Genomic DNA, 269,619 nt, shown 5'->3' with positions numbered 1-269,619 from the left:
TGTCCTGGAAAAGGAGGACGCCTGGCAGCCCCTCTGCCAGCCTCTGGCCTGTGCTGGGCTGGATGTGGAGTTAGTTCTCCTGCTGGGTCTGAGGGGCTCATGGCCTGGCCTAGCACCCCATCATCATCATCATCAGCCATCCTCGTGTTTATTTCTCTCCTGTCTTTTTCTCAGTTGGAGGCTCAAAGTAGCTTACAACAAATAAGAAGAGCACACTGGTTAAAAACACACAAGGTACAAAAGTTAACACGAGATTAACAATCCCAACACTGGAACAAGATTAAAACAGTCATCCTTAAACACACACACACAGAGGTCCAAAACACACTGCAGCAGAAATAGTCCAGTCTGAGGGCACTTTAACTGCCCTGGCTCAGTGCCAGGGAGTTCTGGGAGCTGTAGTTTTGTCAGTGAGCTCTGGGGCCACAATAAACTACTCGGGATTCCTTAGCACTTGAGCCAGGGCAGTCAAAGTGGCCTCAGACTGGACTATTTCTGCAGTGTGTTTTGGACCTAAGCTGTCTTTGTTTCTTAGGATCTCTGGCACAAAGCAAGCCCTGGTTTTGGGACTGCTCCAGGGCCCCCACTGCCTGAATTGGGCCTTCTCTACCGCTCTCCAAACGTATTAGGACTACAGCCTCCGCCATCCCTGTTGGCTTATTAAAATATTTCTACCCCACCCCCTGTTGTCTATTAACAGCCAGTATAGCCAGTGATGGTGAGGCAACAGGGAAGTTGCAGCCTCCATAGCCTCCGAAGGGCCAAAGGTTGCCAGCCTCTGAGGCAAACGTTGGAGTGAGGAAATTACTTGAAAGGACCCCTTGCACTCTTGGTGTTAAGAAGAAATTACAACTTTGTGTGGCTGCTAATGTGGATATGGGGAATGGGGGCTAGGGGCATCAGTAAGGGAGTGCTGGGGGTGTGGACCATGCCAGGTGACACCATGAAGGAGGATGAAGACCCAGAGGGGTGGTCACTCCTAACCAGGACACACACACAGTCGGCTGCCCTCCGCCAATTAGGGTACCTCCACTGTCCTCCGGCTGCAGCCACTGGCGGGAATGGCGTTCTGACAGGCTATGAGTGTCTGCATAAGGCCCATCTCACCTACACTGGATATTGCTAATTGTTGCGCTGGTGTGTGTGTATGTGGTTTATTGTGGCACCAGAGCTCTCTGACAGAGAAGGCTACATGTCTCACTAACCTACAGTTCCCAGAATTCCCTATCACTGAGCTAGGGCAGTTAAAGTGATCTCAGACTGGATTATTTCTGCAGTGTGTTTTGGACCCCAGAAAAACTAAAGTGTTATTACAGGAACTCCATTCTGAAGATAGGAACGTTATCCAAGGTGCTAATCTGACTAGCTGCATTCTAGAGAAGACCTGAGGGGTGTCTGGGATTGCAGCCATACTGCAGGACTAATGTAGTTTGAAATGCCTTTAGCTGCCATGGCTCTATCCTATGGAATCCTGGGATTTGTAGTGGCACTAGAGCTCTCTAAGAGAGGAGGCTAAATAGCTCACAAAAACTACAGCTCCCAAAATTCCAGTGTACTGAGCCATGGCAGTTAAACTGCATCCAACTGCAGTGTAGATGCAGCCTGGGAAGAAGAAGGGGTATCAGTTTACATCACTGAGGGAGAAGGATAGGTCGAGAAAGAGGGTAGGCGCTTTGGGTCACTCAAAGGCAGTGGCGTCACTAGAGTTGACATCACCCGGTGCAGTAACTCAAGGTGTCACATAGCCCCATTCGAATTCCTCCCATACCACACCATTACCTTAGTAATGTTTTTATACTAATGTTAGTCATAAATCGTAATTCCCACATATCACTGAATGTAACGGCAATAGTTGTGACATAAACAACTAGCAAAATTAAAATTATACCTTTAAATTACAATGCCATTTACATAGCCTAAGTGTATCTGCATGTACATTGTTTTATGTGGTTAAAATGAAAATTTGATAAGTGATTATGTTTTTAAAGAATATATATATATATATAATCAAATTTTAATTTTTTAAAAAAACCTGAAGCCTCTCCTTTCTCCTCCCACTGAACTCACCCCTCTCACCCCATCTCTTCTTCTGAGCTCCAGCATTTTAAAGGGATGCAGGTGAACACCACAGCCTGTTTCTGCCCAAAGACAGATGTTTGGGGAACAGAGATGTCACTTCTGCTTAGGGCATCCCCTGGTGCGGCCCCCATATTCTACACACCCTGGTGACATCCCTGCTCTAACTCCCTACTACTGACTGCTGTGAGGCATTCTTGACTTTTCAGTGCTAAGTGTTGTGGGACTTCCAAAACTTGATGGATGTGCAGTTGGGATATGAGGTTGGTGGTTAGTGCTGTTAAGCCATAGGGGAGGGCAGTGACAGAAAGCTCTAAAGCTCCCTCCCCCCAGGAACATTTTTGTCTTGACAGTAAGACATGCAAGAAGTATGTGTGTCTTTTGTGTGGTGCCAGTAGCAGCAGCATGGGGCCCCTAGCTGCATGTGCTCCAGTTGCAGCACTGACAATCCAGTCTGGGCTGCACATTTTCCAGTACTGGTGTATTTCATGCACTAATTCAATTTCCAGGCACAGTCCTCTCTGTAAATTACAGAGAAGCTTTGACCCAGTGGCATCACTGCGGTTGGTGTCACCTGATGCGGGGGAGGGAGGAGGACTGCATTGCCCTCTCTCCTTTCCTCTCCAGCCACCCACCCTGCTGCCCAAACAGCTGCTGAGCAGGGCAGTGTTGCGGCCTCTGGAGAGCCCATTTAAGATCCGCTGAGGCTGCTGGGGCAGTGGGAAAAGGAAGCAATGCTCTTTCTCATTCACTAAGTAGCCATGCCAGTCTCTCTGGGAGCACTGCCCAACCGGATATACACCCACCTCTGGGGTGTCACCCAGTGTGGTCTGTACCCCCTGCATCCCCTAGTGATTCCTCTGCTTTGATCTGCAAATATTACCATCATGGCTCACCACTTTCAAGATTGGCTACAGTCCAACAACACCTAGAGAGCCATAGGTTTTCCAGCCCCATTATGAAGGCTCTGCCATGTTATTATACCACACCTCATGTGTTGCTACAATTTGGTATTAATTTATTGAGTTGCTCCCCCCCCCAATGTTTTATGGGGAAATTATTAAACTGACTTTACTGCTAGTTATAAACCACCTCTCGATTTCCAACATGTATTTATCTCACTTCCAAAGTTCTGTGATGTCTCCAAAATTTGTCCACTTGAGTATGTGAGCATGCCTTATTTGGTTCTCTAATAATAATAATAATAATAATAATAATAATAATAATAATAACAACAACAACAACAATAATGTTTATTTATATACCGCTTTTCCAAATTAGATCAAAGCGGTGTACAACAGGAAGTACAATACAAAGTAAAAAAACAAACAAACAAACAAACATAACAGGCCTCTCTCCCCCTCAAGATGGAGGTTGGAAGAGGGCTCTTAGTCTTTCAGGCCCTGGCCTCTCTCTCCCCAAGATGGTGGTAAACCTAATGGTAGTGGGTTAAAACTAAAGGGTAGCAGAATTTAACCCTTACCATCAATATGAGAGAAACTGTTGAAGTTGTGACTAAGGTCCAAAACACACTGCAGAAATAATCCAGTTTGAGGCCACTTTAACTGCCTTGGCTCAGTGCTAGGGCATCCTGGGAATTGTAGTTTATTGTGGCCCCAGAGCTCTCTGACAGAGAAGGCTAAATGTCTCACAAAACTACAGCTGCTGGAATTCCCCAGTATTGAGCCAAGGCAGTTAAAGCTCAAACTGGATTATTTCTGCACCGTTTGGGACCTAACAAACCACACAGCAGCTTCCTAGAAAGGTTATTTATCTTGTTAGCCTCAGCCAGGCTCTAGGCCTGTGAGTCCATCTATACCTCCCTTTCCTCTGTATGTAGAAAGATCTTGTTGTACCTTTGAGACTAACTGAAAGAAAGAAGTTGACAGTATGAACTTTCATAGACTGAAGTCTATGAAAGCTCATGCTGCCAACTTCTTTCTTTCACTTCCTTTCACAGTTCTACTGATTCTACAGACTAACACGGCTATATCTTTTTTCTGTCTCTCTGGCCTCAGAACGGAGAGCCTAGCTCTAAAGGTGTGGGTGATTAAATGCCACTTATCAGAAAAAACTACTCCATATGCCACAAGCATATTTCTAATTATATCCTAATTTCTACCTTCATATGGATTTTAAGTACAACTTGGTTTTGGACCCAATCTTAGCTGAAATGTGGGTTATGAATAAGTTCATATTAATGTGGTGCAATCCTATTTTACTTAGAAGTAACTTTCAGCCACAGTCAGTTCCCTTTTTTCAAAAAGGAGAAGTGGGAGGATGTGGGCAAGTACTGAAAAGTCAACTTGACGTTGATAACAGGAAAGGTTCTAGAATAGATAATTAAAAGTCAGCCTGTGAGGGATGCTGTGATTACTAAGAGCCAGCATGCGTGTCACAAAAATAATTCATGCCATACTAATCTAATGTCTCTCTCTTTGTTAGAGTTACAAACTTGGTAAATTATGGCAGTGCAGTTAATGTGGTGTATCTTGATACAGATGTCCCAACTGCAAAGGAGGATAAGGCACCATGAAATGTAGTACATTCAAGAAAAATGTCAGGCATTACAAAACAAAAGCTACAGACACCCATATAAACTCATGCTTCTTAGTCATGCTCAAAATGGAGGACATTTTGGAATTCCTCCTGGACAGAAGGTTAAAATGTAGTACTTGTCTGAAAGATGTCTGGTCACCCTAATCTTGACATCAGTAAGATTTTCAACAAGTTCCTCTATAATATTCTATTAAACAGGTTGTTAAAATATGCAGTACACAGTGTTGTTGTTGGTTGGATTTGTAATCATCTGAGGACCCAAACTGAAAGAGTGCTAACAATGGTTTATCTTTGTCTTGGAGAAAGGAGACAAGTGCGGTGCCCCAGGGCTCTGGCCTGTGTGCTTTGTTTAACGCCTTTATAAATAAATTGGATGAAGGAGTGGAGGACATGCTCTTCAAATCTGCAGACAACAAGATAGCTAATATCTCATAAAAATGGATTCAAGACGACGACAGATTGAAAACTGGGCTCTAAGTAACACAATTAATTTCAACAAAGACAAATAGAAGTATCTGTGTTTTGGCAAGAAAAATCAAATTGACAAATATTGATTTGTTACCTGGCTTGTTACCAGGTAATACCTGGCTTGACAGAAGTACTGTGTGTGAAAAGGGTCTAGGGTCTCATTAGAGCACAAGGTAAAGATGAGTTAGCAGTGTGATGTGGCTGGGGGAAAAACCACTAATGTAGTTTTAGCATCAGCAGAAAAAAGTGTCCAAATCAATGGAAATAATAGTACTATTTTGTTTTGATTCAATCATTTCTCTCCTGGAATACTATATTTGGTTCTGGACATTACATTTTATGAAGGACAAGCTGGAAAGTGTTCAGGGGAGGTCAACCAAGATGATAAAGGTTCAGAAGTGTATCAAGACTACACAGCTGCAGCAGTTTGATACCACTTTTACTGTCAGGGCTCTGTCCTATGAAAACCTGTGGTCTGCAGTTTGGTGGAGTACCAGTATTTAGAACTCTGTTGTAAAAAAGGAGGAGTACACCAGATCTTTCTTGTGGAGAATTCTAAAGTATTTGCCCAAACTGCACATTATGGATTTTCACAGAATAAAGCCAAGACAGATATTATGCAAGTTTACATATAGTTCTCCAAGACTATTTGTTATTTATGTATTAATTGTTTGTTTTGTATTATTGTTATAAAACACACACACACACACACACACACACACACACACACTAGCCAAGACAGTTAAAATGGTATCAAAGTGCTGTGTACTGTAGATAATCCAGGCACCCAAGCCTTATGTGCAGTGGTTGAAAGCATGGGGATGTATTTATAGCATGGAGAACAAAAAACTGAGAAATTATATGACAGCTGTCTTAAAATATCTAAAGGTTTGTTGCATAGATGACGGAGTGTGCTTGTTTTCATCTAGTACAGACAATAAGATTCAAACTGATGGATTCAAATTATAAGAAAGATTTTGACTGAATAAGTGGAAGATCTCCCGCATGATGAGCTGTTTAACAGTGGAACAGACAATCCTAAAAGATAGTGAACTCTCCTTCATTAGAGGTTTTCAAACAGGAGTTGGGTGGGCATATTTTAGAGATACTTTAGCTGTGGAATCCTTCACTGGCATGTGGTTGGACTACCTTAAATTGCTTTGGGATCTCTCAGCTTTATACTTCTAGGAGGAATTGCTTTATTTCTGCTTGTACTCTTTGTTGCAGTGTAATCTGCATCCTTCAGCTTGTCCAACAAGTTAGGTCTTGGCTGAATTCACAATTCAATTCATAACTTTAACATTGTGCAATAATCGTATTGAATTCAGATTTACTGAATTCAGTGGGCCTAGAGGAGATCAAGATGATACTTTGCTTTCCTAACTGGACTGTGGACTAAGCTAGGCATGTGTTAAACTATCAAGAACACAGCTTGCAGAATGTAAGGTGCAAGGGATGTGGGTGGCATTGCTCAATGGATTGTTTTATTTTCAGTTCCTTTCCTAATAATTCTCAACATTTGCTATTTCCACAGTAAAATCAGAAAAACAATTGCCTGTTTCCACAGGAACGACACACTGGGTTGATGTTGCAATTACACTGTCCAAATCAGCCCCCAAATCTCTTTCCTATTGGGATCCAGCTCAGAACTTTTCAGCATGCTATATAGTGTGCAGAGGAAGCATGCTATATAGAATCATAGAATAGAATCATAGAATCGTAGAGTTGGAAGAGACCGCAAGGGCCATCTAGTCCAACCCCCTGCCATGCAGGAAATCACAATCAAAGCATCCCCGACAGATGGCCATCCAGCCTCTGTTTGAAGACCTCTAAGGAAGGAGACTCCACTACACTTCGAGGGAGTTTGTTCCACTGTTGAACATCCCTTACTGTCAGGAAGTTCCTCCTAATGTTGAGGTGGAATCTTTTCCTGCAGCTTGCATCCATTGCTCCGGGTCCTAGTCTCTGGAGCAGCAGAAAACAAGCTTGCTGCCTCCTCAATATGACATCCCTTCATATATTTAAACAGGGCTATCATATCACCTCTTAACCTATATATGTGTGCAGAGGAAGAAGCAGAGGTGTAGTAGAGAAGTGAGGAACAGGTAATTAAACTTCTTTATATTTCCAAAGTTGTAGAACAAGAACCAGAATATTATAATGAATAGGGTCAGTGAATTAATTAGCAGCCTAAGGCCTAACATCTCCTGTCCTTTGGCTAAGGTAAAGACATTGAATCCATAATATTTATTTATGTTTTAATTCAACAATGGACTATTCATTCAGCATTGGACTTGGTCATGATGCTCACAATGCCTTGGGGAAATCCCAATGTTGTAACCTAGCCTACTTGACTGTATTATTGTGAGTGTAGAGCTACAGTATATGGCATCACACCACTTGGCCCTCAGGCTCTTTGGAGAAAGGATGGGATACACTTAAGTAATGCCTCTATATACTGTACTGCACCCCAGGGGTTAAAAACATCATAATTTTGTTCAGAGACAGTGTGACTATTGTTGCCACATAGACCTACCCTGCCAGAGGCACACCCAGCTTTGCCATTAACTAAGATCAGACTGCAACTAGAGATAGGGACCTAGGGTTGCCATTGCTGCTGAAAAACCAGCAGAGTCCTAGACTGAAGGCTCTGAAAAATGTCCTGTTGCCAGTTCAAACAACAGATCCCTGATTCCTGAAGGCAGGAGTGAAAAGCTGCCCTTCCCTCCAGCTGACCCCATAGAAGTGAATTCCAGGAAATAAAATTTGCAAATAAGTCCATTTGCAACACAATGAGAAACTTCCCTTTTTTCCCCCTCTCTCTTGTGAAGCTATCTGCCCCCTCCTTTAGTAGAGGATATTGAATTTCTCAAGCAGGGACATAGCCAAGAGGGGGGGTTCTTGGGGTCCGGACCCCCCCTTCCATTAGAAAAATGAATGGTGTGTGCTGCTGTGCTGCTGCACCCAAGGCCCATTATAATGGTGGCCCTTAGTCTGGACCTCCCCCCTTCCTAAAATCCTAGCTACGTCCCTGTCTCAAGAACTCTCCATCTTATTGCATTTGAAAAATTGTTACATGCTGCTTAAAACACATCAAATGCAGTCCCCTTTTTATTTTAACTTTTACTTTTGTTGGTAAAAAGAGTTTAAGTCCCAGTCTCTTGTTTCCTCTTGTTTAGGATTCTTCTGTTGTGACCAAAATGCAGTATCCTCAAATCTTGAAGACATATCCAGGAGTAGCAGTGTTGACCATAAGGCAAAGTAAAATAATATCCAAAATTCACAAAAAAGTAATACCTTTCTCTTGTTTTATTTTTAACACGTTTGCCAACTGAGCTTCAAAAGCTTGCACCAACTTTTTTGTGCATTTGCGTTGGGCAAAAAAGGTATCATTATTTTGTGGATTTTGGATGTTATTGTACTTTGCTGTATGGTCAACATGGCTATCTCTTGATAGGCTTTCTAGAGTAGGAGTCTCTCATACTCCCATAGCTGTTTGGGAGTTTCTCTCCCCCATAAGAATGAAAAAAACAACCTCAAAACCAACTTTTGCTGAGTTCCCTTCCAAGCAGCTAGAATCCAGAGACATAGGTGTAATTTTCATTACAGAAATAATGCAGTTTGACACTGCTTTAACTGCCATGGCTCAATGCTATGGAATTCTTGGATTTGTAGTTTTGTGAGATATTTAGCGTTCTCTGTCAGAGAGTTGTGGTGCCACAACAAAATACAAATTATTCAGTATTCAATAGGATGGAGCATGACAGATAAAGCAGTGTCAAATTGCATTATTTCTGCAATGCAGATACTGTACAACCAGAGCTCTGACAGGAGTTCCATGACTATGGGCCTGAACAGACAGGCCAAAATAAAGCTGCTTTGGGTCACTTTGGATGTATGCTGTTTAAATGAAACACACATCTCAAGAGGCCAGAAGCCGGGCCAAAGCTGCACTCCAGTCCTTAGGACTGGAGCATGGCTTTGGCGTGGATTCTGGCCTCTTAGGATGCATGCATCATTTAAACAACATACCTCCAAAGTGACCCGAAGCAGCTTTATTTTGGCCTGTCTGTTCAGGCCCTATGTAATCCACTGAGGAAGAAGATTTACTGAAGTAAAGCCCTACCCTCAAGGTTGTCAGCATGCTGTGGCAACCTTCTTTTTTGTGGAGTTCTTTTAATTATATTGTTTTATTATTATTCACATTCACTTATAGAGCGCTGTAAAGTTTGCACAGTGCTTTCATAGAATCATAGAATCATAGAATCATAGAGTTGGAAGAGACCACTAGGGCCATCCAGTCCAACCCCCTGCCATGCAGGAAATCCAATTCAAAGCATCCCTGACAGATGGCCATCCAGCCTCTGTTTAAAGACCTCCAAGGAAGGAGACTCTATCACCCTCCGAGGGAGTGCATTCCACTGTCGAACAGCCCTTACTGTCAGGAAGTTCCTCCTAATGTTCAGGTGGAATCTCTTTTCCTGTAGCTTGCATCCATTGTTCCGGGTCCTGTTCTCTGGAGCAGCAGAGAACAAGCTTGCTCCCTCCTCAATATGACATCCTTTCAAATATTTAAACAGGGCTATCATATCACCTCTTAACCTTCTTTTCTCCAGGCTAAACATCCCCAGCTCCCTAAGTCGTTCCTCATAGGGCATGGTTTCCAGACCCTTCACCATTTTAGTCACCCTCCTTTGGACACGCTCCAGTTTCTCAATGTCCTTTCTGAATTGTGGTGCCCAGAACTGGACACAATATTCTAGGTGGGGCCTGACCAAAGCAGAATACAGTGGCACTATTACTTCTCTTGATCTAGACACTATACTTCTATTGATGCAGCCTAAAATAGCATTGGCCTTTTTAGCTGCCGCATCACACTGTTCACTCATGTTCAACTTGTGGTCTACTTGGACTCCTAGATCCCTTTCACACGTAGTTTCATTCAGCCAGGTGTCCCCCATCCTATATCTGTGCATTTTATTTTTCCGCCCTAAGTGCAATACCTTACATTTCTCTGTGTTGAATTTCATTTTGTTAGCTTTGGCCCAGCTTTCTAGTCTATTCAGGTCATTTTGAATCTTGATCCTGTCCTCTGGGGTATTAGCTATTCCTCCTAATTTGGTGTCATCTGCAAATTTGATAAGTATGCTCCCAATTCTGTCATCCAGGTCATTGATAAAGATGTTGAATAGCACTGGGCCCAGGACAGAGCCCTGTGGGACCCCACTGGTCACTTCTCTCCAGGATGAAAAGGAGCCATTGTTGAGCACCCTTTGGGTTCGGCCGGTCAACCAATTACAGATCCATTTAACAGTTCCTTTGTCTAGCCCACATTTTACAAGCTTGTTTGCAAGAATGTCATGGGAAACCTTGTCAAAGGCCTTACTGAAATCAAGATATACTATATCCACAGCATTCCCTTCATCTACCAAGCTGGTAATTTTATCAAAGAAAGAGATTAGGTTTGTCTGGCATGACTTTACATAGTAAGGGGCAAATAAAATAAGAAAAAAGAATAAAAACCTGCCAAGCAGTATTTCAATCTTTGATGGCTGTTCTAAATATATTGGTTGCTGTATTGAACACTGAATTATTTTAACTGTATTTGATACCAGTTTAATATTGTACGTTCCTTTGTGTTGGCTCTTTTCTTTGAGGAACGGGGTACAAATAAAAAGTAATCAGTAAAATAAAAATGCCTGAAATCACTCTAAAACATTGTTTGTTTGCTTGTTTGTTGTGTGCCTTCAAGTTGTTTCTAAGTTATGGCGACCCTAAGGCAACTCTATCATGAGGTTTTCTTGGCAAGTTTCTTCATCCCCAGAGGTTGAAATAGTGTGATTTATCCAACGTCACATGGCAGAGCAGGGTTTCGAACCTGGTTCTCCACAGTCATAGTCCAATGCTCAAACCACTACACCATGCTGGCTCCCTCATAGTTTTATCTTCCCATAAATTAATTGCCACAGAGGTAATAAAACAGACAACTCAGGCACAATCCTTTGACATGTCTCATGCCAAATAATTAACATAGGTTTATGGCAGCCTGAATACACTTTTTGAATGTTGACTGTCTGAGTTTTGAAACAAAAAAACAAAACACTGGTCGTTCTACAGACATATGCCCCCCACATCTGGCAACAACTATTGCATCCACAGAAGAGCTGTCTGTCATTGAGAGCAATGATTAACCATAGGCAACCTGCTTAAATGCTTTTTTAATAGGTCAACTGGTGCAACTTTGTGATATACCTGATCACCAGTGTGAGAAATCTCAGAGAAAACTACTTTGTGTGGGTTTAATTTTTATTCAGTGAAGGCCAAATTTCTCTCCACTTGTATGGCTTTCAACAAATGTGGTGTGCATTGTGTGTGCTCATGAGAGGAGACATTGACCTGCAGAGCTCACTAAAGGCAAGTAACTTGTGGATCTGGAAAATCTTCAGAGATGTTTATGAAAAGCTCTATAGAAATGTCAATACAATACAGGAAATGTTTTTGAAGCAGTAGCTAAATGTTCTGCTTTCGCATCACATTTTCCCCCTCTCCTTCTTGGGAAACGCTGGGCGATGAACCACAATGTTTTCACTAATGGCCTCTAAGCATTTTGCAAAACTCTTCATCTTTTGCCCAAGGGATGATGCAGCAACGAAAAACGACAAATGTTCACGTTTCACTCGTGTCCTTCCCAGGATATATTTACTGCTGTGTCTCGCCATGCCTAGAATAGGGACTGGGGCATTATTTTGTGGCAGATTGATTGCTTGGCAATGGTTAAGGCAAATGTATTCCAGTGCGTCTTTGGATTTTTTTGGTGTGTTCTTACAAAATACCTGGACTCAGTTTTGTCCTAGGAATCAAGAGAGGGATATGGGGTCTATGTGGTGACTATCAATGGCCCAGTTGTAATGTGCAAAAGGGCTTGCCATGTGGATCCTTATGTCTGTACAGAAGGTTTACACACCAGTGAAATGAGAACCTGCCTTATTCCAGGTAACACTAATTGTCCATCTAACCCAGAAGTGGGCAACCTGTGGCTTTCTAAATATTGTTGAACCCTGCAAGTCCTATAACACATGGCCAGACTTTACTGAACATTGTATAGGGTTGCCAGGTTGGATATGGGGCTCCTGTAACTTTATAGCTGAACAGATTATGTGGCAAAATGAGGCACCATAAAACTCTTGTCAAGCAGGACAAATCCTCTCTCACCTTCCAAATGCCAACTTTCAACCAGAACTGCCCCCTCCTAACATGGCTATTGCCTCACCAGAAGAGAGAGGCAAAGGGACACTTTTTAGATGGATTGCACCAACTAAAACCTAATGAGTAATACAACAAATACCATAATTGGACTTTCCCCCCAACAGTAATGGTGGCAAACTACTGATGGGACTTTGTGACCAGTTACATAACAAATGTCTTTTTAAAAGTAGCTTTTCAAACTCTGATAACCAGAAAGGAGATATTCATAATCAGATGACAAAAGCTGTTTCCAAAAAAAGAAGAAAAAAAGCCTGTGCTGTTGAGTTTTTGTTGTTCAAAGAGTAACAGAAGGTATGAAATACATCTGAATTAGAGTTAATGAAAGCATTAATGAGAAAATCAGCTTGATTTAGAAAAAGAATGGTCTGTTACATACCAGAAACTCTTTAAAGATGCTTGTTGGACTTCAGTAAAAGCTGTGCTCCATATTTTAAAATCTGACAATTTTATTGTCCTGTCTTTCAAAACCAAATCTTTCATTCTGAGCAATCATTATAACATGGGCAAATGAAAGAAAGTCTGTGTTACAAAGGATGATTAGGTGACATCTTGTATGTTTCTCACATATTGGAAGTAAAGTTCTGAGTAGCATTATTATTATACTTTATTTATATAGCGTTGTAGATTTACACAGTGCTGTACATATAAACAATAAAATTGATAAAAATGAAACCTGCCAATGGCATATATTCTACAAAATACATATAAAACAATAGATAATGATACAAGATAGAATTAGATAAAAAGCAGACAACAAATTAAAAAGATCAAATAACAAATCAAATATCAGATCTCAGATACAATCAGATAAACAATGCCTGGGAATGCTTTCCTGAACAATATAGTCTTCAACTCAGTTTTGAAACTGGTTAAAGAAGTGATGACCCATATTCGTGGGTGAAGGAGGTTCCAGGAGTGAGGGGCCGCAAGTGAGAAGTGATGAATCCAGGACGGGGCAGAGAAAATCCTGGGCTGAGACAGCAGACCTTGACTACCAGAATGGAGGGTACAAGTGGGAATGTGAGGAGAAAGAAGTTCAGATAAATAAGGGGGGGGGGCAGCCCATGCAGGGCTTTAAAAGTCAATAGCAGAAGCTTATACTGAATATGGAAGGGGAATGGGAGCCAGTGAAGGGATGATAATAGAGGAGAAACATGGTCAAAGCGGCGAGTGGATGTAATAATGCGTGCAGCTGAATGCTGGACAGAAATTAAAGGACGGAGGTGAGAGAGAGGAAGCCCTGCCAGAAGGAGGTTACAATACTCTAGTCGGGAGACCACCGGAGCGTGGACCAGGGTCTTGGCAGTGGAGGTTAAGAGAAATGGAGGGATTTTAGCAATATTGTAGAGAAAGAATCTACAGGCCTTGGCTGTGGCCTGGATCTGGGGGATACACAATAGAGAAGAATAAAAAATGAAACCAAGACTACGGGCCTTCTGGACTGGTTGAATAGAAATGTCATAAACAGAAAAGGAGTATTGAAGAGTAGACTTTGATGGAAAAATGAGAAGCTCTGTTTGGGACATATTGAGCTTCAAGCGTCGATGCCGCATCCACTGAGAGACAGCTGTAAGACAAGATGAAACTTGCTGTTCAAGACCCAGAGAAAGGTCAAGAGTGAAAAGATGCAGCTGAGTGTCATCGGCGTACAAATGATAGAAAAAGCCAAAAGAACTAATGAATTTTCCTAGGGACAATGTGTAAAGAGAGAACAGTAGGGAACCCAAAACAGAGCCCTGAGGAACTCCAACAGATAAGGGAACAGAAGATGAAGCTTGACCACCTGTGACCAATGCAAAAGATCTGTCTGACAAATAAGAGCTAAACCAGTCAAGAACAGAGTCCGAGAAACCAAGCCCAGCAGGGCTATTGGTTCTAATCTTCTCTTAAAACTGAAGAGAATTGTTTTATTTTGCAGAGTACTGTGGAGTTTGGAGCAGCATAAAATATGAGTGAATCAGAGGCTTTGAGGATCCACCAAATATTTTTGAGGGTGAATTTTAAAGATGAGCTCAAAAGGATATCTTTTGTCATGCAAAGAGGTACATGTAACATAATTTTTAAAACATTTATTTCACTGAAGATTAATGTAATAGATGGATGCTCAGCAAAAAAAAAAAAAGTCTATGGTAGTACCTGCACTTCATTGGAAAAAAGACAAGCAAATCATCACCTAGATATCAAAAATAACATCACTTTGTAAGGAACAAATACCAGAATTTCCAGTATAGAAATATTGTTCCATATAGTCCTAAAGAGTGACTGTGCAAAGGAATATTCTGGAATATTTTCAACTGACACTTTTAAAAACTGGTTCAAAAGTTAAGTTTTTAAAAAGTAATAAAGTTGAAGATTGGTAAGCAGGCTGTATAACCAGATAAAGGTTAGCTTTTAAGAAACATTTTAAATTAGTTAATTTATTTGTTCTCAGGTTGCTGTTGCTGTGTGCCTTCACATAATTTCCTAATTTATGGAGACCCTAAGGTGAATCTATCTTGGGGTTTTCTTGGAAAAATTGTTCAGAGTGCGTTTGCCATTGCCTTCCTCTCAGGCTGAGAGACTGTGACTTGGCCAAGGTCACCCAGTGGGGATTTGAACTCTATTCTCCAGTGCCCTAGTCCAATGCTCAAACCACTACATGTTGGCTTTCTTGGTAATAATAATAATAATAATAATAATAATAATAATAATTTATATCCCGCCTTTCCCTTTCAAGGATCTAGGTGGGTAACAACAGTCCAATATAATAATTTAAAAACAGTAGTAACATAATCCCAATCCCCTAGCCCTCCCTCCTTCTGCTAAAATACAAATAAACATCATGCTATATAATAACATTAACAATATCACACATTACACCCAGTTGCATAGAGAATGCAGTTAAAATTAGGAGCATAGGAAAAGAGTTTACAGGAATGGTCATAGGGACAGACAGTGGGTAGGTGAGCAGTTCATGGTTCTCATTTTGGAGGTTAGTCTGGGAAGGCTCACCGGAAGAGATCTGTCTTTATCACCTTTTAAAAGGCCTCTAATGGTGTAATTTGGAGGATCTCCTCCGGCAGGTCGTTTCATATTTTTGGAGACTTTTAAATATACAAGTAGAAGAGGCAAAAAAGAAGCAAATGTGCACACATGCATAATACTATGCTCAGGAAGGTATCATCAACCCAATTTCACATCATCCTAAACATCAGCTCTGCTGATTTAATAACTTTCTAGTCAATTGTCCATTAACTGTTACCTGTCCAAAACCAAAATATCTCCTTTATAACCTCTCTTGACACATCTGCTTTTCACTCCGGTTGAGAAGGTGAGACCAACACTTTCTTCATCCTCCAGGTAGGTGAGTCTATTTTAGACCCATGATGGGGAAAGTATTGCTTTCCAAATGTCGGAGAACTGCAACTCTTGTTAGCACCAGCTAGCATATCAGGTGGGGAAGAATAATGGGATAAGCAACCCAACTTCTGAAACATCACATATTACCTAACTATGGACTTTATCACATGGGGAAAATCCAGAGGGGGGATCAGGGGTTTAAACAGTGATTATCCCATAAAAATTATGCGATCTTGATTAAGATTTTCACATACATCGTGATTAAAGAGTCATTATCCTGGGAATAAACAGGGAATAAACAGCAACAAATCATTCATGGGATTTCAGCAGGGAACAGAGTAGGAGAATGAACTTTCCTGTTACCAATCCACTTCTGCTGTTCTCATATCTATTAGGATGAGAAATGGGTCATACCTCCATATTTTGACTTCTTTTGTTTACTTCTGCACTAAAGAAAAGCTCCATCTTCCACCCAGCTCACTTGGGGGTGGTCTGCCTCAACCCAGGGGATCCATTCTCCAGCTATGGGGAGGTGAGATAGTCTGGTCAGAAATCATTGTTTACAGTCTCACATTTGCTGTGAGTGAATGCTGAAATCTGTCAGATAAAGGGTTGTCATGCTTTCCTCTGCTTTAGACCACTTGCTGCATTGATTTATTTGTATCCTGTATAATTCTAGGGATATATCTTCTAGTAGCTGTGCCCACAGGGCAATGCATGCCAGTCCAGGGGACCTGTCAGTCAGCCATGGGATTTGGGAATGAAAGCTTTGAGATAGTCTAGGCAGAATTCATTGGTTAGAGCCCACTTCTACCACATGCTGCAGGGGAAGGTTGGAGCCCATCTGCTAAAGAATTGTGGTGCTCTCCTCTGCTGTAGCTCACTGGCTGCATTGATGTAACAACAAAAAGCTTATCTTATAGCAATGATGTATTTGTTTTTTTAACCTGTCTTGAAGAGGCCTACAGGGGTACTCAGTTCAAGCTGAAAATGACACCTGAGGACATGGGGGGTTCTTCTGGACCTGCTGATATTCTCCTTGCATGCTAGTGGTCCTGTTTTGGCTAGAGCCCCATCAGCAGTCACTAGCTGATTCTGAAATTAGACTGCCATCCCAGATTAGTTTTTCTTTCATTTGTGAAATTCTGCAAAATGTGCAGGCAAGTTGCAACTTAGGTTTGCGTAACAAAAAACATTATGTTGATTCACCTCACTAGTATAACTCACCATTGTAGGTGGTAGAGGTGGGTGAAAAAAGACTGTGAGTACACCAGTCAGGACAGAAGTAAGACAATGAAGAAATAGCCTGCCCAGAGCTAGTAAGGTTTTCCTTTGGAAATGGTGGAAGATAATTCCACAAGTATCTGTCCCTCTCCCCTTCCAGTAAGAGTATAACAAGAAAAAACAATGTAAATAATAATTTGTTGCCCTTTAAGTCCTGAGTTAGGAAATCAAGCACAGAAATCAGTGTCTGGACCAGATTATGGACCTCTTCCATTCTTTAATTTTTTTTCACTTGCTCTTAAACCCCTCCCTCTCCATTTTAGAGAAGGAAGGCAGACTCCAGTCTCTTGGATCCAGTTTCTTCTGTGATAGCTTATTTCACCTGCCTCTCTCCTTTTCCCTGTGTACAGCTTTTTTATTTCCATTAAGACCTTGTCATCCAAGAATCTTTCTCCCTCTCTTTCTCTCTGAGCATGCATTTATACTTAATCATCTTTTCTTGAGTCTGGATGAGCTCAGATTCTCTAGGTATTATTTTCACTGGTGGAACAAAAGTGCCCCCCCAAAATGCCTAGATATCAGAAAGCTAGAACATTTGGCTCAACTAAAAATGACTCCATAATATTTTCTTTATTAGTTAGCGTTAAAGGCAAGGTTGAGGAAAAGAATGAAATACACTATAGAGTGATTATTGAATTGGGCTGAGTGTATCCAAACTAAGGATATAATAAGTGACAAGCAACATAAAACCACCTTTAGGTCTTGTCTGCTCCTTAACCACAAGCAGCTTAAATATTTGCCAATCACTGGAAATTTGAAACAATCTTAGGAATTATGTTTGAGTCAATATCTTATACAGTATATCTGGCACTTGCTAACAAACAATTGTGTGCTGTGCTGGAAGATGTTCCTAGGTGCATCTGTTCAACAGACAGTTGACTCAGCCAGCTTTGGTACAGCTTTGATTGCACCTGTTGGAAGGAGAAATGATGTGAGTTTTTCTATCTTAAGCTGATGGCAGATGCCATGAAAGCCAACAGTGCAAAGGATCCAGCAGTAGAAATGGTATCTATGCACCCTTGAGTGTTGGATGTGGGGAAGCCTCAAGAAAATGTCACCTCCTGCTGCCTCTTAAATGTACAAGAGACCCATTGATGATCCCTTACCTAATGAGAGGATACATTTAGGTCAGGGGTGGGAATCTTAAGCCCTTCTAGATGTTGGACACTAGCTCCCAGCATTCCTCACAAGTAGCTATTCTGATTAGGGCTTCTGGGACTTGAAGTCCAAATCTGAATAGCCTCATGGTTGACACCCCTGATTTAGATCATGTATGTATGTGATGGGTTTGTATTTTCATATAATTATGTTGAATTTTTAAAAATGTAAAATCCATGTTTCTCTGAGTAAGAGTGACCATATTTCAGTCAAGTTGAACTGGACAGAATTCAGTACATGAGCCAAGTCATGAAAATGTATTGTGGGGCAGATGACAACTGTTACAATTTAGTTCCAGTAAAACAGAAAGTAGTTATGATTCCAGTATGATCTGTGCTGCTAAGCAGAGTCAGGCCTAATTAGTATTTGGATGGGGGACCACCAAGGACTGTCAAACCACCTCTGAGTATTCCTTAACTAAGAATATCCTATGAAATTCATCTGGCCACCATAGGTTGACACATAAGTGACTTGAAAGCACACATGAGCTCCATGTAAATTTGCTGTTTATGAAATCTATCCATTCTGAAAGCAGTTTCTTAAGACTCTCAAGCATCTGCTTCCTAGATTAGGATTTTATAGGCGCCGCATCACTGCCTACTACAGGGTGAGTAGGTGGCTGGATTGGAGGGGGCGTGATAAGAAACAAGAGTGAAATGGCAGAGTGGCAAATGTCAAGGAGAAAAGATTTCTTAAAGCAAGAGATATACTGCTGGGAGCTGTGCTAATTATTTTGCAGAAATGATTGTAAAGATGTGTAGTAAGAATTTCCTCTGCACACAAAAAGTGGGAAAGGGTTAAAGATTTCTTTGAGCTGTGTCTTGTGACTGTGCATGGGGTAAATGCTAGGAGGCATTAGGGCAAGAGCCAAGAAGATTTCCACACCCTATTAGTTAAGTAGTTTAAGTCACAGGTACACTGGTAATGTGCTGTAGCCATGTTAATGCTCTGCTGCAGGTATCAAAGATAATGGAAAGGAACTGAGGAAAAAGGGGGGACACAAAAGCAGTTGTGAGACATATGGAGAATAAAGAATGGGGTTAGTTTGGAGCAGGGTTTAAGAAACAAACAATGGCTAAAAGTGTAGCTTAGCATGATATGTGGATGTGCCCAAAGCATTTTATACCGTTAAGAACCTACTTGGGGTTTCAGATTATTTAGAGATGTTTTACAGATTTTCTGTTATGTAGGAAGTTAACAAAATTCTTTGGGTGGTTTTCCTCTCCTCCCCCTTTGTCAGAAGTGATTGAATTTTCCCTTGAGTTTTTCGCAGGTCCCAAGTGAACCAGTTTGTGCTATTTTCTGAAACAACTAATTTCCTCCCCTCCCAATGTAAGAGGCCTACATTTTATAATGACCTCTATTTTTCAGTAGATCTGAAACACTAACATGTGTCCTTTCCTTACCACCTGCACTCTGTATCAACACCTTCCAAAATGCAGAGCCAATGGCCATGCCAGCTGAGAGATCCGGGGGCAGGAGGCTGTAGTCCAAAACCCCCAAATGTTTCCAAGCTTGACAAAAACACATAAATCACCAGTCATTGGCAATTTCATACAGAGTGGTATTGGCATTCTGTATAATTTAGGCATAATCTAAACTGCAATTTGACATACACTTAACTGCAGTTAAACCCCACTGAATTCAATGAGGTTTCCTTCTGAAGTGACATGAACAGGACTGCATTATAAGAGGATCCTAAGCAAAACCTTCTCTGCTTTCTCTTTGAAGTGAGCCAAGGCTGAGCTGAATGTGTAATGGAGGATGCAAAAATGGATGTTCAATGCAGAGCAGACTGCCAAGTGGCAGAGGACACAACTAGGGTTGTATATCGCTGACTACCTTGTTTTCACATGCAAGGATGAATAATTACTGTATTTTTCCCCCTCTGCAGGAGAAAATAAGCATATCTCCACAGTATGCTGCCCATATTCCAACAGCCTGAAGTGATGTGGAGAGATTATTCTGCAGAGAAAAACGGGGTTTTTTTGCACACCAAACTTGTTTTCTGCATAGGAAACAGTATTTTCTGCACAAGAGCGATATAAAAACCCACATGTTTTTCTCCACATAATAATTTCTCTACAACATTTGGAGACATCAAATTCCAGGATAAAATTGTGCAGAACTCTTGCTTGTCTATGGCTGCATCCACACTGTAGAAGTAATCCACTTGATATCACTTTAACTCCCATGGATAAATGTTATGAAATTTTGGGAACTGTAGTTTGTTGTAGCACCAGAGCTCTCCAACAGAGAAGCCAAAATCTCTCACCAAACTACAATCCCCAGAATTGGCAGTTTAAGCAGTGCCAAACTGGATTATCTCTGCAGTGTGGATGCAGCCTATTTTTCTTCCTGATGGAAAGAATTATTCTTCTGGCTGTCCTGGAAATAGTCTTTCCACAGAACAGCATTCTTATCACCTCCCATGAGTGTGACATGCTAATACCTCGTATTATTGCAGTGTAATAAAGTGTGACCCTGGATATTTATGCCAAATGCTTTATCAGAAACAACAACAATAAAACACTCCATCAACAAAACAAGGCAACATCTGGAACTGAGCTTGTGTTCTGCTGAATGCTTTGGAAATTAGGGCTTTCAGATGTGTTTTGTGAGGCTATTGCCTGCAAGAAGAGATTTCCCCTAAATCCATGGACATCTGCTCTCCTTACGGGACAGTGCTCCTTTTCCATTTCATAGGTCTGAAAGAGTAAGAAGGAAGTGATTTGGCACAGAAAAGGGCTGAACTAAAAGTGGAAGTTCTGTTCTATAAATTGTTTGAAGAGCTAAACAAAGGAGTTCATAACACTCAAGGGTTTTGTCATTCAAGGAGGTGGTGGGGGGATTCAGAGCTGTGCATGGGTATATCCAGTTAATATACCTCTGCTAAGTCTTCCTGATGCCTTTGTTTAAAGAACACCTTCCTCCGATTTGTGTTTTTATGTATAATATACTGAATTATATTAATATAATATACAGTACATTATTAGCGTAACATGATATATCATGTATCAAGCTTTAGTTACTGAATGAAATTCTAAGGATGAAATTCTCAGTAATTCAAAGCTAGCTTCTAGCTTCTAGCAAACATCTACCAGTCTAGCACTATTTGAGATATACCATTTGTGGCCTGAATCTTAGTGTTAACTAAAGTTGAGACATTCAAACAGTAGAGTTTACTTGTGCATTCACTATTCAGCAACTTATTCAGCTGGTCCACTGTAGACAGACAAACCAGCAGGATTCAGGCCTACATTAAAATAGACAGTTGGCATCCTGTTCTGCAGTTTACAATGTTGTAATCTAGATTTACCACTTCATAACTGAGATTTCAGTACAAAGTAGTATCAGTTTGAAGGGTGGCTACATTAAGGTAAACCCAATGAGTCCCTGTCCAAACAGCACTATATCTAAACAGCACTACAGACAAATATGATCCCTAATATAAAGATGGTGTTGGGGTTTGTGCATTAAAGAACTCTGCCATTTTATTCCTTCCTTCCGTTTGCAGGATAACTCAGCCTGTTGATGCAACCAGGATTTCAGGATGTAAGAACTTGGGAAAGAACAGGGAAATTAGAGACAAGCTCTTGGACCCAGAAAATACATAGTATAAAAATATACTTTTAATTAATGGTATATAGTAAGAAGAAATAGTAAATGCTACATTTTGCATTTTCATCAGTATTTGCATTAATTTCCCCACTGCATTGCATTCACCTTGAACTGCCTACTTCTTTCCATAAAACATTGGCTGGTATTCCATTAGTGTATTAAGGTGATGGTAAGTCAGACTTACGCCATCAGACCTGAGTTTTATTGATCATTGCAGAGGCTGAAATTCTGTTCCAACCATGAAATTAGCAATCCCCCCTTCATCACAACCCTGGCCTCACAGCCATTTCCAGGTTGTCAGAGAGCTGGGGCACGTGTGGGGACACATCTAGCTATTTTCTTGTAGCTGGACATGCTGCAAGAACATCATCTGCAGAAAGCTTACAAGGACCCCTGGAGGTTGTCTGTAGATGCTTTACAAGGTGAACTTCAGAAGATGTAACTACGGAGATATAATAGCTACGTGATACACGTACATCTGTCAATGCAGGAATTGGGCCAGTATATTGTCAGTTTTACAGTAATGGTGCTTAAGTAATAGTTTCTCAAAATAGTGTCAAGTGAAATTGAGAAGCAAGGGAGTCCTCTTTTTTTTTGAGACAGTGAATCTGCACATTTGTGAGTATCTTAAATTACAAATTTAGCATGAGATGGGTACTCAGTCACCTCACACATCAAACATTAGCAGAGGCATGCCTAGATAGGCAGAAGAAAATGCTAAATTTGCTGTGTCCAGAACAAGCCTAAACAGCAAGCAGCAGGCCATCAGGAGGGTCTCGGACTAAAGTCCAGGGACCCCTGGGATTCTGAAGAAGCTTATGTGGGTTCCTCAATGGGAAGATAGTTTTGCTGAAAGACAATTTGCCTGTCACCGCCAAGCCTTTCCAGAAAGAAGCAAATGTAGGCAGAAGTTTTGGTGTGTTCATAACTATACTCTCAATTCACAATAAGAGGGTCAAGAGTCCTACTTTCCATAGCACAGTATGAAGAGAGATCTTGTAGTACATTTGAGACTAACTGAAAGAAAGAAGTTGGCAGCATGAGCTTTCCTAGACTTAAGTCTACTTCCTCAGATGCATTTGGTGGGCACCAAATGCATCTGAGGAAGTTGACTTAATGACAGCTCATGCTGCCAGTGTCTTTCTTTCAGTTAGTTTTAAAGGTGCTACAAGATCTCTCTACATACTGATTCTACATATTAACGTGGCTATATCTTTGAATTTTTCCATAGGACAGTTTTCTGTTTGCAGGTACATTTAAAGAGCTGATGGGATAGCATCTGGATAGTAGCAGGTACCTAGGAAGCCTGATCACAGGCTCCCTCAGTCTGATGTAATTTAATTGTTGTTTGTAAATTTGTAAATATCTATACACATAATATAGCAGATGCTGTCCTATGCAAATCTGCTGCTTCTGCTTCTCCTTTTTGCTCTTTTGCATTTCCTCTTTTTTGCTGGTAATCAGACGTGCTATAGTATTTCAAAATAAAGCAACTGCAAGGGCTAGTAGGCTTAGCCAGGGCCACAATGTGAAACAAGTGGACAGGTTTCAAACTTACTAGATCTGCCTTTTTACTAGGACCCCAAGGTCCACCACCCAGAGCCTAGTACAATCTGTCGGGGATGCTTTGATTTAGATTTCCTGCATGGCAGGGGGTTGGACTGAATGGCCCTTGTTTTCTCTTCCAACTCTATGATTCTATGATTCTAACCAGCCACTCATAATTTAGAGAACAAGGTGCCAATGAGCACATCATGAGCCACACATTTGTTTTCAGTGCCAGAAGTCAACTGAACTCATTCTCCTGTCATTCCAAAGGCCACCCCTGATTATCTAAAAAATTCTGATTTCTGAAGGTTATTAAAAATGGAGAAGATAATTCTGTTGTTGCCACTCTTGAACAACTGAGAATTTGGAAGCCTTGTTGCTCGACTTCAAATTACACAGAAAACTACCAGTTTTGCCCACTTCTGTCTTGGAAAAGGTTTAATGCAATGTTGAATCCATGGTAGAAGTACTGAAGGTTCCTAGCAAATACCTGATCTTTTCTTTTCAGTGTTCTCAGCCTTCATGACAAGTGTTCACTAAAAGTTTAGACTTAAATAACAAGAATGAAGGCTACAATTTTATACACACTTATCCAATGATGACTGATGGTTCCCATGTCAGTAGTGCAATGAATCTATTTCAGTGTTCTCAACCCTCATGACAGGTGCTCACTAAAAGTTTACAGACTTAAATACCAAAAATGAAGGCTGCAATTCTTTAGTTTGGATTCTGACAATACTGAGTTAGGTCACTGGTCTAACTAACCCAGTTCTGACAGTTCTGACTGACAACAATGGTCTTTCCTAACCCTACTTGGCAATGCTTTCTGCATACAAAATTCCACCATTGTACTTCAGTCTACTGATTATATCTTTAGATATTGTCTAGGCAAACTGACTGGCAGAAAACACTAGGGTTTCACATTAGATTCCTTTCTAACCCTACCTCCATTCTGACTACTCTCTTCAGGTAAAGTACAACTTAGATGGCCTTCCATCTAAAATACTACATTAGGCTTGACCTTGGTTAGCTTTCAAATTCCCACCAGGATTAGGGTGTGCTCAGGATGTTGGGATGAAGGATATTGTCAAACCAAGTGGAGGTAGTTTCTGCCTTGGGTGTGGGTGTTTTGTTTTTTAAACACTTGATAGCGATGACTTCTGTATGTGTGACATTTTAGTAATTCCTCATGTGAATGCCATTGTCTGAACTTCAAGACACTTCCCAATGCTGTTGCTCCAAGACACGTATGCACTATTTAAAAAGTTGTAGGAATGATATACACCTGGCCCTTGGTATCTGTTGGGGTTTGATTCCAGGACCCCTGCGGATACAAAAATCCATGGATGCTCAAGTCCCATTTAATACAAAGGCCTAATAAAATGGTGTCCCTTACATAAAATGGCAAAATCAAGGTTTGTTTTTTTGGAATTTATATTTTTTGGAATATTTTCAATCCATGGATGCTTGAATCTGTGGATAAAAAATCTGCGTATATGGAGGGCAGACTGTAACTTCTTTTGCAGATAAAGGTAATGGTAGTTCCTTGACATGAATGTCTAGTCGTAACCAACTGTAGGAGGGGTGCTCAACTCCATTACTAAGCAAAAGAGCCAGCATTGTCTAAGGACTACTCCAGCGGTCATGTGGCCAGCATAACTGCACCGAATGCTGTTACCTTCCCACTGAAGTGGTACCTGTTTATCTACTTGCATTAGCATGCTTTTGAACTGTTAAGTTGGCAGAAGCTGGGACTAGTGTTGGGAGCTCACCTCATCATGCAGCATTTAGGCCTTGAATTTCCAACCTTCTGATCTTCTGATTGTCAGAATTGGCATCTTAACCACTAGCCATTGCAGCCCTTTGTTTTCCAGATACACATTACCTTAAAACTAGCATGTTGTAGTGTTGAATTAGGACTATGAGAGATAAGGGTTTGAATCCACTCTCACCTTGGAACCTCACCGTGTGACATTATGATTGACAGGGGAATAGTGGATGCTGTCTGGTACATGAGGATTGGCAGACTTTCACGTATATCTGCTAAACTAGGAAATACATAGGGACTGTGAATGTGAAACAGTCATGAACATGTACGCCAAGGTTCTGCATTCGTAATTGACTTAGTGAATTTTGGCCAACAACCTTAGCTGCAACCTTCAACAGATATACCCCTGAGTATATCTGTATTAAAAATCAGTTGAAGCCAATGAGATCACTATAGGACACACATATCACTTAACAATGCTTTGCAGAACAATTGCTCTGCTACAGTTTCAAACATTTCCCCCCATTTTGAGAAGGTATCAGTATTAAGGCTAAGACAGCTCAAAGAACTACAAGCTGATTTTCAGTTTACCTGGACCAAACCAATCTGAAAGACTGGACTGGTGAATCTTTAGAGCTTGTGTTTCTGTGTGCACATGCATGTATATGAATGCTGGTGTTTCCATTACTCAGGGGAAGCATTATTTACATATGTGCAGCTCAGAGATGCAAATATCTGAAACTGCTTCGATCTGTGATTGCAGGTACTTACATCAATGACAGTTGTCACCTGATAGCAATGATGAAGGAAATCTGCACAAAACCCTATTTTCCATTTACATTGGTGGAATCCTGTATCACAGTTATGAATGCATAACCTGTAGTTACACATTTGTGACTGTTATGTATTTATGATCACTATATAACCCGCACTCTGGACTGTGAACGTTCCCCAGTCTGCACTTCCCAGGAAGCAGCTACTATGATTGACAGGATCCATTCCCCTGTTGCTCAGGAAGTAGCTGGCTGCTCATCTCACTCCCTCTCAGGCAACTGATCTCTAGTGCAAGGGGGAATTGCAACAGGGTCCTGATTCTGCCTATCATGCCACAGACTGCCTACATGAGAGAGTGGAAATGGCAGCCCTCTGCTTCCTGAGCAACAGGGGACTGGACTCCCATTGATCACAGTGGCTGCTACCTAGTAAATAAGCATTTGGAGGCTTGGGCATGGTGCTACATAATACGTGCCAGACAAGACTCCAGCCAGCATTGCTACACCATTTTGAATTCAGAGATGTGTTAGTCTGGAATATCAGGCCCCATTCACACCATGAAAATAATCTGGGATGAATCTGGGTTGAATCCTTGTTCACACACGTCCCGAATGCATTCAATGTACTTTTGGCAAGGGCTGGTAAAAACCCACTTAACCTGGCATATTTGATACCAGGGTCTTTTCTGAGTTTTCCTGAAAGACCCACATCATCGGCAGTGCAAATAACCTTCCCAATTGATTCGGATCACTCTGTATCATTGCTTCTGCTTTAAAGGAAAGTAGCTGGCTCCATTTTAAACTGAAATGATGGCATGTATGAATAACACAGAGGCTACAATGACTCAAAGAGATTTGCAAAACAAAATGGGAACAACAAACTCAATATGCATTAGCGCAGCAACCCACATTTCCTCAGAACAAAAAATAGGTGGGAATCATCTGCAAAGGGATTTTGTAGCACCTTTGAGATGATTTGTGTGAAAGAAGATGTAGCGTAATTTTTCTTGGACATATGTGCATCTCTGAGCTGCACATATGTAAATGTGCTAAGAGGCACTTTGAGTTTCCCCTCTTTTGACAAAGTAGTATTATTTTAAAGATAAAGATTAATACAAACAGAAATAAGAGAGCTTTGTGTCCTCCTCACCTTCCATTAATAACTACAGACAACGCCTCTACACTTGTATAGATAAAAAATGTAATCAAAATCAGACAAAACATTGAGTGTACTTGCACAAGGTACAAAACCAGTGTAGAAAAGGCATGGACAATGACAATTACAAACATGTAAATGCATAAAGACCTCTTATGGAGGAAAAAATATATAATCTGGAAAAATATGCCCAATAAGAACAATAAAATAAGCCAAACCAACACAATCAGTTCAATAAACAGAAGCCTGGCCTGCAAGCAGAAATCCTTTGATATGGAGACACTTTCAAGAATGAGAGCATTTTGACACAACCAAAAATTCCAAAGAGGAGTTTGTAAACTGATCAAAATCCATATATTAACACTTTCACAGAGGTTCTTGTGAGGTTCGCCTGTGGCAGTGTCCTTCAAAACTGGAGCACAGGAAGAAAAGCTGGTAGGATATGGCAGGGAAAGTGCCACAAAACAAATTCAGGTTGGTTCTCTCCATATTCCTTCCCCAGTCACGGAAATAAACAACCACTACTATCTGCTGATGCAACTAGAAAGAAAAAGACTGACTGGAATAAAGACAGTGTCTGAGGCAGAGGGCAAATGGGTGCATTTGTTCAGAAATACACCCTAATTCCAGAATCAAAATAAATAATGCAAATTAGCTATATCTGCATAAATTAATTTTTGAATATTTAATCTGTCTGCAAAATTTGGTATTTCTTGTTGGAATAGGACATGAGGCCTGATTTGCGCTGATGTACTATGCCAGTATAATGGCATCAGTGTCAGTGTTTACAGAAGGAGTGGAAATATTGAAGAAGGCGCTGGAGATAATGGCTGTTCTGAGCTGGTAGATTTTGTCTGCCTTCCCTCTCCTCTGTTTCCTGACACTGGAAAAGTACAATTGCTAGAGCAATGCACCTAGAGACTGCCAGGCAATACTTTGAAAACAACAAGTATGTAGGGCTTTCAGGCAAAGCGAAGAACTGGGGCTTAAATAGCTGTAAGAACTTCATTAGATTATCTCTGAAAGTCTCCTTCTCTATTGTTATAAGGGGAATATGTGCATTTCTAGACTGTATACTGGGTGGGGGGGGGGGCAGGAATCTGTTTTCCAGATGACTCTAGTGCTGATATATTCATTGCTGAAAGAAACAGTTTCATGCTTTGCGTTGGCACCATAGAGGATAATAATATTTTGATTTCTGTTATAAGTGATTGGCAATAAAGACAATGGAAATGGATGGTTAATCTGTATGGCTAATGCTATTTAGGCAAACTGTCATTTATGGCTCTCACTGTTAGAGTCTAACACATTTCTGCATAAAGTATGAGGGATAACTGACAGGTTGCATGAAAAGCATGCCGCCAATGCAGACCACAGTTTTAATTTTAAAAAATGTTTTAGAAAAATATATATTACAGTGGGCACATACATACCATAGATTCTGAGTTTGGTATTCTCCTTCTTCAGATTGGCCTCTTAGTAGTTATGAACTTTTCTACCTCTCAGAAGAGACTGAAGAAAATTAATTCACTGCTGGAACCAGTTACTATTGGATTCCATGGACATACACAAATAAAATGGCTTCTTTTTGTATCGGTACAGCCAGTGATACCAGAACAGATGTAGCAACACAGTGAAGGTTGTAAAAGACTGGGGTTACCTTGATTTCTAACATACATGAAACCATACAAGAAATGAGTATATAGTATTTAGTTGTGCAAGAGCCATTTGGGTGTTGGAGTAGGACTCTGAAGATCAGCATTCAAATCCCCGCTTGGCCATGAAAATCCATTGGGTGATCTTAAGCAAGCCACACTTTCTCAGTCTCAGAGGAAATAAACCGCCTCTGGACAAATCTTGCTAATAACACCACCCCTATAGGGTTACCATAAGTTGGAAAGAATTTGAAAGCACACAACAACATATATTTGTGCATGATCTTCCACTATAAATTGAACTCCATTGCTTTTGTTGCCCAAATTAATTCACTGTCTTCTTTTTATGCCCCTTCTCTACCAGATGAGTTGAAACGAGAGCAGAAACAAACAAATTGGTGTATCAGGAACAAACCCAGCTAAGACACATCTATTTTTATCTGACCTGAAATAAAGCTTATTATGGCAAACTATTTGAATGAAGGCTGAATACTGAGTAGTGGCTGAAGCTCTTAACAAGACAACCCATCTGGAGATAGAACAGTTCAGTTTCACCCAGAGAACTGTACCCAATAGCTAATGGAAAAGGAACAACAAAATAGCATCTGGTCAATGATTTGTGCCAGATGCAAGAATTCTGTCCCATGTCGAAAAGCTTTTCACCCATCTTTGAATCCAAGGCGTTCCCCAGCTGTTCCACAGGGGATCCCTATGCCAGATTCTTCTAGGACAAAGGAATGGGGACTTCCAGTGAGAGAAAGGTGCATCGCTTGCCATGGTGTCTCCACAACCTGTTCCTCTTTCAGTATTGGTCTGAAAAAAATGAAGCATGAAGAAGGGAGGGACTGGGACCTTCAGCAGGTGGAGTACAGCTGCCTTCCTCCGACTGTTCTGACAGTTCCCCATATTCACTGTTGTAAAAAATCTGGCCTCGGAGCTGGGACTGATGTGATGGCCGACACCTGCCTCTCAGGTCAGACGGGCCTACTATTGAATCGGCATTTCGAACTGATCCTTTACTGCTGTTGGGAAATGGGGAGAGAGAGAGAAATTGAGAGAGAGAGAGAGCTGAAGATTCAGTCCTGACCAGAAAATCATTTAACTATTCTCCCAGAGAAAGGTTCCTAATGACAGAAAGGTCAACCCATTTAGAAGGTCTAGGGGTAATCTTGGTCTATAGGGCTTCCAATTCCTAGTCAGGTATCCATCCAGGAACTGGCCAGATGTGAATGATGTTGGGAACACAAGAGAGGAATGGGATTCTACTTGTGTAATACCCACCCCACTGCCTAATATTCTCTGGTGCTTGAGAAATGACAGAGGTGGTCTCAAGTCCAGCACTGAGATTCTTGGGGAGGAGTCAATGTTCCTGTCAAAGCTACTTGATCAGGCCACTAGCTTATGGTAGAGATAGCCCATGGACTGCATGGAGTCCTCAAAGCTCTTTCCAGTCCTTGGAGACTATAAAACCCACCAGTATTCTCTGTTGCAAAATAACAGGAGACTTACAGCTGTGGGATGGAGGAACAATTCTCATGCAAGATAAAGTGAAGGGCATTTCCTGTATCTTCTTTTAGCAAAAATACGTGTTTAAGAATTGGATGCAATGTAAATTTACTAGGAGGAGCTGGCGTGGTCCTCCATGGGTCTAGGATGGTAGAAAAGAACTCTGGACTTTTCAAAAGCACCCACGTATAACTTAAAGGAAACAACAAGTTTGATCTTATCTCCTATGGTTTAATAATCTGCATAAAACTGCTGAGAGGAAATAATGCCAGTTATCTGAAAGACCATCACCCATATCAGCCTGCCAAAGATTACCTGCCAAAACCTCACTCATGCACCCAGCATGAGATTTACCAGGCTGCTGAGTACAAAGGAGAAGGCTTTCGTTTTTGGCTTTAGCAGTGCAGCTGTGGTGCCAGAGGCTCCTTCAGAAAAGCCTTTAAAGATTTTGTTTTCTCTGGATTTTTCTTAAAACAGATTTTCTGAGCCACTCAGGTTGAAATGGTTTTAGCTGTACTTATTAAAACATTTATTGGATTCTTGTATTTTATTGAGCTGAATGTTTTATTGCTGGTTCTGGTTAAAGGGCATCTTATTTGGAAGTTAGAATTTGTTAAATTGAAATATGCATTTAATTATTTAATTGGCATATCCCATCTTTGGCAAATGTTTATATCTTCCAGGGCATCTGTACTATTTATGCTCTTCATTCCTATGCTGGCTGAGTAGGTTTGGGGAAATTTCTGAAGGATACCTTTAGTAAATATGTAATGCTACTGTGTAATCTTTGTATTTTTCCTCTTCTACATCACTTTGAGACTCCTTTTGTTTGTATGAAGGAATACATTTAATGTTATTGTTGTTTGTTGCTCTGTGCCTTCAAGTCGTTTAATACACTAATTAAATTAAATTTGAATCCCTCCCAGCTAATCCAGTTGAGAGTTGCAAATGTGAGACATGTAATATGTGGAGAGGGGAAGGCATTTTATGTGGCCACAAGCTGCAACAAGTTGTGTTTATCTTTAGTTTAATAGTATGTGTTTATGTGCAGCAGAAGAAATCATTTACCCGTACAGTCTCATAGGTTCTGTTCCAATTTACAGAGCCATACCTCCCCCAAATGCCTTCTGAGATATGGGATAAATAGCTCATCCACAAAAATATGGAAGTTTACCTTCAGACCTATCCAGATAATAAACCACCCTGAATTCCTGCATTTTATTAATCCCCTAAGTCTGCATCAATAGTGCAATATCCTGTCCTTGTATTATTTCTGGAGCAGGGGGAATGAGAGTTTTACCACTGGGACAACGAGTAGGTTTATCCCGTTTGCCCACTTTTAAAAACCATAGAATCATAGAGTTGGAAGAGACCACAAGGGCCATCCAGTCCAACCCCTCTGCCATGCAGGAACTCTCAATCAAAGCATCCCCGACAAATGGCCATTAAGGCTCTGTTTAAAGACCCCTAAGGAAGGAGACTCCACTACACTCCAAGGGAGTGTATTCCACTGTCGAACAGCCCTTACTGTCAGGAAGTTCCTCCTAATGTTGAAGTGGAATATCTTTCCCTGGAGCTTGCATCCATTGTTCTGGGTCCTGTTGTCTGGAGCAGCAAAAAAAAAACAAGCTTGCTCCCTCCTCAACATCATATCCCTTCAAATATTTAAACAGGGCTATCATATCACCTCTTAACCTTCTTTTCTCCAGGCTAAACATACCCAGCTCCCTAAGGCGTTCCTCATAGGACATGGTTTCCAGACCCTTCACCATTTTAGTCACCCTCCTTTGGACATGCTCCAATTTCTCAATGGACACAATATTCCAGGTGGGGCCTGACCAAAGCAGAATATAGTGGCACTATTACTTCCCTTTCTAGACACTATACTTCTATTGATGCAGCCTAAAATTGCATTGGCCTTTTTAGCTGCCACATTGCACTGTGGACTCATGTTCAACTTGTGGTCTACTTGGACTCCTAGATCCCTTTCACATGTAGTCTCATTCAGTCAGGTGTCCCCCATCCTATATCTGTGCATTTCATTTTTCTATGCAGTACCTTACATTTCTCCATGTTGAATTTCATTTTGTTAGCTTTGACTGAGCTTTCTAGTCTATCCAGATCATTTTGAATGTTGATCCTGTCCTCTGGAGTATTAGCTAATCCTCCTAATTTGGTGTCATCTGCAAATTTGATAACTATGCCTCCAATACTGTTATCTAAGTCATTAATAAAGATATTGAATAGCACTGGGCCCAGGACATGACATTCCACACTGTTGGGAAGGAAAAGCACACATCCCCCAAATTCATTTAAAAAAAATATTTTTAATGAACAAAAACAGGGCCATCCCTATAAGCAAGATAATTTGCCATTTCATAATTTAGTTTTACAGGGATAGAGGAGGGAAGGAAGTAGCTGCAACAACAATAATAGCAGCATGAATCAGCCAAATAAAGCACATTTAAATCTCACTTGTTGCAATGGAAAAGATAGTTCAGCAAAGACCTCGTGCCTGCAAGGGTTAGGATTTGGCACATCCCTCTTCTGCTGGCAGAAATCCTCTTTTTGCCAGCTCATCTCAGGAATCTGCCAACAGAGTAATCTGCTGGCAGAAGAGCTTTACCAGTTAATGGCTGCCAGCAGAAGAGCTAAAAAGGTGGCAGAGGTCAAGTTACATCTAATCAAGGGCTGTGTTGACACTAGTTCAAATGTCATGGCTCCATTGGAATTTGTAGTTTGTTTCCACACAACAGTTTCCTGACAGAGAAGGCTAAATATCTCATGAAACAACAAATCCCAGAATTCCACAGCATTGAGCCATGGCAGTTAAAGTGGTGTCAAACTGCATTCATTCTTCAATGTAAATGCAGCCAAGTTTCTTCTAGCCCAGGGACATAGCCAACACGCTGGCACAAAGTTAGGCCAGGATGAAGCTAATTCCAAGTAATTTTTGCCATCCATAGGATGGATACAGTTTCGATTCAGCACAGCTGCAGCTTGCCTAGTGTCACCTGAGCCAGTCCTTGGTTATCTTCATTGGTTAGGCTGGGCTCTACCTCTGCCTGCTAAAATTGATGCAAAGTAGCTTAACTTCATCCAGTGTGATCAGAAAAAACATATTTAAAAATCCAGATAAAATATATTTTGTTGGGAGTTGTGAAGGAATCACTGGGTGGTGGACTTGGCTTGAAGGCAACCAATTATGGCTCAAGGAGGCTGTGAAGTAGGACTGAGGGGGGAGGTATATAACAAAAGGAGAGGCTTGTCTCTGAGGAGTCATTCAGATGTCTTTTTTTTTTAGTGGAATGATGCAAATAGCCTCACTAATGCATTCCAGGTTTGTTATGCACACTATGGACCCTTATCTCTGTGCGCCTCTGTGAGTTCAGTTGCTCACATGTGCCAGCACTTGAATAATCATGGAGTTGATGTGAATGTATTCAAAACACATTCAAGGGATGCAGAATTTAATCATGGGTCTATTTATGTTGTTTACTCACACTGCTGACAATGTGAATCTTTTAAAAAAACCTCAGGAAAAAAAGCCAGTATCAATTATCCCAGGTTAAGTGGAGGTTTTGGCAGCCTGCCCTAAGACTTAACTGGCGTCCTGTTAAGTTCAGAATGCATGGGGACAACAGAGATTCAACACGGATTCATCCTGGATTTTTTTCACTGTCTATGGTGGGATACAGACAGCCCAAAAAGGGCAGCCTGCCAGCGCCTGTTTTTCTGCCGGAGGGAAACCTCAGCCACCAAACGGCGAGGATTCCTGCCGGCGGAAAAAGAACCTGCAAAAAGTGGATTTTTTCTAAGCTGCGGTGGCAGCATAACGAGTGCACCACAGTGCACCATTGGTGCACTCGTTACACAAGTGCCGCGCGGCGCCATGCAGATGCCACGTGGCGCTTGCGTAACAATGGCAGTGTCCGTGTGTACAGGTCACTGTAATTTTGATGCCCTCATCATGTGTGAGGGTTGTGGGGCATCTGGAAGTGCTGCCCCGAGGCACCCCTCGCATGTGACGAGGGTGTCCTTTCCGGCCCATCTAGATTGGGCCTGAGTTAATCCTGAGAGAAGGGGATAGGGAGAAGATGATCTTCAAAGAATGTTTGGATTTGAGACAGAGTTTGAAGTTGGCAGTGACAAAATTGATAGAGGAGTTTATCACACGAAAGAGATTGGGAGTTTATCCGTGGATATCCCGGAAAAATTGTGTAATTACGTGAAACGATTTCACACAACATCGCACAAAACCCGCCATTAAAGTGGTCACAAAGAAGCATTAACATGCATCTTTTTACTTTTGGGATTTCAGCGACTATGCATTTCCAATATCACTTTATTTTGTGCAACTGCGTGTGATAATCATTTGTGCGATTACTCACCATTTTTGTTTTATTTGCAGGATGCTTTAAATGTGTTTTAATCTCTCTTTCATGCCAAAATTAGCCCCAGTATGATAAACTCCTAAGACATAGTTTTGGATTTGAGAAAGAAAAGAGAACTGCCTATGATACTGGGTAGCCTACAGAATAGAATATTAGAGATTATTATGTTCTTCTACTGTGTTTAATAAATCTATTCTTATTGTTGTTTTAAAGCTGTCTTGGGCTGTCTTTCAAGCCTGGAATTAGGCCATGCAAACCGAACTAAAGAACACATGCAACAATACAACCACAAGTCCACATTTATAGTGAGATCCAAAATTCCAATCCAGCAAGCAAGGAATTGGGGGAACAAGGGCAGGGTGAGGGCTGGCATTTTGAGGCCAGTCTGGGTAAAAGGATCTATCACAGGAGCTGAAAAAAATTTGTCACTGATCATTACTGTCTGTTCACTGTCTTTTACATGCACATTACAAATGTACAACTAGACAGCACTGCAACAGTCCCATTAAGTGGACATAGAAATGGCTATTTCCCAAGGATGATATTTTGCAGTTTGAGCATAGGGAACTTGCAGCATTCCTCAAAGTATTTGTCTGCTTCAGAGAAATCTACATTTGTTGCTTGAGATCCCCTTATTTCCTATTGTATTTTATCACTATGTAAAAACCTTACCCCTTTTCTTCTCTTGCACCTGGTTCAGATAGCTCCACTCAAAAGCTATTAAGTCTGATCAAATCTTTTTGTTACAAATGGCTTCAGGAATTCTGCTGCCAGTAGCAGGTTACAGGAGGATGGTTGGGCTTGCATTTCTATCTTCCCAGCACATTTACAGAAAGCTGCAGTGAGATTTCTTGCAATATATTGTATGCTATTGAAGACTGTGAGACACTGATAAGAGAGCTATGTAATGAAGTACCTGGATGCACCTTCTTTTCTGTGTCTATTTTCTATTCTCTCAAATTCCTCAGATGCCAAAACCATTCCGCTGTCTGTCTGATTATCCTGAAAAGGAAACAGAAATGAGGAGTGTTAAAAGCACTGTGGGATGCGGGAGAAATTCATTTGGATCTCATTTTAACACTAACTGGCCTAATTTGTACTCCCTGAGCCAGTACAAAAATTGGGAATGCAATTCAGTTCTTTCACGTTTTCAAGTTATGTGATGCATTTGTCTCAACAAAACATATGTACAAAAAAGTGTATAAAGAGGCATATAATAAAGGAAATTGCATGCATGTCTAAACTGAGCAGAATGCATAGATGCAAAAATATGTAGCAGTATGCTTACACATTTGTGTAAATTTAATTTTTTTTTGCATCTACAGAAATGGGATGGCATATATATGAAGTTGGGAAAACATGTTAACACTACAGAAAATGAAATAGAAGATTATTTTACCATTTAGAAGCACCAGCTTTGTTGAGGATATATGTTCTCACCATGAATGACCCCTGCTATGAATAAAAATCACACACACACACACACACACACAGCAGGGGAGGGGAGCTCAAAGATGGTGGGAATTGTGTTGAGAATAGGATAAGTTAAATCCCCTTCTTTCTCTCCAAATGTGCCTTTCAGCTCTGCAGCCATATTAGTGAACAGATCTGAGTAAAAGGATATTTCTGCTGTAAATCAGTGGGTGGGTGGGTGAGATGAGGCTTTGAGCCTTCCCTGAGCATAGCAATTCTTATTCTAAAGTCTTTTTGAGCAACTGCCTGCATCTTCTGAGGGCAACCTGCCTTCCCACACTGAAAAACAATCCCTTCTCCATCCTGCCACTCTTATAAGCAGGCTCACACTATTGTCTTGAACTGATGTTATTGCCACTCTTGGTAGATATCTTAGCTAAGCTGCACTAAATACATCTTGATGAAGAGGGTTTTGGGGAAGAAGTTCAAGTCTCACAAGCAGATGGGTTGTATCCCTACATTTCCACCCAGACATTAAGAGCCAGGAACAAGTAGTTTATTCCACTTTCCACAAGGTATCTGGGAACTCATAACTCAGACAAGGACATCAGGGTCAAGTGTATGTGTCCACATCTATCTGGAGAAGTAAGACTAATCATCAGCAAACTGCTGCCCATGCTAACCATGCCTAAAGTAAAGGAATCAATCTCACGGCCCCTTTTCCTGTTGGTTCAGGTGTCCTCTGTTAAAAATTGTTGCAAGAGTATAACACTTTCCTTGTACTGAAACTACAATATGTATTTTCTGGGCTGAAATGCTGTCTTCTCTTCAGTCCAACAGGTACCAGTTGAATCTCCCTTATCCAAAATGGTTTGGACCAGAAATGTTTTGGAGTTCTGATTTTTTTTTTATTTGTGAACATTTACATATACATAGTGAGATATCTTGGAGATGGGATTAAAGTCTACACATGAAAATCATTTATGTTTTGTATACACATTTTACACATAGCCTAAAGGTAATTTTATACATAATATTTTAAACAATTTTGTGTGGTAAACAAAGTTTGTGTACACAGGACCATAGAAAAGCAACGGTGTCACTGCCTCAGCCACCCATGTGCACAATTTGGGATTTTGGAGTATTTCAGATTTTGGAATTGCAGATAAGGAATACTCCAACTGGTATAACCATCTTTGATGTGCCTGCTTGAATATAATCATTCAGGATAGTGTGTATTTATATATTAAAAACACTTCCCTCTCTCCGTCCATCACACATCCATTTTCATATGTGGATTGCATATAGCAATATGTGTATTAAAATATGGTTGAAAATATAATTTGGATTTTTTTATTAGCTGGGTAATATTTTTAGTCTATGTGTGCTCATTTCTCCTTAGTGACAGATTGCAGTGACAGACAAATGTATTCTGAACTGATGCTGTCTTGAGTCTCATATTAGGAGAAAGGTGTTATAAATCAATCAAACAGACAAATAAATGTCACCCCCCCCTTTTCTCGTTAACCCGAAATCTTGATCTACTCACCGGATGTACTTTATACATAGTTTGTGTCATAGGAAATTCTTCAAATGTCTTTATTCTAGATGGACACCTTATCTGATTCCCACCAGTCAAACAGCCAGGGAAAGACACACAGTTATAGTATCTGCAAGAGCAAATAAAAGTAACCATAGAATCATTGAATACTAAACCATGGAAGTCATAGAATCATTGAATACTAAAGTCAGGATTGTCTTGAAAGTTGTGAAAGCTAGAGAGTGAAGAAAGATGATAGGAAGAAAATCAGCTCATTTTAAATGTGGATGTATGGATACCATGTACTGCTAAAAAGACAAATCAATGGGTCCTAGAGCTAATCAAGCCTGAACTCTCCCTAGAAGCCGTGATGTTGATGGCGTCTTCCATGTCGCGGCTTTACATATCTCTGTCAGGGGAGTGCAGGTGGCCCAGACTGCTGAGGTGGCGGTGCTCCTGGTAAAGTGTGCGACCACTCCCTCTGGTGGAGGTAAGGCCAAAGTCCTGTAGCAGGTCTCAATGCACTCTCTGATCCGGCCAGGGTTGAAGGAGAAACCTTCCTCCCCTTTCTAGCCTGGCTGTTGGAGACAAATAGGGCATCCAAGGCTCTGAATGGTCTTGTCTTTGATGTAAATCTTGATCGCCCTTCAGACATTGAGAGTGTGCCAGATTCTCTCCAGATCTCTAGTTGGGTGTGGACAGAACTATTGTACTATTTTAGAGATGTTTTTATTTTGTAACGTTGATGTTTTAGATTGTATGCCATATGGCAGGTTTTATTATTATTTTATTCTATCTTGATTTCTATAGTGTTAATCTGTTCAATGCTTGTGTGATCTGATTTTTAGTATGCAAACTTTACGGCGCTCTATAAATAAATGTAAATAATAATAAAATAAATGTAAGAGCAACAACAACCACAACAACATTTAATTCTGCCGACCTTGTTTTGCATTTGTTCTATTATTTAATATTACTATGAGCCTACCTGAGTCTGATTTGTGGCCGAAAGAAAGAACAGAAATCCAATAAAAAGCAGGTGATTTTGAACAAGAAAATGGATGCCACTCTTCAAATCCTTACTGCATCCCCACAAAGCTGTATTTTAAAATCCAGGATCAGATTGTATATTTGAGCAGAAACCATTGACAGATGTTCCTCATAGTTGCTACAGGAACCTTTGATGATAGGGGAGAGATGTATGGTCCATCTGAAAGTCAACCTTTGAATGTTGGCTGGTTGGCTGCATGTTAGGCTCTTCCTCATGTCTTGCCTTTGAGGAATCAGGAGAGACTTACCTTGCTGCTATATTGTGACAGTGTATCCTGGTGTCAAATTCCTCTTCATCAGAGTTCTGCTGGATTGAGGAAGCCACCTGGGAGAAGCCATCATCTTCAGAGCTCTGAGAGTCATTCAGTGGGATATAATCCTTTCCCTCCTGTTAACAATGTAAATGCATTTTTATAAACAAGGGAGGGCCTTATAGGTAAGAAGCAGGAATAGTGGGGATGCATATACAGTGGGCCCTTCTTATACACATATTTTTTATACACGAATTCAAGCATCCACGGTTTGAAAATAAAAAAAAGTATAAATTTCAAATATAACACCTTGATTTTCCATTTTTATAAGGGACACCATTTTGCCATGTCATTATATTTAATGGGACTTGAGCGTACACGGATTTTGTTATACATGGGGGGATCTTGGAACCAAACCCCAGCGTGTAACAAGGGTCCACTGTAGTCACTTTTCTAGTTTAAGGGGGGGGGGGGGGGAATGCTGCCAAACATATTTTTATAGATCTAATGGCTATATGTTGGAAAATTTACCAAGGAAAATATATTATGAAAATAAAAGTAAAGCTAAAAATTGGAGTGGACCTAGAAAAGGGTGACCAAAATGGAGAAGGGTCTGGAAACCATGCCTTATGAGTGGAGACTTAGGGAGGTGGGTATGTTTTGCCTGGAGAATAGATAGTTAAGAGGTGATATGATAGCCCTGTTTAAATATTTGAAGGGATGTCATATTGAGGATGGAGCAAACATGTTTTCTGCAGCTCCAGAGAGTAGGACCCGGAGCAAATAATTCAAACTACAGGAAAAGAGATTCCACCTAAACATTAGGAAGAACCTCCTGACAGTAAGAATTATTCAACAGTGGAACACACTTCTTTGAAGAGTGATGGAGTCTCCTTCGTTGGAGGTTTTTAAACAGAGGGTGAATGACTATTTATCAGTGATGCTTTGATTGTGAGTTCCTGCATGGCAGGGGGTTAGACTGGATGGCTTTTGTGGTCTTTTCCAACTCTATGAGTCTATGATTCTATTGACAGAGGATTATGGTTTTCAATCATTCTCATAGTTACAGTTGTTTGAAAGATTTAAGATGTATAATTTTTAAATGGTTTTTAACCAAACAAACTGGAGCCTGAATTATAATTATGTACAAATGATGAACATAGAGCCACCTTCTGGTTTTAGACTTCAATCCCCATCACAGATCTAGTAAAACAATAGCAGAGGAAACAGAAAAGCCTCTCTCAATAGGGGAAAGCCATTTCATAGATCTTAATAATATATAAGAATGTTTTCATTTGGTGATGCAAAAGAACCTGACGGCACTTGATATTTCTCAAGTACTATGGAACATCTGTGCAAATCTACAGCACTATATAAATAAAACATAATAATAATAATAATAATAATAATAATAATAATCTACAAAAAGTACTGCTTCTACTGTAGCTTCTAAATAATATATCTATATGGAAACTATTTTCTTAAAAATAAAAAAACTTGAAAGTAGTTATATGTTTCACAAAAACAACAATAAGAAATTGTATAAAACCCTTGTCAAATTTACAGTTTTCATTATGTAGGACTTGGCTAGAATCAAGTATAGATGCTACACTTGACTCAGTTGAAGGATACCCGAAACACTAACAGAAAGAAATATCAAGAGTCCAGGATAAACAGTTGCCAGATAATGAAGCTGATTCTGTCTTGTCTATGTAACAGCACAGAAATCCTGAGATTTCATGAGAAGTTCCTTTCATTTGCTCCTAAAGTCATGGATAGAAAGGCCTCCATTTGGGCTGAGTGAGCTGCATTATTGTAAAAGTGGGCACTAACAACTTTTTAAAAATAAGTAAAATTCTGCCATAATATTGGAGAAACTAACAAACAAAAAGTTACAGGCTTCAAGATAGCCATAAATGATGTTATGCAAGGTGGTTTCTGGTATCTCAGTTCTGGTCTGCTGGAATTCTATCCCCACATCCCCATGGATTATCAAGACCTGACACAACTGGGGATTTCATTCTGTGTGTCATGGTGATGTAGTCATGTCATTTTCCCTTGGGCTGAATTTACTCAAGGTCTGATTGATTTTCTTTTCTTTTCTTTTTTTTTGGCTGGGAAGGATGTCTCCTAAATCATACTGACAGTAGCCTCAGAGGTTTTCTTGCTATGAGTTTTAGCAACATTGCCTGAATCACTTTAAGCTGTTTGACCAGCATATACTTATCCACAATTCATCTATTTTCTCCTTTAGGCACACAGACATCTATACTTTTGTGGACCAGCCTTCTGCAACAAGTAGCCAAGGGATGGTGGGAGTTGCAGTCTAATCCATTTAGAGACTGTCAGGTTGGTAGTATAGACTGGGGTGAGCAGTGTGGTCTGTGGCTCACATGTGGTCCAAGGGCTGTTTTTGTAGCACCCTGGATTCCTCAAGGATCAAAACAAATTTGCTCCAAAATGACCTCTAAGGAGTGTAGAGATCATTTCCACTAGGCCTGGAGGCTCACTCACCCCCTTCAGGTATCAGGGAAAAAAACACTTTTTGTGTGTGCCCCCAAAGGCTTTCTAGGGGTATAGGCGGCTTTTCCACCACATTTTGTATCCCTCAGCCAATGTAGCTTTTTTTTTTTAAGGAAGTGAACAGAGATGGCTTCCATTCACTTCCTATTGTTAAAAGAAGCTTCTCTTGGGTCTCAAATGGCCCAGGAAAGTGGAAAAACATGTCAAAATTACTCCCTTGGGCCTTGGAGGATATTTGGAGGCAATTTCCTTTTTCTTTTTTTTTGCAGAAGTGTGTGTAGAGGGGAATGGTCCTCCAAGGTGTCCTGGGGGGATAATGTGGCTCCCTAGCCTTCCATAGTTGCTCACCCATGTGTAGGCTATTTGTGGTAGTCTGGATTTGTTAATAAGGCAGAAGCACTGAAACCTCTTTCTAGTGTAAGCCACTTGATTTCTTCCAATCTGCTATGTAGTATGCAATGACAGAATGAAGAACTTGCTTTTGCTTTTCTTATTTGAAAGCTGATATTTGCCTCTTTGTGAGGAAGCTTTGTTTGCTTTACACCAGCTATCACCAGAATAATGATATTCAGTTGGCAAACAAACTGCATTTGAAATAGGGTCTCTTGGTTGCAAATATTCTTGAAATGTACTATATATTATAAAGGGATGCCATCTATACAAGCTGATACAAATAAATGTCTTAATTAGGTCAGTGGAATTATATCTGTATAGCAGAAACTCTCATATGATTCCAGATCGAAATGTCTACTAAGCAACTTGGGAGTTTATCACATTCAGCTTAGAATGGCCCCTGAGCGTTCTTAAAGGGACCATTCTGGGGATGGGAGGTGGCGGGGAATGCTGTATATCGCACAGCGAGAACACTGCCACTGCCGCCGAGCGTTCCCCTTCCGTTCTGGGAGCGTTCCCCAGGGCCGATTTTCGGGAACGCTTTCTCCAAGGTGATGGCTACAGCAGCTGATTTCCATGCAACAATAATGAATGGGAACTCACATGATGGACATTTTCCTGAAGAAGGTCCCCCAGGATCTCCACCAAGTCAGAAAATGTTGGCCTCTCCTTGGGATCACCATACCAACAGCTCAGCATTATACGGTAACTGCAAAGAACAAATACAAACTTTTGAATAAGCAAATCAATTTCTTCATTCCATGTCAATTAAAAATAGCTGCTGAAACAAAACTGGGAAACCTCCCCTACAGCTAAATCCAGTTTTTATGAAAGATGCTAAAACCGAGCACAGCAATGCTACTCTAGAAGCAAAGTAATGTATTGGGACTGAACAACTTTATTTCTTGCAGATATACATTTCATTGGCTTTTATTATTGGTATTTTAAAAAAATTATTGGCTATATTTTAATATGTTTTGACTCACATTTCTGCAGTGGCATATTCTGGAGCTCTCATCCTGGTGCCATCTTTCAGCCTTTGGCAAAATTCCTCATTGATTTGGACTCCAGGATATGGGGAGGCACCTGAAAAAGATAATCTATAGTGTTTCAGACAATGGTGTATATATGAATAAAGCAAAGATGCATTCATGCATCCACATGAATGTTCCCATATACACTATTATGTAGGACAGTGTGAAAAAGATGTTGATAAAAATGTTTATTTTCTATCTTTTAAATTTATTTTAGATATGCTTCAATTTGCTTTATCTATTTGTTTTTCAATAGAGCTGTTTGTTTAATTGTTGCTTAATGTATGTAAAAATAAGATTTTAGCTGAATCATAGAATCATAGAATTGTAGAGTTGGAAGAGACTACAAGGGCCATCCAGTCCATTTCCCTGCCATACCCCTCAGCAGGGCGTCCCCCACTATGACCACATGCCTCCTCCGAGGCTTAGTAGTGACTGTTCCCTCTGGTGGAACTCTCAGGCTCCCCTGTTCTGTCCCTGAAGTCTGTCCATGCTTCTCTTCCTTGTCCTCTTTGATAAGGGAAAGAGCTTCAAATCGATTCTCTAGCTGCAAGCTCCCAGAACAATCCCTTGTTGGCCTAGTTCTCTGTGTGACATTCCTCCAACTGTCTACCTCCTGTGTATCTGGTGGCCTCCTCCACCCCAGCAACTTCCTCTGTGTGGTCCCTGTCCAAGACCATTGGTTCCGTTCTGTCCAGGAAATCCTCTTGCTCCCTAACATGCTGAAATATAGCTACTCTGGACTCCAGTTGCTGGACTTTCTCCTCCAAGAGTGCTAACAACTTGCACTTGGTGCATGTGAAGTTATCCACATCTGTAGGCAAGAAGCCAAACATCCCACAAGTGTTGCAGGTAACTGCAGCAGTTCCATCAGTGTCCATACTGAGAAGTCTTAAGTAATTACTTAAACAGGACTGTGGGCTTCCTCCTCAAAAAATCCTCCGGTAAACACCAACGTTAAGGACCCTGATGACCTGGCCTTTTCACCAGTCTCTGGCAGTGAGTTCAATCAACTCAGCCTCTGCTGTAGTTCTCCTTGCATGAAAAAAAGTTCACGTGCCACCCAGCTACTTCTCTCCTTCTCCTCTCTGTAGCAGAAACTGCTCTGGAAAGGCCCTGGGAGAAGCTATATAGATCTAGTCTGCTAGCTTCACCCCCTGGTGACTCACAGATGTGATTTACATAATCTCCACCCCCTCAGCAACAAGCACACTCTCCACTCAAAATGGCCACCCAGCTACTTCTCTCCTTCTCTCTGTGGCAGGAATTTTGTTTTAAATTGTTGTTAGCTTCTTTGGGTCACATGGCAAGAGAAAGGCAGGATATAAATCAAGGCTGGCATCCTGTTAGGAAGTTATGATACTGTAAACTAGACTTATGACCCTGGAACTGTTTTATATTCACATTTACAACTGTGGCCCCATTGAGACAACTGTAAATACCTCTAAAAGCTACCTTGAAAGCTAGCCAGCCATACCAAGTGAAATTCTAGTGGGAATGGGATGCTGTGTCCAACCACTACCTGCCACAGTGCTATGGCTCAATGAGGATTTGTGAAAGGACCCTTACAGGGGTCTCTGCTTCTGCTGAGCACATACCATGGCACATACCCCTTCAGCACCCCAGTCGCAGTGACACAGAACTCCTTTGCTCAGTATGGCTTTCTGGCTTTTAAGGTAGGTTTTAGGGGGTTAGTTCTGAAGATGGTGCACAGCTAGAACATTATAGACATGTGTCCAATACAGGATCTCAGCTCACATAAATAAACAAATACAAAAATGTTTTTATTATACAGCCATTATTTTGCATAGACAAGAACTTAATTAAAGTAAGCAAGAGTCAGAACCAGAGCCTGGAAGTAACTATCAACAAAGAATTACTTGCAATTAATTCAAGGACTCTTTTTGCAATAAAGAAGGCATGACTTATGTTATGATTGAGATTTAACGAGGGGTAGCTTCAACTCTTGTATTGTACTGATATAAAAAACTGCCTCACAACAATGTGTGCCTTTTTCAATGGTGGAGGAATGGCTGACCAGCTGGCTAGGGCTGCTGCCTTGTGCTGTTGACTGTGCTGGTGGTGACAGTGATGACTGTTTGTATCTGCCTTTCTCCAAACTGAAACTTAAGGCATCTTACAAAAGTTAAAGCAAATACAGATAAAAACACACACAAAGACATAAGTAAAAACATGCATAAAAAATTAAAAATGTGGTTAAAATGCAAGTCTGCTATCCATCAATCTGAAACTTTTTAAACAAATTCATTAAAAAAGATAAATATCAATAAAACATCACAGTATTAAAGTAATTAGTTCCTAAGTGAAAAAAAGTTTTTTTAATAGCTTTATTGAAAAAACATGAATTACAATCGTAAAAATAAAATGAAATAAACATGTCAGAGAAAGGAAACAAAATACATATTTACAAACCTTTTGTACTTTCATGCTACCAGCAAACCTAATGTTTTTACAACATTCCGCTTTTCATTTCCTGCTTGCCCTACTTACACTAACTTACACTAGCTACACTGTCTTACACATACTTGACATTTTATTTACCTAGTCCTAATTGAAAAAAAAAAGTTTTCACTTGCAAGGACACCAAGGAAGCAGTCATCCTAGCCTCCCTAGGGAAGGGCTTTCAAAGCCAAGGAGCAGTCACAGAGAGGTCTCACCAGATGTTCCTGTGAAGGTGGTGGGACCAAGAGAAAGGCCTCCCCCAAAGATCTTAGAACTTGGGCAAGGTATGGTTCTTCAGATACCATGGGCCCAAGCCATGTAGGGCTTTATACGGCGTAACCATTACTTTAAATTGTTCCCCAAAACAGACTGATAGACACTATATGTTATGTACCAGAGGCAAGTGCCTTGTAACATTCAGATGGCTGCTTTCATTATATATGAGAAATAAGCAAGTCCATAAGCTGTTGTTTTTAGTGGGACTGTAACAATAGTAACTACTACAAGTACAGTGGAGGTGGATGGAGGGTGTCCTTGAAATTCTAAGTATAACCAATCTCTTTTGAAAAGTAACTTTAAAGCTCTGGTCTGAACCATAAAGAATGGAGTCCCAGCAAGTGTTCAGTAATGAATGAAGATACATTTTACCCATGAAGCTTGTGGAATGCACTGTTAAGAAAGACTAACTTTCTAGTAAACAAATGTTATAGTACTAAAATTTACTTGATTATTTACAAATGAAAAGGGACTGGTACATACAGGTGGACAGACATATATAGGAATGGGGCAGGGGGCTGGGAAGTATGAATTGTAACCAGAATTGCAAAACATGATATAGTGATGGGATGACAAGTTCAGATTCAACAATGGCATAAATAGTATTTAAAGGGGCTCGACAGACTGCCCCAAAAGGGCAGGCTGGAGGCGCCCGTTTTTGCCCCTGAGGGACACCGCAGCAGCCAAACCACGCAGCCTCCCTCTGCACCAAAACGAACCCGCTAAAAGTGGGTTCTTTTTGGCGTGTGCGGCAGACTCCATGAGTGCACCATTGGCGCACAGTCATGTGTCAATGACACAAGTGCGGTGCCGTGATGTGCGGATGTTGCACCATGCTTGCATCATCATGGTGGCCCCCGTGTGGATGGGAGGCCACCATGATGGTGCTGCCGCCACGTGGTACAACTTAGGACCATGCGGTTGCTCCGCAATCCTGAGCCCTAAAATCGGCCCCAGACTGCTACTTTTTGGCAATCTGTACCGGGCCAAAGGGACAAAGTTGGAAGACACATTTTATGTACAAGCCAAGGTAAGCAGGTAAACATATGAACAGTGAAGGAAATTCTTGGTCTAAGGTATTGATATGTGCACAGGACCAGTTAATTGTTACAATAAAGCAGGGATGAGAACCCTTATTAGTAGCTGGGATGTCAATTGGTGATTTAGTATGTGCTGTGGTGGCTCTCTGTTGTGTCAGTGCAAACTAAACTTGGGTCTATAAATACAGACGGCCTCTAGCAGAGACAGGGGTTGGCAGCACTGGCAAAATAAAGCAGTTTCACCCTGTTTTGAGCCTCAGATGTTTAGATGAAGCACGAGGCCGAAACAGGGTGAAACTTGGACCAAGTCATGCTTCAGGGCTAAAAACCATAGCAAAAAGAAGCCCATATACTCTGTTCCAATGTGGAAAGCACGCATAATTGCACTGATATTTAAGCATGATCACATGAGTGCAAGAATGAGGGAAAGCCCAGGCAGCGTACAGATGTGGTCTGGAGCATGTGAGATGCAGCCGCTGGCACCATTGCTTGCCATATGTTTTTTTCTTTTGAACATACAGGTGCACAAGTGGCCAGCTGTGTTATTGACTCATTGCACCATTGAGCTGTCATGCACTCCTTGATGTGAAAGTATGACAAACACAGCAGGTCACCAATAATGAAATGGATGTAATTAAAACATACACAAACCAGAGAGTCCAACAGGGGGGCATGGGGTGAAGGGGGGCATGTATGCGGACCTCCATAACTGTGCTTTGCCAATGTGTCACTGGGCTCACTGATGCACTATATGGGTGGTGTATCGCTCATGCGACTGTGTAGCCAGTCACATGGGGCATCCAATGGGATGGCAGCTGGGAGGGAAGAGGGAGGTTATTGGTGGTCACAAGTGGTGTGGTTGTGTGAGGGTGCACATGCAAGGAGGGGGAGGGGGGAAACCCAAGCGGCTTGATGCTGCTTGGTGCAGACTGCCTGTGGTGTTCAGCCTGCCTTGGGAATGGGCCATGTGGACAGCTGGGGTTCACCCCAGTTTGGGAAAAAAAAGGATTGACCAGGTTTTTCCTGTTCATCTGCTTAGGCCCTTAGAGTACCAAATATAAAGGTGATAGAGAAAGAACTAAATTTAGTGGATCCTTGCAGCTACGTAAGCTCATAAAAATATCAGTGCTCCACTGGAAAGCCCAACTATTCAGCACTCACCTAAAGAGAAGATCTCCCACAAGAGGACTCCAAATGACCAGACATCACTCTGAGTGGTGTAGACTTTATCAAAGATGCTTTCTGGAGCCATCCACTTTAGGGGAAGACGGGCCTACAGGAAAGAAACAGGTATGCATGGATGTTACAAACCAGGGAAAAGATCATGGTGACTAAAAAAAAAAGAAGCCAAAGGAAAATCCCCAGTCATCTTATAATGGCTGACAGAGAAAGGCAACCAATTAGACAGAAAGGAATATCCACTTCACAACAACACAGGGAGCTGCCATCTAGGTATTATCAATCTACAGAGATTAGTGAAAGTACTTCCAGAACAGATAGAAAGCTAAACATTGGCAAAAATATAGCTCAAAATGCTTGGGCTCTCAAACAGGTCAGAAAACATGATTCTGGCCATGTGAGCTCCTGGACAAAGCCATTTTGAAGGACAAAAGTAAATTTACAGCCCACTTTCAATCTTGTTACTGTTCAGGCATTTATCTTTATCAAAGGGAAATTGTGAGACAGCTCAAACTGTAATTTCAGCAGGGATTGCACATAAGTGCTGTTAAACATCAGACATGAACCTTTTTTATGACAAAGAAAGCATGATGATTATTGCAGATGATAGGTTGAAGTTGGTAGCCATATGGTATAGTTGGAACACTAAAGGTTACTGTTTATACCATGGTGGGGAACTGGTTTCCCTCCAGATGTAGACAGAGTCACAATTCCAAAAGGTCAATAGGACCAATGGACTCAGGTGATGGGAGACATCATTGTTTAACAACAATTGGAGAACCACAACTTTTCCACCCCTGGCTTATATTGTCTACTTTTTATACAAAACACCAATTTGTATTTGAGCTGGAGAACTGTATTAGAGAAACCCCTTTAAATAATTTATTTCTCTATTTCATTCCTATGTTGTGTTGAACAAATTATAAAACTTTCTGCCGCATTATACTGTAATTACTACTATTTGCAAGAAAAAAACATGATAATAGACTGCTGGCTAACCAATTGCAATTCACTATATGCATAGTCTGGAACTCACACTGCCCTTCCTGACATAGTCAGGATCCTTGTAGATATCTCGGGCCAGACCAAAGTCACAGATCTTCACCACATTGTTTTCGGATAGTAAGATGTTGCGAGCTGCCAAATCTCTGTGGATGCACTAAAGGGAAATGAGACCGGGTTGGGGGTAGGGAGATAAAAAGCATTCCTAAAAATTGATTCCAGTCTGTTAAGGACAAAAGAGCTTAAAAAAAAAAAGGAAATAAAGGAAAGAAAAAGAAAAAGAAAACAAGGAGGAAAAATATGCAAAAGTCACTTCCACTCCTTTTCTCTAAAAAGAGTAATTAAAGCAGGACACTAACACTATAAAGACCACCAGTATTTATTTCCTCTAGAGCAGGGGTGGGAATTATATAACCCTTCAGAAGTTGTTGGATAGTAACTCCTATTAGCCCTAGCCAGCATAGCCAATGGTGGGGAAATCTGGGTATTGCAATACAACAACACCCAGAGGGCAGCATGATTCCCACCCCTGCTCTAGAGTGTTAAGTCAGCTTTCCAGTTCTTCTTTTGCTTAATGATGTCTCTTGTGAAAGCAGCTTGCCCAACTTATTGCATACAAGTCCTCCAATCTAAGAAGACAAGAAAGTTTCTCTCACATCTATCTGAAAGGCTGCATTGTGTACACAAGCAAGAAAGTGTAAGAAAAAGCCCTACTTACTTATATAGTTCAGACTAATATAAGAAAGACTTGAAAACAGAGCTTTCTACTGTTTTCTACTAGTGGCTGAATTTAAAAGGAAGAGGTGGGGCATGCAATGTTCTAGCTGGCTAACCATGCCCTTTTTCAGGATATTCAGTTCCATTATCCAACTCTACTCTTCAACTATTAGCATTCCTTGGCCATTGAGCATGGCTCAATCTTTGATCTGAGACAGACAGGCGGGAAGGGGCGTGTCCACACTGATTCTAGGGTTCGGAAGCGCGTAGCAACTGCACACTCCTGAACCCTAGTCCGTACAGATGCCGCCATCATGGTGGACTCCCATCCATATGGGGGCCGCCATGATGACGCAAGAGCGGTGGTGTGTCCGCACATCGGGGGCATCACGCTTGCGTCATTGATGCGATACAGTGCGCAATGGTACCCCTGCTCGCCAAAAAGAACCCGCGGGTTCTTTTTGGTGTGGAGGGAGCCTGCACGATTTGGTTGCTGCAGGCTCTCTCCGGAGGGAAAACAGACAATAGATTTCTTTAATTTTAGGATTCCCCCCCCCCCCCCCATGATATTTTTTCCATATAATATTTTGGTACTTCTACAAACCTTGAGTTCCTCCATTTCTGCAGATATTTTTTCTTTTGCACAGATGATGTTCTCTTGATTATATGAGCATTAATGCTAGGCGAATGGGGCCTAAGTCAGTTGTTAATCGCAACTACAGTTGGCTTACCGAATCAATGAAAGTCTAGGTTTTCTGTTAGTATACAGGATGCTCTTTCTGAAATTGGAGACCATCATAGCTAAGAGCTATTGGTAGACTTATCATCTATTATTAAACCCATGTATATGATTTTCACCACACTTTGTGGTAACAACTTGCACACCTTAATTATGCACTTAGTTAAGAGACAATTTTTTTGCCCATTCCAGATTTATTGCCAGTTCATTTCATTTGGTGAACTTAAATTCCATCTTCTCCATATTTACTTTTTCCACATCTTGCCTAATTTTGTGCACCTGTATCCTGTCTCCTCCATTGTAATTTTCAAAAAAGGGATGTCAAGACGTATCAATGAAGTAGTCACCTTTCTGGAAGCAAGAAACTCCATACCGCGGGCCACCTGGAAGCTGTAGCAGATCAGATCTTCCATTGTCAGAGGGCTCTGCCACAAATCATCCACTATAAAAACATGCAAGAAGATGTTCTTAAGGTTTGTGACAGAAAAGAAGTAATCTTCACAACAAAAAAGGCTATACTCATACTGCTTTTGTGAGAATGTTCCATGAAGACTTATTGATTATGTAGGATTGGATAAAGTGTGTTAACTAGACATAATATGGGGCACAGTTAAATATGCTTAACTTCAGGTGCATTCAATGCTCTTTTGGGATTGGTTGGACTATAATTGTCTATTTATCACCTGTGTTTCTGTAAGTACCATCTGAATCCATGAAAGTGACCAGGTCTCTGCACTAGATGTTGCTTCTGTATGAACGGAAACAGTGGTGCTTGACATGGGACAAGAGTTATCAAATTAATGTAAGAGAGAGCAAACAGATGTGAGATATATAGCAGGGAATTAAGAGTGAGACTGGGACTTGCCTATGGGGGACTTATGTATCTGTTTCCTGGTTAAACAAGAAAAACCCTTATATTTCAGTTAGATGAATACAAGGTTCTGCAGGCTATATTTCAGAGAGAGGAACTGACAAAACCACTTGTCTAAGAAATTTCTTGTCTATGAAAACCCTATGAAATTCATGGGGTCACCGTAAGTTGACAAGTGACATGAATGCACTTACAGTGCAACCCCTCTATCCATGGGACTGGTACTTGTGATTGCACTTACCCACGTATGAAAAATTATGTTCTCTCTAGGCAATTTCCAGGTCCTCCAGTACAATTCTGTGATATTCTTCAAGTGGAGGTTGATTACAGAGTTACATTGGAGGACCTAGAAATGCATAGAGAGGTGTTCTCTCTAGGAATCTCTAGGTCCTCCTGCATGACTCTATGGACAACCTCTTCCAGAAGTTATTAATTGCAATAGGATTCTCTGTTATCTGTGGTTTCATTTTTCCAATGGTAAGTCCAGGAACATGTCTCCCATAGATATGAGAGGTCGTATTGTACACACACACACCAGATTGAAAGGGGAACTGCTAGCCTGCTTAGAATAACAGAACCATAGAGTTGGAAGAGATGACAAGGGCCATCCAGTCCAACCCCTACCATCAAAGCATCCCTGACAGATGGCCATCCAGCCTCTGTTTAAAGACCTCCCAAGGAAGGAGACTATGCATAGTCAGAAAATCATATTGTGTATCTCTTTGCCAAGGTGCTATCTGATTAAGACACAGCAGGATACCAGCCTTCATAGATTTATAATAGATGTGGAGAACTGGTGGATTACAACACCCATCATCCCAGTGGCCATGTTGGCCAGGGCTGATGGAAATTGGTGTCAATAGCATCTGGAGGGCCACAGGATTCTCACTCCTTGTTTATATTCTTGTGAATTGCCTTTAGCTAGAATGGTAGCAATTTGGGAAGAATAAGTATTTTTGCAATGAACAAGAGTGGTATACCAGGAGTCTTATGACTTTATTTAAAAGGAATTCCTAATCTCAAACAAAATGTTTAGCATTCTGATTGAAAAAAGGGAAGATGTGAAAGCTGTAACTGTATTTTAATCAGTGAGCACTAACACACATATATTTTATACCCTTCTACTTCAGTTTATTATATAGCATATAGAAATTAGAGGAGTTATTTTTCTGCTTTGTGCTGTTTTTGAATTGTTGCCTTTGTATGAAACTGGATTTTGGAAAAATTACTTTTTAGGAGTATAGCACCCCAAAATTCTCCTATTCTGGGATGTACATTCCAAAAAAGTACCCTTTCCAAGCTCTTCAGTTCCTATGACTATTACTCACTGAAAATTACTATCAAGCCTTCTATATAGTGCAGGGGAGAGCAACATACAGGGAGCCAGTTTTACTGGTCACATCCACAATGTAAATCCCTATTTACAAAATTGGCATTCACTTCATTTACCACAAAGCAAGCATTTACTGAACACGCACACATGCATGCACACACACGCACACGCACAACCTTGGAGCATATAGTATTTTTTTTATCATCTGAGGTGGTCTGCTGAAGACAGCAATGACACTTCCAAGGGAAAGTTCTGTATCCTCCTTGAGTTTGCTTTGTACTCCCTAACCTGGTTGTCATGACTACTCATGGGGTAGAGTGCACCTTTTAATAAAAACAGTGCATGTTTTTGTGTCTGGTCTACTTGCCCTTCACTTTTTGCACTAGTTAATACTGCTGACAACCGTTGTTGTTGTTGTTGTTGTTGTTGTTGTTGTTGTTGTGTACTTTCAAGTCATTTCAATTTATGGTGACCCCTATCATGGGGCTGTATGCTTTAATTATATTGTGTTAACGCTGGCCTCTGAGTTCTAACAACATACATCTCCTGGAAACATCTTTGGTTTTCTGGATAAAGCTTTCTGCTTTACCACTGAATTTCTGAACTAAAGTAATCATGTACATGAAAGGTACAGAAGCACATTTTAAAAGTATTTCATACACAATATTTTTCTGTCCATATTTCCAGTATGCCACTTTCTTCCTGGAAACTGAATTGTGCAAGACTAAGAGGAAGAACTGGATAGCTACTTTACCTTCTTGCACCAGGGGTGGTGGTGGTACTGCTGCTTGACTCTTGTTCATTAGAAGTCTGCTAAGGATTGCACTGTCGCTGGTGCCAGATCGACTCCGCCTATCTGCTCTTACAGCTTCTACAATGGAACGAACTTGGATGCGCAATCTGGGAGACTTTTCCTAGGAATCAGGCCAAACCACAAAGATTACCATGAGACGTGCTTGAAGCATAGTGAACACATTTTCCCAGTGCAAGTTAGGTAACCCAGAAGTAACAGTCTACACCCAGCAGAAGGAAATTCAGTGATGAACTGGAGAAAGAAGTAACAGATCTACACGTCTGTACCACATCTGTCACTGAGCTGTAAAACAGGTGGTGTATATAAGAATAATGTTCAACAATGTCCACTTGTTTTAGACAACCAGATACTCTTGAGAAGCCCACAAGAAAGATGTGAAGGATTCTTCAATCAACACTGACAACAGAATTAAAAGAGGGTTAAGAAGCAAGTGATTTTTTCATCAATATTATCAAAGCTGATGCTGATTAAAGATATGCTGTATATATTATCGCATCTAGAACATACAGTTAAAATGTTACTTGAAATATTGTCAGTCACATACCCTGTAAGGACTAAATCCTTCCCGTTTGGTCCGCAGATAATTGGAAAGGTTTCCATATTTACAAAATTCAACAATAACCATTAGGGGACCTGCAGAAGCAAGAAAACATGTTCTCATTAATATACTAATAAATATACTACATACATTATTAACAAAATGTATGAAGCTTTGGGTTGGCTTGACTTCCAAACTGCGTAATCTTCATACACACTATCAAAACTGCACAGGGACAATATGTAACACAGGCATGAGAACTTAATGAGATAATAACTCTTCTTGCATTTTTTTAGATCTCTCATTTGCCATCCAAACTGATCAGCAATATTTACCATTAGGTTTGGTGCAGGCACCTAGCAGGTTCACCACATTAAGATGATTTCCAATATGGATGAGGATCTTTAATTCTGACATGAGCGCCTTGTGCTCACTTGCAGTCGCTCCCTCTGAAAACAAAGGTATAGTCATCACTTGATTACTCCTTCTAGTTTCACTTACACATACCTATATTGGTCCCATAAGTCATTCAAACTATTTTTTTTCATGTTAAAGCAGTGGTTCCCAATCTTTGACCTTGTAGATTTTTGAACTAATTCCCAGAATTCTTGACTGTTGGCCATGCTTGCTGAGGCTTCTAGGAGTTGAAGTCAAACGTATTTAGAGAAGCAAAGAGTAAGAACCACTGTAGGATAAAAATATTTCCCTTTTTAAAGATTCCAACTTTACATTGCATTGTAAGAGTTTAACATAATCCACAATGAACAAAGAATTCTCTTCATTTGGCATCCTGACTTTCAAGACAGAGGAAAGGGTGGCCTTTGTACCCACACAGTACTGACAATCCTCTCTAGACAATGAGTGTATTTTTGTTTACATGGATATTGTGCCAGCACAACAGAGCTTTTTGTCCTTTAGATATTTGCCACTTGCAAAATACTCTTCCATACATTTAATTAGAAGCAAGCCCCAGTGGATTCAATGGGATATGCTCTTAAGTAAACACACAGAGAATTAAAATGCAAAAATACCACACAACTGGGCTGGGGAACTTACAGGCCATGGATAGCATTCAGCCTTTGGCATAATTTTCTGCTGTGTGGTGGTAGACAGATAGAAATGGGAGATGGTGGGGGGTGGGCATGAGACCTGCAAACTCCAGTTTTAAAAAATTCTGATCCCACCCATTTACAGCTCCACTCACTATTGGCTCCAGTCTCTATCATTGGGTCAAGAAGCCCTTCAGAGGAAAAAGATTCCTCACCCATGGTATACAGAACATGCTCTTTGGACCTGTGGCACATCAGCTATATTATGTTGGGTTTAATTTTTTTCAGATTTGCAGAACAAATAGAAATGGAACTAAAAATGAATTATTACATTCCTGTTACAAGTATAGGATAAAAACTGAAACGGACCACTAATCCATCTATCTCAGTATTGTATAAAAGGATACTCTAAAGCTCTAAATTTTATTGTTCACACTGAAAGTCCTGACAAATGAATAAACACATACATAGTTGTTATTTCTAATCTCAGGAGCATATCAGCCTAATTTAAAGTGATATCAAACAGCTTCAGTGTAAAGCAGAACTCTTTGTTTCCACGGCAAATTTAATGCAACTCTGCCCAGCTCTATCTTTCTGATCAGTCATGCTGCCAAAGCTAAAAGCACCGGTTTGTATGTTATTGTAAGCACCAATGCCATTCAGGGAAAACACAGTTTCTACAAGGGTAGTCACACTCTCATTGGATAGAAAATGTGGCTATTCCCTCTTCTGAAATCCATATAGCAATGGTGATCAGAATATTAGTATTACTTGAGGACAGTTCAACAAATCCCTATCCCTGCAGAGCTCATGCATGTGAGGGACTGGATGGAAGTCCATTCATCCCACCCACTAGTTCTAGTTGTCTTGCCTTCAAGCTGATGTGATGTCCAACATGAGAGAGCATGATGTACGACATATCTGGGAAATCCTTGGAGGGTCTGTTCCAATGTAAGGATGCCTACAAGCCCTTAAGGCAGAAAAGGAACACTGGATGGACTCTACACATATACTCTGCTGAATTATCTTTTGATTACTTGGACTTTTGATTTATTAGCAGGATAGAATTTCAAGTCATTTGGATTTTTTATAATCCTGATTGAAGCAAATTAGATCAGCACTTCCAGCTGGATTCCAAACCCAAAGGTTTTGATAAAGGCATACTGAATAGAAGGGTATTCACAAGAAGGATATTGAAAAGCTGGAGTGTGTCCAGAAGAGGGTGACCAAAATGGTGAAAAGTGTGGAAACCATGTCCTATGAGAAGTGGATTAGGGATGTTTGTATGTTTAGCCTGGGTATGTTTAGCCTGGAGAATAGAAGGTTAAGGGATCTCTGGGTCCTCCTCTTGCTTTTTCCTGAGCTGGATGGGACCGTCTTTCCTATCTAATGAGCGCACTGGTTAAATGCTTCTACTGCAGCCACTCACTCACAAGGTTGTGAGTTCAATACCAACCAGGAGCTCAGGGACAACTCAGCCTGGCATCCTTCCAAGGTCACTAAATACCCAGCTTGTTGGAGGCAGTTAGCTTACACACATTGTAAACCGCTTAGGAAGTGCTTAAGTGCACTGATAAGTAATATAGAAATGTACTTGCTATTGCTATTGCTAATGAATTGCCATCACCACTCATTGATTTGAATCCTACCCCTTTAGCAGCACAATGGGGCATTGCTGGGATTCCACTGGAACTCACCTTTTTCAGTCCTGGGAAAAGGCTAGGCTGAGCCAAGTCAAGTGAAAAAAGAATGTGAGAAAGTTAGAGTACTTTTAAAGAAAAAGTTTTATTCTAAATAAGGAATGTCTGTAGCATTCATTGTCTTTGCCCATTCATTGGATCTTTGATGACAGCTCTCAGCCCCAAAGAATGACTGACAGCTCCAGCATATCTCAATGGATTCCTTGCTTATACTCTATTTGGCATGACATATTTCCTTATTAAATATCTAGCTGCTTTTCTCTTTCTTAAATTCTCTGGTTAGTTTTTTCACAACACATCAGTTGTTTGTTTTATTACTTTTATACCACACAAAAACCTTCTTGTTCCACCTTGTCTGGTCAGTCTTTAATACACCATGCGCAGGTGTCTCAGTGACAAAAAAAATTCCATTGTTTTCTACTACACCTGGTGCCATCTATTTGCACCATGGTGGCTGCCACACTTCAGCATTAATGTAGTTTGACACCACTTCAACTGTTATGGCTCATTGCTATCGAATCCTGGGATTTGGAACTTGTTGTGACACCAGAGCTCTCTGACAGAGACATCTAAATATACTACAGAACTACAGATCCCAGAATTCCATAGCATTGGGCCATGGCAGTTAAAGAGGTGTCAAACCGCATTAATTTTGCTGGGTAGATGCAGCCTATACTACCTTGTAGCAGCCAATTAGATGAATCCAAATACAGACTCTGCTAGATTTTGTAATTAGTTCAGAAAAAAAGGTTAATATGTAAAGAAAGATTCTGGCAAAATATTAATTGGAAGTACTCTGCCCTGCCTGTGAAAGAATCCTCAGTTTTGATTTCCGAAACAATGTGTTTCGGGACATATTCAGATAATATCTGAGATAACAATTAGCTTTTACTCCTAGGCAGCAGGCCAGGGTTTTGTAATGAAGTCACAGCTTAGACTTCTTGATCTGCTTTGCTTTCATTGACTCCAGCTCCCAGCACAAGCCCCATAAAAGAAAAGTAGAAGACTAGTACATGAATACAGATTACCATTTGCCTAATTATAATTTACCACAGAATTAGGTAAAGAGCTGATAAACCCATTCAGTTACCAATATCATCCTTCTCATACTTTTTTGGGAACAGATTAATTACAAAATTATTTTCACCAAACAACTGGCTTACCATCTAGGGTGCATTCATGCTATGCAGTTATAGTGTTTTGGTGCTACTGGTGTGCTCCAGCGAGCGGGCCCTTAAAACCGGGGTCCCTCAAGGAGCCATTCTGTCTCCCATGCTATTTAACATTTACATGAAACCGCTGGGAGAGATCATCCGGAGACATGGGGCGCGGGGTTATCAGTACGCTGATGACACCCAAATTATTTTCTCTATGTCTCCGACTGATGCAGTGACCAAGGATGGCGTCTCTCCTCTCGTGGCCTGCCTAGAGTCAGTAATGGGCTGGATGAGGAAAAACTGACTCAAACTGAATCCAGAGAAAACGGAGGTACTTGCGATAGGTTCCCCTGGTCCAGGAATGGCGGTAGTTCCACCTGTCCTGAACGGGGTCACGCTCCCTGTGAAGGACTCTGTGCGCAGTCTGGGGGTGCTTCTTGACTCGTCGCTTCACCTGACTGCTCAGGTGAATGCGACGGTCAAGAGCACCTGTTATCAGCTTCGGCTGATTCGCCAGCTGCGCCCATACCTGGCCCAGGGGGACCTAGAAACTGTTGTACATGCTCTGGTAACTTCGAGACTGGATTTCTGCAATGTACTCTACATGGGGCAACCCTTATACCAAACTCGGAAGCTGCAAATGGTACAGAATATGGCAGCCCGGCTGGTCACTGGCGTATCCAGGACCAGCCACATAACACCTGTGCTAAAAGATCTTCATTGGCTGCCCATCCGCTTCCGAGCTCAATATAAGGCGTTGGTTATTACCTATAAAGCCCTAAATGGCTTGGGCCCTGGATACCTAAAGGACCGCCTCTCCCCGTACATTCCGCCTCGCACCCTCAGAACATCTGGGCAGCAATTGCTGAAGGTGCCTGGGGCCAGGTTAGCTTCCACTTCGAGAAGGGCCTTTTCCACAGCTGCCCCAGCCCTTTGGAACACGCTGCCCACGGAGCTCCGCTCATCTACTACCCTGGCCCAATTTAGGAAGGACCTCAAAACCTTCCTATTCAAGCAGGCGTTCCCCAATTAAATATCCCGTGGGCCTCCCTCCTCTTCCGTGGCCATGAGGTTGGGCTAAGGGGCTGTTATTGTTGTTTTTAGATTGTTGTTGCTGTTGTGTATATGTTTTTAACCTTTGTATTCTGTTTGCACTTGTTGCATCATTGTAAGCCGCCCTGATCGTTTGGAAGGGCGGGATATAAATAAAGATTTTATTTATTATTTATTTATTTACTTTAACTGTCATGGTTCTCTCTGGTGGAAACCTGGCACTGCCAGTTTAGGGAAGGGATTTTACAATTGTCAGCCAGAGTTTTCTAGTGGCTCCATAGGATGAAACCATGGCAGTTGATGTGGAATAATAGCACTACCACCATAAGTTACTTGCTGGTAAATGGCAATTTATACTCACTTACTGTGAAGAACCAAACAATGTTTCTCAAGGGTAGCTTTTAACTAAGCCTTCTGTTCTTTCAGATTCTGAAACAGACTGATTGCCTAGATATCACTGGACTTGATCCTTTCCCATTTGGATCTGACTCAGTTCTGTGTTATTTAATGAAACATTATCTTCAAGAAGCTTGCCAAAAACTGCCCACGCTGATATACCATAGTATTTATATTAATTAATCAACTACAAACTGATTAGTCAGCTATAAAATGGCTGCATTCTCCCATTTCCTTACCAACAGGAATGGAATGAAACACTCTCTAGTTATTGGTACTGACAGACTGAACAAAGGTCAAGAAAGCAAACATTAGGAAAAGTAGATAGTTAAGCACTATATACTGCACTGAAGGTAGATCAGCTTTTTGGCTCATCCTTATAAGCACAACTGAGCATTTAGGAGATGAAGGATTTATTTAAATCACAGGAACATGGTTTTTTTCAGTGACCACTCTAAACCATATAGACGTTTCCAAGACAGGCAACAGGCCATATGTTTTTGACTTATGGTGACCCTAAGATAACACTGTCATTTTTTTTCTTAGCAAGATTTGCTCAGTGATGATTTGCCTTTGCCTTCTTCTGAAGCTGAGAGAATGTGACCTGCCCAAGTTCACCCAATGGGTTTCCATAGCTAAGCAGGGATTTGAACCCTGATGTCCAGAGTTGTAGTCCAATGTTCAAACCACTACACCATGCTCAATACACCCAACCACTCTCATAGTCCATACACCAACTCACTCTCATAGGCAAGTAATATTCTGGTGTTTACATTAATTTTGTCATTTATCTTGCCTACCTTTGAGCATTTTAACTGCCACCGTCTCACAGCTATTAGTCTTATTGATTCCAAATGCAGATGCTTCCATCACTTTCCCAAAAGCTCCATGGCCCAGAACTTTACCTGAAAAAGAAAGTGAGACTGGAGAAGGAAGGAAACTGCAAATTGGAAGACTAAGTTTATGTAACTATTCAAAAAGTACACAAAACAGTAACTTGAATGGGACCAGAACAAAACAGGAAACTGGGACCAAAAAGAAGAAAAGGTGTGAAAAAGGAAAAGGAAGGAATGGCTGTTTCACCACCTCCAAGTGGCTGTGCTTTCAGAGAAAGGGCCATGAAGGGAGCACAAGAGGAAGTGTAACAGACCCAATGGTAACAAAGCAGAGGAAGGAAATAGCTAAACAAACTGAGGTGCCATTTGTTACCCTCAAATAGAATATGTGGGAAAGGCGAGGGCATCTCCTTGGCCTACAGTGGGGGAAGATGGTCTACTGTCTACTTTTCTTATTGGCAGCCCAATAGAGGCTGTGCACATGGACAATGACAGTCTGGCAGTAACTGTGCTTATTCCTCTCTCATGAACAAATAATGTACCCAAATATACCTAGTTGAAGTCTCTCTCGTGGAAATTCCCATTTGCTAGAGTCATAGGGCAGGTATTCACATTGCTCTTCCAAAGGAACTTCACCTGGGTCCATGATGATGGAAAGGTAGCCAGTCTTGATATCAGCATGAGCAGGCTGCAGGGAGATGAAGCCGGGAATGGGGGATTAAATAACAGAAACCTAGAAGCTAGTAGACACCTGTCAGTGTGCAATGGGCATTTGTCACTTTGCATGTCCCCCATGCCTTGAATTTTTGCTTGGCAGAGCAAAGGGGTAAATGCATAGTTGACACTTTGGCATCAATACCAGTATGCCCCATCCCCATAAAAATGGGCCTGTCTTTAAAACTACAAACACCAAGGATTTATTGAATTTTCTCCACTTCTCTCCACATTAATCCTTGCCCATGGACATTTACATACCAAGAGTTTTTTCCTTTAGTTGTGCAATATCCCAGTCTGTCTCTTGAAACAAAGGAAATTAAGAATGTGTGCTTTGTTGTTGTGGGCAAATGACAAAAGGAATCTGTTCAGCTAGAAATGAGCAGCCCTATTGGTTTTACTTCCACTGCAATGCCAGCTGTATTCAGTGGTGGTTGCCAAGACCAGCTTTTAGTTCTGATGAAAACCAGTTACTTCTTTGACTCAAGGGGGAAAAAAACAACAACTCATTGATTGGGAACATAGAGGTGGTCATCCTGTGGGAATCATTGCTTCTTGACAGTTCATTTTTATTCCCCAAATCAATCTCTGCTAGAAGGCAAGCAGAGAATGAGACCTGGCAATTGGAAAACTAATTTTAAAAAGTAATTGGTTATAGTTCCAGTTCTAAACCTCCAAAGTAGTTAGCTACGGTCAAATAACAAATTAAAAAAACCTCTTTCACATTTCTTAGAAGTAAATCAATCAATCCCTTTTAATTTATTCAACTGACACCTGAATGCTGTAAGCCCAGGCCTGTGATACAGAACATACACTTCTTCCATCTGTCCCATCATCACTTCAACAGCCACAAAACACCAGGAGGCTGCTACATGAAGTGCAGCACAAACCAGAACATGAATCATGCCAGATTTCTCCTCTACAATTTAGTGAGAACACCCCCCCCCCGGTAACAATAACAATAACTTAAAAATTATGGCTGCACAGGAAGAGGAGGGGCATTATTTCTCATTAAATTGCACTCATAATGTAACTTATTTGTGCCTTTGTTATTCTTATGTGCCATAAAGTTGGCTTTCACTTATAGTGACCCTATGAATGAGAGATCTTCAAGCCACCCTGTTACTGACAGCCTCACTCAGTTCTGGCAAATGTGGGGCCATGACTTCCTTGTTTTAGCCAATTCACTTGCAATGTGGCTTTCCTTTCTTCCTATGAGATATATCTGAAGTATGATATGTCTGAAGTATGACAACCTCAGAGCAGTCATCTCATTTGTCTTTTTGGTGGTATATGGTATCACAAAACCAGCCTAGCATATTTCAAATTTCTGATTTCCTGACTACAGTCTTCATTTTGATTGATAATTATTATTATTATTAAACTTTATTTCTAAAGCGCTGTAATTATACACAGCGCTGTACAAAGTCGGTAAAATTAAAGAGTATATAAAAGCCTGCCCAAGGCGTACACTCTAAGATAGTAACAATTAAAAGAGGAATAGATAAAATTACCATATAGAAAAGAAAAACAAATTAAAAACATCAAATATAAAACAAATCACATCACATCAAATATTATTATATGATATTATATGATAACTGAGCCAAGATGTAAAATCTCCTTAATTCTGATATCTTCATCATCCACTTTAAAGTTATGTAAAGGTATGTATCTTTTCCTCATGTTTTTTTAAAAAATATTCAGCTATAACTTTGTTTTTCAACTTTTCCTCTTAACATATCTCAGTAGTTGTTTCAGGTCTTTGCTACTTACTGCTAGAAATATGGTGTCATATGCATATCTTAAATTACTGATATTTTATCCTCTAATTTTTATTCCTCCTTCCTTTGAGTTTAAACCCACTTTCTATGATACATTCTGTGTACAAAATAAGCAAGTAGGGTGATAAAATGCACCCTTGTTTGATACCCTGGACACCTGAAACCATTCTATTTCTCCATCTTCTGTCTTGACAGTGGCCTCTTGTCTAGAATATAGATGACACACCACCAAGGCAATGAAGTGTTATGGCAATGCCAGTTCTTGCTACACAATCAAAGGCTTTGCTATACTTTATAAAACATAGGCTGAATTTCTTCTGAAATTCTTTGGGGAATTTCATTACCCATTGTATATTTGCAATATGCTCCATTGTGCCTCTTCTTTTTCTGAATCCAGCTTGGACATCTGGTAATTCTCAGTCCCTATGTGATAAACATATCTTGAACATGACTTTGCTTGGATGGGAGATTGATGCACTAGTCTACTTATTATTACTTCCCCATTCTTGAGGACTGGAACGTATATTGGGAGTTTCCAGTCTGCAGGACATGGTTTTGTTTTTGGCAGATTTTTCTTAGAACGTGTATGGATTCCATTACTATAGCTTAAAAAAGCTTTATTGGTATGCCATCGGTTCTTGGTGATTTATTTCTTCCAAGTTCTTTGAAGCAGCTGTCACTTTCTTGTGATTTATGCCTCAGTGATTCCAAAAAGGAATTAAATACAAACAACTAGTTTTTCATGTAACTAGTTAAATGCAAAAGATAACAGCGTATATGTAACAGGTAGTTATGTACATATAAAAAGCTTCTCCCAAGCTCCAGGGTGACTTACTCTCTTAATGTTGCAGAAGATGAGGATCAAGAGAATCCAGAAGAAAATGGCAATGACACCTGTCCCAATCAAGATCACAATTTCGACATTGGTTCTGTCATCTGAACCTACATGTTAGGAAGAACCATGGCAGAATTAGCAACAGAAGAAAGCTTGATATAGGCAAATAGCAAAACCATATTCAGAAAGAAGAGAAGCGCCCCTGTTGGAAATATTCTTGACTTACTTCTGATTGAGCCAAGATTAGGGATGTATTATTTTTGTGACTTGAATGTGAGAGAATTAAGCAAAGCAAAGAACCTCTTAGTTATTTGGACAGTGTTTCTTTCTTTGCCTTAGGCTTTCTTTCCAAACACATTTCCCTCTATAGGCTTAGGCGGGGGATGAAGTTAGTAATAGTACCTTCTACAGAGACACTGGCGGATGAATTCACACAACCCTTGGCATTGCAGACACTACACAGGTAAAGCCCAGCGTCCTCTTCTCTCACCCTCTGGATACTCAGCCTCTGATTGGAATCTGCCAGGTCAATCCCTGAAAATAGGCAGAAGGGCAAGGGCTTTCAGGTGAGACTAGTGGTGCCTAGCAATGGCTTGGCTTCTCATACCTTGGTCTGATATTAAAAGTATCTGTAGACAGCAGGAGCCTAGGCTTAAATTAGACCATGATGATCAAAATTATATCAGTTCTTTTGACCATCAGTTACCACACTGCTGTCATGGGTTCTTGGGCACATACATGGAGATATGCTTCATCTCCCACTTGTGAAGCAGTAGCACCCAAATACAGCACAGAAAAGCACAACTCATATGGAAAACATTATGCCCATACAGAGGTGACTGAAGCAGACAGGTGATAAATCACGAAACATGGCTTCTAATTTGTCATATGGTAATTTTCACAGATCTCCCTAATACACAGTTTTCTTTTGTAATTCTTAAAAGCATTTTCTGTATCCTTGTTATTGTTAGTATAGGCCAGAAACCTTGCAAGTGTTTTTCAATAGCTCCATAGCTAGAAATCTAAAAAAGTTTAAAGCAGTCATCAGTGCATCTAGTAATTTATTTAACTCTTATTTTTTCAGCCTGTTCAATTGATATCCAAATTATTTTGTTTCCTTTTTTTCTGTAGTAATCTGGTTTGCTACAATTAGTAGCAATAAAAATTTCACTTAGTAGAATAAAACTGTGAACCAAAGGAACTGTTTACTTAGGTGTATGAGAACTGTGCATGAAACCCAGAGCTAGAGCTGGAAAGAATATCTGAAAATATTCCCAAAATAATTGAGAATGTGTTTCTAGAAATCTTGTTGAGGAGAATCCTGGGCTGATAAGAATCTTTGGAATTTGGGACTTATTATTCACCAAAATGGCACATGGGTGAGTGTATGTATGTGTATATATGTGTTTGGAAAAAACAACCTTTTCTGTGAGAGAAATGAGTTCCCGCCCCTGCAGAAAATGCTTTTTCCTGCCCAGAAAATCCTGTTTTCTATGCAAACCCATATGTGCATTTTGCATAGAATAAGTCCTGAACTGTTAATAATTTTCAAAAACTGCACAGTTTTGGAAAAGTTTCTTCAACAGGAAGAAAACTGTTAAAATTACTCAATGCTTCCTTCAAGAATACGTTAGTGAAGAATTACATTCCTAGCCAGAGATTTCCCCAAACTTTCAAATGTCACACCTGATAACGTGCACTGTTTAATATCAAATGTGTCTTACTTCTTAGCGATAGGAACAGGAAAGCAACCAAGCACATATTATCTGTGGTTCCATTACATGAATAAAGTGGCTTCTTTGGGTTGCTGTCAATTTTTCATATACAGATTGTTATTTTTGTGGGATGGGGGAGGAAGCCTCATGCAAACTGTAGAATGACAATCTAAATTGCCTTCCTGTCATTGGGAAGCATTTCAATAAAATTAATGTACATTTTTGTAATCACTTGGCCTCTTTGCACTAATTATAGACATATCTTATTTACTTCTTGTAAATCTGAATACCTGAGCATATATATACAAAACATAATTTCCATTAATTTATTACCCTCCCCCACCCACATTTAGCTCCTCTCCAAAAGAGCCAGTGTGGTACAGTAGTTGGAGCGTTTGATTATGACTCTGGAGACCAGGGTTCAAATCTCCATTCATCCATGGAAATCCACTGAGTAACCTTGGACAAGTCACACTCCCTCAGCCCTGGAGGAAAGCAAAGGCAAATCCATTCTGAACAAATATTGCTAAGCAGACCCCATGATAAGGTTGCTTGACAGTTGCCATCAGTCAGAAATGACTTGAAAGCACACATCCACATTTCATCATTATAACAGAATAACCTGACAGATAGTAACTTATCCAAACACTTCCAAGCACTACATAGCTGGGTGGAGATATGGTGTCAGAACGTTATGGTATAAAGACAACACTTTTCTTGTATTTGTTACAATGATAGACTAATTTTTATATATGGCAAGTGGAACAGTATTGAACACAGTGACTTGAAAAAACCAACAACATGAATCTGAACTTTCAAATTTCCATATTCCAAACAAAAGCTTTCCAGGTGTTCTGTACAAGTAGGAAAATCCATTACCCAGGTTTTCCTATTCACAGATTCCTTCAGTCTACCCTACCTGAGACCTCTTCTACCAGCTTCTCATCCTTATACCAGTTGATGTTTGGGATATGAGTGCCATCCACTTTGCAGCGCATCTCTATAGAATCACTCACGTTCACCAAGATGTTTGACAGGTTCTGCTTCAACCTGGGAATCTCCAGTGCTAAAAGAGTAGTTAAGATAACAAAAGTCAAGCACAAGAAAATAATTTGGAGAGTAACCAAGAAACACTCTGGAAGGTGACTTTGATCACTGTCCTTTTTATACAGTAAGCAAAATATGTAAAAACTGTGCAGCCACCATGGGACCAGGCCATAACATCAAGTATTGCTCTTCTTCCAGTATGTGGCCAAATGTTGTCTCACTGAGGTGTCTTTAAGGTGTTTGAGATTTCAGTTAATGTTCTGCTGGTTGAAGGAGATATAATATTCTCCACTAACAGTCTTACTGCACAACAAAAGACAGCCAAGAGGCAGCAAGAGAAAAGTGGCTTTCTCCTTCCCTCTCTGGATGCCGTCGAAGCACTTCTGTTCTCTTTTTGAGGGAGATGATCATAAAAGCATATCTGTTGCCATGTGGGGAAAATCCATTTGGCAAAAGGGATACTTTTACAACCATCGCCTTCTGCAAGGATAATGACAACTTGCAGAGAGGCATGGAGAAAACTATTTCTCTTTCACTGTGTCTTGGCTTTTTTTTTTGTCATGTGATAAGGCTCACAGTGAAACTAGGAATGTGCTTCAGTGAATTAAATCTATCCACAGTTCATTTGGTTGCACTGACCCAAACTATTCACACATCAGAAGAGAGGAAGAAGGGGGCGAGAACTCCCAGTACTCACACAACCAATACGATCTTTAGGTAGAGTTAACCAGAATTCTGCCCCTCCCTTATAACCTAACTTTCAACTGTTTTCTTGGGATAAAGCAGAAGACGTGTTAGAGATAATGATATAGCTAAGCAGGTAGGAATGCTACCTTATCATTGGCCCTTAAAAGTCTACAAATAATATTTGTCCAGAAACTCATGTATTGCAAACAAGAATATAATGTTATGGCATGTGACATTTCACTTTTATGAAATATTAATATTATTTTTAACAAACATCCTACTGCTGCCAGCTGACTCTGACAGCATGTTCATGATAACTATAAACTTCATTACTTCTAACTCTTTATATTTAAAAATCACAAGTTAGCCTCAGAAAGGCACAAGACCCACTTAAAAATAATAAACATAGAATATACCGTATATACTTGACTATAAGTTGAGGGCAAGTTTTGGGGCCAAAATTATGGATTTTGACATGACCCATGGATAGGTTGAGTGTAAACCTTGGAGGCTCCTTCAGTGTGTGTATGCAAGGGGCAAGAAGGAAGCAGCAATCAATACGAGGCTTCAGTGCTTCAGCCTTCACTCCCAAGACAGCGAAGCACATGGGTGGGAGAGGGACCGTTAAACAAGTAGCAATCAGTCAGTCACCAAGGACTCCATCTGCTTGGCTCAGGACAGAAAGAAACTGCATGGGGAATATCACATTACCATACTGATCTGTAAATAAGTCGATCTAGGATTTTGGGGTCAATTTTTGAGAAAACTTTTTTAGACTTAGAGATGACTATATATGGCATTTGGAAAACACTGTATTTACTATTAGAGCCATTGTATCCACACCCCCCCCCCCCCCCCCCCCCCGTTTCTCAGTGTTTCTTCAGCTCTGAGGGCTAGCACCAACTCTTATTAATTCTTTAAATTAAAGTTGTCTCAAGTTTCCATAGAAAAACTATGGGCTTTTTCTGACTGACCTACAGAAGTGTGAGTTCTTATAATATAGTTGCCTGAATTTTTCAGTTTTGCTAGTTGTTCACTTCTTATTGTTTCGGGAAGCTGTTTGTAAACATTTCTTTGATCTACAACTCTTCCAAAAGTTTTTTTCCCCTTAAAAATCATGTCATCATATACTGAAGTGATCCCTGGACATTTTTTTAGAGTCACACAGTTATAGTGGGAAAGTGCCATTTAACTGATGCTTTATAGCATTGTAACATTAATTTTTAAAATATAAGGAAGAATAGCAGAGTAAGGAACATATTGTTCTGGTTTGTCTTGGAATTAAAGCAAAACCCTCTTGAAGGTGGGAATAAAATAAAATATTGCAGTTGGTGCCAGGTATTGCCAAAAATAATATAGGAAAGGAGATTATTTTATTTGGACATTCAAAAACATACACCAACAAATACTGCAACTTCCCAATTCATTTGACTTATCTGGAAGAGCCCTATGAACAAGAAGCAAGATGTTGTGCCCAAACATGATCTTCCAATCACTAGGATAACTCTGAGTGGTCCAAATATGATTTTCCAGACACTCCAGTCTAGGATAAATCTGAAAGTTATAATTCTTCATATCCAGTGTTTCCATTGTTTTGATCTGCCCAAACATTTCTATCACAATACAGCCTTCATAACCACAAAGTCTTGTTTATGAACCTTAGCATTTTCATTCCAGCCCCTTACCATGCACAGAGATGTATCTTTTGTGGCAGTGTTTTTCATTGTTCTCTCTGTTTTGCACCTCACACACATAATCTCCTTCATCTTCTAAAGAGATACTTGGAATGGTAAGTGTCAATGCAGCATAATTGGAGCTGGGTTTGAAATGCAATTCGCCTTGCATCTTTGTTGCATAATGATGGACGTTCTTGCAGTCCAGAACCATTGGGTTGCCCTCTTCATCATGCAATGTTGAGAGGTTGAGCCGATACCACTGAAGGTTCTCATAGGTATAATTATCAGCATTGCAGCTTAGCCTCAGGTCTTGCCCCTCAATGAGTTCCTCTGAAGGCTGCGACTCAATTTCAAATCCATCTGGTATGGCTATCAGAGAAGCAAGATAAGGAAACAGGTGTGTGATTTGAGACTCTAATGCCTAAATATCTAGCATACAGGAGCTACAATCTCTTTTTCCATACCAATCCAGACTAACATAGCTGTGTCTTTGAAATCTATGCATATGTATTGTTATTCTGCCCATGTGCTTAGGAACTTGGGATACCATTGATCATATAAGTATTTAGTTATTTATATACACAAAAGCCGAAGCTTCTCAAACTCCAGGCCACAAGGCTAGTTCAGTATCTTTTTAAAAAGCAATGAAAGAAGCCACCCACAAATAAGAGAATCCAAGGCCTACTAAGATGAAATGGCTGCTACTATTATACAACTACAGTTTCATATTTATATGATGGAAATTTGATGTGTTGCTTGAGAGAAGAGCAATTAGAAGCAGTGCACAAAAGGTTAAACTCAAATTAAGAGTGATTCCATTCTCTTATTGTGAAATTGAGTGAGTTTCAAACTGACAAACATAGGTTCTCTTCTGCACATATCATACATATTCATCAGAAAGATAACGATTCTGGTACAGGCAGCCAATTTCATTAGTTTACACTTTCAGTCTTATGGAGACAAAATGCACAGCTTTTGAGGAGCAGGACACTAGAGGGTGGTATCGTATCAGGAATGCCTGGGAATCTTACTTCCCAGTCCAGCTAAAATAGTATGTATTTCTCCACTTACAGAAAACATGAGGGGGGACTCAGCTTGTGTTTTCTGTTTTCTAACTTGGTAACATCTCTTTCTTTGCTACTATAATGTACTATAATGTACAACAGATATCAAAATTGCATTGTAATTCTGCTCCGGAGTGTGGGAAATTATATATTATGAATATGGCTAAAAATTTAGTTCAGGACTATGCACTGCTATTAAGTCACTAATGTCTTCTTGTGGCCTGCATCTCATCTCCTAAGGTGATTATAAATACATGTAGTGATACAGATTGTTGTTTGATTGTGAGTACAGTACATCATGATCAGATGAATATGCTCAGTTCAATTATTTCTGAACTTTGTTTTTCAAATCTCTGAATCCTCCAAATGTCTGTGAATGACATACACAGTTTGAACAAATGGCACATGTATGTGTGCATGTGCCTTCAAGTCACCTGTCAACTTATGGCAACCTCATAAATTTTTATAGGGTCTTATTAGGCAAGGAAAACTCAGAGGTGGTTTTGTCACTTCCTTCCTCTGAAATATAACCTACAGCACCTGGTATTTTTTGGCAGTCATGCAAATACTAACCAGGTTTGACCCTGCTTAGCTTCCAAGAACAGACTAGATCTGGTACCTTTAGGGTATTTAGGCCTTTAACAAATGGCAGACAAAGAGGCAAAAGAGTGAGCCTCTTTGCTTGCTGATACTCACTCGTTACGTAGAAATAGATGAGCCGTTCATCACGACCAACTTTGTTGGAGGCTACACACTTGTACATGACAGAAACATTGGCTTCTTGGATTATCAAATTGCTGACCGTCTGACAAAGAAAGAGAATGGCAGCATGAATGGCATTTTGAATGGAAAGATTCAGGACTTTTACCACTCCTACCTCCTATCTGGGAGGGAAGATGATGTTCTAGCTGCATTCCTCTTTGACATCAAATTGTATAATGTATTTAACAGTATACTCACACTACTCATTCTCAAATCAGTCTAGATTATCACATCCATTCATTTTGCTTTGGCCAGTTATTTGCTAATCTTTGAGTATTGTCCTGTGATCACCATTCACCAATTCCTCCTGAAGAAAATGTTGGCAATAGGCACTTCCTCAATAGAAGGGGGTAAAACCGGAGGACATTACTACAGGGAGCTAGGATATAAGCAGCTTGCAAAGACACTGACTTTTACAGATCACGTGTTAGAGAATATAAACCCATTTATTTATTATTATGATAACTTCAGAAAAAAGTCCATTTCTTGGCATCAGCCATTAAGCCAAGCTGAAAAAGAACAACAAAGAACTTGCATCTTTCTTTCCTGTCATCGTTTTGTCAGCATCTCCTGACTATGGCAGTGGAACAAGAAGTGATTTTGGAGAGTTGAATGAAAACAGGAAGTGACTTCAGGAAATTGGGCACCATTTGTTTGTTCTTTCGCCTACATCACTGTTATGTGTGCATGTTTGGTAAGTGACTTTGTCACCTAGAACAGGAATCTAGTAATAGAAAAGTATGCATGACTCTGACACTAATACGTACAAGGGAGAATGGAAAGAAACAGTTTTTTTGCCAGTTAATCTTTGAAAAGATTGCATATCCGAAGCCAAAAACAAAGACAAACAAGGAAAAAAAAACTTCCAGAGAAACTGTAGAATAAGATGCAACGGAATGTCTCACATTTTAAAGGGTCACCATAATTCACATATTTTACTGCCAACATCATGAAATTAGATGTAATGACAGTAGGTAGGTTGCTTAAAACCAGGTTTGCAATTGAATCCATAGGAAGGTGGGGAGGATAGATTTAAAGCACCATGGGCAGGACAGAAGGAAACACAATCCTCATTTCCTGTGCTTTGCATCCTTTAAATGCTATGCCTCAACTATTCCCCCTATTAAAAAAATGGTCTCATCGCAACATCACTTTTGGGTGTTGGGGAGCACAAAGTTATTCTCTACAAAAGAATAAATGGCTGAAACACTTTCTCACTGGGGCTGAATTCTTTATTTTATTTCCCCAAATTTCATTTGTCAAGGCCAGAGTTGTATCTGCAATTATGCCACCAAGTTTAATGTTCAGCAGTTTCACCTAATTAAGGTGTGGTACAGACCGCCAAAAAACGGCAGCCTGCCGGTGCCTGTTTTTCCACCAGAGGGAAGCCATAGCCGCCAAACCACACGGCTTCCCTCTGACAGAAAAAAGGACCTGCGAAAAGTGGGTTCTTTTTACGCTGCAAGGGTGGCGTAACAAGTATGCCACTGGCGCACTCATTATGTAAATGCTGCGCAGCGCCATGCGGCCACTTACATAACAATAGTGGTGCCACTGTTATTATGCCACTGCCACATGCTAGGGTTGCGGGGCCTGTGGGCGCTCTGCCCCGAGGCAACCCTCGTACGTGACAAGGGCATCACTGAGGACTCATCTGTACCGTGCCTAAGCTGAATGAAGGACCAAGGAAAGCCTAACAATTAGAATATCGGTTCTTATAGAAAGACCCTTGAAATAGTTCCTAATATTAACTTCACAAGTATGCTAGATTTAGGGTTGTCAAACTGAATCAAGGATGGGGCTTCTGTAACTTTTATCCTTAACAGATCGTGGAGTGGGATGAAGTACAGGTTGAGTCTCCCTTTTTTGAAATGCTTGGGTCCAGAAGTGTTTTGTATTTTGGAACTTTTTGGAGGCGGATTTTGGAATACCTGCATTTGCATATACATACATAATGAGATATCTTGGAGATGGCACCCAAGTCTAAACACAGAAGTTATTAATGGGCCAGAACAGAAAGGCAAGAAGATGTGGCTTGAAGCTGCCCCCATCGAAGATGGATTGGGGCCACGGCAAACACATGCCGTGGCCTCAATCTGGCTTGAATTCATCTCAAATAGGAGTAGAAAAGACCTGTGTAAATGCCACGCTCTGATGATGCCCGGAAGTGGGCTTTTATCAGCCATCTGTTTCAGCCCAGTGTTTCATACACACACTATATGCATAGCCTGAAGGCAAGTATATACAATATTTTAAATAATGTTGTGCCTGAAACAAAGTTTGTATACACGGAACCATCAGAAAACAACAGTGTCAATATCTCAGCAATCCATGAAAAAGTTATAGTTTTTGGAGTATTTTGGATTTCAGAATTCTGCATAAGGGATGCTTAACCTGTACAGTAAAACTCTGTCACGTGGGATGAAGAAACTTGTACGCCCTCACTTTAAGAACCTCAGCCACAGTCATCCCCTCTGAACACAGCTCTTGCCTTGCTGGTCTCCACCATAGGGGTGTGCCTAGCTAATTTCTTGTTGTCTCCTCTGCTCCTCAATCCCTGCTTCCAATGGCAATGAAGTAGCCATACTGGAAGAGAACAGCATTGGTTGAAACTTGGGGTTTGGAAAGTGAGAGGGGACAGCTATCTTTGTCACTTTTGATGGAGCTTTATGGTACCCCTTCTTGCTCCAAGATCCATTGATGAAGATGATAAAACTACTCATGTTAACACTCTGACTCAGTATAAGGCAGCGTTCTATGTTTGTATGATCATGGAGCCTGACAGAAATCCACTTCCACTCATGGAATGTTTTTGCCTTATGAACTGCCATGGGATAGCTATTCTTAAGTGATGTTTATTTTTTTCTTTTCTTTTACACTTTGGAATACAACATACATTCAGCAGTGAACTCAGTGAAAACAATGCAAATTCTGATCAGTATTATTGTTAACTTTATTTTTATCCTGTCTTTCCCACAAAATTAGGATAAGCATCACTTCCAAGTAAATTAGGTTATTGTCTCCCTTTACACACCAAAGTAATTATTCTCTAAAATTTATCAGTACAGTTTGCAAAGAACTGTTGCATTTTTATATCTTCTATAACACAACAGTCATTTCAGTAGCACTTAACAGATTTAAATAAAGCTAGCTTCACAGTTATAGATGATTATACTGCACAAGACGAATGCTCAGTTTATTAATAGATTGTTGTAAAATGTCTGCAGATACACTTGGCTGTGTTCCTAACTATACAAATTCCATCATTACCTTCTGTCATATCTCTGTGTTTATTTGAAAAGTCAAAGCCAACTTTGGATAATCTGTTAGAGCACTTGATATGATCCTGAAGAGATTAATGAAGTATCAAATCAAAAGAACAAGATATAAAAAGCAGTGGTTCTGCCAACAGGACTCTAAAACTGCATAAACCTCATGAAATGGGGGAAAAGCCCTAAGGAAATGTAGGGTATAGAATTCAGAAATTCTATAGCTATTGGCTTTAGACTAGCATTGGTATATTGAAACAATCTTCCTATACATCCTTTCAGTTTTTGAGATATTATGGAATGTTATTATATTATGGATATAATGGAATATCTCACAGCTAGAAATTAAAAACAAACAAACCAAAATACAACTTGTTGGCATACTTGGTCCAATGACTGAAAGACCAAGAAGAGAGAAGGCAGTTCTATTACAATGTTAGACAATTGTGTGCGTGTGTTAAGGAGGTACATGAGAGAATATTGTGAAATGGATACAAAAGGTATTTTTTATCCTGTCCTCTTTCATGGATCTACAAATAAATTGAAGTTAAGCAGTTTAAAGCAAATTAAAATCTAAAACAATAAAAATAATTTAAACAAACTAAAAGCATTATGAACAACTCAACAGCTTAAAAAGGGTAAACCATGTGCATGTATATTTAAAACCATGTGCATGTATATTTAGGAATAAATCAAAGTCGCTAATAAAAAAGCCATATTTTTATTTGTCACTGGAATGAAGCTGGTGCAGGTACAACTCAAGCCTCCAAAAGGAAGGGCATTCCGTAACTAGGGGCCTCAGCAGATAAGGCCCTTCTTCATCTTGTGCAGCGTAACAGGGAGGGTGGCCTCTCCAGAAGACCTGTCAGATGTAGTATACAGAGAGGTGCTCCTTCAAATATTAAGGTCCCAAACTGTTTGGGGCTTTAAGTGTCATTTCAAGTAGGGATGTCAGTACTTTACTCCCTCATACTCACAAACAAAGATGAATAATTGCAGTAGTTGTCTTCTCCTTGAGGGACAAAACAAATCTGCAGAATTCTCCTTCTAATCTAACATCCTGAAGTGTTGTGGAGGAATTATTCTGCAGAGAAAAAAATGTGTGTGTGAACACATGTATGCATGCATATGTATGTGGGTTTGTGTTAAAAAAAATGTTTTCTGTGCAGGAAATTGGTTTCCTGTACAGCAATCAATGTCTTCTGCCCAGGAAACCCAATATTCTGCCCAGGAAACCCAATATTTTGATGCAATATTTGCATCAAAAGCCTGGCATATTTTTCTTTGCAGAATAATTCCTCAACAACACTTAAGGATATTTAAATAGCAGAAGACTGTCCAAAATTCTCACTGGTCCATTCTTCTTGATAGCATTTCCTAACCACCATGAAACCTGTTTTCTGACCTGGGAATGAATAATTATCAATATGCTTCCCATCCCTAATCACAAATGCAAAAGTCAGACTGTAATCATATTAGTAGCTAGTACATTACAAACAAGTTTCTACTTCTCCACTGTTTTATTAGTACCTCCATATAAGTCCAACCAGTGTGGTGTAGTGGTTAGAGCACTGGACTACGACTCTGGAGACCAGATTTTGAATCCTGGCTCAGCAAGGAAAACCCACTAGGTGACCTTGGGCAAGTCACAGCCTCTTAGCCTCAGAGGAAGGCAATAACAAATCCTCTCTGAAGAAATTTGGCAAGAAACCCCCATGATAGGTTTGCTTTAGGGTTGCCATAAGTCGGAAACAACTTGAAGACACACAACAATAACAACCTCCACCTTCATAAAAACTGTGACTGTAATACTAGCAGAATGTTCATTCTGATTTCACAGATATCACTGCTTGTTCTGCTATCTGCTGTGAGTGCTTACCATGGATTCACTGAAACACTTCATGTCCAGATTCCTAAGTGATTATAAACTGATATTTTCTAAAGCAAACCTTAACAAAACTGAAATTCTTGCCTACATTTCTGTTCCAAAAGCTACTTCAGTCTCTTCTGTCATGTGTATCTCTATTGGAATAATTTTCAAAAAGACAGACTTATCAAATATTATATTGGAATGGGCACTTAAGGAGACCTGGATCCAGGTACTTGGTTCATCAAACTAACAACAACAAAACGAAAACCAGGAAGCAAGAAAAAAAACCCTTTACCATCTTTAATCAATTTAGATTGATAGAGGTGCAATAGACAGCAGTGGAATTCTTTCTCAGGGAATTGAGGAATTTGAAGTTTCAGGGGTAACTCAGTTTGGCAGAGATAAGCAGAAGCTGTGTATGAGTCAGTAAAGAACTTTTCAAGACAGTCAGGAAAGATAATATCACTGTCTCTTGGGTTGCATCTGCACTGCAGAAATAATGCAGTCTGACATGACTTTAACTGCCATGGCTCAATGCTATGATAGCCTGGGATGTGTAGTTTGTTGTGGCTCCAGAGCTCTCTGACACAGAAGGCTAAGTATCTCACAAAACTACAAACCTTAGATTTCCATGACAATTAAAGTGGTATCAAATTGCATTATTAGCTGAAGATACAGCTTAAGTGTCTAATACCTGATTCCTGAATGACATTTTATCAACAACACTTATGTTGTCATTGGTTTCTAGGTAATAAAATGCCATTACAAATGGTTAAAATTCTAAACAAACTTGAATATTAAAATATGGGAGATGGTTGTTGCTTCATTGTTATGGACCATCCAGTATTCCTGTCTTCTGTGCTGTTCTTTCATATTTTTAGATCTCATTTGTAGCAAATTTTGAAGCAGGAAAATGCAATTGCAGTATTAGTATACTGAGTACGTGCAGACAAAATGCTCTTAAGGGTTTCCTGATCCTCTGTGCATTTAAAGTTTAAAATTAGTTTCTGTTTGCAGGCTTGGTTGATTCCATTGCTTTCTATTGATCACAGCTGTGGAGTTGCTTATAGATGAGTATTTTGTTAATTGCCTTTCAACAGCCTCTTCAAATTATTCAATGAAAGTTTCTAGTTAAAAGTTGTGGGGATGTGGGAAAGGATCAGCTACTGATTCACATAAGTCCCTGTCATGATGAGACTCACCCACTCAACTACTTTCTCCGATGGCAGCCCAGTGGGTCTTTTTGATCTCACCAATTCCTCATTACGAGACTCGAACTCGGGACTCTCTTAAGTGTGTCCTGCATCATAACTCTCTGTAGATGCCAGCACTCTGGGTTTCACTCCCCCCTCCCCCAGCTTGGCACCAACTATTCTTTGACAGCCACACACGCAGACCTAAAAGATTTTTCTCAATGTTGGTAGCAATTTCAACGTGTTTCTGAAATCACTTCAGACCGCTGCTTGTTGAAACAAAGCAATAGATTTATTTACAAGTCAGGCTGAATACATTATCTCTTTTAGTGGATGGTGTTCACAGTAGATATGGTGTATAAATACTTTATTAGTTACACAGTTTAACAGTTTCTTTAGCTTGTTTTTGTAATTTTTTCTTTATAGCTTTGTATATGTTCCCTTCCAGACTAAGTTACAGAACCTTTCTTAAACTTTTGTACTGTACAGTGCGCCCATGTCATATGCGGGCGCGCTTTACATATGCTGAAAGCCATGCGGGGAGGAAGGGGTGGTGCGTCCCTTAGGAATGAATGGGGTGTGTGCCTGTGGTGTGTGCATGCTGCCACGCCACCGCATGCACAAGCCCCATTCATTTAAATGGGCTCGAGCATAGGCATTTTTTGTTTTACATGGGGGCGTCTGGAATGGATCCCACGCGTAAACAAAGGGTGCATGTATAACTCTTCTGGATACCTGCAACCACTAGTCACCAAACACTATGCCTTGTTCACACAGCAGCCTAATCTAGCCTCAATGGCTCTTCACCCCTCAGGGCACAATAAAACATCAAACCTTTTCAAATCTGCTCCGGGGAGCAGCCCTCACCTTTTCCTGGCTTCACTTCCATTGGCTAGTGCCAAGGCTTGTTGTCTCCACAGTCCCATTGAACACTAAATATTCCAGTGAAATTTTTATCATAGGGGAAGTAATGCAACATTATGTTAAAGTGCTGCATGGAACCTTTATTTCAACTCTGGCTGCATCTACACTGTAGAATTAATACAGTTTTAACACCATCACACAGAATCCTGGGGTATGTAATTTGTTGTGGCTCAGAGCTCTCTGACAGACCAGGCTAAATATCTCACATAATGACCAATCCCAGAATTTCATAGCATTGAGCCATGGCAATTAAAGCGGTGTCAACCTGCATTAATTCTTCAGTATAGATCAACTCAAGTTTCATTGTGGAAAAACAACATCCCAGCATGGAAAATAAATACCCCTACTCTTGTGTGGAAGCAATCCTGGCTAGAAGACTTTATCATAAAGGGAAAGTATAGTGATTTGCTTAGAAATTATTTTTCAGGTACTTAATCAAACAATTAACTCTTCCCATTGAGTTCTAACTTCCTTGGAAATGATATAGTTCAGTGATTCTTGATCTTTACTGACTATTCAGTCTTAATGTGAGTCAACCTGAGTCCCATTTTGGGGAGAAAAGTGAATGTATTGAATGTAAATTCAATAATGAATGAAATATAAAAACTGTCCCATTCAAAAATATAAAATGCCATTAGAAAAGCCAACTTGCAAGACTTCTAGGCCATCACAGGCCATGGATGAGCTTATCTGTACACTGCTAATTTCATATCCAGGTTTTGTACAAATCCCCTTTGAAATTGATTTCACTACAGATTTTTAATAAGCAACTTTACACCACAGTTTAAACAGTTACCTAACTGACCATTTTGTGAAGCCAATTTAGGTTGACCTCATGTTCAAAATGAGGCAGAAATGGTTTGCCTGGAGAAGCTCTATCTCCTGAGCTTTAGGTCAACATGGAAAGGAAATAGGGAAATGGCCTCACCTTGTTCTTTCCTTCCACAAACTCTGTCCAGGTGTCAATGCTTTCAATGGGGTTCACAGCATCCAGCTGTGACACATCCTTCCAGTCCTTACACTCGGGCATCCGGTCCCGTTGGTGGCGTCGTATAGCCCTCCGTCTGCTGCTGTTTATCCAGAAATCATGAAAGAGCCAGGGGCAGAGAGATACAGGATATTTTGTGAGCAGGGACAGATGGGTGCGGGAGTGATATGCAATACTGGGTATGATACAATCAATATGAAATGAAGGAAGCAACGCAGAGTATGTGACAGAGATTTATAAAATCATCCATAGCCTGGAGAAAATGGATAGAGAATATGTTTTCTTCCTCTTCAATAAGGCTAGGGGGCCTTTCCGCACTATACAGTTACAGCATGATGATTCCATTCTGTTTCCCATGGCAAAATCCTATGGAAATCAGCTAAGGGAGGGTTACTTTGAGCTCTCAGCCACAGAGCTCTAGTGCTTCACCAAACTACAAATTCCATGGGATGCAGCCATGGCAGTTAAGGTGGAATCATAGTGCTATTATTATGTACTACGAAAGAGCTGTATCTGTTGGTAGTTGGAGATATAAAACAGACCAAAGAAAGTGCCTCTTCACACAAAATCTAATTTATTGACATGCATGGAGGACAGGCCTGTCAGTATCTATCAGTTCTGAATACTGAACTGATAATTATCTAGAATTTATTCAGGTGGCACTATATATTACTTTCTAGGAAGCAAAAGTGAGAAAGGTTTACTGCCTCCATATCCTATTTTGGGCTGCCCTGAGGCACGTAGTTGGCTATATGGGAACCAGGATTACCCATTGATCTGCAGCTTCAGGGTTACTCTGACGTTCTTAAAAGTGACTATGTACCATTATGAGTGCTTAGAGTTCAAACAGTTTGTATAGAGGAATGAGGAACACAGGTATGCATGAGGGAGAATTTCATGGATGAGAGTAAAACCTTTTAAAGCAGTATTGTGAAAGTTCTGTAAGAATAAATAAGTTAAAATTTGCCTCCACTTGAGCTGATGAGTAAGTAGACAGAAAGCTACTGCAACAACGTACTGTAGCAAGAGTGAGCATCTGTTTATAAAACAGGAAATCATGATGAAGGCTTTTGCAAACTTTGGAGCTAGGATAAGCAGAAACACTGTGTCCTTGGGAGACAATACTCATAATTCACTAGCTCCTCTTCTTCCTGACAGGGCCACAAAGCACTCTGATGGCACTGGAAGTGCCCTTGCTTCCGCAGCCAGTCAAACAGAACATTCATGGCATCAATATTTCTATAGAAATCCCACTTCCTCCTGCTCCCCATCACATTGCTCTCTACTTTGGAGGCCCTCCTTCTGTATTTCTGTCTCAATAATAGAATTTCTTTCCTAAGGGACCTTAGTAACAAAGATAGCAGGATCTCTGCTGCTGTTTCAAATATTTAACATAAAGTATTTGTTAAATATTTGAAACAGCAGCAGAGATCCTGCTATCTTTGTTACAAAAGAGCAGTTTCACATCTGCTTTCAATAGCAAAATGTGCTTTGTCAAAGCCACTGCCACATGGAAGAGCAGAGGTGGGCAACTGTCATGGGACATACATTTAAACAAAATTCTCCCATCAAAACAATTTTAAAGGCCCTGGGAGCCTCAAAAGTGGCTTTTTGGGGGTATGCAGCCCACTGGACACATTTTCTATGCTCCTGCAATAAACGTACCCCCCCCAAAACCTGGAACACACTGAACATTATTATAACCAATGTCATTTCCTCCCCGACATTTCCCTAAACTGGCAAAAACCGTTGGGGAAAAGGAAAATATCGGGGAGTAGATGTTTCACCAATAATACCACCACAGCTGACTGTTTTAAAGAGAGTAGAGAGACTGGGTTAAGTGCTGTTCTTGGAAGTTAAGCAGGCTCAGCCTTGGTTAGTACATGGATGGGAGAATGGCAATGAATAACAGTTGCTGTAGGCTATATTTCAGAAGAAGGAGCTAGCAAAAGCACCTCTCAGTATTCCTTGCCTAAGAAAACCATATGAAATGTATGGGCTCACTATAAGTCAACAAGTGAACCTGAAGGCAAAAACACAAGCACATGTGGGGTTTTTTTAGTGGAAAACCCCATTCAGATGTGGGTTTTTTTAGTGGAACAATGTGAATAACCTCACTCCAGGTTTGTTATTCGCACTCTGGAACCGCATGTATGCGTATTTCTGAGAGTTTGGTTGTGAATGTATTTGAAAACACATTCAAGGCATGCAGAATGCAATCCTGAATTATCCTGGGTCTATTTCCATCAGTTATTCACACTGCTGTTGATGAAATCTTTGGGGGGGAAAACCTTGGGGAAAAACCCAGTACTGATTATCCTGGGTTAAGTGGGATTTTTTTGGCAGCCCCCCAAGAACTTAATCAGGTGTTTTTGGGATGCATGCGAACAACAGAGATTCAACCCAGATTCATCCTGGATTATTTTTACATTCTGATTCAGGGCTTGTACAAACACACACACACACACACACACACACACACAGAGAGAGAGAGAGAGAGAGAGAGCTTGGACCATTACAAGCCTACATAGCTGTTTATGTGCTACACTAACTGGGAAAAGGCAAATAGGCACTGTATTTCTTAACTAAGACAAAGCACATGCCAGGAAAAACTGTTAGGAAGTCCATGCATTTCTTAGCAACTGTCTGGGATTCTTTGGAGATGTGTGATTCTCACTTTGAGAACTTTGACACTAAGAGATGAGTGTTAGATATCAAAGGATAGCAACATTCTAGCTCTTTAAATAAACATTGCACTCTGTAGGGATGGAGGAGTCTGTTAATTTTACTTTCTTTCACATTCAGTTTTTAAAAAGATCTCCAAGTTATTTCCATCACATTTGTAAAGAAATCTGAGAATTTTGGAAAGGTCTTATCAAAATAAATCAAAGCAAGTTTCTCATCTACCCGTGTGGGCTAAATGTAACAGGTACCACTATTTCCAGAATGGAGAGGATCATGTGGTGTGTGTTTGCTATGGAATTATTAGTTGGTTAGAAAAGCCAGTGTGGGCTGGGGAGTATACCATCCTTTAGCATCAAAAGTAGAGCTGACTAACCAGATTTGTAAGAGTTAAGCATTCAAAGCCCTTTATTTAGATGGGAAGATTTGTCAGCTTTGGTTTCTCATACATCTATTAAAAAAAAGATATACTGTTTCCCACAATGGATGATTAGGTGACTTTTGGAAACCCCATAGGAGGACAATTGGGCTGACCACCTGAGCTGTTCTTTAGTTGCCCTCCAAACAAGTTGGCTCCATTTTCTATGTGATGTCCCTTCAGATATTTAAAAGTAGCTATCATGTCACCTCTGAGTCTTCTCTTCTCCAAGCTAAATATACTCAGCCTCCTAAGTCATTCCCCATAAGAATTGATTTCCAGACCTTTGATCGTCTTGGCTGTTATTCTCCGGACACGTTCCAGCTTATCAATATTCTTCTTGAACTGTGGTGCCCAGAACTGGACACAGTATTTCATATGAGGTCTGACTAAAGCAGAATAGAGTCAGACTACTACTTCCCTTGATCTGGATGTTATACACCTGTCTATGCAATCCAGAATTGCATTGTCTTATTTTGCTGTTGCATCACATTGTTGACTCATGTTCAGCTTGTGACCTACTAGGATTCCTAGATCTTTTTCGGATGTACTCCTTTAATCTAGGTGTTATCCATCCTATGTTTGTGCATTTAATTTTTCCTGCCTAGATGTAGTATCTTACATCTATCTTTGTTGAAATTCATTTTGTTAGTTTTGGCCTCATTCTTTAATCCGTCAAGGTCATTTTGAATTCTAATCCTGTTCTTTGAAGTATTAGCTACTTCGCCTAATTTGGTGTTATCTGCAGATTTGACAAGCATGCCTTCTATTCCATCATTAACTCATTTATAAGAATGTTAAACAGTACTGGGCACAGGACTGGACCCTGATACACCATACTAGTCACTTCTCTTCAGGATGAAGAGCAACTGTACTCTTGGTGTTGGGTATGCCAGCAGATTATAAATCCATTTAACTATAACACTGTCTATACCACAGTTCACCAGCTTGCCTGCAAGTATATCCTGGGGGATCTTGGCAAATGCTTTAATGAAATCAAAATATACAGCACTACATTCACACCCCCTCCCCCAGGCTACCAAGCATGTAACTCTATCAAAGAAAGAGATATGGTTTATGGTTATGGTTTGTTTTTGAGGAACCCATGGTGGCTCTTAGTAATCACAACATTCCTTTCCAAATGCATATATATGTTTAATGATCTGTTCTAGACCTTTCCTGGTATCAGCATCAAGGTAACTGGTTGCTAATTGCTTGGGTCCTCTCCTCCCCCTACTTTTAAACACTCAGAATTTTCTTCTAATTGCATACATGTTTTGCAGATGAACAAAACAGTTAGGAGATGCCTGCCATGGATCTACTATTGTAGATTCTGCTTGTATTTTTCCTGTATATAAGCAGCAGAAATATGCATTCTTTCTTGCATGATTCTTGCATGCTTAGAGGAATATTTCTTTTTAGGGTTAACTAAACTCTATAGCATCCTAAAATGGGGTGTGCACACCATTAATAAGATTGTACCATGGCTTCAGTGTATGCTGAAAGCTGCGGAAGGGAAGACGTGTATGGCGCGGGCTCACTGTATTTTTTTCCTGCTTCATTGAACCTATCAAATGGCTGAGCTGAGTCCATTTTAGCAACTGCCTTTTCAGATGATTGTTGCCCTTATTCACCTTAGTCATAGGCCCGATACAGATGGTGCGGAAGCGCCATCCTAAGGCCAAAAGTAGGACTGGGGAGTGTGCAGCAACCGCATGTTCCCCAGCCCTAGTTCATATGGAAGGAGTCATTTTGAAGGCACGCCGTCCATACACAGTGCACAGTCCACAGGGACTGGCACATGTGTGATGTCACTGCGCCGCTGGAAGGTGCTTGTGGCACCCTATCTGCAGTGCAGAAAGGAGCTCCAAAACGGATTGCCGCGGGAACGAAGCCAGGGAGAAAAGGGCCAGGCGGCTCCTTTCTCCATTGGCTGTGCTTGTTGGGGTGTCCGGGGGCATGCAGCCCCAACGATAGCCCTTTTCCAGGTCACAGGAAAGCAGTGTTTTGTCGCTTCTTCGTGGCCTGGAAAAGCACTGGATTGGGGCCGCAGGGGCTGCCGGTATGGCTGCCCTGGCCCCAATCCTCGGTGGAAAGGGTTGGGTGCAGGCTGTCCCAAAGAGGCGGTCTGTACTGCACCATAGTTATTTTTCAGTTCTGATTTAAACTGAAACTACATACTAACCAATTTCCTAATGCAAGGATCAATCTAGACATGACTCAGGAGATGCATAATCATATGCCTGTTCCTAGGAACTAGCCCCAGGATTAGTTCAGGATGGTAGTACTGTGGGAATAGAAGTTACCTGTTCCACTGTGCTATAATTTCCATATTTATCTATAATCCCACCAAAGCTGCTAATTGTTTCCCTGGAGCAAACACAGGTTCTCATATGGTATTTCCTTGTACAGAGAAAATAGCAGACAAGATCCCTCTGTGGCTGCTTTTCAATTTATTTATTTATTTAAAAATAGTATATCCAGTTCATGATCTGCCTACTCTGGAATTCAGCCAATTGCTTCAACCAGTCCTCCAGGAATATAATGCAAGCAGAGAGAGAAAATGTTCCAGCATGATCCTTTGAAGCAGACCTAATTAACTATAATGGCATGTACTCAGAACCAGAAAACCGTAACCAAACAAAATTGTGCAGTTTCATGCTCTCAACTCTGTGCTTTGTCTTGGTCCTTGAAAAGTCTAATATGCAGAGGCAGCTCACAGAACATTCATTCGTTTGCCAGACAAGAATGGAAGCTGTTTCTTATGCCACTCCAGCATCTCTGTAAGGGAGGAGCATTGTATGGGCCAAATTGAATTGTTGCTTCCTCAGTTTGAAAAATTTACTTTACTTTTTTGGACTAATTTGCTAGCTAGCCCCACAGCCAGCAGCTGCTGTTGTAGTCTAAAAATTTAGCTTATCCAAGCTTCCTTCCTGTTTCAAATTGATGTTGTCCTCTACTGTTGCAAGATGATGGAGGTAGGAATAATTTAAAATTACGCTGTTTTGGTAAAGAGTACATGACAAGGCTACATTTCAAAGGTAATGTAGGTAATGAGTGGGGATGTTGGGAACTCTTTTTTCAGTGTAATAATATTTTCTAGTTACTTTAAAGTTACTTTTAGAGTTGTTTTTAAAGTTAATTTAAAGGCAGTTTAGAGAAAATGTGAGTGGACTTTTTCAATCTGATTTTTAAAAAATATATTTTAAAGAAGACTATTGAAACAACGACTGGAATGAGTAATGCACCCAAGCTAGGAGCATTGTGAACATGCAATGGGTGAGAACAACTTTAACAAACTTATTGTAGTGGTGAGGGTCTAATGCTCTGGACATCCCCTAATACATTTATCAATTCAGATATTATTTGATAGCATGAGCATACATGGCTACGATGACCCATGTAGCACTGGACATGGGGGTGTGAACTGCAGGTAGCCACAGCTATGTGAAATGGCATGTGGAGGAAGCTTACAAGAAAGAGCACAGCTGCACCTCTCCCCACACGCTCTGCATTTCTGTCAGGAAAGTGATAACCAAAGGATGATTTGTGCCAGTTCAAACAAGGCCAAAAACCCCTTTCATCTTCGATGTTTTCCTCAACACTTCCCCACCTGTCTTCTTAGTTTTGGGAACCCAGATCTTATCTAAGTGTTTAAAGGAGTCCTGGTAGCACAGTGGTTAAATGCCTGTATTGCAGCCATTCACTCACAAACCACATGGTTGTGAGTTCAGTCCCAGCTAAGGGCTCAGGGTTGACTCAACCTGACATCCTTCTGAGGTCACTAAAATGAGTATCCAGCTTGTTGGGGGCAATTAGCTTACGCTTTGTAAACCACTATAAGTCCATGAAGCATCATCAACCACAATAAAACCTTATTAACCCAAACATTCAAACAAACTCTTCGGTTTGGAAACTTTTTAGTTCTATCAGAGATAATCACTTTTGGTTTCTCACTGAACTCTCATGGATTAAGAGTATAAAAATTGGTCCCCATTTGTTACAGTTGTGGCAGCCTGTTTTCCTGTGCATGCATAGCTGCCATTCTCAGGCTTTTCTCTGATTCCCATCCTCTCCTGAAATTTGCAGTGGAAACTGAGGGTTGGTTTGAGTCTTCATACTTCCTGACTTTCCATGGACCTTTCTCTTCAAGACAGGTATCTAGTGCCTCAGCCAACCCTCAGTTTCCACTGTCCCCTTCCAATTTTCTGTATTCTGTTAGCTCTGTATGTGGTGATTTGAATGGGTTGTCTTAGTGTGGATGATACTTTCTATTTTTCTTAATAAAATATGTATAGTTCCTCATGTCTGGGGTCTCCATAGTAAGCACTGGTATAGCTAGTGCTCAATACTGCCTATTACCCCCTCTTGCATAACTAAATTGAGTGCTACTCCAAATTAATTCAGATAGATTGCAACTGCTAGTGGAAGTTCTACTGGTCCCACATTTAGGTTAATGGGGTTGTTATAAGTTACACAGATTACTGGAAATGAATAACTTTTCAAACTCTGCCCTTGTTATGTATACTGGCCTAAAGAGTCACACTGAGATTTCCCACTACAGAATTCAGAACTTAGCAAAGATTGGAAGAAGAGGAAGAGGAAAGCCACTCACAGACTCCGTGGGGGGAACATCCGGCAGGGTGTCCATGGCCTCCACTGCCACTGGATCTTCTCTGGTGCTGGGATACCATAGACTGTGCAGGTGAGAACATGCCGGCTTTCACGGGAATAAATATTAGGTGAAGATGCTTCTTTTTCATGGATTTGTGGAGGAACTGGAACCAGAGGAATTGCAAGTACCAACACTGGTAATCACTCCTTTGGGATGATCACTTTTGCTCCTTCCTTTGCCAACCTTTTCCTTGCCTGTACTATTGCCCCACCATCTTCCTTTTCTGCTCTGGTGCTATGGCTACTAGAAATAGTAATCTTGTTCTTCTGTTTTAGATAACCATTCAAGGAATTTCAGCTTTCATAGGGATGCCCAATATCAAAGAGGGCAAGTTACTCTTTTTCTGGTGCTATTGGAAGCCATTGTTTTGATAAGTACAATAACATTTAATCTGCTTGAGGACAACTGTTAACTTGCTAGGGATGAATAGAGATATGCTATGCTACATGGGGTTATTTGCCATGTCTCATTTCTTAAATCGGTCACTGATTTCGAAGAGTAAAATCATGTGAATTTAAGCAATGTGTTACAATGTTGTAGATAATATGTAGAAGATGGAGCACAAGCCATGCAGAGCTGGCACTTCCACATCTCTTACAAAAGTTACTTATATCTGAAGAGACAATCACTAGTTCAAGGGCACCAAGTTGCTTGGCTCAGCAAATATTTACATGCAAGCCTGAACAGTCCAGAGCAGCCCCTCCCCATTCTTGTTCTACTTGAGCTTGCCACAACTAAATTCTTTTTTTGGGTATTCTTAATATGAAGTAACAAAAGAGTCCCAGATGAAAGAGAGAAATACAAGTTGAAGACTAAACCACAGAAGGCGTTATTCATGTTGTTTGGCTTTGTTTGATTGTAGAGGGTGGTGGCTCTAATCCCTTGAGTGTGCCATGGGCCTGATCTAAATATGGCTTCCTCACAATCCTCTCTTGGCATCTATTGGTTCTTTGTCTAATTTGGATCCGAGCAGAGCTTGGTTTTTTTTTACTACAACTCCCAGAATCCCACAGTTTAGCCACCTGCCAGAATCCCAGTATGGCAGGTGGCTATACTATGGCGCTTTACAGACTGCCCAAAAGGGTGGTCTGAAAAGCACCCTCATTTGCTGAGCGGAGGAGCCTCAGTGGCCAAACCATGCGACTCTTCCGAGCAGCAAAAAGACGCCGCAAAAAGCAGCTTCTTTTTGCGGTGCGGTAATGACGGCGCAAGGCGCCAATGGCGCACTTGCAGTGTCATTACCATGCGTGACGTTCGGACGCTAAGTGTCCGCTATGTCAATATGGCGGCACCCATGTAGAATGGGCGCCCCCATTTTGTATGCGCTCAGTGTGTACTAGGGTTAGGGACGTCCGGAAATGACGCCCCTTCCTAACCCTAGTACGTGCCGAGCACGTACTAGGGTGCCTGTGCGGAACGGGCCTATGTTCCTGGGGGCTGTGTTTATTTATGAAATAAATCCATCTCAGAAAAAATGTCTGCCAGGTACAGAATGTGGCAGATTTCTCCTCCCATAAGCCAATCTTGCTCCCTTCTTACCATTGACAACCAGCTGAAGAGTAATGCTTTTTTCCAATCCAGCTAGACTATTCCTCAAAACCAGTGTATAAGAACCAGAGTTCTGCTCTGCCACATCTTTGAGTTGTAGGGAGTATTGAGATTGTTTGTTGGAAATTAACTTTCCATCCTTGAACCTGAAAAGAAACCAAGAGAGAATGTATATGAATTGGGAGATTCCTTCTAAAAGCCAGACACAGGACTTCGTACTTTAAAATAAGGTATTTCTTCAGAAGAAGCTTGACACACTTATTTCCAATTAGGACATGTTTACTGGAAAAGGAAAATATTAACAATCACCTTGGGCAAAAGGTATTAATTATTTAAGAGCCTGAAAGATTACATTAAAAAAGTAATTTGTTACTTTTATAGTTCCACTGTCCAGTAATTTAATTAGCAACCATTATTTTGTTGTATGCCTTCAAGTCGTTTCCAACTTATGCAGCCCTAAGGCAAATCTATCATGGGGTTTCCCTAGAAAGTTTCTTCAGAGGAGGTGTGCCATTGCCTTCCCCTGAGGCTGAGTGTAACTTGCCCAAGATCACCCAGTGGGTTTACTGGCTGAGCAGTCTCCAGTGCCACAGTCCAATGCTCAAACCACTACACCATGCTGGATCATCAACCATTATAGTTGAGGGTTTGTTTTAAGCAACTCTTTACTTCCCTCCTTTCTCAAAAATAACTAAAATAGTTCTTCATGTCTTTGCTTAAAAACAAACATATAAAAGCTGCAAGGCACTGGCCTGTGGTACAAAGCCATCCACCTCATTGTCCCCTCAACACCCAAAACAAAGCACAATGCAGCAGCATGAGGTCCTTTCCAACTCCGGTGCTGTTGACTTTGGGAGGTCAGTGGCTTTGGGTGCTTTGAGTGGCTTAGGCACTCTAGTAATCCGTAGAGAAGGAGAAAAGGTGGAAATTTCAGTTTGATTTATTTATTTTTATTTTAAATTTCCATTCAATTGTTTATTTTTTATTTCCATTCAATTGGCAAAGTAGTTGAGAAATATGTATATGTTTTTCTACACACACACATATATAGAACTGGGGCTTGTCAGCGAAGCTGAGGAGTTAAAATATTGCTCACTGCCTCTTCCCATGCTGCCTCCTTTTCCAGCTGAGTAGTCCTGTTCCACAATTGCACTCAGATACACACACTCACACATGCCTGGAAATGTAAGTGAGAAAGAGTCTTATAGTTTTAAAAAGCATTTATTTCATTATCCCTGTTAAGTGCTGGCAGATTAATCGCCGCTTTAGCTATGGATTTCATCTGCCAGCTATTAATGAGGAAGCTTTTCCCCTACCCCAGGAAAATAAGGCCTTTTAGACTAAGACATTTTTCATTTCATTTATATTTCTGTGTGTGGGATCTCTCTCTCTCTCTCTCTCTCTCTCTCTGTGCATCTCTGTGTGTGTACCTGTGTGCCAAACTAGGAAAAGAGGTGGGGATAATGTCTTGGAGGAGGTAGTCCCAGATGATGCCTGTTGTAAGCTTTTAGTGCAAACAGAGGCTGCAATGACAGAAAGTTTCTGAAGGAGTGATAGGAAGAGACAATCCCAACTGCACAGAATATTTTGAAAACAATGCTATTTTAGCAGGGGAAGAGCCTGGTGTGATAAAAGCCTGGTGTGACCATTCATTGTGGATATGCTGGTCCAAAGCTTTTGACTACTAAATATAACATTTTGGTTTATGGATAGACTCCTCTCTGTGTGTATATGCGCCTTCAAGTCGCCTCTGGATTTATGGCGACCCTATGAATTTCATATGGTTTTCTTTGGTAATGAATACTCGGAGGTGGTTTTGCCACTTCCTTCCTTTGAATTATAGCCTACAGCACCTGGTATTGGTTCATAGAATCATAGAGTTGGAAGAGACCACAAGGGCAATCCAGTCCAACTCCATTCTGCCATGCAGCAACTCCCAATCAAAGCATCCCCGACAGATGGCCATCCAGCCTCTGCTTAAAGACCTCCAAGGAGGAAGACTCCACTACACTCCGAGGGAGTGTGTTCCACTGTCGAAGAGGAACACACTGTGAGGAAGTTCCTTCTAATCTTGAGGTGGAATCTCTTTTCCTGGAGCTTGCATCCATTGTTCCGGGTACTAGTGTCTGGAGCAGCAGAAAACAAGCTTGCTCCATCCTCAATATGACATCCCTTCAAATATTTAAACAGGGCTATCATATTATTATTATTATTATTATTATTATTATTATTAAACTTTATTTCTAAAGCGCTGTAATTATACACAGTGCTGTACAAAGTTGGTAAAATTAAAGAGTATATAAAAGCCTGCCCTAGGCGTACATTCTAAGATAATAACAATGAAAAGAGGAATAGATAAAATTACCATATAGAAAAGAAAAAACAAATTAAAAACATCAAATATAAAACAAATCACATCACATCAAATATTATCAGACAGCCAGATGACAATCACAAATTCCCTGAGAACGCTTCCCTAAACAATATGGTTTTCAGCTCAGCCTTAAAGCTGGTTAGGGAAGTGATGAGCCGTGCATGCAGAGGAAGAAGGTTCCAGGAATGAGGGGCAGCAAGAGAGAAGGGACGGATCCGGGATGGGGCAGAGGAGATCCTGGGTTGAGAGAGGAGACTTTGGCTACCAGAGCGGAGAGTGCGAGTAGGGATGTAGGGAGAGAGAAGATCGGTTAAATAAAGAGGGGCCAGCCCATGCAGGGCTTTAAAAGTGAGTAGCAAAAGTTTGTACCTGATGCGGAAAGGAAAAGGGAGCCAGTGAAGGGAGGACAACAGAGGGGAGACATGATCATAACGGCGAGCGAGTGAAATAATGCGTGCAGCTGAATGCTGAACAGAAATTAATGGGTGGAGATGAGAGAGGGGAAGCCTTGCCAGGAGGAGGTTACAGTAGTCTAGTCGTGAGACCACTAGGGCATGGACCAGTGTCTTTGCGGTAGAAGCTGAGAGATATGGATGGATTTTGGCGATATTATAGAGAAAAAATCTACAGACTTTGGCTGTAGTCTGGATCTGAGGGATAAATGACAAAGAGGAGTCAAATATGAAACCAAGACTGCAGGCTTCCTGGACCGGCTGGATAGAGACGTTATTGACAGAAATAGAAAAGGAGCAGTGAAGGGTGGGCTTAGGAGGGAAAACAAGAAGCTCGGTCTTGGACATATTGAGCTTCAGATGCCGATGGTGCATCCAGTGGGAGACAGCTGTTAAACAGGATGACACTTGCTGCTCTAGCTCTGGCGAGAGATTAGGGGTGGAAAGGTACAGTTGGGTATCATCGGCGTACAGATGGTAGGAGAAACCAAAAGAACTGATAAGTTTGCCAAGGGAGAGTGTGTATAAAGAGAACAGAAGGGGACCCAAAACAGAGCCCTGAGGAACTCCAACAGATAAGGGGACAGAAGACGAGGTCTGACCACCCGAGACCACCGAAAAAGATCGATCTGACAAGTAAGATGTGAACCAATCGAGAACAAGGCCTGAGAAACCAAGGTCAGAGAGTACATCTATTAGGAGACAGTGGTCCACGGTGTCGAAGGCCGCAGACAGATCGAGTAGGACAAGGATAGAATAGAGGCCATTCGCCTTGGCCCGCAAAAGATTATTGGAGATCTTAGTAAGGGCCGTCTCTGTGGAGTGCCGTGGGCGAAAACCAGACTGGAAGGGATCCAGAATGGAGTTGGTTTCAAGAAACTCAAGACAGCGTGAATAGACAACTTGTTCCATCATCTTAGAGAGAAAAGGAAGAAGAGAGATTGGGCGATAGCTAGCCAAGGAAGAGGGGTTGAGAGAGGGTTTTTTCAGGATAGGGGAAACTAAGGCATGTTTGAAGACTGAGGGGAAGGAACCCGAAGAGAGAGAGAGATTAAAGATATAGAGGAGGGAGGGTAACAAAGAGGGGGCTATAGAGATTAGAAGACGAGAAGGAAGTGGGTCAAGAGAGCAGGTGGTGGGTTTTGATGAGTTCAGCAGCGAAGAGAGTTCTTCCAAAGAAACAGGAGGAAACACAGAGAGTTTGTTAGTAGGAGGGGCGGGGAGATTAATGGTGGGAGCCAAATCATGAGGAGTTAACTCAGAACGAATGGTAGTGATCTTTGTAATGAAGTAATTGGCGAAGTCGGAGGGAGAAAATAATGGAGAGACGGAGGGAGGAGAGGGTTTTAACAGTGTGTTGAAACAGGAGAACAAGCACTGCGGGCGCCTCTCATTGGCGCAGATCAATGATTTGAAGTAGTCTTGTTTTGCCATCGACAGGGCGCGTGAAAAGGATAAAAGAATGAACTTAAAATGGATAAAGTCGGCCCACTCCCTGGACTTTCTCCAGCGACGTTCGGCTGCTCGGGAGCAGGACCAGAGAAATCTAACAATGGGAGTGATCCAGGGCTGAGGCCTAGTCATAGAGGAAGAGGAGGACAGGCGCGTAGATACTGGGGCAAAGCTGTCAAGAGTTGAAGAGAGAGTAGAATTCAGTAAAGACATAGCTGAGTCAGCAGAGTCCCCAAGATTGAGAGAAGCGAAGGATGAGTCCAAAGACTGAGTGAGATGGTTAAGGTTAACAGAATGAAGATCGCGGAACTGTGGAGGACGGTATGATGGGGAGGTGGAATGTAGGTAAGAGTAAAAGAAAGTAGGTGATGGTCAGATAGTGGAAAATCAGAAGCCGAGTAGTCGGACACGACACACTTGGAGGGGAGAACTAAGTCAAGACAGTGACCAAGGGAATGGGTTGGAGAGTTGGAATGTGGCTGAAGACCGAAGGAAGCTAAAAGAGAGCTGAAGTGAGAGGTTGAGGAATTCTTGGGATCGTCAAGGTGGATGTTAAAGTCACCTAAGATCAGGGAGGGGACAGTATCTGAAAGAAAAAAAATCTCCTCTTAACCTTCTCTTCCCCCAGCTAAACATCCCCAGCTCCCTAAGTCGTTCCTCATAGGACAGAGTTTCCAGGCCCTTCATCATTTTAGTCGCCCTCCTTTGGACATGCTCCAGTTTCTCAACATCCTTTTTGAATTATGGTACCCAGAGCTGGTTGATACCTACCTACCTAAATTTTAATATATTTGAAAGCAACCATCTAGGTCATTTGACTAAGCAGGAAAAAAACCACAATGCCTTGTGTACACAGTATAAGAGCAGCAAGGGGGAATCCATTTCCCCAGGTCTGCTTTCCATGGCAATGTATCTGCATCTGCTTTATAAGAATGTAAAATTTACAGGAGTTTGCTTATTATTTTCTCTGGCTACAGCACTTTCTGTAGCTTCTCCATAATTAGGAGTCTGCTCAAAGTGTAACAGGTGCTAAGCAGGCATGGGGAATGTGATGAGACATTGTGTGTGTGTTTGTGTGTTTGGCTATGGAACTAATGATGAGAAAGATCCTCCCACCACCACATCCAATGTCTGCCAAGAATCTGGACAGTGGGGGAAAATATGTATGTCTCTGGGGAAAACAGTAGCTTGTATCTCCACATCACAAGATGTAGGGTAATGAGACAAACGCAAGTACAGTCAAGTACAGTCACACCCACACACACACTTCACAGGATTTTAAACAATTCCCCCTGAAAGCCATCTTTTAATATCACAAGAAAGTGGTGTCTTTCGTCTCAAAACAAGATTTCCTTCTTGTGGTATTTCTGCTTTCCTATTCCCCCTTTCCCCAAAGCCTATCCCGAGACTATAGCTTATCTCCTCTTTTATATCTTGAAGAGATTGGTTGTTTTTACATTGGTTTTCCCCCCTATTCTGTGCTAAGAGGAATGTATTACCACTGGAACTCTGGCTGAGGGTAGGCAACCACTTTCACTGGAAGTTTCACGATTTCATCTCCTGCTGTTGCTTCTATTACTGGTCCCTTCCTCCACTCAACGTTGATGAAGGGCTTCTCTGTAAAACCAGCCAGATAAGAGAGTTGAAATGAGGGAAATGCAGAACGAAATATATTAAAAGAAGTTACAGCAGAGGTATCATTAATCCATACATAGAGGAGAAGTATGCATCTGACAGAAAATAGATAATATGCATACACAGAGCACCTCTGAGAACAGTCTGTGATGGTCATAACAATTCACACTTCTTACACACTGCCCATGCCAATTTACCTTATCCTGTCAATCATTGAATGGAGATTTTAATTAGACACTTATTACTTCCTTTGACATATATTCTCAGTTCAAGCAAAAGTTTGTTTTGTATGAATGACTATTGTTGTTGTTATCCACCCTCAAGTCGATCTCGACCCATGACAATTCTGTAGATGAGACATCTCCGAGACTCTCTATGCTCCACCACTCTTCTCAGATCCTGCAAATTCATACCCATGATCTCCCTAATAGAGTCCATCAATCCAGCATGTGGCCTTCCTTTCTTTCTGCTTCCCTCCCACCTTTCCTAGCATTACTGTTTTTTTTCCAGTGAGTTGTGCTTCCTCATGATGTGGCCAAAGTATGACAACCTCAGTCTAGTCATCTCGGCTTCCAGAGAGTGACTGTGATTTATAATATAGAGCTCTTGGAAAATGACACATGCATAAGGAGGGCAAATGAATTGTTTCACAGCTATTTATCTGTTGCAGCTTGATCTTCCCTACATGAATCTGCCTGATGTGTAAGCTCCTCAGGGTGGGTCTTTTCAGTGGTTGCTTCCAAAATGTGAAATTTAGCCCCACAGGAGGTTAGACACTTTTCTCTCCTTCTGTTTACAGGCAAAGGCCTTTTCATTTAAAAAGACCTTTCACTATTAACTGGTTGTCACAGAAGGGTCGTTTAAATGGTTTGAGTAAGCTGTACTTTTAATTTTCACAGTTATGTTCTAAATGCCTCTAACTTTTTAAATGGAATTAGTTTATTTAATTGCCCTTTAAACTTTTTATTATAATTATTCTTTTAAAACTCTACTTTCTTTTAGTTTATGTCATGAACTGCCTTTTGTCCTCTGCTGGGAGAAATAATAATGATAATAATAATAATAATAATAATAATTATTATTATTTATGTTTCCCTGCCACTCACGGTGGATCGAAGCGGGGTTACAGACTAATAACAGCACACAGTGCTTACATAAAAAATTCAATTAAAAGCAGCTAAAAACAATAAAACATCAGACAATAGCATCAACAAGCAAGACAGGGATCATACACAGACGGGGGCATATCATTCATATCATATCAGGGGGGTATTCATATCAGGTGGGGTATGCTCGGCTAAAAAGCTTGGTTTTAACCGCTTTTCTAAATGTCTCTAGTGAGGTCGCCGAGCGGATCTCCTCAGGGAGACTGTTCCAGAGTTTTGGAGCCGTTGTTGAAAATGATCTTTGTGAAGTAGCAACATACTTAGAGATTGCTATCTCCAATAGGTTCTTACCCGATGTTCTGAGAGTGTGGGGCGGATTATATAGGGAGATGCGGTCCCATAAGTAACTCGGACCCAAGCCATGTAGGTCTTTATAGGTAATAACCAACACCTTGTACTGTGCCCGGAAGCAAATAGGGAGCCAGTGAAGATCTTTTAAGATAGGTGTAATATGGTCGAACCTTGATGAACCGGTGACCAATCTGGCTGCCATATTTTGCACTAACTGAAGCTTCTGAGCTTGGTACAAGGGTAGCCCCATGTAAAGCGCATTACAGAAATCTAGACGAGAGGTTACCAGAGTGTGTACCACCATTTCAAGGTCCCTCTGGGTAGCAGTTGGGATATAAATGAAATAAACCAATAAATACCACCATTCATTTTCACACACCTTTGCATTTGACTCTTGATCTTGTATGCCAAGCTCCTAGACAGCATGGTGTGTCACATAATAAGAAAAACACAATAATGATGTATTGATATGGCAGGTGACAAAGGACAGAGGCGTAATCTCCATGCAATATTATCTGCTGCCTCCTTTGTCTGGTGTTTCTTTCATGAACCAAGAAAGAATCTTGCATAGAAGAAATCTTTCATGAAACAGGAAAGAAAAAGCTGAAAAAAGAAGTACCCCCCTCACAAGTTTTTCTGAGTGTGAATTAACGGTTTTTACCATGTACGATGACATCTATGCTCTCCTCCAAATCCTGCTCCCCATTGCTAGCCTTGCACATATATTTTCCCAGGTCTTGTAGGCTCATATTTTGGATAATCAAGATGCTGGAGAGTTCTGTATGCGTCTGCTGGGAGCGCCTCTCAGGCAGTTCAATGACTTCCCGGTTCATCTGTCAGAAGAATAGGACAGAAGAAAACAAATAACCTAATAATATATTATAGCATATTAGGATATTATAGTATGATACTATATCAGTTCAATTTTAAACTGGCAACTGTAGGCCACCCCTTAGGAGTGGTCTGCACAGCCTCTCAAACTGTATTTCTAAATGCTCAGTTGATGTTTTCAGTTACTGCAATGCTAAGAACTTGGGCATTGATGGTAAATTTCACCTGAGAGACAAAACTGTTGCTTGGGGGATAATGAAGCAAGATTTTGGCTACTTTTTTCTTACATGGCTGTGTGTAGACTGAGAGGTACCTGAGAATGAAGCCTGCTTCATATCCCTTCATAAATTGCACAGTAGCAGGTCTCCCAGAGCCAGCATAGTGTGGTGGTTTGAGCATTGGACTACAGCCCCTATGGCCAGGATTCAAATCCCCACTCAGTCACGGAAACCTATTGAGTGACCAGGGCAAGTCACATTCTCTCAGCCTCAGAGGAAGGCAATGGCAATCTCCCTCTGAACAAATCTTGTGAAGAAAACTGTGATAAGTTTATCTTAGAGTGGTCAAAAGGTGGAAATAACTTGAAGGCACACAACAACAACAACAACAACAACAACAGGTCTCCTAGTGAAATCAGTGGAAGTAAACTAATGTCCAATTTTGGAATACCCAGAAAACCATTGGAGCTTGGCCTGTGTAACATAGGTTGCTTTTGCAACTGTGTGTTTAAGAGTCATCATCATAATTTAAAAATTGCTTTATTTGTTCACCATAGAAGGCTTTTAGGAATAATTAGAAAATAATGTAATTCAACTCAACTAAATATCAAGTACTTTTCATTCTAAACAATACTTCACCTCCAGGGCATTTGTGTGTTGATGACTGTTTCAACAAATCCAAATTAATCTTTGATTAAACACTGAATGAGGGCTAGATTATTATTTCCCAATGAATACGTGTCTTTGGAATATGTCCCTCTAGGCTACTTTTCCATTGCTGTCCATAACATTGTTTAAATAAATTTAACATTGAGATAAGTGATAAAGCTTCTATAATATATCTTTCTGTCTTGTTTCAATATGGTTTTCTGTTGTGCTTTAAAACAACATGTGTGTTTGAGTGTCTATACATAGTCCAGATAGATGCATTTAACTGTGCTAGTAATTTTGGCTCCCTCATTACACAAAGTCTCATTTAATATTTTGAGGCTTGGGAAATAAATATTCCTCATTCCCACTGCCACTCCAAAACTGTAGCCAAATACAATTGGAATAAGGAGAAAATAATGTTTCCATGTCTTTTGTTGGCTTATCTTTGTGTCCTAAGAATATTAATGTACAGTTGGCCCTCAGTATCTGAGTACTTGCCACCTGTGGATCCAACCATGTGTGTGCAGCCAAGCCACCATTAAGTTCCATTGTCCCCAATGGCAGCATGACTGCATGTACACACTACCATTGGGGTCAATGTGGGCTTGAGCATCCGTGGAGTTTGGTATCTGCAGTGGCGGGGGCGGGTCCAGGATGGATCCTCCATGGATATCGAGGGCATACTGTATGTTAATGGTAGCTTGCCTCTGTCTAGCAAAGCTGCAAACCAGCCCAAGACACTACATTGCAAATGGGACTCCCCATCATTTTAAGTCATGATGTGTTATAAATATAGCCAGTCATAAAATCTGAGTCAGAAGATTCCACACTTCTCTCTGGCAGTCAAAACAAAATGATGATTAAATAGCAATTTGTTGTTCCTTGATACTTCCCAAGATCAGTTATCTCACTTTACCTAAATGGTAAGGCTGCTCCTGCTAAGCTACCACTTCAAAGTCTTTTTCCAAAGATGGATAAAGTGTTTCAAGGAGTAGAACTGTCCTGCTTAGTAAGGTTAAAGAGAAATTCTTGGACAAATTGATTTTTTTCATAGGGGGATTTAGAATTCTTTGCCAGAGACTCTGGTGCCTAAAATCCCCAAGATTCCACAAGTTTCAGCCATGGCAGTTGAAGCGGAATCATAGTGCTAAAATTGTGTACTGTGGAAGAGACCTTAAAGTAAGATCCCAGTCTGTATCAAATAACAATATAGTGATAGAAATTCCAACATTTCTAAATAAATCTTTCTGTGATGCTCCAACATAGCTCTCTATTGGGATTTAAAACAACACATGTTGTTTTGTTTTACATGCTCCAGGCAGATGTATTTAACTGTGCATACAATTATTTTGCCCATACAAACCATTACCATTAACCATTAATTATCCTTTTGGCTGTAAGATGAGATCTCATACCATTATGATCAAATATGTTCAGAACTGGAAGAAATTAGCATGTGCTAGGGAGGGCATGGTTTTCATTTTCTCTGTGCTCTGGGGAATAAATTAAGCGGAAGAAGAAAGTTATAGGTAATATGGCAGGGAGTTGCATGCATGAATCTGGGGCTTCTTCCTCTGCTCCATTGAACAGCAATAAATTTTAAAAAGCAGTCTGTAGAACCTCTCTGAACCTCAACACCCTAATGGCACCAGATCCTCTCTGATCTTGGAAACTAAGCAGGATCAGCCCTGGTTAGCACTTGGATGGGGGACCACCAAGAAATACCAGGTGCTGTAGGCTATATTTCAGAGGAAGGAACTGGCAGAACTACCTCTGAGTATTCCTTGCCTAAGAAAACCCTATGAAATCTATGGGGTTGCTATAAGGCAACAGGTACACACACTCTCTCTCCCTCTCTCTCCCCACAGGAGCTAGATGTGAACAAAAGCAGTGCAATTCAAACCTGTTTTGCAGGGTAATTCCACTGGAAATCCACTCCTGAATTAAATTCAGCCCATACTGTGCAGTTGAGAACTAGTTTTTCTCCCACTAGTAGCTCCATGGCCTTTCTTGGGAACAACTGAATGTCATAAAGTTCATTTCCTAGAGAAAAATAAATAAACAACTACTTAAAGCAAAACAAATCCAGCACATGAAACTTTTGTTTCAATTGTGAAAAACTGTTTAAAACTGTCCTGAAAAGACCACTTTCCGATTGTTGTGTGTTGTCATACCATTGTATGGCATGGATGGATGCTTCTTGAATGGATGGTCCTTGGACACTGGGAATGTATTTCCTACTCCAATACCCTAAACTTTCTATAGCAGTGAGGAGCCCTCCAGATATTTTTTATTTGCTCAGTCATCACAATATACCACATCATTAGATATGATGGCTAGGGCTGCTGATAACTACAGTTTAAGCAGCATCTGGAGGGTTATGCATTTCTCCCTCTCACTTACACAACACACTGGGCCATTAGCAGATAGCGGGCATACTCTTATGCCAGAGAGGATTTTGAACAAGGATATGCCTGGTAAGATGCAATTCAGGAACAATTAAGATTGCTGGCATTCTCACATGGATAAATGAAGTGAGAATATTTATTTTCTCATTTCACTTATGTTGTGATTTCATTTCAGTTTATCTTAATTGACTGTGAGATTGTTTTTGTTGGGACCAGCAACTTAGTCCAGAAATTCCACACACATAACATTTGGATTTTTAATATTTAAAATGCAGCATTTGTGCAATTGCACAAAAGCTTCCTTTGGGAAGGGACAGTAAGTTCCATAGGAAAAGCCTATACTTGGATGTGTGGAAGGTATAGGTGAAGGGGAGCTTGAAAAACATGGCCTTGCTGAAGGCAGTCAAAAGGAAGCTTTGTTTTCTCACATGTGGCTTTCAAACAGGGTTACGTCAATGAGGAGTTGCAGCAGCTCCTCAGATAGATGCAAACTGGCAATTTATTTTGGTGATATCTGTAGTCCAGGTTCCACCTCCTTGGCACAGCTGGAGAAATTTAAAGGGACAGTCCCTTGTTCCTGGAGGCTTGTGCCAGGAACTGTACATTCTTTCACCACTCATTCCTGTCTAAGTGCATATGCCAAGTGGAGATGAGATAGACTGAGCAGGGATTAGTGACCTGTTTTGGAGGGCTCAGTTTTAAGAGAGGGGATTTTCAGTAATTTTCTAAGTCAGTGATTCCCAAACTAGGTGGTACTATCCCCTGGAGGTGCTTTAGGACCATGGTGGCGATGAGGGTTGCATGAAACATCTCTTTTCAGGGTCTCTTAAAACCACTGCTCAGTGGGGCAATGTCTCCTGCTCTTCACCTATCAGCACAAGCCCTTAATTGCGCCTTTCACTAGGGGCAGTAATGGCCAGGAAACTCTCACAAAGCTTAGGCACAGAGCATCATTTCTGTGGCTCAGAGTGGCACTATCTTGGGACACTTAGGCCCTGTGCAGACCAGCCTTAAAGGCTGGCTTGGGGGTGCAGTCGGCGCATGGCATCACGACGCCCCTCTGGCACTTCATCCACATGACACAGCACTGAAGGAGCTTTTTGCAGCTGTTTTTTGTGCCCTGCAAAGACCAGATCGAGGCCGTGGAGTGCGGTCCCAATCTGGCTGTAAAAGGGGTGGCTGTCTACATAGCCCCAGAGTGACTACAGCAAGGTAGCACATACTAAATGCTGTGGGATCAGGGAAAAACAGTAGCAAAAAGGAGCTTTCAAAGTTGGGACCCTGCTTCAGCTTTGTGAGGTTGCTGGTACTTAGCAATAGCAATGGCAAGTACACTTGGCTGGTAGGCTGGAGTTGCACTGCTGTGCCTGCTTTCTTTTATCAGAAAGGCTGAGAGAAGAGGCAGCAGAAAAATAATGTTTGAGTATGGGGTAAAACAGTTGAAGCTGTGTGGGGAAGGCATTCTCTGGAGAAGGAGGGAAAGGAGTATTCAGGGCTGAATTTTGAAAAGAGTCCTTTGCCTTGAAGCAGCTCCTTCAACCATGTTGAAGCAAGACAGAAAGATATATTATAGAAGCTTTATCCTGTAGTTAAAATCTCTCCCTTTCCTTACCCAAGCCAGTATCCAGTCCACATCATGTGGTCTCTGTAAACCCCCTACATATACAGTGGCTGCACCCCTCCTCATCCCAACAAAGAAGGATTGAACAGGACTTCTCACCAGGGAGAAGTTTCTCCCTTTGCACCTGGTCATCTTGGGAGCAGCAGCCAAGAAGCTTTTTGCTCATGCCAGTCTTTTGGTCACTGTTCAGAGAGTTGCTCAGTTGCTACTGCCAAGGTGACCAGGTTCAAAGGGAGCACCAATTGAGATTGGTTGTTTTGAATTTGCAGTAGAACAACAGACCTAATATTAAGAAATAGGGATTGAGTGTGCTAGGGTTATTACTCAAGAAGAAAGGGAATGGTGTCCAAAAAAGTTTGGGGATCACTGGTCTAAGTGGCATTCTAGTCTGTGCTTGGTGGCTCCATTATCTTCTTCCTCTTCAGAATTCATGTCTAGGACACTACTTCAAGGCCATCAATTGGCCAAGATAGAGGAACCTCTAGCTTTCAGGCCCAAAATAGACCGCAGATTAGAATTTGACATGAGGAAAGTAAACTGGAAGTTCTTCCTCTCCCCCTTGGAAAAAGTAACCTGTATTAAGTTTCATGTGGAAATGCTCTTTTGTTTCTGATGTGACAGGAAAGGTGAAGGAGAAGCATTTGTAATTTAAAATAAGATTTTTTGACAAAGTATTTTTATGCACACATAACAAATACTTTACAGACATTTTAAGCATCCTGTATGAATATGTGATTGTTATACTGCATTATCACTTTAAGAGATGTAATTTCAAAATGAACAACTCACCTGCAATATGGACAAGGAAGAAACTGGATCTGAACAGCTTCTTATCAATGAGAGTTTCACACTGAACAAACAAGGAGTCCTTGATCAGAATGGTAGGAACTAACATTCCCTTTTTGTTGTCCCAGACAATGCTCTTCCCATCTGGGTAGATGACAGAGGTTGTCTAGAAATGGAAACATTTTTGAAAGCTTTATTTTACAAAGAGAAATGCACAAAGGTATCACTACTTTTGCATCCTTTTGTTTCCTTCATGTAACCAATTCCAGTGTTTCAAATATCTGCTGAAAAATGAAACATATAAGGAATACCTTACATGAATACTATGCTACCAAAGGTGACTTTCTTTTTTTCTTTGTTTGCAGCCATTTCCAGACAATTACACAATTACACTCAATACTTCTGAATAATAGTTTTTTCATGTGTATTTTACATTAGGAGGAACAAGAAAGGCAGGAGAGAGGACAGATGGCATCAGAGATTTAGCTATTGGTGGAGAAGAATAAGAGCACTGCACCCCTGATATCTAATATTTCACTTGCTTGAATGCTAAGATCTTCAGTGAAAGACTTTCTCTTATTCTTTCACTATCACAAGCTTGCTTGGTGAGGAATGGGAGAGACCCTTCTTGGTGGATTTCCAGAGTATCTGGCACTCCCTCCCACAGGAGACTAATCTGGCCCCCTTCCCACTTTCCTTTTGCCAGTTGGCAAAGACATATTTATTTAAGTAAGCTTTTATTGGTTAAATAAGGAAGGTTTCATTTAGATGTATGCTTTATCTTTTTTAATCTTTTATATTATTTTGAAGTGATGTTATAGTGTTTTAATACGGGGAATTTCAATTGCTTTTAAAACTTTATTGTAAACATTTTTAATTTGTTGTCTCTTGATTTTGCCCTGGTCCCACCCTGAGAGAAAGGCAGCATATAAATGAAGTAAGTAAACAAACAAACAAACAAACAAACATTGCAGTAACTTAAAACTTCAGTTGAGCATGTAGAAAGACAGTTTAGCATCCAAAGAAAAATGGCAGCCAAAAGTACCAAATTAACACAAACACAGCAAATCTAAGAGTTCACAATTTTCAGTGTCTCACTCAGTTCTTGTTTAGGGGACCAATGCCCACATTTAGACCCCCTGTAACTACACCCTCATTGGACATAGTTCAATGGTCTGCCCAGGCAAGATATACAAATTCCATGAGACCATGGCAAGAAGGAAGCATGGGCTAATATCTCGGGGAATTTTTGTGGCTACATTTTGATATTTTTCTCAAACATAAAGGATGTAAACATGGGTTAGTCTTCCAAGGTTAATATTTGCCTTCCCATTTTATGGGAAGACACAGCAGCATACTGGTCTTTTCCATACTTTACAGAAGTAACTTCTGTAGTTTTCAGAGTAAAAAAAAAACTCATTAAGAAACATATGAGAGAGTGACTGCTTCACACAACATTTAGGTGTAAAATCTAAATACACTTTTGTGACAAAGATAGGATTGCCTCAAGATTTGAAATGTCTCTCACACCCTGCAGAAAAGGAGTGCAGCTTCCAAAAATGCCATGCCATGCTATGCTACTTAGGTTGTGGTCTGTGCATCTGAGGGCCTTTTCACACTACACAGAGATTTTCATATTATACTAGATTTCACTTTAACTGCCATGGCAACATCCTATGGAATCCTGGGATGTGCAGTTTTGGGAAGGGCCTTTAGAATTCTTTGCCAGAGGATTCCTCTGGTTCCCCTGACCAAATTACAAAACCCATCATTCCATAGGATGCAGCCATGATAGCTGAAATGGAATCATTTTGAGGGCCCTGAAGGATTTGAGAATACTGACTATGCATGAAGTATTTTCTTCACTTCACTGGAATTTCCATCCTTCTCCAACACCTTTGTATAACAGGAGTGTATACTTCTGCAGAAAGCTCATTAAAATTATGCAGAATAACCCACAGGGAATGTGAAGACAGTAGTGCAAGAGAACAGAGACCAAAACGAAGCAGGGGAAGAGGCTGTAGATAGTACTGGAAAACATCACTAAAGATTTGCAAGGATAATCGCTTTAGCAGGTACCCGTTTGCTGTTAGTTCCCACTCCCAATTCCTCCATGTTTTTTTTCTGTTCCTTTTCAAGCTGGAAAAACTGAAACAAGGCAGAGGTCTGAGCCATTCCACGGGGATGTTTCTTACCAAAAGCAAAGTGATGTTCAGGTCTGGAATAGATACCAGGCATGGAACATAGATAATCTCCTTTTTGTAGATAAGAAGAGTCTCTGGCTTATTGATAAATGGCTGTTCAAAATCTGGAAAGGATAAAAATGGAGCAAAAAAAAAAAAAGATGACAAAACAGCAGCAGAATTAGGTATTATTATTATTATTATTATTATTATTATTATTATTTCTAAAAAGGCTAAAATCTATGTGAAATGATACTGAACTTGACACATATATACATGTAAGGAAAAGATGGGAAACAAATAGACAAATTTATAGTACAATCCTGTATAAGACAACTCAAAAGTAAATACAACTCAATGAGAATTATTTCCAGGTAAGTGGCTACATAGCATTACAGCCAGAATTACTTTTTGGGCTCCCATTTCTAGCCTATTCCTCTTGCATTTTGCAGCCACTCAGAAAGCAAAGAAAAGCAAATCTTTATCCAGACACACAGTGGGGATCTTTAAGAAACTACCTGTGTTTAAACTAACTCAGGCAGCAGAATTTTATATACCCATAATCTTGCCCCCTTTAGGTCAAAACAAAATATTTAGTACATTTTGGTTGTATGCTTAATTCTAACTTTTATTCTAGTTCATTTTAGCATTGTTTCTAATTCAGCTCAAATAAACAGTAAATATGTTACAATCAGAGGTTACAAGTAATTAATTATAAATAGAGTAGTTAACTGCAGTGAGTTATCATTTGATAATGAAAGTTTAACAAAGTAACATCTCAAATGCAATGCAACAAGTGGGAACAATGTTATTTGATTGGTGTATTGAATAACAATCCTGAAACATTTTCTAGTTACTTTTAAAAGTTACCCCCTTTGTAGAGATATTTTGAGATAATTTTAAAAAGTTTTATGCCTTTCTATTATCAAACTCAGGATATTTTTTTTCTTAAAAACAAATAAATAATAGGTAATGAAGGGTCAACAAAGAATGCAATGTGTAATGCAGCAAATAACTTTTTAAAATATTGTAATAAGATTAATGAATTACTTCTTAAATACATTAACAAACAAAGGGAACAAATCATCTTTAAATGTCTATTTCTTAACTTAATGTGCACCACAATGTCATACCCACCAACCATTCCAAGCAGGACAATGTCATAGCCTCCAACCATTCCAGTCAACACAGTTCTTAATAATTTCATCATCCCACTTTTCCAGCTGCTTTTAAAATGTCCCAGTTTGCATTTCCTCCTCCTATTTCCCCCTTTTGTCTCCAGCTTACTCCAGTTGCTGCAAACTGATTTCAAAGTGTACAAGTTGTTTGCACTCATTTAACTTAGGGAAAGAAGACATGAATGGGTGGAATCTTGCCCTTCCCTGTATGATCAAGCAAATTGCTCCCAAAGGACTGAAAAAGAGCAAACATGATCCCTTTCTTCAAAAATGCCCCCCATAATAAATAAATAAATAAATAAATAAATAAATAAATAAACAAACAAACTAACTCCAGGGAGCTACAGACCCTCAGCCTGACCTCAAAACCCAGAAAAATATTAGAATGGATTATAAAGCAGTCTGGTTGTAAGTATCTGAATGAAAATGTGGTGATAAGTAGAAGTCAGTATGGGTATGTCAAGAACAAATAAGTGATTGTTTAAAACAGGGTCACAAGTTTAATAGATGGCGGGAATGCTGTAGATCTCATTTATTTGGATTTCAGCAAAGCTTTTGATAAAATCCCCCATGATATTTTGACTAGCAACTGATTAATAGATGGAATAGGTGGAAACACTGGTAGATGGATCCACAGTTGGTTGGAAAACCCTCTTCAAAGAGGCTGGAGTTGAGTGCTGCAGGGTTTTGTCTTGGGGGTCATAATTCTTCTGCATTTTTATTGGTGACTTAGATGATGGGGCAAAGGGACTCCTTATCAAGTTTGTGGATGAACAAAGCTGGGAGGAATAGCTAGCACATTGGAAGACAGGAACAGCATGCAAAAGGACCTTGATAAACTAGAAAATTGGGCTGAAACTAATAGAAAGAAATAAACACAGACAAATGCAAAATTCTACATTTAGGTCACAAAAACCAAATGAACGGGTATAGGATGAGGGGGGAGCATTTGGCTTGGCAGTAATACATTTGACAAGGACCTTGGGATTATTCTTGATCATAATCCCAGTCTGAGAAAGAGAAGACTGAGGAGTGATGTGATTGCACTTATTAAATATCTAAAGGGTTGTTGCAGAGAAGAGAGTGCAAGTTTGTCCTCTGCTGCCCAAGAGGGTACTACCAGGCCTAATAGTTTTAAGTTACAGAGACGATGGTGTGCAAGCCCACAGAGAGGGCTTTGCACGCCTCCTGTGATACGCGTGCCACAGGTTCACCACCACTGGCCTATGGGGCCCCTTTCCACTCGATGGTTGTATGATGCCTATATGCTGCAGCCTCTCTTAGCTTGTGTATTCTTCTTCATTAATAACTTTTGCCATCTGGACCACACTCTGCTGTTTCTTGGCCACACATGTTCTGGTTTTCATCTATGAAATGTTGGAGGGTATGTAGTGTTGTTGGCGGGCACAGAATAGGTTTATACCACCTTGAGTTCCTTGGAGGAAAGACAGAAAGCAAATGTGATAAACAAGAGCCCCAATCTGGACAGTGTTGCTCATTTCTTTAACATATTACATTATGCTTTATTTCTGTTTGTACAGGATCATAACTAAGCAAATTTAGATCCTAAACTGTGGAGTAATGACATGATTTGGGAAATTAGCCAGCCAGCTAGCTTGCCTGCTTTTCCTTTATGCTTTGTCAATCCATTCCTTCAGCAATCCACCTTAGATTGTTTCTGATTATCAACTTTCTGGCTTTCAAGAGCAAATACATTTTCCAGCAGCATTCATCATATCTTACCACACTTTCCTCCTTCAGCATATTTAGAATTAATAGCTAATCTAGCAGTACAGAATTTTAGAACTTGGAAAAAGTAAGAAAATGTGACATGATCTTGTAATGGCAGAACTTTAGATTCTTGTTTTTAAATGGGTGTGTTGGCTCATACAATTCTCACAGATAAGGCTGATCTGTGAAAGGGATGGGCAAAGTATGGCCTTCCTGACACTGGATTTAAACTTCCACCATCCTTCACCGTTGCTTTTGCAGGCTAGGAGTTGTACAGTCCAAAAAGATCCATAGAACTACTGGGGGCTACACAAATGGAGAATTCTGATTCAGAAGGCAGGAACAGAACTAATGGATGGAAGTTGGAGGCAAACAAATCTCAGCTAAATTTTGGAATAAATTTCCTAGCAACAGCACCTCAGGAGGTAATGGGCTCTTCTTCACTGGATATATCTTCGCAGGGGCTGGAGAGCCATCTGTCACAAGTGCTTAGCAGTAGTTAACTTCCAGCTATCACAATTTTATAGTTTTTTTTAAAGGGCATATTTGTTTTTCAGAATTTCTGCTGTTGAAACTGATACAAAAATAGTTGGTGTGGAAAAGCTCTTGGTATAGCAATAAGAAATAAACATTGTCTTCCCCAGAGTGCAGCATAAATTCCACAAGATAAATGCAAAGGCAAAGAAACAAAGGCACATTACAATTTTTACATGTTCAGTGCACATTTTCCACAATGACCCACCATAGGTTATCTTTTGCCATCTCTTATCCTACATCCATCATGAAGAACTGTGTAACTATGTATGTAAACTGGAAACGAATGCTAAACAAAAAATTATCCTTATGTGGAGGTTTTAATACAAATGGGATTTCAGAGGGACAAATCAGTTCTGAGGCAACGTATACGGGATATAGAACTACAAATGCACTGGTGCCAAGTTAGAACACTACCAGTGCTGGCTAATAAGGCAGCTTTTGTTTGTCCTAAATATACCATTGTTTTAACAGTTCCTAAGCTCAGACACACCTTCACTGAAGCACGTTTTAATGTACTTCCACCAGCAATATTGGAAGGCAATTTTCTTTTTAAAAAATCCATATAATAAACATACCTGTCATGTACAAATGTAGATATAAAGACTCTAGCCCATGTCTTATTATACTGCCCATTTTATCAAGACACCTGCTCTGATTTAATCATCCCAATCCTACAATATTTTCCAGGCAGATCAAAAACTTTTTACCTATCACTACTGCCTGATGATTCAGATTCACAAATAACAGAGAAGGTCTCAAGATTCTGTGCCTCTGCTATTATTACCTGTAGACAAGTTTTAGGTGATAAAATTTAAGATTTTTAGACTAGGATTTTTCAGATCTTTGGATTTAGAATGCCTAATTTTTTTTTACTGAAGTGATTTTAGTAATTCTCATGCTATTCTCTATGAATTAATTGTAAACTTTCTCAGCCATGAATCTGATATGTATGTGTATGTACATATGTATGTACAGTGGACCCTTGTTATATGCTGGGGTTTGGTTCCAAGATCCCCGTGTATAACAAAATCTGTGGATGCTCACGTCCCATAATGACATAGCAAAATGGTGTCCCTTATAAAAATGGAAAATCAAGGTTTGATATTTGAAATTTATACTTTTTGGAACATTTTCAAACCATGGATGCTTGAATCCATTTATAAAAAATCCGTGTATAAGAAGGGTCGACTGTACACACACACACATATATGTATGTATGTTTACGAGTTTTATGCTTTATGAATTTTATGAATTTTATCTGTAATTAATTACACTTTACATTTTGGTCTATGACTGTACATAGATGATGATGGTGGTGGTGGTGGTGGATATGTACGTAAGTGTAAGTAAGTGCTCTAAAAAAGGACATGGGTTGAATGCTGTGATCTCTATTGATGAACTGACCACACTTCAATTCAAGAGACTGGTTTTGGCAAATAAAGCCCTAAATGCCTTGGGGGTCAGTCTATTTAATAGACCATCTCTGACCAGATGAGTCTGCCTGGGATTTGAGATCCCAACAGAAGTCCTGTTACATGTCCCTCCACTCCAAGAAGTCAGGCTGAAGAGTACATGAGATATGGCTTTCTCTGCAGTAGCACTCAGACTCTTACCAAAGGAAGCCAGTGTACAGAGTACATCCATTCTGTGCTTCCAGTGGGCAGCCAAGCCACACTGTTTTGTATGGCCTTGGTTCTTAAAACCAGAGTTAGCCTTTGGTCCTGTTTTAATTGTGTGTATACTTTTTATTTTTTAAAAAATTGTTTGGGGGCTCATCCATATGGATGATTCTTAACCATTTATATCACACTATTTAGTGTTGCTTCTTAATCCTTCATTTAAAAAATAATAATTTTATTCACACACATTGCTATGATAACAAAAAATTAAGCTGAGTCCCATTCAAATAAATGAATAAACTTTTACAATAGGTGAGAAAAACAGGAGGTCTAATAGCATTTCCCGCTCAGCCATGTAAACCCACTAGGTGACCTTGGACAAGGCACACTCTCTCAGCCTCAGAGGATGGCAATGGCAAAACCTCCTCTGAACCAAGAAAACCCTGTGCCAAAAATCAGAAGTTACTTGAAGACACAACAACAGCATTAATGTACCATCAAGCTTAAAATGAGGAAATGGGTAGAAACAGACTTGACCAGAACTTTGTATAATCTTCAGGATGAAGAGCAGATGACTCATGACATAATGCCAAATTGAAATGAAATGGTCTTTTTGGTCATTATTTGCAGAGGAATATAATTGCCATGGCAGCTCTCTAGAAAAGCCATACACTAAGCTTTATTTAACCAATTTTTGAAAGACAAGTTGCTGACAATCCTCCTGTTTCTAGCTATTTCTAATCCTAAAGTAGAAAGCAAGAGAAAGAGTAAATCTGTACTAGAAAGATTCCCATTGGTTCCTCTGGCTTTTTGATTCAGCATTTTTGACAAAAAATTAGTTACTTTTTCTCATTTTGTGTATGTTTATGTATGTTTCAGGGCAGGAAAATACAAGCATAGGAATCGGATGCTTCATCAATGGCTGCATTTACATGGCAGAAATGATGTAGTTTGACATTGCTTTAACTGCCAAAGTTCAGTGCTATGTGGTGCTGGCCATGTGCCATAATAAATTCATTCATTCGAAGTACTATGGATTTCTGGAAGTTTTGTGAGATATTTAGTCTTCTCTGTCAAAGAGCTCTGGTGCCACAACAAACTAGAAATCCCAGAATTCCACAGCATTCAGTCATGGCAGTTAAAGCAGTATCAAATTGCATTATTTCTGCAATGCAGATGCAGCCAATAAGGTTCTAACAACAAAATCACTGCATGATTAAAACACTTTGTTCCTTTCAGTGCTAGGGTTCTGTCCGAGGAGTTTTAGTTTGTAGCATAAGTACCTCAACAAACTATAAATGCCAGGATTCCATAGGATGGAGCCATGGCACTTAAAATGGGATGAAACTGGTATAACTGTGTAGTGTGGATATCATTTTAACCTTTCAGCTGTGATCAAAATACTCTGGAATGCTGCTGAAAGGAAGACAGAGCGCTAGAAATGATGCTTGATTAGCAAAACATCATTTGGATTTTCAGCAACAACCACTGCCCCCTCCTGGCTTATCTATTCTCTCTGGAAGAGCGCCTGTTCTGTTTTCTTTTATGAAAAAATGTTTTTATCTGTTTATTATTGCCTTGAGGATCCTAGCAGGCTGAGAAGTTAAAACAACTTAAATAAATATATAAATAAACCAAAGCTTCTGAATCTTGATAAAACATGTCTGGTACAAGAAAAGGATGAATGGATGAACAGAACAATGCCCCCCTGCCCCCACCATGAGAATGTTCTCTGACTTTTATGCAAGGGAAAGGCCTACACTTAAAATTATGATTGGTTATTACCTCTTTATAACTTCAGTTTATACTTTAATTCTTTTTAAATTAGCACTGAAGCCAGCTAACAAGGGGGGAAAGCACATTATTCAAACACAACAACTCAAATGAGCAGATAAACATCAATCCAAGTATTAAAACCACAAGTAGCAAAAGATACACTATGGCCAATTAAAACAATTAAAAACACCACACACACACACACACACACACACGAGAGAGAGAGAGAGAGAGAGAATCCTGTTAGCTTGGGAAGTTTGTCTGGAGAAAAAAAGTCAGTGCTCTATATAATCTCTGATCAAATAAATGCCATATCATGCACACAAGACATAAAATAGTTATACTATTAATTTGTTATGTGCCAACAGGTTGGGGACCCTAAGGCAAACCTGTCATGGGGTTTTCTTGCAAGATTTGTTCAGAGGAAGGTTTCCATGTCGCGTGGTAAGTATTGCCAAAACCTCTTTTTTCTGGCCCTAATTATGGTTTAAAAGCCATGGGTGATAACGTCCTTTTTCAGCTCTGCATGGATCAGTGGCTGCTTTCCAGAGCAGCAAAGGCATTGCTGGGCCAGAGAATGGCAAATTTTCTGCCCCCATTCCCCACCATCTGAGGCAATCTTCTCACTGCAGCAGGTGGCTCAAGCAACCCTGCTCCTAATGGTACCAAATACTGGTAAATGCATAAAAATACCCTTCCATGACTCTTCTAACAGTCCCAGCCATAAAAAGACTTGATGAATTTATAGTATAGAATCATAGAGTTGGAAGAGACCACAAGGGCCATCCAGTCCAACCCCCTGCCATGCAGGAACTCTCAATCAAACCATCCTCCACAGATGGCCATCCAGTTTCTGTTTAAAGAGCTATAAGGAACGAGACTCCACCACTCTCTGAGGGAGTTTCTTCCACTGTTGGACAGCCCTTACTGTCAGGAAGTTCTTCCTAATGTTGAGGTGGAATCTCTTTTCCTGGAGCTTGCATCCACTGCTCTGGGTCCTGTTCTCTGGAGCAGCAGAAAACAAGCTTGCTCCCTCCTGAATATGACATCCCTTCAAATATTTAAACAGGGCTATCATATCACCTCTTAACTTTCTCTTATAAAATATATGCTATTTTTTTTAAAAGTCTTCTTTTTTTACTGCACTGCTGCCATTTTCTATAAAAATAACAGAAAACAGGTCCTATGTTTACTTGAGTGTGTTAAAGTTTGTTAAACTTTCAACCTATTGAATGTTTGTTTCCTCAATCCTCCCTTGTTTTGCTTTGTCAAGATTTACCATGATAAACAGTAATTAGATACCCTATATATGTAGATATCATATATACGGGACAACTGCCTTCTTCGTGATAACTCATCCCACGCATCACTGTAAATCTGAACTGTAACACAAATACATAACATTATTTCAAAGGGCCCTGAATCTTGGAATTTACTATCTGTATATAAAATTAAGCACTTTTTCCATGAAGTAAGATATAATCTTCTTTCATGGTAGGCTACAAGATGGGTGATACTCTTTCAGAATTTAGCCTAATCTGTAAAATACAGAGGATTTCATATTCTCTGAGTGAGTAACCATAATTATCTACCACCTGAGTGGTAGCCTATTAAAAGAACTTATTTTGCTGTAGGTTCAACAACTTCCATCTACTGAACGTTATCGTGCTATGTTACCATACCCTGCCACAGTAGTTATTAGAAGACTCCTGGAACTGCCCTGAACCCCATTTTGGGAGAAAGGCAGGATATAAATCAAATAAATAAATACAGGTTTGGTTCTAGGACTCTCCTGCGGGTACCAAAATGGGTGGATGCTCAATTCCCATTAAATACAGTGGCATAGTAAAATGGCTTCCAGTATATAAAATGTCAAATATCAAGGTTTGCTTTTTGGAATTTATAAATATATTTTCAGTATTTTCAAACTGTGGATGCTTGAATCCGTGGATAAAAAATTCATGGATATGGAGGGCCTACTGTACATTCAAATGTTTTATGTCAGTCCCAAGTGTTCCAATTTTGATGTTAACCAGGCATGTCTCCCTGGCTGGGTATGATTATGGAAGACTGGGGTAGTTATTGTGGGTTGAGCTCCAGTGTACAATTTGGTTACTTTATTCTAAACTTTTGCCGCCACATGTTTGTTCTGAATAAAACTAAATCAGTCTATTCTTCTGTAATAGAATCCATCACAGGAACATAGTATGGTAGTCTGTCTTGTTGCAGCTTCAACTCAAGCAGGACTTTAGTTTCCACTTAAGATATAAAAATTTATGAAAATTAAGTACATATCTATCTATTCATTCATTTAATCCATGTAGTCACCCAGTCTAACATATGTTATATTTACAGTCAAGTAATTTATGCTTGCTTAATAAGTCCGTTGACACAATGATGTCCCTGTGTAATACAGATAAATGAGGTGCAGGGAAATGGAGTAATTTGTGGAGGATATCCCAGGAAGTCTAAGATTTCAAAATAATTTTAGCTGTTTATTACATTTATATCTTGTTCTTCCTCTAAGAAGCTCAGGTCAGTTTACATACTTTCCTCCTTTCCACCTCACATTTATGTACAATAATCCCGTGAAGCAGGCCAGATTGAGTGACAATGACTGGGCTAAAGCCACACTGTGAGTTTCTTGTCTTAGCGGAGATTTGGTTTTGTGTTTCCCTTCATAATCCAGCACATTAACCACTATATCACTGCACTGGTTCTCATGATTTTCCTCCAAAATATCACATTGTGTTGGCAAGGAAGAATAGCTATTCAGACTAAGAAAACAAACCCATCTCACCATCCTGGTTTATAGCACAGGGTCATGATTGAAACATACTTTCATGGGTGTTGCTGTACATCAGCTCTTTGGTTGCTAAACACTCCTGACTAGAGGTTTTGGATTTTATTCCATCTCTTTGTTTTTATATAAATATTCCTCCAGGATGTATTTTGAAGAGCAGCCACAGATGTTCATAGCAAAGACCAAGGATAGATTAGATTAAGAGAGAACTAACATTCGTGAGGGGAAATTCCTGCCAAACTTCTAATGCCTCTGGCTATTGTTATTTTGAGTTTGTTATCGGAGAATGATTTATTTTAAAATACCAGCAACAGTTGCTCAGCTGGCAAACCACAGAGGCTCACTATTAATTGCCTATCTTATATTTAGACTGGATTCTAAATATCCAAAGTCCACAATCTACACTAATACCCACAGACCTCAAAGCAATCGTATCCTCCCTTTAAACAGCAACACTCTGTCTTTTAAGTGTTTGCTTGTCTCCAGTCAGATGGACTTTTAACATAGGCTGATGGGGAAATCTGCAGGGGATGGGGTAGAAAGAGGGATTTTATAAGGGAGAAGGAGATGGCTCATGTATGTGTAAGTTCAAGGAACATGAAATATGGAATGTGACTAAGGAGCAGAAGGTTCAAGTGTGGTTTTGAGCGCTCTAGGGGTGGGGCTGTAAGATACATTGAATTAGCAGATATCTGGGTGATTTGCAATAGACTGGCAAGGAGTTTTGGCTCCTAATTGTTTCACACTGTTCAAATAAAAACAAAGTTAATGTGAAGTCAAAGGCTTTCATGGCTGGCATCATAGTTTTTTGTGGGTTTTTTGGGCTATGTGGCTATGTTCTAGAAGAGAATGCTTGCCTGGAAAGGACTTGGATACACACACACACACACACACACACACACACACACACACACAGTGTGAGCCTGGGAATGCACGAGTAATATGCATGTGTATTGTTCTGTTGCTGATGGCAGGCCTCAGCAACAGAACAATACACATGTATATCACTCCTGCATTCCCAGGCTCACACAGTGTGTGTGTGTGTGTGTGTGTGTGTGTGTGTGTGTGTGTGCGTGTACACACACACACACACACTCTCTCTCTCTCTCTCTCACAATTTTTTCCAGGCAAGCATTCTCTGAAGATGCCAGCCACAGATGCTGGGGAAATGTCAGGAAGAAACTCTTCTAGAACATGGCCACACAGCTTGAAAAACCCACAAAAAGCTATAAAAATAAAGTTAATTTTTGTATTGAAACAGAAGTGAGCTCAGTTCTGTTTTGTTATTTGCATGGTAGGCAATGGTAGCCCTCCATGTTTTTGCCTTACAGCTCCCATCAGCTCTAATCAGCATATCCGGTGGTGAAGTATTATGGGAGCTACAGTCCCACAAATCAAGAGGGCCAACATTGCCCTTACTTGTGGCACTCAGTTCAAGTCCCTGGGTTCAGCATTTATTTAGTTACATGTTTATATTTTTTAACTTTACCTTTGCAGTTAAAAAAAAAGGAGTGCTCATAGTAGTTAACAATTTCAGTTCTAAATACACGTCTTCTGTTCCAGACTCTAGTTGGTGAATCTCAGAGTACTAATCACACAAAGTGGATTTTGCAAACAAATTTTATTTATTTTCTATGTACAGTGCGCCTGTGCCATATGCGGGTGCACTATACGCAGCTTCCAGCTTATGCAGAAGCCACACTGCAATGAAAATAATAGTGCATGCACCCAATGGGGCATATGTGGATTTCCCCTTATGTGGGGAGATCCAGAACGGATCCTCGCGTAAGGGGAGGGCCTGCTGTATATCTTTAATACCTTTTAGGTATAATTCCTAGGTTATGCAACTGGTATGGGAGATCCAGGTTATGTCTTTTACACCATGCTCTAGCTGGTATATCTCAGAGACTCTGGCAAACATCATGACATGTTTGAAGGGAAATTCTCATATTATTGGAGCAGTATGGAGATGGTTTCTTCATGCCTCAGATTCTGTGAACTTCAGCTCTCCTCAGCCTAGCCAGCATAACCAAAGGTAAAGGATGCTAGTAGCTGCAGTTCTGCAACATCTGAAGGGTTACATGCCCTCCATCCCTACCCCCATGTACTAGCAACACAATCCTTCTCCTGGGGCTTGCAACACTGGCATGAAAAGTAAGCACACTGGTTGGGCAGAATGGTATCTGAAAGAATGAGTTGAGGGTGGCTCCCAACTCACACGGGTTACAGATGTATTTGGTCTTGACATGAGGTCTGCCTCATGGAAAAAAGAAAAGATCATTTTGGGGTTTGTTGCTGTGCAATAAAAAAGGAAGCATGTATGCTCCCATCTGTGTACGTATTGTATGTGCCTTCAAGCTGCCTGTCAATTTTTTGTGACCTCCATGAATTTCATAGGGTTTTCTTAGGTAAGGAATACTCAAGAGGTGGTTTTGCCAGTTTCTTCCTCTGAAATATAGCCTACAGCATTAGATCACTAATATGGTTATAAATGAGTTGCCACAGTAGACACATGTTTTTCAATTAGTCAACAAGCATGAGACAATTATGTGAAAATACATTTTACGTGCTTTAAAATGGTCAAATTCACACTTTGGAAATAATTCTTAAAGCCACTTATACCACTTTGTCACTCTTGACCCCATAGAATCATGGGAACTGGGACAAAAGGAAGATCTGTGTTGCAGATCAACAATTGAATGTGTTTTTAGAGAGCATACTTAGAATCCTTCAGCAACTGTATTTTTTAAAAGTCCAGATAATTAATATGGCATATCTTCACAGTCAGAAAAACCTCAGCAAGAATGACTACATGAACAAGACAGATATTATACATTTTTACTCAAATTGATATTGAATTCCATATATGAATAACCACTTCTTGATTTAACACTCTTTCCTAACTCCTGTGTAAGAATTCTAATTGGTTAACAGTCAGCTCATTGGACAAGTAAAAGCTGAATGTGTTGCATGTCAAAACTTCAGTAACTGGCATAAATCTTGGAAATTTAGAAGATCAAGTTTTATCACAGATTCTAATGCAAGAGCTATGGCAAAATAGTATGCAGTTGTAAAAAATAAAAATAAAATAAAAACTCTGCTTCCACACTTTTTATCATTACCCTAGCAGAACATTGCATTTATTCACCCTTCTCTAATTCAGTTTTATTCAAAACATCCCCCACATTCCACACTTCCTTCCCAAACAATTGACTTTCTTTCTTTCCTTCCTTTTTTTAGGCAAGCAAGAACAGTAACTAGCCAGGGTCACTGCTGTAGTTCTAGGGTGCTATGGAACTGAAAACTCTTGCATTCTAGTCCAAGAGCAACATTCACCCCAGGCACCAATGTAATTGAATCCCCCAGACAGAAGAGATCTTCAGCAATCCCACACAAGAGGATGGATATTGATTTGTTCTCAGCTGGAGGAGAAGGTTTGACACCCTTACCCTTCTTTCCCAACTTTCCTGGATTTAATCAGCTTTACACAGATGAGAAAGGGAACCAGCAGATACACATGCAGAAAAACATTTGGAAAGTATGAAGCATGAATTGTGTTCTGATCAGATGCTTTGCAAGGGTATGGGAGGGAAGGGCAGTTCCATGTTTTTTTCCTGACAGATTCCTTGCTCAGTTCAGTTGGCAGTCTGTGCCTCTTTGCAGCCATTCACATCCATGGCTACTTACGTCAAATGCATAAGGAACTTCAGAGCAGCTCACAGATACAAAATTATGCTCTTCTCTGGCATTATATGACCAGTGCCTGGATATGATAATGGTCTTGATAAGATCCAGTAAGATGAAGATGAATCTTCCTGACAGGACCAAGGAATATGATTTGGGGCCTGGTGAAATAGTGTTCAATCTGCTTTGGGGGGTAGTGGTGGGTCACACACCCTATGGAACAACAGGTTTTCAGAGTACTCCTTGATCCACTAGAGATCCAGGTGACTCTGGACTACAGGAAACTTCTAATTGCTTCTGCTAGTCCTCCAGCTGGGGCAATTTCTGAACACTGGTGGGTTGGTCACAGTAAGGCATGTCCTAGTCACCTCACAGTTGGATTGTTCTAATGGGTTGTCTATGTTGTACATGCCTTTAAAGAGGATGCCAACACTCCAGTTAGAGGAAAATTTAGTTGCCAGAATTTGAATTGGTAATGCCATGTTGGTTCACATCAGTCCGGTTTTGAAATTCACTACCAGATCCAATTCAAGCTGCTGATACTGACCGTTAAAGCTCTACATGGCTAGGACCAAAATGCCTGAAAGTGTGACTTTCACCATATCATTATCCCTCTGTCTTAAGATGTTTTATTGAAGCCTAACTTTACATGTCTTCTTTATAGCTGGATCACCTCAGTTCCATGGAGGGAGCTTTGGGATGGCAACTCAGCTATGGGATGTTCTCTTTTAAAAAAATGCCCAGTACCTATCTGGTGCATGGGTTGCCAGATTATGATGTATCCTTTTTTACAACTCATTTTAATTAGTACAACCTCTCCATCTGGCCTTCGTAACAAACTGGGGGGGGGATACAGACGGGCTCCCTAGAGTGGCTTCTTTTTAGAAGCGCCATCATGGCGCCACTTGGGTGTGCAGATGCCTGTGCATCATCGTTGCATGCCTCCGTGTGGGCGGGGTGACAGCAAGATAGTGCACGGGCACTGCTAGTACGGCTGGGCGTGTATGGATGCCCAGCCTTCCAGAGCACTAACAGCCCCGGGCCGGTGCTTTATGCCAGTGTGTACTGGGCCTGTGTTTTAAATTTTTACTATCATCTTTTATTATGGCTGTTGGATAATAGTTTTATCATACTGGCCATATAGAAATGTTTAAATAAATAAAATAAATACAATAAATATAACACAAGTATACAATAAATTAGGCACACCCGAGTATAGAGTGTGTAGATTCTGAATTTCCATACTAAGTTATAACCCATACAACATGTCTTACCTTCAAAGAACTGCTCTGCAGATGACACAGTTCCTCAGCTTAGACTTGGGGTGACTGCCACATTTTAAACTACACAAAAATTATCTGTCTGTTATTTGAGATCAACACAAACCAATATATTTATTTACAGTACTTCTGATCTACCAAGATAACCCTTTTAAGAGGGTGGTTCAGGATGCCAGCAGCAGCACTGCAATCTGGCCAGTGCAATGACAGAGCAGACTGTCAAAACTGCATATGGGAATCTACATCTTGCTGCACTGACATTTCCCCTTTTCTGAATCTCTTTTTCTTCATAATGATTTAAATTCCAAATACATTTTCCTATATCAACCGGTTTTATAATAAAGAGTTTCAATAATGTTTTAAAGAGATGTAATGCAGTTTGGCCAGTACTGTTTTCAGCCATGCACATCTCGGCCCTCTTACCTCTCACAAATACATAGGTGCTGACTGCAGTGGTGCCCTCAATTTTGGCATTGATGTACTTGTAGTAACAGCGGTAGTAGCCTGTATCATTAGCCTGAGTCCCCATCAGTGTCAACACCTTGCAGTAAGGCTTGGTTTCTGTGCCCTCACAATCTTCTTCCTGGACTGTTCGGATACCATCAAGACTCACCAACACCACTGAATCACTTTCCTTCCCAAACTGGACAGTGTCCTCTCGGCCTCCAGGCCACGACCACTCCAAGGGATGCTGTCCTCTTTAGTAAAACAAAAAGAATACCAGAAAGACAATAAGAAGAATTTTAACTGACTTCCAGTACTGTGTCTTATGTTCTAAAATCCCCTTCCTTCCATTTTCTAATGCCAATAACACAGAGGTGTCAGCTAGATTCCTCTAACAAAGCTGGGAGCTAGAATTAGCTAGGCAGAAGGGCTGAGCAGAGTAGGGGACAGGCAGACTTACAATTCTGCCTTGAAAATTACACCAGCTTGGCATCTCAAAATGAGCATTGTGAGGAGAAGCATTGGGTAGAAGAAGCTAAGGAGCAAAGAGTCATTAAAGCAGAAGCTGGTCTGGATAATAATAATAATAATAATAATAATAATAATAATAATAATAATAATAATAATATAGGTTTTATTTATATCCTGCCTCTCCAGAAGGATCTAGGTGGGTTATAAAAAATTGTAAATGCAATGCAATACAATAAATACATGAACTTAAGGGAGATATAATAGCCTGAGAACAACTCAAATGCCACACTGGAAACTGCAGGCAGAAAGAAGATACAATATGAGGGTCCTAAAAGGGTGAAATGAGACTACAGAAGGCATGCTTGTACTACCAACTTATACAAATATACAAACTGATTTGTTCTTAGGGAATTTTGTGTTTGCTTTCCTCTGAGGATCAGAGGGTGTGACTTACCCAAGGTCACCCATTGGGTTTCCATGGCTAAATAGGTATTAGAATCTAGCCTCCAGAGTTGTTGTCCAATACTCTAACCACTGGATAATTAATTTCCAGCTCACCCAGACTTAATTGTCAAGAACATTTCTGATCTCCAGGGTTTGTTAGATTACTACGCATGTATAGTCTGATGTGGTGGGATTTCTATCTTGCCTTTCTTGCAAAATGGGATTCATGAGGCATGATGTGCAGTGAAGAAGTCACAACACCAAAGGGAATCTTTGTGCATCCATATTACATTTTGCAGTCATCTCATTATTTCCCACCTTTCCACAAATCTGTTGATAATAATCCCAATATAATTATGCAGTCCCATAAAGATTTCTTGTCCTATGGTGGTGCAGTTAAATAATCAATGTAGACAGACACTTGTGTACAACAGTAATTAGCAAAGAGGCATGAAGTACAGCCTGAAAAACAAAACAAACTGCATACATGAGTTCTCAAGTCAATTTAAGGGATCCTTCAAGTCAAATTGGAAGATATGTGGGGTGGAACAAAGGGCAGGATTATAACAAAATAGAATAGAGGACATATGCCATCATTAGTTCAGTTTTTGGGCTGGAACTAGTGAAAAATGCACTGTTCAGTTCCTCTTCCTACTTTGTTTCATTCTGTGATAGACAAGGAAAGAAATGGGAAAGTCTGTGTTCCTTTGAGTAAATGGATCCAGCACCGTATGTTCAAAGAAGAAAAAAAGTTTTGGAGATTTGCACAGAGAGCTGGAATGGTGAAGGCATGCTTTAACATTGCTTACAAGTAGCACCTAGGACATTATTCCTAGATCTCCAACATGGTCAGACAAATCTATCTACAGTTCTCCAATGAAATCTGCACAGAGAAGTTGCTTCAAATGTACTTGAAATAATTTTGTTCTACTACAGAAATCTTCCACTGACCCATATTAGCATTCTCTTCACCACTATCTTCCCTTGGATGCTGCATAGATCAGAATTTGAGCCCCTCTAGCTCTCACTAATATGAGCCATATCTATTCAGGGTGGTCCACAGTGCAGAGAAGGGACTGTGAAACCCAGCTGGGCAAGATTAAAAAGATGTGTGAACAAGTAGGAATTTGCTTCACATTAAGAAGCTGTTGTGGGGAAAAGGAGTGGGTGACAGTGCTCTGGGACAAGAAAAATAATGATTGAATCAACTTCCTTTTTTGATGAAGACATTTCCTTAAGGCATTACTGAAAAGACATTTATGCATGGCTGATGCTGTCAGTAATTTTTATCAGAAGACTCCAAGACTCCAGTTTGAAGGCACAAATTCAGTACTGCTTGCCCTTATTTCAGAAAGGGCTGTTCATAGACTGAGGGACCTCAACCTTGGTGGAGGCAGGAATTACTGGGAATAATCTTGCATAAGGATATGGACCCCATTTGTTGTCACGTGTCTTCAAGTTGATTCTGACTAATGACAACCACATTCTAGGCATTTCTTGGCAACATTTAATCGGAGTGAGTTTGCCCTTGCCTTCCTCTGAGGCTCAGAGATTGGGACTTGTCCAAGGTCACCCAATGGGTTTCCTTTGCTGAGTAGGGATTTGAACCCTGGTCTTCTAGCATTCTAGTGTAGCATTCAGACCATTACACCATGTTTAATAATTGCAAAGTCACAACAAAATTAATCCTGCTTTCTTGTTGCCTTCATCCTTGCATGTAGCATGGTAATATCCCTTGAAGAATTAAGGATGAGCTGGATCAAAACAGCAGTGAGGGATGAACTGCTCTTTGGGAAGATTCCTTTGTATAACTTAGAGAACATCTCAGCCTCTTTGCTTTGGCAAAGGCAGCTTTCAACAAAACAAGCCAGACTGGAAATAAGACACTTTCCTGCTCCCTGTGAGTCTCTGTCATATAAATAAATGCTCAATGTGATTTGGACAAAAGATATAATGGCGTGATACACATGGGGCTAAGGCACCGTGCTGACACTGTACTAGGGTTAAGGGACCATGCAGCAACTGCATGGTCCCTAACCCTAGTACGGCGCGGTGCCATAACAATGGTGGCGCCCTGTATACATGGGTGCCGCCATTGTTACGTAAGTACCGTGTGGCATCTGCACGTTGCTGCGCAGCACTTGTTATGCTGCCCTTGTGGCTTTAAAAGAACCCGCTTTTTGCAGGTTCCTTTTCCTCTGCAGGGAAACCATGTGGTTTGGTGGCTGCGGCTTCCCTGCGGAGGAAAAAACACCGCCACTACAGACATTCAACAAGGTATGTACCGGCCCAAAGTTAACATGACTGCTTTTTCATTTTAGAAAGGGATATCAAATAAAGAGCTGCGATAGCCTATAAGATTACAACTCTTTGGACCAGGGTTAAAATCCCTGTTCAGTCATGGAACCAAACTGGATGACCTTAGGCAAGGCACACTCTCTCAGCCTCAGAGGAAGGCAAGAGCAAAAACCCCTCTGAACAAATCTTGCCAAGAAAACCTTAGGGTTGCCATAAGTCAGAAACAACTTGAAGACAACAACACAACAAAAATATATGTAGAGAAAGGTCTGGAACAACAGTTCTTAGTGGAAGGTGCCAGTATGGAGAAAAGGCTGCCATAGGACTGTATTGCAATGTCTAAACATCCATGCTAATACATCAGTGGACACTGACTTTTGCACCTTGTTTGTAGACTTGCACTTTGGTAGTCTACCACTTGTAGAGCTATAAACTTTTTTTCTCTTCCAGGTGAACTGTTAGAAAACAACATTAAGGTGGTAGTTCTTTTGCCACATTGCAGTCTGTCCTGGGAAGCCCTTTTCATTCCAAATTTGATTTGCTGCGGGACATTGGGAAAGCTGCAGTCCAAGAAACACAAGTCCAAAGCTTCCTTTGGCATGTGGAACTAGTTTTAATGTGCTTCAAATTTCAGCTATAGTTGTTCTAGGTCCCTGTACTTGCTTTTATTATACTTTTCTTGACTATGTGAACATGGATGAAAATACTAACAATTCTGCACATAAACAGCATTAGATGCTATTTCTTTGGGAGCTACAGACAGTGGAAGAAAATAATAACCTTCACAATGACATACTCATAAGGTAGACTTATGCATGGATTTCTCACTAGCAGGATGTCATATATAATGTCCAATTTTCCTAAGGAAGTCTCTCAATTTGCTATAACAGGGACACAAATATTTATTCTGTGTTGTCAACCTGAGTAGCAATCAAAGCATACATGTTCCCTTCTTCTCTTCTGCCCACAGATTTACTTCTTCCCACTATTTTGCCACAACACTTTGGATTTATAAAACCTTCTGAAACCCTGGCACTAGTTTCTTCTTTGCAATGCTCAAAGAAGGCAATTTGCGGCGGAGAAGCGTTGGATAGCAGCAAGGTGCTTTGCCTTGCAACTGTCCGCCTTCTTCTCAGCTGAGGTACCAGCCAGAATCATTCTTTCATCACAGTTCTATTCTAGTAAAAAGAAAGAAAAGAAAAGGAAAGGAAAGGAAAAGGTGGTGGTAGTAAGAAGGAATCTAGCAGCACTTTTGAGACTGGTTCATTCAATATGAGCTCTGTGAATATTGATCCACTCCTTCAATTCATTAATTAATATTCATAACTGAAGTGGATTAATATCCACGAAAGCTCATGCTGAAATAAACCAGTTAGTGCTACTAAATTCTTTCTTCCCAGAACCCCATTTTCCTTTATATGCTGTGACAGACTAACAGCATATCTTGGACAATCCTGTTTTAGATATTCATCATCAACTCACTTAAGTTCAGCATTCACAGTTGACAAGAAGCCAAGTAGAGTTGCTTTCCACAGAATCTCTACAGCTGGCTTTTGAGAATAATTTGATATGACAGTTGGGAAGAGCAAAGTGCATTCTTGTTTGCCTCGTACCTGCAAGTAATATTCAAGGTATCCTTAGCGTTGATCATGTATTCCTCTTCAGTGATGCTAAGAGTTGGTGGGGTCATAGAATAACCTCTCACTAGATTAGGGGGAGAAAGAAACAACTTCATGAACAACAACAGTGGTATCTGTCATGCAATCAATCAGTAACATTGCTTATTGCAACAGTTTTGTCAAGTATGACTCATAACCTGGCATTTCAAAATTACAGGGTGATTTTATTAAACCAGGTAAAAACCTTATTAGTAAAATATTCAGATTCACATCATATCAAAGGGTTATAATCAATAAAGACTCACAATGCAAAAGTAAGAGAAATTTGTCACTGATTACTCTAAAGGGTAAAATACACGCTGCATTAAATACATGGTGAAAGGTGCTGTTTTACTCCCAAGGAAGAACATGGTTCCCTATTCCAGATCAGTCTGTTGTGCTGAGACTAAAACCTCCCACAGTCCACTTTTAAACATATTTTTTCTTTTCCCAAAGAGTGACATTCCCTTTTAAATCTTTGTACTGGGGCATATGTTGAAGGAAGAGGGTATGAATATGGGCCAGAGTTCTAAAACTCCTTTGCCCATGGGAGGTGGAGGTCAGTTTAAAAAGAAATAACGTAACTTTCAACTGCAACTGTATGTGTTTTTTTTAAATATATTTGAACAGAGGTGACAGTATTGTACCTAACATTCAAAAACAAGTCTCTTATAAGGCAATAAATGCTATGTTCACAATATGCACAAACCCACACATTTTGCAAGGAAGAAGGAGTATAGCGTTGGATGACAGGTGCTCAGACTATTAAATGGGAAGTCTTGAAATACAGAGGGAGCATTGATGGAAGAAGCTTCACCACTGCTCAGAAACTGCCAGGGTCTCACTCAGAGATCTCCCCAATCTCCATCCTTTGCGTATTGTACTCTTCCCCTGGCTACCAGAAGATAAGCTACTCAAGCCACTTCTTTTTACACCCTGTCTTTTCTTGAACATATGCCAGCACACAGAAGTCACATGTACTTGTGCCACCAGGCTACTTGGGTGTCTACAGGGAGGGAAGGAAAGGGGGAATTTCTCCACCTAGAAGGCCAAATTTATTTATTTATTGTAATGTGCACACACGCACACACACCTGTTTAGTCATCAAGAGCTCCACTCCTACTCAGAATGTGGATGCTAGAGTGAGACTGCATTGTGCCAAAGGAGAGTGTCCCTGGGTCAGCAGGTTGTTCAGATGAAGGCAGTTTGTTTTGATCTAACAATCCTGCTTCTGCACCTTGGATGTCCTAGAAATACCATGATAATATGATTCTGATGAGATATATTATTTGCATAATAAAATTTTAGTCTGGGTATAAAATCCATCGTTTTTATGTTCATATTATACGACAGGCATGTGGTTGAGAGGCTGTAGATTGTGCCAGCTTTGCAAAGTAGGGCAGTGTTGATATACCCATTTTGTTGTGGGGAGAAGAGTGTTCCGTGACAATCCTAAAGTGTTATTAAGAAATATCCTGATGTGTTACTATTTTTAAGGGTAGATTGATCATAGCAGCAATTTAATTTATTATGGCACAGAAGGCCGTTACTTGGCATTAAGGATATCAGAGAAAAATGAGGATATCAGCAGAAGGTAGAAACCAAAAAACACAACAAAAACAAAAACACACATTTTGGTAGAAAGACATATTTTGAACATTAGATCCACCCAAGAGTCTGGGCTTTTTGCAGAAGGGGGCTCCTTAAACTCTGCAGAAAAAGGCTTTGTGGTTTTTCAAGGAGTTATCTGTGAAAATTCACAGCAATCTCATACACTTACATGTTTACTAGCCCCAGATCTCCTAATGACCATACCTAATGGCTTCATATAGATGTTAAACAGCACTGAGGGAAAGCCTATACCAGGTGGTGACCCAAAAGGTGCTGAATCTATTTGGGGTATATGGTTTAGCACCTTGGATAGTTCCTTCAAAATTTGGTCAAAACTCTACAGGAAATCCATTTCTGTACTGATATGGAAGGTAGAAGATGCCACTGTAGAACAATAACCCCTTTACCACACCATGGATCTCTGCCCCAGGTCGTCCCTCCCTCCCTCCCTCCCTGCTAGTTTTAATCATCCAAGAAGAGTAAGACTCACACAAGAGTAAGTACTTGTTTGTTTTATTGCAGGCATCACAGCGACTGAATCTTATCTCATAAAATCAGGCTTGTTGTGGTGCTAAGAACTTCTAGGTCATGACAGAAAATCATGGTTTTATTCTCAAACTGCTTGGTGAAGGTCATAGTGGGCTACTGAGTTCAGAGCACCTCTCTCCAAGTTAAAGATCAGCTGCCCTATACGGCCCAGAATGTTTCAGTGGATGGATATGAGGAGTCAATGATGGCAGTAAAGTACACTTTCTTTATTACTGACACCATCATAAAGTAGATATAAGTATGTGCTCTAACTTGTGTCCAATCAGCTCTGCATTGAGCTTTTTCTGGCCATTATCCAATCTAGTTCATTGCCTAGATCACTGAATAACCAGAAACAACATGGGTTCTTCAGCACCAGAGAAGGCCCTGAACCCATGCTGATGAATCATCATATCCTTCTCCTTCACAGCAAGACAGGGGCCTTGGCAGGATTACTTGTACTATGCAGAAGGAAGTCACTGAGAACATAGAGGAATTTATGGGATTCCATTAGTCTCCTGCATCTACCATGCTGAATGGGTTTCCCAACAACCTGAGCATCACTCAGGCTTGTGAAGCAAGGTCAAGGTAAGTTTTAGCTTATCCTAGTGTATAAATTATATTCTTTACCATCTTGCATTCAAAATTATATTTATCATAGGATTTCTAATTTGTTACGGCATTTGTTAGAAAACGTTTAGCCTTTAGCTCCCTTTAAAATATAGACAAAATATGGTGCCTATTAAGATTAATATGGAAAATGAGGATAACAAAGAGAACTACTTCTCATATTTACCCTTAATCCTCTGTGACATCCCCTCACAAAGTCACAGACTCTCTTTTACAAATGAGAAAATGTCTCTAAACATTTGGACTGTAGAAAGTTCCACCTTTCTGTGCCACGTAAAATTTTTAATGTTTATATACATGGGGGTTGATGAGTGAAACACTATTTGTTTTTCAGTAACACTATGACCAGAGGAAGTTGAAATAGCTACACTCCTTAGCCAGCAAATGTCTACATTTCATAATAACAATGGGAGGCTGAGGAGAAGACAACGGGAAAGAGAAACTGAAAACTTTGTCAAGATGAGTTACAGTCTGGAAAAGAAGGTAAGAAATGCCAGACAAGCAGACAAGAGTGCATTTGGGAAGCAGATTCCCTACAGGCTTCTGAGAATATCCAGGGTAGTAACAGCCTGATCAGAAGAATGACCTGCCTGAAACTTAGTTCTGTATAGACATCCTTGCTCCTTTTAATTGTTTTACACTTCCTTCCTGCCAAGGAGTAATTCAGACTGCATTCATTTGACTAGGTACTGTCTATCTATAGAAACTGGACTGGAATCAGCAGTCTCTCGCTTCTGTCTCTGACAGACACACTGATCTCTAAATCATGCTTTTCCTGTAGTAGTGGCTAGAGTAATACTAGTCATCATTACACAACAGCAATATGAAATGACCAGATGAAGGTGGACCCTCCCTGGATTGTTGTTACATTAAACTCCCCCTGCCCCTTGCTACTGGAATTTAGAGTCATGATTTTCAAAATGTAAAGTACAGTTCCCTAGAGATCAAAGAAGCAAATCACACCACTCTACTACTATGGACAAAGTGTCTTGGAGCCAAATTACCTGATCAGCAGACTGAAGCATGCTCAGTTTGCAAAAATTCAGGAGACAAAATTATTGTTAACATGGATCCACAAGGATAGAGTATAACTGGTAATGTGATAAGAGACCCTTTGATTTTTGTCTTGGTCTCTTAGCACATTACCAGTTATACTCTATCCCTCTTGGAACAAAGGAAGTTACTTTGTGGGTATGTCATCAGGTGTGCACTATTGACCAAAAAAATATTTTTAAAAAGCAAGAAAATAAATAAATAAATAAATAAATAAATAAAATTAAAATAAACAAAATTGTAAATAAAAATAGAAACAAGAGAAGATAACCTGCATCCCATCTGGACCTTTGGTCAGACATTCTGGACTAGATTTACACAAAGACAACATTGGACTTTAAAATGACCTATCATTGAGCAGAATCCAAGAAGGAGACCTGCAACATAATTCAAAATTGTGAGATGAATTGTTTTAATTTGCTTTATTGTTGTGTACATAGTTGTTTACTACTACTACTACTACTAATAATAATAAAATAAATATTTTAAAAAAGAGCAAAACAGAGCCTCGTCCAGCTTACTTGGTTTAGACACTGCAGGGCAGAGCAGTTTGGATCACATGCTGTGTAAAAAACTAGATTAGCAGCTGAATTCTTCTTCAACACTGGTGATGACAGAAGATGTTCCATGGCACCTAAAGGCAACAGGCTGCTTGAAGTTGGGATGCACCAGACAGCAGTGTACCATATGGAATGTACCACTTTGCCTATTGGCAGGTCTGGCCCCAAGTCCTTATCATGCCCAGGTCCACTTCATGTTTGTGATGCTACTGAAAATATCTCCCAACAAAATGTGACAAAGATAACAGAAATTGTAGCCAAACAATTACATATCCACAACAAATGAGACCTAATCTGTTGTCCTAATATTGCAGATAGGAGGGGAAAGAATCTCCCTAAAGGGAGAAAGAGAGGGGCTGCTTAGAGATCTCAACACTTCCTCCCCACCACACTGTCACAGCAAGAAGCATGCCTAGTTTTTCTCAAGCCATGGCCTAGAGGAGCCCAATTTTCAGTAAGACTCTGCTATTACTTGCTGCAGAAGGAAAGGAAAGAAGGATACACTCTGGCTTCTGCCAATGGTCAGTGCAAGGTTGTTGGTTTTTGTTTCTTCTATTTTTATAAACTGTTGTAAGACATCTTGTGAGGGTTACAGATTGAAAGACAGAATAAACATAAGGGGTGGCATTGGTTCCCATTGGCTTTCACAGGGGAGGAGCAGTTCAACCTCTGGAGTGGCTACATTTTGCTTCATCTGGGCAAATTATGTTTTAAGGGTCCTCCTTCCTCTTATGGTGAATGTTCACTGTACAAAACTATGAACAATTTAAGGTAGATTCATTCATGGTGTGACTTTAAGCAAGCAAAGCAAGAAGAGATCCTTAATTTGCACTGAGTCAGATGACAACAAAGAATTAATTGGAATAAGATAAGAGCACAAACAAAAAAGTAGATTTGAGTATGAATACGCACACCCGTGTACACCAGCAGATGAGAATGTAGGAAGTGGAAATAATAAATGTGAAAGCAATGAAGTCTGAAAGTCACTGACTATATATCTATGTCTATGCCTATCTATCAAACTCCATTTTAAAAAGGAATCACGGCTAGATATTTTTGTTCCCTTCCAGATTTTGAATCCATTCTAGCTTTTCTACCCCAGCAGCTAAATGTACTACTCTGTTGAACAGATGAAGGCAAAAGGACCCCAAATACCCAATACTCAAAAGTCTCCAGGGTTGCCCATCTGAGAGCTCTGAGGCCTGAGTCAATGCAGATCATGTTAACTCACCAAAACTAGATATGGTTTCTGGGGACAAGGGTTCTTACTTCCAGCCTTAGTGTACTTGACAAGAATACAGAAGTACAAGAGCAAACTGAAAACCTGTTCCTGATTGGGAGTGCCGACTGAAATAACACAAAAGAAATGAGTGGGGGAAAGGGAAGAGGTGCAGATGGAAAGGGTTAAGCATCATTTTCTCCCTGAAGCGATCACTTAACAAGTGCTATACAAAAAAAGGGAGAGAAAACATTTGGATGTTGTACAAAAAATGTGTTCTGTGGTTATGAAAATAAATGAAAGCATTTTTTGTTAAATCCCTTGAAAATATAATCATTTTAAAACAAAAATATTCCTTATCCATTCTGAATACAAATCTGTATTTCCAGTTTACTGCCGGACATGTCTGCCTCTACTACAAACTCTGGTGCCCAGATGGCTGGGATCTTTTGAGAGAGCAACAGTTTGTCCCTCAGTTATGTGCTTAGCAAAGAGTCTTGTGCATAAGCTTAAAAGGGACTAAAGTAAGGATTCCATGAACCCTCTTTGGGATCGTTCACTCAAAGTCACAAGAGCTCATTATGGACATATATGGTTCCCCTACCTCTAAAACATAAGGCCCATGGTAGCAATTTTAAATGTATTTAGCCAGTGGTAGCGATTTCTAGTACACAGAATTGGACTGCACTCCCATGCGTGGTCAAGAAGGCAATCTGTTCTAACAGATGACTCCCCTAAGTTAGGAGCTGAGGCTTAAGAGCTCCCTGTGGAACAAAGGTCAGTTTACCTGCTTTCTTTTATTTACATCTGAACACATCCCTTTCTTATTGCACTGGACTATATAAACTGCATGTCTGACTGAAAAAGGGGCTACTCCATGTTTCTCCCAGTGTTCTGGAATGCCTTCCTTGGAAGTGCTCATAAAGAGAAAAATAAGCAAGCAAGTAACTAATAAAAAGAAGGCAGTTGTTTGAGCCAATGTAGTGGTTTGAGTGTTGCACTAGAAGTCTGGGAGACCAGGGTTCAAATCCCCACTCAGCCACAAAAGCCTACTGGGTGACTGTGGGCAAGTCACACTCTCTCAACCCTAAGAGGAAGGCAATGGCAAACCCCCTCTAAACAAATCTTGCAAAAAACAAAAAAAAAACAAAACAAAACAAACAAAAAACACATGATAGATTTGCCATAGGTTCACTATGGGTTGGGGAGGTTCTTGAAGCCATATAACAACAATTGTAGGAAGGACAATGTTACTGTTACTCACATTACTCTTGCAAAATATCTCCTTGCCGTATAAATACTGACAATTTTTTTTTATTTTCAAAAGTAGCAAATATATTTTTGAACATATGAATATAAGTCATTGTTTCCTTTTCCTTTCCATCTGGATATGCAATGGGATTAATTGCTGCTGCAGTGTCAATTTTTTCAGGGATCCCAAGCCTCCTGTTACTGCCTTCCAGTTCATGTAGTAGAGTGTCCTTGGGCTGCTGTTCTATGCTAACCCCAATCAGCTAATGCTTCCCTTAAGTAAAGTCAGAGCATGCAAACAATATTAGGCGACTGAAATGGGTGCCCATCCATTTTGTTGATTAGAGATACAATCAGAAGGCTGGGTACAAAGATTCTCAACAAATATATAACCGGGTGGAGGATACAAGGAAGGATGCAAAAAGAAAAAAAGAAAAAGAAAAGAAAGAAACATCTCTCTTCACTTTATGACCTGTTAGGCAACAACACCATGACAAGAATGGGGGAAGGAAGAAAATGCATAGCCTGTGCAGGTTTAGGCTCTGGGATTCCTGCAGATGTATCCTGTCTGAGGCTCCTCGCAAGTACAACAGGAAAAGGAACAAACTCTCCACTGGAATACCACACGAGTGGTGTGAGGGGTGGGAAAGAGTGACACAAACATCTGTAGCACTGACTGGTGAGTTTGGAACCACGTTTCCCATCAATTTGCATTTAATTCTTTCTTTGTAGCAGCAGAAGGGACTTTTCCCAAATAGCCAGTTTACATTCCACTTATCCTGTAATGAGTTCAAGGCATTATGCATGACTCTCCTTCCCTCCAATTTATCTTTACAACAACCCTGAAAGGTAGATCAGACTGAGAAATGAAACTGGCTCAAAGTCACCTAATAATTTTCATGGCTCAGTGGGGACTTGAATCTGGATCTCCCAAATCCTAATCTAAAACTCAGACTTCTACACCACGCAGGCTCCTAGCATCTTTGAACTTTATAATCGCTTATAATGAATGTTATTCTAACTCCATACCTAGGAAGTGCTCAGTTCAGTTATACTTTTTTCCTGGCTCAACAAACTAAACAATGACTTGACCACCAACCCTATGATTCAAACACCTTCTCTTCTGTCTTCCCTGCCTGTCTTGTACATGTCTGCTTTCACATACATCTTCTTGGTTTAAGTTACAGTTTCCCCATGTTGGAAACATTGCGACTTGGGAAAGCATGCAAATGATTAAAACCAGTACATGTTAAAAATATACAAAACATCAGTACTACATGTGTGCCTGTATATGAGCATGTTTGCACACAGTCACACACACTTGTACATGTGTGTGTGTTAGTTAAAAAAACTAACTCATGATATGGTCAAAGTGCAACAATCTCAATTTGATTATTTTGGCTTCCAGGGAGATTTCAGGCTTGATCTGTTCAAGGGCCCATTTGTTTCTCTTTGTGGCTGCCCACAGTTTCCTCAGCATTCTTCCCCAGCACCACATCTCAAATTAGTTGATTTTCTTCTTATCGGCTTTCTCCATACATGGTGATGGGGAATCCAATGGATCGGATGATTCTAACTTTAGTGCTCAGTTGTATATCTTAAGGGGCAGGCAACCTTTTTGAGCCGGGGGCCGGGTTGCTGTCCCTCAGACAACTGGGGGGTCCGAAGCCAAAAAATAAATAATTAAATAATTTTTTAAAAAGGACCTCCCTCCGGAGAGAGAGGTCTGGTGGAGGAAAGGCCCCCAGGGAGCCCAGGACAGCGGCCTGCCAGGCCCTGGGTTCCCTCAGGGGCCCTTCCTCCGCCAGACCTCCCTCCGGAGAGAGAGGTCTGGCGGAGGAAAGGCCGCCAGGGAGGCCAGGGGGGGCGGCCCGCCAGGCCCTGGGCTCCCTCAGGGGCCCTTCCTCCGCCAGACTTTCCTCCGGAGAGAGAGGTCCAGCAGAGGAAAGGCCCCCAGGGAGTCCAGGACGGCGGCCTGCCAATCGGCGGCAATTGGCGGCAGGACCGGGCTGGGACCGGTGCCAAGGCCTCGGCGGGCCAGATGCAGCCCACGGGCCGTAGATTACCAACCCCTGTCTTTACTCTTTAGGTTCTTGTCTAGTTCTTTCATGGCTGCCCTTTCCATTCTTCACCTTCTTATTTCTTGGCTGCAGTCTCCATTCTGATCAATGTTTGATCCAAAGTACAGAAACTTTTAAACTATTTTGTTACTATTTTGGTTAATGATTTAACCAGACACAGAAAGTGGAAACATAATGACATGGATCATCCTAACTTTAGCATTCAATGATATATCTTTACACTTCAGGATCTTGCCTACACTAGTTCCTTCATAGCCACCCTTCCAAATCCTAATCTTCTTCTGATTTCTTGGCTGCATTTTCCATTCTGATTAATGACTGAGAGAAGGTATGGGCAGTCTTTTTAATGTCTTAATTGTTTAGTTCATAACAACAGGACCTGACCAGGTTAGACACCCATTAGGTTGGAATTCTGAGTAGTGCCTCCAATGTACAACCTGCCCCTCTTGACAATGGATTTTGGCAATAAGAACTGCTAGGAAATGGCACTGATGGACAAACAAGTGTTCTCTAGTAAAACTCCAAGGTGTGAGGGAGATCTTCCTTCTAAATATAATTTCTTCCATTCCAAGATTTATGTCCTATGACATTCCCCCCCCCCCCCCCGTCCCCATCCTGTTTTTTTCTCCACAGGATCCTGTACCAAGTGGGCTTGCAAGCATGCATGTTAACATCTAGCAGGCATGTGTGACAATAAAATGTTCTAGCTAGCCACTGTGTCTCATATGTGCATATATTAGCCTAATATGTGCACAGTTAACATGGAGAAAGGATTAGTGTAATTAAAAAGGCATGCTGCGGATTCAGAAATATTTGTTTTTTCAAGATGGTTTCCAAGAGAACTGGCAGCAGGACATTAAAATAAATAGAACTGGATTGATGGGATGTTGAAAAAGGAAGCAGGATTCCATAGCCCCTCACACCTTGTCTATTTCGGGAAAACTGTATTTCCTATTAGTTTTCCTACCCTTGATCTTTCATTTTATGGTTCTTAAAGGGGCAAGCTGCAGATGAGAGACTTTATCCAAAGTTAAATTATCATCTGTCATTGCTTAAATTTACTTGTCACCAAACTTCTTTTATTAATTCGGACTGCTGATTCAGCATTTCTTATACAGAGACTATATCATGATTGACATACGTGAAGAGTAATTCCCACTTTGTTCATTTTTCTTTGTTCCAGATATGCATATCTCATTGCCTGGGAAGGAAGTCTAACCACCCTAAATCAGCATTTGTGATTGATTGCAAGCACACATAAGAAAAATTCCTTGGTATTCTGACAGATTGATAAAACAGCTCTTAGTTGTCTATGAGATGTCATGACACACTCTCACTCCATAAGATTCTTCCACCCTTCTTTTAATAATCTCTAGGCCTGAGGCAGACCACTTTACAATGCCTTGGGATCAAGTTTTTGACCCCAGAACCCAACGCCCAGGCCTCGGATTGCAAAAGTGTCAGGAACTTTTGAGAGAATTTCCACACCCTCCAACTGTCCCAATTTGACAGGAATAGTCCTGATTGGTCCTCTGTCATCCCACTTTTTCAGCTATGTTTAAAATGTCACTCATCCAATCCACACTGCAGAAATAATCCAGTTTGACACCTCTTTAACTGCCCTGGCTCAGTGCTAGGGAATCCTGGGAACTGTAGTTTAACAGAGAAGACTAAATGTCACACAAAACTACAGTTTCTAGAATTCCATAGCATTGAGCCATGGCAGTTGAAGCAGTGTGAAACTGGATTATTTCTGCAGTGTAGATTGGATCCCAGTTTCTCTCTCCTCTTCCCAGTTTTTCTCTCTGTTCTCAGCTTGCTTCATTTGGTGCAAACTGAATACAAAGTGGAAAAGTGGGTTTGTACTCAATTAACTCAGGAGGGAGGTGAGGACAGGAAGCAATAGAATCTTTATCTTTGCCAGTAGATCAAGGAAAAAGCAAACTGTTGCAACCTCTCTTAACTTGTGTGTTCTTCCTTATTAATAAATTTTAACATTTTGATCACACTCTGATGTTGCATGACCACAGGTGTACCAGTTTTCATCTCTGACATGTTGGAGGGTATTTATACAGCCAACAGCTCATTGTAACCCAGGACTGGCTAATATTTGCCACAGATTACATTATATTGTCCACGTTGGCAATATAATGTATGCTTGACTAAAGAATTCAATGCAAAGACTACGCAGTGTTTTGTGATCTGTGATTGTTTGTATTCTACTGACTGATTTTGCACAAATCCTTGCAGCACAGTAGAGCATTAACTACTTATTGGAATACACTTCTCTGAATGGATAACTTAAACATATGTTTCTTAGCACTTTTGAAAGAGAGTCTTAAAGGTGCCACAAGCTTCCTTTGACTAAAGTATTTATTTCAGAATGAGGTTTCATGGATTACAACCCACTTTTGCAGAATCACTGATGGATACTAATGCATTTGAGGAAATGGACTGTAATCCATGAAAGTCCATGCTAGTACTGTATAAATCTATTATTCTTAAAGGTGACACAAGATCCCTTCCCCACTTTATATGCTTTATATGCAGGGTTCTGGCAACTTACCATAATTCACTACAGAGAATCTGAGTGAATGGCCAGAACATAAATTTCTCCACATCTTTCCTGGCCACAGCTACATGCACACACATTTCCTCTATTATGTTAAGTCTTTGGGGTTTTCCTTTACTGATGGTCAATTTAGACTGGTCTGTGTACACCTCCTTTGCCAATTGGATTAAAAAAACACACCTCTTCTCCAGGCTGCTTTGGTAGCTTTATATACTTTCTGGGGTCTGTTCCTTTGTTACATCACTGGCTGCTTACAAGAGTGATTATACAGACTAGCATACTTTGTGGATTCTGCAGCTTCCAAGACATATCAAGTCTTTGTTTTGCTAAATAGGATAATCACAGAAGCAAGATGGAAGGTGTAGGAATTCTACCCTGTAATATGTAAGACTTTTCTGGCATATTTTTAAAAGCCTCCCTTCCTCTCATCAGGAAGTCCTCTGCATACTCATCACTATTAGTTCATCCTTTGCATTTCCCCCTCTCCTCCCTGCTCTGAGGAACTGTCAGATTTGCTGATCAACAAAGGTTCCTCCCAGCAGAGTACTTTGTTCATATTCTGTCCTCCTTGCTGATTTCCTTTCCAGTCTGGTAACAACTGAAACCATTGGCTGCTGCTCTTGTCACAGGCTTAGATGAACAAACACTTTCTTAATTATTCCTCAAGTCCACATGAGGCCCTTGACTGAAATAGCCCCAAGCTGGCAGCTAGATTTGGCACAGTCTATTGAAGGGTACATGGAGTCAGTGGCTTGGAGTGCCTTTTATGAGCTTTGATTGATGCACCAGCTGTAATGCAAGAAAAAACAGATCTTGCCTTAGTTCCATATGTCCTACTTACACCCAGACTAGACTACTGTACTGCACTCTGTGTGGGGGGTTGTCTTTAAAAGTATTCAGAAACTTCAGGTGATACAAAATGGAGCTGCTTAGATCACTGTTGGAGTGATCAGAGCATTTAGCACTGCACCAGTTACACCGAGTGGCTCTTTGTACATAGGCCATAAACACACTTTGAAGCCATTAATGCTTTGGAAACTTATTATCTGAACAACTGTACATTCATATGAAACTTTGTTGTTGTTGTGTGCTTTCAACTAGGTTTTTTTTTTTAGTTATGGTGACCCTAAGGTGACCTCATCTCACAGGATTTTCTGGGGCTGAGAGTATGTGACTCATTCAAAGTCAGGCCTTAAGATTGCTGTTGGAAGCACTGCTCATGGGTTCACTCTCAAGATCTATTAGAACAGCATGCACTAGAGCCAAGGTGTGCTGGTGGAATCTCCTCTGTAAGAAAATGTGTGGTCATTACTTTACTGGCTTTTAAATAAAGGTTGTAGATCTTATTTCATGCTGCTTTCAGTTACAGTGGACCCTTGTTATACGCTGGGGTTTGGTTCCAAGATCCCCTGTTTATAACAAAATCAGTGTATGCTCAAGTCCCATTCAATATAATGACATAGCAAAAAGGTGTCCCTTATAAAAAATGGAAAATCAAGGTTTGATATTTGAAATTTATACTTTTTTTTGAACATTTTCAAACTGTGTATGCTTGAATCTGTGTATAAAAAATCCATCTATAAGAAGGGCCGACTGTAATATGACTACCTGTCCTTGATGTTCCTCTTTCCCTTTTTGCATTTTTATAAGCTTATCATGGATTCTGTAACATTTTTTCATGTTACATGTTTTGAAGTGGGCCACCTGAGAAAGTCTTGCTCTGAAAAGTGTTATATACATCCTAAAATAGAGAGCATAGTTTCATCCAGTTAATACATTAGTAAACATATTTATTACCAATACCCTCAACAACTACTTAACAGAGTTAAGGATGTGACACATTTAACAAATGAAAAAAAAAAACACACCCCAGCAACAACAATTAAATATCAGCCACCTCCTTCCTTGCCTCATGAAACTCTTGACTCCATCACACACTGCTTGACTCCACAAAACTTTCCCCATTTTCTCTTTTCTACCATCTATTTTTCTGGTTTATTAACCTCTCAGCACTCCTTTTTGATTTTCTCCACAGCTCCTTTTTTCTGTCAGCATCTTTTTCACACATATCAATATTAATATCCAGCTACATCATGGTTTAGCATTAAATGCACAGCCCTGTTCCATCTTCTTTTTCTCGTTCTGTTCTCCACCACAGGCATGAGGAGATTGAAATCAATTTTCTTTTGTCCTTTACACATTGTTTTCTTGTTATGCATACCCTCCAACTGCCCCACTTTAGCAAGGACAACCTTGGTTTATCCTCTGCCCTCCAATCATCAGATTTCTAAATATCCCATTTTTTCTGTTCACCTCCAACTTTCTCTCTTGTCTTCAACCTCAGTTTATTTCAATTGTTGCAAACTGAGTTCAAATTACAGAAGTAGTTTCTGTTCAATTAACTCAGCAGGAGGGAGAGGTGAAATCAGGGGGCAGAGTTTTGCCCTTTCCACACCCAAACATAAATTCCAGAGTTTATCTTTTTAAATTAAGGCATTTAATTTAATTGTTTAAATTAAAAATATTTTAAATTAAAAATATTAGCATTGTGTTATTTCTTTGTGTTCTTGTTGCCTGGCCACACTTTTTGACTACACTCTTATGCAGTTCAACTACATCTATCCCGTTTTTCATTTGTGAAATGTTGGGTCTCATGGCTAAATACTAGTTGGAAATTAAGATTAGTTTTCATTATGGTTTATCTGAACGAAGTTGATTTATTTGGACAAACTATGGTTAAAACTGAATTGTTATCAGTTGGTATACAGTGACAAACTGTGTTTAGCTGAAAATGGAAACAAAAGTAGATGGTTTGATCACAGCCAAGCTAGAGGACAACAGAACAGGGGGAACTGCATGAGCCCAAGGTTCATTCATAAACCATAAAAACAGTAGTTTTTTGTGGGTTTTTTGGGCTATGTGGCCATGTTCTAGAAGAGTTTATTCCTGATGTTTCACCAGCAAATGCTTTGCTCAGCCAAAGACCAGAGAGACCCTCTCACAGCCGCAGGAGTTTACCGCATACCATGCAGCTGCAGACAAGTCTACATAGGGACCACCAAATGCAGTGTGCAAACAAGAATCAAGGGACATGAGAGACACTGCAGACTGGGCCATCCAGAAAAACCAGCAGTAGCAGAACACATTACAAACCATCCTGGGCATAAAATAGTGTTTGAAAACACTGAAATTCTGGACCATGCCAACAACTACCATGTCAGGATGCACAGGGAAGCCATTGAAATACACAAACATCTGGACAATTTCAACAGGAAAGAGGAAACTCTTAAAGTAAACAAGGTTTGGCTACCAGTCCTGAAAAATAGCAAGATGAAGACTCAGCAAATGCAAATGAGAACTCTCCCAGCAGACAATGAGCACTACCAAGCAGACACTAATCCTCTTTTGCAGACCCTCCCACCCTGAGGCCTGCCATCAGCAACAGAACAATACACATGCAAATCACTCCTGCCTTCCCAGGTCACACAGGACACACACACAGACCTCCTTTCCAGGCAAGCATTCTCTGAAGATGCTAGCCACAGATGCTGGTGAAACATCAGGAAGAAACTCTTCTAGAACATGGCCACATAGCCTGAAAAACCCACAAAAAAACTATGGATGATGGCCATGAAAGCCTTCGACTTCACATATAAACAGTGTTGTTTTAACATATATCTCTTATTTGTGGTTGCTGTATGCCTTCAAGTTGTATTCAACTTATGGTGACCTTATCATGAGATTTTCTTGACAAGATTTATTCAGAGGGGCTTTGCCTTCCTCTGAGGCTGAGAGAATGTGACTCACTCAAGGTCACCCAGTGGGTTTATATGGTCAAACTGGGGTTTGAACCCTGGTTTCCAGAGCCATAATCAAATGCTCAAATCACTATGCCATGCTAACTCTTCCTTTTCTAATAGAACATTTTTCTTGCCAATTTTCTCAAGTTAGCTGCCAGCCACCAGTCAAAAGACATGATACCACTGTTTTACATTATAGCTGAGCACCTCTATGTCACTCTGCATTTACTGTTCAGATGTAGACACCTTCTGTCTTCCACTTCTCACCATGCCACCTGTGAGCTATTTCTCTAGCAGCTGTATGCATTCATTTGCTCTTGTAAGACTTAATCCCTAATGAAGATGCACTTGATGGGGCAAGCAGAGGATGGTTTAGAAGAGTCTAAGAGCCACTATATTAGAATTGGGCATTAAAAACGGTGTTTGTTCTAACCTCCAGACTCAGCCAAGGACAGAGGTGAGGGAAAATTAAAAGCCAGTTTTAATCATAGGAATGGAATCCATTTCTTTTAAAAAAATCATAACAAGGGAAATAGCATTTCCCTTCTCAATACTCCCTCTCCTTCTTGTTTATCCTCAGGCTGATCTCTGAGAATTTCCAGATATTAATGAATACGTTGGCAGCCAATTCAATGTCTAGACGGCCTTTGGGGTTAGTTCCTTGTGTCAACAAGAGCAGAGGTTATTGCTGACTAGTGATGTCAGCACCAGAAGTGTCAGAACAAGGCCAGAGATTTTGCCTTTCTGATTCTGACCTTGGGTGTTCTCCCATTTTTTTTAAATTGCAGATGAGGTGGCTGAAACTATACCTCCAGCTTGTCTTGAACCAAATCAGGGGCAGTTCATATAGGCAAATATCACCAAAGGATGTATTTTGATCTTTTAACATTCATGACTGTTTTCAAAAACTTTCACAAATAAAACATACCTTCCCACTCCACACACTCAAAGGGTGAAATTAGTGTGGCTGGATATGACCCATAAGGTCTTATATGACTTGGGTCTAGACTGTCTAAAGGATCATAGAGCCCTGGTGATGCAGTGGTTAAATGCCTGTACTGCAGCCAGTCACTCACAAACCACAAGCCTTGCATCCTTCTGAGGTCACTAAAATGAGTACCCAGCTTGTTGGGGACAATTGGCTTACACATTGTAAACTGCTTAGGGAGTGCTTAAGTGCACTCACTGATAAGCAGTATAGAAATGATTGTTTTTAACAAAAAGCGGGATAGAAATAAAAGTTTTATTTATTTATTTATTTATTTATTTAGAAATGTACTTGCTATTCCTATTGCTATATCATAGTCTCTTATATGTGCCTGCTTTCATATTGACTTTCATATTGAAGACCACCTCTCTGCCCCATCACCCTCATATGTACATCTTGGGGCGTGTTCCCACTATGATTTAAAGTGAATTATTGATTGGGGTATTTGATCATCGTTCCCATTTGAAACTGGTTTCGATCCTATTTTGATCGATTTTTGTCACGATAAAATGAGGCAAATACAAAAAGTCTGGTTTTTCCGGACACTAGTTTCCTAGCAGTTCTTTTGGAAACGAGTGGGAATGATGGATCTGAATTGCATCATTCTGGAGGGGAGAGACTAATGGTAGAGGGGTGTTTACCATCCCTCCTCAGTTTTTCGTAAATCCACCATTCCCCCCTCAGCGCTGCCTTTGTGCTTGTGGTGTGACCTATGGAAGCATGATTTTTTTTAAAAAAATTGATAGATTTGATTCATAGATTTTGCAACTATTTGCAATCAGTGAGGCAAGTAGTTGCAAAACCAATGAATCGAATCTTCTATCAATTAAAAAAAATAAAATTGATAGAAGATTAAATTAATTTATTTTGAAACTAATTGCCATCAGTGAGGCAAGTAGTTGCAAAATCAGTTAATCAAATCTTCTATCAATGTGTACACACACACACACACACATACACACTTCCCAAGCCAGGCTGCCCAGGCTGCCGCTTATATCACTGATGACACACAGATGATTGACATGCATTTTGAAGTGGCACAAACTAGTGGGGACGACAACTGTGCCAAAAGAGAAGTGATTACAAGGAGATAATGAAGAGATCCACTTTCATAGTGGGAATGACGGACCTGTTGAAATCGATTTACCAACACAGAGTGAAGGCGAATCCCAAACCGGTTTAAATGTAAGTGGGAATGAGCCCTTTAACTGTCATAATCTGAAGGGGTGGGAATGCAAGAGAGGATCTTCTTGGTGGCTGTTCCCAGGATCTGGAACCTTCTTCCTAAAGGTAAAGGTAGTCCCTTTATGTTTTTGTATGTTTCTACTGATGTGAACTTTTTATCTGTGTCTATTTAACATTTTGTAAGCTGTATTGAGACTCAGGGCTGAGGATTTCTGCCTTCAAGTTAAGACATCTAACAGAACTTTGTGCAGCCAGGCCCTGCGATGCTGATGGATAGTGTTCCTCCCAGCAGCAGTCAGGAGAAAAAAGCAGTGAAAGTAAAAATCCAAGGAGAGAGCAAAGAAAGCACAACTGATGAGCTTGAATCAAGTTGCCCCTGATGATATGCTTCACTGACAGTTCAGTATTGAAGGTGGACTTTTACTACAGCTGACACACATGCTGTGAGCCTTCTCTTTACATAGATCCTAGAGCTTGAAGTTAAAATAACATTGCTACTCATTACCTTTTTGTATTTTTAAATAAATGGATAAATGCTTTACTTTTATACAATTTCATCCAAACACATAAACATTAGATTTCTTTCTTCCCATTAGTGAATAACATTTACTCATTATTGCAGAAGCATTACTTGGGTGCAAGTGGCTATTAGAGCTATTTTTTAATAGTGTTGTCTTACAGAAAAATTCTAAGAGTAATATTATGGACACTAGCACATGAATAACATATGTTATTCATGATTAACAGGCAACACATTATTTGATGACCAATGAGTAACATGTTGATTTTTCAAATGGTAGTTACAAGCTCTGTTAAGTATTCAGAGAATGATCCTTCTCTACAACTCTTTATGATGTTAGGGTTGATATTTTGATAGTGTCTCTATGTGTCAAAAACAAACACCAATAGATTGTTGTATCTGGGATTGAATGTCCTTTCAAAAAACTTGTTTGCTCCCAGTGAAGACTTCCCTAAGGTGGTATAAAACATTTTAATGTGACTAGAAAGTCACTTTGGCAGTGTATTTTTAATTTGGTTTAAAATAAGCTGTTTTGAGCCTTAGCAACAAGAATGGGAATATTTCTGAAGCATACTAAATTCACATGTAAATAAGTAAATGCTTATCATGACCAGACACACAGAATTCATACCATGTGCTATTTTCATAGGATCAGTGCCAACAGCCTTCCCCTCCTTTTCACAAGAGGGAACAGGAAAATCTCCCATGGTTAATTTTAAGTCCTCCATCACTGTCTTGCTCCTGTCCCATACAAGATTAATTGCATGGTTTCTTCTACTATTCCCCTGTCTCAAAAATGTACAGCTAATTACCATGATTTCTTGACAAATCTTTTGCTATAATTTATAAGGTGCTGATTATGACATGGATATGAATTTATCCAGAATTTATCACATAGCGGAATCTCTGATCCATTATTTACTCCAAGTGAGGATAAATAAAATAAATGAAAGATTAGTCGATGCCCTCCAACCTGGTCCATATGATGTTAATTAAATGGATAGGCTCCCAGGCCTACCCTAAGATAATTCATAACACTGGGTCATGTCTGCCAATTCCCAAGTAAGTTCTATTATGGTATATGACTGTTTTATGAAAAATTGCTGACATTAAGTTAAAGATTTAAGTAAACTAAAATGTTGTAAACTTACTCATTAATTGATTATATCCATTTCTCAACAGAAGTGATGATTTGAAAACATGCAATGAAAATGAGCGTTTCTCTCAGTTAATCACAAATTTTATTTATTTATTTATTACTTTTATTTATATCAAGGATTTATAGCTTGCCTTCCTCCCACAATGGAATTCAGGTATATACCATCTGTGTTTTTTTTTTTTTTTTGGGGGGGGGAGTGCATTTACATAAATAAAACATTAATGTCAAGTGCAGAAAGCCTAAGAATGGAACATTAGGACACCGGTATATTAGAAATGAAGTTACTCTCTCTCACCACCCAAGATGCCTTAACTACTGGTATTAATTAGAATCAATTTAGCTCTCTTCCACTGCAGATACCAAACACTTTTTGAAAAGGGACATTTAGAAATTGCCTTGAAGATTCATGAAGCAGCTCAGATATGGATCATATTGTTTCTGAGATGCCCCAGTCCTGGGTCAACAGTTAATTCAATGCTCCTGTGATTCAATGGTCCTCTCCTCTATGTCTTATTTCAGGCCACGCAGATTCCAAGGGCAATGTCCAGACAGTCCAAAGTCTAAGCTGGTAGGGTCCAAGCAGGCGATTTAGGTCAAGGCAATCCAATCATTTGCTCTCATCCCCCCCCACCCAAAGTCCTGTGCATGAGGAAGTTCTTATCACATGAAGGCTGTTACACCAAATAAGTCCTTCCTCTAAGCACTCTTGCTCATGCTTTCAACCATCAGTATCTCTCAAGAGGTGTGTGTGTATGTATGGGTCCATGTGCATGAGAATGTGATTCACTTCATCCTTCTCAGTTCTATAGAAAGGGAAAGAATGGTCTCCTCCACAGAACCATCTAGCCAAGGAAGCTCTTGGTCTATCTGGAAACAGGATATCTCCAACTAGAGCATGGGGATCATATTCTATGAATCAGTCACTTCATCAAGGGGAAAGTTTCTATACTGATACCTCTCTGATATGTTAGTTTCTGCATGAAGGGAATTTAGCATCCACCTGCAGTGTTACAACCCTAGACATAGGCTCACCAGTTTGTAATAACAAGGCCACACGAACACGGCATCTATGAAGGGATGGTCTTGAACACTACTTGGGGTGGAATTAAACTAGCAGGGAGACAAATGATGTTGTTGTTATTTGTCTATTTATTTCCTATCCTTTCCCCAATCTTGGGGACTTACAAAAAGAGTGCAAAAAAAGTAGTCAAAGATAAAAGCTCACATCACTACAAACATATAAAAATAAAATATAATTAAACTATTAATATGCTACTGTTTTCTTTTGTCTCAAGAAACTGCAGGCTGTGTCATCAAAAAGATCTGTGAGGAAAAGAGATGGGATGGCTCAGCAACAGATAGCTTGTTAAGATAAATTACACAGTCTTGCAAAATTGAGGGCCATTAAAACTTCTTAAAAATGTATCTGGTTTTACAGGAATTTGGCATTCTAAATTCAAAAATGACATCCCATTTGTTCTATCATGTACAGTTTTTCACAACTTGCTTTTACATTTCTATGTTGCAATATGTGACTGAATGAAATTATCCTGTAAAGAGCAACAAAGGATTTAAACTCACGTAATAGACTTTCAAGCCACTTTAATTAACTGATATAAAATGCAAGAATCCTTTCAAAACCATTAAAAGAAATCATACTGGAACATCAGCATCTGCACTTAAAGCTGAGTAACAACTCAATTGATAAAAATATTGAATTTGTGAAAGAATTCTTCGTGTTACATTTTTATTGTGGTTTTTTAAATTCAGTACCAAAAATACATTAAAAGTAGCTACAATATTGAAAAAGTTTTTTTTAAAAAAATTGCAGGCCTGTGTTATGATTAGTACATTATCATCAACAATGCATATAGTACTTTAAAGACTAACAAAGAAATGAGGAGACCTCTTGCCCCAAGATACTTAATATTCATGTATTCCATGAAAAAAAAAGGTAGAATGGGGGAGACAAGAATACAAAAGATGGAAATTCACAAATGTAGTTACATGGGTTCAGGCTTTATTTTGTTGCCTTGGAGCAAAGAATTACTAGGGTTTTCCCAGGTAGCCTTACAGAAAATCATCCCACTTTGATTCTGTGAGGGTCCAACCAAGTTTAATTCCATGAGAGTTGATTATGAAGACACAGCATCTCAAAGCAAAGGTCTCCAATCTCTGTTGTAAAGGAGCCTTCTTCAGAGGAGAAAAAAACAACAGGCTAAAGAAAGCTAATTTGGGAGGTGGGAAATTCTGGGCAGCTAAAGTGACTGAAGGAAAAGGTATTAGTTGAGGTATATTTTACAAGTTCTGCAAGAAGAGAGTGTGTGAAAGCTTGGGGTCCACACATATAACTGAGATCATTGTCAGCTCCATTCAGTGGAGATTGGTGGCTGCAAGATCAGTGGGGTGTTGAATCCACTTTGGGATTCTGATTGACTTTGACAGGGGCCATCCAAGATGATGAACTATTTTGGAGGCAGGGTTTGGCACCTTCAACAGCTCCTTTAAAGTTCAAACTAAAACCCACAGTGAATTCCTTGCCCCACTCATACTGGAGCGACCACCTTCCACTGGCTCCATTGATCTTCAGAACTACAAATCACACTGCCTGCTGTCATCCAAATGGGTGAAGAAGAGATGGAGAAAGTGGGATTATACAATGGCTGCAATCCTATATCCATTTCTCTGGAATTAATCCTCATTAAACTGATTGTGATTAATTTTTGAAAATACATGTACAGTATTTTTCTTCACATCATGCTGTCCAAAATAAGATCTAGAACTAAAGGAACCAGTTACTTGGACACTGGAGTGCATCTCATGTTTCACAAAACCTAAAAAATTGCCCAATTATTCTTGGGCAGGCCTACACTGAACTTGAAGATGGTAAAATTACTTCTGCCCTTTCTGTTGGCCCGATATGGATTCTTCACTCACTCCTTATGGCCAGTATAGAGTTTTTTGGGGTAGAGTGGGGTGGGGTGGAGGTATAGCTAGTAGAACAATATGGTGAGATTTAGCATCCACCCTGAGTTTTTTTTGAGGGGGATGCATTTTTATGCTATACAAGAAACTGTCACAGAACAGTTAAATATAAATGGGTGACGCCAAGAGGCTAAGCTATTCTGTTTTACAGAGTTTTGAAATATATTTTGAAATATGATAGATTCATACAGGAGATCTGGCAACCTTAAATTGTTCCTTGTATCAACATTATTATAGTTGGAGAGACAGAACTGAATCAGTTTGCATTTTTAGGTTCCTTAAAACAACAACAATAACAAGAAATCCCTCTTGAGACTATCTAGCAGCATAAACAGGATGAAAAACCTGTGCAAATGCCAAGTATGTGGGAAGTTACAGTGAGGGACCCTTGGAACATTTTTAAAGAGAGCAGCTCCAATCTTGTCAATATTTTAAATGCAACAGCAGCTCCTGAAGTAATTAATTTATTTGTACAACGCTCAGGTAAAGAAGACATTTGTTTTGGTCTATCTGCTATGAGAATTGAGTAGGATTATAACAAGAATTAAGATGGGCTCGTAGCCACAGAATGACATAGTGAGGTCTATTACCATTAATGCTCTTTAATAGGGAACTCTTGTACCACAACAAAAACTGAGCCTCAGTAAGTCATTAAGTAACTACAGGGAGGTTTCCATATAGGAAATCTAATATTTATAAAAATGGAAAAAAATTTAAACACATGAACACTAAATGAAGCCAATGTCCCTGTTGTCAAAAAAACCTTACTGAGGACTGAGCAGGCTTAATGATCACTGAGACCTCAGGAATGGTGAATGGCAATTGGAGCAGAAGGGATAATTCAGCAGAGGAAAGTAGTTTGGCTGGTTTGAATCTTTAAAAGCTTGGCAGCATAGAGAAAGCCATGGCTGGCTGGCTGGTACAATAGGCACACTATTGTTCAATAGTGACCTCCAAAGTAATACTAAAATGCCCCAACCAGTATAAACAGTGGTTAGGGGTGGGAGTGGGTTCTTGATCCCACATTTGGAGGAGTGAGATTATATGTCAACATTTTGTCACAATTCCCACTTCTTCAACAATTTTTTCCAAGACTTTTGAAAGACTGTTCAACATTCCTTGCTCACTAGAGTATTCTTGCGGTCTTTCCTGCTCACTCATTTGCCACAGAGTGGAGTCCTGAGCCCTGCAGCACTGGAACAGGAAATGAAAATTATGGAACTTATTCCCTGTAGCAGAGGTCTTGAAGGTAAAGGAATTCCATTTTAGAGGGGAAATTGTAGTCTTCCATGCATATGTTCTCAATATGAGACAGTCCAACTGCTGTCAATTACACTATTCAAAAGGTTTTAACTGTTATTTTCATTGTTTTAATCATCATTATTTCCCACTGGAAATATCATGAGCCATTGTGGTATGATGCTTAGAGTGTTGGACTAAGATTCTAGATTTTGGTCAGGCCTCACCTGGAATACTGTGTCCAGTTCTGGGCACCACAATTCAAAAAGGATGTTGAGAAGCTGGAGCATGTCCAGATGAGGGTGTCCAAAATGGTGAAAGGCCTGGCATGCCCTATGAGGAGAGGCTTAGGGAGCTGGGTATGTTTAGCCTGGAGAAGAGACTGTTAAGAGGTGATACGATAGCCCTGTTTTAGTATTTGAAGGGATGCCATATTGAGGAGGGAGCAAAATTGTTTTCTGCTGCTCCAGAGACTAGAATACAGAACAATGGATGCAAGCTACAGGAAAAGAGATTCCACTTCAACATTAGGAGGAACTTCCTCACAGTAAGGGCTCTTCGACAGTGGAACACACTCCCTCGGAGTGTAGTGGAGTCTCCTTCCTTGGAGGTCTTGAGGTTGGATGGCCATCTGTTGGGGATGCTTTGATTGAGAGTTGCTGCATGGCAGAATGGAGTTGGAATGGATTGCCCTTGTGATCTCTTCCAACTCATATTCTATTGTTCTATGATTCCAGGAGATGAGGTTTTGGCCAGGGTTCAAATCTCCACTTGGCCATGGAAACCCACAGGATGACCCTGGGCAAGTCACACTATCTCAGCCTTAGGACAGCAATGGCAAACTTCCTCTGAATAAATCTTGCCAAAAAAGCCATTTGAGAGGTTCTCCATAAATCAAAGTCAACTTGAAGACAGATAACAACAATTTTACATTTACTATATAGATTACCAGATTTTGCCAGGTAGAGTATTATAACATACATATTCTTTAAAAATTAACTAAATAGAAATTAATGAAGAATAAAAATGAAATTAATGAAGAATTAAAAATGAAAATAAAGGGAAATCACTACATTACACTTACATGTCTCTACATTCCCCTCAATATTTCACAAAAAGCTGTAATATGAGAAAAAAGACAAAACCCATTCCATAGACTGTGCCTCTTTTTACAAAATCAATTAACATTATTAATTTAGGGGCTGTGCATTCCAGACATTAAGGCCAGCTTCCCCAACTCTGCACCCATGGCAGCATGATGCCATGCACTGGTCCACATGGCATGCGGTGTCACGGCACTCCTCTGCCACTGCATTTGCACAACGCAGCACCGAAGGAGCACTGTAAAGCCATGGCACTGTGGCTATTGCACCCTTTGGTGTGTGCACCCGTGGCGCACGCACTGTGCTGAATGTGGAAGCACTCCTGCATTGCAGCCAATGGGATTTGAGCATACGCGATTTTCTCCGGGCCCACTGTATTAAGTGTGTGTCTAGCACCAGAATGAAATTGGTGGCTCTGAATTTTCTTGTAAAATGCAAAGGAGATTCTGCAAACCCTTTGCTAATTTCTGTCAAAGTTTGAAATTAAACATCTATTTAAAAAACCTTATCCAGTTATAATTAATCCCTTTCCCTTGAAGTTGTATAGTTATTAAGAAATAACTTTGTTGTTGCTAACTGCCCTCAAGCCAATCCCAACTCATGGCAACCCTATGGATGAGAGACATCTCCAAGACCCCTGTCCTCCAATGCTCTGCTTAGATCCTGTAGGTTCAGGCCTATGACCTCCCTGGATTGGGTCTATTCATCTGGCAGTCTTACTCTCATATCATCTACCTTTCCTAGCATTATTGCCTTTGCTAATGAGTCATGCCTTCTCATGATGTGACCAAAATATGACAATTTGGTCATTTCAACTTCCAAGGAGATTTCAGGGTTTGTCTTCTCAAGGAACCATTTGTTTTCAGCATTCTTTTCCAGCACTACATCTCAAATTAGTTGATTTTCTTCTAATCTGCTTTCTTCACTGTCCAGCTCTCACATCAGTACATGTTCTTCTGGCAGGGCTTCCTCTTTCTCACCTCCGTCCTTTAATTTCTGTCCAGCATTCAGCTGCACGCATTATCACATCCGCCCACCACTGTGACCATATCTCTCCTGTGTTGGCATCCCTTCACTGGCTCCCCCTCCCTTTCCGCATTCAGTATAAGCTCCTGCTGTCGACATTTAAAGCCCTCCATGGGCTGGCCCCTCCTTACTTATCAGACCTTCTTTCTCCTCACCTTCCCACCAGGGCCCTCCGTTCTGGTAGTCAAGGTCTGCTGTCCCAGCCCAGGATTTCCTCTGCCCCATCTCGGATTCGCCCCTTTTCACTTGCTGCCCCTCACTCCTGGAACCTTCTTCCCCCGCTAACAAGAGCCATCACTTCTTTAACCAGCTTCAAAATGGAGTTGAAGACCATCCTGTTCAGAGAAGCGTTCCCAGGCATTGCATAATTGTCATTTGCTATTTGATGTTCTTTTGTTGCCTGTTTTATTGAATCATTTCCTGTATTGCTATGTATTTTATATGTATTATCCTATTAGAGAGGCCCCTTCCCCACCACCACTACCTTTGTGTCCTGTCTTTTTAGATTGTAAGCCTGAGGGCAGGGAACCGTCCAATTAAAAAGATTGTATGTACAGCGCTGTGTAAATTTACAGCTCTTTATAAATAAAGCTTAATAATAATAATAATAATAATAATAATAATAATAATAATGTTGATAGGGAATACAATAGCTTGGATGATTCTAACTGTAGTGCTCAATTATATATCTTTATACTTTAGAATCCTGTCTATTTCTTTCATGGCTGTCCTTCCCATTCCGCATCTTCTTATTTCTTGACTGCAATCTCTGTTCTGATTAATGCTTGATCCAAGGTACAGAAAATCTTTAACTATTTTGATTTTCTCATTATCTAGGTTGGTCATTATTTTTGTTTACTTTAGGTTCAGCTGCAAGCCTATCTTTGCACTTTCTTCATTTACCTTTTTCAGTAATTGTTCCAAGTCTATCATGTTTTCTTAGATTGTTGCTGTTCCTTCTTCCTATCTTCACTCTTCATTCTTCTAAATTCAAACCTGCTTCTCATATATTTTCTGCATACAAGTTGAACAAATAGAGTGATAGAATGCAGCCTTACTTGAACACTTGGCCAATTGGGAACCATTCTATTTCTCCATGTTATAACAATAGCCTCTTGGCCTAATTACAGATTTCTCATCATGATTACGAAATGCACTCTCATGTCTTTAGCTTTTCATGATTTATGGAGTCAAAGGCTTTGTTATAGTCTATAAAGTACATACTTATTTTTTCTGGAATTCCTTGGTGTATTCCATTAGCTATTGATATTAGCAATATGGTCCCTAGTGCCACTTCATGAACCTCACTTGCACCTCTGGGATTTATTTCTCTTTCCACATATGAATCTATACGGCAGAATTTGGAGCATAATTGTGCTTGTGTGGGAAATTAATGCTATGGTCCTTTAATTGCTATAATCTTTTGTGTTACCTTTTCTGTAGATGGTGTTGTATACTGATATTTTCAGTCTGTTGGCCACCGTTTTATTTTCCATATTTATTGACATATTTTAGTTAACACTAGAGTTGATTCCATCTGTGTGGATTGTAGCACTTCAACTGAAATATCATCTGTTCCTGGTGATTTATTCTTCCTAATTTCTCTTATTGAAGCTTCCACTTTGCTTTCTAGAATTTGGAGTTCATTTTCATATGATTCTTCATTCCATGTGTCATTCATTTTTTCATCTCTTTTATATAGCTATTCTATGTATTACTTCCAGCATCTTGTTATTTCTTCTTGAACTTGTACCATGTTCCTCTTCCGATCATAAAGCACCCTGCCTTTGATTTGAACTACATAACTACATAAAATTAAAGTCATAACATGATGAGAAATAGTGTCATTCCTTTTGCAAAGTAATTCTAACATTAGTTACTTTTACAATTAAGGTATGTGGCCTCACTAAACAAGGGAGAAAGTCTATCACATGGCTGTAGTGTTAGTTTGTGCTGCTCAATCAAGAACACTCATATATTTTTGAAACAAAAAAGGAACAAAAAGTGGGTATCTTGTTTCTGCGAAACAGAAAAATAAAGACTTAATTTAACAAATTGTAAATACAAGGGGAACACACTCATTTTTGGGGGGAGGGAATACAACTGTAACTTGTATTGTTTCTCTGCTATGACCCTCAGAGCAGCTTGCATGTTTGCTTCACATTTCTATGCAGATTGCAATATCTGTAAATCTCAGAAAGAGCTGGATCCTTTTAAGATTCTGAAACACACAAATGGAGACAGAACAGCACTGATAATGCTGTGAGGAAGCATCACAGGAGGCAGCAGCCCTGTCTTCAAGTGAAGGATGGGTAGTATGCTAAGCATGGTGTCAAGTGCTATGAACAATATTTAGTGTTCACAATACAGTATATAGTGGAGGGAGCAGTAACCCCCTTTCTAATTTGCTTGCCTTTACATGGGAAGTCTCAAAGTAAAACAAGGTGACAGAGCAGGGGCTGGAAGCAAAGCACTTGGTATGTCTTCATCTGTGTAGCGCCCTCTAGAAATTTGCTCAGGGAATAGCATCCATTCCTTTGGTCTGCCTCTCTCTGGCTGTTTATCTGTTTGTGTTTCTTCATGGCCCTCTTCAGGAAACTCTATCTCGTCACCCCCCTACTTTGCTCCAGCCTGATTTCCTGAGTTTTCCTGCCAGGTTTACCCTTCATTTTCCTGCACACCTCCCCCCACACCATAATTGTTGGGCCATGTTTGCCTTTCTCTCCCTGTCCGCTTTCCTTTCTCCTCCCCCAGTGCCCTTTCTACCCCTACTTCATCCTTTCAAAGAAGAGATGTCCTGCGCCAAAGTTAGCCTGTCAGGTAGCCACATGTCCGGCCTATTGCTGGCAGGTCAGCCAGGGCCACACTGCAGACCTCCTCTCGGATCTGGGTTGTCAGCAGCCCTTCCATCCCCCCAGGGAGTTTGAAGTTGGCTGCTTTTAGTTGTTGGAGGAGGGACTGCTCTTTGCTCATATGGAAGTGCAAATTACAGTTTGGATCTGGCCCGCCAATTATGAATGGCAAGTTGACTAGCTGTCTTTTCTTTGTAGAACTGTCATCGCTCTTTTTCTGTCACTGCTTTTAAAAGCAGCCTGTCTCTCCCTGTAAGAAAAAAGAGAGGAAGAAGGTTTTTCCATTTTTCTTTAAGGCAGCGCTTATCTAGCTATCTGATGTGGGGGGCTGACAAATTGTTTTTTTAGTGTGCCAGGGACCAGCACTACATTTGTGCCCATTGGGTACAACTGGTTCCTCCTTTCCTGGCAACCTACCATGGACCAACAGCCAATAGCTCAGGGACCGGCATAGGTCCAAGGGCCAGCACTTTGAGTAACACTGCTGTAAGGCAGCTTCCTAAGCACTCCTCATGCTTACTGAGAGATTCTGCAAGTTGTAACCCAAAAAGAGACTTTCTAAAGCTTTCTGCTGACTCTGCTAAGAAGCACAACTTGCTGGATTTCTTCACATCATGCAGATGTTAAAGGCACCTGAACATTAATTCAGGACTTTATCACATGGTGACCTATGTGCTTCCATCCCAAAAGTGGTTAAAGTGTTGGCATCCCAGAAAACCAAGCAAATTCACTAATGATTATCACACACAGAGCACAACAAGGGGTTAAAGGCACATTACTTAGGCAAGAAAGTGGGTAGAAAGTGAATTTGGGTTTCAGACAGATAAGGACAAATCCCGTTGCTAGCTTGGAAACAACTTTTTTGTGTATGCTCCAAACTGCCATTTCCACAAGTGCATACACACACATGCTCCAGAGAGAGAAGGGAAACGGGGAGGAAAATCCTCTTTGCCCCAGAAGCTGTTTCAGAGGAAGGCAGGTTGAGGTTTCCCTTTGTAAACTCCCATAAAACCAACAAACCAACAAACACACACACACTAGAGAGAAAGAGGAGGTGGCTGGTCCATAAAAATGCCTAATTTTGGCAAGGATTTAAACCCCCAGATGCCCTCCTTTTTCAGGACACACCCTCCATTTCTCCCTCCTGTACAGTAGGAATTCCAAAACGTCCTCTCTCTTGCTCTCCCACCAGCTGTTCCTTGCTGCAGGAGGAGACCTGGTGGCACAGTGCCGGTACTGCAGCCACTCATTCACAAACCATAAGGTTGCGAGTTCAAGACCAGCAAAAGGGCTCAAGCTTGACTCAGGGTTGCATCCTTCCAAGGTGGTCGCTAAAATGAGTACCCAGCTTATTGGGGGCAATTAGCTTACACTTTGTAAACTGCTTAGGAAGTGCTTAAGTGCACTGATAAGTGGTATAGAAATGTAACTGCTATTGCTATTGCTGTGTGAGGGAAAGAGATGTGTGTGTTGTGTGTGTCCCGTTAAGAACAAGGCTGCCTCCCTCTCCTTGGCACAGTAAAGGAACCATGGGAAAACTGGGAACAGGCAGAATCTGACACATGGATTTCAGACTGCTGCAATTACGTGAAGAAAGTGAATTTGTGAATGAACTGGAAATGAAAACCCGGTATTTTTGCAAAAATGCTTATTCCTGATTCACCTCATTTTCTGTTTGGATTCTAACCTGTTTGTGTGAAATGTTGTCTGAAAAGCAATTGCAAAATTGTCCCTAATAACCTGGATGACCCTGCATTGTGACCAGTTTAACCTTCCAATTTCCCCCATACGAAAAGATCCATAGAGAGAAAGACTGGCACATCAATGCTTTGGTCCCTGAATCATCCATTTTGAATTGCTGGTTGAAGCTCTGTTTTCTTGCTTCTGATGACATATTCCAAATAGGGAATCCTTAAACTTTTGTTTAAATCTACACTTCTGTGAACATTCTGTATAATTTTTTATGACCAAGAGCTGTAATTCATAACAGCATAGAAAGCAGTTTCTTCAGGTTGAACACTTTGCCGATTTAATTAATTCTTAAAGGACATTAATCTAATGTTTTATGTTGCAGATTCTAATATCTGAGATGGTCTGAAGGACCTCACATACCTTTTTTTTATCCTTCAGTGAAACAATCCAAATGTATATCTTGGCAAAATATAAACCCCATGTGACCATAACAAATTCAAATAACTGAACATGAATCTGAACAGATATCTCAGGCATCTTGTAACTACAAATAAATTATAAGAATACTTAAAAAGCAGGGGTTTTCCCTTGACCAAAAAAATTTATATAGCTGAAATGTCAATGAGCAGGCGGCTTCTTGTGGTCAGTTAATCATATTTTCATAATTAGGACTTCATCAAATAACTGTAAGCTAAAAAGATTTTATTACAATTGTTAGATGGTTTGCAGAACTTCTTACATCTTCAAACCAAATCTTTAAAAGTCCAGATCTGCTGACTATTATATCCCCATTTAATATTGTTACAATACACATCAGGGGTGCTCATCATTAGAGCACAATCACATGGCAAATGTTTATATATGCTAATTACTTCCATTTAAGGTTAGTAACTGCTATCCAAGATATTTCACCTAATAGTCAAGCAAGCTGATGTGTGTGTGTTTGATTTCAGTTGTAGTCAGAGAAATCTACAAACACAGCAGTCTCCAAAGGCTATGATCTCCAATATTTCTTTCAGAGTCTGCAGAGTTTGTAAATTTGTCAGCTTTACATGCAGCTAGAATGCTTTCTGACAGAAAGCTCATATCATCTCTGGTCATTGTCTATGATGATTGAGGAAGTTGGAAGAGTTGACATTTGGAACATCTAAAGCAATGGTTCTGAGGTTGCTAAAATGAATACCCAGCTTGTTGGGGGCAATTAGCTTATACCAGGGGTAGGCAGCCTGTGGCCCGCGGGCCGGATGCGGCCCGGCAAGGCCTTGGGACTGGCCCCAGCCCAGTCCTTCCGCCGATTGCCGCCGGGGCCTTTGGGGGGCAATTGTCTATGCAAGCCTCAGAAACATGCATTTATATTAACATTTTTTTAAAAATTAGCAATTTTTTTCGCGTGTCCTCCATTTTTTTTAAAAAAGTGTCTTCCATTTGAAAATTTTGTCCTACATTTGTCCTGGTTTATTTATATATTTAATTTTTTTTTAAAAAAATATTTAATTAATTATTTTTTTGCTTCGGCCCCCCAGTTGTCTGAGGGACAGCAACCCGGCCCCCAGCTCAAAAAGGTTGCCTACCCCTGGCTTATACCTTGTAAACTGCTAAGGGAGTGCTTAAGTCCACTAATAAGCAGTATAGAAATGTACTTGCTATTGCTATTAATGGAGGTTACTATTGCTATTGCTGTTGCTGAGGGCGATGTTTATAACTGTGGAAGAGTGAATGTAGACAAGAAAGGGAATTAAAACAACAGATAGAGGTTTTTGTCTATGCCCTGACATGAGCAGCTTTTGAATCCTGAGACTAACACATGGGGAGGGTGGCTATTATTTTTTCTTTGACACAGGCTTAGTTCACATTGTCATGGGTGAATGAGACTAAACAGGAATTGGATCAACTCCAAAAGAAGGATTATTGAGGATCATGCAGTGTGAGTGTGTTGCAATGCTAAGAGTGTCAGAATGACACTGGCTGGAGACAGATTCAAATCTCTCCGCTGTGTTCTCATTGAGTGATCTTGAGTCAGTCACTCTTAGCCTAACCTGAGTTTAATCTGACCTTTACAGGGTTTTTATGAAGATAAAAGGGAGACCTCTAGTCTAACTCCAATTACTAGCCTCAACTAGAGTAGATGAATTGAATCAATTGAATGGTTAAGTTAACCCTTATGTAAATTACAATGATCGATGGATCTACGTTTTAGCCATTTATTAGTTATCAATGAAACAGAAATAAAAAAATAAAATACTAGAGAGTAATGCTCTGTGTTTAAGGCAAGATAAGGCATGCTGTGCTGAGTTGTGAATGAACATGCATTGTTCTTTTAAGTCCCTTTAAAACACTATAAGCACCATTCCTCTTTAATTCCATCCTGTGGAATCCTAGGATTTGTCATTTAGTGTGGGATATTTTGAATTCTACCCTAAAGGCACTAGATCCCATTGATCTGATCTTGGAAATAAGCAGGATCAACCCTGGTTAGTACTTGGATGGGAGACTGCCAATGAATATTAGGTGCTGTAGGCTATATTTCAGAGGAAGGAACTGGCAAAACCATCTCTGAGTATTTCTTGCGTAAGAAAACCCTATGAAATCCATGTTTTTGTCACAAAGCAACACATATACATGCAAACACAAACATTAACTCTCTGAGGGAGCTAGATGTGAACAGAAGAAACCGCTTCTAATATAGGGATATCTTAAATGCAATGGTGAAATTGGGCTGGTAGGACATTCCACAGGTGTGATGTTTCAATAATTGTTCTGAAACTGATGTTGATGGTTTGAAGCAAAGTTCTATGGTTTGTATACTAAAGCTGATGATCCAGTCACTAGAACTGGAAAACTGTGAAAATGGTGCAAGCAGGAATTCAGTAGTAACATGTCATTACTCCTGCAAAATGTGAAGACCACATTTATGATTTCTGTTATCTACTATTGCATCTGTCATCTACTATTTCTGTTATCTACTATGAAGGAACTAATCAAGATCTGGAAGTGTAAAGATATATAACTGAATACAAAAGTTAGGATTGCCCATGCCATGTATTTCCAGTTTCTATGTATGGTTGTGAAAGCTGGACAGTGACAAAAGACAAAGGGGTCCTAGAACAAATCAAGCCTTAACTCTCCCTAGAAGCCAAGATGAGGGTGTTGCACTTTGTCCATATCGTGAGAAGACATGACTCACATCTAGAAGGCAGCAGGAAAAAAAGAAGACCCCATTCCAGATCGATAGTCAATCAAGGAAGCCACAACCATGAGTCTGCAAGACCTGAGGAAGGCTGTTGATGACAGGATGACTTGGAGGTCTCTCATTCATAGACTCACCATAAGTCAAAGTCAACTTGTTGACAGTTAACAACAACTATTGCAATAATACAGTATTTTTCTATTCCCATTCACAGCAATATCAACTAAACAGCAGCTAAGGCAGAGGCTGTAGAAGTATTTCATTTCTTATCCAGGTCAGTTACACAAATATATTCCAACACTAGTGAATTTTAAGCTCTTTCTTGCTGATACATTCTTTGAAATGCCACCCAGGTCTTGTTATTGTTGTTGAGGACAAAGAGCCTGGGGTTCACTCAGCATTAGATTTTATTTGTTTAAGCAGCAGGGGGTGGGAAGGGGCTGTAATCATTGAGAAATGCCAAGCCCTGGGAGTACAAGGCTTGTCTGACTGCTTGGACAAGAAATTCAGAGCAAGCTCATCAAATCAACATTAAGCAGTGGGTGCTCTTTATGTGGGAGATGAAGAGAAAGGGCTACTAACATTTAAAAAAGAGAACCTTTTTTCTTTTCTTCCAAGGAGGATTTGGAATATAATCTTCAGCAAGAAGTTAATGCCCATCTTTCAGTTCTAGTACCATTTCCTATGTCCTTTTGGTAAGGCTTACAGGGATGCATCTACACTACAGAAATAATGCAGTTTGACACCACTTAAACCACTGTAGCTCCATTATACGTATTCCAGGGATCTGTAGGGCTTTTGCCTTTGCTGTGAAAGAGTGCTGCTGCCACATAAAACTACACATCCCAGAATTCTGTAAGATTGAGCCATAGCAGTTAAAGTGGTGTCAATGTGCATTATTTCTCCTGTGTAGATGCACCCAGGGCTTCTCTTTCCCACCTTTTGCAATCTTATGCCATCTCTGCATAGAAGGAAATGGTGTTGCTGATGCTGTGCAGGGTGACTTAGATGAGATCAGGGAAGGAGGAAGTGTATGCATATGACACTTCTAGCTCTCTTTGCACCATCCTCCATTGACATACCAAGCAACCCAATCCTTCCATTGCACGGCTTACCATCTCAACATGGCCAGTCCCAGAGGATGAGGGAGAAATTGAGATGCAGGTGGCAGCTGCTGCCACAAGCCAGGACTGATTCATTGTTATGGAGTAGTGGTTGTGGTGGCAGCAGCATTTTTTGGTCAGTGGGATCATTTCCATTCTTTCCCCATCCCTAATATCATCTAAGACTTGAGCTATAAAGAGTGGGGTGTCCTATCTTGTCTTCCCCCCAGCACAGTAGGCCCTTGGTTTCTGCTGGAGTTTGGTTCCAGGACCCCCTGTGGATACCAAAATCCATGGGGGGGGCCTGATATGGAGGGTTGACTGTAATTGGTATTCATACATACTCCTTGACGAAACCTATGCAACTCTCCCCTCCCCCTTATGTTCATACCTAGGTAATGAGTTAGGTTTGATCAGCACTGATGAGTGTTTTTATTGGTGTGAGAAACATGGAACTCTGTTTATGTGTGTGTGTGCGTGCTCACGTGGCTCTATGTGCACACAAAATTTTACTTCAATTTTATTTGGTCATTTTTGTGATTTTTTACTTGGCTACTATTTGATCAGTTTATCGTTAATTTTAAGTGAATGATTTGCACTTCTAATTTTATTCTAAACTGCTATGAATACACTTGGTGTGGACAGATGAGGTACAAATTGTTATAACCAATCAATCAGTCAAAAAATACACCAGTGAGATTTGCTTGCCACCTTGCCACCTAGAAAGGCAGGAAAACAGCCAACCTTGACTTGCTTGGTGCAGAGAGATGTAAGTTTCAGCCACAATTGATGTATATCAAATGTGGGCCCCAGAAGAGCCAAGAATATCCCAAAATCAAAGATGTCCATGGTGTTCCTTTCCTGAAGGTGAGGCTTGAATGAAAGTATCCCAGTGCTTGCTTGTCAGTATTTATTGTAGTGTTGTTGCCAAGCTGTGGATTCCTTCACTGATGCCTTACAGTCCCCATCCCTTTCTCTTCTTAATCCTCCTCACCCAATTGTTCCTTTGCTGACTCTGCTGCCATTAGGATGGCAATTTCCTCCTTCTGGTCTCAGAATGATATGGGGCTTTACTGCACAAGCCCCATTCTTGCAGCAACCATGTCAGTTAAAAAAAGGAAAAGGAAAAAGGAAACACATCATGTTCGGAGCCCAAAATCACATGTCTTCAGAATTGCACCATTGGAGCTGTTACTGCTATTGTGCTCTTTTCCTGAGTCCCCTTTCTCCCTGCCTTATGCCCTACCCAACATGCCTTTTATTTTATTTTATTTTATTTTATTTTATTTTATTTTATTTTATTTTATTTTGACTCATGTAATTCTGGTGCTCTGCTACAGGGATATAAGGGAAAGTGTTTAAAAAATAGAAAAATATAAATAAATAACTAAATTGGGCTGCTCGGCCATAGTATTTTTAAAATTTTATATTTAAACATTTTAATGCTTTTGTATTGCTTTTAAATTATATTGTTTTAATTTTTAAACTATTTGTTTGCTGGCTTGAGACCCCCCCAATATAAGATGGGACATAAGTCAATATAACAATAATAATAATTTAGCCATGGGGAAGGGGAAGGGGGAGAGGACAGGATATGGACACCACATGACTGTCAATAACACAACTGCCCTGGGAGCAACGTTCTGCACCTGGAGACATGTGCTGTTGAGAACTAACTGACTAGTTTTCCCGTCAATGAAAAGAAATGCCCTAATCGTGGATGCGGGGATGCAGCAGCTATGGATTGGAGACAGTGTTGTGCAATAAATTATCACCAAAGCTGTCCCTCCCCCGGGTAAAATCAAAGTTTAAAAACAATGTGTAGTACTGTAATCTCTTTGGTCCCCCAAGCCTCAAGCACCTAGATTCAGACTTCTCTCTGGACCCTTTTGTCTTCAGCTGTCTTTCCCCTTTGACTCTTGTTTCATATTGTTAAACCTCTCCCATTCCTGCTTCTTTTACTGTCTTCTCCTTGGTGACTGAGTCTTGAAACAGACAGGAAAAAGTGCTGCCTTTGGGCTGATCCAGGGGTGCAGTGTTCAAATGATGCACGCCCCCAGATTGGGCTGAAGCTGTGCCATGGCCACCTGAGGTGGCCCAAACCTGGTGCAAAAAGTGCACCTTGCTGGCAGTCACTGTAGACTGCAGAGGTGGCTGGCCTCTGGGCCGTGGCATCTGGTCACTGTGGTCCTGCACTGAATGGAGAGTGATCATCTCATCTGCTCAAGGCCTGAATCCCATCTAATGGGCAGTCTCCTGCCCTTCAGCCATTTCAAATTTCTTGATCTGCCTTTTTGTATAAGCAAAAACACTTCTGTCTTTTTGGGAGTAAGGTTGCTTTCATCTAGTCCATTGCTGCTGACAGACCAGTTTAACTCCAAAACAGCTTCCTTGGATTTAGTAGAAAGGAGAAATAGAGCAGGGGATAGAGACTGACTAGATTAGGATCTATTGGCAGACCTCTGGGTGACAGCAGTAGATTGATCATGATTTCTGATTCCTACTTGTTCTTCAAAGAAATAATGAATGAGTCTCTCTCACTAAAACTTAGGCAGATTATTTTTTTTATAAAAAGGCTAGAGTGTATGTTTACATGTATTCAGGCAACCAGTGGTAAGCATGGAAAGACTGTGAGATCCATTCAGTCCTGGTGCTCAAAACAAGTCTCTAGGCTCAAGAAATTTTTTTAATACTAACTGTATACTTTGTGAAACTTTTGCTAGGTGTTGGATTTCAAAATTGTAGCAATGTGCATAGACACATATTGTCAAATCTGCAAGCTTGAAGTCTATTCAGCCCTGGTATAGAGCTGCAAAATGACTAAAGAAATTTTAATTGAATTTTAGCCAGCGTCAACTAGGGATGGTAAATCTCAATTTCTCCAAGTCCTAATAGATGCTGAGAACAATGAAACATTTTTTCATCTTGTAGCTTTGAGACATTTGAGAATGCTACTACTCCAGTAGTAATGGGAAACTGTCTTGCTTTCCACAAAAGCCATGTAGCTTCCCAGAAAAAGAGCTCACTTTTCTGTAAGATATGCAGCTCCTCATGAGAACTAGGCAGCCTTCTTTGAAAACTGCACACTTTTTGGTATGGAGAGGATGCCTCGGATCCCATCCCAGGAGAAAAGCAGGGTATAAATTCAATAAATAAATAAATAAATAAAGTGGCAAAGGTTGGTAGCTCCTGATACACTCTTCATATCACAGCCCCCCCAGGATGCCTGACAAAAAATTAAGAAGACGTTAGGGAGGGGGGGATAAATTAAAATAGTCTCTGTGTCTCTTTCTGTGTTTGTGTATGTATGAATGAAAATTAAAGAGAAAATAATGAGGATGCGAGGCTTTAGGAATATGCACAATACTCTCTGCCCTAATATAACTTTCCAGCTGCCGATAAGAACTGGAAGCTCCTGGGACACTGTGGTTTCTCATAGCCTCCCCATGACAGATTTTTAAAAACTGCGGGAGATTAAAAAAGGGGGGAGGGGAATGGCAAGGCTGGGAGAACCTACCAAATCTGCCGTAGTTGCTCTCAAGATCCTAAGATGGCAAAAGTAGAAGAGGAAGAAGAATGGGTTAATTTGTTAAAAATACTTTAAAATAGTTGGGGGTTCCTGGGCCACTCTTCACAACAACTGTAATCAATTTATATACACACATTGATAACAATGTATATCCAAAACAAGTACAGCCAGTTGAGAAGGCTACCACTGGCTGCTTCCCGCAAAGACAACTGCAGAAATAACTACTGGGCAAACACAAAAATGGTCACTTCACAACATTCTCTCTTAGTCCAATCATTATGTGCTGTGAGCATGGGCCACAGAAGTGTCATTTGTATACTGAAAGCTGTCTCTTTCTGATCAATTCAGAGAAGCAGATCAGACAATAATTTGGTGTTTGGCAGAGCAGTCCTGCCAGAGACTGCCACCACTGCAGTATGGATTAGGCCTTCTGAAGAAGCACCTGGAGCATTGTTCACCATTTTAGCTACCCTAGCCACTAAAAACAGGAATGAAACCTTTATTTGCAGTGGGTTCTTAATATCTCCTGTGGTTTCATTTCAGAACTCCCATGGATATCAAAATCTGTGGATGCTCAAGTCCCATTATATACAGTGGGATAGTAAAATGATGCCCCTTACATAAATTGACAAAATCAAGGTTTGCTTTTGGGAATTTAATTTAATTTTTTTTTCTAGCCATGGATGGTTGAATCCATGGAGGCAGTACCCATGGATATGGAAAGCTGAATGTATTTATTTGGTTTACATCCCGCTTTTCTCATAGGACTGAAAATTCAGAAAAGCTGCTGTATTTGAATAAATTTGACTTTTAAAAACTAATGATTATATATGATCACAGTAGATTTTAATCATCAGAAAATTTAGATAACTGAAAAATGGAATTTTAAAAATTACACTATATTCCCTTCTGGAAGTCAATGAGTTGTATCCAATTGTACAGCAGAACAGAACAGAAAGCAATTTTTGGTGTTCTCTTTTCTGTCACTCTAAGGCTCCCTCCCATTTGCTCCAGAAAGTTGTTTAGAGTAATAATTTAGGAAATTTAAGAAAATTATTATCAAAATATTAGCTCTCTGCAGTGCCTCAAGAAGACAATTCCACAGTTTTTTTTAAAAATAGTGTGTTATCATCGGAAAACGTTCATTATGTGGCTGAATTTTTTTTATTCCCACATAATCTGAATTGTACAGTTTATAATTTACAGTATATACAGTCATTCCTCCATATTTGCGGCTTTGATTATTCATGGATTTCATTAATATGTTTTCTCTAGGACTGTCTAGGTCCTCCAGTGCAACTCTGTGGTCAACTTTAACTAAAAGTTGCACTGAAAGTCCATTTGTAGCTACTCCAGTGCCATTGTATGTTGGACATTGACCACAGAGTTGCACTGGAGGACCTAGAGATTCCTGGAGAGGTGTCCTCTCAGGTAAAAACAGTGTTTTTGTTATTTGTGGTTTTTCCATATTCACGGGGGTCTTGTTCCCCTAACCCTAGCGAATATGGAGGGACAACTCTGTGTGTGTGTGTGTGTGTGTATAGTAAATAAGGACCACTAAACCATTGTACCCTAGCTACTACTGAGCATGCCCTATTTATTTTGATAGCACTATAATAATACAACTATTTTTTCCTGAGTTATAGTCCTTCAGTATACTCCATAATTCATATATATACTTAACAACCCATGTATCTGTGTTCTACACACATGTATCCCATGGTGTTTCCCATATCTGTGGATATATACCTAGGTGGATATATAGCTATCATTTCTGTAAAATTTCTGGTATGCCAAATATTTTTGATAGCTTAAGACATTCTAGAAAATAGAACTTTGGAGTTATTCCTGGAATTTTTACTCCCAGTTTTAATCAGACAGTATTTTCTCGGAAGTCATTGATGGCAAAAAATGAATGTAGAATTTAGTCCAGTAATAAAAACTTCCTTCCTTCTTTCTGAGGCACAGTCTGCAGGACACTGCTATGCTTCTTTCTGCTTTGCCTGCATCTCCTGAGACTAGAGCATTAGCTATTTTTATAGTTGAACCACCATTTTTTAGATTGTCTTTACTCCTTCCTGCAGATGCTAACTGTTATGGTGAACAAGAATGCTTTGAGACTACTAGAAAAGAATGGAAAGTAAATTGAAGTAAACTGAATGGGCACCACATGGATATTGCAAAGATATAGTCTGGGTTAAGAACCATTTTTCTTTACATCTCTTTTTATTTGAAGCAACCAAAACAATTTTATGTGCACTATTAATATATGTAGTCAGCAAAGCTTCCCAATTAATGGTGATGCAGCAGTGGATATCTACATGGGAAAATCTTCCAAGACTCACCTACCCAAGAAAAAACTAGGGGGAAAAACAGACAGAAAAGAAAGTATATAGGGGAAATTGGTGGACTGATAAAGTTTTAAGCATTCACTCAAACTTAGCAATGTTTCCTTTTCAAGTGTTTCCCCCACTTCATCCACACATGAGAATTAAAAGGTGAAATTGACATTCTGTGTTTCCCTCATATCATGTAGCCAGAAAACTAGAATTTTGTGACTATTATGCAATCATACTAACTTAATATATTTGCACAGCTGTGTGTCTTAATTCTCTTCAGATTTGAATCCAGAGTAACATTACTGTCTTCAGTGGTATGGAAACTGAGGTACTATCCAGTTCCTTATTTGACATCATGGTTTCCTCCCCTGCTCACAAACTTAGGCCCTGTACAGACCGGCACTTTGTGCCGGCCTATGGATGGAGTCAGGGCGCAGCGCCCTGACACTGGATGCCCTGACTCCGCCCTCAGGGTGTCATGATTCCGCACATCATTCCAGCTGGCACTCAGCATCATGGTGGACCTCCAGCACTGCATCCAGATGATGCAGCGCTGAAGGGTCACCATACAGATGTGCTGCCGCAGCTATAACAACCACATTAGATAGTGTGTGATAAATGGGAGTCCTTCTATTTATCAGAGCCTTCTCCCCAGATAGCAAGGGGTTAAATGTGAAAGGAGATACAGTTACATTTTGATGAACCTCATCATTGAGACAGCAGTTGTCCACTCCAGGCATGCAGCATTACAGGCTGGGGCTAATTCTGCACTTAGCCTGAAAAAGATGTCTCCAATCTGACTGTGGGCCACTCTCTCTCCTCTCCCCAGACACTGACCAGTTATACAGAAAAGAAAGCCATTGATATGAACAAGTATAAACTAGATAGCATCATTATTGGATGGGTATGCCTTGAGAGCCAGTGTAGTTCAAGTGTTGAACTCTGGAGATCAGGGTTCAACTTCCCAATTGGCCATGGAAACTCACTGGGTGATCATGAGTAAGTTACACACTCTCAGCCACAGAAAACTCCATGCTAGGTTTGCCTTAGGGTTCCCATGAGTTGGAAATGGCTTAATGACACACAATAACAATGCCTTGAAGGCACATAAACACAGAGAAATGTGCTAACAAGATATGCTACATGTACCTATGATGACAAATAACTGATTGATTCTAGAACCTGTGAGGCATTTTGTTCCATGAGGAAACAGCCCACACCCAGACTGGACATCCCCTCAGGGGAGCTATGGTTATACCATTAATTTTCATTAGTTATGCATGTAAATACCTGCTCATATAGAAACACAGGGCCTGGTATGTGGATCATGTTGAAGTACCATGCATGCTAAACATGCATGCCCAAATGTTCTGTTAATGTTGCTTGTGCACAGATATCTGCCTGTCTCCAACTGACAAGCCCTGCATCACCACATACCAGACCATTGTTGTTCCTGGCCCTGATGACACATATCACCATTAAGTCAGTGGAAAACTCTGCCCAGGCCTGGACACCAGCCAGGAGGCTCTATTGCAGGATTCTCTTTCTCCTTTTCCCCCAGACTCCTCCCTGCATCAGCTGACTCAACCGCCCACATCAGAACTTCCCAGAAGGACGTCATAATTTCACAGCCTTGATTACTTTCTGAAAGAGTTGTATACACATAAGTGAACAGAATATACTCCGGAAAATACTGTTTATTAAATGATCAGTGCAAACACTGCCCAAATGAGAGCAAGCGTGTGGTATTGTCTGGGGGTGTTGTCAGGCCAACTGTGCTACTCTCCTTCTTCATTGTCACCAAAATCAAAACTAGCCTGCCATGACACCCATCATAAAGAGGGGGTTCTCTCTGAGCTGTTATCAGGCTATGACAGTTTCCGCCATCAGATTCCTCCTGCCCATCAGGAAAGCTAAATAAGGAACGTTGTTCAAGCGGCTGCAGGAAGAGGGGAAATGCAGGACATCCGGCCCAGCTGCCAATTTTTCCTTTCCCATGAACCACTGCTGACCTCTACCAGCAAAACCTTGGACATCATGCCTGGCACTGGAGCTCAGCATCTTTAATTAACTCTTTGGAAGGTACCTGTTTAACAGGAGATAACAGATGTCTGGTTTCACTGTGTGATGAATGTAGTAGCGTGCCACTTAAAAGAGAAGTGGGATTCGGCAACGGATCAGGTGTCTTTAGTTCAATAAATGTATAGCTAACCATTGCATACATTTAACCCATTTGTAGAGGAAACTTGATTATGCCCATCTATTTAGTTTATGCAAAGAATCTACACATATGCATGTCTACAAAATCAACTGGTTATGTTATTTCCTTACAGACAGGTTTTACAATTGCTTGTTTGCAATTGCAACTACTCACACACTTTGAAGACCCTTAACAGAAGCCTTCCTGTTATGAAGCCATTAGATGATTTTCAAGAACATCTGTCCAATTAAAAAAAAATCCTAGTTGTCTAAAGATTAACTCCAGAACGTCCACACATTTTCAGCTGTCTTTCCTATGACTTGGGTAATTCCTTTTGCTGTCTGATAACTTGTTAGTGTTTTTGTCTTCTAATCTCATAAAGATAAAAATTGTTGACAGATATAGAGAAGTGGGGAGTCATTATTATAAAAATGTCTTATTACTTGGAATAGTCAGAAGAGTGGGAAGATTGCATTTTTTGAGCATGTATACCAGATTGAAAATGTTAGGACCCCATGCCTTGGACTGTGTATCACACAACTTTACACTCTTTCACATGGCTAATAAGTCATGCTATACTTCTGATATTTAAGTAGAAATATCTTGTCTCTTTGGGGGTCATTCATGAACTGTAGCACAATAACTTAATTTCCAGTTGGATACTTGCTAGCTTGTTTTGGATTTTTAACCAAGTCTTGATATGGCCCCTGGATAAATCTTACTGCCAAATAGTCACATCTGAGCTGAGCTGATTTTTTTGGTGTAACAAAAGAAGACAAAAACAACTAGGAGGAATGAGAAAGTGCCAGGTGAACTGGAAATTTTGCTTTGTAATCTATGTGGATTTGCAAAAGATCCATGAGATAGATGGTCTCTAGTTCAGGCAGTCAACACAACACATCATTGGCTCTCCAGCATTTTAAAGTGGAGTGAAGAGGCTGGGGTTAAATCTGAGACCTTTTGCCCAGAGTATATGCTGCTCAAGGGAGCTGCTATAGCCATTCACCCAATGGCAGTTTTTCCATGCAGGAGTTATCAAGACAGACTGCAGAATATTATATTTATAACAGGGATAGAGACAAGTTTAAAATAAAGCCATTGACCACCTTGACACAGCACAGCTGCTATATAGCCTGGATGTGTTCCTTAAATGATGAGGCACTTCAGAGAGGCAGTAACACTTTTGTTCTTTCAGCACCATTATAGTTTTTTGATCTTAGGGAAATGCACCCACAGAACTAACCTCATCCTCATCATTTAAAGCTAGACATAAGAAACGGAGTTCTAAGACACCTAAAGGCAACAAAAACCCTGGGATTAATTTAACCAGTCACTGGATAGCAGAGCAGCTGCAAAAGTATTTCTATGCCCCCAGAGGAGAAATTAGGACCGCACTGCAATCCACTGGAATGCCTAGTACCAAGTCACAAACTACAGGGAGCCAGGGTTGGGTGGGGGTCTCACTCAATACATTGCGCTAAAGCATCCTTGTTGCAGCAGGTGCTGCAGCATATTGGGGGCAGTGGAAAGATCTACTGAGGAAAAGTGAAGCAGTAATACATTCCATATGCCCTCTGTAGTCAATGTCAGGCTGCCCCTCCATGACAAAGAAGTCTGCTGCAAGGATTTGTCTGCCTCCTTCAGCTGCATTCCGGGAAGCTGTGGGTTTGAGTTTGCCTTGGCCCTCTGCCAAAGGGATGCCTTGAGGACTCTGCTTGTAAATGGAGACTTCATCCAGAAAGCTGGACAAGGCACTCTGATCTGGGCCAGACAGATACTGCAAGCCAGAGAAACTGGTGCACTCCAGGCCTTAGAAATAATGTGTTATTTCTGGGAGTAAAGAGGATACAACTCTTTTTGCAAAATATTATTAACAAGTGATAACATTTGTAACTAGTAACATTTGCTTGTTACTCCTTAAACTATGGTCTTGGGCAATAAAGGGAGATTTTTTTGCCTATTTTGTGTTCTTAAAAAATGTGGGGTATTTTGTACATGTATTTTTCTAAAAATAAAAGTAAGATACAAAAGAATTGTAACATTAATGAGTTACTTGTAACCATGCCATCCCTGATAATAATGATTAATGAATAATGTATTATTTAAATTCAAAATCTTCACCCATAAATCTACCAAGGCTGTGTGGTGCACCTTCACTCAAGTGGCTGGATGGGACTGAGAAACAGATTGTAGGGGAATAGTGTGGGTGCCATTACTTTCTAATTGTTTATTGTTTCGTTGTTGTTGTTATGTTCCTTCAAGTTGACTCCAGCTTATGCAAAGTTTAGCATGGGGTTTTCTGTGTGAGATTTATTCAGAGGAGGTTTGCTATTGCCTTTCTCTTAAGGCTGAGAGAGCACGACCCACCAAACGTCACCCAGCGAGTCTCCATGATAGGGTTGCCATAATTCTCTACTAAAAACCAGGACAAAATTTAGACCAAAATATAGGACAATTGTAGGATAAAATTTAGCCCAAAATGTAGGACATTTAAAGTCCTCCATGTTTCTTAAATGTCCTATATTTCAGGCTAAATTTTATCCTACAATTGTCCTATATTTTGGTCTAAATTTTGTCCTATATTTTGTCCCAGTTTTTAGCAGGGATTCAAATCCTGATCTGGAGTACTAATCCAACACTCACATGATTACACAATACTGGCCTCCATTGTTTATATACTCCAGGTCAATCATCTATAATCAGTTTATACAAATAAAGGCAGTATCATAGAATGCACTTTCCAACACAAGTCCAAATACACAAACTTGCCTGTAGTTTTGGAAATAATAAGCCTTAATATATTTTACTCTGTTGATATTTCTGGGCTGCAGTTGAGGGATATCCTTGGCTCCAGAGATGTGCATATAATCTCACAATTTACAGCCAGATTTCCTAAAATGCATTTGCGCCAGTAAATAATTGCAGTACTAATAATAATCACCCCCTTTCTTTAAGTTAAAAACAGTGTAAAGACTGACAGAGGTGAAACTATGGCGCTCGACAGTCTGGAGCCTCCCGTTTTTCCTTCGGAGGGAGGGTGCAGGAACCAAACCCACAGGCTCCCTCTGCACCAAAAAGAACCCGCTAAAAGTAGGTTCCTTTTGGTGCATGTGGGGGCAGCCATCAGTGCATCAATGATGCAAGCACGGTGCCCTGACATGCGGACATGGCGCTGCACTTCTGTCATCATGGTGGCCCCGATATGGACGGGAGGCCACCATGATGGCGGTGTCCATATGGACTAGGGTTCAGGAGCATGCGATTGTTGCATGCTCCCGAACCCTAGAATCAGTGCAGACACACCCCTTTCCACTGAGTGCAGCCACTCACTCAAAACCACAAGGCTGCGAGTTCAAGACCAGGAAAAGGGCTCAAGCTTGACTTAGGCTTGCATCCTTCCGAAGCTGCTAAAATGAGTACCCAGATTGTTGGGGGACCGCTTAGACACTGCTTAGGCGGTATGAAGAGGTATATAAATGAAGCTTGTTTGTTTGTCTCAGGCCTGCCTATGTTGCTCCATGTGCTGTTCAACTCCAGTCAGCGCTAGCCAGTGTAGCTAATGACAAAGAAGGCTGGTAAAGTCCAACAACTTACAGAAGGCATGGAAAAGTCAAGGGGTATGTGTATCAATACTTCAGCAAGAACCTATAAATCCACCCAGCAGCATCAATAGAAGGTGCAGGGAGTGTGGGCTGCACCAGGTGACACCCTTTAAGAGAGGTCACAGCACTGCTCCCCAAACATTTGCCTTTGGGTAGAAACAGGCTGTGACATTCCCCTGTGTCCCGTTAAAATGCTGGAGCTCAGTTGAAGAAATGATGTGAGTGGGGTAAGGCTCAATGGGAGGAGAAAGGGGAGACCTAAGTTTTATAAAATTTAAAAATTTAATTTAAATGTTAAAAATCCTTTTAAAACATCACATCTTACCAATTTTTTATTTTAAGCACACAAAACTATGTAAATGCTTTTAGGCTGTGCACATGATATTGTAATTTAAAGGTATAGCTTTAATTTTGCCAGTTACTTATGTCACAACTATTGCCATTGTATTCAGTGATATATGGGAATTACGATGTATGAGTAACATTAGCACAAAAAGATTACTAAGGATTCTTTATGGTGTAATATGGAAGTCGATGGGGTGACACCATGAGTTGCTGCACCAAGTGACACAAACCCTAGTGACACTACTGAATTCATCCAAGTCTCATTGTTAACTCATAACTTCTGTTTTTGATGTTACCCTCTCGATTTCTTTCCAGTTATCAATTCAGGAGTCAGTCAGTCTCATTTCACAATGCCATTCTACCAAATAGAAGACACTGGTCCTTAGGATGGTCATTATATACAGTTCTATTTGCATCATTGCATATGAACCTAGAAAGGGTCTAAATACCCTAAGGCACCAGACCCCATCGGATCTTGGAAGCTAAGCAGAGTCAGCCCTGGTTAGTACTTGGAGAGGAGACCACAAGAGAATTCCAGGTGTTGTAGGCTATATTTCAGAGGAAGGAACTGCCAAAATCACCTCTGAGTAGTCCTAGCCTAAGAAAACCCTATGAAATTCATGGGGTTGACATAAGTGTTGAAGACACACACACACACACACACACACACACACACACACACCTGGGTTATAAAATTACAGTTTAGCCATGCCGGCTCAGTGTATAAATCAGGCCAGTTAGGAAATGTATAACATGACCCCCAAATATCACACACTGTATCACAAGGCAAGTGTGTTCTATTCCAGCTGCAAAAACAGTGCATTAAAATCTTTATCCCACTATTGTAGTTTTATTGATTTTCAGTGCCAAGGTAGTGGATTCTACAGTGATCTTAGCTGTAACTCACTAAAACACTTGTTTTTTGCATCACTTTTTGGTGCAGTAAACAATACACCACAGAAGTGATGATTCATGAATCTGGGGTTATAATGGCCTTCTGTTGTAAACATTGATCTCACCACACCTAAAACTTCCTGCACTACATTTTTCCTGTGGTCTCTCTGGTTCTTTATAGCCAACCACCTGAACTCCAGAAAATCACATATCATAAAGAATGAAAGAAACTCTGCTAGAACATGGCCACATAGCCCGAAAAACCCACAAAAAACTATCACATATAGTTTTTCTTCACAGAAGTCTTCTAGAAAATGTGAACTACACACACACACACACAGGTTTGCACACAAACAGATAAAACATCTTACATTTCCACTCAAAGTCTGTATGGCACAGCATGCAGCCCAAACCACTGCGTGTTCTATTAAGATGTAAATTCCACTTTGTTCACAAATGGATTATATCCCCAGTCATTCTTAAAAATATATGATGTGACTGTGCTAGGCCAGTCTATGTGTTTTTCCCATGAATGCAGTTACAAAAATTGAGATGTACTTCTTATTCCATCTAGCATGTGGCACCATGCTTCTGTGACATCTGCTACTATTATCTGAAACTTAAAATCAGTCCGGAATGTGTCTGTACAAACTGAACATTCCAGGAGAGTGGACTGGCATTAGTATGATTTTTTAAAGGAAAGAAACATACCTAATGAGAATTTACATAGTCAGTGACTCTGTGATCTAATGAATCATGATCTTATAAAAGCCAAGTAGACTGAGGTGGGCTAAATGTGGTTCTGGGGTTACATGTCCTGATGGCGCAGTGGTTCCCATTGCTTGCCTTCACACATTCCTGGCTTAGTGGACAGCCAGGGGACTTTTTATTCAGCTGCCACAAGACTGTGGAATGACCTGCTGGAAGAGGTTCAACACCTGAATACACTGCTTGAATTTAAAACTGCACTGAAGACTAATCTCTTCCAGCAAGCCTATCCAGATGGTTTTTAAAAGTGTAGATGTTAAACGATGAATTTAAATGTAGAGTGTTTCAATACCTGTCTTGCTTGTTCTTTTTTAAGGTGAGGTGTATTTTAACTGAGGTTGTGTTCTTAACCGATGTATATTTGTTGGTCTGTTGTTGTTCCCCGGCTCAATCCATAGGGAGAGGTGGGTAAGAAATTATTCTCATTCATCATTAGTGGTAGAAGTCAAAGAAACAGCCCTGTCAGCCTGTACAATCGGTATGTAGAGATGTCTTTTAAAATCATTTAGGGGAGGGAGGGATTGATTGGGAGATGGGGTGTGTGTGTATGTTCTTGTTTTAATTGTGAGCCGCCTCAATTGTCTCTGGGGTAAAAATAAATTTTTTATTATTTATATTTATTTATTGTAGCACCTTTGAGATTCACTGAAAGAAAGAAGTTGGCAGCATGAACTTTTGTAAACTTAAGTGCATCTCAGATGCATCTGAGGAAGTAGACTGAAAGCTCCTGCTCCTGCATCTTCTTTCCTTCAGTGAGTCTCAAGGGTGCTACAAGATCCCTCTACATTATGATTGATGGTAAGCATGTTTACGCAGAGATGGGGAAGCCCCCATTGAGTTCAGTCCCAGCAGCCATGGCCAGCAAAGAGGCAGGGCCCTTTTAAAGCAGGGAAGCACGGCAAAGACAGGACAAGTCTGCAGCGCCGCAGCAGAAGGGCATTTCCCGAGTGGGTCTGTCTGCCCCTCCCAAGAAACCCATCACCAGTGGCCCAGGCGAGGAGGGGGCGGCTGGAGGAGGCGCTGCGGCTGCCTCCGGAGGGAGCATTCCTCGCCCAAGAGCGCCCTCTGCTGCCCGGACGGGGCTCAGCGGGACCAGCTCCACTCCTGGCGACAGGGACACGAGGGGAAGGGGCCACATTTGTTGTTGTTGTTGTTGTTTATGGTCTCCCCATGGTGAACCTATCCTGGGGTTTTCCTGGCAAGTTTCTTCAGAGGAGGTTTGCCCTTGCCTTCCCCTGAGGAGGAGGCTGAGAGAGTGTGACTTTCCCAAGGTCACCCAGTGGGTTTCATGGCCGAGTGGGAATCGACCCCTGCCTCCAGAGTCCTGGTCCAGCACTCAGTTCCACCTGCCAGCCTGCCTCTGCTGAATAGTCTGTACAATCATTCTGTGGAGAGTTCTTGTAGCACCTTTGAGACTCAGTGAAAGAAAGAAGTTGCCAGGAGGGGCTTTCCTAGACTGAAGTGCACCTCAGGTGCATCTGAGGAAGTGGAATGAGGTCTAGGCAAGCGTGGTGTAGTGGTTTGAGCGCCGGACTAAGTTAACTCTGGAGGCCAGAGAAACAAGAACTAGGCTGAACGCCGGTGCCTGAGGAAAAGGATTAGCATCACCTTCCCTTCGCACTTATGTAGTCCATAAAAAGCACCACAGTTTTGCCGACGCCTCTCCTCTCTGGCCATCGGGGCGCGGGCGGGGGCTGCAGTCTCGGACTACGGCTCTGGGTTCGAGGCCCAGCTCGGCCACGAAACCGAGCGACCTCCGACAAGTCACACTCTCTCAGCCTCAGAGGAGGGACCCCCCCCCTTTGAAGAAACTTGCCGAGAAAAGCCCGTGGTAGTCTCACCTCAGGGGCCTCATCAGTCGGGAAGAGAACTTGAAGGCAAAGAAGAACCACCGCCAACAAGGGAAAGCAGGCAGCCCCGGAGGGCGAAAGCCAGGGCCAGGAGGAGCCTTGGCTGAAGGATGGAGGGAGAAGGGTGGCAGAGCCTGCCCTGGGTTTTCTTGGCATTGCCTTTTCCCTGAGGAGGCGGAGAGAGTGTCCATGGTCTCCAGAGTCACAGACAAGGAGGCAGGGCCTGGCAAGGGGCCCCAGGCCTCCTCCCTTCCAGAAGGGGTTCCCAAAGGCCCTCCTTTCGGAGCAGGACCACGAAGCCCCAACTGGTCTTTCTATGAAAAGTGTTGGAAGCTTGGCAGCAGCCTCCATTTCCCTGGAGTGCCCTTCCTTTTGTCCCCCGGAGAGGTGGTCATCTGTCCTCCATCCCGACCTCCCTCTCCAGGACCTTTACATTCAAGAGTGTGGACGTTCAAGGGCACATTCAAGTGTTCCACTTTCCTGGCCTGCCTGCCTTCTCCTCCTCCCTCCCTCCCAGCCGGGCTCTCCCCCTCCTCCCCCTCGCCCCCTGCGGAGAGGCTCACCTGCTTCGGCCAAGGCGCCCAGCCAGAAGAGCCAGAAGAGGGGCCCCCGCCGGGCAGCCCCCTCCTCCATGATCTGCGGGGCCGCCCAGGAGGGAGCGGGCTGCCAAGGCTCCCCAGCACTCCTGCTCCTGCTCCGGCTGCCCTCTCTTTCCCCGCTTCCTCCGAGGGTCCCGGCTGCAGAGGCTGCTTGCGAGGGAGAGCCCGGCCGCCGGTGTGACCAGGGAAAGGCAGAGGAGGAGGAGGAGGAGGAGGAGGAGAGGGAGGCGGGCTTCAGGCCGGAGCCCCGGCGGAGAAGGCGGGAGGGGGCTGCCCTGCCCTGCCCCTGGGGGGGATCCAATGGGGGCCCTAGGGATCATCATCATCATCATCATGAGCCCCCCCGGGGCCCCTCCAGCCCCTCTGACTTCCCTCCATGAGCTCTCTTCAGGACCACACCCACAGCCTCCTGAGGGAAAGGGTTCTTTTTGGAAGTTCATTCTAATTTTATTGAAAGTCTAATCTCTATCCCCCAAATCCATCCTCCCCCATGGCACACACCCAGCACCCCCTCCCCTCCCTCTCCTCCCTACCCTCTAAATCAAGCCATACCTGCTCACACTCATCCCTATCCCCCCTGATCTTGCTCCTTCCAATACCCTTCCCTCAGGGGAGTTTAGCACATCAAGGAGACAGACCAGGGTTTATCCCATGAACAGCCTGGGGAAAAAATCGTGTAATTACACAAAACCATTTCACACAACATTGTGCAAAACCCACTATTAAAGTATTATTATTACTATTATTATTAACCTTTATTTATGAAGCGCTGTAAATTTACACAGCGCTGTACATGCAATCTTTTTAGCTAGACGGTTCCCTGCCCTTGGGCTTACAATCTAAAAAGACATGACACAGAAGGAGAAGGGAGTGGTGGAGGGAAAGGGTAAGAGGTCCAGCAGTTCCTCTCTACCTCCGAGGCCTGGACCAAGGCAGATGGACTGGAGGGAGGGCGAGGCTTCATAATGGATGGCTGGTAGTCACAAAGAAGCATTAATGCCCATCTTTTTTACTTTTGGGATTTTGGCAACAATGCATTTCTGATATTGCCTTATTTGCACACAATTGTGTATGATAATCATTCACACAATTACTCACTGTTTTCGCTTTATTTGCAGGATGCTTTAAATGTGCTTTAATCTTTCTTTAATGCCAAAATTAGCCCGTGTGATAAACTCACCTGTCTCCTTCTCCTTCCATCTCTCTCCTACCTTTCACCCCTTGACCCCCTCCTCTCCTCCTACCTATTAGTCACTACTCAACCCTTCTCCTTCTCACATCTTCACACACTGTCCAATCCTCTCCTCCCCTGTAACCCTCCACACTTACTCTAAGACAGTGATGGCAAACCTTTTACAGACCGAGTGCCCAAACTGCAACCCAGACCCCACTTATTTATTGCAAAGTGCCACGTCCCTTTGGCTTTCTAGTAAGAAACTCTGGCAAACTCTGTGCTAGGGCAACAGCATGTGTGCCCACAGAGAGGGCTCTCAGTGCCACCTCTGGCACACGTGCCATAGGTTCGCCATCACTGCTCTAAGGAGTTTATCACACAGGAGGAATTTCTCTTAATTTCGAATGAAAAGAAAGTGGGGCCAGAATGCATTCACATGAAATTGCTAGTTCAGCAAATTTATGTGAATGTGAATTGCATTCAAACTGACTTCCCATTGCCCAAAAATAGCTTGCCATTGCCCAAAATTGCGTGTGGTAGTCTATCATGCAATAACGTTAAACCCCGTGATTGTGTTCGGATTGCCATTGGATTATCCTTCCAATTTCCCTTGTATGATGACGTCCAAAGCTAGCATTATATGCACACATGTGAAATGAAACGACTTACTCAGGTGAGGCTTGCATAAGTAAATAAAAACATTTTGAATCTCTTAGTTACTAGCTGAAAGCTTCTTCCAAAAAGCTTCCAGGGATGATTTCTCCTCCTTTTCAACAGCCTCTAAGATTTCCATTTTAATGGTGAAACTGAAATATTTATGCTTTTCCAACATAACATAACAGGGAAGCTAGTGAGGCAAGCTTACCTTCTCTCCACTTTCATTTCTGATTTGCACATGAAACATGCTCAGTAAGGGAAACTGGAGGCAGTTGTTTACCTTGCCTGTTGTAGGTAAAAATATAGGATTCTATAGGATGGAGTCATAATAGTTAAAATGGTGTCAAACTACATTATTTTACAGTGCAGATGCACCCAACAAAAGGAAGAATACAGAGATAATGTAATAATAATAGTAATACATGACAAATATTTTGACAGGCATTTATGATGAACTGGACAAATTTGCAGATAGACCATATAAAATCATGCTTAATATATGTTCCATACAAATAAAAAAATCTTACAGAATCTTCAGTTGCACAACATTTTATTGGAACCAACCAAACAGGCACAGAATTGTAGGTAGACTTTTAAAATCTCCAGCTTGTGTCCATGTGTTGTTGTTGTTGTTGTATGTTTTGGCATGCTCTGATTGTGGACTGTGGTAGTTTGCTTATGCATCATGGCTTATTTTATTTTATCTTTATAAGTTCAATTGTTACACAAACTGCTATATATATTGCCAGCTGTGAACATAAGATGAATAGAAATAATGGTCATAGATATATGTACAGATCAACAGAAACCTATCCAAAGCCATACACAATAAGCATGCCATATTGTCTCTGATTATGTGAAAATGTGAATGTGGATTCATATGTGTGTCTGCACACATACAGATAAGCACATACAATCTTTTCCATTATAAAAGAACATTTTGAACACATGGGAACCTTGAAAGAACTTTTCCATCTGCAAAAAGCAGTGCCTCAGGGACCCGACCTGCTATTTCCTTCTCCGTCTGTTTGTTGTTTTATTTCCTTTCTTTTTTTATTTAGCAAAGCCCATATTAATAAGCATGTAAATAATCCTTCAAAGCAGAAGCAGGACAAAGGCTGCCAGGGTGTGCCAATGATCTGGATCACACACTTTGGCATCTGAAGACAAACTGCCCTTGTGCTGCATCTACTTTTGCTCTAGCTGGCATGGAATAAGGCCATCTCCTTTTGGAAGGGAAGCATATTCTGGATTCTTTATGCCCTTATAGGTGTTAACAGCCTGCAAAGTGCTAACTTTTGTCTGCATTCTTATAGGATGTTCTCCTTTTGTGGATAACCTGCAGAGAAGATAATAACTTGGTTATTTCCTCATGGCAGATAACAGAATGATGTCATCTGTCACTATCATCATCACCACCACCACCATCATCAAAAGGGAAATCTCCTGTGTAGAAGCACAAGTAAGGAACTAGTTGTCTTCACAAGCCATCAATGAATGTAATTTCTTGGACATCAGGAAAACCATCTATGAGGTGCATTTTTTTTTTAGATTTTTATTATTAAAATATAAATTCACATACATCCACCTTAACATACACTTTTACAAAGTACAATACTAGAGAATTCACATAAAAACATAATGACATACATCCACATTGACATACACTTTTACAAAACAACACATATCGCTACTATGCCAAAGTAGCGAATGAACATAAATTGCCTTATACATTATTGTAACTGCATATTCCTAATTACTTCCGAGATAGATTTTCCAACCTTCCTTTGAAGCTTTCTATGTATTTCCCGTATCATAATGTAAGCTTTGAGGTGCATTTTTTTCCCTGATGAAAAAGGAGAATAAACTTGTCTTTCTACTAAAAGACTCCACATGCAAGAACAGGAGTGCCATGATTCCAGACAGCAATATTATGAATTTATCAAGCCACAAACTGAGTCAGGCAGAGGAGTCTGTTTTGTCAAGGGGCTCATCCTACTGCCCCTCCAAACCCGTGGTGGTGATCTAGCGGCCTTCTTTCACTGCCTGTGCCTCAAAGAATGCTTCAAGGACTATGACACCAGTCAGGAGACAACACACAAGGATTACCCCTGTCTCCTCAAGACAACTGTAGAAATTACAGCAATATGTCTTATACTCATAAAAAGAAGATCTCCACCTGGATTCCTCCTGATAGTCGGTGCATGGAACTAGACTTCTACATAGAATGTTTCTGCCACCACGCCCAGACAGAAATAATCAACAAGAGACACAACTTACAACAGAATCTCAGTTGTAAGGAACAAGATGGCATACACAGTCTCAAAAACAATCCTAATATTGTCATCAAAGAGGCTGACAAAGGAGGAGCAGTAATCATCATGGACAGATCTGCCTACATACAGGAGGCTGAGAGGTTACTGTCCAACATCACATTATACAGAATCCTATGTAAGGATCTCAGAGGAGTACCAGAAGGAATAACATAGGCTGCTCAGGGAATTTCCCATGTAGACACAAAACCAAATTCTTATTGACACACCCCAAGAGCCCTTTCCAGGTGCATTCTACCTATTACACAAAATACATAAACAGGGCAAACCTGACGGCCTATCGTCTCCAGCATTGGAACACTTACAGTTGGTGCCTCCAAATATATGGACAATATACTTAAACCATATGCCACCAACAGCCCCAACTATGTGAAGGACACCATGGACTTCCTAAAGAAGATACAATCCATCTACAAACTTCTTGGAAATACCATCTTAGCCACTAGGGATGTGAAATCCCTGTACACAAACATCCCACACAAAAATGGAATACAAGTCACCAGGAACATCATTCCTGATGGGAACTTATCAGACCTAGCCAACAAAGTCTGCCAGTTTGTTCTCACACATAATTACTTCACCTTTGGTAACAACATATACCTCCAAGTTAATGGCACCTTCATGGGCACATGCATGGCACCACAATATGCCAATATCTTCGTGGCTGACCTAGAACAACGCTTCCTGGTTTTGCCACTTCATTTCCATACACATTGGCTAGTTCCCAATGTCTTTGTTCACTAATGACCATAGTTAAAACTGGACTTGCTATTTCATTTCCATACACAAAAGATTTTGAATTTGAATTGATATGCTCACATATCAATGGCATATATATGTCTGTCCCTGATTTCCACTCCACTAAATGCATCTGAGGAAGTAGACTGAAGTCTATGAAAGCTCATTCTGCTGACTTCTTTCTTTCAGAGTCTCAAAGGTGCTACAAGATCTCTCTACATATATCATCATCATTATCTTTTCATTTATTTATTCAGTTTATATCCTACTTTCCCTCTGAATGAGACCCATGGTGATTCATTCATTCTTGACTGAATGAGACTCAAGGTGGTTCATGCATGAGTAATGGAGTATATGAATTAAACATTATTAGTAAACAAAAAACACAATTGAATAAGATAACATTAAAACATGGATACTTTAAAATACCATAAAATGATTTTAAACAAGAACAATTTTCAAAATGCAGCACACACCCCATTAAAGACGTTTCCACCCTAGCCTCTTGAACAAATGCTTGTTTTGGCAAAACATTGTTTACCTGCTGGCAGAAGGAGAGCAGTGAGGGGGCCAGCCTAATCTCCATGGCCTGGGACTATTCCCTGAGAAGGCTCTTTCCCAAGAGTCAGAGGCTGAGAAGGCTCTCTCTCATGTTTCTTAGGAGCTCAAAGGACTAAGGGCCCAAACAGACAGGCCAAAATAAAGCTGCTTCGGGTCACTTTGGAGGTATGCTGTTTAAATGACACACGCATCTTAGGAGGCCAGAAGCTGCTCCAAAGCTGCGCTCCAGTGCTTAGGACTGGAGCGTGGCTTTGGCGCAGCTTCTGGACTCTTAGGACACATGCAGCATTTAAACAGCATACATCCAAAGTGACCTGAAGCAGCTTTATTTTGGCCTGTCCGTTTGGACCCTATTTCTTTACATGGCAACATGCTTCCTCATATGTCCACTGTGTGACAAAGTTGTTGGCATGGAACAAGGGGAAATGTGTGTCTGAAAAGGCACAGGAACATACTATGGTTTGGTGCTGAGGAGCTGTCCCAATTTGGCATGAACAGCCTGATTAATCCTCTGTCATCCCACTCCTTCAGCTGCTTTGAAAATGTCCCAGTTTTTCTCTTTCCCCTCCCACTTTCCCCCATTCTCCTCAGATCTCTGCAGTTGCTGCAATCTGAGTTTACCACAAGGTGGGAAAATTGTGAGTTTAAATGGCAATTATCCCGTGAAAATCGTGCATTCGTAATTAAGATCAAGATTTGATTTTCACACACAGCACGATTAAAGAGTCATTACCCTGGGAATAACCAGGCAATAAACAACAGCAAATCATTCACAGGATTTCCCCATGAATGATTTGTTGCTGTTTATTGCCTGGTTATTCCTGGGATAATGGCACTTTAATTGTGACATTGTGTGAAAATCTTTATTGCTAATGCGCGATTTTCACAAGATATTCTTGGGATAATGGAGCTTTAATTGTGATGTCGTGTAAAATTCTTAATCATGAATGTGTGATTTTCCCAGGATAAGCACTTTAGGGGGAGTAATAGGTTTTGTTCATTAAAATACATATAGATTTATTAACAAATTTTAAAAAAATGTAAATACAGTGGGCCTTTGGTATCCTCTGTGCAAAGAGAAAGGGGGAGGGGAATGGAGGGATAAGTATGTACCATATATACCTGACTATGGCACCTTACAGACGGGCCTAAGCGGCGCCGTCGTTGCGCCAGGAATACGCGCGAGGGGCGGTGCTTCCGGACGCGCCTTGCCCCTCGCGCGTATTCCGTACGGCAAGATGGCAGCGCCCTATACAGACGGGCACGGCCATCTTGACGTAATGGACGCACAGCGTCCGGATGTCTAAACCCAGAAGAGACGTCGCGAGTGCGCGCTTTGGCACTTGCGACGTCTCTTCCGGGTTGCTGGAAGGAGCGCGATTTTCGCGCTCCTTTTTTACAGCGCGGGGGAGTCGTGCCGTTTGGTTGCAGCGGCTTTCCCCGCGCTGCAACCAGCAGCGGCCCAAAACCGCCCCTTTTGGGCGGTCTGTAACGGGCCTATAAGTCGGCCTCATGTATAAGTCGAGGGCAAGTTTTGAGGTCAGAATTATGGATTTTGATATGACCCGTGGATAAGTCGAGGATAAAACCTTGAGGCATGTAACAAAGGATCTAAAGGGTGAAGTAAAGGAGAACAATGCCAAAGAACTTACAAAATTCTAGCAGCCATTACATAAAGGCTGTATGGATGAGCGAATTTTGGGGGGGGGGGGGTGTCAGTGATTCCAGGACAGATTATATTTTTGCCTTTCACCAGGGGATAGTTCCTTTTTTCAATAAGAGTTAAAGTACAGTACTTACTTTGACTCATGGATAAGTCAACTCAGGTTTTTTGGGTCAATTTTTGACTAAAATTTCTAGACATGAGTATATACAGTAAGTAAGTAAGTAAGTAAATCTGTTTAAAATGAAAATTGAACTCAATAATTTACAAATATTTATTTATTTATGAAAGTACAGTAGTCCCTCCATTTTTGTGGACTTGGAATCTGCGTCTCTCGCCCTTTCTTGGGCAACAAACAGAGGGGGACAAAATGGGGTGCACACCGTGGGTGACCATGAGCACATACTGCCATTCAAGCCAATGGGGCTTGAATACTGGTGATTTTCCATTTTTGCAGAAGGGTCCGGAACAGGTCTCCCACAAAAATGGAGGGGCGGCTGTACTTTAAACATCTGCAGATAACAATTACCATCATTGGCTATTTTTTATTCTCCTTTAAGAAAAAGAACAAGAATTATATTATTCCAAAAGGAGTGCAAGCACAGCCCAGAGGATTCTAGCAAATGTAGATGATCCTTAAGCATCTTGGGTGGGGGCTGAGAGATGCTGGTGCCATCACTTTTTGTTCCTGTTGTACATTTCTCTTGTTTTGCTGAATAGGCTAACTCAGTCTTCTACAGTCTGCCCTCCATATCCACAGATTCTTTATTATTGTTTAATAATTTAGAATCTGCAAGTTGTGTGATGTTAAAGTTTGTACTGTATGTTATTTGCTATGTGTGTTTTGTGTTCTGTTTGTTTTGCTTATATATACAATATATATATATATATATATGAAAATATTTTAAGAAAATATAAATTATATTTAAGAAAATATAAAAAAATCAAACCTTGATTTTTGCCATTTTATATGAGGGACACCATTTTGCTATCCACTGTAATTAATGGGACTTAAAATGCCATGGATTTTAGTAGCCATGGGGGTTCCTGGAATCAAACCTCAGAGGATACCAAAGGCCCACTGTATTTACATTTTTTCTTGATTTGTTAATAAATCTATATGTATTTTAATGAACAAAACCTATTACTCCCCCTAAAGTTACTTCTAGTTTTTATTATGTGTTGGATGGAAGTAAGACAGTCTGCATTACCACAGAAAAGGTATAGTATTGTTTGGAAACATTTATGATCGATCAGATCCCAGGATTGCCATCTCTCTTCATTGTAAGCAGCAAATAAGGCTTTTTTTTTTTTTTGGGGGGGGTATTTTTTAAAAACACAAAACAACCTCACAGCAGTGTCAGTCTGTTGCAACATCTAAAACAGTAGGGAAGAGACAGAAGAAAGTCTGAGCAGCCAGGAAATGGGGCAAAATGTGTACAGCAAGAACAAAAGGTGACGACACCAACATCTGTCAGCCCCCAGTCCACCAGACCCCCAGCCCAAGGATCATCTACATTTGCCAGAATATTCTGGGCTGCCTCTGGAGTATTATGGCCCAAAATTTCACTGAAATCTCCCCCTTTCCTTGCTGCAACAAAATGTAAACAGTCCCTGTGAGTCAGTTGGTGCTGTCACTGTAGGTACAGTATAAGTTGCTCTGAGGTCAGAACAAGGTGCCAAGCCTTGTTCTGATCTCAGAGTGACTTGTGCCCACAGAGCACCTTGGCAGGGACCACAAGGGTAGGCAGCTGCCCATCATCACCATATTTTGCTCCAGATTTCTTTTAATGTGGGACAAGGGATGGAAACCCCAAAGGGTCTGGGTGTTTTGTAGACAGGCTCTAATTTGGGGTTTAGGGGCTTTGTAGTGTAAACAACATGCATCCAGTCTGGGGAGAATTTGGGGTATTCAGGTAATGTAGACAAGCTCTTAGGCAATTGTGAAAGAGATAGGACTGGGAAATATACTGCCATTGGATGAAAGTTTCAATACCATGCCAGCTCCCCCTGATCTTAAGGGGAAGGAAGCAGTGGGACTCATTAGGGGGAATCTTACCATTTGGATTGTTAGTAATAAAAGCATGCTTTTGACACCCTTTATTCTCTGTCACTGAATCTCACTAGTTGGTTTGCTTGTAGAATAAACCAAAAAGGTCCCTCTCCTCATATTTTTAAATATTTTATTATCATTATCATATTTCTTTCTTAAACTGTAGCAGACTTAGCCAGCTGATGCTCTGAGGGATATTGCAAAGACAAAAAGAATGTGAACTGTATTTCCAAGTAGTCAATAATAGCTTTTGAGAACTGTTTTTTAAATTAGCAGACTTCATAAGTATCTAACACAAAAGCCCATGGAATTACCTGTGTATATTTGGTCTGGGTTAATTCACTTCTTTAGCATCTACAGTGTCTCCAGATTTTAGGGAGATGTGTAAAAATATTATAAAAGTTAGAGCCTTTTCTAATGCAAGTCATGTGGGGAGGACTGGTGATCTGGATAGAAATTCAGGCCTTTATTGCACATGGCCATCAAAGCGGCAGACTAACACGATAACCGCATGATCAATTCCTCCCTCCTGCATGATGTCATTGCTGTTGTGTGGTTGAACTGTGGGAGCCTGTAGTAAAAGTGAGTCTTTTTACTCACAAGAAAAAAATCTGTTAATGATCTCCTATTGCATATGATTTGCAGTGAGAAAATTCCTGCCAATTTTGCATGATTGGTGGCAAGTGTGAAGAAATGGAGATTCAGCATGTTTCCAGAGTCATGTTCTGTCACTGCAATGCTTCTCTTTCTCTCACTCTCAAAGACAGAGTCTCTCTCTCTCTCTCTCTCTCTCTCTCACACACACACACACCTTCCTCCTTTCCTACCTCTTCCCCCTCCTCCTTCCCAAAGTTTTCCTCCCATCTTCCCTTCACAAGCAGCCATATGGCTTTCCTAGGAAAGGGAGCTGTGGGAAGGAGAGAGAATAGAAGTGGCAAAGGCGGTGCAATGAAGATTGGGTGCTAAAGACACTCTAATTCTGTATCAAGACCAAAGGTATAGGTGGTAAGAATGCCATCCTGATTTTGAAGGCCTCAAGATTGCCATGTGTGATAAGGCTCTTAGTGCACGGATCAATCAAATTCAAATTGGGCTCAGATCTAAATCTGAATTGGACTCTGACACAAATCAGGGAGGCCATGCAGAAAATAAACTACATATGTATTGTTTTAGAGGAATGTTACCCAAATAAAGGTGGGAGGGACTGAGGTGTCCCCACCAACTATGTCTTCTCCTTTAAATTTTTGGGAATTTGCTTAGCTGAAGGAAACTTATGAGAGGTTGGGTAACATGTGGATCATTCTACCTATGTGTACCAGTAGTAGATGAGGAGGACTCCAGGTTTGGGTAAATTAATAAGGTTTTTATTTAGAAATATGTAAGAGTACAACCACACAATAGTAATTCAGACGGACACAACATTCAGAACTAACTGAAATGGAGGTATGGAAATTGGATAGCAGAGGCTGAGGGGTGTAGGTAAGGCAACATTTACCTGTTTGAAGAGTAGAACATGGAAAGTGGGAAGTGGCTCAAACTGGGGTCTGAGGGCAACACAATTAAGGCTCAGACACAGACAGGGGACCAGCTATGTGCAACTGTGTATGCTGTGTGCAAAGAAGCTAGTTTTTTAGGACTAATATTATACCTGGGATTCTAGCCTCAAGGGATCATCTCCCTTGCAAGCTACCTTGCAAGGGAGATGATCAGACGGGGGGAAATCAGGGAAGAAAAAGTCATACTTCTGCCAAAGTCACGCGATTGTGCTGAAGATTTTCAGATGACATCATGCTTATCCAGGACTTAACCCATGAAGATCCAGGAATACTCCAGTAACAAACCATTCCTGGGACTTCCCTGTGAACGGTTTGTTGCTGGCGCATTCCTAGATCTTCATGGATTAAGTCCTAGATAAGCGTGATGTGTCTGAAAATATTCAGCGTGATTGATTGCATGACTTTGCTGGGAATATGCATTTTACTCCTGGCTCTCCCTCCTATCTGATAATCCCCATTGTAACAAACTTTAGGGTGGATGGATAGGGAAGTTGGCTGGGAGCACAGCAGGGGGTAGGTAGGAAGCATCAGCTTATTGCCTTTGGTGCAATGGAACCTCCTTTGTTTTTTGGTGCAAGAAGATATGCAGGGGGCCTGGGGGAGGAAGTATGGATTAGCACAGTCATTTAATTTTTGTCTCGTTATTACCTCACGTAATACCTCAGTATAATCACATGTCTTCAGTCTCCATGTCCTTTCCATGGAAAATTCATTTTGTCTTACAAATGTCATTGTAATCTCTTAAGAACATGCCTGGCTCTAAATAAATATGAAAATATGGAGACTCAAACTATAACAGAAACAACAACAATAACAATTTGTATCCTGTTTCCCCCCCAGAATTGGGATTCAAAGTGGCTTTTTGAAGCTGAAAGGTGGGATTTTGAAATATAACATGGGGTAAGCAGGATGTGCTAACAGGCACCTAAGCCTATGTCACCAACATAGTCCCATAGTAGTTATACTTACACACACAATAACACTGTCAGGCAAATTATGATTTATCAAATAACAGGAACCACCTAATTATAGGAAACAAGTTATTCACTTTCTCAAAGATTCCCAGTGCTGCTGCAGGAAAGCCAGCATTTGATACCAACACCCTTAGTCGGGACTCGGCACTATGTTATTAAATTTCTTCAGCAATTTGTGCTTTTATTTTCTTACACACACACAAACACACATTTTGGAGTCCCTCCCAGAAAAAAAATTAATTCTTATTCACACAGTTTAATCTTGTACATTTTATGCTACTTGTCTCCATAAAATTGATTTATTATGGCCTGAATCATATTAGTAGTCCCAACTAGAGTGGACCCATTGTATCATCAGAATTTATTCATCATTCAGCAGCTGATTCAATGAATCTACTGTACTTGGGACTGCTAGTAGTATCCAGACTTTAGTCTTGATGAAAATGAAATAGAAGCCAAGGCTGCTTTGCAAAACTTTCATCTCAGCATGTCCGCTCTTATGTATGCTCAGGATGTACATACTTATTGGATTTACTAGAAGCCAGTCATAAAACTTTACACAAATAAGTGGATCTGTTTACAGAGATGGTGAAGTCCCTTGAAATCAAGCAGTATAATCAAAATAGCATATAAAATATTCAGATTAGATATAGTTTATTTATGTTAAATTCCCTCTAGAAGGTTGTGTCAGTTTCAGAAACAATTGTTTGCAAAAGTGGAACTGGGCCATTTAGTTTTATTGTTTTAATCAAATTAAAAGTTCTTGGCAAAGCTTCACTACACCCCAGTAAATGGGAAGTGATACAGAAACATTGCACAGTTCTATCGTCTTACTAGTATTTCTTGTCTTGGGTGCCTGACTGTGTTTCATGCACTGGAACACATATATTTAATACTTGGCTTTCTATTATGTATTCCCGAATACATGACTTTGGGTAAGGAGCTACTCTTCTTATGGTTTTCTATATTTGTCCTTGGGAATTTGTATTTCTAGCATGTTGCTTGGGGAATAAATTTTATAAACAGAAATACAGCCTCAATACATCCTGTTCATCATTTAAAATTTGCTTCATGTTCATGCCAATTTAATTGGGTGCCCTGTAGTGTCAGTGCCTTCTGAAATAGTAAAACATTTCCCTGTTTGTTGTTTTGTTCATTGCTTTGAAATATTATACACATCTGTGTTATGCTCCCAACCCTTCTGGGTTGAAAGCTCAAATATTTTTTGTTACACTTGCACTTCTTGTGGCTTGCTCTATCCCTATCTATCTATCTATCTATCTATCTATCTATCTATCGTCTCCTTTTAAAAAGTAAGATAGCTGGAACTTGACACATTATTTAAAATGGATCAGATGTGGTATAGTAGTTTGAGCCCTGGACTGTGACTAGAGACCAGGGTTCGATTCCCAGCTCAACCATAAAACCACTGAGTGACCATGGGCAAGTCACATTCTCTCAACCTCAGAAGAAGACAAAGGCAAATCCCCTCTAAACAAATCTTGCCCAGAAAACCCATGATAGGTTTGCCTTAGGGTCGCCATAAGTCAGAAACAACCTGAAGGCACACAACAACAAGAACATGGAATTTAAGGTTTGAGAATTAATTCAATATATGTAAAAGATTAGAAAATGGAAAATTAATTTATTATCATTAATTTCTTTAATTAAGTTATCCCTGATTAACTTGATATTTAAGATGTTAGTTTGAAATTTGATTGTGGAATGTACAGAGAAAGGCATGGTGGTTTTCAGTTGTGCCAGTAAGCACTGATATTGTCAACTTCAAAGTGTTCTTTTTCACTAGTTAAAGTAGTGTCTTCCCACCTGGAATTTCCCATCCAGATGGATGCAAAGCTCATGATACAGTTGTAGCAGGAGGTGTTGGGATTTTAGCATGTCTGGAAATTTTCAGGTTGGAAAGGAGAGTCCTAAATTATGATAGCTCATTTTACTACCTGTTCAATTATGTTTTGTCACTGATCTGTATGCCTCCTCTTTTTCCATTCCCTCTTATCATCAGCAACGTGTACATTGTTCACATGCCCTTCCAACATTTTGTTTGTTGAAGGTTAATAAGGAATAATGTTAACTCAAGCATTAAATCACATGGATTGGTAGGGCTAACAAGTTTCTGTAAAGAACTGCCAAAAAGGAAACTTGATTGCTATGTATCTCTGGGAATGTCTCTTACACAGAACCAAAACCAGCTGTTTAACCAACAACATGATCAGGGAAGTAATATTAATTTCACAATCAGAGGAAAAGATACTACAGAACTTAGGTAACACAAGTTCAACCACTTGCTCTTTCACAAAAATATAGCCAAACTCAGATGATTGAGCACACTTTCCTCTCCAAATTTTCCAATGCATTAGCAAGAAAAGTTCAACATTTCCATGTTGGACGATTCCAATAATACTTTGTTGATATTTGTCTCAAAACATATCAGCTATATCTAGAGTAGCCCCAGCTGCTGCCTCAGGATCATGGATTGGATAAGATACTAGTTTGACACAATTCATCAATGTGAGAGACGGGTGGTCTCATGCAGTATTAGACCTACAATATTAGAAATTTATTTTTATGGTTTATGTTTTTTAAAATCTTCAAGCCCCTAGTAGGCCTGTGATGTTTAATCCCAAGCAGGCTTGATAAGGAAGAGGTAGTAAAGAAATGGTAGTCAAAAACTACAGTGTTTTATGTGGAATGTGTAGATTACTAGGAGTAGTAAACAAAAAAAGAACAATATGGAAGAAATATAGCCTTCGCTGCTGTTGTTCTTGTTGTTCTTGCTGTATGTTTTCAAGATGTTTCTTACTTATTTATTTATTCAGTGCATTCTCCATCTTGCAAGCACTGTTCCTCCATGCTGGGACCTTGTTGTTGTGTGCCTTGTTGTTTCTGACTTATCGTAACACTAAGGCAATCCTATCACAGGGGTTTCTTGGCAAATTTGTCTGGTGGGGAGGTGTCTTTGCCTTCCTCTGAGGCTGAGAGAGTAGGACTTGCCCAAGGTTATCCAGTGGGTTTCCATGGTTGAGTGGGAATTCAAACCCTGGTCTCTAGAGTCATAGTCCAATGTTCAAACCAGTGTGCCGCACTGGCTCTCAGCCCTTGCTATAAGTGTCTAAAACAAACGTGTGAGAGCTAGAAGGAGGAAGGAGCTATGGACATACTGAACAGTCACTTATCAAAGTCAAAATCAAGGTGGTCTGAATATAAACCCATCAAACACAAAAGCCATAACCTCAGGAAAGCATGAAAGCATACTAATTTCCTGTGTTAGGCTTTCAAATGGACTTGTTTCACTTTTATTTCAGTTAAACAGTTGCAGACAGTCTATTTGCTTGTTTGTTTTAGACATTTATTTGATATCTTTCAAAACAAAAGTCTTCTAAAGTCATGCAGAATTAATGTAAAACCCATTATAAACCAAGATTTCCAACTTAAAATAGTCATGAATATCATTTTCCCAACCAGAACAATTAGGTAACATGTTATAATTTACAACAGAATTCAATGAGAGTTTAAACTACTACACCTCATCTTTTCAAGAATATTCAGATTCAAAATGTGCTCAAAAGTGAACAGGGAGGAGTACTACCATTGGAAGCCCCCCCACCACCATGAAATAAGTTTAGCAGGTGAGGTAGAGCTACTTCCTTCTCAGCAAGAAGACTGAGTTCTTGAGAGACGAAAAATGATTGTAATGGCTTGAAGAACTGTTTGGCTGCAGCAATGGACTTCTAGGGAGTAACACCTCATTAAAAAAATCCTTTTGCTGGAAGCCCTGAGGTACTGCAGCTGGCCCTTGACTGGGCTATGCCAGCCTCTGCATAAGCGCCTCAGTCTGAGACTGCAGAAATTTGGAATATAATTCTTCACTAATTTTGTTCTCAAGGAAGGAATGAGTAATTTTAGCTCCCCACTGTCACAAGAAAGCCAATCTGCAGTTCAGGCCTTATTCTGTGAAAAATCCTATGTGAGGTTTTTGCAGAGAAAAGAGTATTTTCTGTGCAGGAGGCAATGTTTTTCCCCCCACAGAAAATAACATTTCTGCACAGGTATATTATATGTTATAATAATATAATAATAATAAATTTATTTGTATACCACTTTTCCACAGATCAAAGCAGTTTACAACCGGAGAAAACCATTACAACCATAAAAAAAAAACACGTTACAAAACAGCTCTAGATAAAAACCAACCAATTATACAAAATTTAAAGCACAGTCATACAGCAAGGTAAGGCAGGGAATCCCGTGTCTCCAGATGATCTCTCCCAGTGGTTTCATGTAAATGTTGAACAAAGTGGGGGACAAAATAGCTCTCTGAAGGACACCAGATGTCAGTTCCCTCTTAGAGGAGCAAGTGTCCCCCAAATGCACCATCTGGAATCTGCCCGAGAGATAGGATCAGACCCACTGGAGCGCAGTGCCCCCGATACCCAATTCCCTCAGGCGTCCCAGAAGGGTACCATGGTCGATGGTATTGAAAGCCGCTGAGATATCCAAAAGCACCAACCAGGTCACACTTCCCCTGTCAATGCCCAGACGGAGATCATCAACTAAGGCGACCATGGCAGTCTCAACTCCATATCCCGCTCTGAAGCCAGTTTGAAATGGGTCCAGATAATCGGTTTCATCCAAGACTGCTTGGAGTTGGAAGGCAACCGCTCTCTCGATCACCTTACCCAGAAATAATAATAATAATAATAATAATAATAATTTATTTATAGCCCGCCCAATCGCAAGGAATCCAGGCGGGTTACAACTGTGAATGTAATCACTTCGCTCTCTTTAATTTTATTGTATTTTATTTATTTATTGTATTTTATTTTATTAATACAATAAATAAATAAAATACAATAAAATTAAAGAGAGCGAAGTGATTACATTCACAGTTAGGCCTGATGGAAGTTGGGCCTCTCTTTTTAATTTCCTCCCAGGTCTGATGGTGATGTCATGGAGGGAGGGCTCTTCTTCTTGAGGCAAGGATTTTATTTTAATTAATTTTAATGTAATTCTTCTCATTAAATTTAAGAGAAGAATTGGTGGACAGAGTGACATAAGTCACAGTAAATGGGGAGTAGAACTAGGTAGGGAAGGCCTGCTGGAAGAGATCCGTCTTAAGAGCCTTCTTAAAGGCTGTAAGAGTAGAAATGTCATGGATCTCCTTTGGCAGGTCATTCCATAGCTTCGGAGCTGCAATGGAAAAGGCCCTCTGGGTGACTGAAGTTAGCCTAGATTTTATTGGCTGAAGTAGATTCTTCCCCGAGGACCTTAGAGTGCGTGACGGACAGTATGGAAGTAGGCGATCTCTTAAGTATTCTGGACCCAAGCCATGTAGGGCTTTGAAGGTAATCACCAACACCTTGTACCTTGCCCGGAAACTAATTGGCAGCCAGTGAAGGGATTTCAAAACCGGTGTTATGTGATCAGTACGACGAGTACCTGTAATTAACCTGGCTGCCATATTTTGTACAAGTTGAAGTTTCTGAACTTGGCACAAGGGTAGCCCCATGTAGAGCGCATTACAGAAGTCCAATCGAGAGGTGACCAGCGCATGTACAACTGTTTCAAGGTCTCCCTGCTCCAGGAAGGGGCGCAGCTGGCGTATCAGTCGAAGCTGATAACAAGTGCTCCTGACTGTCGCATCCACCTGAGCTGTCAGGTGAAGCGACGAGTCAAGGAGCACCCCCAAGCTGCGGACAGAGTCTTTCAAGGGAAGTGTGACCCCATCCAGAACTGGCTGACATAATTCCAAACCTGGGCTTGGGTTTCCTATAACAAGTACCTCCGTCTTACCTGGATTCAGCTTGAGTCGGTTTTCCCTCATCCAGTCCATTACCGCCCCAAGACAGGCATTCAGAGGAGAGATGCCATCCTTAGTCACTGCATCAGTCTGAGACATAGAGAAATATATTTGGGTGTCATCAGCGTACTGATAACATCCTGCCCCATGTCTCCGGATGATTTTTCCCAGCGGCTTCATGTAAATGTTAAACAGCATAGGAGACAATATTGCGCCCTGGGGTACACCAAATTTTATCTCTCTTTTAGAAGAGCAACTATCTCCTAGCTCCACCATCTGGAATCTGCCTGAGACGTAGGACCGGAACCACTGTAGAACAGTGCCTCCGATACCGAACTCTCTCAGGCGTTCCAGAAGGATACCATGGTCGATGGTATCGAAGGCCGCTGAGAGGTCTAAGAGCACCAGCAGGGTCACACTTCCCCTGTCGATGCCTAGACGGAGATCATCGACTAAGGCGACCAAGGCCGTCTCAACTCCGTATCCTGCCCTGAATCCGGTTCGAAATGGGTCCAGATAATCAGCTTCATCCAAGACTGCCTGTAGTTGATTGGCGACCGGCCTCTCGATCACCTTGCTCAAGAATGGCAACAACGAGACTGGCCTATAGTTATTTCTATCCAGAGGGTCCAGGGAGGGCTTTTTTAAGAGTGGTCTGACCACTGCCTCCTTAAGACAAGAAGGCAGGGTACCCTCCCTGAAGGATGCATTGATTATATTTTTCAGTATCAGCTTGACTATATCACCCCCCTGGACAGCCAGCCAGGATGGGCAAGGGTCAAGAGGGCAAGTCGTTTTTTTCAGACTACTAAGGAGCTTGTCCATGTCCTTAGTACTTACCGACTCAAATTGATCCAGTCTAACAGTAATGGCGGAGGCGTTGGATGCCTCTCTCATTGCTTCTGACTTAAAGTTGGCATCCAAATCAGCTCTTATCCGAGAGATTTTATCTGTGAAATAATCATTAAAAGCATTACAGTAAGCTATGGTTGACTCTAATAGAGGGTTCTGGGTGGGAGGCAGTTGTGTTAAACTCCTTACCACCCTGAACAGCTCAGCTGGGCGAGATTTCACAGACGCAATAGATGCAGAGTAGAAAGATTTTTTGGCTGCCTCTATCGCCACTTGATAGGACCTAAGAAAAGTCCTATGAAGTATCTTATCAGATATGAGTTGATGTTTCAGCCAACGCTTCTCTAGTCGTTGTCCAACCCGCTTCGTTTGTTTAAGCTCTTCAGTGTACCAAGGGTTACGGTTTTTAGTGGGTTGGAAAGGACGCTTGGGAGCGATCATGTCTATAGCTCTGGTGATGTTGTTATTCCATAAATTAACCAGAACTTCAACAGAGTCACTGGCACTGCCAACCATAGAACCCCCTAGGACTTCTTGGAACCTAATGGGTTCCATCAGCCTTCGAGGGCGGACCATTCTAATTGGTCCTCCACCTGTAGAGGGAGGAATAGTAGTCTCCAAACCAACCTTAACCAGGAAATGATCCGTCCATGATAATGCGCAGATACTAGTTATTTCTGCCCACGGATATGCCTGTTTGGTACAGAAGACCACATCAAGAGTATGACCTGCAGAATGCGTGGGCTCAGAGACTATCTGGGAGAGGCCCATGTTTGTCATGAAACCTATGAACTCCCGAGCCGCACCAGTAAGATTAGTCAAATCACCCTTGAGAGGGATGTTGAGGTCACCCAGGACTAACAACCTAGGCGATTCCAACATCAGCTCTGAGACTAGTTGTGTCAGCTCAGATAGGGAGTCTGTTACGTTACGGGGTGGGCAATAGACCAACAGAATCCCCAAACTCTCCCTGGTCTTCAAGCGAAGGTAAATGCATTCAATGTGGTTTAATGCACGGATAGGTATCCTGGTTAAAGTGAGATTGTTTTTATGGATTATGGCTACGCCTCCCCCCTGCCCACTTCCCCTTATCTGCTCATTGACAGAGTACCCGGCCGGAAGGGCCTGAGCCCAGGTTACAGAGCTATCTGCTCCTAGCCAGGTCTCTGTGATACATGCCAGGTCAGCGTTGTGATCTATCAGTAAGTCATAGATGATACGGGACTTATTCTTCACTGACCTGGCATTGCATAAGAGCAGGGAAAGGTTTGGCGAATGGTTAGGCATGCTCTCTAGATCTTTTGGGGTAGTAGGGCGAATGGAAGGCGGAATAGATATCAGACATCTATCACATCTTCTTCTGTAATGACCTTTTGCCCTGCTAATGCCATATCTTCCATTGCCCTGCACAACTTGAATTGATGCTCCATTGAAGACATCTAATCCCTCCCCTGAAACACACATTGATGGATATATATCTTGGTTGACATCAAGACCCTCCATCTAACCAGTGTCTCGTAGTCCCCTAAATAGTCTGCAGTCGATCTATTGTGACTTTTTAAGTAATGACAAAAACTGGGGACAGAGTTCAATGGTCTTGAGACTAGGCAAGTGGAAGGAAGAGCAGAAAAGAGCCTCGCCCAGGCCTGACTGCTTCTGCGCCGCCTCTGTTGTTGGAGAGCCGATGGTGAAGAAGGCGGCAATGGAGTCCCGCCTTGGCCTCCGCTTCAGTTGCGTCGCTCTGGCAACCAGGCAGGTGGAAGGAGGGGCGGAAGAGAGCCTCGCCCAGGCCTGACTGCTTCTGCGCCGCCTCTGCTGCTGGAGAGCCGATGGTGAAGAAGGCGGCAATGGAGTCCCACCTTGGCCTCCGCTTCAGTTGCGGTGATGGCAACAATGAGACCAGTCTGTAGTTATTCCTTACCAGGGGGTCTAGGGAGGGGTTTTTTTAGCAACGGTTTAACTGTCGCTAGCTTTAAACTTGATGGAAATTTTCTCTCCCTGAAGAATGCATTGATTATACGTTGTAACAACAATGTTACAGCATTCCCACCCTGGGCGGTCAGCCAAGAAGGACAGGGATCGAGAGAGTTGGGGGTTAACTCTATTCAGAGTTTGCACAGTTCTTGTGCAGACAACAATATTTTGCATGCAGGAAACAGCACTTCTGTTCAAAAAATGTGATTTCCTGTGGAGAAAATGCTTTGTTTTATATACCAAAGAGGAAAAAGAAAAAGCTATGTGTGAATTTTGCACAGAGTAAGTCCTGAACTGTAAAGATTCTCATCAGTCCAAGACTCTCCTTGTCATGGTTTCTTGATTCCAGGAAACCCATGTTTTGTCTGTTTTCTCAACATATTTGAACATTCTTTCTACTATCCCAGAAACTGCTGAGAGCAACATGTTCACACCTGGAAAATATCAGTTGTTGGAATTCCTAAAATTCTTTTTTACTCTTTTGGCATTTGACTCTGATAATTTATCTGGATCTCCCACACTTGGTTTCCTATGTTGCATTGTGTATGGTGACCTTGACTCTGCTTTCTGCACCCTGACTTTGGATTCTCCCTGCCTGATATCTCTGCTGGCTTATGGATTTTGGACTATTTGACTTTGGTCCTGGGATTTGCCCATCTGGAAGTAGGACACTTACCAACCCAAGCTGGCTCAAGGCACTTGTAATTGTATTATCTTCTGTGTTTCCATAGAGAACACTGACTACAGAGGGACCTCATGCTCTAAAGTTGGCATTTTAGAGGAAGTGCCCACTCAGAGCTGGTTCCATCTTTTCATACAGACCTGTTGACCTTCCTACACACAGTAATTCATCTGTGTCACATTTTTTCACACAAACATCACCTTGTTCAAACTCTTCCATCCCAAGATTAGCTCCAAACAACTGAAGAAAATTTCAAAGGGAGAACAGAAGTTTCCCAGGAGTAAATACTAGAATACATCCCAAGCCCATTCTGGCAAGATGACAATGAAGACCACTGAAAAGTCCAGAAGAATGAGTCAGGCTATGCACTCTTTGGTACAATTCACCCAAAGGGCACCAAATCAGACAAGAATGGACATTAAAAATCCAGTCATCCAAGTCTGCACAGAGTAGATTATCCATCACCCTCTGCAATATCTCAGGCAACAATGAAATATTAAATAATGGTGAGTCATTCTCTAGGATCAGAAGATCCAAGTTTAATTTTTTGAATAAGTCTGGCATAAACGATGTCTCGTCAAGTCAGAAATCAATATCATGCAGGTAAGAAATGTAGGGGAACTTGAATAGATCTCAGGGCCTCTCAAAGTGTTTATGAGGTCCTGGGAATGGAGTGATGTTAGGGCTCTGCTGTTGCTCCCTACATGCTAGGATACCCATTTGGGGCAGGAACTGAAAAGGGGCCCTTATTTTGTGTGTGTGTGTGCGTGTGGGGGGGGAATTGTGCCAGATACTCTCCTCCTCCAGAAGCCCTGATAGATGCTACCAGCAAGTACCTTTGGCTAGCTAATAAAAGCCAGTTTGAACACTGGTTCAAGCAGGTATGGTATGAGAACCACTGGTGTCTCCACGTACCTGATAAGCATAGAATGTATTCTGCACTGGACCATGAATTTTACCCATGGCCAAATTTATGAGGTCCAGTATTTATTTTAGGAGATAGAGGTGATACCTGGGTGTTAAAAATGTGTGGATTACAATGGGGGACAACTATGCAGAGCCTGCAGGTATCTATAGAACTAAATAAGTCTTGAGTTGATAACTGAGATAGGGTTCAATAATCCCCCACCTCAGACCCGTCTCCTTGATCCAACTTCCATCAGTGAACCATGTAATTCAACTGCTTTCCTGAACAAAAGATGTTTAAACTGGGCCCACCAGCTATATTGCTACTCATTCATTAAAATGACCACAGGTAATATATATATACACCTGAATGGAAATTTTAGCATAGGGTTAGCCAGCAATCACAAGTTGGAATATAGATCATTACCTTCTGTCTTCTGACTGTGCCATAGGGAAGTGAGACACTGGGCAAGCCTGGGAAGCCTCAGCCAATCAGATCCTCTGTTGGTATATTGTTGGGGGGGGGATTTATGGAAGAAAGGATATAAAATGGAGGCATATCTCTTTTTGAGAGCCAACATGGTGTAGCGGTTTGGACTGTCACTCTGGAGATCAGTGTTTGATACCCCTCTGGAGCATAAAACCCACCAGGTGACCTTGGGCAAGTCACACTCTCAGCCTGAGGAAGATAGTTGCCAAGAAAACCCTATGATTAGTTTGCCTTAATGTCATCATAAGTCAGAAATGACTTGGAGGCACACAACAACAACAGCAACAACTCTTCTTAAAAAAAGTAAGAAACCAGTCAGATGTGAGAGCTATGAAGACTGAAATGCCTTCAGTACTATGCTAGCAGTACCCGTATTAATGGTTATTTATGGGTGCTGCTTGATGTCCTATCAACAATGAGTCTGATGCTACAATAAATAGATGCTAATAGAATTCTAAATAATGTAGGGGCAAAGACAGCATTGCTACATGCATCTGTCTTTGGTACGCCATGTAACAGAAGTGTGACAGAAAGATAAACAAGCAAAAAAAATGACATATATTCAACACAGAAGGAAATACAGTGTCATTCCGTTTAAAAGAGCATTGATGACAGTGGAAAGCAGAGGGTGAGAATCATGAGACCTTGGCTTCAGCTTCACATATTTATCTGCTCCCTTGGGGTGTGAATAACATTTAATTCTCAACAGTGGAATGGTATGTGTGTGTGTACTACCTGAAGGACAGAGACCGTGTGAGTCACAACCCTGTTTGTCACCTGATACTGGAATCCATTCAGTTCCTATATAGCTGAATCGCACGCCATGCAGACTACACACCAAGGTTGTTATGCCCAGCCTTTACCCCACTGCCATCTAATGGTGGGAAGCAAAAGATGCCTTTATTTACACATATCAGCCTTTGCTGGAGAGTGTTCCATCACAGATAAATGGAAATTAGTGAACAACAGGAACTGCTCATTGTTGTTGTAGTCTGGAAAAATCTAAGAATTGTGCTTTAACAATTGTGATCCAGAAGAACATGCCCCTCCCCAGCCACAAATAGCACAATATGACCAGTCAATAGCTCTCGCCAAAGGAATGAGGGTTATTTGCTTTCTTGTAACATTTCAGTTTATAAGAGATGAGCATTAACCTGGATGTCTTATGGACTTTTTGGAGCAGTTGATTAAGAAAAGTGAGGAATCTTAATACTAAATGTACTGCCTGCTGCTAGAATTATATTAGCAAAATAACTTGGAGAGAGAAAGAGAAAGCAGGAACTGCACAAATAGATTTATTAAAAAGGAGATTGCACAAATGGCAACACTGGCTAATTATATTAAAAGAAAAGCAAACATCTGATTTTTTTATTTTTGCATATGACCTCTTTCTGAATTATCTGATTAAGGAGAAGAGTCAGTTTAATGTACCAAGGCATTGTTCAGTTTTATAATGGATATGATAAGCGTGACTTTTAGACATGAAAGAAAATATTATTTTAAACAATCGGCATTGATTTGCTGCCATATCTAGAATCACAGAAACATATGGCTGGATCCAAACATTCACTCTGCCTTTTCCACAAACTATTACAGAGGGTCTAGACATCCTCGTCTTCTCCTTGTAATCCTCTCATGTTTTCCCACTGTTTCTTTCTTACCGTAGAAAATGCATTAAGGAGAGGAAGCTGCACAGTGTCTTTTGACTGGTAATGCAAGAAACTACCCATCTGGAAAAAAAGGGTGGGCTCCTATAACTATCCAGGAAAAAGAGGGTGTGAGAAACAAAGGGATGTGGAAGAAGGGAAAGCCAATGCAACCACAAGTCGGGAAGGGGCAGAAAGAGAAAGAAAACAAGAGAGAGGGAGGGAGACAGGGGAAAGAAGAAGATGTAGGAAGAAGAAGAAATAGAAAGAGGGTGAAAGGAGAGAAGGAAATGAAAAGACACTAATCCAGGAATCATGGATGGGAAAGGAAAAAGAAGAAAAGGGGAGACATTTACCCAAGAATTGGGGGGAGGATGAATGAGAAACTAGGGAATAAGAAGAGACTAGAAAACCAGAGAAAAGTTGAGTATAGGCAGGAGTTGTGTAGGGAGGGGGAGAAGAAAGAGTAAAATCTCTCTGATCTTTCTTTATTTCTTGGGATTTATATCCCCTCTTTCTCCAAGAATGGGATTCATTGGCAGTCTCCCATTCAAGTACTAACCAGAGCTGACCCTGCTTAGTTTCTAGGATAGATAGGATCTGGTGCCTTTAGAGTTTTTAGGCTCTCTCTAACCCAACCCTATCCTCCTGTAATTTAAGCCCATTCAATCTAGCCTTGCTGCCTGGAGTAGCAAATGGCAAGCCTTTGCCCTTTTATATGTGATAGGCTTCTTATTTGAAGACTATTGCTTTCTTCTAGGTCATCCTCACTAAAGAACCACACAATAAATAATATTTCTCCTTGGTCTTGTAAAATATCTGGTTCTGAAGAATCTCTGTATGAATAATTCTGGTTTTTAAAATTTTGACCCAAATAATTTATTCATTATCTCATTTAATGGATTTTTTATTCCAGTTCAGCCTGTAAAAATAAATAGCAAGGATGCCTTTGCATACTGCGTACTGCTGTGTGACTAATTCTGTTGTTGTTGAATGGCAGAGCAACATATTCAGTACTAGAGCCAATCTCCAGTAAAAACATCTACACAGTTCTCTAGGCTGTTTGCATTCTCTTTTTCTCCAGTGATGACCCCAGTCCCACAATATTTGTATATTTGACATAAAACATAACACCAGCTCTCATCAAACAGCACAGTATTTGTAGTCCTCTTAGCATTCATTTCATGTTTTCCATTGTAGTTTTGTCTTGGGCATTATTCCAAACTAGTAACTCAAAGATACAATATCCTAAAATGTTCAGAAATAGATTGATTTTTTAAAATGGTATTATTTTCATTTTCTTTAGGCTGTCCACCAAATGTTCAGCTTGCCCTTGCCTGCTTAAGGATATGAGCAACTCATATAGCTAGGCAGACATCCTGTTTGCTGTTGGCTGCAGGAGCAGGGTGGGAAGGAAAAGAAAAGAAAGGTGAATCTCTTTTTTAAGCAGGGTATTGAAACTGTGAGTTACATATAAACAGCAAATCTGTAATTTATTTTTCTTTTAAAAATATATTTTAGTATATAACTAGATGATACTTAAAAGTTAACCAATCAGGCCTTTTTTGCTGAACATTTAAATAAATTATGCTTCTGTCTTGCCTATAATATCACACGGAGTCAAAAAACAGGATTTTGACTTGAATGTACGGTTTCTGTCTCTCAGTCCCTTTCTCCCATAGACACCATATTCTATACCCATACTGCTGGCTTTGAAACAAAATATATTTATGGGCATCACCTGGGGCCAACAAATTAATACATGGACATTTGGACACATTAGGGGTTTCTTTGAAATGCTTGTCAGCAATCCATTTCCTGATAGTGACCCCAGCAGGGGCTTCAATGTGCTTCCTCCCCTCCTGACCTCAAGTGCGCGCTCTCCCAATGCAATTCTCTTCCGGGAACAGGAGGCAGATGGTTCAAGGGCATATACAGTGAATCAAAGAAGTGCATGTTGGGAGCTGGAATGACTTCTTGCATGTCCAGTTCACCACAATGACTGGGGGAAAACTGCAGCCAAGTATGTTGCTTTCTCTAAAACCTTTTTAAAAAGTGCTTCTTTGCATCATTGTCATTTTAGTTAGACTAAAGCAGCCTCCCAGAATTACATCAAGTTAAAAGAAAAAGAACATTTTAAAACTTTCCAAAATTGAGATTCAGTGTGATTTGATTTCATCTTTTTAGGACTGTGTGTATGGATTCTTTTCTTCCATTTTATGAAAGGATGTGTTCATCATTGTTGGAAGCGTCCCGTCATCAGGTTTCTGCTGCATGGAAATGGTTGTTAAGTTCGTCCCCTCTTCTAGGAACCATAGAGCACTGATGAAAAGCTCTAGCCAGTGGATTCTGGAGGCTGAAGTTCAAAAAATAATGCCTCCAGGCCCTACTATAGAGTAGCAAGCTGGCCAAAGGATGGAAGCAAAGAGCATGGAGGCCATGGAAGGAAAACAGGGCATGTGAAAATGGGCACACTGGAAACAAGGAAATAGACCATGGACTTCAACAACTTTATCAGAAAACTATAAAAGAAGGCTGCATTTTATTGCGTTACCCAGAAAAGAGATGGGGAGACACAGGCACCCAAGAATATCACTGTCAAGATGTTAGTTTCTTTCTGTTCTTACATCCAAGCCAATGCTGCTGGGCATGACAAGCAGAAAATAGCATCCATCACATGATATTATTACAGACACTGATATATTTCTTGAATAACACAATAATATTGCCAGGCACTCATTTCCAGCTCTCACAATAACTGTGAGCCACTAATTTAATGTTCTTTAAACAGCAACATATACATTATGCACAAATGTGTATCAAAACTCAGTAACTACTTTCTTCTTCTTGCTTCAGGAAAGGGGGAATTTTTCATGGAGAGGTCACAGGGACAAAAGATGCTTAACTCTCACATTCATCCTACCCATGTGCTCATTCCCTTCCCTAAGCTGTTTTTCCCACAAGGGGTTTCTACTCTTTAGAAATCATCTTTGGTTCTTTCTACAGCAGTATAAGGGAAAATATTGCCTCCCCTAACCAGGTCCTATAACGTGTCGTGGAAATTGGTAGAAGTGAACAGTGTTGCCCTTCCCTTTTAAAACAAGGCACACACATTTGTTTGTGAACTGCATCACACTTCCAGAATCTCCTAAAAAGATAGGGCTCGCTTTTATTTGCTTCCCAAATGGTGACATGTGGGTATATGTACCTTTATGTTGCCTGTAGACATATGGTGACCCCTTGAATTTCCTAGGGGTTTCTTAGGCAAAGAAGACAGAGGTGGTTCTGCCTGTTCCTTCTTCTGAAATAATAATAATAATAGGTTTATTTATACAGCCAGCAGCACTTGTTATTCATTAGTTGTCTCCAATCCAAAAATTAAACAGGGCTGACCCTGCTTAGCTTCCAAGATCAGAGGAGATTTGGTGACTTTGGGATATTTAAGTCAAGTAAACTACATATACTCTATTAGATGTCACTCATGATTTATAAAAGATAGCCAGGATGGGTTGGCTTCAAAAAAGGAGTCAGTTCTTTCGTAGTTATTTGTATTTGAAAACTATTAAAAATTCAATTTATCTGGGGAAAAATACTTTCTGATGTGCAAAGTACATGGTTTCTGCTAGAATATTGAAGGAGAGGGAGATGGTGGAAAAGCAGTCTTTAACTGTCCCCTTGCTTCTTACAGTCCAGTTTGTAGAAATGCATCTGGTTAGTATTGATAACTTTACTGTCTCTTTTTCCAGTAGTCTCCAACAGGTGATATAAACCTTTCTTGAAATTGTAATGGTGTTTTTGTTGCTTGTTTTTACAGTTCATCTTCGTATTGTAAGTTGTTACTTTAAAAAAAGTATTTTAAAAGTCAGTCATGAGGTTTAATATAGACATAAACATGTAATTTGTCTTTAAGAATAGGGTTGCCAGGTCAGCAGCATCCAAGGCTCTGAGATTTCAGAGCTAAAATCTGAAATTTAGGGATAGCTCTTGATGATGTCCTGAGGTTGGCTCCATTGGTGTTACATTGGTGTCTCCTTGTGATGACATTAAACATCAATACATAGCATATGCTATAGCATATTAACAAGAAGCAAATACTGAGGCAGCTTAGTATTTCCCTCTATTGGGCATGTCCTGGTCCTGGTCCTGATCTTGGTCCTGGCCGTGGCTGCAGTCTGAGAAACCTTGAGAGAGAAAGTAGGGAAACTGGCCCCCCTGAAGATTCTACACCAGCAACCCACAAGAAAAAAGAAGTCTGGAATTCTACATATGCTACTTAGTTACACAACTACCTTAGATGTATAGCTAAGTAAGTACAGTGGACTCTTGTTATACGCTGGAGTTTGGGTCCAAGATCCCCCGTGTATAACAAAATCCATGGATGCTCAAGTCTCATTAAATATAATGACATAGCAAAATGGTGTCCCTTATAAAAAATGGAAAATCAAGTTTTGATATTTGAAATTTATACTTTTTTTGAACATTTTCAAACCGTGGATGCTTGAATCCGTGTATAAAAAATCCGTGTATAAGAAGGGCAGACTGTAGTGTTTCCTTGCCTGACTCCCCCCAATCCTTACTTACTGGCCAGCAGTCATCTTAAGCAACAGGGGTCTGTTCTCCTCTCGATTGGGATGCAGCAGACTAATGTTTCTACTCCTCTTCCATGAACAATCTCTGGTGTGGAAGTCAGAAGCAAGATCTTTCTTTCAGTTCTTCACCACGCTAGGAATAGCAGTCTCTTGTGGGGATGAAAACTACAGCCATTTGCATTCCAATCAGCAGGAAAACAGAGCCCTGTCATTTGCAGTGGCTGCTGCCAAGTGAATCAGGATTAGGAGAATATTATGATCCCTATGGGTTCCATACATTAATTAATATGAATCAGTTATGAACGCATAACTTTAGATTATGTATTCATAATTGCAATTGTGAATTCCAGAAAATATTTAATTGTGAATTCTAGAAGATGAATAAATGCATTTACAAACTTTGCGCTTTTGCGGATGATCTGGTGGTCTTTGGGGCGAATCCAGCACATAACATTGCTAGATTGATGGAAATTCTAGAACAATTTGGCTCATTAGCAAGTTGTAAAGTGAACAAAAGTAAAAGTGGGATATTAACTAAAAACCTTACAATGGAGGATGAGGAAGAACTAAAAAGGAACAAGGGAATTCAAATAATAAATAAAATTAAATATTTAGGTATAGTGATTACAAAAAAAGAATTCAGATCTTTATAAGAACAATTATAGTAAAACCCGGATAAGAATCAAAGACGATCTCAAGAAATGGAATAAACATCAACTATTGCTACATGGCAGAATGACTAGTATTTAAATGAACGTACTACCAAGAATGCTCTTTCTATTTCAAATGATTCCTATTTTATTGAACAAGCACCCATTTAAGATGTGGAACAAGGATCTATCTGAATATATATGGCAAGGAAAAAGGCCAATAATAAAAAGTATAGTTATGCAAGACTGCAAAGAAAAAGATGGACTAGGACTACCAAATTCAGAAATTTATGATAAAGCTTGTGCCTTAACATGGATCAAAGAGTGGATTTTATTAGAAAATCCAAAGCTATTAGATTTGGAAAGCCACAATATGTTAAATGGATGGCATACATCTCTCTGCTATGATGAAACCAAAGGTAAAATAGAATTTTCTGAGCACTGCATAAGGAAACCCTTATTTAAGGTTTGGAATGAATCTAAAAGATACTTTTATAACAAACTCCCAAGATGGCTATCCACACAAGAGGCATTCCATAAGAAGAAAAACCTTTCCAAAGGAAAATGGATTAAATATGAAGATCTATTATTAAAAACAAAGGAAAGTTATAAAATGAAACCAAGAGAGGAAATACAAGGAGAAGGTTCAGATGTTCATTGGTTTGTATATCAACAAATTACAGAGGACTCTATAAAAGATATGGAAATTTATGGTATAGAGAGTGAACTGAAAGAGTTTGAGAACATATTAATAGAAGAGGAAAAACATATGATAACAAAGTTATACAAACTGTTATTAGATATAGAGATGCATGATGAAACCATTGAACGTAATATGATTAAATGGATGCAAAATATTGGAAGACTAATCCCTTGAGCAAACTGGGAGAAATCAAGGAAACATAATGTTAAATTCTCAGAATGTAATAACCTAAAAGAAAACTATTATAAAATCTTCTTTAGATGGTATATAACACCAACTAAACTAGCAAAGATCCAGAAGACAAACAACAAAAATGGCTGGAAGTGTAAGAAGAAACTGGGTACACTATACCACATGTGGTGGCAGTGCAAAGAAGTAAATAAATTTTTGAAAGGCACCCATAAAATAGTGGAAGAAATAATGCAAAAGAACCTGCCACTTGTACCAGAATTATTCTTGTTAAATATAACAGAGATAGTTAATGATGATCTGAATCAGGAAGATAAAAGTGTACTATTATATATGATAACAGCTGCATATATAGTGTAGGTGAGGTACTGGTGAAATAAAATGATACCCACAATCGATGAATGGATAATAAAATTACATGCAGCTAGCTGTAATGCATAAACTTTCTATGTATGCTAATGGGAAAACAATACAGCAATATAAAATGAAATGGGAAAAATAACAAAACTATGGATTAAAGAATGAACAAAAATGTCTTTAAAAAGTAAGAGTTTATAGTATTATTTGTATAAGTATTATATGCAGATCCTATACACATTATAGTTAAGGAATAATGTATAACGGTATGCATGAAATCCCAAGGGAATGTAATATTTGAGTTGAATTTGAAAAGGTATGTTCTGTCCAAAGATCCTGTTTATATCAGAAAAAAGTGCAAAGGGAGTGATAATGTGAAAAGAAATGTATAATGTACAATGTTAATGTAACTATTAATTATGGGTTATACACACACACACACACACACACAGATATATATATATATATATATATATATATATATATATATATACCTATTTTGTTGGAAAATGATAACAATTACTTATAAAAAAAAGACAATATTTTCTTTTCAAGAAAGTGCTCTGTCCCTTAGATCTGAGATTGCAGAGATTGCTCCCCTTGACCAGATGAAAGGGGCAGGACCCTTGTACTGGGGAACCCTATTTAAGAATGAATCTATGTATACACACACTTACTTGCCTCTCTCCACAGAATGACTTGCAGTCACAGATGAGAGTGTCTGTGATACTTTTCAGTGCCCACTACTTAAAAGACGGTATAAATTAAACAGCTCTTAACTGAAGCCTGGAAATGTTACATGGGGGTTCTGTGCTAGTGTAACTTTTCCAAAAACTTATCTTAAGCAGCTTCTAAAAACCTAATGATTGAGTAAATAAATAAATAAACAAACAAACAGAGGGTCCATGGGGGGGGGGCTCAATTGACTTTTCTGGAAAGGAGAAAGGTTCAACCACAGAAAGACCCACTCCTTTATAACTATCAGTGTTAAGCACTTGGAATAATGTTTTAGATCTATTTCAATCTGACTTTAGTTATGGTTAAGGATGGAGATGGAAATTACCTCAGTAGATGGCCCACACTGGGGATTGGGAGTGACCCCATTGGTTCTGCTGGATCTCCTGGCAGATTTCAGTAGCACTGACCATAGCATCCTTTTGAGCCAGCTCACTGAATGGGACTTGTGGGCACTGTTTTACAGTGGCTCCATTACTTCTTGGAGGGATGAGTTCAGAAAGTGGTACTGGGGATTTCCATTTGGTCCTTTCATTGTTAACATGTGGAATCCTTTAGGACTTGGTTCTATCTCCGGTGCTATTTAACATATGCATGAAACTGCTGGAAGAAGTTGTCCTGACTTTTGGAGTTCATTGTCATCATTATGCTGAACCCTTCCAATTCTATTTTTGCTTTCCACCTAAATATGAGAAAGCTTTCTTAGTTCTTAACCAGTGTCTATCATCAGCAATTGTGATGAGGGTAAACAAATGGAACTTTAATCCAAACAAGACAGAGGTGCTTCTGGTCCATCAAAAAACCAATAAGGGAATAGTTATTTGGCCTGTGCTGGATGTGATTACGGTGCCCTGGAAGACACAGGTTTGCATTGTACTACTGGATTCAGCTCTGAGCCTAGATACTTAGGTTTCTGCTCTTACCAAGAGTACATTTACACCACTGAAGTTAGTGCATCAGCTCATTCCTGGAGACATCTGTTAAGACATATCGCTTAGTTAAATTTCAGTTGTATGACTGTTAACATACTCTGTACAGGACTGCCTTTGAAGAATATTTGGAAACTTCAGCTGGCCCAAAGACCTGCAGCCAGCCTGTTGATTTCCTTGTCTCCAGTCAGTGACGATTTGTAGCTTCTATGTCAGTGGTGCAGCAAATACTCTCCAGCTTTTAAATGAACTCTCTACTGGATTCAGCACCTTGGAGAATTCCTTTAAATCTAGCCAAAACCTGGCATAGGTTCACTGCCCTATTGACCTGGGAGCTACTAGCCACCACTTTCCCACCTGGCTACTGATCTATTTTTTGGGCTCAAGGAAAACGCCCTACATGGGTCAGGCCTTGGCTATCTGAAGAACCGTATCCTCCTATGTAAGCCTGTCCAGGCTTTGAGATCCTTCAGAGAGGCTCTTCTTGGTACTGTCACCCTCACAGGCATATTTGGTGAGGACACAGGAAAGGGCTGCTCCCAAGCTCTGAAACATCATTTCCAGGGAGGATAGACTCATTCACTTTTTGTTGTCCTTGGCAGGTAAAGACTTTTAAAAAAAATCCAGCACACATTTGGGAACAGAGTATAAGGAAAGGATTTTTAATACTCTGCTGTACTGTTTTTAATTTCCGGCCTTTTTAATGGTTATGTTTTAAATTGTTCAGTTTTGTATAGATCGTTTACTCATATTTTAACTTTTGGTATGTTTTTACTTAGAAAGAAGCAGACAGAGAAAATGTTGCTGTTGGTTGCTCTGTCTGTTGCTGTAGGTCTCACTTTAACCCCCCCTCCCCAACAGTTGATTTTTCCATTATCATGGAGCATTCAGTAGAAATTCCCAGAATGAGCAGCTTTATTTTATTCCTGCTCATAGGCTGCTTTAAAAAAATCCAGGAGAAATCACAATATCACATCTTCCAAAGTACTGTATGGGGGTATAATTCCCATTAAAGGGCATTTCTCTTCCTCCTGCCTGGATGACGAGGGGAACATAGGCCCTTTGTAGAACAGTAAAAAGTGGAACATTGTAACCTTAAAAAAGAAGGCATGCCCATCCAGGCCTCCAGTGCCAGTCATGAGCAAAGGAACAGAGGAGATATGACATCTACCCAAGTATCTATACTATTATGGAATCTGAATGTTTATTGATCAAATTGTCTACTAAGCTTCCATCCTCCTTCTTCACCTCCCTGTCAAGTGGAGAGACTCCATTTGGCTTCAAAAGCAGCAACAAGAAATCCCACCTGGTAATGCATGAGGCTTTCAGCTGTGAAAACTCTTGCTTCTTTGCAGTTGTCTGTTTCATCCATATATGTTTAGGAGATTATCACACTGCCAATTTGCCCGCAGGCTAGACACAGGATTTAACAACCAAAAATGGATTTTATTGCACTGCCCCATAGCCAGGGCAGTATGCAACCCGGGCTTCTCATGTAGTTCTTCAAGAACAGGAAAATCCCATTCTTGAACAGCTGAGTGAGAAGCCCAGAGAAGCACGGACTGCATATAGGTTGGATACTACCTGGCTATGAAGCAGTGCGATAAAATCCATATTTGATTGTTAAATCCCACATCTATCCTGTGGGTGAATTGCAATGTGATAATCTCCTTAATCTGTATCTTTTTTAACTTTTGTAAACTGGCTGGAACTTCACTTTTCAGAAAAGGTGGGATGCAGTGGTGGTCATTGTTGGAGTATTAATAGGAAAAGGAGCAGAAACTATTGTACATCAAAATTCTTTTGGATTCCAGCTCTCATGAACATGGCTGATGTTACAGCTACAGTCCAATCACACTTGAAGAACCACAGGTTTTCCACTCCTGGTCTAAAGGCAACAGCACGCACCAGTGACTTTCCTTAGATGGCCTAAGATAGAGTTGGTAATCATATTGCTGTCCAGATGTTGTAATCCCAGAAACTACAGCTAATATAGTTGATGAGAAACCCAAAAGACCTTATGATTCCACCCTGCCCAAAATAATTGGGACTAAATCCACTTGTTAATATGAACTTGACTTGATCCAGTATTGATATAACAACTTCCCATGAATTCTTTGGGTTTACTCTAGTTGGGGTTAGACTATGGCAAATTATAGAATATATAACAAACACTTTGAGGTCAGCAGCAGCTAGTTGAACTGTGTCCCCAAACTCATTTAGAAAACAATGAAGCTATTTGAATAATTTCATAAGGTAATTACTTTATAAGGGGCACAATTTTACTACACCACTATATATTATGAGACTTGAGAATTCAGAGATTTTGGTATCCACAGATTTTGTGTGTCCTGGAACACAACACCAGTGGATACTAAGGGCCCACTGTAATGAGCCTATATATAAATCACCACAAGTGCCAGCATTTGAGCATTAGTGGTTTGAACATAGGACTAAGACTCTGGAGATCAGGGTTCGATTCCTTGCTTGGCCAAAGAAACTCACAGGGTGATCTTGTGTGAGTTACACACAGCCCCTGAAAACCCCATGACATGGTTGCCTTAGGAGTTCTATAAGTCGGAAATGACTTGAAGGTGCCTGGAATGGTGGGAATTGGCTTGGGCTGATGGGAATTGTAGGCCAAAACACCTGGAGAGCCATAAGATTCCCAGCCCTACTGTAATTTACATTTTATACTTTTCTAAGAAGAGAGGTCACCTGGTTTGTATGCCTTGTGCAAAATGCTCAGAAGAGGAAAAGCTACACAAATGTGTGCTACAGCAATAATCTTACTGATATATACAGCTGATCTCTGGTGTGCTAAATACAGGTTAACATTCTGAGGGAACTGCTGGATATACTCCCGGAAGTAATAATTAAAGCAAAACTGGTAGCCTGTATTACTGTGGTGGGGATGGTATGGCCAGGAAACCATACAAAGAGAAGAGGGAGAAAAGAAGGAGAGGAGGAAAATGGATGGCAATAGCGGGGAAAGTTTTTTTCCCCTGTTCCAGGGAGATTAGATTCTCTACTTAGTCCCAGTGCAGAAATCAAGTGGGTCAGCCAGCTTCTTCATCAAATCAAACTGTCTTCACTTTTTCTTATGGCCTGGACATGGACAAAACATTCCTTGGGAACTTTGTTTTTCCCCCTTCCTGCAGGAGATCTCAAACAAACAACCCTTTTGCTGTTCTCTTTCCATTTCATCTCTGGCCAGCGGGCTCTAAGGAAGCTAGTTCTATTCCAGAATATCTAGAAACAAAAATGGGTTGAATAAACTCCCTGAGACCCTGCACAAGAAAGCTGTTATGACGCTGGGTGGTGGAGTGCTGAGGAGCAAAATAATGGCTAGAGGCCCTGGGAGGGAGGAACAGGCCCAGAAACTTTTCAGAAGGTGTCCTTCACAGAAAAAGGGGGTTCTTGGAACGTAAAGAAGTAATGCACTAAACATGAAGATGAACAATCAAATAAACACGCAGCAGGGGCTTTTCCTACATGAAACTTACTTTCCCCCCAGAAGCCATAGTAGCTGCCTCTATGGGGATTATGCAGTTCAGAAATCGCCCACACATTAGTGAAACAGATGTTCACCTATTCCAGCCTCCCTCAATATAGTACTCCCCCCTCAGCATGCCAAGCTACAACTTCCATATCTCAGCCAGCTTGCCACATCTGGCAGAACTGCTTTAGGGAATGCTGACCTGATGCATATGGCTACTTTTGCTGGCTTTGCTTTTGTGGGGAGCCTAATGTTGCTGGTCTCCTTATAGAATCATAGAGTTGGAAGAGACCGCACGGGACATCCAGTCCAACCCCCTGCCATGCACGAAATCCAAATCAAAGCAGATTTTGAGTCAATCATCCTGTTGGATATTTATAGGGGATAATTTTCTTGACCTCTAGGGAAGGAAGGAGAACCCAAAACTAGCATACCCTCCTCTTTTACCAAGATATGCTATTTCCGCTGGTTGCTTATAGTATCTTCTTTAGGGGCCAGGAAGTTTTGTTGGGGTGTATCTTATCTCTGTGAAGAATTCGGCTTTCAGTCTATATTGCTCCCCTACACACCAATACAATTTACAGCAAGAGTAGTATCCCAATAGTTCTAGCCACCATATTCAATGGCAGGGAATGATGAGACTTACAGTCTCTGTGGGTCTACATGATTTATAGTGATGACCACGGGCCCATTCACACTACAAAAAAAAAATCGGTTCTGAAACCGATTCAATCATGTGAAGTTCATACTCACCCCGAATCTCACACAAGCGAATCCGAGGCTTGCACACCCGTTCCGTGGTAAATGGCCCCTAGCGCGGTGTTTTTGAAATCGGCGCAAATACCGTTTCTTTTGAAAAAACGCGGGTCCTGGGATTGAGAACTTGGCACCGATTGCGACCGAGGCAAATTGAGGGAGGGATTTAGGTCAGAGGGTTGGCAAAGGACAAGGCATTTCCTCCCCTCATCGGAGGGGAGGGGGAAGAGGAAAGAGCCCTGGGAAGAAGGGCTGCTGCTGGGCAAGGAGCAGGCAGGGCTCCTGGCGCCGGGAGGAAGGGGATGCTCTCCTCCTCCTCCTCTTCCTCCTCCTCCTGCTCTCCTGCTGGCCCATGCTCCCTCCGGGGCCATTCAAGGCCGCCTCTCTTGCTGGGGGACTTGGCCAACCCCAGGAGGGCACATTGCATGCCCACGGAGGCAGCCGCTTCCAGCCTGGAACCTGGCACCCAGAGAGGGGCTCCCCCGAGAGCCAGCCTGGCAGTTGGGATGGCGGGAGGAGGAGGAGGAGGAGGGTCGCTGGCCAGGCAGCAGCAGGCCTCCAGCAGCTGAAGCAGGGAGAGAGATGCCTCTCTCTCTCTCTCTCTCTCTCTCTGTGTCAGAGGGAAAAGGGGGGGTGGTCTACTTCCAGCTCCCGCAGCCTCCCCATTGCTCTTCTCCCTCACGATCCCAAGGCTGGAAGGGATCCCCAAGGGACATCCAGTCCAACCCCCAAGACCAGAACTGCCATTTTCCTGTTTTCAGGTAGGTGGGCTGCTAGACAACAGGGGTGGAGAACCCCTTCCAGGGCTGCTATGTTGCCCCCACAGACCCCCAAATTCTATTGCAAGATGCATCCTCAGTGAGTGTGGACAATTTCATCATTTTTTTGGTGAGGGGGGCAGGTCTGGGGAGGCCTTCACTTGCTCTTCTGAAACTCATACAACCAGAATGGATCCCAAAATGTGGCAAAAATGCCCCCTAACTTCTAGAGGGCATTTGGGATAAAAATGATTTTCCCCAGAGCATTGCAGTGGAGGAGGGTGATCTTCCAAGTTCTCTTTCAGCGGGCAATTCAGCCCCCTAACTCCTAAGCCCCCTAATGCCCAACCTTAGCTGGCTGCCCTCCCTGTCTTAGAAGAATCTAACAGGATTTATATCTTGTATATAAGTGCCCAGTATCTCTGGAGCATAACAGCACATTGGGCTAAAATCTACTGTTAGTCCTGACTAGAGGAGATCCATTGGATCAATGTGTTTTACTTAGATATACTCATCATTCAGCAATTGATGCAGTGGTCTACTCTAGATGGGGTAAACCAGCACAACCCCAGCCGTTATCTGTTTGTTGTAACCATAAGAGCATCTAAAAAACCTTGCTCATGTTTACATGTGGGTTTCTGACAAGGTGAGACCCACCCACCCAGCTTCTTTTTTTTTTTTTTTGGATGGCAGCACAATGGGTCTTTTTTTTTTAATCCCATTGCTGCCACCAATTATGTGAAGATCATGGCTACTACCCCACCAACTCTTCACTACAAGACTCGAACCCAGGCCTCTCCTATGTGTTTCCTGCACTATAGCTCTCTTTAGAAGCCAGTTTCTTTAGCTTGTTTTTGTAATTGTTTCTCTATAGTTTTATATATATTTTCTTACAGACTAAGTACTCAGAGAATATTTATTAAACCTCCATATCCTATAATCCTTTTGGTTACTTCTGACTCAACTAGTCACCAAACTCTATGGATCTTATTACACAGGAGGCAAAACACCCAAATCCTAAGGATAAGTGGGGTTTAGATCCCGGGAATATCCCGCAACCGTAGGATTGTTTTCACACAGCTCAGGCCAACTGAGCATAAATAGCTGACTCTTGTGCCACATCACAAACTGCTTTTGAAACTTCTTCCAGCAGTTGGCCATGGGGTGGCAGTGGGGGGGAGGAGTCTTGCTGATATTAAGAAATATGAGCTGAAAGATCCTTTGGATTCATTACACTTTGGACCTTGACAACTGTAATTCAGCCTTACCTGGCAGCTTCAAAAAGACGCTGGGAGTAGCAACTTAATGCCACGTTTTATGACATCACTGTACATCAAATACATTCTTCCATAAATAAGGAAGCTGCCCCCCCCCCCCCCATGCTCAATCCACTTTTCTATGCACACAGACAACATCTCTATCTGCTAAGAGACAAGAGATTTTCTCAATACAAGTCAACTAAGTACAGTAAACCTATTAACTTGTCAAATTACTTAAATCTGGTTTATAGCGTTTAACACTGAAGGTAAGATATTTTTTTTTGTTTTTTATTTATATACCGCTATTCCAAAGATCATAGCGGTGAACAGCAAGTAAGCTAATTAGCAAGTAAGCTAATTTGCCCCCAACAGTCTGGGTACTCATTTTAGCGACCTCGGAAGGATGCAAGCCTGAGTCGAGCTTGGGCCCTTTTGCTGGTCTTGAACTCGCAACCTTGTGGTTTTGAGTGAATGGCTGCAGTACAGGCATTTAACCACTGCGCCACCAGGGCGCAGATATTGCATTGGTTACAGTGTTGAATGAAGCTAGCCTCCAGCATGAAATTTTATCCCCTTTCCTTCCTGATTCATTTTCCTTATATGTTCAGTTAAGATAGAAACTTTTTATATAGCACATACTATATTAATAGGTACCTCCTAACAATGTGATGATGTTACTTCTTATTTGTATATGCCTGGATTTGTTTTCTGCTTTTCTGAATTAATTCTACTGTTCTTGAGTGTTTAGCTCTTTTTATTCATCCTAGATTCTTCAAAGTTCTTATTAATCAACTGCTCCAAACACTTTACCCTTGATACATTACAATTACAATTATTATAATAATAGAGGTTGGTTAATCTGTAAACTAGAAGCCACCTCAGGTAAATAGTAAATGTGTGCATAGAAAATGTCACTTGCATTTCTGATTGTTACAAATTTTCTATCTATGTGGGAGTAAAGAATAGAATGTGTTTGTTTATGCATTTATTAGATTTATAAAATTGCACCCTCTGTCTAGAAGGAGCTTAGGGTGGGGCAAGATAAGAATATTGGAACTTTCCATCAAATCCCAAGAAACAAAGGGGAAAAGGACATGAAGCAAATTTACATGCAACATCAAAATTAAAAAAAAAAAGGCAAAATATTAGACATTAAAAACTGGAGATAATAGGACAGCATTCACCACTTGTCTAAAGCAAAATAAGCAAAGAGACAGTCTTATCTCTTTTGGGAGAGTTCCAAAGTGCTAGAGCTGTTAACAGAAGAGAGTTGGGTACAGGCACCCATGGTTTATAGCATGTAACACTCAAGGTAATATATTGCATTAATTACGATGTTGAATAGAGCTAGCCTCCAGCATAGAAATCTGAGTTGTGGGGGAAATGTGTTGTTTTATTCATGAGCATTTAAAGTTGCCCTGGAAGAATTCAGAATGTGACAAACACATTGATCTACTCAATGTAGAACTACCATAACAGGTTAAACCAACGTCTGGCTGGCTCAGCATCCCATCTCATTAGAGATCAGCTCCAAATTCTTCAGAACATGTTCTATGCAACATTATGTATTGATAGACTGTTGCTAATACTAAAATATTTCACAGGTTTTTTTTAATAACTTATTTAAAAGTCCTGGAGATCCTGACAATGCAGATCTCTTTTCCACAAGTCAACATTTCAGCAGTTAAGATGACCAAGACACTGCATTTATAAACTCCACCGAGACAAGCTTAAGTATCTTTTTAAGATCTATAAATAAAAGCATAACTCAGCAGTGAAAAATAAAATAGGAAGAAGACGGTTCTGTTCATCAGCCAACTAATTTTTAACCAAGAGTTTCTCAAATGTTTTCCTATTGGAATCAGTTTTCCCCTTTTGATAGAATATGTGTGCTATTTATTTTAAAGCTAGTACTTGCTTATCTGTCGGGTTGGGAGGACTGTCAAAAAGTGGGATTGGTTGCAAAGCAGTACCCATTCTTTTTTTAGCTTGGAAATGTAAGACTGAACACTAGATGGTGCCAAGTCAGTGGAAAAAGAAAAAGCCCCCCAGCATGCTGAGTAGACTGAGAGAGCCCCCCCCCCTCCACAGTGTGCTGAGTTGATAGAAGGGAAAAAGCAGGAGCAGTGGTTCAAAAAGCAGACCAGGGGTTGAAAGAGTGGTACATGGCTCTGTCAAACCTAGGTCTGTCTAAACAGTGGAACATCCAAATTCCAGCCATCTAAAAGAGGAGGTTGCCTGTATACAGGATGACTTAATGCCCATTCTGAAATGCTTAAAGAACAGTTTTAGTATTGTATGTATAAAATCATTGGCTAGAAGCTGTAAGTTAGGCATGCTAGAGTGCTGTGATTCAACATTAGTGCTTTTAAGACCTTTTTGAACTTAGTTGTGTGCTGCATATCCCCCCAACTGTCTCAATTTGTCAGGGACAGTCTCAATTTATTCTTTGGCATCTGACTTTTCCAGTTGCTTTTTAAATGCCCCAGTTCCTTTCTCCTCCTCCCACTTTCCTCTCTTTTTCTCCACTGACTTCAGTTGCTGCAAACTGAGTTTGAAGTACAAGAGTAATTTGTACTCCATTAGTTCAGCAGAGGGGAGAGAAAAGGGAGAATCTTGCTTTTCCCACTAGGCTCAGACAAAAGCAAACTGCTATAGTCTCTCTGAGCCTGTATGGTTTTTCTCATTAATATTGTTTGCCATCTTGACAACACACATCTTGGTTTTCATCTGAGAAATGTTGGAGGATGTGGTGCTGCCCTGGCTCAGAGATGGCACTTATTCCATACCTTTAAAACATTATAAACAATAGTTTGTATTTAAAGGACTTGCTTGATTCCTTCCTGTTTCTCTCCTACCCCAACACATCAGACAAAACATTTGAACACCTCTGTTAGTGCCTGATGCCGAAAGCACAAGATATAAGGATTCAGCAGATCCTTGAGTTGCTGCAGAAATCTCCCCGCCTCCCCATAGCTCCAGTGGCTGCCAGATAAACATGTCTCTCGTCTCCCTTCACTCTTGTGTGTTTCAGGGCTCTACTCAGATATTACAAAATGTTCGAAAGCACACATCAAGTGATAGGATTTATGCTATCTACATAAGTATATTGACTTGCTTTATTCAACTTTCGGGTGATAATTGGAGCAAATCTGAGGTATATGTTATTTGCAGGCCATTTCCATCTGGTCCCTCTATGTGGTGCTGCTCATCTGCTGGGAGAGTGGGGAGGTAACTTTTAAATCTGGAACATTTTAAAAACAGGGAGCACAACAGCTTCTGAGGGAAAAAAAAGATCTGCTTTTCTCAATGCCAGGACAAGAACAATATAACAATGGCCATCCCCAGGCTTCTGTAAGATTAGATAACCGTGACCAATCTATCAGTCAAGTCAAGTGTCTTCAACTATTTTCTCATCCCTCCAAGTGGTTAGCCTCTGCCAACAAAGACGCTAGTCTTGCCAACTGGGCCTGGATCCACCAGGCTTTTTCAAAATCTTAAACTACAGATAGGCTCCTTCTAATCTCGCACTTTGCGAAGCTTGCTGACAGACTAGAAAGGATAAGCCAAGAGGTGATATAGTCAGTTTCCCCCAGGGGTTCAAGCAGTGCTGACAAGAGTCCAAACCTTTCACTACAATCCTAGTCTCAGGAATCTAAAACAAATGGCACCATTGGGCTTTTAAAGCACTATTTGTTACAATCCTCAGAATTATGGGCCTCTTGTTCTTTATGTTAAGAACATGGTTTTAACTGTGAAAAGTCACAGAGCAATGCTTTAGAACATCAAACAATAATTGCCCCTGAATAGGTACCCATGGAGCAAACTGGTGTGCCTACCCCATGTTTTTGCCTGTTGTACCTCAGCCTGGTAAGGTGATGTAGGCTTGTCAGACTTTAAAACATCAACAAAGAACTGTTAAAATTCATGATGTGCAAGGTGGAAAGGAAGAGGCACAAGGGACCACATTGCAAACATATGATGGTTAATGGAGCACACCAGGGAATTCTAAAAGAAAATCAGCATGTGCTTTATAGACTATAGCAAAGGCTGTGACTGCATAGATCATGAAAGGCTATGGAATGCTCTTAAAGACATGGGAGTGCCAACACATCTGATAGCCCTGATGAGGGATCTGTACTCAGGACAAGAGTATACTGTCAGAATAGAACACGGAGAAACAGAATGGTTCCCAGTTGGCAAAGGGGTCAGAAAAGGCAGTATCCTTTCACCCTATCTGTTCAACTTGTATGCATAACGTATTATAAGAAAAGCAGGCTTGGACACAGAAGAAGGAGGAGTGAAAATAGGAGGAAGGAATATCAACAATTGAAAATGTGCAGATGAAACCATAGTACTAGCAAAAAACCTTGTAGACCCGGAACACCTACTAAGGAAGATCAAAGAAGGAAGTGCAAAGTCAGGCTTAATGGTGAATGAAAAGAAAACCAAAATAATGACCACTGAGGACCTTCACAAGTTCAACCTAAACAATGAAGAAATATGTTGGGAGAAAGGCAGGATACAGGATATAAGAAAATAATAATAATAATAATAATAATAATAATAATAATAATAATAATAATATAGTAAAATAATTTCTATACCTGGGAGCAAACACTGATAGAAATGGAGAGTGCAGTCAGGAAATCAGAAGATTAAAAATGGGGAGGGTGGCTATGAAAGAACTAGAAAAAAAATTCTAGTTAGAATCATATAAGCCACTGTATTCCCTATTACCATGTATGGATGTGAGAACTGGACAGTTAAGAAAGAAGTTAGGAAGAAAATCCATTCATTTGAGATGTGGTGCTGGAGAAGAGTGCTGAGGATCCCATGGACAGCCAAAAGGACAAACAAATGGGTCCTAGAGCGGATCAAGCCGGAAGCCTCTCTGGAAGCCAAGATGACCAAACTGAGGCTGTCATACTTTGGACACATCATGGGAAGGAAGGACTCATTGGAAAAGACAATAATGCTGGGAAAGGTGGAGGGAAGTAGGAAGAGAGGAAGGCCACATGCCAGATAGATGGACACTGTTAAGGAGGTCATGGTAATGGAATTGCAAGAATTAAGCAGTGCAGTGGAGGACAGAGCGTCTTGGAGATGTCTCATCCTAGGATCACCATGAGTCAAGATCGACTCAAGGGCAGTTAACAATAAAGGGTTGATAAGGAAGGGGCGATAACTGGTTAGCCTTTAAGAAGCCATAGGATAGCTGTTTTAAACTTCCAGCTCATATCCTGAGTTTTTGCTTTTCTGGCTGGGGTGTCACCAGTTAGAAGCAAGTTGCCAATCTGTACTATATTCATTTTGGTTCCTTTTGACCTCCTGTTTACAATATGTGTGTACAATGCTAATAAGCTATGCTGATGAAAGAGACAGTGTCCACAGCTTATTGATAAGAAAACTGATTAATCTTTAGGTGGCCATAAGACTTCTGATTTGTTTGTTGTTTGTTGTTAACTGCCATGGAACGGACCCCGACTCATGGCGACCTTGTAGATGAGACATCTCCAAGCCCTATTTGGTGTGCAGCCTTCTTCTCTTTCTACTACTTCTATCTTTCCCAGCATCATCGTCTTTTCTAATTAATCATGCCATCTTATGATATGGCCAAAGTATGACAGCCTCAATTCGATCATTTTGCCCTCCAGGGATATTTCTGGCTTAATTTGTTCAAGGATCCATTTGTTTGTCTTTTTGGCTGCCCATGGCATCGTTAGCACTCTCCTCCAGAGTTGATTTTCCTCCTATCTACATTCTTCACTGTCCACCTCTTACATCTGTACATGGTGATGGGGAATACCATGGATAGGACAATTCTAACTTCAGTGCTCAGTTGTCTATCTTTATATTTTAGAATCTTGTCTAGTTCTTTCAGTTTTCCTTCCCATTCCCAGCCTTCTTCCTATTTCTTGGCTGCAGTTTGTTCTGATCAATGTTTGATCCAAGGTATGGGAACCCTTTAACTGTCTCAATTACCTTGTTGTCTAGGTTGAATTCATGAGATCATGTAGATGGTCATCATTGGGGAGGGGGAGTTCATCCTTCTCTGGCCTGGATGTTACTGCTCAGAATCAAGCTGCTAATCAAGTTGCAAAGTTATCAGGTATTACTGCATAATTTCCACCTCCTTTATGAATCTTGTCTAGCAGTTAGCAGATCAGTGGCTGGCCAACACAGAGAAAAGCTATTTTGAAAACCATACAATTTTATTGTCAGCAAGCACAAGATTGCCTGGAACATGTTATAGGTCTATATAATAAAGGCCATCTGAAATGTTGTGAGAGGGTGGCTCTCATTAGTTTTGCAATCCCATGAGATCTCAAAACCTGTAGGAATCCCCAAGCCCCTGGAAATATGCTAGCAGGCCAACAGTCTTCACAGGGGGAAAATTTTCTACCTAGAGTGGGAAAAGCAGGCACCAGTTGTGCTTGCAACAGACTGCCCAACATTGGAGGCCCATGTGTTGGCCCAGTGCCCCAAAAGTAGTACTTTTAGCATTCTGTTTAATGCTCATATGTGATAAGCTTTCCAGCCCCCAAATAAGGGATACTTGCCAATCCTAGCCTAGGGTGAGAATCAATGCAGCAAACTTCTCAGAGTTGTGTTAGGGACAGATCTACGTGTGAATGGAACACTGCATTGCAGATATTCAGGTCTTCAAATGCCATGCTAAAGTGAGGCAATTTTAAGCAGAGGAGATGTGAAGCACGTACTGAATCCTTTCTTCTCCAGCTGCCTACCTTTCTGCCCATTTTTCTGGGCCTGATCCTAAGACTGGAAATAAGGTTTGCTAACCTTGGTGTATGTTGAGAATTTTGCCAGTTGTCCATACTGGCTGGGGCTGAATTTAATGGCACAACATCTGAATTTCCAAATGTCTCCAGCTCAGCAAAATCCAGCACTTTTTTGTCTGCTTTCTACTCCAAAGTGAAATCACCATTTTACTTTAAAAGCTGTTCAGTCTGTTACCACCAGCTAGCTCCATCCTTCAGCTTTAGTGCAGCTGCATGATTAAAACGGGGTTGAGAATCATGTGGCCCTCCAGCTGTTGTTTGACTGCAACTGCCAGCAAGAGCAGTCAATGGTGAGGAATGATGGGGGGGGGGTGCAGCTGCTTTTGTATCTCTTTTATGGGGATTGTTGTTTCATGTTAAGAAGCTGTCTGTAAGGACAGGCCTGCTCTTCAAGGTGTGTAGGAAAGAAGTATTGTTGACCAGGGTGGACTTCAGATAAAAAGCAGACTTGCAAGGCCAGAGTGGTTTTAGCCAGGAGCCATAAGGGACAAGCCATGCCCTGTCACTTTCTCTTCCAGTCTTTCCTGCAGTAGATTATTTCTTTGTACTCACGTGGTGTTACTGATCTACCCCTTCCCTTCATTAGTCAGATAGTATAGTTTCTGTATGAAGAGCTGAAACATGTAGTTGTCACCAGGACTTTAGAAACTTCCAATATGAACCTAGATCAGTCTATATATTAAGCTCACTTTCTGGAACTTAGTGCACACAGTTCACTTATTGTGCAGCTACAAAATGGACACACAAGTGCCAATTTACATCAGAAAGTTGGGTTGATATAGATACCTAATTTCCACTCAGAACACGACACAAGATCCTTTCACTACAGCCAAGACTACACATATCTGTTCTGACACCATGACTTATATCATGCATTTCTTAAGACTGCAATATTCACATAATGCTGTGAAAAATCAGACTAGTAAGTTCATACATGCATACTTTAAGTGAATTGAGCCAGCCACAGATGTTGGCGAAATGTCAGGAAGAAACTCTTCTAGAACATGGCCACATAGCCCGAAAAACCTTAAAAAACCTATGAATTATGAGCCTCTCTCTTTTGGGGCTCCTTTCCCGCTGATCCGTCTTTGGAGGTTTTTAAACCGAAGTTAAATGCTATATGTACAGAGTGCTTTGATTGTGTATTCCTGCATGGCAGGGTGTTAAATGAGATGGCCTTCATGGTCTCTTCCAACTACAGTGTGCCCACGCCATACGCAGGTGTACTATACAGGCTTTCAGGTTACGCTGAAGCTGCACGACAAAACAATGAATGGCATACATGCCTGCTGCACTCGCACTCTGCTACATCGCGAGCACAAGCCCCATTATACTGAATGGGTCTCGAGCATACGCATTTTCACCTTATGTGGGGGGTGGGTGGGTGTCTGGAATGGATCCCCTGTGTAAGGTAAGGGATCACTGTATATGATTCTGAGCAATCCACTCAACATTGCCATAAAGCAAGGCTGTTTATCAATCTCTAACCTCAACCTTAAGCAGCAACAGGACTGGTAAACCAGTTGGGATTACATAGTTCTGATAGCTCATATGACTGAGTATTCCCCACATACCTTCCCCAATCCCTTCTATTCAGAAAACTAAGTATCAGGGGCCCTATTTACATGGTGAAAATAATCCAGGATGAATTCAGGTTGTTCACACGCATCAAAAATGCACCCATTCAGTTTTTGTGTGTGTGTGTTTATCCTCCCAAAAAAACATTTAGTCTGGTCTTTTCCTGAGTTTTTAAAAAAGGTTCACATTGTCTGCACTGTGAATAAATTGAACAGGTCCAGATTAAACTCAGCATACCTTGACCGCGTTTTGAATACATTCACACTGTCAACTCTTTTGGGGGGGGGGGGGATGAAGCTCCTCCCTGACAGCTTTACAAGGAGACACTCCTCCTCTTTCTCTTTCCTTACACACTCATTGCTACAAGCTGGCTTCCGGCAGCTTCCTTGGAGAAAAGCAGCATCTTTCCCACTCTGTGGAGGCCGCCAGCTCCTGCTCTGAACACAAAGAGATGCAGATATGTCATTTCATGGTGTGAATAACAAACCCAGAATGTGTGAGTGAGGTTATTTGCATTGTTCTGGTTAAAAAAAAGAAAGAAAAGAAGACACATGAATGACCCCAGGGACACCTATTTTACATAGGCCCTTTAGTAAGCTCACACCATTAAGACATACTTAAACAAGATACTTCTTGGTTCACAGAACAGTCTCTCTGCCACTATTTTATGTTTTGTGACAAAAGGGAAAATCATGGAAAGAAAACTAATAACCAGAGGAATTGTAGCTGAGAGGTGAACAGGATAGCACAGGTTGCTATACTTGAACACATACAATTGTCAGCCATTACAGCATAAACCTCAAGTAATACAGCTTGCTGATCTGGTGAATTAATATAGAGACTGTTGAATAGTTTGTTAAACTGGCTATTCTAGATAATTTGTACACAGAATAGTACAAATTTCATTGAGGAGGAGCGTCCACAGTCAGTTCAATCTGTTAGTGGACAGAGCCCTCTGCTGGGAAACTGAGGACTCAACTCAAGAAAAGGATCTCTTTATATCCTCTAAGACAACAATGTTATAAGAAAAAGAAATCCTGGCCCTACTATTAACAAAGTATTCAGAACCAACATTAGGTGAAAGATTGATATTGTCCCGAGCTGCAAAAACAGTAGAGACAGATGACGACGCTAAAAACCTGAAGAATGGGTAGAGAGAAGCATTTTTATGTGGTATGGTAAAAGAAATCAAACAAGCCATCATATTCCCTATTACTATGTATGGATGTGAGAGCTGGACAGTTAAGAAAGAAGTTAGGGAAAAAATCCATTCATTTGAGATGTGGCACTGAAGAAGAGTGCTGAGGATCCCATGGACAGCCAAAAGGACAAACAAATGAGTCCTAGAGCAGATCAAGCCAGAAATCTCCCTGGAAGCCAAGATGACCAAACTGAGGCTGTCGTACTTCAGACACATCATGAGAAGGAAGGGCTCACTGGAAAAAACAATAATAGTGGGAAAGGTGGAAGAAAGTATGAAGAGAGGAAGGCCACATGCTAGATAAATGCTCTATTAAGGTTTTATGGGGTTGTAGGAATTAAGCAGAGGAGTGAGGAAGGACAGAGGGCCATGGAACTCAGCCTCCTCCGGAGAGGCAGCCAGGCCCACTCAAGACAACCTACACACAGCCCTGGAGGAGGCAGAGGCAGGTGTTGAGGCAAGGCTCAGCCCCCAGGAGCTCTATGGCAGTTTGGAGCTTGAGGCTGGTGCTGGGATCCCACTGGCTGGCTCAGTGGTGGCCTTCTTCCCCCGTCACCCTCGGTCTGCCATTCAGGTGAAGTTCTGTTGTCCCCAATGGTGACACATCAATGTGGCTGCGCTGCCATGGAGGACAATGAAACTTGAGCATCCGCATATTTTATTATCCGCCGGGGTGGTGGTGGTCTGGAATGGATCCTCCACAGATACCAAGGGCTGACTGTATTCTCCTTCAACCCTCTCCCACCACTTATTTGCCTCAAAAGTGTTTCTATTGAATCTCAGCTTCTGCAACATCCACTGTTATTTCCACAATTAGCTTGGATTCTTTAGATATGTATTCCTGAATGGTAGGGGGCCAGACTAGGTAAACCCTTGCAATTAAATGCATTTCAATTGGTGTATTAGTCCAGGAAATATAAATCAAAAGGCTTCAACTTGAAAGCATGCCTTTCAGAAGACTTTTTACATTTTTTGGGGGGGAGGGGGACAATCCGAGTGTTCTCCAGAGCCATAACTCTATATTGTCATGTGTGGGTCAACAACAAAATCTGTAAGACCGGAGATGAAGAGCTGAAGAAAAAAATTCTTCTCTCCTATGTCTTTCTTCGACTTTAGAGTCAACTTTATTGTGGATCCTCCATTTTTTTGGTCTATGTGTCATCTGCTTCTATTGTCATGCAGATGGAAGAAACCACCAGGTAGGAATATTTTTAGAGTAGAAGTCTCTTGTGTATAACAAAACATACTGAACAGAAGGATAGCGGGGGAGGGGGATGAAAGCTACACTGAAGAAGAGTGATGGTATGTATCTTTTTAATGTTTTGCATTTATTTATTGTCTTATGATATATTCATTATACTATTGGTTGTAATTAGTCTGCCATCTTCTTTGTACAAAGCTTACTGAAGATGTATTGTTCCTGTGAAATAGAACAGTTGTGTTTCCCACCAACCTCTGGTGGGGGGGGGGGCAGTATCTTTTTTGCACCAAGACATAAATACCTCTTGTTATTTATAATTGGGGACCATAGGGTCCCAGAGGTTATATTGTCCTAAAAATACAAAAAGCTCACAAGCAGAGAGATGGAAAGAAAAATGCCCAAGGAAACATTTTCTAATTTTGGCCACAGGGAGAAAGATCACTGGAGTTGGGAGTACAGGCAAGTCAACAGGAATTCTGTCCAGAAGGCAGTCAATGGCACCCTGTTGCCATCTTCCTACAGATTCAAGTGGCAGATCCTCATGGGCGCCTGATTCTTCTTGCCATCACTGAAGCAAGTGCTGAAGAAAGGGTAGAACTTGTGTGCCTGGGCTTGGTGGAAGGCAAATAGAAAGGACATGTCTTCGGCATTGTAGAAGGCCACCTTATTTGTACTGCAATCCAGCAGGATGCCCACTTTCTTTAGTGAATGCCGAGGCCTCAGGCGCACCCAGGGGGTGGCTGCAGCCCAATACTCAGTGTCCTCACGTAGTCGTATAGCCCAGTAGCCATTCTCAGGGCACAGCCTGACTCTAGCTGTTCGGTCCACAGAGTGTGCTGCCACTCCCAGGTCCCACTTGGTCTTGTTGCCCACCCAAACCTCCCAGTAATGTCTCCCACTCTCAAAGGATGCTTTTCCCAGGATGTTCACACTCTGCAGGAAGCGCTTTGGACTTCTTGACACATGTTGGGGTGTCTCTCTCTCCGTTACTGCAGTCAAATCTTTGGAGAGGATGAGGTTTGGGTGGGCTGTTTCTGGATCAAAGACTAGAGGGGCTGGAGCTGTTGGAAGAGATTGCAATAGGAAAAGAGTGGATGTTACAATCTTCTTATCTTACTCCTTTATGCCTCTCACAATGAAAGGCAACTTACCTGGGCTGACTGACTTCAGCATCTTTCTCCAAAACGTGTACTGCAGGGGCCCATCATACAGGTCCTTGTGCTGCTCTATGCTAAAAGTAGTCAGTGCTTCCACATCTGTGGCTGGCCTGGAGCAGAGAAAAGTCTGCTGAGCAAGAGAAGATGCAGGCAAGAACATTCTACAGTTGTACAATTAAACACAAAGAACAGAAATATTCTTCAGCTAGGTTCTCTATGCTCTATTGTTATTCTAATTCTGTACAAAATATCTTGCAGTTCAGTCTAACAGATTACTGAATGCTCAGTTTCTTAAAAATGGAGTAAGCAATTGGTTTAATCCAAACAGAAAGGAGTGTGTATTCTGAGTGGTGGTGGTTGGAGAGTTGTAATCACAAGCCTCACCACCTGCCTCCCATTAGCTTCAGCCGAATCATGCCCTCCTCATGGCCATGTCTTAAGAGAAGAGAGGTACAGTTTCAAGAAAATATGAAGGCATGTGTGTGGGGGGGTGATCCTAACCCCCCCCGAAACAAACTGAAGAAAACCAATATAGTGCACCCGTGCCATATGTGGGCACACTATATGTGGCTTCAAGCTTATGCTGAAGCCGCGCAACAGTAAAATATGTGGTGTTTTCAATTGGGTGTAAGCATACATGGAACTTCCCTTACACGGGGAATCCGAAACAGATCCCCCTCATAAGGGAAGGGCCCAATGAAAAATGATTTTGTCTCCTTTAGTTCTCCAAGTGCCAAGCAGACATAAAGCACATTTCCATTTAAAAAAAAGAAAAGAAATTCACTAAGACCAGGAATCACAACATTGTGAGATGCTGTGTTTATCTGTTCCATAAAATTCTACGTACTAGGTTGTTTTAGAAATAAAGGCCATAATCTTATTGGGCAGTTATGAATGTATAACTACTTTAGTTACAGATATAAAGTTAATTTTGCCCATCCCCACAATCTTCACTTTCCAAGAAGCAATCACTGAGATCAATAGGGATCTGTTTCCCATCCCTTGGGAAGCAGGTGATGTTCCCACCTCTCCCATGAATTATCTCTGTTGTGAAGAGGCAGAAGCTTGCATGAGGTGTGGGTGGGAATGTAAGTCAGATGTTTCCCAACAGGGGAACAGCCCCCCACTAATTACAGTGGCTGCCAGCTGGTAAGTGGGAATTAGAGGACTTTTGTGCTTCCTATGAGTTCCCTAAACAAGGCGCTGCATAGAGGATCCTATACAGTTACAAAGCATAATTCCAGTTTACACATTGTTAAATTCCCAATAGGGTTGTGGCTAAAATATGTGTGTATGGCTGGGGGGGGGGGGGGCTGTAAGTGTAAGAATAATCCAATAATCCATAATTCAATTTCCTCCCTTATTTTTCTGAAACACAAAAAGGCTTCAGGAAAATAGTGATTCCCCCCAAGCCTTCCGATCTCTATTGAACAGATAAGAACATTGGGTCTCCCTGTAACTGACCTGAGATGGGAGGTCAAAGAGCATCTAGTTTATTATCTAGTGAACTCCTTGTAATCAGGCAGAGCAGTTTGGTGCTTTCACAGCTATAAAAGTAAAATTAGACAAGTCACCAAACTAAATGGACTCCATTAGGCCACATATGGTGACTCCTGAAGGATTCCTAGTTCTCTCTGAGAACATAAAAGTTGTTTAGTATCTGGCGGCTGATAGTACATAGTTGCATAGTTTCATTCACCCTGGTGGCTTGGAAAATTTGCAGGCCTGCCTTAAGCCCACCAGTATCCCCACCCCCAACTGCCACTATGAGCATTTTCTTGAGAAAATATGGGGCAATCTGCAATCTGCACTAAATAACGTCAGTGCCTGCAGTTTTAGGGCTCAATCAACCATGAGCCGTCCATGTCTAGTGCCCAGTGCTCACTTATCTCCCCACATTTCCCACAATCAGCCTGCTTACCAACCTCTCTCCAAATTGATTGTTTTCAGTGCTTCAAAGCTACAGAATTGATACTCACTCTTCCTCCCAACTTAAAAAACACAAACATTCCACTGCAGCAGAACAGGTGAGATAAGAGAGAAACAGCTTCTTGTCTTTCTAGACACGTACCTAACTGTCACACTTTCCACCTGCAACAAGAAGTAGAGAAATTAACAAACACTTCACTTAATCCTGATACAGCTGCTCAAACAAATCTACTGTCTTTTTTCTTGCCTCTGCGCTGACATGTGTCTAATTAAAAACAAAATTATGGACACAATTTCAACTAGATGCTAATTCTACAAGGGTCTGGGCTGATGCTGCTGTACGAACACAAGTCTGTGTAAATGTGGGCTAGGGAAACATGTGGTGTTCCTGATGATGTTGAACTCCAGAGCCTGTTCTAACCAGCCTGGCTAATGAGGTAAGTAGCAAGAGAGTGGTAAGAGAGAAAATAATGCATCTTCCAAAGCATTCCTCTAACATGGCGGTATCATTTTCAAATCTTTGAGAAAAGGAGACATGTGGCTGGCTACAGGGAGCACACAATTCCCTTCTTGCAACAGCTCCATTGGCTGCCAGTCTGTTTCCAGTCACAATTCAAATGGCTGGTTTTTTTGCCTATAAAGCCCTATATAGCTCAAGTCCAGGTTATATAAAGGATCACAACTCCCATTATGAGCCCATTAGACCTCCGAGATTGTCTGCAGAAGCCTTTCTCTCCATCTAACCACCTTCTCAGGCTCATCTTGTGAGCTGCCACAAAATGACCAGAGTGGCTTGTCTGGTGCCTACATTATGATCATTCTGGTGTCAGGGAGCAATCTTCATATTCTCTGAGTCATTTTAAGAATTTTTTTCAGAACTGCTTTTTATTTTATTTTTATGCTGTCTTTCTGCCAGAAAGGGACACAAGGTGGCTAACAAATAAAAACATTCTATTTCATAGGTGGCAGTGCTTCTTTTTGATGCTGGTTTTATCTGGATTTTATTATGTGATGTTTTCAGTCACTATTTTATTATTGGTAATAATGTTTGTATTTCACAGTACCCAGAGAACTATGCTTATCAGGCAATGTAAAAGTGAAATTGGTCACTAATACTTGAAAAATAAATTTGTAGACTACCGGTACAAGCTTCAGAATCCCCAGTCTGCATGGCCACTGAAAGTTGCATACTTAGTGTTTTAACTTGGACTCTTTTAGATTTGTAAGCCGCCTTGAGTCCCTGTACTGGGAGGAAGGCAGGATATAAATAAACATAATAACAATAATATAATAAGAATAATTGTCCAAAGAGTAACTTTTCTGATCTCTGCCTATAATAAATACACATAAAAGCAAGTACAAAATGACACATTGGTGCATAACCTCACTAGAAGCTATAGTATGACCAGTATATTTGAGGATTATATTATTGAATATAGTTTTTGTATATTGTATATACATGAGTTTTTGTATACTGTATGTTGACTGTATATATTTTAATACAGTTTAATATTTTTAATGTGTAATGTTTTAACATTTTAAATAAATTGTTTTTTAAACTTTATGTTTATACTTTGTAATGCTTTTGTATTGTTTTTAATTTGTACAGTGGGCCCTTCCCTTATGTAGCAGATCTGTTCCGAACCCCCCTGCATAAGGGAAAATATGTGTATTCTTGAGCACAATTAAAAACAATGGGGCTCGTTTATATGGCACGGCATGGTGTATGTGTGATGGGTGCGCGTGGCATTGTTTCCTCCCAGCCATGGCTTCAGAGTAAACTGAAAGCCGCGTATGGCATGCCTGTGTATGGTGCAGGTGCACTGTACTGTTTTATATTGAGTCCCTATACTGGGAGAAAGGTGGGATGATAATTATGATGTGACTGTTGTTGCTGTGTGCCTTCAAGTAGTTTCCAACTTATGGTGACCCTAAGACAAACCCATCACAAGGTTATCTTGGCAAGATTTGTTCAGAGGGGGTTTGCTTTTGCCTTCCCCTGAGGCTGAGAGCATATGACTTGCCCAAAGTTACCCAGTGAGTCTCATGGCTGAGCTGGGAATCAAACCCTGGTCTCCAGAGTCATAGTCCAATACTGAAACCACTATGCCATGCTGGCTCTCCTAGTGTCCAATCCAATGATATGACTAGAGTATATGACTTGGAAAGCAAGCTGTAAATTGCTAGTCTAGCTCTGACACCCAATTCCCAAGCTACATGCCGCTCCCATTGTATTTCAAGCTCAATCAGTCTCACCTCCAAAAGCAATGGAATCTCTAGGTTGTCAATCTGTTGCTGTATATGTTCCATGTTCTTCTTTAAATCAGACATCCTTTCTGCTAGTCGTGCAGAGTCTCCTTCCAGTCTCATCAACCATTGTCCTTCCTCCCGTGCTAGTTCCATCAGTACAGTTCTCTCCTCCTCGTCAAGGATACGATGAAGATGCTCAAATGCTGCACGAATCTTTGAATTCAACTCACCAGATGTTTTCTGCAGATGTATTAACAAGAAACAGCAGAAAGAGGTGTGAAGGTAATACATTAAAATCCATCCACAGAACTATCTGTATTTCAAAGCAGAATCCTGAGCCAGACATGTATGGAAAACAGTTAAAAGGCAGCAGGGCTTTGCTCAAGAGAAGTGCAGCCTACAATCCTTCTTACATAAAGCTTTGCCACCATCATTCAGCACCATTCTTTGGAGTCTGTGCTGCTACAACTGGGTTGACTTCACACTAGCCATTTATTCTGGAACTGCCATCCTTCACTTATAAACTGTTTCGAAAGAATGTAGATGTTTACATCTATAACACTGCACTTGTAATTTTGGTCATGTCTACTTTCAGACTTGATTTATGTTGATTTTTCTCACTGAAAATATAATGACAGAGTAAAGTCCTAATTAAACTTTTAAAAGCTACTGCAACTTTAATTAGAAGCTTCCTTCTTGTGGTCTCTTTCTCCACTGCTTTCATGGCTTATTTGTGGAATGTCCTTACAGACATGTAATTTTGCAATAATATTTCCAGCATATCAACACTCTTCTATTTCCCCAAGCATTTTAAACAGATCAGTCTTGTCTTATTGTATTTTTTTTACTGTTTTTAACACTATTGTAGCATTGTATGTTATTGCACGTTATGGTTTGTGACCCTTTTTGTTGTATTTATTGATCACTGCCGATACTGCTCAAGAAGAGCAATTAATACAGCAATAGCTGCAGCATTACAGATAGATTAATCCTTGATTAGCCATTATTAAATAGTTGTTGTTCCACATACAAAAAAGCCTTTAATTAAAAAGCTCTGTTTGCTCATTTTGGTATTCCCTTACTGCAGAAGGCTATTTTCTCTTAACTGTCTTCAGTCTTTTATCAAACAGAAATACGGTATATACTCGATTATAAGTTGACCTCATGTATAAGTTGAGGGCATGTTTTGAGGCCAAACAAAGGATCTAAAGGATGAAGCAAAGCAAAACAATGCCAAAAGAACTTACAAAATTCCAGCAGGCACAACTGTTTGTGCTCATTCTAAAGGCTGGATGGATGAGTAGAGAGGAGAGGAGTCAGTGCTTCCAGGACAGATTATGCTCTTGTCTTTGGGTGGTTCTTTTTTTAATGAGTTAAAGAATAACACTTACACTGGATAAGTCGACTCAGTTTCTCGACTAAATTTAGTCAATTTAATCAATTTTTTGACTAAAATTTCTAATTTACACATAAGAAACATTTTTCATCCCTCCTTCCTTACAAGTAAGAAAGTTCTCATTCCCCCTCCCCCCGGAACCTCCTGGGGAGAGACAGTCTAAAGAAAAGAAACAGCTGCTCATTTTTTGTGCGCGTCTCTCCTTCCCCAAAACTCTGCCTCTGACTCCAGCCTTTGAGTAAGTATGGAGGGCTAGGGTTGTGTAAGTATGGAGGGCCTTGTGTCTGTAGATGGTGGATAAATGCAGAAGCATCAGGAGAAATGACTAGCTTGTCTCTTAACATCTAAAATGCTCCTCTACTAAGAACTTGAAAGAGCTTGAAGCTCTTTCAACATAGATCCTGGGGAGTCCAATGCCTGATGAGCAGAACTGCTGATGGCCTCTCTCTCCTGCTGTGGAGATGGGAAGGAGAGCAGTTCATACTGACTTCTGGATATGGGTGGCATGTGGAGATCACATGTCCTGAAGAATCTTGCACCAACTCTGAAAATAGCCTCACAGCAAGACAGTCTAGGATGTAGATCAGCTAATTTAGAAGAACAGTTAAGAAAATAAATTAAATAGATATAAACAATGGAATATTCTACCTAAAGCCCATTAGATTAAAATGGACTGCCTTTTTTCATCTCAGTGGCTGTTTTACCTTCTTGTTGAAAGGAACAAATGGAAGCCTTTTTTTGTATTCTTGATAGCATTGGGTTATTTTGTACGCCTTCATTATGGCCCTTATTCCATTGCCTCTCTTTTATATCTAACCAATAAACATGGCAATTTAGCTCTTCTTGGAACTCACTACAGACACAAAGAAGCCCTGACAAAGAACTAATCCTCCACATTGTCCTTCTCTACCCTCCTTCCTCCATTCTCACTGTTCCTTTTTGGACAAGGTGACCAGAACTAAATACAAAGGCCCATAATACTGATGAACAACAGCACCAGAAACAGCCTTAGTATTAGCCTCTCTCTCTCCCTTTCATTATTTGATTCTCCTTCTCCCTTTTTAAAAAAAGGCCTACACTGCACATTGAATGTGGTGGGTTTCTGTAATAAGTACCAATATGTATTATGTGTTATTACAGCTAATTGTTAATTCAAATTACTCTTACTGAAGTGCACATTACTTGCTACTCACTGTCAATAAGTGAGGCTTGTTCAATGAAAGCAGCAGTCTTTTTGATGATGCAAACAGGTTACTGTCATTAACTGCCCTCAAGTCGACCTTGACTCATGGTGACCCTGTGAATGAGACATTGCCAAGATACCGTGTCCTCCACTGCTCTGCTCAGACCCTTGGCTTCTCTTAATTGAGTCCATCCATCTGGCATGTGGTCTTCCTCACTTTCTGCTTTCCTCTGTCTTAACTAGCATTATTTTTTCTAATGATTCATGCCTTCTCATGATGTGACCAAAATATGATAGCCTCAATTTAGTCATTCAGGAATAGTTTGGGCTTGATCTCCGCAAGAACTCATTTGTTTGTCTTTTTGGCTGTCCACAGTATCCTTACCACTCTTCTCCAGTATTTATTTTCTTTCTGTTGGCTTTTTACACTGTCCAGCTCTCACATCTGCATAGTGATGGGGAATATGATGGTTTGGACTAGCCTCACTTTAGTTTTCAAAGATATGTCTTTGCTCTTTAAGAACTTGTCAGTTTCTTTCATAGTTGCCCTTCCCGATCCTAGCTTTCTTCTAATTTCTTGACTTCAGTTTCCAGACTGATTAATGTTAGAACCAAAGCATGGGAATGCTTCAACTTTTTCAATTTTCTCATTATCTAGGATGAACTCTTGTAGAATGTGAAGTTGAAGGTTTTCACGGCCAGCACCCATAGTTTTTTTGTGGGTTTTTCTGGATGCAGCCATGTCCTGGAAGAGTTCCTTCCTGATGTTTCACTAGCATCTGTGGCTGGCATCTTCTGAAGATGCTGGCGAAACTTCAGGAAAAAACTCTTCCAGAACACGGCAACATAGCTCGAAAAACCCACAAAAAACTCTGTAGATCCTCCTGTTTTAATGGTTTTTATGGATTTTAATGTTATTACTGTGTGAGTTTTTGTTATATTTTAGTTTTTGGATTTTTAAGGGGATAAAAGGGATTTAAATTTAGGTTATTTTGTTTATTATGGCTATAATATGTGTATCTATATAAGTCACCTCAGTTCATTGGGAGAGGCGGGATACAAATAAATTGTTGTTGTTGTTATTATTATTCCATGGTTGTTATTTTTGTTTTCCTAATGTTTAACCTCAAGCCTACTTTGGCACTTTCCTCTTTGATCTTCTTCAATAGTCGCTCCAGGTCTCCAGGTGCTAATAGTACTGTGTCTAGAAACAGGTTATACTCTCACTTTAATAATACTATGATTATGGTATGTCTCCCACAAGTTATACCAACACACAGCTCATCCATGTTCCCACAACAGTGCACAATCCAGCTTGAATTAAGGAATCTTTATCATTTTTTACTTTGCCCTGGGACTGAAGAGCAGATGGGAAGAACTTTCTTGCTGCTGCCATCAGGACCATTGAGACGCTTTGCCCTGCAGGAAGAGCTTGGAAAGTTACTTTTTAAAATAAATTTGTTATATAAATTGTTGCAAACCTCTAAAAAACAGTGCATTACCATTAACGCTGCAAGAACATTCTAACTATGTATTAATCACTGTATTGCTGGTTCATTTGTGGAGAGGAATTTAGGACTGATTTTAAAAATGAAAAAACAAAACAAAACCAAAAAAAACCCTTGCCTTTTAAAAGCAAAAAGAGACAACAATACTCTTTTATAACAACTATGGTAGGCCTTTGAAGAGCTTCATTCTTCTGCCCACACTGCTATTGGTGGGTTGAAAAACAAATTCACCTTCATCTAGCTTGGGGAGGTCCCACTGGCCATTTTACTGTGAATGGTAAGTAACATGGGGAGGCACACTCAACTTTAAGGCATCTAGAGGACTTCCTTTTTTCAAAACAGGGAGTATCTAGTTACTCTTTGTTTTGGAGGGGAAAATAAGACCTGTATGAGGCCCCAAATGCTTTGGGCAGTTTACAGATAACAGCATTATTTGCAAATCATTACTTCCAGACTCTGCTAAGGAGTAACAAGTAGCCAAGGTATCAGGGACCATTTTACACTACACAATTAAACACTATGACCCTGTTACCCAAACTGCAGGGGGACCCAAGATGGCACTCAGATACTGAATTCAATGGGGAAATTAATTTAGCTCAATAGGATACAGCGGGAGGGCTAGGGTAACTCTAACCAGGACTTTTAGCCTATTCATATCGGTTCCAAACCCAGAACTCCAGAGGCAGGTTCCAAATCAGTTAGTTTTATTTATATCAAGGGAAAATCAACTTTCACTTAAAGGTACTCACTTACACATACATACAAGAACTAACAATGTAACAAGTAGCAGCTGATGGCAATTGAGAGGGTAGGGTAATATGTTACTGGTTCCAGAGGTGGCTCTCCAAGCAGGGGAAAGCTGTAGAGTGGATCGTGCTCAGATTGCTACCTGGAACTGAATTAGCTAACTAGCAATGCTGAGTAGTCTAGCTGAAAGCTGACCGAGTGCCTGCCTGATTTCAACTGAATTAGAATAGCCCAAAAAAACATTTATATAAGGTAAACCAGGTCTTTGGGGCAGTTTTTCAGAAATGTGGAGTGGATTTTTCCAGGGCGAAGAATGGCCAGAGATCTGGAAATGACTGGACAATAAACACAAACATAATAAACAAAGATATGTCATCTTCTGGTGGCAGTGTCATTTAATTTCCAACTTTCCTGGCAGATACCTGGCACCTTACTACCTTCACACTCCTATTTGAAAGGATTATGCAGATTCTAACCTCAAAGGGTCTATCCTATCTACGTGTCAAGAACTAGTTGAACTCTAAATAATATTTTAATTAATTTTATGTATGAAACAAAGTTACTGTACATTGAACCATCACATAGCACAGGTATCATGCCGTCCATGTGGACAATTTTGGAATATTTCAGATTTAGGAATTCCCTGTAATGACTTGCAAAGAATATTGTTATTTGTAACAAGCATTTCACTAATTTCAAAAAAGAAAATATTTCATCGCAGTTGTTTTCAAATCTTATGTTCACTAACAAACTCAATTTCTTCTTGTTGGTGGTGTTAGTGTACTTTCAAATTGTTTTCGATTTATGGTGACCCTAAGGCAAGCCTATCTTTAATGATTTCCCTCCTTAAGATGAATTTTCACATTTCTCTTCTCCCTTATGTTGGGATGTCTCAATAAACTTCTTGAATCACTTGTATGTGAACAATCAAGAATGTTTCTTGTTTATCTGCCTAAATGCTCAACTACTTGCTAATTTGTCTAAAGAGAGGAAGACAGGAGTAACAGGCTGAGTCTAAACTGGTAGTGAGTGGCAGATTTGGTAACATTACTTCCCTAATTCAAGAAATCCTGAACTCTGAAGAGGCTGTCACTCAGAGTTAGGAAGAAAAATAGGCACTAGTGGAAGTGCTGCTACAGCACAAAAACATAGAAGATGCCATTCTGCCAATTCTCTGTGAGTGACAGGTATGAACTCCCCTGTGTTATGTCATGATGGCAACAATCACATTCCAGGGAAGCAAATTTCACAGTGACCAATCATCAAAAGCAGTCTATGCACAACTTCAGTCCTTTTTCTTTCACATACAGTAAATGTTACTACCTGTGCTTTTTCTTTCCCAGAAGTGTTAGTAATTAGGGGCTAAAGGTGCCTTGATATCTATCCTCTATGGCCTTACCTGCAAAATAAAATAAAGTTAAAAGCAGGACATGGGGATAGGGGATTATATGAAGTCTCTGATTTAATTTATTCTGTTTCAGGGTATCTGGTCACAGGTTCTGGATGCTTTTTTAATATCATAACTCTAAGCATTCCCAACTGTTGTTTGACAGCAAACTGTTGCATTGCATCTGCTTGAGTGTTGCTGGAAAGGCACCAACTTAGAAACAGCATTAGAGACCTGAACCCTAAAGAACAGGCACAGCTGATTCCCAAGAGAATGTTATCTTCAAAGGTATGATATCTTTCCATATGGAATTTTTTTTCTAGCATGAAAACAGGAAAGAATGAGAAATACAGGGATGCTCGTTCAATCATAGGCTGGCAGCTCTCCCAAGGTTGCACCTGCTGAGGCTGAATATTAGCTGCTTTTAGTCATCGCTGAACCATTATTATTATTATTATCTCACTCTTTCATAGGACTTGCTTAACTAGCTTATTATGATCCACTAACTGCTTATATAGTGAAATACGTAATGCCTCTTACTAACAAATTTCTCTTCTCTGAATGATAAAAAGGTTTTTTTTTTTGAGGGGAAGGATTTGTGGGATAGGGTTTTCAATTAGCATTTGGCAGTACATCCTTCTGAATCTTAAAGCTAAATGAAATGACATGAATGAAAAACACAACTCAGATAGTCCTTTGTGCCAATGATCCTTAAGGTGCTAAGACCACAGAACTAGCCAGCTGATCTAGCTAGGCATTTGGTGTAGTTTGGACTCTAGCCAACAAACCACTGGTTGATAGCAATTGATGTCTGTTACCTCAATGTTTCTGTGCAGACTTCCAACTTTCAATTAGTCTGCTTGCCATGGAACTATGGCATGGGCAAGATGAAAATTCAGACTTTTCCTCAAAACCTGAAGTGCCAAAAGTGGATAGGACAGTCCACCACTTTCTCCTTGAAGGACTGGCGTCTACAAACTCTGGCTTGACCACCATAAAATCACACATCTGCTGACCTCCCTCCCAGAGCAAGGATCGATTGTCTGGTGGGAAATTACTTACATTGCAATGAGAAGGATTCAAATTCCAACCACGGTCTCTCCAGTTATTTTTTAATGGGTCAAACAGTAAGTAATTTGTAACCTTAAAGAGATGATGTCAGTTCCAGAACTGACTAGATGGACAAATAGTCTTGCCTTGTATAAGGCATCTTCCTAAATTTCTATATCATTTTATTGGTTTATTTATACCCTGCCCTTCATCCAAACTCAACACATCTTCTAAGCACATTAAGGTGTTACCACATAGCAATGCCAGTAAGAATATGGGCTTCACATACTCATACCCTACAAAGCTGAATCTACACATGGAAATGAAATATTTTTATCAGATATTACCTATCTACTTGTTCCTTTTCTTGTATGGAAAAGACATATTTAGTTTTTGCTTCCCAGCATAGGCACATAGACTGAAAGGAAGCAACGAACAAATGGGAGAAAATGCATATAGGCTGTCCACTTTCTCTTATACATGAATGCCCATGTGGGACAACTGCTACCTTTGAAATGGTCATGGGACACTTTCCTATTTCTGAAGATTAGAGCGTTGGATGTAATGTGCTACAAGCAACATAGCTAGTTGCAAAAAGGTCCCATTTCTGGTAATGAAAAAGCAACAAAATCAGATTTCCAAAGTAATTTATTGAGTGGGAAGCAAAGTTACTATACTTGTGTAATGAATAGTCTTCTAGGGATTTTTAAAATTACATTTAAAGAACACTAACAGGAATGTTACAGGTTTTATGCCATTCTCTTATCAAGTCGAATGTTGTGTGTGGTTGTGTGCGTGTGTGTGTTAAGAAATAAAAAATGATTGAAAAGTAAATAGCAATGCAAGGAGTTACATTTCCCAAAGTATAACAAGTCATGAAAATAAACTCCTGCTTAAATACAACAAGAGGAAAGGAGAGAAGCTTTAAAGTTGCAGGTAAGATTATCTGGGTCCAACACATCCTTATAACCTCTATGATTATATTTAATGCTGGGTTTGGTCCACCAGGGTATCACAACACAAAGCCCTTCTAGCATATTGCACTCACAGATGGGACACAGAAGAGGGTCCCTCCACTAGACCTGAGTCATGTGCAAATGTATATGGGGAGAGGTGCATACTTCCAGTAATTTTTCACAGCCTTGACTATCTCAGTGCCACCATGCTATCCTTAATGACCCTCAACACATTCAGTCTTGTCTGACTTCAGAGACTAAGCAGACTCTGGTTAGTACTTGGGTAGGAGAATACTGAGGAATACCAGGGAAACAAGCTTGCCTGAAATCCTGGAAGGTCACTGGCTGTAAAAGTTTACAATACTGGATTAGATGGGCCAATGGTCGAACACCGTATAAGGAAGGTGCCTTTCTTGGGTTTACAGGCAGCCATGCTGGCCGGTGCTGATAGCAGCTGTGCTCCAATGTATCTTAGAGACCACCAGGTTCATGGAAATTGTTTTATAATTTGTATATAAATCTAAAAAGAACTTTTGGTTGTTTTAAATGTCAAAACTCAATAAATATTTGAGACACAATGTTTATATGGATTTTAAACATTTAATGGTTTTAATGTGATGATTTACGATTGTGTTTTAATTTTTATTGTTATGATTTTTAAGCTGATCTTGTTTTAGCATTGTGAGTCACCTTGTGTTCCACACTGGGGAAAAGGAGTCATATAAATTGAATAAATAAATAATATTTAGTGGAGCCTTCCCTGGAGTATGAATAGCTTCAGTCACACTAGTATCGCACTAAACTTCCCTTCTACTCCCAGGATCTTCACAAGAAGCTCACCTGTGGATGCCCTGTCATTGACTGAGTATGTTACAGAACAAGAAATCAACTTGCCTTGCTTACTTCTCAACAACCAATGGGGGAAGAAATAAAACAGTCTGTCCTTCATAGCCTCCTTTTATTGTTTAAAAGACCTTTTGCTGGTTTTCCCAAGGGAAATATGTTCAATTTCACCAAGTAAAAATCTGACTAGTAAGCCTGATATTCCGGGGGTGGGGTTGAAATACTTTGCTGAGGTTTAGTGGCATGAAGAGCTCTCTCTCTCTCTGTGTGTACATAATCTTTCCAGTAACTGCCCTACTGCTCAGCCTCCTTTGTGCAAGTTCTGCAATTAGGGGTATTAATCTTTCCTTCTGCTGAGGTGACTTAGCAGATCAATGATTATCTGGGCAGATGATTAGCTTGCTTTGTGCCAGCCCTGAAACAACCATTATTTATTTGGCTGCTTTATCTTTTGGCTGTGATTTAAAGAGACCATTAAAATAGAAGCTCACAAACAGCAAGGCACTCTAACAACAGCTCTGCTGAATGAGTTAGACTTTGAAGCCAAAACCTTGGTAATTTACTATTTCCCCACCCCCGTTTTAGCTCACTCTTTTCTTTAATAAATAATAAAAATTTTATTTGTATACCGCCCTTCCATAAGATCAGGGCGGTTTACAGCAGATTAAAATACACAATATTCAAATAAAACATACCAAAATTACATCAATTATACAATAAAACAAAATCAAGACAACACTGATCTCTTCCACACTTTTTTTTTTAAAGTAGCGAAAAACAAAACAACCATATTGTCCATCTCTTAGCCTTTTGGTCATCCTCCCTCTTGAGGGTCAACATTGTGCTTCATCTAAAGTATGCCACTGCAAAACAAAGCTTGCCACAGAAGAAAAACTGTGAATGTATATGGGGATGGGGGAAAGTGCCATTACCAGCAAGCTGCAGATCTTTTCCTCAGCCCCTAGCTTCATTTTCATCAGTTTCTCATGCTCCATGTGGAAAGACTGAAGTGCCTCTTCAAGGTGCTGCTAATCATGGAAGATAAGTGCACAGAAATAAAAGCATTACATTTATGACTACAATATGTTCTATGTATACATTTAAGAGCTACTATAGTTTGATGGATAGTGTCCCCTTTAGAGCAGGGAGAACTGATCTTGGGCTGGTTGGTTTCTCTTAGCCCAACTTACCATAAAGACTTATCATAAACAAAAATGACCAATGTGGTATAGCAGATTGAGTGGTGGACTCCAGGAGTCCTGGGGGTGACTCCCGGCTCAGCAATGGAAACCTAGTATGTGGCCTTGGGCAAGTCACACTCTCTCTACCTTAGAGGAAGGAAATGGAAACCTCACTTGGAATAAGTAAGTCTTATCAAGAAAATATCTTAAGAGGGTTACCATAAATTGGAGTCAATGTGAAGGCATATTGCAACAATGTGGACAGTCCACCTCCCTGAGTTCCTTGAAGAAAAAATGCAATACCATTACTAAAGCTACTTCTACTAAGTCCACTATCTCTTATATAATGCCATTTTCCTCTCTTTTTCCCTTCAACAACACACCAACACTGTGCCTTGCCTTCCACTGCTACCCGCCCCCCCTCCCACTTCCCGGACCACCTGGCTGCACCAGCCCGGAAAAGAATGCAAAGGAGGGAGGCAGAGTATTTTATGCTAGCTCCAATGCCCCCGGAACACCTGGTTGCAACAGCCCAGAGTTTAACTATTTTAGATATGTAATTGATAATTGATTGTTGTTTTGCTGCCAGGGGAGAGTTGGGGATTGTCATTTAGATTATTATGCTATATCATATATCCTGAATTATTATGTTATGCCATGTATTTTTTGTATTTTGTATTCTTTATTATGTATTTTGACTTTTTGTATAATTAATTTATTGATATTATGTTTGCTGTGATTTAATTGACAGGGGGGTTATTTTGTACTTTGTATCTGTATTTTTTGTTACCTTTGCTTGTAATCTGCCTTGATTCCGCAAGGAAAAGGCAGAATATAAATAAATCATCATCTACACTGGCTTCCAATTAGCTTCTGGGCACAATACAAGGTGTTGGTTATTACCTTTAAAGCCCTACATGGCTTGGGTCTGAATTACTTACGGGAACGCATCTCCCTATACAATCCGCCCCACACTCTTAGAACAAATGGGAAGAAATTGTTAGAGATACCAGCATCTAAATGTTTCTACTTCCCAAAAAGCATTTAGTATAGCTGCCCCCAGACTATGAAATGGATTCCCAGAGGAAATCCACCTTGTTACATCCGTGGAAACTTTCAGCAAGTCGGTTAAGACAGAGCTTTTTTGACGTGCATACCCACCTGACCTTCTATGAATTAGACTGTTTCTGTATGAAACGAGAACATCTGACCCCATGATTGTTGATTTTATGTTTTTAACTGTGGTTTTAACTTGTGTGATAATAATATTGTAATGTTTTAATTGCATTTTTAAAACTCTGTTGTGATCCCGCCTCGATCCAATTGGGAGAGGCGGGAAGATATAAATTAACTCTATTATTATTATTATTATTATTATTATTATTATTATTATTTAACCAATTGATATTCCCCCATCCCCTTTATATGTATATGCCAATTATCGCTCATCCATCAGTATGTTAGGAGAGTATAACACTTCCAAGGGCCACTGAGTGATCTCTGTGCACCTTTTCAGAGCCATCAAAAGTTGAGACTCCTAAACTGTACCTACATCAGAAGGCTCAACATGCTTTAGGCAGCAGTAGGGAAACTCTGGGTCTCTAGAACAGGGTGGCAACATGCACCCCTGGGACAACAACCCCCCACCCTGAGGCTGGTTTTGCAGCACTTGACCCATTCGGAGCCACCTTGTTCTGACAACAAAAAGCTGCTTTCCCTCAAAGCCTCCATGACCAGCAATTCATATTTCAAATGGACTGAAGCCCCCCAAGTCCTTCAAAATTTTAAAAATTCAATTTTTTCTAAACCAGAAGTAAGCTTCTAACTACAGTAGCCCCTCCGTTTTCACGAGGGATCCATTCTGTATACACCCCCCCCCCGCAAGAATGGAAAATCGCTGGTATTCAAGCCCCATTGGCTTGAATGATGGCACACACCCTATTTTGTCCCCCTCCATTTGCCGCCCGTGAACGGGCAAGGGATGTGGATTTGAAGTCCGTGAAAATAGAGGGTTGACTGTACTTCCATGTTTGGACTGTAGGGTTGTTTTGTTTTGTTTCTTTGCATTTATAGTACAGCATGCAGACCTTGGAAGGGTCCCAGGATAGAAAAGTTGGATCTGGACCCATCAGTTGTCTGCTTCTGCTTAACATTTTGGACAACATATATCAATCCAAGTCAGTGTTGTCCATAGTCAACCATGATAAGAACTGTAATTCTGCAATACCTTCAGGGTCACAGGTTTCCTCCCCACCCCAGCCTAACTTTTTGTTTGTCTAGTATCAGTAGACTCTGAACTGCTGATCTAAGATATGATCCAAAAGTAATGTGCCAGTAAGTCAAAAACCAAATGCTGTGACGTCAATAGAAAGCAGTTTTAAAAAGGAGGAAGACGAAGATATAACTAACCTGTGGATTAAAAGTGCAAGAAAGCTAAAATCAGGAGAAGGGTATATTACTCGAGGCAAGAAGAGGTGTCTACTGAGCTCTAAACAGCCCAATGACATCTGTTGGCACAGGGAAAATTAATTTCCCCCCCACCCCAAGTGTTTATCAAAGTCTCTGACTGAAAAAGCTATATACCTTAGTTTTAGAAGCTGAAGGGGGAGATCATATGATAAGAGATACTATCAGAATTAAGAGAGGCCTCCATCTTCTGCTAAACATTGCGCCCAAACATTTCAAGAAAACACCATACATCTACTGAGGCTTTGGTTCCAGGACCCTCCATGTGGATACCAAAATCTGGGAATACTCAAGTCTCGTTATATACAATGGGGTAGTAAAATGGTGTCCCTTATATAAAATAGCAAAATCAAGCCTTGCTTTTTTGAATTACAATTTTTTTAATTGGATGGTTGAATCTATGGATGCAGAACCTGTAGATATAGAGGGCTGACCGTGTTGCACCTTTTGGCTTTTCTATTTCTTTAAAACTCCTACTGACCCAAATATGCCCACCTCACACTTCTTTTAAATCCTTCAGTTGCACAAAACACTTCCTAGTATATCTTACATATCTTTAAGTACAATAAGATCCAATCCCCACAACTGTGATACCTTTACTGGCCAATGAAAATTCACAAAATTCATATTTTGGCTGGCCAATAAAACTATTGTTGTTTGGATTTTGGATGGTCAACATGGACAGGTTTTCTAGTATATCTAGTATTTCTTGCTGCATACCAAATTGCAATGCTCTCCTAATTTAAATCTGGCCATCAGTGGTTTAGGTACTTCTGACAAATCTGATAGGTACTGAGGTTCAAAATTAATTGAGAAAGGGACACTGGACAGTTCTGTGAAAAAAAGGGCAATACCTTCAGCTATTAGGAAAGGGGAACCAACAGTCATCTTTTCTTAAAGCTGCTCACCTCTGCTTTTCTCCTATGCTCTTCTGAGGTGCACCTCCGAACTTTCTCCACTACTCCAGAAACAAGGTACTGGGGGCGGAAAGTCCGGGTAGGGAACTCACGCCGACACTGAGGGCAGGTGGCAACATCCGAGCAACTGTCCCAGTAGCTCTGGATGCACTCTTGGCAAAAATGGTGCATGCAGTCCAGCATGACCGGGTCCCGAAAGAGATCAAAACAGATGGCGCAGGTCAGCTCTTCCCGAAGGCTCTGCTCCTGGCAACTGTGAGCCATTTCTGCACAGACACAAAGCATGTTTATCAGTCCCAAAAAGCACAGGCCCTTGATCCCTGTTCCTATCCTGCATGATAACAGAACCCTATGGTTGCAACACACTGAGAAAAACAAGCCAGTTCAATGGCTGGTTGTCTTCCAAACTTGGCAGGTACAGTAAACAAGCATCTGCCTCTGCACTTGTACATAGTTTCCCCCAGTATTAAGGCCTCTGTTACTTATACCTGCATTTGTGTTAAAGAAAGCATTCAAAAGATGCAATAAATAAATAAATAAATAAATATGGAGATGCAGCAAGGAAAAAGGCAGCACCTGTTGCTTTTCTGCCTGCAGATAACAGCACAGGAAGAATCCTATTAGGAAAGGATGGCAAGGTTGGCTATTTCCTATGAAAACCTTCTAGTCTAACAGTGGTAACATGGCCAGAAATTCACCAGGTGCTGCTCTTCTTGAGATGCATGCAACAGGCTGAAAGGAAGCTATTAAGATGGAACCTGTAGAGCAGGTACCTTCGTGGGGTGTATCCACACTGCAGAATTGAAAGCAGTATCGGAAGAGCAGATTGTAGCACCTTTGAGACTATGGTCCAAAACACACTGCAAAAATAATCCAGTTTGAGACTGCTTAAACTGCCTTGGCTCAGTGCTAGGGAATACTGGGAAATGTAGTTTGTTGTGGCACCAGAGCTCTCCGACAGAGAAGGCTAAACGTCTCACAAAACTTCAGTTCCCAGAATTCCCTAGCATTGAACCAGGGCAGTTAAAGCGGTCTCAATCTGGATTATTTCTGCGGTGTGTTTTGGACGTAATTGAAATACAGACGTTGTTAGCATGAGCATTTATAGGTATGCATCTGAGGAAGTAGACTTTTAAGTCTAGGAAAAGCTCATGCTGCTAACTTCTTCCTTCCAGTTAAGCCTCAGAGGCGCCACAAGATCTCTTCCTATACTGATTTCCCCAGATTGGGTCTTCTTTCAAATCAGAATTAAAACAGCTTGGCACCCTTTTAACCGCCAAGTCCATGAATCCTGGGATTTATAGTTTGGTGGGGTCTGTGAGAGAGCCTCAGGATTCTGCAGCATAGGTTCAAAGCACTTAAAGCGGTGCCAAAGTGCTTTTAAATCTGCAGTGTGGATACACCCAGAGACCGCAACTGCCATTTTGTCCTCCATTCTGAGCCTCAAGAAGGCTGCATCCACACTGGAGAAATAACCCGGCTTGGCACTGCTTTAACTCTTTGTCTGGCTCAAGACTATGGAATTCTGGGAGTTGGGAGTTTGTTGTGGGGCCCTCTGCTCCGCTCTGGGCCCACGACAAACTCCAACTCCCAGAATTCCATAGCCTTGAGCCAAGACACATTTAAACCGGTGCCAAACCGGGTTATTTCCCCAGTGTGGATGCAGCCCAGGAATACCTTCGCCGTCTTTCCCCAACTTCCCTCTCCTCTGAAGGCCTCAGAAAGAGGTGCGCGCGGCCTCCGACAAACAAACAAAATCAGCTCCGCTTCTCACTCAGGAACCAAAAAAATAGAGCCCATCGATCGAACCTTCAAATTCCTCCTGGGGCTCCCCGCCCCCAACACTACAACACGCCCGCCCCCACCTTGATTGACAAGCACCTAGTCCAATCGGAGCAGCGTCACTGGCGGAGGGAGCCCCGCCCAGCTCCCGCCCTCTATTGGGGGCTGAGGGACAACCCCTGCGCTGGGCCCCGCAGAAGGGCCTGGTGGGCGCGTGCCTGAGCGCGAGGCCTCACTGCTACGCTGGCGCTTGGGGGCTCGCGCCAGGGGGCGGGGCGTCTTGGCCTCTTTCTCTGTCTCGTCTCCCTCACTTTCCCGCCCTTTTTTGGGGGGGGGGGCTGTCCTCCTCCTGCTGTGGGTCAGAATACAAGGCTTCTTGGTGGTGGTCTTCTTTTTTGTGGTGTGCGTTCCTCTTGGAAACTTTATTCAGACGAGGGAGTTTTTGCCCTTGCTTCCCCCCCACTTTCCCCCCAGTATAAAAGGACCCCAGGCGGCTGCCAACCGGTTTAAAAACAGTACAAATCGATACAAGCACAAACAGTAGAAGAACAGTACATGTTTAAAAACAAACAATCTTAAAAAGTTAAAACCTCACAAATTGAAATACTAGAATGCATAAAAATATATATGCTAACAATATACAGCACACAAACATACACACACACACACAGTACGTAGAGAGATCTTGTAGCACCTTTGAGACTGAAAGAAAGAAGTTGGCAGTGTGAGCTTTTGTAGACTTCAGTCTACTTCCTCAGATGCATTTGGAGAGGAAGCAGACACAGACATATATATGCCATTGGTACACCATTGAGGATGTCACATACCAATGGCATGTATATGTCTGTACCTGGCTTCTACTCCACCAAATGCATCTGAGGAAGTAGATTTTAGGCTACAAAAGCTCATGCTGCCAACTTCTTTCTTTCAGTCAGTCTTAAAGGCGCTACAAGACCTCTCTATGTACTGATTCTACAGACTAACACAGCTGTATCTTTGAATTATAAACACAATACAGTCAGCCCTCCATATCCACGGACTTATTATCCACAGATTCAAGCATCCACAGCTTGAAAATAGTTAATATATATATAAATTCCAGAAAGCAAACCTTGATTTTGCCATTTTATATAAGGGGCACCATTTTACTATGCCTTTGTATTTAATGGGACTAGAACACCCATGGATTTTGGTATCTGCGGGGAGGGATCCTGGAACCAAACTCCAGCGGACACCAAGGGCCCACTGTATACAAAGACTAGCGTAATATGTTGTTGTTGTTGTTGTGTACCTTAAAGTAGTTTGCAACTTACAGAGACCCTAGCACACCTATCATGAGGTCTTATTGGCAAGTTTCTTCAGAGGGAGTTTGCTTTTGCCATCCTCTGATCATTGTCATTGATCAAAATCTTATGCTGATTTATGCCCCTCCACATTCGCTGGGGTTAGGGGCACAGGACCCCCGTGAATGTGGAAAAACCACAAATAACAAAAACTCTACGTTTTTACCTGAGAAAACACCTCTCTAGGAATCTCTCTAGTTCCTCCAGCGCAACTCTGTGGTCAACACCTGCCAGACATTGACCACAGAATTGCAATGGAGGAGCTACAAATGCCTAATGGAGAGTTCTCTCTAGGAATCTCTAGGTCCTTTAGTGCAACTTTGGTTAAAGCTGACCATAGAGTTGTCCTGGAGGACCTAGATATTCCTAGAGAGAACATATTAATAAAATCCGTGAATAATCAAATTCACAAAAGTCAAAGCCACAAATGTGGAGGAACGAGTATATATATATGTGTGTGTGTATGCATACACATGGTGGGAGATCATGTACATCATGTACATGTGCCTCCTGTGCACTTTCAGCTTAAGATCTGAAAATCTCTCCCCCACTGCCTGCCCCCCACACACATACAAGTGAATCTTTAGATAGAGTGATTTCCAAAGAACTCCCCTCTTCATCATTGGTGACTCCATACTAGATAGGTAACTTTGGCGTGGCCTGTTACCGCCCCTTTCCCCGCCGGATCGGGGCCTCAGCTGTGTAAAGGCTGTGCCAAGTGACACAAACCTGAAAGGAGCCCTTGCGCGGCGCCAGGATGTCACTTCCACACTGCTCCGTTTGGAGGCGGCGTGGTCGTGACGTCCCAATGGCTGCACCCATGTAGAATGGGCACCGCCATTTTATACGTACTAGGTACATACTAGGGTTAGGGCATCAGGAAAGAATGCTCTTTCCTAACCCTAGTACATACCTAGTACGTACTTTTTGCGCATCTATAACGCACCTATGGTTCTTCTAAGTTCTGTCAATAATTCAAAGTCACCTGCACAAATACACATTTTTACTTTGAATATTTAAATATAATTGTCTTAATGTGCTGTCTCACTTTCTCTAAACATTTGAAAGGCTATATTGTACAAACAGAGATATTTACGGCAAAGAAATTATACGAATGATGAACATTGCACTTAAATGGCCAAAACAAGCATTTACCAGTCCTTGCAAGCAAACTAGTGAAAGCAAAATATTTATCTTTCAATAAAAAAATGTAGCTTTTGCTCAGAACGCTGTCTCTGCATAGCTGTTTTCAAATTAAAAATAAACTACATGCTCATGTAGCAGATAGCTAAAGGGTTTGGGAAGTCTGTGCTGAACTTTGAAAATATGATCTTAGGGTGGGAGGTAGGGAACTGGTCAGCTCCAGATGCTTCTAAACTACATCTCTCAATCTCCAGCAGTTGGCCTTTGTGGGAAATGGAGTCCAACAACACTTGGAAAGTCTGAGCTTACTTGGAGGAAATATAGAAGGGAGTGGAATATAAGTTATTCAGAGGGCTCATCCAGAAGTGAAAAAGTTTCTGTTTGTATCAAGAGGTTCCTGTTCTTTTTTCCCTGGATATTTTTAGATTTGTATCTAAACTCTTAAAATATCCCAGGTTTCCTTCTCTCTCTTGTCTTCTCACCACTCACACTGATCACATGGCACATGTAGACTAATACAACAGTTCAGAAACTGATTTTCACCCATTTTTACCAAGCTTTCCTTATTAATATTATTCAGAAGTTACAGACAAAAGTGTTATACTTAAATTAAAGTTTAACAATTTTAGGTAATAAACATTAGGACATTTCCCTCTCACTTGATCTCTTGAATCTGTGCCCTGGAAATGATAGTTGTGTTTACTGGCATCAGCCATCTTAGCTGGTTTTGGGATAATGCAAATACCCAAACAGAGTATATACATTTCATTTCAGATTATTAATTCACACAATTAATTTAAACTGAGCTTGAAAGTAGTAGGAATGAACCTTTGGCAATGTTTGGAGTTCCCCATGGTAAGAACAGGGTGATTCCAAAAAATACCTTACCACAAAAGAATATGTATTTGTGGAGCTTCAGCTGTAGAGGACATTATACATATCCTGTTCAATTGTTGTCTATATGATAAGGAGAGATCCCATTACTTACAAACATTTTTGGTTAACATGACCAACTGGGATCCCACCATCAAATTGTCTCATCTCCTTTCTGGAGAGAATTTACACTAGTGCAATGTATTTGCAAAATGTACTGTAAAAGCTGCTTATTTAAGACATCAATATGTCAAACAAAACAGGGTGCCATGGGTATGAGTTTATTTAATACCCTTATTGATTTCTTCTACTCTGTTTTAGGTGGTTTGTCTTATCTTTGTCTAATGTATTTTTCACCCTATTTTATTATATTTGCTTTTATTTAGCTAGTATTGGTTTTAACTCTTAAGTATTGCCTTAATTTTATATGAACTTTTAGATGTGACCAAGTTTTATTTTTGTATGTATTTTGACACTCGGATTTTCTATTTGTATTTTGCAATTTGTAGTGTGCATTTCTTGATACAGTCAGCTGACTAATCAATAAACTTGTTGCTGTTGTTTGGAGTTCCCATTAAATACTTTGGGATGAAGAAAAATTGTGTGCATCTCCAAAACAAAAACGTTTTGCATAGGAGCAAAACCTGGGATGTTCAGAGATTTTTCTTTCCTCATCTGCATGGGTTAAAGGTGCAATAAGCAAGGTTTTCAGAACAGGAGCAGGGCTCCATAAAAGCCATATCACTTTGACCAGGAACTCGGTTCCGAAACTAAGACTCATCGAATGTATTTACCTGACCCTGAAGGCCAAGGACAGTCTGGGGATTCTGTTGGTCTACCGTCCACCCCGTAGCCTAACAGACTCCCTGTCTGAGCTGACACAGCTGGTCTCGGAGCTGGTGTTGGAGTCCCCTAGGCTTCTAGTCCTGGGGGACCTCAACATCCCCTTCGAGGCCGGCTCATCAGATCTAACAGGTGCGGCTCAGTTGTTCATGGATTCCATGACAGCCATGGGCCTGTCCCAATTGGTCTCAGGTCCAACACACTGTGCTGGTAATACTCTTGATGTAGTCTTTAGTACGGACCGAGAAAATCCGTGGGTGGAAATAAATGATATTTCCCCCTGTCATGGACAGATCATTCCCTGGTCAAAATAGGACTGAAAGACACGATTCAAAAACCCCTCAGGGGTGGAGGACCCATTACAATGGTCCGCCCTCAAAAGCTGATGGAACCCAAAAAGTTCCAAGAAGCCTTAGAGGGTATTATGTTTGGGAATGATGGCGATTCTGTTGACACCCTGGTTGATTATTGGAATACTAATCTCACTGGGGTAATAAACAGTATCGCTCCCGAGCGTCCTTACCAGCCTGCTCCAAATAAAAGACCCTGGTACACGAAAGATCTTCGCCAGATGAAGCGGGCTGCACAACGACTAGAGTGCCACTGGCGGAAACACCAGAACTTATCTGACAAGACACTCCATGAGAACATGTTACGTTCCTACGGAGTGGCAATTGATGCAGCAAAGAACTCGTTCTATGCTGCACGGATTGCATCGGCGGAGTCTCGCCCAGCAGAGCTGTTCAGGGTGATTAGGGAATTAACTCAACCCCTGGCCACCCTGAACCCTTTATTGGAACCAACTATAGCCTGCTGTGACGCTTTTAATGACTTCTTCACCGATAAAATCTCTCAGATAAGGGCTGATCTTGATGCTGGTCTTTGGTCAGAACCTATAGCAGAGGCATCCAGTGACTCTGGAAACAAGATTATTTTGGATCCTTTTGAGTTTGTGAGTACCGAGGACGTGGACAAGCTTCTTGGTCGCGTTAAAAGGATGACATGTCCCCTTGACCCTTGCCCTTCTTGGTTGACCGTTCAGGGAGGAGATGTCGTAAAAATTGCATTACATCATATAGTAAACACATCTCTTCGGGAGGGTATATTTCCACCTGCCTTAAAACAGGCCATAGTAAAACCTCTACTGAAGAAACCCTCCCTTGATCCCCTGTTGAGGAATAATTACAAGCCAGTCTCCTTATTACCATTCCTGGGCAAGGTGATCGAGAGGGCAGTCGCCTTTCAGCTCCAAGCTGTCTTGGATGAAACCGATTATCTGGACCCATTTCAAACTGGCTTCAGAGCGGGACACGGAGTTGAGACCGCCATGGTCTCCTTAGTTGATGATCTCCGTCTGGGCATCGACAGGGGAAGTGTAACTCTGTTGTTGCTCTTGGACATCTCTGCGGCCTTTGATACCATCGACTATGGTATCCTTCTAGAACCCTTGGGGGAATTAGATTTTGGGGGCACTGCGCTCCAGTGGTTCTGATCCTACCTCTGAGGAAGGTTCTAGATGGTGAAGCTGGGGGACAGCTGCTCTTGTAAAAGAGAGCTGATATCTGGCGTCTCTCAGGGCGCCATTCTGTCCCCCATGCTATTTAACATTTACATGAAGCCGCTGGGAGAGATCATCCGGAACCATGGAGCACGGTGTTATCAGTATGCTGATGACACCCAGCTCTATCTCTCCATGTCTCCGGCTGATACAGTGACTAAGGATGGCACCTCTCCTCTGAATGCCTGCCTGGAGTCAGTAATGGGCTGGATGAGGGAAAACAAACTCAAGCTGAATCCAGAGAAAACAGAGGTACTCGTGATAGGTGCCCCAAATCCAGACAGGGAAATTTGCCACCCTGTCCTGGACGGGGTTACACTCCCCTTAAAGGACAAAGTGCACAGTTTGGGAGTACTCCTGGACTCATCTCTACAGTTATCATCTCAAGTGGATGCGATGGCCAGGAGTGCTTGGTACCAGCTTCGGCTGATATGCCAACTGCGCCCCTGTCTGGATCAAAAGGACCTTGAAACGTTAGTACATGCACTGGTAACCTCTCGCTTGGATTTCTGTAATGCACTCTTCATGGGGCTACCTTTGTACCAAGTCCGGAAGCTTCAACTAGTTCAAAATGCTGCAGCCAGATTGGTTGCGGAAACGTCTAGAACTGACCATATAACACCTGTACTAAAATCTTTACACTGGCTGCCAATTAGGTTCCGGGCACAATACAAAGTGTTGGTCGTCACCTATAAAGCCCTACATAATAATAATAATAATAATAAAAATTTTATTTATATACCGCCCTTCCATAAGATCAGGGCGGTTTACAACAGTTAAAATACACAATATTCAGTTAAAACCATGCAAAAATTACATAAATCATACAATAAGACAAAATCAAAAACAAAAACAAAAACAAAAGCCCCCGGGTTAGCCAATCCATTGCCTGTGCGGCGGGGGGGGCCTATGGGGCCTTATTCGGGGAATGCTATCTGAAACAGGTAGGTCTTCAGATCCCGTCTGAATTGGGCCAGGGAGGTAGCTGAGCGGAGCTCTATGGGCAGCGTATTCCAAAGGGCCGGGGCGGCGATGGAAAAAGTCCTCCTAGAAGTGGAGGCCAATCTCGCCCCGGGAACCCTAAGTAGTTGCTGCCCAGATGTTCTGAGGGTGCGGGGCGGAATGTACGGGGAGAGGTGGTCCTTCAGGTATCCTGGGCCCAGGCCATTTAGGGCTTTATAGGTCATCACCAACACCTTATATTGCGCCCGGAAGCGAATGGGCAGCCAATGGAGGTCTTTTAAAACCGGTGTTATATGGCTGGCCCTGGACGTACCAGTGACCAGCCTGGCTGCCATGTTCTGCACCATTTGAAGCTTCCGGGTTTGGTATAAGGGCTGCCCCATGTAGAGTCCATTGCAGAAATCCAGTCTCGAGGTTACCAGGGCATGTACCACAGTTTCAAGGTCCCTCTGGGCCAGGTATGGGCGCAGCTGGCGAATAAGCCGAAGCTGATAACAGGTGCTCTTGACCGTCGCATTCACCTGAGCAGTCAGGTGAAGGGACGAGTCAAGAAGCACCCCCAGACTGCGCACAGAGTCCTTCACAGAGAGCGTGACCCCGTTCAGGACAGGTGGAACCACCGCCATTCCTGGACCAGGGGAACCTATCACGAGTACCTCCGTTTTCTCTGGATTCAGCTTGAGTCGGTTTTCCCTCATCCAGCCCATTACTGACTCCAGACAGGCCACGAGAGGAGAGACGCCATCCTCAGTCACTGCATCAGTCGGAGACATAGAGAAGATAATCTGGGTGTCATCAGCGTACTGATAACCCCGCGCCCCATGTCTCCGGATGATCTCTCCCAGCGGTTTCATGTAAATGTTAAATAGCATGGGAGACAGAATGGCTCCTTGAGGGACCCCAGTTTTAAGGGCCCTCTCGTCGGAGCACACGTCTCCCAGCTGCACCATCTGGGACCTCCCGGAGAGGTAGGACCGGAACCACTGGAGCGCAGTGCCCCCGATACCCACCTCTGCCAGGCGCCCCAGAAGGATACCATGGTCTATGGTATCGAAAGCCGCTGAGATGTCCAAGAGCACCAACAGGGACACGCTTCCCCTGTCGATGCCCAGACGGAGCATCGACCAAGGCGACCATGGCCGACTCAACCCCATAACCCGCCCGAAAGCCAGTTTGAAATGGGTCCAGATAGTCCGTTTCATCCAAGACCCCCTGAAGCTGGATTGCAACCGCCCTCTCGATCACCTTCCCCAAAAATGGCAGCAGTGAAACTGGCCGATAATTATTATACACCAGGGGGTCGAGGGAGGGCTTTTTTAATATAGGTTTTACTAAGGCCAATTTGAGAACAGATGGAAATTGCCCTTCCCTCAGAGATGTGTTAATAATCCGGCGTAACAATGAAGTTACAGCCGGTCCCCCCTGGGCTGCTAGCCACGAGGGGCAGGGATCGAGAGAACAGGTTGTCTTCCGAACACTTCCGAGGATCTTGTCCACATCATCGGTACTTACCAACTCAAACCGATCCAGCTTAATAAAGTCCACGGAGGCCCTGGACACCTCTACGCTAGGTTCTGCCTGAATGTCGGCGTTAAGACCTTCGCTTATCCGAGAAGTTTTATCCACGAAGAAGTCATTAAATAAGTCACAGCAGGCCTTAGAAGGTTCAAGGATCTGGTTCAGGGTGGGAGGGAGCTGAGTAAGCTCCCTAACCACCCTGAACAACTCTGCTGGACGCGACTCCGCGGACGCGATACGAGCACCATAGAACGAATTCTTTGCTGCTCGTATCGCCTCTCCATAGTCCTCTAACAGTTGGGCTAGGAGAGTCTTGTCGTCTAAGTGAAGGTGTTTCCGCCAACGGTACTCTAGCCGTCGCAGCTCCCGCTTCCTTGCCCGGAGATCTTCCGTATACCAGGGCTTACGTTTGGAAGCGGGTCTGAGAGGGCGCTTGGGAGCGATACTGTGTATAGCCCTCGAGAGACCGGTATTCCAGATACCAGTCAGGGCATCAACAGAGTCGCCGTCACTTCCAACCATGTGTCCCTCTAGGGCTTCCTGGAACCGGTCAGGTTCCATTAGCCTTCGAGGGTGGACCATCCTAATAGGTCCACCACCCCCGGGAGGGATCTGGGTAGAGACCTTGATTTTAGCCTCGACCAGGAAATGATCCGTCCATGGCAAGGGGGAAATATCAGATATTTCCACCCACGGATTTTCCGCATCAGAACAGAAGACCAAATCGAGAGTATTACCCGCACAATGCGTAGGACCCTGAATTAGCTGGGACAGGCCCATGGCAGCCATGGTGTCCATGAATTCGCGAGCCGCACCGGGTGGAACATAACTGGCCGTGAAGGAGATGTTGAAGTCGCCCAGGACAAGAAGCCTGGGCGTCTCCAGCATCAGTTCAGCGACCAGCTGTGTCAGCTCGTTAAGGGAGTCCGTTAGCGCACGGGGTGGCCGATACACCAACAGAATCCCTAGACTGTCCCTCGCCTTTAGGGTCAGGTAAATACACTCGATATAGGACGTCTGTCGGATGTGGTTCCTGGTGAGGGACACGGTGTTCCTATGTATCAAGGCCACACACCCCCCCGCCCACCTAACCTGGGCTGGTCCTTCACCGAGAACCCGGCAGGCAGGGCCTGAGCCCACACAGCATCCCCTTCAGGCCCCAGCCAGGTCTCGGTAATGCAAGCCAGATCACAACTTCGGTCCTCCAGCAGGTCGTGGAGGATGTGGGTCTTGTTGTTAATTGATTTGGCGTTGCACAGGAGCAGCGACAGGGTTTGTGGCACGGTTGGAGCGACCCTCAGGTCCCTTAGGTTGGGAGGGGGACAGGAAGGGGAGATGGATATGAAGCATCGATCTTGCCTTCCTCTGGAACGCAAGTCCCTCCTCCCACCGCCATACCTCCCCCTGCCCCACACAACCTCAATAGGAGCTCCGCTCAAAATGATGTTATCCCCTTCCTCCCCAGCCCATGCATCCCCCGCGACCATGACCTCCCCCCCACCCTACACCAGCAAATAAGGAGCAGAGGTTAGCCACCACAGGCATCCTCTGCCCAGGCTAACCCACAACCTCCCTAGCCCAGTAAAAACTGCGCAGCTGCGCAGCTGCGGAATTCCGCAGCGGTGGCTCTACAGTCTGTGGGCGGCGCTCCCGGGGCGGTGCGCAGATGCGCACCTCCGACACCCCGAGCTTGGCCCCGAGCTACTTGAGGGAGCGCCTCATGGCTTGGCCCCGAGCTACTTGAGGGAGCGCCTCTACCTACATAATCCGCCCCGCACCCTCAGAACAACGGGGAAATATGTTCTTGAATGGCCAAAGGTAAGATTGGCAGCAACGTATCAAAGAGCTTATTCAGCAATAGCTCCAACCCATTGGAACGTGCTCCCGGAAGAGATTCGACTCAGTTCGACATTAGAAGCCTTTAAGAAGGCATTGAAAACTTATCTCTTCCTGGTAGCATACCCTCCCGACTCGCTGTAGAGAAATTAGTCCCTACTGGAATAGCTTGTTATCTGATGCCCGATTGCTGTTTTTAAACTTTGATTGTATTTTTGGATTTGTATGATATATTGTACTATGACATGGGTCATAGAGTTTTAATGACTGTGAACCGCTTTGATCTGTAGGAAAAGCGGTATAAAAATAAAAGTTTTATTTATTTATTTTTATTATTATTGCACCCATCCTGTTCTTTACCTGAAAAGGCCAGGCTTGGCCTGTTGAAGAACTGTAGGACACATAGGTTTAATTATAAGAAATGGGGTTAAAGATCTGTTCACTGAGAGCAGTGAGTGCCCTTTAACCCTAATTCACCCAGCTGTCAGTGATGCAAACTAAGGTGGCATTCCCATTCAGGAACCCAGATTTTCAATTTATCCACCTGTTGTTACAGTATGCCCGCCCCAACTGCGGTGTTGCCATCTGTGGACTTGACCATCCACAGATTGCAAGCTCCATTCATTTTAATGGCTATGCATGCATATGGTCATGGGACAGTGAATGTGCACACACACAAGCCAATAAAAAACCCATAGAATTTGTGGTCCTGCGGTTTTTGCAATCTAGAAAAGAACAGAACCCCTGCAGATAACATACAGTGTGTGTGTGTGTGTGTGTGTGTGCGCGCGCGCGCGTGTGTGTGCTGGCCATTTAACAAACCCAAACAAAAATCCATCAGGGATACCTTTATTGGTCACTTTTATTGGCTTACCTGCAGAGAAGAAGAGCCCTACTGTATTTAGCATCAGCATCTGAAAACTCAGTGTTGTGCTAATATATGGAAGAGAGGACGTGGCCTTTAAAGGTTTGACTTCATTTCCCCTTATCTGTTCCAGCCATCTCACACCCACTACCTCACATATTAGTAACAGATATATCCATATGCTTTCCCTGTCATTTGCTCCATTCACTCCTCTGACAAATGTTATGTGGTATCAGATGACATGCTATACATGTGATACTTATAATATATGATAGTAATTCAAGAAAGGAATTATGTACAGTGCGCCCTTGACATCCGCTGGGGTTTGGTTCTAGGACCCCTTGTGGATACCAGAATTCATGGCTGCTCCATTAAATGCAATGGCGTTATAAAATGGTGTCATTATATACAATTGCGAAATCAAGGTTTTCTTTTTGGAATTTAAATATTTTTTTCAATATTTTCAAGCTGTGGATGATTGAATTCATGGATAAAGATCCATGGGTACAAAGGGCAAACTGTACTTCAGTATGGCTCAGTCATTGCTGACTTGTTCTTATGAACACTTCAATCCTTGGCTGCATCTGCACCACATACATAATGTGGTTTGACACTGCGTTAACAGCCATGTCTCAATGCAATCAAATCCTTGGATTTGTAATTTTTGGAGGAAAAGCTTGATATATATATATACATCAACCACTTCTGGAGGGTGTGGAGCAAAGCTCCCTGTGCTCACATAAGCCCTAGCTCTGACTCATTTCAGCCTAACAACAGCAATAACAACAGCAACAATACATTTTATTTCTCATCCGCCTCTCCCCAAGGCTTGAGACAACATAGATTAAAACACATAAAACCATTTAAAGACACTGGCTAAAACACATAAACATAGAATGCATTAAAACCATCCAACCATAAAATTAAAAATATACCAAATTTAAATTGCATGGTTTAAAACTGACTGGTTAGGCCTGCTGGAAGAGATAGGTCTTTAGTGAGCTGTGGCTCAGAGCAGATTTTGTTAAGTACATATATTAAAATTAGATGGTAATTGGGTTTCGAATCAGTCATTTCCTAGAGACCCTGTGTGGTATAGTATCACATTCCCATTCAAACTAAAGCTGTCAGAGTGGGATGCACAGCTTCATTAATTTCAGTGTTATTGGTTCCTACAAACTATAGAGATGGGAAGTAAAAATACATTAACTGCATAACAATGCAGTTTTTCTCCCCTTCTCATCCTCCTTAATGATTACATGTAGGAACTGTATTTCAGAGTTGGTTTTAATCTCTCTGTCTTTCTTGGTCTCTGCAAAGTGTCAGTAAACATAATTGCACTGGCAAAATGAAAAGACTAGAAAAGACAGTAATAGGGTTATTGTAACTGACTTTGCTCGGTGACAGCTGAGGAGAAGCTGTAATGACATTGTTATTCAAACTGTGTGGCACCATGAGTCCCTTCCACTTTGCTGTTCTCCAGGGAGATGAGAAATCAGCCCTGATCAGGAAATTAATTTTAACAAATGAAAGAAATAATTAAATCCAATGAATGTTCCTTCCTGTTGTGTGGAAACAGGAAAATTCATAGTGACTTGTGTTTTAGATGTGGAAAATTTAGGTTCAAACCTTTGCCTAAACATAAAAACTCTAGCCTTTTCCAGCCATTATATGAAACCAAGAGTGGGCAATCTCCATTCAGAGGTTGTCAGACTGCATCTCCCATCAGACATAGCTAGCATAGTCAATGGTGAGGAATGACAGAAATTATAATCCTGCAATGTACAGAGGGTTATAAATTCCCATTCCAACTGTGGTTTGGTGCTACATGAATAAACCTGGGTTTTAGATTAAGATTTAATCCTCAGTTGGTAAACGATAGGGAGGATTCTGATCCAATGAATTAAAAACAAGGCAAATCATAAAAATTAATATAATACCATCTGTGTCTATGGATTTAATTTTAAAAAATCATAAAAAGATACTACTTTTGACAAAAAGTGTCAGCTTTTATATGAATATTGAGTCTGAAGACTCATATTTTCAAGAGCTTTGAGGCAAACCCAAGGCCTATCCTTTCTGTAAATTAGATTGGTTCATGAATTTACCAAGTGCTGGAAAACCATATAGACCGAATAGCAAGGGTGAGCAACTTCCAAGTACAATAGGTGGGCCACAGGGGACCCCACTAAACCATGGTGGGGGTCATATTGTTGAAGTTGTGAGTGCAGTTACTCTTGCCACTGAAATTTGGCAGGAACTCTAGTGGCACACAGTTCCACTGAACCCTACAGACTAGTAAGGCAAGGTGTCTCTGCAAGGCTTTTGTACCACCACCAGATTTTGGTGAGGTGATTCTCTTATCATTAGTGGCAACACCAGCAATAGCAGGAGTAGCAAGAGGTGCAAAAACAGCTCAGAGTCATGTGTTGGTCACACCTAAAGTATTGCTTGCTATATAATTTTACATAATTTTATATAATTTTACAGTTTGCTGCTAAAACAATATCAAAAATATATTTAGGGAAACATCGTATGTAATTCAATGTGAAGCTGAAGGCTTTCGTTGTCGGCATCCATAGTTTCTTGTGGGTTTTTCAGAGAATGCCACTGAAAATGCCAGCCACAGATGCTGGCAAAACATAGGGACTCAACTCTTCTAGAATATGGCCACATATCCTGAAAAGCCCACAAAAAACTATGGTAATTCAATGTTACACAAATGTTGAGAATTATGACCTGCGGCATATGGCATCTGAGGAAGTAGATTGTATAGCAGCCTTATTTGTTGGTTGAAAGCATTGCCACTTTGCACTTAAATCCAGTGTGTGTAAAACAGGAACAAAGGAAAACTATAATTTTGTGACTTTTCTTCTTACAAGGGTTAGTTACTTAGTTCCAAATTCAACACAATATGCTAGTCATGAATTTCTCCAGCATGGTCTTTAGACAGAGTTTAGCCTATCGCTTGGCTGAGACATGTCACACAGAATTGCTGACCCTTCTTATATGATGCAGTTCAAGACAGGGATCCTGTTAAAGATCAATTATTGACCAAACCAAGGACATTTAGAAGTTCCAGAACAGGAATTGCCTCCACATGATTCCCCCCCCCCCCCCTTTTTTCTTTTAGTTTTCACTTACTTAACCCAAGTTCTGCTTTCTTAGAAAAAGATCTGTTCTCTTTCTCTCTCTCTAAATTGAGTAATGGGCTTCTAAAGATATGTTAATTATTTTTCAAGTTATAACAAATACAGGCAACAGACACTTTTTCAAAGGTTGAATTTCCCAAAAACAAAATGTGCACTAAAAATATTATTTTAAGTGTATATAAATTTATGCATATATAATAAATAAAAACCCTCATGAATTAATCAACTAAGATTATTTTTATTAGTAGCATCCCTGGCTTTCTCTTTTCCTTTCCTATCTTTCCCAAGTATGAGCTTTTAACAAAATCAAGTAATTTTGAAACTTTGAGATGAGATTTTGAAAGTGACAATCTGCAGCACTGGTATCTGTGTATGTGCCTTCAAGTCACCTCTTGACTTATGGTGACCTATGAATTTCATAGGGTTTTCTTAGACAAGGAGTTCTCAGAGGTGGTTTTGCCAGTTCCTTCCTGTGAAAAATAGCCTACAGCACCTGATATTCATTGCTGGCCTTCCCTCCAAGTATTAACCAGGGCTGATTTCTGCTTAGCTTCCATGATCAGATGGGATCTGGTGCCTCTAAATATTTAGGGGACATAGAGGAAAAGACTCAACATGTGAAAGAATATGCTGTCTGGATGTTTTCACCAGCCATTTCCAAGTGTGTTCTGTGTTCAGCAAGAGTTGTAAGGATATTTTTTTTTCACTTCCTATAACCTCAGCACTTTCCTATACCCATGAAAACTAATTTTCCACAAGGATGTTCATGTTTAGTATGTCCACTTGAGTGTGCTTACAAAGACCTATGTATGTTTATCAAACCAGAGTCCTTATGTTCTATGATAATTACTCCAAAGTAAGATTATACTGGACTACAAGCTTTACATGACTTGTTTGTTTTGCCTTTCATACTTCATTTAAACTTCACAGAAATTAGCAAGGCAGTCTATTTGTTTGGCTTGGTCTTTGACCAAACAATCAACTGCAGCCAAATGACACAATACATATTACTAAATACATTAAGGACCATAGAGAGAGCTACTACTACTTTGACAGAGGAAATGGCAGAGGAGGGTGAGCTCAGTATGACAAAAATCTCAGAACATTGTGAATAAAAAAGAAACCTTTATTTATTTGGCCAAAGCAGTGTTTTTGTCCCACATTAACCATGGCTTGTCTCTCCTTCTTCTTATTTTCATCATAATATATGCAGTACCTGCTAACAATCTTGTGTAACTCATGAGTGGGCTAAATGAGTGTACTTATCCCATTTTATTTACTTGTGCTCTGTATCTGTGGGCTGCATCCGTGCTGAGAAGCATCAGTTAAATTATGAAGCTTTGCTGTGGTTAGGCTTCGGGGTTTCAATTAGGATCTAATACACTGTTTGTTATTCATCTACTATTATTGTACATGGTGGTGGCGGTGGGAGACAACATTAAAACAGACTCCAAGTTTCAGATAGTGCAATCTAGAGAAAAAGAAGAAAACCAAAGAACATTCAAAGTTTTAGAATCTGAATTTCAAAAACAAAACCTTGCTATGTAAAAACTCTGCATAAGTCAGTGTAATTGGGCTGAACAGATGAAATAACATTCAGTTTGATCTTACATGCTGCCACACAGCAGAAGTATAGGATCCATCAGCCTGTATCCCTAGGGGACTGATGAGAAGGCTATGGCACTGATCACCTCCTGGTCCATTTAAAATACAAATAAAACCTAGGCTAGTGTAGTGTAAATGGTACATTGATGAGATCCACCTTTTACTTTGTGATTTTTAGATGCACTCAAAGATGGAATAGTGTTGCTTCTATTTCTTATCCTTTAGATTTTCAACAAGGCAGTTATTCACCTGGCTTTAGATTAAGCCAGGTGTAGATCAACACACTTTATAGGGCAAGTGTGAACAATTTGTGTTTCCACATGGAGGGTCTGGATTAAAGAGTCATGAAAGTTTTATAAATATGATGTGTAGCTGTATTATGGCAAATGTTTTGAAAAAAATGGTTGTGAACAAGGGAATCAGGTAAAACAAATTGCCATGGCTCAATTCTATAGAATTCTTGGATTTCTAGTTTTGTGAGATAGTTAGCCTTCTCTGTCAGAGAGCTCTGGTGCCACAACAAACTACAAACCCAGGATTCCATAGTTTTGAGCCATGACAGTTAAAACAGTGTCAAACTGTATTATTTCTGCAGTGCAGATGAAGCCCAGATCTACACCTAGCACATTTACAGGTGATACACTGCCATGGCAACAAAATAGAGCCATTTGAAAATGTTCTGAATAGGAAAGATTGACCTGGGAAGGGGACAACCTACCTCCCACATAGACATATGCACATTAAGGATGAAATTATCCAAGTGTTTTTGTGTGAAGCAGTTGCAAAGAAAATGACATGGAACTGAAGTCACTGGCTATCTTGCTCCAGATGTGATTAAAAAAAACAGTACATTTTGGCTTCAATTTGTAAACAAATACCAACAAAGGTACATTACAAAACATATCTCTCTAATTAACTCCATCCAATAGGAGCCATACTTTGAATAAACTCTGTATCCTAGGAACTTCTTATTATCCAAAGAAATAGGTTATGTACAACCCATTGATATTATGAAGAAAGAGGATTAGGCCAAGTGAAAGAAATAATGCATAGCTAAATTAATTGTATTACAAGGAAATTTGGAGGAATAGGTGATTTGAATTAATATGTTTTTTTAGATGTTCCCTTTTCCTTTGCAGTGTTACTGGTATATGTGTGTTGCTCATAAATGCATACACAAGACAGAGAAACACTGTACTCTTTCAAGCAGGTTTTGTGGACAAGGCCAAGGCAGACTGAAATTTAAGTCCAAATAAAGAGTAGCCATTCAAACAATGGTGCTCCAGAAACAGGGCAACAAAGAGTACAGGATTTAAGCCTGCAGAGGCCTACTAGAGAGCAGGTAGGACAGGTGGAAAAGACTAAAGACAGAGTCAAAAAGGCAGTCCAAGATGAAGCAGAAAGGTTATTTTCTGCTCTGAAGTGTGGCATATAAAGTTATAAGGTGCAGCTACAAATATTTTATCAGAAGTTCAGGAGAAGGACCCTCCTCATGAAGAAGCCTTTATTCCCAATGAGTTTTTGCTTGCAGGTGTGTACCCCATTGGGCAGCCACCAGACTTACCCACGCTTTTATCTGTCTCTAAGGTGGGGGGGCTTCCCTTTATTGCTTGATCCTGGAGCAGAGCTCCTGCCCTCTTCAGCTGCCAGTCCCTCTGCCCTTCTTACCCTTGAAGGTCCAGGGTCAGTTGGAAGGGTGTATTTGTCAGTGCCATCTGGACTAGAAGGCAGGCACTCATCCTGGGAGAAAGCTGTCTTCAACAGGGAAATGACAACTACTGCACATGTAACTGTACATTCCTTCAATCTAGAATGGTTCTCTGAGCGCACAGCTTGAGGAGGGATGCACATGGAGCCAGTCAGGTCAGCCAAATCAAACCTGGCAATCAATGGAGTGACAATTACCACAGCCAGATAGCCCTCATACCTATACCTTTCTTCCAGTATACAAAATACATTTAAGACAATAGAAAATGCAAAATAAAATTCCACTACCCATAAACAATAATTAAAATGTTAATTTTATATAGTTTTAAAAGGCATCTGAAATACAGTGGAATCTCGTTATCTGCGGACTTGCCATCTGTGGATTTTAGTATCTGTGGATGGCAAGCCCCCGTTGTCCTCAGTGGCATAATCTGGGAACAGCCATTGAGAAGGCTTACTCTCATGTCCCAACCAAATGTACCCATGATAGTGATGGGATTGAGAGAAAGTCCTCCATTGATGATATTAAAACTCAGGCAGGCTCATACTAGGAGATAATCTTTCAGATAGTATGGACCCAAGCTGTACGTTATAGCACTTTCAACTGTGCCCAGAAATGAACTGGTAGACACTGAATAACTGTTTTGGCAAGGAATTTGTATGTTCCCTGTAACTAGCCCTAGCCCACAGTCTGGCTGCAGCATTTTGGACTCGTTACAGTTTCAAAACAGCACAGGAATCTAGCCCCACTTTGCACCCAGTTGCCCCTATTACACAGCGTATACTGTATCTGAAGTTTCAGAAAAGTTCAGTCTCCTAAGCACTTCTGTCAACTTCCTTAAGAGCAAAACCTGATATCTGGGAATCAGTTATGGATCTTTAGTGAATCTTAATCTTTTAAGTCTAGAATACCTTTAAAAACAACCACAACAGGTAAATGGTTTAATAATGCAAATTCTGCTCTGCTAGCAGGTGGCTTTGTCATGCCAGTTCATGCTTCACTCTGAGATGTCTGGGATGATAAAACCTCTAGGGTGACAAACCAATGAGGACCAGTTCATTGCATCTTTGTGTAATCCAGGGATGTTATGCCATTGATCTTAACCTCTTAAGCTTGCTAGTTTTCTGTTTGTCCACAGCTGGGGGGGGAGTGACCCTCCTAGCAAGACAAGCACCCCCATATCTTTGCCCTCTTCCCAGTTGCTGCCTGCAGAATGGGGTGTCCTTGCTGTCTGGCCAGGTAGAGGCTAGAACACCTCTCCCATACTACTTTGTTTTAAGGAAGTGTCCCTGAGAAAGGGGCATTTGGGCCTTGGCAACTCCTTGGAGCTAGTGTGGTCCTCACCAGAGAGCCCATTTAATGGCTCTCTTACTCTGAACAGTTCCCCTCAGAGTGAGGAAGAGAGATTCAGCATGTGCCTGCTCGGACCAAGAAAATGGCTAAGGATTCTTTCAGAGTTAAGCGTTAAAGGTTAAGAGTTAAGAGATGGGTGCTGACAGTCCTCCACAAGAATCGCCTTGGTTTCTCCCTGGGGTTATGCCCTCCCAGTAAGGAGGCAGCACAGTTCCCTATCCTTTATGCCTTGTCATTGCTGTCCCTTTTCGTCCAACAGGATTCTCTGCAGGCAGCTTCAAATTATTTTCTTGAAATTTGCTATGCTAGCACATGTTTTCCTAATGCTTATCAATGAAATCCACTCTGTCATAGATTCACAGAATTTTAATGGAACAGAGACAGCCGGACATGCTGAGAGCCATGCGTACTCTGTGTCTTATCATGGGAGTGCAGCAAATATTATCTTCTTTACTCAAACCTATTTCTCGGCTTCCTCTTATAGGAAACAGAGCAAAGATAAAAGATTCTGGTCCTGGCCATTTTTGTTAAATTCTCTTTGCAGAGAGATAAATAGATATAACATACACCACTATCAAAGTACACAATATTTCACAGAATAATACAGAGTGAGATCCCTGCTGTCAGGAGCTTTCAGTCTAAAAGTCAAAAGATTTGGAAAACAATTTGGAAGGCAGAGAAGGGGAGCATGAAAGAGTTACTTTTTTTTGGGGGGGGGACTTAAGGTCCCAGAAACTCCTAGTCAGTATGGACACTGACCATGTTGACTAAGGGATTCTGGGAGCTTTAGTTCAAAAAAGTTGTTTCTAAGATCTGATCAAAGATAATAGGGAAAGTATATTTACAAATAACAGCATTTGCCACCACTTCCAGCCCACTGAGAAATTATTTTAGACTGGGGTGGGCAAAGTGATGCTCTGGCATGGCATGTAGCCTCAAGGTTGTTTTAGGTGGTCCCATACCATTATTTTTCTGTAAAAAAGAATAAATTGATTATTTTGGAAGCTTCTAGGAGCCTCAATTCGCTTTTTAAATAGATCACAGGGTCATGTTCATATTTTTCCAGTGTGCACTGTTCACATTTTTCAAAATCAGAAAAAGGAATTTCAGCTATTTCAAGTTTTGTTTTGGTTGTTGACATTTTTAGCAGTCTTCAGCTCTCAGAGGGTTTCAGGACCTTACAATTGGCCTGAGGACCTGCTAAAGTTATCCATCCCTCTTTTATATGTATGAACCACTCCTCCTTCCACTCTTCACCACAAGGATAATGTATTTACTGATATTTAGAAATACAGTATTCCTGTAATTGTCATTGGAAGGGTTACACGAAGAGGATGTACATGCATATAACCACATCAGATATTACATGAAGTGGGCCATTTGTGTGCATGCATTTCCCACATTCACATGGATTACTTAATAATACCTAATATCTGTTCAGCAATTTCAAACGTATCAGCTGTTACACAAATGTTGAGAATTATGACCTGTGGCATATGGAATCTGAGGAAGTAGATTCAAATCTATGAAAGCTCATACCACCAGTTTCTTCCTTAGTCTCAAAGATGCTACAAGATTCCTTTGAATAAGGTAACTCTGTAGGCATGGCTATCTTGTTATAATCCTTACAATAATCCATCATAGTGTTTTTGTTGCTGTATTTTACAGATTTGTCGGAGAATGGGGAGACTGAGGCTACAAAAGATTTCCATGTCTTAAGGCCATCTTGCCCTGGTTTGGAGTGACAACATTAAAACCAGATACAAATTTATACCTTAGTCTTTTAGTAGTGAAAGCCAGCATAGTATAGTGGTTTCAGTGCTGGACAAGTATACTGGGAGACCAGGGTTCAAATCCAGGTATAAAAACCCACTGGATGACATTGGGCAAGTCATAGCCTCTTAACAATGGCAAACCTCTAGATAAATCTTGCCTAGAAAACCTTATGAGAGGTTTCACCCTTAGTCAGAGTTGACTTGGGGGTATATATATAAAAGCAACAACAACAACAACAAAATACTATTAGTAGTACACTACTGGTGTAAGAAGGAAAACACCTAGAACTAAAGAGGCAGTGATAATGTTCCAAGTCATTTCAGGGTGTGTGTGAGAGAGAGGAGGTGGGGGAGAGAAAAACAAAGCTATGCCTGTGTACCAATTTCAATATGGGTAAGGGCAATGGATAGCACTGGCATAACCCAGAGTTATAGAAGAGTTGCACAGAGTTATGCTTCTTTCCTCCCATATTCCCCCGCCTCTGCATTGAGATATGTAAGTCTGTTGTGAGCACAATCACCCATCAATAAAATAAAATAAAAAATTGAAAAATGATAGGAAGACAATCCATTATGTTTATCATATTTTTATCCTTCTTTAAAATAAAATAAAGAACTCAGAACAGATATTTTTTGAATCAAATTAAATAATAATGAATGTCTTCGGGCAGTAATGGGCTGGAAAAGGAAAAACTGATTGAGGCTGAATCCAGACAAAACAGAAGTGCTCACGGTAGCGGCCCTGAAACCAAGAATTGGGTTGCAACCTCCGGTCCTGGACAGGGTCACACTCTCCATCAAGGACTGTGTTTGCAGTCTGGGGGTGCTCCTTGACTCATTGCTCCTGATGTCGAACCAGGTAAATGTGACAGTCAGGAGCGCCTGTTATCAGCTGCGGCTGATACGCCAGCTGCGCCCTTTTCTGGAAGTAAGGGATCTTGAGACTGTTGTGCACGCGCTGGTAACCTCACGTCTAGACTTCTGTAATGTGCTCTACATGGGGCTACCCTCGTGGTTGGTCCGGAAACTGCAACTAGTACAGAATATGGCAGCCAGAGTAATTTCTGGAACATCCAGGAGGGACCATATTAACCCGGTTCTAAAGTCCCTTCACTGGCTGCCCATTAGCTTCCGGACTCAGTACATGGTGTTGGTTATCACCTTTAAAGCCCTAAATGGCTTGGGTCCATGCTATCTCCGGGACCACCTTCTCCCCTACAATCCTCCCCGCGCACTCTGCTCCTCTGGGAGAGGCCTACTTCAGCCACAAAAATCTAGGCTTTCGACTACTTCCCAGAGGGCATTTTCCATCGTCGCCCCCAGACTGTGGAAAGGTCTGCCGGATGAGATCCGTCTACTTACATCCTTAGACAGCTTTAAAAAGGCTGTTAAGACAGATCTCTTCCGGCAGGCCTTCCCGGAATAGAGAACCCAACCTTAGAAAAATGTCTGGGAAAGATACTGCTGCTCCCACTGGCTGCTTGTTGGTATGATGTTGTTGACCTTCTGGTCAGTTTTTAACTTGTATGTTTGTTTGTTGTTGTTTTTTGTTCTGTTTTTTAAATATTGCATTGAATTTAATACTTTTTTAAGGAGGGCAGGGTACCAGGGATTTTATATGTTTTGTATTTTTAACCTTGTTAACCGCCCCGCTTGTTCTCAGAGGGGCGGGATACAAATAAATATTATTATTATTATTATTATTATTATTATTCCATCAAAAGCAGCAAAATAACACAAATCAATAAACATCAAAATGCTTCAAAAGACGCCCCTGCCTGGCACACCAGATCTCATGCCATGGGTAGAATCCAGATTTTCATTCTTGTCTTCAATGGCAGGATGGTTATGTGTGAGAGTGATATGACAGTTTGATGCATGGGTTCGCATACTGCCGGCACACTGGTTAGCTGGTGCTAACTGCCACTCATGTGCTGGGCTGGATTAGGGACAATTTAGTTTCTATTTCAGCCTATTTTCCTGCTGATATGGCAGTTGTTGACAGGGTGTATGAAGATTGTCCTCCACATTGTGGCAGCTATCCATGTCTCCTAGCCATTTCAAAGCAGCTTAGCTTCTAATAGTGGTATTCTTGTGATAATAGCGATGTAGTCTTTGGTTTCTGATGTGATTGTACTTTGTAGATACTAATTTCCCCACAGTATTTCTTGCCTTAATGTACAGTTTTTGCTCTGCTTTGGAGTGCAGGTATCGATTAAGAGGTGTCAACCAGCTCTGTTTTTTCATTCTTCATGCACCTGCCTACAATCACTTCTGCAAGTCCTCCTCCTATGCCTAGGATATTTTCTGTTCCCTTAAATTATACCTGCAGAACCTTAGGGCTGAATGTCTATTTCTGTCACTCTCTCAAATGCACAAGAAAATTTGTCACATGTGAAATGAAAGAGATCATGGAGGGTGGGGAGGAGAAGGACATAAGCCAAATGGTTTCTTTGTGAACAGGGTTGTTTAGCATGTAGGAAAAAGAGAACAATGTACAGTGCTACCTCGGGTTACGAAATTAATTCGTTCCGCGGCGCCGTTCGTAACCCGATACATTTCGCAACCCGAAAAGGCGCTGGAAAGCCGCTAGCCGCGCTTCCGATTTAAATTTCGCGCCGAAATTAATTTTGTAACCCGAAAAATCTTTCGTAACCCGGAACAGTTTTTTTAAATCTAACTTTTTCGTAACCCGGAAATTTCGTAACGCGGTCAATTCGTATCCCGGGGTACCACTGTACAGGGACAATGAGATGAAAATAATTGTTTCCTGTTCCGGCAGTCAAGGATATAGGTTTCGTGGGAGCTGCATGGCTCAAGCAAATCCTAAACTATATATTATTTATTTTACCAATATTCCACTTATTTAAATATACTTTGTTGGGGTACAGACTGCCAGAAAGAGGTGGCCAGGAGCCGCCTCTCTTTTCTGTGTAGCTGCGCTGCAGCAACCAAATTGTGCATCGTGGCTATGTGGAAAACAAAGGAACACTGAAAAGCAGCTCCTTTTAGCACCACCGCAAACTGCTGGCGGCAGTGCAAGCATGTCGCTGCTGCGTGGATCCATCTGGATGGCGTGCAGCAGTGACATCACAGCTGTGCACCCCGTGTATACAGCGCCGTGCAGCAATGACATCCTGGTGATGTGCTAGAGTTGCAGGGTGTCTGGAAATGGCACCCCAAGGCAATGCTAGCACGTCGCCAGGACGTGCTAAAGGGCCCATCTGGACTGGGCCTATGTTATCTACTGATAGCATGAAGACTGTTTTTTCTTTTCCCTGGAGCTACTACTCTGAAGCTTTGTGTTTGGCTCACCTGCTCAACCCTTGGAAACAGCTTCATTTTTATTAGATCCTGTGATTAAAGCAACTTCCACTTCAGTATTTCAAGCCCAGGTAGCTGAATAGCTTGTAACTGAGAAGAATCTCTGAACTTTGTATAATTGCATATATACTGAAGCCCTCTTCAAAAACAAAAGCAAAAAACCCTACAGAACATATTATTTATTTGTTTCATTTGAAGTATTTCTGTATGGCTTCCTAGCCCACAAGGGCTTCTGAAGCAATGAACAAAGGAAAAAATGATTAAAACAATACAAAGGTAAAAACAAGTTTAAAACACGCTAAAACACTCTTTAAAAACTCCTAAAAGCTGTCTAAAATAATCCTAGAATCCAGTTTTGAAACAGTTAAAACAGCAAGTCAGCAAACTCTGATGTGTAACAGCATTTTTTTGGCTGCCCACTGGACACTTAAAAGAGATGAGGCCAGCCTAATTTCCTTGGGTAGGGAGTTCCACAGTCAATGTGCTGCTACAGAGAAAGCCCTGTTATATGTACCCACCAACCGAACTTCATGAGGTGCTGGGACATGTAACAAGGCCTCCTCTGAAGATCTCATATTTCTGGAAGGACCATGTGGGAGGAAGCAGTCTTCCTGGCCCCAAGCCATTTAGGGCTTTGTAGGTAACACCAGCATCTTGAACTGAGCTTAAAAGCAACTTGTAAGTCAGTACAGTTCTTGCAAGAGCAGTGTTATATAGTTGGTAAAATGCACACTTGACATCAGTCTGGCTGCTGTCAGGTGTGCATTTTAGAATTTTGCATTAGCTGCAACTTCCAAACATTTTTCCAAGGGGAGCCCTAGATAGAGTGCATTACAGTAGTCTAATCAAGAGGTAGCTAAGGTATGAACCACTGTGACCACTTGGCAACCTGGCTTCCCAGAAACTTTGCTGGGTCCAAGAGCACCCACAGGATATGATCCTCATCTTTCAGAGAGAGCGCAACTCCATCCGGAACAGATTGCACTCCCAATCCTACTGACCAGCAACATATCCATCTTGCATGGATTGAGCCTCAGTCTGTTCTCCCACATCCAATCTTTCACTGCAGCCAGACATCAGTTCAGTGCTACCACAGGCTCCTTGGCACCAGTAGTAAAGAGCTGAGTATCATCAGCATACTGATGGCACTTAACTCCAAAGCTCTGAATGACTTCTTCCAGCATTCATGTAGATGTTGAAAAGCATTGAGGATAGTATTGACCCCTGTGGAAGCCCACAGGTGAATGGCCAAAAGGCTGAGCCTTAGTCACCTCAACTGTATTGAAGCACAAACAAATAGAATCAACAAAGAAACTTGTAGCATCTTAAAGGCTAACAATTTTCACCTGGCGCAAGCTTTCGTGGGCAGCAGTTGCTTTGTCAGATGCAGTGGAGCTGGAGTCCCTAAAAGCTTATTGCCCTTGTGGTCTCTTCCAACTCTATGATTCTGTGATTCTATGAAATGGATCTTGTT

General features: G+C 40.9%; 2 protein-coding genes across 9 annotated transcripts; both read right to left on the bottom strand.

Annotated features, from left to right (window-relative positions):
- Positions 1-27,084: 27,084 nt before the first annotated feature.
- Positions 27,085-174,374, bottom strand: FLT4 (fms related receptor tyrosine kinase 4). Of its 3 annotated transcripts, none has more exons than XM_089528826.1 (30): positions 174,215-174,374; positions 123,736-123,826; positions 118,889-119,163; positions 103,870-103,982; positions 101,678-101,840; positions 98,763-98,902; positions 95,821-95,992; positions 93,567-93,684; positions 87,781-87,935; positions 86,182-86,344; positions 78,407-78,548; positions 70,157-70,265; positions 68,406-68,765; positions 65,906-66,052; positions 63,674-63,805; positions 63,272-63,378; positions 60,491-60,626; positions 59,903-60,007; positions 54,083-54,196; positions 53,754-53,842; positions 53,150-53,309; positions 50,539-50,633; positions 48,770-48,892; positions 47,716-47,827; positions 42,728-42,827; positions 42,345-42,450; positions 38,823-38,962; positions 37,534-37,654; positions 35,488-35,573; positions 27,085-29,693 (listed from the first exon to the last, which is right to left on the bottom strand). In XM_089528826.1, exons 1-30 carry the CDS (start codon positions 174,282-174,284, stop codon positions 29,474-29,476), a joined length of 4,164 nt encoding a protein of 1,387 aa, XP_089384952.1. In that variant the 5' UTR covers positions 174,285-174,374; the 3' UTR covers positions 27,085-29,473. The 3 variants fall into 3 exon arrangements, with proteins under 3 accessions (XP_089384952.1, XP_089384963.1, XP_089384972.1); XM_089528837.1 differs by having other exon boundaries at positions 27,085-29,690; XM_089528846.1 differs by lacking the exon at positions 63,674-63,805.
- A 49,256-nt stretch (positions 174,375-223,630) lies between these two features.
- LOC149321802 (zinc-binding protein A33-like) lies at positions 223,631-245,814 on the bottom strand. Of its 6 annotated transcripts, none has more exons than XM_089528807.1 (7): positions 245,796-245,814; positions 242,496-242,770; positions 238,873-238,968; positions 228,877-229,110; positions 226,763-226,782; positions 224,686-224,801; positions 223,631-224,595 (listed from the first exon to the last, which is right to left on the bottom strand). In XM_089528807.1, exons 2-7 carry the CDS (start codon positions 242,766-242,768, stop codon positions 224,051-224,053), a joined length of 1,284 nt encoding a protein of 427 aa, XP_089384933.1. In that variant the 5' UTR covers positions 242,769-242,770; positions 245,796-245,814; the 3' UTR covers positions 223,631-224,050. The 6 variants fall into 6 exon arrangements, with proteins under 6 accessions (XP_089384933.1, XP_089384941.1, XP_089384915.1 ...); XM_089528815.1 differs by lacking the exon at positions 245,796-245,814 and adding an exon at positions 244,314-244,330; XM_089528789.1 differs by lacking the exon at positions 245,796-245,814 and adding an exon at positions 244,182-244,289.
- Positions 245,815-269,619: the final 23,805 nt, after the last annotated feature.

The sequence above is a fragment of the Sceloporus occidentalis genome, unplaced genomic scaffold (assembly GCF_023333645.1).
Source record: "Sceloporus occidentalis isolate IW3139 unplaced genomic scaffold, rSceOcc1.0.p SCAF_1, whole genome shotgun sequence".
NCBI classification, from domain to species: Eukaryota; Metazoa; Chordata; class Lepidosauria; order Squamata; family Phrynosomatidae; genus Sceloporus; species Sceloporus occidentalis.
This window is presented reverse-complemented; position numbering and strand designations above follow the sequence as displayed.

What these genes read in the sequence shown, in the direction of transcription:
- FLT4 (XM_089528826.1), bottom strand. Translation starts at nt 174,284, where the DNA reads ATGGAGGAGGGGGCTGCCCGGCGGGGGCCCCTCTTCTGGCTCTTCTGG. An exon ending in CTTCCTTGTCCATATTGCAG is followed by an intron (nt 98,903 to 101,677) that starts GTGAGTTGTTCA and finishes ATTTTTCTCTAG; the next exon opens with GAAATGAACTTTATGACATT. An exon ending in ACTATGTCAGGAAGGGCAGT is followed by an intron (nt 47,828 to 48,769) that starts GTGAGTTCCAGA and finishes TCTTTCCTGTAG; the next exon opens with GCCCGTCTTCCCCTAAAGTG.
- LOC149321802 (XM_089528769.1), bottom strand. Translation starts at nt 242,789, where the DNA reads ATGCTTTGTGTCTGTGCAGAAATGGCTCACAGTTGCCAGGAGCAGAGC. An exon ending in AAAAGATCTGCAGCTTGCTG is followed by an intron (nt 229,111 to 238,872) that starts GTAATGGCACTT and finishes ATACATCTGCAG; the next exon opens with AAAACATCTGGTGAGTTGAA. An exon ending in GCTGAAGTCAGTCAGCCCAG is followed by an intron (nt 224,596 to 224,685) that starts GTAAGTTGCCTT and finishes CTCTTCCAACAG; the next exon opens with CTCCAGCCCCTCTAGTCTTT.